The 213,988-nt window shown below is 40.0% G+C and overlaps 4 protein-coding genes across 13 annotated transcripts; 3 read left to right on the top strand and 1 right to left on the bottom strand.

Moving 5' to 3' along the window:
• The first annotated feature begins 865 nt into the window (after positions 1-865).
• LOC132407475 (early estrogen-induced gene 1 protein-like) lies at positions 866-93,486 on the top strand. 2 transcript variants are annotated; one of them, XM_059994062.1, is made up of 11 exons: positions 866-1,409; positions 52,897-53,017; positions 54,386-54,415; positions 59,158-59,274; positions 60,784-60,830; positions 71,579-71,730; positions 73,037-73,141; positions 77,564-77,831; positions 79,187-79,308; positions 85,111-85,180; positions 85,606-93,486. In XM_059994062.1, the coding sequence occupies exons 1-11, from the start codon at positions 1,264-1,266 to the stop codon at positions 85,649-85,651; spliced, it is 1,224 nt and encodes a 407-aa protein (XP_059850045.1). In that variant the 5' UTR covers positions 866-1,263; the 3' UTR covers positions 85,652-93,486. The 2 variants fall into 2 exon arrangements, with proteins under 2 accessions (XP_059850045.1, XP_059850046.1); XM_059994063.1 differs by having other exon boundaries at positions 77,564-77,753.
• Positions 93,487-93,626: 140 nt separating this feature from the next.
• LOC132407476 (uncharacterized) lies at positions 93,627-102,278 on the bottom strand. 2 transcript variants are annotated; one of them, XR_009516488.1, is made up of 3 exons: positions 101,366-102,278; positions 95,590-95,805; positions 93,627-94,630 (listed from the first exon to the last, which is right to left on the bottom strand). XR_009516488.1 is itself a non-coding variant. In XM_059994064.1 (2 exons), the coding sequence occupies exons 1-2, from the start codon at positions 101,808-101,810 to the stop codon at positions 95,540-95,542; spliced, it is 711 nt and encodes a 236-aa protein (XP_059850047.1). In that variant the 5' UTR covers positions 101,811-102,278; the 3' UTR covers positions 95,518-95,539. The 2 variants fall into 2 exon arrangements, 1 of the variants encoding a protein (XP_059850047.1); XM_059994064.1 differs by lacking the exon at positions 93,627-94,630 and having other exon boundaries at positions 95,518-95,805.
• A 5,213-nt stretch (positions 102,279-107,491) lies between these two features.
• Positions 107,492-126,056, top strand: dpm2 (dolichyl-phosphate mannosyltransferase subunit 2, regulatory). 6 transcript variants are annotated; one of them, XM_059994066.1, is made up of 4 exons: positions 107,492-107,587; positions 117,342-117,431; positions 118,120-118,222; positions 120,615-126,056. In XM_059994066.1, the coding sequence occupies exons 1-4, from the start codon at positions 107,585-107,587 to the stop codon at positions 120,671-120,673; spliced, it is 255 nt and encodes an 84-aa protein (XP_059850049.1). In that variant the 5' UTR covers positions 107,492-107,584; the 3' UTR covers positions 120,674-126,056. The 6 variants fall into 6 exon arrangements, with proteins under 6 accessions (XP_059850049.1, XP_059850054.1, XP_059850053.1 ...); XM_059994071.1 differs by lacking the exon at positions 107,492-107,587 and adding an exon at positions 107,607-107,627; XM_059994070.1 differs by lacking the exon at positions 107,492-107,587 and adding an exon at positions 107,621-107,674.
• A 15,143-nt stretch (positions 126,057-141,199) lies between these two features.
• pip5kl1 (phosphatidylinositol-4-phosphate 5-kinase-like 1) lies at positions 141,200-199,326 on the top strand. 3 transcript variants are annotated; one of them, XM_059994073.1, is made up of 11 exons: positions 141,200-141,463; positions 145,300-145,520; positions 164,992-165,183; positions 178,284-178,334; positions 178,832-178,986; positions 179,368-179,492; positions 189,165-189,199; positions 192,468-192,523; positions 192,947-193,059; positions 195,472-195,634; positions 196,219-199,326. In XM_059994073.1, the coding sequence occupies exons 2-11, from the start codon at positions 145,518-145,520 to the stop codon at positions 196,640-196,642; spliced, it is 1,317 nt and encodes a 438-aa protein (XP_059850056.1). In that variant the 5' UTR covers positions 141,200-141,463; positions 145,300-145,517; the 3' UTR covers positions 196,643-199,326. The 3 variants fall into 3 exon arrangements, with proteins under 3 accessions (XP_059850056.1, XP_059850055.1, XP_059850057.1); XM_059994072.1 differs by lacking the exon at positions 145,300-145,520; XM_059994074.1 differs by lacking the exons at positions 141,200-141,463; positions 145,300-145,520 and adding an exon at positions 158,226-158,287.
• Positions 199,327-213,988: the final 14,662 nt, after the last annotated feature.

Consider the following 213,988-nt stretch of genomic DNA (forward strand, 5'->3'; position numbering starts at 1 on the left):
TTTCTATCCTTTCCCTGATCTTAATATCCTGAAACTTCCATCACATCCAGCCTGGAACAGGTACCGCTAATCCCTTATACTGATCCGTGCTTACAGTATCGACTAGACTAAGACGTTTATCAGCGCCAAGGGACCACACCATTTGCCCCGACTTGCTCAATTCAAGTCCCCACAGCCAGGCTCTCTACATCAAGCCGATAGATCCGCTCCAGAATCCCGACACGGTAGCTCACTCAGCAAAGAAACTCTCTCTGTCTTATTGCCGATTCCACTAATGCTCAGGTTTCCGGGAAAGTACCCTAATCTCCAAGCGAGAAAGTACTGTAATGTAATTCCATCCATAGTCCTTCGGCTAGATAACAAAATATTTGCCATAAAGCATGTGTGAACTTCATGCTAATGAACTTTCAAAGGGTGGGTAGGACAGTGGCTCCACCTAGATATTATAAGCACGGAGTAAACAATAAAAAAGGAACCAATTACCTTACTCAATGTCTTGGTCTCACAATAAGTAGCGAATGAACGTTGCTCCCACTCTGGAAGAACCGGAAAGAATGAGCCAATCAGATATGAAACTGAGTTAACCAATCAGTGAGAGACGTGACGTAACCAATTAAGTATTACAGCTATTCGGTGCATTCTCAACCACCTTTAAATCCATTTTCATTGGGGAAAATTCATATGTCAGCCAATCGAAATGCGCATTGCATCGTCGATCGGCATGTAGTCCAATGAAATGTTCCGTTTCATGCTGCGACTCGCTCGCTGGCCAATCAATAGTCCGAGCTGGGACCAATCACAAGCTTGTCCGCAATCCCGCCCATGCGGCCAATGGGCGGCGCGCTTTGATTGGAGTGACGGGCGTGTGGGTGTGGGTGTGGGTGTGGGGGCTGAGAGGGCACCGGCAGATGGTGCGGAGAGAGCCGCAGAGTTCGACCGTGCCTTCCTCCCGCAGGCGGGGTAGTTGCCGACCGGCTCGCTGCCTGGGGATGCGATGAGGACGATGTCAGCCCTGCTCCGTGCTGATGCCCTGCTTCGAGGGAGACCGCTGTGGGCCCAGCGCCGACCCCTGGGTAACCGCACCTGATTGCCGTTGCCATCTCGCAGACCCGGCCCCTGCCGCTCGCCTTTTGACCAACGCGCCTCTCGCCCATCTCATTCCTTCGGGTTGCCAAATTCTCGGACCGTGACTGGGTAACGGGACGCCTTCTGGGCTGAGAGGACGGGGGCAAAAGCGGACCGTGGGAGAGACTCTGTCCGCCCATGGCTTTCATAATGAAGAAGAAGAAATTCAAGTTCCAGACGAGCTTCAACCTGGAGGAGCTGGCCGCCGTTCCCTTCGTCAACGGTGTGCTTTTCTGCAAGATCCGCCTTTTGGATGGAGGCGATTTCACCCAACTTTCATCCAGGTAAGTTTCTGCAAACCGAGAGCAATGGGTAAGGGGAGACTCTTGGAGCATTAGTAGGGAAAGAAGTGGCTGACGGCGCAGTTAGGGGAAATCATGAAAATAGGTTATTGCAGAAGATAAGTATTTACTTTGTTGAAAGATACACACTTCCATGAGGCCCAAACTTGACCTCTAGAACTGTTTGGAATCAGTAGCAACAACATTTTCTGTGAAGGGTTTGAGTGATATTAAAAATGTGACTAGATGTAAAATTAAACAGGATGCAGAGACGAGGGACTGTCATATGGGATGAACAATCCACATTGGCAAATATGCTTCACTCAAGAATCCTTTTATCTTTCTCAATTTGCAACTTATTTGTTTGTATCTGGCCTTGATATTGGCACAATTAATCACTACATCAGCAGTTAGCGAAGAACTTCACCAGGACATTGCTTGGAATGGAGTGCTTTAGTTATGAGGAAAAACTGAAAAGGCCAGGTTTGAAATGGGGGAGGCTGGTGCGATGGGAGGAAACTTTTAGCGACGGGGAGGTGTCTTAACACCGTTTTAACACGGGGAGAAGATGTTTTGAAGGGACTGTGCTTCCTGAGGAGGTGGCAGAGAGAGGGGCAACTTTTAGGAAGCATTCATATAAATTGAATCGGCAAAGCATAGAAGGCTACCAAGCAACTGCTGGTAAAGGAGAATTATGGGGATGGGTTCTTGATCAGTGGGCTGAAGGTCCTCTTTGTGTGCGCTTTGTATGACTGTGATAAAGCAAATGGAGTGCTGAGTCAAGGATGGAGTGTGAAGTTTAGGGAAGTTGTATTTAAGAGCAGGCTATCCTCTGGTCAAACCACTCAGTTACATTGAGTTCTATTCACTAAGATGAAAGAAATTCAAACAGGCTAGCAGTGAAAATGTTAAATTGATTAAAATGTTGAAGGGTGTTGAACAAAATAGTGGAAGATGTGATATTTTCATTCTTGGCACCTATACCTGGAAAATTATATTAAGGAACATTAGATTATTAAGCTCTGAAAGGTTAAGCAAGCTCAAGCATTTCCCTTTGGAGCAAAGGAGGCTGAGAGAAAATTTGATCGAGCTGTATAGAGTGATAAGTGGCATAGGTGGAGCTTTTTCCCCAGGGTGGAAATGGCTGATAGGCAAGGGTATAGTTGAAAGGTGATGGGAGGAAAGTATTGAGTGAGATATCAGTGATATGCTTTTAACATGGATGCATTGATGGTAGAGGCAGGTACATTAGTGACATGTAAGTGACTTTTGGGCACACGGATGAAAGACAAAGTTAAGGGTTTTGTGGGAAGGAAGGGCTATATTGATCTTGGAGTAGGTTAACAGCCCAACACAATGTGGCCAGAAGAAGGGCCAGTACATTATTCTGTTTCCTATGTTCATTTAGAAAATAACTCCAAAGATTAATGGGCATGAAGTCGGATATAAAAAAAATTCAGGACTGGTAGCAAGTTTTTATGTTGTACAATTATAATGCCTGATGCCTGACTGGTGCTTGATAAGGTTTTCTAGATTGAAAGGATTTGACTAAGAGACAGAAGATGTGTTTGTGAGGTGACAATGTATTCAGTGGGATCAAGTCCATTACAAAATTCAGTAGAGATCTCCTTGGCTAGAGTGTAATGAAAATTTGGAACTAGTTACCACACAAAGTTGTTAAAACAGATAAAGGAAAGTGAAATAAGTGCATGAAAGGAGCAAGTTGTGTACGTGTGGGGTGAGATGATAGATGGAAGGAGAGTCATGCATATCTTGAAGACCGGAAACCAGATGAATTTAATGGGTTCTTTCTGTGCAGATTGGGCCGTGAGCTGGATTTGGGGTCAGCTAGCAGAGAATGGGTGTAAAGTTGATTAGGAGACTCTTTCACATTTATTTTGACTTGCTTAGGTGTAAACACTTCCCCCACCACCCCCTTTGTTTCGCAAGGAACTGTTTGTTGCATTTCAGTCCAGATTCAGTCACCTTGCTCCTGACTGATTTATTTCATTGACCATTTTCTGTATGATAGAGCCAGTCCATAATTGCCACCTAGTTTAATGGCACATTTAAAAGCAAACCTTAGATCCTTCTGCTCTTTAAAAGTCTATTTCACAGTCATAGAAGCATATACTCCCTTAACTTAGCTTCAGAATATGATTCCAGGCTGAATTACCAATGTGGCCAGCAGCAAACATTACTTCCTTTTTATACTTAGAAAAAAGCAAGAGTTGGGCTCACTGAAGCACATCCATGTTTATCTTTGCATCTGCTGCGTATGTGCATTGACCTTGAATTTGTTAATGCTTGATCAAGTCTGCACTTTTGAACAAACTTTAATCTTTTTGTAAAACAGTATTTTATTTTGTTTAAGGCTCACTTGTGCAATTAATATTGAATATTAATCTTACAGTTGTCTGCAGCAGCTTTTTATACAGTGGTCCAAAATACAGATCTTGATGAGACTGGTTTATTACTGAGCTGTCCTCTATGTCCTAATAAATGTGGGAGCATAAGTTCCTTAAACAACATTCTTTTGGTTGTTCAGTTTGTGTTTTTATATATTTTGAATTTTTTGACTAACAAAACAACTCACAATAAATGCAGCTCTTTTTGCTCAGTCTTGTTAGCAAATGGAAAAATACTTGGTTGTCAGCAATCATGTTGTTGCTTTCACCAGACAACTGATAATGAATTGTTGATGGGGACGTGGTCCATATGTACATTTTTATTTGAAACAAAGTTGTGTTATGGAAGCAGAAAGTAATACTGTTAGCATGAAGTGAAAGCATATTTTCCAAAACGTTCAACATGAAACAGGTGTTAAAGTACTGAAGCATCAAAATGGAAAGCCTTGAGTTTGAACCCCAACACAGTAGCAGAAGCGAACGATCATGAAAGCAGCTGCGTTATCAGTAAAACATCAACTGGTTCACATATTCTTTGCAAGGAACAAAACCTCATTTCTACCATATCATCAGTTAATATTTGTTTAAATCCACATACCCTCTCAAGTAGCTACAATCCTTCAATTAATTATTCTGGCTTCCCTCAATATGAGTCTGTTAGTGTCAGCTGCAGCCTAAACAATAACTGAAATGTGAATGACTTTTTCATAAATAACTTAGTTTTGTGTATGCTTTAAAATCCTGGTTATATCAACAATCTACAAAAGGTTGGTATAACTTGTTTAGAACTGTTTGAATGGCCTCAATCTATTTTTGTATACTGATTTATTTTAGCAGTACATTATCTTTCCATTGGTAGGTTTTGGGTTGATCACAGACCTTGTGAATGTCACATCCACTTTCCTTTGCTAATGGACGATTGGCTTGCAGGGTTATGTTTGTTTCCATTTAACTTTCTACATTTTGCAGATTTAATAAACATGAATTTTCAGTTCAGATGAGCTTGTAATGCTTGTGGTCTTAACTGAGCACTTGAGATAAAAGGTGAGGTATTGTTTCACTGTGTGCATCTCAAGTTCTTTAATGTTAGCATTAATCTTAAAGTAGTTTGTAATCAAGACATGCGTTGTTTGCATCAACAACCAGCACAGTCCAGGATTGTGTGGGGAAGCGCACACAAAGTATCGCCACACTTTAGGTACCAATATAGTATTCACTCAATTCACTAACCCTCACTGTACATCTTTGGAATGTGGGAGGAAACCCACGCTATCATGGGGCAAACATACAAATACTTACAGACAACCGTGGAACTGAGCCCTGATCAGTGATCATTGTAAAGTGTTGAGCTAATCAGTGTGCTGCTCCCTAATTATCAGTTGTTATGCTTCGAAAAAACCCTGCACTTCATGAGATTCTATATATACATTGTACATCTGGCCTGCTGTCTATAAAGTAACTATTTTGTAGATTGTTATCCTTGTAGAACCACATCATGCATAACAAATTTTTTGTACCTTCTATATTTTCTGTTCTGCTGACTCATCTGTGTAGCCTTGCGCTCAAATTGTTATTTTATTTTTGAACATGAAGTTACTAAATGAGAACTGGGAGATGTCTCATTGAGGTTGGTGGAGGAAGGCACTAAACTGAGTTCAGTCTTAAAACCAAATGGGAAATGTAGCAATACCTGTTCAATTTCCTGTTAGCCCATGGTTTGGGGAGAACAATTATTCCTTCATATCCCAATTTGCTCATATCGGCTCTCAATTCCATAGTGAAATATCAATCAAATGATCATACTGGTCTGTGATTTTTTTTTGTAGGATAGAAGGAAAAACAATTGCTAAGAGCATCTTGTGCTTTAGAAGCTATGCTATATATCTTGTGTTTCCATATCCCCCCCCCCCCCCGACAGTGTCTTATTAATTACATCCAGTGACAAGTATAAACTGAAAGTTTTCTTTCAGTTGAACTGCTAAGAAGTACTTGATTGTCACCTGTCCATGGTCAATCATTACATACACTGGTTCAGTAATTGTTAGCAGCTATCACTGCTTTTAGAGCTATATAGATTGTTAGTCTATAAACATCTCAAACTACTGGAAACATCATATAATTGTAGGCAGCATAGGTTCTAGCAATGTGCATCAAGTACAGTATGTTCAATTATAGAACTTGAGATGTTTGTCTTGTTATTAATCATTGTTAAAGGATTTAAGTAATTGCAAAATCAATGCTATTAATTTCTGTCAAATTTTTGATCTGTAGTTAATTGCATTCTCAATACAGGCTTTTCAGTTTTATAAAACTTGCAGTCATCTGTTTCATTGCAAACAATTTAAGTTTAAATCTATTGATTATTAAAAGTTTAGACAGGAAGTTTCCACCATGTGGAAAAAGGAACTGCTGAAAGTCTAATTATATTAATTGTTTATTTAAACAAGATGTTATCTTTATTTACTGTAACTTTAGTATTTTTGCTGACCTTTCTTCAGGGTAATGCTCATTTAGTGTTTCAGTTAATTGAAATATGCAGGAATTAGAATGGTCGTTTATGTTGCCAAATCTGAAAAAGAAAGCTTCTCCAAGTAAGTGTCCAGAGGAATTGGACCCATCCTGATAGAGCTGTTCTGCTAACAAAACTGAGATGGTTTGAGCAGTAGGTACCTGATACCTCTTCTGAGAAGTGGTGCACTTGGCTGGCTTTGGTAATATCTCAATGTTGATTAGCTTGGATTTAATTGGGGGATAATAGTTGGTGGGAATGGAACATGGAACAGTATGGTGCAGTGCAGGCCTTTCAGCTGAGAACTAAATGAAGACAATTATCTACTCGAGTAACTGTGCTAATGTTGAATGAGGCCAAATGTTAATCATGGGTCCCATTAATATCATGCTCTGCATTTTGTTATGGAAGTGTTATTCGGGTTTAAATTTCCTTCACAAAAGGAAACTTGTAAGTTTCCTGCTGCTTCAGGTTTTGTTCCCTTCTGCAGTGTAAATGTTGATATAATTGTGTGGATTGATTGAGAATGGAGGGCAAAAGGGAGGTGCTGTGTGATTATGGAATGCAGTCTGTTTTTAACAGAATATATACAGACAAAATCAGCCTATTCTATTTGAGAAGATGAAGAGCCAGCTTAAATAACTGCTGTCCTTATGGTTAGAGAGCTTTCACAAAATGTTGGGTTGCCGATCCTGATATGGAATTCTGTGATTTTATTTTGAAACTAGAAATACTTGTGACGTGTAGAGGAGGTTTGCATGAGCTTGTTGCTTTTGGCCTTCCTGAATATAAAGATTGTGTTTGAATGAAGTGGCAAAGTGTCGATGAGCAGCTACTTTCTACTTTGTTTTGTTTATTAATGAATAAAGGGCAACATTGGCATTTCTACTGAAATTATGATAAGCTGCTGTTTCGATTTGTTGTAGACCGTGTTGGTCAGGGAATTCCAGGATTCAATCCTTCAATGATGAAGAAATGGCAAAGTATTTCCCATCTGACCCTCTGATATCCCCCAATGAGGTCTGGCATATTGACCTCCAGTTTTCTCCTCTTGAACTCAATCAGCTCATTGGTCTTCTCGACATTGAGTAAGAGATCCAGATTCCCAATCTCCCTCCTGCATGCTGATTCATCACCAGCTTTGATTCAGCAAACAGTGGTGTCATCAGCTAACTTGAATATGGCATTAGAGCTGTGCTTGGCCTCGGTCATTACAGTAGAGCAGAGGGCTAAGCACACAGCCTTGTGGTGCACTTGTGCAGATGAAGATTGTGGAGGAGATGCTGCTGATTCAATTGCACAAGGAGGTATTGAGACCAAGCTCTTGAAGCTTATTGATTAGTTTTGAGGGGGTGATAGTATTGAATACTAAGCTGTAATCAATGAAGAGCATTTTGATGTATGCATCTTTACAGTCCAGATGTTCCAGGGTTGATTGTAGTGCCAATGAGATGGCATCTGCTGTGGATCTGTTGTGCCAGTATGCAAATTGGAGCAAATCCAAATTGCTTCTCAGGCAGAAGTTGATGTGTTTCATCAACCTCTCTAAGCACTTAATCACACTGCTGGGTCATAGTCATCGAGACAAGTTACCACATTCTTCTTTGGCACCGGTATAATTGAAGTCTACCTGAAGTGGGTTGGTGCCTCACTACTGAAACAAGAGGTTAAAGATACGAATGAACTCTCCAGCCAATTGATCAGCACAGGTTTGTAATACTCCAGTCTAAGCCAGGTGCTTTCCATGGCTTCACCCTCCCTGAAGGTTTGTTTCTCTCATGCAGCCTCAGAGACTGAAACCTCAGGGTCATCGGGGGCTGTGGAGTTCATGGAGGTTCCTCCATGTTTTGATGGTCAAAGCAAGCATAGAAGGCTTTGAGCTCATCTGGGAGTGAAGCCTTGTCACCTACTTGTATGTCCATTTGATCAAAATTTGCAATGTTTGCTTTTTCCTCCATTGATAACTGAACCAACTAAACTCGGAGCTGAAGGAATCTTAACTTTGAATGACTGATTAGTCAGTGATCAACAGCTCACTATTTGATTATCTTGATTTAACAACTCATTATAGAAAAATCTTTATTTCTGATTGGCTTATTTTGTTCATGTATACACTGTCAAAAGTTTAGTCAGTAACATTGGGAGTAACTGGACCCAACTAATGGATGATTTTGTGACTAGAGTGTAACCGTTTACATTGTTAACAGGAAAATTATTCTGGACAGAATCCAAAGCTGCAGTTATAAATGTTAGTCCCATGTGTTAACAAGGTTTCAAACATGTCAAAAGCACATTTTTCTCACCATGTACAGGTATTTTTTTTAAAAACCCTCCCCATCAAGAATAAATTGCAGCATAATACTCTACATGAGAACTGAACTGATATTTCTTAATGGATAATTGGACTAAAGTTCAGAAACAAAAGTACACTAAAGTTTCCTGAAAGTTTGTCAAATTAAAACTCCAGCTGGATAAAACAAGGTTCTAAACATTTGTTTAGTATCCTTGTTTTTTAAAAGCTACTGCTTTTCATAAAGATGGCATTTGTACTTAACTTCCATAGCTGTGTAATTTGATTTTTAAAAAAATTAAGCCTAAAACAGAGCAATTCAAATAAAATCAGTTTCTTTTTCGTAGTCCCTCTGAGTGGAGGATACTCTGCCTCCAAAGCAGCTCTCATTGAAAGATGCTGGTTAGCGTGGGTTGGCGTTTGCACATTAGCAATGACACATTTTCGAGGGATTAGCATCTTGATCGAATGAAAAATGAAGTCCAAGATGATTACAGACTGAACTCTTCTGAATAGTCTTGACATGCGTTTTTAAGCGGACACAAAAACAATCAGCACTTCTGCATGAACACATTCAATCTTGCTCACGGCTTCTTTCTCACACCCAGCCATGATTCTGACCCCATTCATTTCTCTGCTGCTTTGGTCCACTCCCTCTCTGCTCTCCAATTGCCTCTTGCATCTTGGCTTCTTTCCTTGCTGTCCAGTTACTGCCCATCTCACAAGATTACCTTGTAATTGCCAATCGCAGTTTTTTCCCCCCTCTCATTCCCACCGCCTCAGTACCCCATCCAAAACTGGGGCCTGAACCTGCCAGCTATTATATAGAGAAACATAGTTGGAGTTCCCTACTCATACATAGGTTATATACTTTAAATATGCCAGTTGTTTATAGAAAGAAGGGCAGGTGCACAGGGCACTCTGGTTATGGTCTTAAGACTCCATATAATTGTGAAAAAACTGCCTCTTGTTTTTCTAGTTGCTGTTACCGGAATGTTCTCTGTGGTCTAGGCAAGGAAATCCAGATTCGTCCCAGTACCTCTTTAAAAGTAAATTCTGCTTATTCCTGCTAAAGTGGATGATTTGTCCTGCTAAAGTGGATGATTTGACAGTTCCTGTTGTATAAATTCTATGCCCTTGTGGATCCCAGTGTGTCCGCTCTGCCTTTTATATTATCATTTACTTTTGATTTTTCTGTCCTTTCATTCCAGTAGATGATATTTAAAAAGCTGAGGCTCAGCCACCAGATCCATGAAGTACTTTTTCTTTGCAGCCTGTTAACCTATTCATTTGCTCTCTGCCCTGTAAACCAGTTCTCAACTTTGGTTCATATTTAACTTCACATGATGTCATAATGTGCATGTTAAATTTTTGAATGGGATCTTCATACGTGCTTTAAAATCCAAATGCATCATCTTTACAGATTCCTCTATTTAATGCTGAATAGAATCTTAACACAATTCAGATTGTCTGATACCAATATTTTTTTTACAAGTTTTATCTGATTCAAAGTTTAGAACTTTAATTGTTCTAGTTCAACATTGTAAACTAGATGCACTCAGTTTGTAATGTTAACCTGGACAATTAAAATTGTAAAATATAGATATTCTAAAACAGAATTTTAAAATGCCATTTGCTTGACTTTGAGAATTACAAAATTAGTGTATTTTTTAAGATACTGATGCATAATCTCAACCCAAAATGTTAACCATCCCTTTGCCTCCACTGCTGAATTCTTCCTGCAGTTTATTTTTGCCAAAGGTTCCAGCTTCTGCAAGTCTGCTGTCTCCAGTAATGAAAAATAGCATAGTTTCAATTGAGAAAATATTACCTCAGTTAATTGTACGCAGAGCATTTTTGATCGCTTTTCAGTAGCTGCAAATGGCGTGGAAGTCGGGGTGAAGGGAAACTGGATGATTCAGTGACTTGGGTGTTTGCTGTGAATTTTAGTTTGAATGCAGTTAAAAATAATTGCATTAGTCTCTTTGTGTTCCTGTGTATATTAAGTCAAAGATACATGGACTATGGTAATCTGCCTTGTGGGGGTGTGAAACAGCTCATAGTCTCAATGCTTGCAGGTTAACTCTGGAAAAATGAAAAAATATTAATTTGATACTTCTGAGATTGGGTGGAGTATTAATTGAGTTCTTGCTTTGTGTTTAAACATGCCATGCATAACCTTTATAGGCAGGGCATATCCAATGCCTGAAATAAGTACTACCAGCATGACCACCGCTCTTTTTAATAAACAAGCTTAATTCACATGTTTGAGAGGATTTGATTAAGAGAAGCCCTCTTTAAGAAATACAACATTAATATATATGCATCTTGTCTTCTGATCCCATGTTTTTAGCTAAACCGTGTTCCTAGATTGGCAAACTTCCAATCTGTATAATTAAGTCTCTTAGCTAAAGATATTAGGCTGACGATATCACTTATTTTTGGAAACTGATCTTTTTCTTGATTCAAGTGGGCAGTGATTCCTGGCTCCACTTTGCTCCTCCTTCAAGCAGCTGGGCGAAATTGAAAGTCAGTAGTGTGATTTTTGGTTTCTCCTTAAAAAAAAAGCTTTGCTGTTTTAGGATTGTTGCTGAATTAATCGGATTAAGACTTTGGGTGTGTGTTAAGGAACATTGATACTGTTGAATTTGCAGGCTCATGTCAAGTTGTTTTCAAAATCCATGTAAACGTTGGTACTCTTAGGAGGTTATTTTGTAACTCCTTTTACACAGATTTGCTCTTAGCTTAAGAAAAATGCTTCAGTTGCTATTTCAAATTCAGCTAATAAAGATTATTATATTTTAGATTTAGCTATTTTTAATTTTAAAGTGTTTTTAAACAGCCATTTTTCAAGCCTCACTTTAAATACAAAACATTTTCCTGGGAATTGGCTTTTGTGTTTTTTTTTTAATTTGTTGGTTTGATATAAATTGTCCAACCTGCTTGTTTTTTAGAATGTGTTTGAATTGGAGCAGGTTTGGAATTTATACAGCTCAGCGTGGAGTTGATAATCTCTAATCTAGCAGGACAGCAGGTGCAAAGTATAGATAACATGTCAGTAGGAAACAGTGACAGAACTATTTGACCTCCTTCAAATGATTCTGCAAATTTATTTTCCCCAACTGAATTTAAGGTTGTTTTGTTTTTGTACAAATATTTATTATTCATTCTATTTTCCTGATGTTCCTTTTATACCCTCTACTTAAATTCCTTGGATGAGGAATTTTTTTCCATGGGTGCTCTTTTGTGAAGTATCTGAGTAGCGTTGACATTTTTCAGCTTTTCTACAGTGAGCTTGTGCTCTGACTGACTTTCTTCAGTTTCTCAGCTAGGGTTGTTGCAATATTTTGTTGCGCTGGTAACTTCAGTTGATTTGACATCTTCATATTTTAAGATGGTGTTGCTTCCTCACAGAAACCAGCTGTGATGTATGTATAGTATAATACCTGGAAATATGCATGCAGTGTCAACGTATAAGTTCATTATCAAATCTGTCTTTAGTACAAAATGTTCCCAACAAATTCTTTACAATGTACTTGAGCCTCCTTCATCTAATCCTTGCTGCAGTCCTGAAAAAGGATCTTTGTTGGAAATGTCGAAGGTCTGTTTATTTCCATAAATGCTGCCTGACCTATGAGTTTCTCCAGCATTTTGTGTTGCACATTCTTCTTGCATTTGTATAGCTTTCCTAAATGTGTTTATGCTCCAACTACCATGGTAGCAAATATTATTCTCTCAGTAAATCAGGTCATGCATTCTTTGTTAATGAGTCAAGTTTTGATGGGACCGATTTTTTTCTTTTTTAAACAGAAGCTAGTTAAGTCTTTTAAAAACGCTGTCATTCAACAACTTGTTCAAATTCTGAATCTTTAGTATAATTTTCTTTTTTAAAAAAAAGGTCGTTAATAATTGGACTTCTTGGCTTGTATGCAGTTTTTCCTGATCATTTTAAAGGCCTGTTAGTACTTACTGATTAAACATGATTAAATTGATATTAAAGGTAAATGTAGTCTGCTTAGACATAAAAACCTTTCTTTGAGTACTTAACGTGCACCATTCAGTCTAGTTGGTCCTTGTTTTGGAAGCTGCCTTTAACCTTAACAATATATTCCCAGTAAACCCTATTCACTTCTCCCTTGCACAGAGATGTACTTTACTGTAAGGTATATTATTTCCAAGATTTGTATAGAACAAATTTCAATCAATTTTTTTTCTACAACTGCTGACTTCAGTTCATCAGTGAATATACTGTATTTATGAACTGTATACATGTGGTAAAATGCAGTGATGATTGAAGGAGTTCTAACAGGGACTTGAGGGGTATGGTTTTTTTCTAGAGTGCTTGTTATCTGAAATTCACTGCTGGACTTGGTGGAGTTGGATATAGTCACTGCATTTAAGAAATCTTGGGCATGAATAGACAAGGCATAGGATATAAACCTACTTCCGACAAAGGGGATTATTGTATATGGACAGAGAAGTTGGTGCCTATGTGTTGGAGTGAAGGGTTTGTTTCTGTTATCAGACTGTCAATTCAAGTTTAATTGTCATTCAGCCATACATATGAGTACAGCCAAACGAAATGACATTCCTCCAGGGCCAGGGTGCAAGATGAACCAACAGTCACACGCAGCACATATAAATTTGATAGCAGAAAAACATCCAATCTTAAAAATGCAATATAGCCCAAGTCCCTAAGTGTCATGGCCTGTAGATTGATGGTGCATGGGGTGTTGTCCTGGAGTGACGCTCTGCAAGAACGAGCACGCCACAGTCCTAATCATGTGCTGTAGATGAATGCAATCCAGATGGTCTTCATCTAAATGATCAGTATAGGGCAGTACCGATGGGATGGGTCTCCTCCCCTGGCGGTGTCAAGGGACCCCACGGCATGAGGGTTTGGTTCATGCAACAAATTATGTCACACAGTTCCCCTGCCCTTGATCTCAAATTTGCAGGATTCTACGTTGCTAACGTCGAATAGGGTCTTGCGCTGTTTATTGGACCACGCACCACCTCTTTCTTCCTCCTTGAGTGGCTGTAGCAGGGTGCAACATGGTATACAGCAAGTCCAGCTCAAGTCCAACATTCTGTCTGATAAACCCTTACCAGGTACCTGGACAATCTCTTGTCTGATCTGTCTCCCAAAATCAAATCACATCAAGCACTAAGTCTATACCTTCCCCCTTAAGATTTTCTCTACTTTCCTATAAATTTTACAACCCCATATATTTGATCCTTATTCCTAAATATCTCTCAGCCACATTTCAATATGGCCATTGGAAGATAGAATCTAGTCCAAGTATGTTGTTCCCTTCTGCGCCATCATTCTTTGGCACATGACCAGTGAGGTGATCGTGTTATCCTTATACCAGTATTTGCACAATTTTTTAAAAAATGTCCTAGTTCTTTAATTTAGCTCCTAATATTTAATAATATCTATAGAAGGACTTACTGACCTTCCTTGAGCACAACTTTGAATCCTCCTCATCCTTCTCTGATATTAAGAAGCTCTGTGATTTCCTTTACTATGGCACCATAGAGGTGAAGCACCAAATGGTGACCCATCTCACTAAGAGAACAAAATAAACTTGGAGTTTGACTGAAAGCCTTGTTGGTTGAACAGTATTTTACTAGTAACCTCCTTTCTGGCTCTAAATCCAACATGCTATCTGCTATTTGTCAAAACAATCTGGGAAAACTGGTAGTAATTAACTAACCTCGCATTCCCTTTTCAGCATGAACTCCCAAGATGGTTTGGGGTTGGGAGCAGTTTCCTTGAAAGTAGCACGGAATATGGCACTCCTTTAAATAAAGGTGCTGACCTTGAGGCTCTGATGTTTTTATTTGATATTATTGAACCCATGCACCCACAAATTTGGAAAGGCAAAAAGATGTGCCACATTTTCTGCTGTTTCATTCAGATGCTTTACGGATGTAATTTAAGCAGAGATTTTTAAGTTGTTTGGTGTGATTTAAGAGTACAATGCAAAGTTTTCCATTTTATTATGAATTGTCTTCTGACAAACGCTACATAATTAATTTTGAAAATTCCCTTTAGCTTTGACCTGATGTTTAGAAAAATAACACTTGCTGCTTTAAAATGAAAATATAAAAATAGAGCAAAACATGGCAAGTTTTTCTGTCTAAAACAAACAATATTGAAATTGCTCAGCAGAATTGGTAAATGTAGAAAGATGTACAGTTTGATACTTCTAAAGAAAACCTTCAGAATTATGAAGGTTAATGAAAGGCTACATCCAAAATATTAATGCCTTTATTTGCTAAATACCCTGACAGACCAATTTGGCTAGAAATTCTCAAAGAAACCTTTTGAATTTCTGATGACTGTACATAATTTAGTTTAAAAGCTGAACAATTCTCTTATTAGAAGCTGTTTTTGTCTAAATCACTTTTTATTGCTTTATTAAAAACCATACTTGAAAGGAGTTGAACATGTTTGACAGTCCATTTTGAGATTTGCAGAACACTTGGGGGAGGGGAAGCTGAGTGGCAAGGTATTAATGTTAAATTTAAATTTTTTGACAGCCTTATTAGGATTCTAATGTTTTTGCAAGGAAAACTTGGTGAACTGACAAATTCTGTGGAATGGCAGGGATGTGACCCTGCTCCTTGGTCCTATGTGTGTAAAGCAACAGTGGCAGATGTTTTCTTAGTCTGCCATTTTGTTCAACACAGTCCGCATAATGACTGTAGCCAGATGGGATGACTCAAAAACAGCAAGACACTGTGGCGTCCCACACTCAGCATTGTTTCCAGATTGTCCTGCCAGGCTGTGCCTGGGGAGGAGATACTGGATGAAAGATGTGTTTGTGTGGCTGATGTGGCAAATACAAACATTCAACTGAACATTTAAACACTTCAGTTCAATGTTTGTCTTTTCTGCAAGATATAAGCAATTTCTTAACAGGACAGATTTGAGATTTGATCATTTTATCTTTTTTCATCGTGTTGTTTTTAATATATTTGAAACTGTTTTCACAGTACATCCTCCCAATATTACCTTATTTGCAAATAGAGAATTGATTTGATGTGGCCATAAAATTTCAGCTAACCATTTAACAGTCATGTTTATGCATGTCAGGACTAGATTTCCGAGAAATTTATACTACAGCTGGTGCCTGGAGTTAGATTCAATGTAAATGAGCTTTGCATGTTTTGTTTGAGCTGTTAACGATGAGCAGGTGTTTCTTCAGTTCATAGTTCAAAGGTGGTGAATGTCAGCACATGTAAAAGTTCTTATGGTGTGTTGGTAGATGTTTGCACCCAGTGAGTGCAAACGTATGTCATCCAGGGGTTTCCAGTCTTGTTCATGGTAATTCTGGTGTAAAGAAACTTGTTAACGGCAGCTTTGTGTTGATTGGAATGCAGCTGTACCAGGCAGCTGAAGATGGTGTCTTCCCTTGGAAAATCTTTTGAAAATTGAGACAAAGCACAGATGGTTATTATACCACTGGAGGGTTGGAAGAGTGATGCACAATAACATTGCATACAGCTCCTGTTTGTTTTTAAAGAGAACCCATGTGTTATTCTCATGAAAATGTTTTCTGCTGCCACTGATGCAGTAAATTTTGAATGTTGCTGTGAGTTGCAGGACTCAGACAATGAATAATCTGTACTGGACTGCAGAGCCTCAGCACTTTGGCAGTTTAGCTTTGATCAAGTTTGAAGTCTTCTGATAGAAGTTAGAATGGGTACAAGAGTTAAAATGAGAAGAAATTATTACTGAGAAGAATTTGTTTAGTATGCTATGATCAATTCAAAGCAGTGACCAATTGTTTTTTAATTGTTAACTTACTCAGATACAATCCACACAAAATGCCAGAGGAGCTCAGCAGGCCGGGCAGCATCTATGGGAAAGAGTAAATGATTAATGTTTTGAACTGAGACCCTTCATCAGGACTGCTTGCTCTTTTCCATAATGCTGCCTGACCTTCTGAGCTCCTCCAGCATTTTGTGTATGTTGCTTTGGATTTCCAGCATCTGCAGATGTTCTCTTGTTTGTGATGTTACTCAGATGTATTTTGTTTGCAGTGAGAAGTTTCACTAGCCATAGACAACACCAGGCCAATTAATTTTTCCAATCATTTTTAAAAGGTATTCTAAAACCATTTATCAGATCACATTCTAAAAGTGGCATCCTTTAAAATAGAAACAGCAGAACAGACTCTCACTTTGTACATAAAAGTACAACAATCATATTGAAAGGGTTTTTTCTATTTTTTTACTTTAGTAATGAACTTTCTGGTTTAGGATGCTTGGCTTACATAATGATGAGTAAAGATCCTTGTGTTTAAATGCAGTTGCATAACAAGTCAGCTGTGTTTGAAAATTTCCTTTTGCTTTAGAAATTTCTAATTCCAGTCATCAGTTGTCTCATTAATTATTTACTGACTGTCAAATTCAATTGTCATCATATTCTGGACCACAGTGCATGGTTCATATCAATGTGGACTGCACTTGTGACTATTCAAATGTAGCCATCTGCAGTCTGGTCTGAGTTGAGTGCTAATGATTTTAAACAGTCCCTGTTGTAATTCCTTTCCCTTTTCAGTATACAATTTCCCGAAGTTTAAGTTTGGATCATAAATCAGTACTTGAAGAATTTTTTTTAATATATTGCAAGCAAAAATAATGAATTCTCCAAGTACCTTGGCAAATCTAATGAAGTCTCAGGTTAAAGTTGTATCTGAAGCACATAACCTTAAATACTAAATGTGAATATGCTATTTTCTAATGTTTTGAGCCAAAGGCAAAATGACATGTATGTTTTTTATTTTCTGTTAAAGTAATGAAAGTTGCATGGAAGTGGTTAATGTTCTGCATACTGGAATGGATGAGAAAAGGAGAAAATGGACAAGTTGAGGGTCAGATGAAAGTGCAGTGTACCATGGGGGTTGGAAATGGTTGGATTGGATTACACTGAAGGGGACTGTTATGGGGAGACGCAGTGTATAACACTGATTTATCTGGATCATTGACAAATTTTCTTTACTGGATTGGCTTGGTGGTTGTTGTGGTACTGAAAGAATGGTTTGCAGCTGACTATGTGACTGAATTGGGAAGTCCAGATATAAATTAAAGAATGCTTCAAACTCTCGACAGTCCAAATGTGGAATCTGTTCTGTGTTTTAAATTTAGAATACCAAATTCCTGCTTTTAATGCAAGGCCCTTTTTTTAAACCTCCCCCCCCCCCCCCCCCACCCTTTCTCCACCCTTTCATTCCTGAAGCCAATTACACATTCTGGTATAGCTTAGCAGATGCAGCAGCTCTTGTATAGTTTCTAGACTCAGCTTTCAGTTTTACATGGGAGAAATCTGGGGGAAATCTTTACAAGGTTCTCCTTTAGTGACCCTAAAAAAGCATTTTTTTTGCAGTACAAAAGGTAAAAGATATTTGTGCTGCCTTTCTTAAAGCTGCAAAATCCTGAAGAGTGACACAATTAACAGTGAACATTGTTATTCATGTAGGCCAAACAGCACTAATTTGCACAGCAATGCCCTGCCAACTGCATGGAGGAAAAGGCAAATTAATTTGTTTAAGTAGTATCAGGAGAACTTGAATGCTCTTTGGGATTTGTATTTTCTCTTGTATAACTTGAAATTTTAAATGGCATTTTCTTTTTTTTTAAATGCAGAGCTGCTTCTACACCACTCCACTGCACACTGTTTCCTGAATTGAGTGGTATCAGTAAGGGGGGGGGGGGAGAGAGAATTTTGTAATCGCTGAACTTGGTTGCCTGTGTTCAACGCTTCCTGCCACAACCTGAACTATTTTTTGCCTACGCACTTTATAACTGGAATCATGGGTCGCTTGCAGTGATCACATCGCAGCCCTCAACTCAGCGCATGTTGGTATTCTTAGTATTTTGAATTCCTGTTATCATAGATTCTACCACTTCATTCGTTACTATCATCAGATCTGAGGTCATATTCAAGTATTTTCATTTTAATCAGATAAAATGTGCTTTTGCTGGGGTGTGATTAAAGGCAGTCTTGCATTCTGTTGAATAGCCATCACACCTGTATTGCAAGCTCTCATTCTGATAAATTTTGGAAGCAGATAAAATTATTTCAATGCACAGATCACAAACCAGTTCTCAACCAATCTGAATCATTGCTTTCTCAGGCTACAGTTAAGTATGATTTTACACATTAGGACTGATTCTGTTGCTTCTGAGCTTATCTTGAGTTATGTAACATTAATTTAACCCAAGAGGAAAAAAATAACATTAATCTTCATGCACTGCTGGATATTTGTTTAACTTGTTTTTCTTCGATAGTGGCAAGTCTCATTATGGTACAGAAAGTTTTGTTTTGGGAGACTCCTAAATGTACACATGTAACTAATATCGCTCTGAAAGTTGTTACGCACTGTCAAAGGTTAACATCAGAAGGTATTCACCATCCTTAGCATGTATTTTTTTTGTTTATTCAAGTCCAGACCTTTTCATGCATGCTGTTCACGTTTTTTTGTTTTACTGATCACAAAACTTTAGCAATCTGAAGAAATGAACATAGAGTATTAGAAAATCTGTGGTTGTAATTTCAAGTTCACAATAGCAATTAAGGATCAATGCAGAGAACATACTCTTTCAAACACATGATACTCTGCCGTTGCTGGAAACGCAGAGCAACACAAACAGAATGCTGGAAGAACTCAGCAGGTCGGGCAACATCCATGGAGGGGAATAACCAGTCAATCTTTCAAGCAGAGACTGGATACTGTTACATATACAGTAGTTATTGCATATTTACATTTGCAAGCAGCTCCATCAGCCTCATTTGGTTGGTCATTTTTCCATATATATTACTTACTACAGGGATCTTGATTAGTAATGGGAGTCCTGCTACACTTAATGTTTAGAACTATTTAGATATGTTGAAAGTTGTGCCCAACAAAGTGTCACACATAGTTAGGACTTCAGATTTTAATGTGAATGGTGTCATTTTTGGCCAGTGGAATTAGTCATACTGTATAGTTCTGTATACTAGTATAGTTCTTTTCAAACAGTCAAACTAATAATTTTGCCATTGTATTACAGTAGTAAACTTTTTCTGACACAATCTTTTACAGTAAGTCATTGTTTTCTGAATATTCTTAAATGAAGGATGTTGTATGATGAAACTGCCCACCGATCAATTTGCTGTTCACCAATTCAGAGGTGCTTGATTTGGATTGCCAATATGTGCAGAATGTTTTCCTGAGATGTAAACCCTTTGCACCATGGGAATGGTTAAGAAGTCAACTATTGAAGACTTACATTTGTTACCGTGGACAAGATCTGAACCCATGTCCTAGAAACAAAAAAACAGCTTCTAACCAACCAGACCATTCAATTACCTACTTTTACAGTATTTTTTAACTTTACAAAATAATGGCTGGATTTTTACTTTTTACCGAAGTGAAATGGAAGTATATAAAGGCTTTGAGTGTGCACAGATAACGACTGAATACAAGGCAATCTTTGGATCACCTGCTAAAATAATCTTAATGTAGAAGAAATGGTATGCAGAATCTGTAATTAGTTCATTAGATTATGTGAATGGAACAATGCATTTTCTGCAAATCCTGCTAATCGACTGAATTGTATGTTAAAAATTTTGATAGTGCCGTGATAAAATTGCATTGTCTTCAGTTTGTTTCCTTAATATAATTTTTGAACGCAATGTAAGATAGTACCTTCAACCACATCAGAGCCAATGGTTATGATAACTATGGATAAAGGTTATTGCTGAAGAGACATTTGTATTTATTTTAACTTTTGAAGTGGTTAATGAGGAAAGTGTATTTTAAAATCTGGTTGGCACCTTATTTAAGGGACGTTTGAGGGGGAGATGATGCCGTAGTAGTATCATGCTTGTTGCATTGAGAAGAATCCTTTCGATCTGTTACTCTTTGAGGTAATGGAACTACCAAGTAAAGAACAAATCCAGCCTCGGAGCTCATCTTACTCTGAATCTGAGAGCGAGGTATCAGTTTGCATTTAAACACTGCTAATATCCACATCACTAAATGGAAATGGCATTGGAAGCCTCACCCATGCAGTTGTAGCCTCTGACTATTCCCATGCATTCCTGGATTATGTGGCATCATTCTTTTGATAGGAAGCTTAAGTTTGCACCAAATCCTGTTCACTCATTATGTCTGTGCTCGCTGACACACATTAGCTCCCAGAAAGGCAGTGGCATGTTTCTTTTTGCAAATCTTATCCTTGTTCACAAAACTTTCTGGTCTAGAGTTCTATGTCCATAATTTCCAGTCACTTAATGCTTGGGTATTAGTGCTTCTCTGGTTCTGTTATCTTGTTTATTCTCCAAATTTAATGGCTTGGTCATTACCAGTTGTAACTCAACGTTGCTAAGTCCTTGAGTCTGGAATTTCCTCCCTAGATCTTTTGGCTTCACTTTCTATCTCTTTATTACTTTAAAATGCCCTGAGAAACATCAGAATCAGGTTTAATTTCACTGACGTGTTGGAAATTTGTTGTTTTGCAGTACAACAAGTAGAAATTACTGTAAACTACAATAAGATTACAAAAAGAGCAAGCTAGTTCAGACAACTAGTAGTAGAGGGAAAAAAGCTGTTCTTAAAACATTGTGTGTGTTCAGGCTCCCATACCACCTCAATGAAAAGGGGGCATGTCTTGGATGGGGAGAGTTGCTGATGTCTTGAGGGATTACCCTTTGAAGGTGTCCTCAAAGGTGAGCAGTCTAGTGCCCACAATGGAGCTGGCTGAGTTCACAATCGTCTGCTGCTTTATTGATGACATAGCAAACCTCAGCTCCTAATGAACTATAGCCACGGGCATGCCCTCATTGCATCAACATGCAGGAACTTGAAGCTTACATAAAACCCATAATGAATTATTTAAATGAGCAAGAATGCTTAATCAACTTGTATATGTACAAGATTACTGAAATATTAAATACACAACAACCCTTTTTCTCCTGCTAACCCCCACCCAGTGTGTTCTGGTTCATCTTTGCTAAAGTCCACTATTATTTCCTTGGTCTTACTGACATTCTGTGTGAAGCTTTTGTTGTGACACCATTGAACTGACCACACTATCTTGCTCCTGTACGCTGCCGCCTCCTCATCTGAGATTCTGCCATAACATAAGTGTCACCTGACTGTACATAAGTGCAACCAAACCACCTTCCTCCAGACCACAATGCACTCACAAAACATGCATCATATACAGCACATAAAACAAAAAAATTACCGGATTTAAGTTAGAAATATAATTCAAAATGCATGTAGTGCGCAGCACAGGTAAAGAGTACAATAAATAACTCACTGTCATACTGACAAGACCTCAGTGGTGGCAGGGTATTCATTAGTCTCACAGCCCGAGGGAAGAGGTTGCTACCCAGTCTGGATACCTTGTGCTAGTACTTCTGTATCTCCTTCCTGATGGTAGTGGATTAAAAAGATTGTGGGATGCGTGGTAGAGATCCTCAACAATACTTTGGGTCATTTGTATACAACGCTCCTAGTAAACGTCACAAATTTGGGGAGTGGAGGAAGACCTCTGTGATCCTCCGGCCAGTTTTTACTGTCCTCTGTAGTGCAGGCTGAAGCCTTGCAGCTTTCTACAGGAGTACACTTTAGAGTGGTGGTGGGGAGCATCAATCTCTTTAAAGTGTAGACGTTGCCATGCCTTGAATAATGAGGTGTTATGGGTGTAGGTTAGATCATCTATTATGTGCACACCAAGGAGCTTTGTGCTAGTCACTCTCTCTACAGCAGAGCCATTGATGTGCAACTTAGTGATCTAGAGTGCCATCCTAGGGGCACCAGTGCTCAGCGTGATAGAGTATCAGGTGTTGCTACACACCTGGACAGACTGGAGTCTTTTCTGTCAAGAAGTCCAAGATCCAGTTGGAAGTTTTATACAATCTGTTACCATCCACTCAAAGCACTTCATGATTGAGGTGTTGTCATTAGTGAGTTTGTAGCTGGCATTTAAACTGTGCTTAGCCACAAGGCATGAGTGTAGAGCAGCGTAGTGGGCTAAGCACGCATCCTTGAGGTAGGTATCGGATTGTCACTGAGAATATTATATCTGATCCACACTGACTGTGGTTTCTTAATGAAGAAGTCAAGGACCCAGTTGCAGAGAGAGGTACAGCAGCCCAGATTTTGAAGCCTATTGATTAGTACTGAGAGAATGGTGGTTTTAATGCTGAGCTATAATCAATAAGCAAGCAGCCTGATGTGTATTTTGCTATTGTCTAGGTGGTCCAAGGATCAGTGGAGAACCAGTAAGATTGCATTTAGTGTAGACCTATTGTGGCAGTAGGCCCAGGACCTTGCACAAACAGGAGTTAATTCTAGCCTTGTCCCTCAAAGCACTTCATCAGATGTAAGTACTAGGCGGTGGTCTTTGAGGTAGCTGCTGCTCTTAGTTCATGCTGTTTTAAAGCAGGTGGGAATCTCTGACTACAGCATTGAGGTGGAAGATGTTCTTAAAATGTCCAGGAAGTTGGTCAGCCCGGGTTTTCAGTGCCTTGCCAGATACACCACTATGGCCTGATGTTTTGTGTAGGTTCACCCTCTTGAAAGATGTTCTGATGTCAGCTTCTGAGAAAGATGTCACAGGGTTGACAGATGCTTCAGGGATTTGCCATTTGATCTACTATTTTGGTCAAGCTTTTGGTCATCAGTCTTGATACCAGCTTGATGTGGAGGCTTGGTATCTGTTATTGTGTGGCACTCCTTTGAGGGGTATGGAGTAAGCTGTTGAATGTAAAAGATCATGTTGAATTTACACTGAAAGTGCAGATATTATCTCCTTTATTTTTGAAATATGATGCTTGTATATGGATATGACACTATTTTTGAAGGTTAATAAAAGGAGAAAAATTTCCAATTTCTTTGTCTTCAGTGCTTTTGCAATCCTGGGGGAGGGGGAGCGTTCTGCTTTATCAATTAAGTTACACACAAACTGCTAGAGGAACTCAGCAAGTCAGGCAGCATCTATGGAGGGAAATGGAGTCAATGTTTTGGACTGAGACTCTTCATTAGGACTGGAAAGGAATGGGGGTGGAGCCAGAATAAGGTGGGGGGGAGGGAAAGGACTACAAACTGACAAATGATAGGTGAGTCCAACTGAGATGAAAGGTTGGGGGGTGGGAGATGAAGGGAAATTGTGTCAGTAGGTAGGATGTGATCGGTGGAAGAGATAAAGGGCTGAAGAAGGAAACTGATAGGAAATTACAGTGGACCAGAGAATAAAGTGAAGCAGGCAGGGAACTAGGTGGAGAAGGGGCCACCAGTATGAGGGGAAAACTAAAAGCTGGGGAGGGATGGTGTGGAAATGGAAGGAAGTAGTTACCAGAAGTTAGAGAAATCAATTTTTGTGTAGTATGTGGAGAAAACCCAAACTGAATGAGAGATTGTTCCTCCAACTTGCATTTAGCCTTATGACAGTAGAGGAGGCCATGGACAGACATTGTTGTGAGAAGAAGTGGAAATGAAATGAATGACCACCAGGAGATTCTTGCTGTTCAGCAGATAGAGCAAAAACGCTCAAAGTGGTTCGCCAAACGGTGTTGGATCTCCTCGATTTAGAGGAGGCTGCACCTGCAGCATGGGATATAATAGGTGACCCTAACAGACTTGCAAGTGAAGTGCTGCCTGGCCTGGAAGGACTGTTTAGGGCTCTGAATGGTGGGCGAGAGAAGAGTACGGTTGGGCACTGAGTGTGAATAGAGGGATTTTGGACTGTTGGTGTCACACTTCACTGGAAGTGAGTATGTAGAATGGTGATATAATATTGGCCTTCATGAGTGAGGGCATCAAGTTTAGGAGCAGGGACAATAGAGATTATTGATTGTAAAGGAAATTTTGCAGTTACACAAATCATTGAAGTTACATTTGGAGTACTGTGTACAGTTTTGGTCGTAGTCAAGCTACAGACAGTGCAGGAAAGGTGAGTTTGCCATCTGGTCTAGAGATCCTGAGTTATGGTGAGGCTGGCCATGCTGGATTTTTATTCCTTGATGTGTAGGAGAATGGGAGATAACAGCATGGAAATTGATAAAATCATGAGAGCTGAGGGTAAAGTGGATGGCCATTGTCCAAAACTAGAGAACACAGATACAAGATAAGGTGGAGTAATTTGAGGTCTGAGAGGCAACTACTATAACTCTACATGGAGGGTAGTGAGCACCTGGAATGAGCTGCAGAAGAAGTGGCTGGGATGGGGGCAATTGCAACATTTAAGAGGCACTTGGATAGGAATATGGCATGAAAAGACCTGAAGGGTTATGACCAAATATGGGGAAACTGCGACTATCAAGGAAGATCACTGTCGACATTTCGGGCCAAGACCCTTAGTTAGGACCCTTTGAGTCTCATAGAAACATAGAAAATAGGTGCAGCAATAGGCCATTCGGCCCTTTGAGCCTACACCGCCATTCAGTATGATCATGGCTGATCATCCAACTCAGAACCCTGTACCTGCTTTCTCTCCATACCCCCGATCCCTTTAGCCACAAGGGCCATATCTAACTACTTAAATATAGCCAATGAACCGGCCTCAACTGTTTCCTGTGGCAGAGAATTCCTCAGATTCACCATGCTTTGTGTGAAGAAGTTTTTCCTCATCTCGGTCCTAAAAGGCTTCCCCTTTATCCTTAAACTGTGACCCCTCGTTCTGGACTTCCCCAACATTGGAAACAATCTTCCTGCATCTAGCCTGTCCAATCCCTTTAGAATTTTATACGTTTCAATAAGATCCCCCCCCCCCAATCTTCTAAATTCCAGTGAGTATAAGCCTAGTCAATCCAGTCTTTCTTCATATGAAGATCCTGCCATCCCAGGAATTAATCTGGTGAACCTTCTTTGTACTCCCTCTATGGCAACAATGTCTTTCCTCAGATTAGGCGACCAAAACTGCTCACGGTACTCTAGGTGCGGTCTCACCAAGGCCTTGTACAACTGCAGTAGAACCTCCCTGCTCCTGTACTCAAATCCTTTCGCTATGAATGCCAACATACCATTTGCCTTTTTCACTGCCTGCTGTACCTGGATGCCCACCTTCAATGACTGGTGTACAATGACACCCAGGTCTCATTGCACCTTTCCTTTTCCTAATTGGTCACCGTTCAGATAATCTGTTTTCCTGTTCTTGCAGCCAAAGTGGATAACCTCACATTTATCCACATTAAATTGCATCTACCATGAATTTGCCCTCTCACCTAACCTATCCAAGTCACCCTGCATCCTCTTAGCATCCTCTTCACAACTAACACTGCCACCCAGCTTCGTGTCATCCGGAAACTTGGAGATGCTGCATTTAATTCCCTCGTCTAAATCATTAATATATATTGTAAACAACTGGGGTCCCAGCACTGAGCCTTGCGGTACCCCACTAGTCACTGCCTGCCATTCTGAAAAGGTCCCGTTTATTCCCACTCTTTGCTTCCTGTCTGCCAACCAATTCTCTATCCACATCAATGCCATACCCCCAATACCGTGTGCTTTAAGTTTGCATACTAATCTCCTGTTTGGGACCTTGTCAAAAGCCTTTTGAAAATCTAAATATACCACATTCTCTGGCTCTCCCCTATCCACTCTACTAGTTACATCTTCAAAAAATTATATAAGATTCGTCAGACATGATTTTCCTTTCACAAATCCATGCTGACTTTGTCCGATGATTTCACCTCTTTCCAAATGTGCTGTTATCACATCTTTGATAACCGACTCTAGCATTTTCCCCACCACCGACGTCAGACTAACCGGTCTATAATTCCCCGGTTTTTCTCTCCCTCCTTTTTTAAAAAGTGGGGTTACATTAGCCACCCTCCAATCCTCAGGAACTAATCCAGAATCTAAGGAGTTTTGAAAAATTATCACTAATGCATCCACTATTTCTTGGGCTATTTCCTTAAGCACTCTGGGATGCAGACCATCTGGCCCTAACACCACTTCCCTACAAACATGTATTTCCCTCAGTTCCTCCATCTCACTAGACCCTCTCGGCCCGAAACATTGACAGTGCTTCTCCCTATAGATGCTGCCTGGCCTGCTGTGTTCCACAAGCATTTTGTGTGTTGCTTGAATTTCCAGTATCTGCCAATTTCCTCGTGTTTGCTATCAGGGAAGATGCTGTGGTCACTTGGATGAGCTGGTCCAAAGGGCATACTTCCAAGCTGTATTACTGACTCCATCCTTGCATGCAATGATTTTCAAATTACTCATTGAAACAAAAATCCTTACACCCTCCAATGTCTACTTATTTCCCCAGGCCCTTTGAATTGGAACAAGCATCTTTTTTTATTTACCCTGCTTGAATCAGTTGCAATCTTGCATACCTCCCGTTAAATCCATATTGAGCTTCCTTGCTCCAAGGAAAACAACCCCAGTTTCTCATTTGTAATGTTGATGAAATCGGTCATCTCTGGAACCATTCCAATGAATTTTTCCTGTATCCTCTCCAGGAACTCTTGCATCCTTCCTGAAGTGTGTTGACCAGAACTGGAGACTTGTTTTTTCCAAAAGTTCAAATGACTTCCCTGTGATCTGTGCCTCTCATTTATAACTGTTAGGGTCCTATATGTCTCACAACTCTCAACATAATTTTTTTGGAAGTGGGAAAGTTTTGCATGCATACAGCATGCCTCTATTCCAGAACATTTTATTTTTAATGCCATTTAGTGTAATTGTTTCACAAACAAGAGAAAATCTGCAGATGCTGGAAATCCAGTAACACAATGTTGGAGGGACTCAGCAGGTCAGGCAGTGTCTGTGGGAAGAGTACAGTTGACATTTAGGACCAAGACTCTTCAGCAGAATGGGAGGAGAAAAGAAGAGGGTAGAGTTAAAAGGTGGGGAAGGGGTGAGGTGAGGGAGAAACACATGGTGATACATGAAACCGGGAGGGGAAGGGGTAAAGTTTAAAAAGCTGGGAAGTTGATTGGCAAAAGAGATACAAGGATGGAGAAAAGGCAATCTGATGGGTTAGGACAGAAGGCCATGGAAGAAAGAAAAGGGGCAGGCAAGGAGATGTGGTGAGAGGGGTAAGAGAGTATGGGGGCATTACCAGAAGTTCAAGAAATCAAGAATTGTTCATACCATCAGGTTGGAGGCTACCCAGACAGAATTAAAGGTGGTGTTCCTCCAACCTGAGCTTGGCCTCCTCTTGCCAGTGGTGGAGTCCATGGACTAACTTGTCGGGATAGGAAGTGGAATTAAAATGGGTGGCCCCTGGGAGATCCCACTTTTTTCCGGTAGATAGAGCATAGGTACTCAGCGAAGCAGACTCCCAATCTACATCAGGTCTCCTCAATATACAGGAGACTGCACTGGGAGCATTGGACACAGTATATGACTCCAACAGACTTGCAGGTGAAGTGTCGCCTCACCTGGAGGGACTGTTTGTGGCTGTGAATGATAGTGAGGAAGGAGGTGTAGGGGCAGGTGTAGCACTTGTTCCACTTAGAAGGATAAGTGCCGGGAGGGATGAATGGACAAGGAAGTCACGTAGGGAGTGATCCCTGCGGAAAGCTGGGGGAGGGAGAGGATATGCTTGATGGGATCCTGTTGGAGATGGCGACAGTTGTGGAGAATTATGTGCTGGACCCAGAGGCTGGTGGGGTGGTAGGTGATTGTTTCCTTTTTTTGTGCTAATGTCTCAAAAACAAAGGAGCTGATCATGGATTACAGGAGGAATGGAGACAGGCATCAATGGATCTCGGGTTGGGAGGGTGAACAGCTTCAAGTTCACATCACTGAGGACCTCATGTGGTCTGTACACACTGGCTGTGTGGTGACAAAGGCACAACAGTGCCTCTTTCGCCTCAGATGGTTGAGAAAGTTTGGTATGGGCTCCCAAGTCCTAAGAATTTTCTACATGGGCACAATTGAGAGCATCCTGACTGGCTGTATCACTGTCTGGAGTGGGAAGTGTACCTCCCTTCATCACATGACTCTGCAGAGAGTGGTGTGGACAGCCCAGCGCATCTGTAGTTGTGAACTTCCCATGATTCAGGATATTTACAAGGGCAAGTGTGCTCAAAATTAATTAATTAATTAAATTGAAACTTTTAAAAAGTAAGATCATTAGGGACCCAAGTTATCCCAACCACAATCTATTCCAGCTGCTACCATCTGGGAAGCGATACCGCAGCATAAAAGCCAGGACCGGTAGGCTCTGGGACAGCTTCTTCCACCAGGCCATCAGACTGATCAGCTCCCACTGATCTGAGTGTACTCTATCTTATATTAACTGTACTATTCTCCCAATGAGTCTGCTCCACCTCTGGCATGATACGGCATGATTTATAAATTTAATATGATTGTGCAAAGCAAAAGGTGTTATATGCACATTTTAAAAATAATTTCTATTTTTCCACAGATTCTGTATAGTGAATTTTATTCTGCATTTCAAATATTTAGGTAGCGATTTGAATTTTGCAAAGGTGACTTTCTGTTGTCCGAATGTCTATAACGTAGTGGTTGCCTGTATGCAAGCACTGCCAAGAAGGCTTTGTACCACTTTGATCGCCTGTAAATGAACACCTTCTTAACTTTGTTAGTATATGGTAGAAGATAAAGTATCTTTTAACCAGCTATGCTGTAATTGCTTAACTCAAAGTTGATGACTTGTAAATTTCTTGTGCACTCTGCTGAATAGACAGGGCAAAAGGAGATTAAGTAAGCTGTGCTGTGATTAACTGCCATATGTTAATAATGAATTTTTAAAACCAATATCAGTATCAACTCAATACTTTTGTGCCTTTACCTTATTTTGCTTTGCACAATCATATTAAATTTGTAAATCATGCTGTATCAAGGGGCTTGTTATGATAAGCTTTTTAAATCTATTTTTAGATCTGTTTCTAGGCATTGGAAACTTCAAATTGACGACATTACATTAAAGTTATTTTTTGTATTGCTTTGTTTAATTTTCCATGCAAGGTTCCAGTTGACCTTCATTGCAGAACTTTTGTGAAGAATAGCAGATCAAGTTTATCCCAAACTGACCACTTATTGTTTCTCGCTATGGGAATTGCACAGCAGTTCCTTTAGTGCTTAAGGTTGTTTGGAATTCCTGTTATGTAATGCAACAATTTGGGAGGAAAGTGAAATTTATTTAAAAAAAGTCTATAATTGCCCTCAGGGAATTAACATGTTCCAGAAGGTAGGAATAGACAAACTTGCTCCTTCTCCAACCCCCCCCCCCTTCTATTTTTTTTGGAGCTGTGTTCTGTGGCATGAAAATTAATCATTTCAATTGTTTCTCCATGCTGTACTAAATTAAAAGGCCACATGTAGTCAGTCCTGCTATTTGGAGTAACAGGCTGGTCTGGGCAGTTTTCATCCTTTATGATCAGTTTGCATCTGTGTTGTTTAGATAAGGGTCAAAAAGAGTGAAATATGATGAGCATGGATGATTCAAGCTTGTATAGTTCCTGAAATGAAGGTGCTGTATCTGAGAATAGCAAGCAATGCACAGACAAATCACAAAAAAAAGAAAATCTGCAGATGCTAGAAATTCAAAGCAATGCATACAAAATGTTGGATTAACTTGGCTGCTCAATGCAGCATCAATGGGAAAAGGGTAAACGGTCAACTTTTCAGGCCGAGACCCTTCATCAGGACTGGAGGTCTCTGCCTGAAATGTCGACTGTTTACTCTTTTCCTTAGATGCTGCCTGGCCTGCTGAGTTCCTGCAGCATTTTGTGTTGCAGAATCTATGTGGTGCAGCCTGAGAGTGAGGAAAGACCCGAGGTTGGATCAATTTTAAGTGCTGAGTTGAATGGGAAAAGTTGGGTATGGACCAAATTGTAGTGGTGGGGCACTGGCCCAAGAGTGTATCAAAGCGGTGGGCTCTGGGTCTGGATGATTCAAGTGCTGGGCCAGATTGAAAAGGACAGCCGGTTAAAATTGCTGCTGAGTTTTACTCTACTGCGCACTGAAGTTCAGCTGGTTGCTCCGCAGGATTTGCTCATCTCTGCACCAAACTGAGGATATGGCCTGCAGCCATCACAGTGTGGACTTCAGTTCTGAATGTTACTGGCTTACTTTTATTGTTTGCATGTTTTTTCTTTATTTCTCTCTGTACATTGAGTGTTTCACGGACGTCTGGGTTCTTTTGGGTTTCTTTGTTTGTAGCTGCCTGTATGAAGATGAATCTCAAGGTTGTATAAAATATACATACTTTGATAATTTAGTTTGACTTGTTTGAAAAGGAATTTGAATGTTAGAAATTCAAATATGGGCAAATATTCAAATATTAGAAATATAATATGGGCAAAATGTGCAACTGGATCCTAATTTTGATAGTGATCAATCTTCTGGAAAGCAAGATTTTCCACAGACTGAAGCCAAGTCTTTTAATTTCATGCAAAATAAATTGGAACACTATAAAAATTGTAGGCTTTCATCAAGCAGTGCCTGAGAAGGATCCTAAACATCAGATGGACTGACAGAGTAACCAACCAGACACTGAGGGGAAAACGCTAACTAGGAATCCATAGATGTGCAAATACACAAATGGAAATACCACACCTTGATGTCGACCAAATACATCACCAGGCAGGCGTTAATGTGGGAAAAGGGAGAAAGGGATGTCCAAAGAATGCATGGAGAGATGTTGAGGTTGAAATTAGACGGTAGGGAGAATCCTGGTTCACCTCTGAAAACTTCCTCAGAACAGAGGACAAGAGGTCATCGATGGCCTATGTTCCACTGTGGTGTTAGGGGTCTAAAGATGAGAATAAATTAAATTATCTGTAGTCTTATGTGTTCTTTTCTAAACAAAACATGAATTTATTCTTGCAGTGTGGCATTAGTCACACCTGAGTGGAAAATATAAAAAAAACTCCTCCAGGGATATGTGATCATAAATCTTTAATTGTGAGTGCAAAAATACATGAAATTCATACCTTGACACTCTGTGGTTATCTTTAAACTTGGATTGTTTTCAAGATGGAAGTACCTGACATTTTACTTACCTGTGTAAAATCAATATTATTGAAGTTCGCTTATGTTGAATTTTGGATTGAATGGTACTTATTTATAATTCAAGCTCTAAATTCCCCTAGTGAAATTTTCAGTTTCTCATGTTGCAAAGAAATATTGGTCCTCTAAAGTAAAGGAAAATTCATAAGTTTGCATTGAGCTGCTTGATAATTATTTCTTAATGACACTGCAGTCCATCACACTTATGTGTTATGCGTGATTATGGTTGTTTTTATTTTCAATTTGTGCAGTACCCTGCAAACTATTAAACATGTTAATTGGCTGACTGTACAAATGCTGATCGAAGCAGAAAGTTTATTGGCAAGCTGGTCCAATCGCTTTCCAAATTCAGTTTCAATAGGGAGGATTGTTTCAGCTAAATTACTGAATCTTTTAGCTGAAACAATGATTGGTTAATGAGCAGCAGTTTTTGCACAGTTCAGAAGTGAATATAAAAAGGTGTCTATCTTAATGTGGCACCAGACTTCCACAGAACTGCACAGACAACATTAATCTTATTCTTATTCAACTCACAGCCTCCAATACAGTACCCTCTTTGTACTTTGGAGTTCAAGTTCACCCTAATTAACCTTTAATTTTGATGTCTGCAGTTACCAAATAAATACTTATTTTTCATGGTGAAACTAACTATGAAGTTCTGTAATTATAATCAAAAATGCTATTTTGATTATTATGACCTGTGGAATTTGATCACTTTATAGTACATGTGGGAAAATATTTTGGAAAACATTACCACAATTGAGTGTAATATCCACCATCTCAGTATAATTTTACTACTTCACATGTTCATTGAAAGTCTGTGCTGACAGATAACATTTGTTACTCAAAAGAGTTACAGAATTTTTGTCATCAGAGACTGCAAATAATGTACATAATGTGTCATGATTATTTTGCATTTTATTTAAGTTTTGCAATTAACATGTTCCTTGTTTTAAAGTACAATACCATTCTCAGCAGTAGCTTGATCCTGGCTTGCTTATGAAAATAAAAACTCATTTCCTTCAAGGCATGTATTTCATAGTTTCAACAATTGACGTTTAATCTTTCAGTAAGGTAGCACACTAATTTATGTTGCAGAAAAATATTCAAAGGAAGGTGAATTGTATATGATACAGAGGATGGTTGATTAAGCGAAAGTACAGCTTGCAAATATGTATTGGATCTTACCAGCTCAAAATTTCATTTGAAGTTAAATTCAAATTGTCAAATTCAATTCAAACTGCCTGTGATGAAGGCTAATTAATGAGAGTTTGGTTGCATATGTAATTCCTTAGTTAATGATGCTTGCCCACTTCAGTAATATGCATATCCAGATTTTGTTCTGTAAATGGTGAATGTCACTTGCTCCACTATAACCAATTTTTTAAAAATCCAAATCTTGTACGTGAATGGAGAAAACTAACCGAAAACTTTTGGGGGAGGGAGGCAAATTGCAATAAAAAGCAATTATATTGAATTATCTTCAAGTTTAGAATTGAAAGCTTCATTTTGGATTCTTTTTCCTGTAGTGAACTTTTGGGACCTTGGGAAGTTTCACTACTCAATACTTAAAGTATCTGATGTAAATACTTTGCTTTTTCAAGTTGTTAAAATATTATATTGTAAAGTGATCACTTTTTTGGTTGGTGTATTGAACTATCTTTTGCACTATTGGTTTGAAAGTTTCAGTTCACATTGTACTATAGATATGTAGGCTCTCCCTTAATATCTATTTGATACCTCCCTCTCTAAGAAACTCCTTTAAAATATATTTCTTTGATCGAGTTTTTGGTCAACCACATTAATAAATCTTAAGGCTTGCCATCATATTTTAATGATTCTGAAAAGTATAGGGACGGTTTACTGTACGGAAGGTGGTTGTGCATAACTTTCATGCTTCGTACTTCAGTTTTTTAAGATTTAAAAACTGGTATTTTTGAGAAATTGTATGCACTGAAAGAACAAATGTGAAGAATCTACTTAACACAGCTGCCAACTTGAATCCTTTTAATAGGCTTTTGAACTCCTCTGCATGTTTTTTCTGTATTGGATGGTGGGTTGCCAATTTGTTTTCTTAGGTTGCTCAGTTATACTGGAAAAGAGTCCAGTTTTATCAATGTCAGCTGTTCCCGTATATTTTGATAACAACAGATCAAGTACCTTTTACATATCATCTGAAGGTGCACACAACTGTTGGTGGATTTTGTCTGCATCCATATTCAGGGATACGAGTTCAAATCATGGGAATTTATCTTCAGGTAATTAAACAAGATTTTTTTTAGAAATAAATAGCTGGTCTTCATAAGCATAACCAAGAACTCACTGGATTGCTGTAAAAAAGAAAAAAAAATGCTTATGGTTTCTTTAAGGAAGGCAATTTTGCCGTCTTTACCTAGTCTGGCTTGTATTCAATCCCAGACAGGTCAGTGTCTTTTAAGGGTAGCTACCTCCTCAGTTTGAGTTAATTAAGGGTGGATTGGATCTACTATCTTAAACTAATTTGGTAGGAGGATGGGAACCAGAGTGGTAGGGCTGTTGAGTACAAGCAGAGGTAGTGAGACTGTCAGGAAGGACTGGTAGATGATGCTGCAAAATTGCAGTCAGAGATGAGTTGCAGTGTAACAGAGGGACAAAATTGAAAAGGACTGAAACGGATACAGGACTGAAGGTGCACGCGGAATATGTAATAAAGTAAATCTGGTGTCACAGTTGGAGATTGGCAAGTATGAAGTGGTGGCTGTAGGTTGATTATAGTTGGGAGCTTAGAATTCAAGACTACAATTTGTATTGAAACGACAGGCAGGTAGGCAGAATAGATGGCATGGCTCTGTCAGTGGGGGGGGGAGAAATCAAATTCTTAGAAAGGGGTGACATATAGGATCAGAAGATGTAACATCCTTGTGGGTAGAATTAAAAAGCTGTAAGAGTAAAGAGACCGATGAGAATTGGATGCAGACTTCCAAATAGTGGCCAGCATGTGGGCTGCAAATTGCGAAGGGAGACAGAAAAGGCATGTCAAAAGGGCAATATTTCAATATGCAGGTAGATTTCGGGGAAAATAAGGTTGGTGGATCCCAAGAGAATTTGTTGAAACCCTACAAGACGGCTTTTTAGAGCAGTTTGTGATTGAGTCCACTTGGAGATCAGCTATTGTGGATTGGGTGTTGTGTAATGAACTGGATTTGGAAGGGAGCTTGAGATAAAGGAACCCTTATGAGACGGTGATCATGATGTGATAGAGTTCACCCTGCAATTTGAGAGGGTGAAGATTAAGTCAGATGTATCAGTATTACAGTGGAGTAAAGAGAATGATGGAGGCATGAGAGATGAGTTGACCAGAGTTGATTGGAAGGGAACATAGCAGGAATGACAGCAGAGCAGCAATAGCTGGAGTTTCTGGTAGCAGGTCGGAAGGTGCAAGATAGATACATTCCACAGTAGTATTCTAAAGGCAGGATGACACTACCATAGGTGACAAGGGAAGTCAAAGCCCACATAAAAGCCAAAGAGAGGATATAATAGAGCAAAAATTAGTGGGAAGTTAGAGGATTGGGAATTTTTAAAAAACACAGAAGAAAACTGAAGTCTTGGAGGGAGATGAAATATGAAGGTAAGCTCACCAACAGTATCAAAGAGGATAGCAAAAGTTTTTTCAGATATACAAGAGTAAAAGAAAGGCAAGTAGATACTGAACCACTGGAAAATGCTGGAGAGGTAGTAACAGGGGACAAAGAAATTGTGGATGAACTGAATAAGTATTTTTCATCAGTCTTCACTAGCAGCTTGTCAGAAGTGCGAGTGTCCGAGGCGGAAGTAAGCGCAGATGCTATTACTAAGGAGAAGGTGCTTGGGAAAACTGAAAGGTCTAAAGGTAGAAAGGTCACCTGAACCAGTTGTGTGTACCCCAAGGGTTCTGAAAGAGGTAGTTGAAGAGATTGTAGAGGCATTAGTAAGATCTTTCAAGGATCACTAGACTCTGGAATGGTTCTGGAGAACTGGAAAATCACAGTGGTGAATGTCGTACTGTCTTCAAGGAGGAGATGAGAAGGAATAGAAGAGAGGTGAGCCTTGAAACAGGGTTTACTTTTGTTAAATTCTGGCACAGCAAATACGTGTGTGATCATTAAATTACTGAGACCAACATGCAGAAGGAGAGGTTGTGAATCTGGGTTTTGGCAAACAAAATGAAGTTATGTCTGACTGTTTCTGATTATTTTCTCTCTTGAGAGGTCATATACTGTGCAAAGTGTGAAGGATTGTGCATTAGCCTTACAATTCATAGTTTTAATAAAGCCTAGTACACCTTTCACCAGGTGTTACTGATATGAGTCCAATATACATGCAAATTCAACGCAGTAATGAAGTGTAACTTCCTAACACCCAGCCAGGTTTGCCAATTATTTGAAATCTGATGCTTCTGCATGTTTAATGCAATGGAATTGAACTGATAGCAGTATGTACTTTTTATTTGGCCCACAGCTACTGGATCAGAGTTTGCAGGCATCCATGTGCTATAAGTAGAGTTAAGATGTTTCTGTCTAATTATTTATGAGCTGGACAGTTACAGGAAACTGACTGTCCAGTCCCTGCTTGAGTGGATGTATGTGTTATATTGTCATGTTTATAAAATGTCACAGTTTACAAATTACATTTCTAAATAACTTCATGTTTGTGGTTTTGCATAAATGTTTATCATATTTTAAATGTGCCCTTTGTAAAGCTTTCGTGACTGTATAGTGTTGAAAGGCGAGTGGGAAAGGAAGTGTATAAGGAGAGGAATTTGCAATTGCGCCATCAGTACAATGTTGACTAACCCTGCTTCCTGAGTCTATTTCCATTTGGTACAGAATCAGAGGAGATAAAAACTTAATGCTATCTGAGCATGAGAAATGACTTGTAAATCTATGCTGCATTTAAAATTTTGCAAGGACTTAAACTAAACTAACTTTTATTTAACATGGAATATTTAAAGCTGTAATTTTCTTTAAACTTTTTTTAAAATATAAAGAAACTGTCATTAAATGAAATCTACTTTTTTTTCTTCAGGACATAAGCTCATTTACATTAGAGGTCTGTCTTCATACTGGTTTAAAAGACGATTTGAGTGCCACTTGATGTAGTAATCGGATATTACAATGTCGCTAGTGCTTCAGAATTCTTTCAATAGATGCTTTGAGCTGCCAATGAATCAGACGTTTTTCATTCAAACTTCTAATCAGAAATCCTAGATTTTTCCAAACTCTTAACTTCCTTTTGAGTTCTCCTTGTGCAAGTCCTCTTTTGGAAGGATGGAAAACGTTCCACCAAATTCAGCATCCATTATACATGGAGTTCTAAGCCCAAGACTAGTCAAGTATTTCAAGTGTGTGGGCTACTGAAATCATCTCTTGGGACGGGTAGTAAATGCAGTCTTTTCAAATTGTTTAATATTATCACCTACTTGCTATCAATTCTAAGGTTTTATTGATAGAAAACAATTAACTCAAAGATGCCATGAGAATATATTTTTAATTTTTTTTTAGTGTACTGAGATTTGTTATTGACCAGTAGCCATTTCATGCATGGCAAAGGGGATATATATTGGGTGAAATGTAATGGTTTGGAGTATAGAAATTTTTTTTTACTCTTCAGAATAAAAAAAGGTTTTCAATGAAGCTTTTATTAGAAAATAACTCTCCACATTCTCATTTCAAATTAAATGTTTAGTTAAGTATTTAATAACCTTTAATATAGCAGTGGAAAATGCTGTTGTTTAATGTGATTCTTTCAAGTTACCATGTGTCACTGGGGTCACCTTTTCATTTTGCTGCTGGAGAACAGACCTCTTGAGCTTGAGTGATTTCAAAAGTTGTCTAGTCCGAACTAGTTCAATATCAGGGAAGTTCTACAGCCAACTTTGTAAAACAGTTGCATGGCTCCTGTGTAACTGACATAAGAGTAGTTGTCCTACTATTGCCAAATGTGCCCCAGTGTTTAGTTCAGCTATCAAAGCTAGATTGAATGCAAATTTACTCACTTTCAGAGGTTAACCTTGTAAGCCTTCAGTACATAGTGAATGATCTGTAGAGCAGGGTCTATTCGATGTAGTGTAGGTCCATCTGATCTACCTGCAGTTGTCATTCATGCCATTCTGAGATCCATGGCTCCATAATGTCCTAATGTTTATTAGATTAATGATCCAGTGTCTATTGATTATCTGTGGATTTTTACTTGAAAAATTCAATAACTTGGGGGGGGGTGTGGTGCTAAATAAATCTGGCTTGTCCCCATAAAGCCTTACCAAATTTTATCAATACACTGTACAAAGAATCTTATCTAGACCCATAAAGTCTTGATTATGGCAACCACTCCTCACGTGGCTGCAGGAAACTACAGAGCGCTGTTAATGTAGCTCAGCACATCATGGAAACCAGCCTTCCCTCCACTGGCTCTGTCTATACTTTTCACTCTTGCAATAAGATCACCAGCATAATCAAAGACCCACCCTTCGGTCTTTGCCCTCTTCTATGAGGTAGAATACACAAAAACCTAAGAGCACATACAACCAGTTTTCTCTCTTCCTACTTGCTTCTATTAATGGTCTAGTTGCAGGAGTTCCTAACCATTTTTTGTGCCATTGACTATTATCAATGAATCCATGGACCCCAAGTTGGGAAACCCCTGGTCTGGTGCAATAGGTAAGGGATGTACATTAGAATCAAAGAACCCTTCTGGTGTCAAAATCTTCTGTATATCAAGTGCAGTGCACATCTCCTCATTTTAAACTGACAAAACTGAAACTAGTTGGTCATCATCAAGTCCTAAACAAATACATAAGATTAAATTTAGTCATCTGTAACACAAATGCTGGAGGAACTCGACAGATCAGGCAGCATCTATGAAAGGGAATAAACAGTCGATGTTCAAGGCTGAGACCATTCATCAGGACTGGAAAGGAAGGGGGAAGAAGTCAGGTGAATGGAGGGAAGGAATACAAGCCGGCAGCTCACAGGTGAAACCAGGTTGGGAGTGGGGGCAGAATGAAGAGGTGAGCTGCCTGAACTGCTGAGTTCCTCTGGCATTTGGTGTGTTTGTTGCTGTGGGTTTCCAAAGGACAAAGGAGATGATGGTGGACTTCAGGAAGACCGAGCCTGCACTGCTTCTTGTTACTGTTGATGATGAGGACGTGGATGTGGTGAGGACCTACAAGTACCTGGGGAGTACACCTGGATGACAGACTTGAGTGGAGCACCAACACAGAGGCTGTGTACAAGAAGGCCCAGAGATGCCTCTGCTTCCTGAGGAGACTGAGGTCCTTTGGAGTATGCAGGCCTTTTGTTCACATGTTCTGCCAGTCTGTTATCACCAGTACAATCCAATGTGTGGTGGTATGCTTGGGCAATGGTATCAACGTGGGTGATGCCAACAGGCTCAATAAACTAATTAGAAAAGCTGGCTGTGTTATAGGAGTCAAGCTGGACGCATTGAAGGCTGTGATAAAACTAAGGACTCTACAGAAAAACATGGCAATTCTGGACAATGTTTCTCACCCTCTGCATGCCACTGAACAGAGGAGCACTTTTAGTGCTCAAGACCAAGACAACTGTGTTGCTCCAAGGAGCGCTATGAGGTCATTCTTACCGTTGGTAATTAGGCTCTGTAATGAGTCAACCTAGAGCTGTGGAAGTGTTGGCCCCCTCCTGTTAGACTGTTTGAAGCAACTTATTTTTTATTCTTTCTTACTTCTTTCCTAATATTTGTATATCTCTACTCTTGTAATGCTACAGTGACACTAATTTCCTTTGGGATCAATAAAGTACCTATCTGCAGAATCTCTTGTTTATGGTTTTTGTCAGCTGTAAGTGTGCGTGTACGTTGAAATCCTAGGGCTATACGCGTGTATGAATGTAAATTCTTGCCAGTCCTGTAATCAGCATGAAAATAGTCTTTTTTTAGATTGGAGTACTCTAGTTCAATGGTTTGACCTTACTGCTTAGTTTGGAGGGGTGGGGAGAGCTTATTTGGCATTCTATTGAATGTTGAGTTGGTTTGTGACAAATACCTCTTCCTGTTTTCTTGCTAAGTATCAGTGAATGACATGTGTTTGTGTTAATAACAAAGGAGGTGTTGATGAGCTTCCTTTCACAGGTTTCACTTGTTTCTTGAAGGTAATATTTACCATGATCCAAGCAGCCATATCATTGTTTTTGTTGTAACCCAGTGCCATAAGCACTGGAGTAGATCGGACACAGGTAAAGTGGAAATGCAGTTTGTATAAACCGTAAAGCTATTGTGTGCATCCTATCAACTTTTAAGTTCGTGTACATTTTGGTATTGCAGCTTAAACCACTGTGTGGTTTGACAAGCCCTCCTATTGGTTCCATCAGGAAAGGGAAGCTATCTCCTTTTATGTTCATCTTTACTTGAAGAAACACTAATCTGGCAGCAGAGGTTTATCCTTTAACATTATTTATACAGACTACTTTTCCAACAATACGATGAGATACAGCTGGCACTTTGTAAATTCTTGTGACTGAGTACACAACAATGCCTTTCGACTATCAAAGTATATTCAGCATAATCAGAAGCATCATTATCCAGTTTCCAGTTTTACAGTTACTTAATATATAATATTTGATTGGTTTGCCTTCTCATACCACAGCTGTTTCTGGTACTTGCAGCCATTTCTTAATGTTATGGAGGTTGAACTTTTTGGAGAAATTCCTATTTTGAATCATAGGAAAGAAGGAAATCATTCAACCCATCTTTCCTGTGCCAGTTCTTTGAAGTGACTGAGTCACTTTGCTCCACTCTACTCTTGTCGAACATTTATCCAGTTCCCCTTTTTGAATAGTTGTTCATTTTGCTTACATCAGCCTTTCAGATCGTGGGTTATTGTGACTGTGCAGAACAATTTGTGATCTCCTCTCTCCTTTTATTTTTGTCACAGTCTGTCTTCTGCTTTTTATAATTTATGCTGTTGTGACGGCATTGAGAATTTTTTATTAAAGAGCTTACTTTGCACTTCTGAATTGGTCACTCAGTATTAGCCTAGGGAAAATTGAAATTACTCCATGGGGAAGGGAGCAATGAAGACTGATTTTTTTTTAGTACATTGATTTTTGCTGTCTGGGTTGTATATTAGTCTGGATTAGTTCAGGAATGTTTAAACATAACTCTTGTTGGAGTTGGAAGGTGTGACTAGAAGGAAATATGTTCACTTATATACTGGTATGTTAAATTGCAAAACTCTGCAGGTACTGGGAATGTAAAGTAAGGACAGGAAATAATATAAATAGTCTATCAGTGTCTGTGGAAAGTTAAATTTTCAGATTGACCTTTTATCAGAAATGACTTAGAATCCACCCAGAATATTAATTCTGTCTCTACATAAGGTGCTTGATTTGCTGACCGTTTTGAGTTTTTTCTTTCATTTATTTATATTAAGTATTCTTTCTTTTAGACAAGGCAGTGATAACTGGCTTTGTATTGGAAGTAGTGTGCAGTTGTTGATCTCCATTTCTGGGTGTATCCTGATTTAAATTTTGGCTGCCTCTGTAATTTGAAAACTTGCCTAGATCGTTTTTCCAAAAACGTTTGCTTGATCTCATAATGCTAAAAGCTCTGTGGAAAAAAAGGCTTACAATTAGAACTGTTTGGATAATTATTTTCTGTAATTGCTTTTGGGAGGAATCCGATTTACAGAAGGTTGCTTGCTGAGAATAATACATGACCTAATATTCCTTTACTGGGATGAGATTTGCCTGTAACTACTTCCAAGAGACTGATTATAACTGCCTATGTCAACGGTATCCAGCCAGTGCTTCCAATTTGAAAGGAAATTATGATTGTTCTAGTGCATTGCTATATACTTGTAGATTATTCTGTCTTCGATTTTATGTAAGAGATTTTAGTTCATATTTCGGCTTGTGCTTTAAAAGCTAATTTACATTTATATTTTCAGCTAAATGTGACATTGAAGAAGTCTACTAAAGCTACAATATTAGTAGTTATCGTGCCAAGATGAAAATAAAATCCTGTGTCACAATGTGTTACCATATCGATAATCTGATCATTAGTGTGATAATGGAGAACTGGTATCAATTTATTTCTTAATTTAGAAACAATGGAAAATGTGCTGTATTTGTGTAGGTGTAGCTCAAAATTATGAAGGGCAAAGTTATTTTGTTAATATAGTTGAGAAAAGTACACTTGAAACTTGCCTGCTGGTTTTATGATCTGCAGGAAAACAAGGTTGAAATCATCCTGTCCTCTCCCTTATGATCTCCTATTTCTTTTTTTTTAAAAAAAAGGGCAATAGAAGAGTTTATTCTTCAAATAACATAACTAGTTCAAAGGCCTAGTGATGAATTCCACCACCTGGCAACACTGACTAGTACATGTGGAAAAGATTTTGGGTTCCAGGCCTTCCCTGAGCTACAATTCTATTTTAGCCAAAGTAATAGTGTCCTTTTAATTTGTTTCCACAATTTACTTTTTATCATTGGCCATCTGTCAACGGCAAATTCTGGCTGATGAAACCTTGCAATGGCTGATGTAATCTTCAGGCGCCTAACAGCTCAAGAATGAAGAACAACCACTTGGGCAAGATACTGGAGGGCTTCTAATACCAATGAACTATTGTGTGAGGCAGTGCAGTTCAGAGAAGGAAGGTGGTGTTGATAAAAGCAGACATCTATTGCGATTGGCTATAGTTTCTTATCACTTGAAAACTTAATCAGTGATCAGTCTGGATTTGCAGATGATAGGCCATATGTAAAGAATGTGATGCAGGAATGTTTTGAAGCAGTAGCTAAAGTGGATAAGCGCTCTGGCAGTGTTTACACATTATTTTTTTTGGGGGGGGGCATTTCTTAAAATTCTTAAGAGACAGATATGCAGTTCAGTGGATTGAAGGGAAACTTGCTGAGCTGCTGGAGCCAGATCATGAGCAAGAATTCAAATGATCAGAATGCAGTTAAGAACACTGCCCCAAGATGAACATTCGGACTGCGGCTACCAATAATTAAAACACGAGAAAGTCTGCAGAGGCTTGAAATCTGAAGTAACACAGGAAATGCTGGAGGAACTCAGCAGGTCACGCAGCATCAATGGGAAAGAGTAAACAGTCGATGTTTCAGGCTGAGACCCCTAATCAGACCTCCTGTATCAAGTGTGTGTATCAGTGTTTTTAAAAACTATTTGGGTGATGGATACCCAAGCTTCTGCATTCAAAGAAATATGCAGTGCAGATGGAATTTCCGGAGATCTGACTTATTCAAATTGCAAACTACTTTGCATTTAGACAAACTTGAGACCTTCCACTTTGATCTTCAAAATGATAGAATGCAAAACTTCCTGAATGTTGCAAACAAAAAGCTATTAAGGCCCAATGAAACTTGGGTTCATCAATGAAGGAAATCATTTTGCAAGATCTGTGTACCTGGAGGACTGGAATTAGAAAGGCTTTTGTTCAAAAGTAGAAATTGTACAGTGCCTGAAATAAAACCGAAAATGGTGGGGATTGGGATGAGGTGCAGGAGCTCAACAGGGTCTGGAACCTTTCATCAGATCTTAGTTTAGACTTGGCAGGAGAATATCCTCACAACACCCATCCTACTGAGTCCTGTAGTGAATTTGGAAGTTCAATATTATTATACGAGCACTTCACCAGTGCATTTTTCATGATGGATTCCAACATATTTTCTAACAGGTCATTAATTCCCCATCTCACTGACTGCTTTCTTGCAATCTGCAGGAACCATTCCAGAGTCTATTGAATCTTAGAAGGTGAAAACCAATTATTCCACAATAACTAATCTTTTTTTTAAAAGAAGCTGATGTAGGCCATTTGGTTCATCATTTAAAAGCAGTTGCATATCATGGGTTTAATTTGGACGAGTTAAGTTGGTAAACACTTGTAGAAAGTGGAAAATTTAGAACTCTCATCCAAAAATTGACTGCAATGGTTTAATTGTTAAATTTAGAAACATAGAAAACCTACTGCACAATACAGGCCCTTCAGCCCACGATGCTGTGCTGAACATGTATTTACTTTAAAAATTACCTAGGGTTACCCAAAGCCCTCTATTTTCCTAAGCTCCGTGACCCTATCCGGGAGTCTCTTAAAAGACTCTATCATATCTTCTTCCACCACCATTGCCAGCAGCCCATTCCACGCACTCTAAATCTGAGTGAATTACTCTCTTGTGTACTTAAATCAGCAATGACACTAAAGGGGTAATACTTCTTTTTAACCTCTGGTTTAAACTGCAACCATGCTGATGTAACAGTTTGCTTCATATCTTAACTATATGGCAAGCAAATATTGCACCCATGACCAACTTCTGAATTTTCTTTTTCCTTTAATGTGACATGACCTTTAATTTTAGTGCCAAATGAATGAGCTGATAAATGTGTTATTAACTTGAATCAACGTGTGTTGTTGGAAGCAAACAGAGCTCCAAATGCTGCATTTCCTTAAATGTTTAACTTGGATTACCACATTTTATTTAAACCTATTTTCCACATTTTATTTAAACCTTCTATTTTCCACATTTTATTTAAACCTTCTATTTTCCACATTTTATTTAAACCTTCTATTTTGAGTTTCTATTTCTCCCCCATGCAAATATTCCCTGAGTGACTTTTGTGACATTTTAATACTTGTGTAAACTAATATATACTTTGTATTCCCAGACTAAATTATTTTAAGTTTTAAATTTTTTTTAATTCTCTATTGTATTGCTGGTTGATTATGTAACGAAGCAAGTAGGTCTTCGAAGGGCAGGTAATAGGTTTATATTTACAAATAGATTCTGTATTAACTGATTTGCATTTTGTATCTTGAAATGCATAAGTGGACTTTCATGCCTGTGGATCTCGATGTCATTTAAGTGTGTTCTTTAGTGCGTAACTATTTGAGAATAACACAAATGAGAACACCCAATTGTGTACAGTTTTTGCTGCTTTCTTCTGCTGAAAGCTTGGCTTATGAAAGAAAAATTAAACATCCTCTGCACATTCTTTGCTCTTAAACTTTAAACTATTTCTGCCACTTTTATCAATCTTCTGTATGGATTTTACAAAACTACCTACACCACTTTAATGGTCCTATTCTCCATATATCTCTTCTCCACCCACACAACCTCTCATTGATACTTTTTCTAATAAAAATATGGGTTTGGGCAGGGACTGGTTAGTGGAGTGGATACGGAGAGGAATTTATTTAAAAACAAAATCCTTTTAGTATCTATAAGATTAGTCCCTTCAAATTGGGGCTTGAGAGTTGTGAGTGTTGCCTTAATAGCACTGGATCCTCTATGTCAGTGCTTTGGAACCTGGCTATTCTGGAATCATGAAATAGTAATAAGATGGTCATCTCGGTGAAAGACAAGAAGGTTGAACAGAATGGGGCTAGATATCACCAATGGAGGACAAATTTGCTACATATTTGCCAGATGTTAATTTTGTTATTGGTGCCAAGTATGTTTGAATATTAAAATAATCCAGAGATTCCACTTAATTTGTGATCTAGATCACAAACAAGAGAAAATCTGCAGATGCTGGAAATCCAGAGCAACACAGTGCTGGAGGAACTCAGCAGACCAGGCATCTTCTATGGTAAAGAATCCTAAAGAAGTGTCTTGGCTCGAAATGTCGACTGTACTCTTTTCCATAGATGCTGACTACCCTGCTGAGTTCCTCCAGCATTTTTTGTATGTGTGTGTTGCTTGTGATTTGGGTACCAATTTTGCCATGCTTTGACAATAAACTTTCTCCTTTGATTTTTGAAATTTCCTTTGAATGGTTTACTTGGGACAACAGGGGACCTAACAGTCCTCCTTAAAGGGTTAATAAGGAAGATCTGTCATCTCCACTGAGAACAGATCTAATCTCAACTGATGTACTTTTCCCATTTTATAACAATTCTTAATGGTGATTTGGACAGCTTAATGCTTGCAGCCTTTGAATTGTGATTTCTGAACCCAGTACCAATTGGCTGATTTTTGCTATATAATAACACCAAAAAAAATGCAGAAAGCTGGTCTTTTTCAATCTAATCAAACCTCTGACCTTCATTTGGCACTGCAGAAAGCCCTAAATTCAGCAGAGGTTTGTCACTGTTTTTGCAGTGGTATACAAGCTATGAAATTATCCAGTGTTTTGCAACCAAACTATTCTTGGCCCCTCTCAGAAGAGACAATAACAAGACAGATGAAGATATTTCTAGTTTGTATAAACCATCTACCCTAGCTGATTTTACTCAAATGACATTGACAACAACAGGGCTTCGTTTCCAGATGAGCTTATTGCCTTCAATGCTCGCTCACTTTGACTGTCACAACATGGCCATCACAAACTCCCACTGCCCCCAATGATCCTGTGATTTCAGTCTCTGAGGCTGATGTGCAAGAATCCTTCAAAAGGCTTTACCCTGTAAAATTATCCAGCCTAGAGAGAGTTAATGGCCAAATACTAAGACCTGTGCTGACAAATTGGTTGCAGTGTTTACCAATATCTTTAACATTTTGCTTTGGCAATCTGAGGTACCTACCTGCTTCAAGCAGGCTTCAATTATACTGGTAACCTGCCTTAATGACTAATGTTCAACAGCACTTCCATCATCAAGGACCCCCACTGCCCAAATCATGTTCTCTTGCTGCTACCACCAGGTTCGGGAACAGTTATTACCCCTCAAACATCAGGCTTTTGAACCACAGGTTGTGGGAACAGTTCAGTGATGAGCAAATGAAGTTATTCCCTGTGGACTCACTTTCAAGGACTCTTCATCTCATGTTATCAATATTTATTACTATTTCTTTCTATTTGTATTTGCACGGTTTGTCTTTTGCACTCTGGTTCAACGACCAGTTGGTGTGGTCTTTCATTGATTCTATTATGGTTATTATTCTATTATAGATTTATTGAGTATGCCCACAAGAAAATAAATCTCAGGGCAGTATATGGTGACATAAATGTGCTTTGATAATAAATTTACTTTGAACTTTGATTCTGTTAACACAATACAACTCCATGGCATTGTTAACTTCCAAGGTGATCTAGCCTCTTTAAAAATAGCACAACCTATTTATCTTCTATAGATTTCAGAATCTGACCTTGATAATATACAAAGTCATTCAAATATCTGTCTACCAATTTCCTTCTGGCTGCTTTCCATTCCACTTTTTTCCTCTGCAAGGACATAACCTTGATCAAAGAAATTTGGTTTTGGAGTTCAAATTCAGTCCCTTTAAAAATAATTTGTCTCTTAAATAAGTTAGAATGTAAAATAATTTTTATATCAGAATTTCCCTGTCAATTCTTTGAAAGAATACTCATTTCAAATTCAATGTACATAGTTCTATGAAGAATGAAGCTTGTAGTAATTCCAGATACTATAGCTGTTCCATTGTACAAGAAGTATTTCTATGAAATGTCTTAAATGAAAGACAAGGATTTTCTTGCCCCATCTTGTTGCTTTTAAAAATATTAGGTTGGATCAGTGTTGTGTTGGTAGTTTGGATTCTCAATGTAGAAACATTAGTTTATGATTGAATATTGGTATTACTTATCTATGAAGTTGATATGTGTTTAATAAGTAACTTTTTACAATAAATTATAAAGTATTACTGGAAAATGTTAAGTTTAACAAGTAACATTTTAAAAAAGAACTTTCCTGCAACCAAGATCTAACTGTATGAGGCTGAAGATCAGAATTCCAGAGCTAATGGCCTACGACTACTTCCATTTATAAAATTTCAAAAAACTGTTGATGGCAGAAATTGGGCCTAGTATCAATGAGTACTTGACGACTGGCATTGATATGATGGGCTGAAGGACCTGTTTTTTTCACTATGACTGAGAAGCAAGGCCACAGATTTGAAAGCATGATTACTTAAGATAATTGGATTTTTTTTGTTTTCCTGTAGGAGGGAAGATGAGTTAGACAAATACTCAACATTTTTAATACGACACATAGGGAATCTAAAGCATGTGCTTGCATATGCTGAAGGGGATATGAGGACCTTTGATAAATTGACAAAGTTGTAGCAACCTGATTCAGATTCCATTTTGTTAAGCATTTGTTTGTGTTTTTTATAGTTTAATTTTAAACACGAGTCCTTTTGTATAATAAAATGATCTATCTCAACCTGGCAGGTTGAACGTGCAAGGGTGTTATTACAGAGAGACACTGGTGGGATGTGTAATTACAATGTGACTAGGTTATATGTACTGTTTCCATTATAAATGTGGGTGAAGGAATATATAATGGAGGAAGTTGCTAGAAAATGGTTATTACTGCAAGATTTCTTGCATCTTTTTACTTTATTTCATGTGCTTCTCTTTCCAAAGTTAGATATAGTAATTTTTGGCACCTTAAAGTATTTTATAAATCCCACAAATCCTCTCTGGATTTTTGGCAAGTCTTTTGGCATTTGAGCTGAAGCAGAAAAATCTTTTATTGTAACCTTTCTGTAGCTCTTCATTGTCCTTGTTCATACACACCCCTCACAGATGTATCCTTAACACATCACATGCATTCATTACATAAGGGAAAATGTCAGTTCCTGTCTTTTGACAGGCTGAGAATCTGATTTATTTTTTCCATCCCAGGACACTGATAGAATTTTTCAATATTCATACTACCAATTCAGCTGACTAGAGAAGAAAGTAGTTCCTCCTTTTTCAATAATACAATACACAGATGTGTGAAGGATGTACCTCTGGCCAATTGATCCTAGAACTGTGGGGGCAGTGTCAAGGTAAGGAACAGGCAATTTAGCACTGAAATAATGAGAATTTCATTTATTCAGAGGTGATGAATGCAAATGTACAGGCAAAGATTTGTCCATTCAATCCCCTCGAACAGCTTTGCCATTTAATAAGATTGTAGGCAATCTGATTCCTGGCTGCCAGCAGTAAGTTTACATTCCCTTGCTATCAAGTATGTATCTACCTCCTGCCATTTTAAAAACTGCAAGGTTTCTGCTTTCACTAGACTTTGAAGCAGGGAGTTCCAGAGACACAGGTGATTTCCTCGTTACTGCTGTTAGTAGAAATTAGCCCTTTCAGAATTCACAAATCATACCCGAACATAAGAGATGCATATAAAATTCACTCACAGAATATATGTGGAAGAAAGCAGTAATGGCAAATTTATTATCACAGGTGATGCAAGGGGCTTGAAATTCTCCAAGAAATTTCAATTTATTCTGTTGTAAATGGATGATGCCTACTCTATCCAGCCATGACCCACTGCTATTCAAAGTAATCTCCAGTCACTCTTCCAAACCTAGCAGTTGTAAGCATAGCTTATTTGTCCCTTCCTCATTAAAAACAACCCACTTATTCCAGGTTCCAGGTATCATTTTGATATTTCCAAAATATTGCTTTCCTTATTTAAAGAAGGATTTAATTAAGTCTAATATTGGTAGTAGAGAATTTATCAAGAAAGAAATCTGAGGAACATGATTAATCTGCATTTGGAAAAGCAAAAATTAAATCAAAAATGGCCAGCATATTTTGTTTGCCATGGGCCTCTATCATTAGCAGAGGGGTCCATTGACCATTTGTTAGGAACCCCCGCTCTGGAGCAGTGGTCCCCAACCACCGGGCTGCAAAGCATGTGCTACCAGGCCACAAGGAAACGATATGAGTCAGCTGCACCTTTCCTCATTCCCTGTCACACCCACTGTTGAACTTGAACGCACGCGAGGTCATCGTTCGCCCAAACGCAGTGATACCCTAGCGCCAGGGATCACTGGTTGGCCTCAGGTAACTGGCCACCTCTAAACCTGTTTAGCACACCAAATGTTTGTGGGGAACCCAGTGCTAAAATATTTGCAGATGACCTAATTCGGGCTCAGGGTTTGGGAAGTAGCAGAGCAGCTACCTCGCTGCGATCTACTGAAAGGCATCCCTCGAGCCAAACTTTTGTCGGCCGATAGATTCTACCTACCTGGGGAGGGGCGGGGTGCACATCCTGTCGCTCTCCTCACTCGGTCAGTCGTTCTCTCCAGACTGCAACCGCCCCAGCCCCAGCAGGCGGACTTCTGGCCCTTACCTTGTCCTCTCACCCCACCCATGATCAGCTGCACCTGTCCAAGGCGTCTGGCGGCGGGTGGGAGGCTGGAGTTCAGGCCTGGAGGCTGTCTAATGAGGCAATGAAGCCCTCAAAACTGCTCAAAAAAGCAAGCGGGACAGAAGCAAGTGCTGAGAGCCATGAAAACTAAACTGTGGAATAGACTGGACATAAGGAACCCCCTTGGAGTATTGCTGTCTCTCATCACCCCTTGATGGGACCGTCTTGTTGCAGGGAAACACGACCAGGGCTCTCACTGATTCAGCAATATTGGTGTGTTGCAATGATTATATATGTTCAGAAGAGGAAAATATGCGCTCTGTGTTTAATATTAAATTCGTTAGGCAAACCCTTTTAGAAACGAAGTTGAGTGTATTAGCCACTTATAAGTGATTTATAGTTGACTTAACACCTATATTCTGGTCGTGATTAACATTCCCCCCCCCCCCCCCACCCCGTCGGTCGGTCCGCAAGAATATTGTCAACATTAAACCGGTCCGCAGTGCAAAAAAGATTGGTGAACCCTGCTGTAGAGGGTATTGTGGAACAAAGAAGCCTCTATGTACAAATCCAAAATTCTGAAGATGTTGCACAGACTAGGCATTAAGATGTTGAAAATATAAGGGGCGCTTGAAGATCCGGGCTGAGAAATCCCAGATGGAGTTTCATCCAGGAAAGTGTGAGATGTTGAACTTTTGCTGTGAAATGTAAAAGGAAAATGTACAGTTAATAGGAATTTTTAACTGCATTGATAAACAGGTGGACCTTGGGGTCCAAGACTTAGCTCACTGGAAGTGTTCAGCTAAGTAAATAGTGTGGTAAAGAAAGCACATGACGTGCTCACCTTCATTGGTTGAGTTATTGAGTTTAAGAATAAGAAAGTCATGTGCAACTATGCAAAACATTTGTTGAGCTGCATTTGGAGTATCGTGTGCAATTCTTATGGTTTCTCCCCCCCCCCCCCCATAGGAATGGTGTAGAAAGGGTACAAAAGGTATTTACCAGGATGCTGAAGATGAAGGGACTTGACTTGAAATGTTGACTGTACATTTCCCACGTGGATTCTGCCTGACCCACTGAGTTCCTCCAATGCCTTTGTGTGTTGCTGCAAATTATCAACAACTGCAGTCTCTTGTGTCTCTGTGTATACCGGGATACTGGCTGCATTAGAGGGTATGAGTTTATTGGGAAAGTTGGGCAAATTTGGGTTGTTTTGGTGCATCAGAGGCTGAGAGGACACATGATAGAAATTTTAAGAAGATTGAGAGGCATAGATAGTGAGATGGTGATAAACATTCTCCCAGGGTAGAAATGTCAAACACAAAGCATATGTATTTTAGGTGGTGGGGTGGGAGTTCAAAGATGTGCAAGGTCAGTGGTAGATGCCTGGAACAGGCTGTCAGGTGTAGTGGTAGAACCAGGTATGAAGGTGGCATTTAAGAGGCTTTTTGATAAACACATAAACATGCAAAGAATGGAGTGATAATGGATCATGTGCAGGCAGAAGAGATTTAGTTTAGTTTGGCGCAGACATGAGATGTGGGCCTCTCCCTGTGCTATTTATGTTCTACTTGCTTTCATTGGCCAAAGCTTGGAATACAAGAACAGGGAGGCTATGAGCCTTGGTTTATAATGTTCTGGTGTATCATTAAGGGATATAATGGCAAGATGGAAAGTAGTATTACAAAAGATTATTAGTCACGAACTTGAAGGCGGAATGGACCTCGGGTTAAAAGGTCTACTGCTATTTCTTGTGCCTTTACAGGTTGGTTGAGGCATTTAAGTGCACGCGAATTAAATGTTAGCAGCTCTTGCACAAATAGCAAGCCTAAGCTGTTTAATCTTTAATATCTAAGCTTTGTCAAGGGATTTAGTTGTTAAAAGTTGACAGCTAATTTCCTTTCATTCTTTACAGTAGCTCATGTTATTTCTGAATTGAAGTTGGTGCAGGGACACTAAGAGTTAACTCTAAGTTAATTTGCATTGACTTTTATGTCTGAGTTGAATTATTTTGTGGAGATTAAAGCACCAGGCCAGTTGTGTCGGTGGCAAAGCCCCTCAAACAGTGGCAGGGTATATCACCCCAGGGAGCCATATGAGTGGCAAAGATGCACAAATACCATGCATAAACCAGCCACACCGAATATATCGACCAACAAAATGGAGAATTAAAGACTTTGCTGTCTTTTTTTTCTTTTGTATATATATTTTATAATGAGTTAACTTTAAGAAATTAGTGCCAGTCTGTCTTTTCAGTGCTTGCAATTCACCACATAATTTATCCTATTGAGGTTCAAGATTGAATTTAGTCTTGCCCTTCAGCCTGTTTCCATGTGTGACCCAAGCATATCAGTGTTACTAAACCTGATGTATCTAGTCTCAAACTAAACAAATGCCATAGTAAAGTTAAGTGAATACATGTCCTGTCAAATGTATATGGTAAGAAAGTTGCATTAAAGTCACTGCAGCACAGTACTTTAAATCTGTTTTTGTTCTGGTCGTGGAAAACTGATGCTCTGAAATAGGATTTTAATTTTGAAAGTGATCACCAAAAGCACAAAGTATAACTCACAAACCCACTGTCTCTTTACATCCTTTGACTATCAGTCTACAACGCTCATCTTTTTTGACCAGGTAAAACATAAACTTGGGTCATCTACTGAATGTTTTAGTGTCCTCTCACTGCTGTGTTGATGGCTTTTGAGAATCTGCTTCATCCAAATCTCAATTGTAGTTTAGTTGAAGGATCTCTAAAATTGCAATCTCTAGCACTGCACCTTTACAATTATGACCATGGCTGCCTTGGATTGTATGGTGGGGGGGGGGGGGACGGTTGATGGAAAGAACTTGAAATTTTACAGCTCTTTACACTTCCTTGATAAAACCGTTTATTCCATTTGGAAGTTCTCACAGTCTGATTGGCTGACTTCCTGCAAAAGAAAAAGCATAATTTAAAGTTTTTTTTTTAAAACTTTGGCAATTTCCTGTACACATTTACTCCTTGTAAATCTTGGAGGTAACAAACAAAACTTAGAGGTGTACATTACATCCACCGTTGGAAGAGATGTGCAGTGGTGGTTGTGGCAAACTGTCTGTCAGAAGAAACTGAGACAGAGACTGCACCCATAGAAAAATCTCATCTGAAGTTGTGCTTGATCTAATATCATTGGCGAGAATGAGATGAAAGCAGAAATTAGCAAATTTGTTATCTCTTCACAGAGAGGAAGTTCAGGAGAATTGTGTTCGTTGGAAGAAAAAATTTTCCTTCATCTGCAAGATGAGTGCAAATCCTGCAACTGGTGTACTAGATCCTTGTATTTGCAGAGTATCTGTACGTAAGGTAAGTATCTTGAAAATTCATGACTTATGAAATACATTTTTCTTTTTATTTAACTTTTCTGTGAAAAGGCAATATTTCTCCATGTTGAACATGTTCAATGATTGTGAACTTCAGGTGATCAAAATGCAACTCTATAGTAAAGCTTTTTTTGATTGCGGAACCATTTTCTTTTCCCATTTGGTTATTTATCCCTTTCCCATCTCTGGTTGGATGTTTGCATGAGGAACTGTTTTTCATAATTGTCTAATCATTGTTACAGAACACATACCCTTCATTATGGAGTAAATCTCGTAGAACCTTCTGATAACTCTTGCTGTGAAAGTGTCCAGAAAAGTTGGGACTGCAACAATTTGCATTAAATACTTATATAATAATTACTGCTGACGCTTAAATTTTATTTTGTGTGAGTTTCAATTCCTCAAAAAACCCTCAAGTTTTCTATTTTTTAAAATACATTAATGCTGGTATTTTTGTTGTGTACTCTCTCACCTGATCCTATGTCTTCCTTTTGTTATTTCACCTCCCCTGCATTGAACAAATTAAATGCAATTTGTATCCACTTTTTAAACTTGTAATCAGAATCAGTGAACATTCTTCAGTCTGTTTAATTAACTTGCTGATTGGTCTGGACTACTTTATGAGAAGCATAGAACAACATGAGATGTTCAACTTGTTATCTTCTCACCTTTCGGTGTCTGGGCAATTGTGTGCTAGATGAATGTTGAAAAATATTTGCTCATCACAGTGAAGCAACAGCAAAAGTTAGTATTGTAAGTACTGGAAGGATCTAAACTTTTAAAGCTGCAAGTTTGGATTCCAGTCTGAAGTTTCATTTAATTTTGTAAGCACACAGTTTAATACTCATTGCTAACTGTAAAACATTTTTATTAACAAATCATGTTCACATAGTGTATTGTCTGTAGTGATATATTTTTTAATATTCCACTCAAAGAAAAATTGAACATTGAAGCATTCTTAATACGTAAGTTGAGTGGGGTATCCTATTGAACGTTTTAGGCTACACACTTCAGATACAGGTGTTTTGCATGGATTTGAGATTTTCATTATCGTTCCACAATTTGGTTCTTTCCTTTTTAACTTAATTATTAATTTTGCTTCTAATGCACAAGTTGACTTGTAGACCTTAAAAATTACATTTCATTCATGATTTGTCCTTTTCCAATCAAAGCCTTTGTTGGACATCTTGGAATACCAACATTTTCTTACTTCCTGTTAAAATAATCAAGACATTTTCTAAGATTGTTAAAACACTACATTGGTAAACTTTCATATGCCCATTCTATCCTTGAATTAAGCTAAGAATAGAGTAAAAAAAATTAAGTATTAATCTTTTCCATTTTGTTGCAGGAACTGAAAGGTGGAAAGGCGTACTCTAAGGTAATATTATACACCTCCAGCAAATGGTGGCATGTTAGTCATAAACTGATGGTATGATGTAAAGTCCAGGAGTTGATTTGATCGGAATGTTGTCATCGTACAAAATTTAGATTGGTGTGAAATAAAATATCCTTTATTAGGAAAGCACTTTGCCTCAGGCATCATTCTATCAAGCCTGCTCCCACTTGTAACTTTTATTTAAGCTTAATATTTTGTTTCCCAAATCGATTGCAATTCTACTTTAAAGCCAGAGACCTCTGTTTCAGTTAGTATAATTCTCGCTAAGGTCAGATGTTTGAGTTCAATCCTGACCTTGAGCACCCAATTGCAACTAATACAGCCAAGAGTGAATACTGTGTTTGTGAAGCCACATTCCTTTGAATAAGATGTTTAAAAAAGGCCATCATCTACATGTTCCTCTAATGTAGGCGGACATTAATGTAGACATAGAGTAGCTGGTTATTCAGGTTTTCCCAGTATTATGCTGAAATTCCCCACTTTTTTTTAGTGTTAAATATGCTCACTTAGTTCCCTGTTTATTTTGTGGGATCCAACTATGTGCAAAATGTCATCTTGTTTGCATTCCCAGTAATTTTATGACATCAGCTCTGACTCCTAGATGTTTTTGAGAAAATATGGTCAACTTCAATAATAATGCAACACCATTCGTTTCCTCGCCATATTTATGCAGTAGGTCAGGAAAAATAGGCCTACATAGGCCTACACCTCTGTGCTAAGATTTCCAAATGCTCCTTGTACTTCACTCTTTTTCACTGCTTTATGGGAAAGCCTCAAGTCTAATAATGTTCCCCAGTAATGTTAAATCACTTCCTTTTGTCCCTGAAAGAAAAAAAAATTGAGTTGTCCTTCAATATATTCACCAACAGGGAAATAACATTTCTAACATTGTTCCCTGTTACAGTTGCTATGGTGAGTCTGCAAGATAACAGTTGATGCAGTTGTACGTACATTTTATTTTAAGCATAATCTCAGCTGGCTATTGGACATGCACCAAGTTTGTCACAATGTTAAGGGCTTTGTTGCTATAAATAGAGAATGGCCATTTTAAAATGCGCATTACCTAGGAGGTAAGACAAGTAATAAATGTTTTTGGAAAATAATATAAGGGTGTAGTGTTCTTTCATGTTAATTATGCTAACTGGCAGGGCTAGTTAAGTAAGAAGGTGGTTTCTGTAATGCATAATATTTTTAAAGATCAACTTTGTTAAATGCACATCAAAACAAATGAACAGTGAAATGTGGTTTCTGCGTCAAATCAAATCAGCAAGGATTGTGCTGGGCACCAACATAGCATGCACAACTCACTAACCCTAACCGTATGTCTTTGGAATATGGGAGAAAACTGGAGCACCCAGAGAAGACATGTGGTTGTGGGAAGATCACACAAACGCCTTGCAGCAGTGTCAGGAATTGAACTCCGATCGGTGAAAGCTGATGCTGTGAAGTGATGTTTTAACAGCTATGCTACCATACCACCCCATTTCCAATTTGGTATCACATTTCAGGCGATTCAGTGGTTGAATATTCTGCTTCAATTAACCTGAGATTTTAATACTCCTGCTGGAGTTTCTTCCTCTTCCAGAGTGTATCTTTTCACCACTTAAACAAAAGTATGAACATACTCAATTTTTTTTTCAGCTATTCTTCCTGCTCTTGCTCTTGGGGTTAACTGGTTCAGAACGCTAACTGCTTCATGCTATTAAATGCTTCAATGCATTCTCCTTCTCACAGATGTAAATTTTTTAAAACCCTCAACATCTGGTATCATGGTTCTAAAATTGGCAGAATTAGAGTGAATAACTTGTATGTGCATCAAACCAAGAAACTAATGGAGGAATAGATTGCTTGTGATCTGACGTTTTGTGCTGGAGCCACAGAGTTTCACTGACAAGAATTTTAGATGAAATACTGGAATGTGAATTTAAATGTTTAAAAGATCTGAGCAGTAAAATGTTTAATTTAGCATGTAGGTAAAAAATGTAAATCAAAATAAATATATTTTTATAGAGGTAAATGTTCTGCTTTATATTTCCTTATATCTAGGAACAAGAACTCAATTTTGCTTCACCATCGATTGTTAGAATGAATATTTTTTTGAGAAAATAAGGTTTTCTTTTCCTCAATCATTTTCCCTATCCTTGCCCTGCCACCCAGACAATTTTAAAAACCATTTTTTTTCCTCCTCCAATTCATTCCCAGTTATCTTTAGTTCACTTGCTACTTTCTGTTAATCAGGTACATGTTTCCAGGACTTTGCAGTACTTTCAGGATTAAACAATGAGAAACATTGCTGGAAGTCCTTTCACTTTTATTTCCCTCGATCTCTGGAAATCAGCTCACCTGTCATTTCAACTGTAAATGAATTAAGCTCCATGAACATCTGTATTTAATCTCTTCAGTGCAGTTTTGTTTTCAATCTCGTCAAATTTGCCAAAGTTACAAGTTCGGCATGTGCTTGCCATGATGGCAAAAGTCTGTACATTTCCCTTGAACACTGCGAGGTTTCCAAAGTTTCCCAGTCTAAGGAGGGAGTACTGGTGCTATATGCAGAGATGGCAACTCTCCGTTAAGAATCCACTTTTTGAAAATTTTGCACACATCCAAATATTGATGAAAGTATTATAGCAAAACCGAAATCTGTAGTCCTTGTCCTGGCCATTCCAATTGTCTCTGTCCAACCATAGTTACTGGACAAGCATCTGTTAGAAGGAATGTGAGAGCTTCTTTCCTGCATTCAATTAAATTGCTTTCAGAATGCTTTCCAAGAAAATGTTAAAATCTTATGCTCACTTTAAAAAAAACTTTTAAGCTTAAGTTGTTCCTTGCATCATGGATCCAGAAGCTTAATTTGTATTTACTACTTGCTCTATGATAGATTCAAGAAAGATTGAAACAATTCGTCTGAGATCACGACTCCTACAGTATTGCATAGTCTAAATTAAATATTTAATCTATAGTGTTAACAATGACATTCATGAACTCCCTCGATGGCAAACACATATATCCAATAAGCCAATAAAATAAATGGTGCTGCCTTCCAATGCTGATGGTGAATATTAAAAGTTGAGAACTGAATCTCCTGGGTTTATTTAAAGTACATTACGTAAAGTTGCAGGCTTGTCAGAGGAAAACAGTTCAGCTTGTTTCTTGACTTAAGTTGACAACCCTTAATTTTTAAATAGTGACCCCAAATTCTAGATTCTTCTACAGGAGGCAGTCTCCACATCCACTTTGTCAAGATCCCCCCTGTGTTTTAGTCACTAATTCTCATTCTTCTTAAGTTCCAGCTAATTCATGTCTAGCCTGTCCGACCTTTCTGAGAACAAAGTGTCCATTCCAGACAGCAGTTTGGTGAATTATTTCTGAACTGTTTCCAAGGCATTTATTTATATCCATCCCTAAATAAAGACACTAACATTATGTGCAGTAGTCCACATGTGGTCTTTATAGTGCCCAACATAACTGAAGCATATCCTCCCTGCTTTTGTACTGTGTTCCCGTAAACAGTAAATTATAACATTGCCTGTTTGCTGTGATTGATTAGCAGCAGGATAACAACTGATCAATTATAGTGATTTGTTTGAACCACAGAAGTAGTTTATCATTAGGCACTGCAGTATAGATGGATGCAACTATAAATGATGTCTACAGATACATGTTTGAACTCTGTGCTTATCTCTCTATCCTAAAGACACTAACACTTCCTGATTTCATGTGTACTTAACAGCCTTATGGGGATTTTGTTTTAAATCCAATTTACTTATTCTGTTGTGATACCAAGCTAACTTAGACCATAAGACCGCAAAACACAGGAGCAGCATTAGGCTATTTAGTCCATCAGATCTGTCTTCGAGCTTACTTGACTTCATTGTACTGGACAGACACTACTTGTCACTCTAATCATCGCAGTGCCACTCCCTCAAAGTATTTTGGTTTTATTAAGATACTTCTAAATATGTTGTAAAATCTAAATCAGATTTTCTCAAATACGTCATATCTTTTCATCAATATACTTTCATTAGTTTGGTTCAAGTTCATTGGATATGTTTGGTGTGTCATTTTTCCTGGTGTTGTGGTAATGATTCTTGAAACACTACCATATCCACAAAACAGGATTTGCACAATTGATTTGCAGATAATCATAATGTTTTTAAAAATCCCTTTATAATCCTTGATAACTATTTTAAACTGCTGTTATTTTGTTCTCATTTATCGACAAGTGAGTTTTGGATTTGGCCTGACCTTGTAGTATATGAACTGACATCAAAGCTGCATCATTTTAATTGAAAAGTACATCTGTGTTTTCAGTTTATATTTGATTGTTAAAAGTAATTACAGATTAGTTTTCACTTTTGCATGCCCAAATCGGCATGTGCAATGTATTTTGTTGTTTAATCATTACTTCTATATAAGCGTTGATTCGCTGTACAACTTGGGAAGGTCATGCCAGTTTGTAGAGACATGCAGTCAAGTAGTTTTTCCTGCTGATGGAAACTACTTCTGTTGTAGAATGAAAAACTAAAGCTTAGAATTAATAAGTTGAATAATAAACCTATTATGCATGAGACAGCCTCCAGTAGTGGTATTAATAAACATTATTTTTTGTAAAGTGTAAGAAAATATTAAGAATATGGTGTAGTAATGAGAATAAAATTCTTTTGATTTCATTGATTTTGTTGTTCAGTGTTACTATGATCCTTGTTTTTTTCTATCTCTGCCAGCTTGGGTTTGCTGATCTCAATCTAGCGGAGTTTGCAGGGTCAGGCTCCACTGCACGCTGCTGTTTACTAGAGGGTTATGACACAAAGAATACTCGGCAGGACAATTCCATCCTCAAGGTACAATTGGTGATAGAGGACATAGGTGTTTAGAATAGTTTTTAAAATAAGAACATTGTTTTTAAGACCAAAGCCTCAGCTGCTGTAAATGAAAATTCAAAACAGTTCGGTTTTCTATCAGATCAGTGAGTCTTATGCCTTGTCTAATTTTTAACCTCAACGTTTCCTCTTATCCCACTTCCCTGCTCCCACCACCCCAGCCTATCCTCCTTGATTCCCTCAGAAATCTTAGTATTGATTGATTCTGGATTAACTGTATTAAATGACCACTGTACTTTAATGGAGAATGGATGCTTCAAGGTCAGCATCCTTCTCAAATGGGGGGGGGGGGGGGGGAATTAATGACAAACCACTCTTCCCAAGGCTAGAATACAGCTAAAGGGAACAGCAGCTGAGCACTTGTCTGCCTGATGAGATGTTACAATCAGATCACCTCTTGTTCTCCAACTCCAGTAACATAAAAAGAAAAAGGAAGACTAAGTTGACTGAGATGAATGTGAAAATTTGATTTATTTTTAAGCACGGGCATTTCTTTTATGCAGAAAGACATAGAGCTATCTTCTACACTCTATCCTGGAAGGGCAACCTCCTCTTCCCAGGAATAAATTGGGTCAATGCAAGTTGCTCCAACGTTGCTATATTCTTCCTTGGATAAAAAGGAATATACCAACGTCGGAGCAATTTACAAAAGTGACACTCTTATTGCAGCACAAATTCCTTACTTTTGTGCTCCAATCTTAAAATAAAGGTTTGCCTAAGTTTTGTAACTGCATATTAACTTACATGCAGTCTGCTGTGTGGACTCCACAGTGCAGGACCTCTTTGGGGGGGGGGGGGGGAGAGAAATATTGCACTGTGGTCAACAGTAGATAACTAAACTACTGTCATCCTTAGTTAACATGCAGTTCCTAGAGAAATGCTAACTGGCTGTGGTTTATTATTTTTCCGATATCTGTAGCTGTGTACTGGTGTGGGTTGGCACTTGGAAATTCCATTAACATTGAATGCAATTCTGAGTATATAAAATATATAAATATAAAATGTGTATGTGTGTAAATATACACAATATAGAATTTATTTATATTTTTAATTGAAGGTTTTTCTACGTAACTACATATGTTTGATTGTACATATTTGGAAATGGTGGAAAGTCTGGTAGCACAAGTTATCCAGTAAGCCATAAAGGTAGTCTAATGCTTTAGTTTATGCTGACTGTAGTCTGAACATCGCTTGGAAACCCCTCTGCGTTGGTTATCAGTCACAACAGTGCAGTCAGCAAGACATTGGAAATCGTGGTCACAAATTACAAATGCGTATCCCACTTTCAAAATGTTGAGCAGGAAGTAATTGTGTTTTTTATGTGGGGTTTTAATGCCTTCTAATATTTCTGTTTGAGATTTCTTGATCTCTGGATTAAATTACTGCTTCCTAATCAACTAGCAAGTAAAGATTTCTTTTGAAAGAAACATTTTTTTCCTTGTTTCTTACACAAGCTTTTTCTCTTTGCAGGTTACTATAGGTATGCAACTGTTGTCAGGAGATCCATGCTTCAAAACGTAAGTGCTTCAGTATCCACCTTGCCTTGTAAATTTACTACAGATGTGACTTGGTTCACACTACTACATCAAAAAGCTAACCTGCATTTTCATGTTTATAGTTTAAGGACAATTATTCTTCTAAAAATGTAATTCACTACCACAACTTAGCTTCTATTGCAGTACTTTATTTAGCTTGGTATAATGATCTGTAAAGCTGGTATAGAAGTGTACCTGAGAACCTGATCTGGTCTTCTGCTTCTGTAGCCCATCCACTTCAAAGATTCAACGTGATGTGTACTCAAAGAGGTTCTTCTGCACACCATTGTTGTGCATAGTTATTGGAGTTCTTGTCACATTAGTGTCAGCTTGAAACAGTCTGACCATTCTCTTCTGACCTCTCTCATTAACAAGGTGTTTTAATCAAAAGATCTGCCAGTCACTGGAGATATATATTTTGCACCATTCTCTGTACAGTCTAGTGACTGTGTCTGAAAATCCCAGGAGATCAGCAGTTTTTGAGATACTCAAACCACCCAGTCTGGCACTAACAATCATTCCACAGTCACTTAGTTTACATTTCTTGATGTTTGTCTTGAACAATAATTGAACCTCTTGACCATGTCTGCATGCTTTTATGCATTGAGTTGTTGCACATGATTGAGTGATTAGATATTTCAGACGTACCTAATAAAGCGGGCACAGAGTGTATGTTGTCACTGGGTTGCCAGCAGAGTAATGGTCCATTAAGACCTAGGGCAAACTTCAGTCAGTTGTTGATTCATTAAAGACAAAGTTGAAGAGCAATGGAAATCTCTTTGCCCTTTGACATTGTTGTGGTGCAATGTCCAGATCCCACATGTGTAACTTTGATACAGTTGAAATCTGGGAGCAATTTTTCTAATCAGTTTGGCCACACACACAAATAGAAATCATGTTAGTAAAATAGCTATAATTGGATTCCTAGTTGGCAGCATCAAAAATTTGTGATGTTGGACAAGTCTGAAGAGTTGTTAGCAAGTGTTAGTAAAAATGTATACAAGTGAACTGGAACATCTGTGATCTGCCAGTCTCTGATTTGGATTATCTCAAATAGACTACTTTATTTTCCAAAAGGTTACTGTTTGTCACCATTAGATTAACAATAGAAGCAATGTTCTTTTGGGGATTACATTATGTGGATAGAAAGATTCAAACAGTGCATTTTTCCAAATAGACATGCTTTGCAATCTAAGCAACACACAAAATATTGGAGGAACTCAGCAGGCCAGGCAGCATCAATGGAAATGAGTAAACAGTTGACGTTTTGGGCTGAGACCCTTGTACTTTATAACTGCTGGATACTGTTAAATGTTTTTTAAAATCCATCAGGGAGCTGGGATTCAAGTTTTTGGATCATTGAAACTTCTGGGAAAGGGATGACTTGTACCAGAAAGACTGGTTGCACCTGCACTAGAGAGGGACCAATATCAGGCTTAGAAATTTTTCTAGTGTTACTCAGTTGGGTTTAACTAGTGGCAGGGAAGTGGACTCTGACCAGCAGAGTGGCTGATGAGAAATCAAGGGATGACGCAACTCAGTGAGACAGTTTAATCATCAGAATAAACAGGAGCACAGCAAAGGGAGAAAGACCTTCAGTTTAAACTGCACTTAATGAAAGAGGCTCAACAAGTAAGGAAAGTCAGCTCAAGGTGTGGATTGGCTCCGGACGAGGATATCATAGATATAACAACCATGGCTGAGGGAAGGGCAGGAATGGCAACTCAATGTTCCAGGATACAGATGCGACAGACATTTGAGGTATAGGTAAGAGAGGAGAGGGAGTTGCCTTGATGAAAGGACACAGCAATGGCCCTTGGAGAGGATACCCTTGGTGGATCAACCATTGAGGTGACATCATTCAATCTCAGTTTGTAGTCATTCAAATATACATATCACACCAAACCAAACAACGCTCCTCCGGACCAAGGCACACAACACAGTACATATAACTCATACACATAACGCAAAGAAATACTACAAATCATATGGTGCATATACCATACAAGTTTTAAAAAGTAAACAATATATTGCTACTGATGCTTCATACATGAAACCTGGGTGGTAGCAGTTTTAAATTCAGTAGTGTGGGGGAAGAAGCTATTTTTCCTTCCTAACAGTTCTTGTCCTAGTTCTCTGTTACCTCCTGCTTAATGGTAGGGGGTTAAAGAGGTTGGGCAGATGGGAAGTATTGTTGACAATGCTAAGGGTCCTGCATACACAGCTATCCTGATAAAGGTAGTCAGTTGTGGTCTGAATGCCCTACCACATGTGCCTCAGATCTCTGATGTCACAAAAATAGCTGTATATTTTCTGTATATGATCCCATTTTTGTCTTCCTGATGGTGCAGGAAAGCTTGTCTGAGAACTGTCTTATTCCCTGATCTGAAGTCAAGTCAAATTTATTTATAAAGCACATTTAAAAACAACCCATGTTGACCAATGTGCTGTACAAACCATAACAGGTAGCTAAAATCACAAATACAAGAAACACATATAAACAACAAGACACTCAGCTTATAGGCACAAAATAAACAACACATGAGCCTAGGCACAAGCCAAAAATCACCCACGTCAAGAAGAATCAAATGCTAGTGAATAAGGATAAGTTTTGAGCCTGGACTTAAAAGAGTCAATGGAGGGGGAAGATCTGATAGGGAGGGGAATGCTGTTCCACAGTCTAGGGGCTGCAACAGCAAAGGCACGGTCACCCCGAGCTTAAATTTCAATCACGGGACAGCCAGGAGCCCCAAGTCAGCCGATCTGAGGGACCTGGAAATAGAATAAAGGGTTAAAAGGTCTGTGATATAGCAGGGCACCAGCCCATTTAGGGCTTTTTAACAAACAGGAGAACCTTAAAATCAATTCTAAACTGTACTGGTAGCCAGTGGAGGGAGGCCAGGATACAAGTAATATGGTCCCTCTTCCGGGCACCTGCAGGAGCCTGGCTGCGGCATTCTGGACCAGCTACAGATGGGAGAGATACGACTGACTAATCCCAGTATACAGGGAGTTGGAATAGTCCAAGCGGGAGGATATAAGGGCGTGGATGACTTTCTCAAGATCTTTGAAAGAGAGAAATGGCTTGATTTTTGGCAATAGTACAAAGTTGGAAAAAACGGGTCTTTACTACTGCAATAACTTGTCAAAACTTAAAGGCGGAATCAAATATCACACCAAGGTTTTTGACAAGGGTTACCAAGACTGTTGGTAATCACTTTGATGCTGAAGACAGCATCCCAGTCTCTCAGCCATGCCCATACTTCTGCTGTCAGCCATGGCTTCAGAGTTGCCCTATTATAAATGAGTTTAATAGGTGACACATCTTCAAATAACTTCTCTATGTCACCAGACACAGATCTTGTATATTCATCAATGTTAAGGTCATTGGTAGCTCCTCCCTGAACATTTTCGATTCCATGGTTTCTAAACGGTCCTGTAACGTTGAGGTGGGTGGTTCCTTCTGGTTAGATCTTTATTTCTCTTTGAACTGATTTGTCGTGTTTAATTAGTCAGTATGCAGGAATTAGCATAACAGATTAGTAAACACAAAGTACACTGCAGACGCTGTGGTCAAATCAAGACGTACAAAAAGGCTGGATGAACCCAGCAGGTCGGGCAGCATCCGTTGAAAGGAGCAGTCAATGTTTCGGGCCGAGACCCTTCGTCAGGAACATTGACTGCTTCTTTCAACGGATGCTGCCCGACCTGCTGAGTTCATGCAGCCTTTTGTATAGCATAACAGATTAGTGGTCAGAGAATCCAAGGTTGGACAGTGAGAAGCTTTGTATACACCAGAGATGTTGGTATAAACCAGTCTAATGGTTCTCACCTCTGGTGGCCAAGTCCAACAGGATTATTTTTAAATCAGTATGGTTGAAATCTCCAGCAACAATAAACCATTGAGGTTTGTGATTTGCAAGTCAGATCCGTAGAGCTCATGCAACAGTGCTCCAGCATTAGCACAGGGTGGGAATGTATACAGCCACAGTCACAATATCAGTGAACTTCCTCAGTAAATACTTGACTATTACAAACTCTACCATAAATAAACAGTGGGTCATTACGACCAAAGCAGCTACACACCAGTTCTTATTAACACCACCACCACCACCATGGGAATTCTGTCAGCCTGAATAGAAATGAAACCCTCCAGTTGGATTCCTGCTTCAGGGGTGGTATCCTGGAGCTATATTTCCATCAGAATGAGTGCACAGCTGTCCATCTCACGCTGAGTCAGTCTTGGATGCGGTTAATCTAGTATATTTTCCAGCAGTGTCTTGTGATCATAAGAAAGATTACTCCCATTCGTTGAAGCTGAAGTGGCTGCTCTGACTGGACTAGCTGCCACCTTGAAAGTTTGTAACTTAAAGAAGGGGACGGTTACTCTGATTGTATTATAGGCCCCCAATAGTCAGTTGGAATTGTTGGAGCAGATATGTAATGAGAGCAGCCAGTTGTAAATATAATTGGGTGGTATCAGTAGGAGATTTTAATTTCACTAATATTAACAAGACCAGCTATGTTTTAAAAACATGGTCAGAGTGGAATTTGTGAAATATTTCCTCATTCAATGTAGAGGGAACTACTAGAGAGGGTGTAACAAATCAATTGGGTTTCAGTGACCATAATTGTATTAGTTTTAAAATAGTTAAGGAGAAAGATACAGCTGGTTTGTAGTTTAGAGTCCTGAAATGGATCAGAGCAAATTTTGGAGCCATTAAGTAGAGGTTGATTAGGTGAGATTGTTTTCAGGGAAAGGAGTGTCTAGTGAATTTCCTATTGTTATATTTGCTTTCCAAAAATAATAGTGAGTGTAGGGGCACTATAGGAATGTCAATCTCTATGCCAAATGTAGATAATATGATATTAAAAGAAACTTCTCAAAAGTATTATTTATCTAAGAGCTACCAAATATTCTTCTCTTAAATATTAATGAAACGCTTGAGCATTTATCATGCATATAAGCAGACTGTCTGGTAAAAGTTGGCTTGTATGTATTGTGAGCTATAAATTTCACTACATGAATGATATATTGAATCATTATTTCTTGCTATATTAACTTGTCTAAGGTAGTTGCATGTAATCCATTTTTTTTTAAAAAACTGAGTCCATTCTGGTGAAACAACGTAAAGGTAGATTCTATATACAGATTGCGCAGTGACAAAGCAATCAAATGACACAAGGGCAATATTTCATGGTATGATTTTGCCAAAAGATTGCATAGAAAAATCAATTGGTTTGTTAATGCAGTTACTGTGATGGTTTCACCCCTGACATTACTCTCTTGATAAATGTGCACTTTATATTGAACAATAACTAGATAGCATCCAAACAATAAGTTGCCTGACATTTTTTTCCAGCCATACAATTTTCAGACATCAATTTTCAGATAATGAATTAAGCACTAAACACACTTCAGCATGTGCCTAGTTGATGTAGTGACAACAGGTAAAAGCAAATAAAGGTGAGATGGATAAAAGATGTATATTACATATATGAACTGTTTGAACACAGCAACTGATTAACATTATAGTCATTATCAATCTTTTCATTTATTGGCAAAGTCTTAATAAGCAGAGAAAACGGTAAAATAAAATACATTACTCTTTAACTAGTGTTGCTTTAAATATATTCTAAATTGCCATTTAATGTCAATTAAATTTTGCCATTGAAGATGTGTGAATTATTTATGACACACAAACATTTACATCCTCATTCATTTTGGGAATAAATTTACAAGTAACCTGAATCCCACAAGGAATAGATTCCTTAATGTATCTTGTTAGTTTCAGTAATTGTGATGATAATGATGTCTGTTTGTCTGTCTTTCTCTGTATGTCCTTTCCCCACAACATTCATCCTGTTCTTCATGAACCATTTTGAGGAGAATGGGGGATGGGGGGGAAGAAACAACTTTTGTTGCAACACCATCTTTCGCTTGCTACCACTTCAACTTTCCATTTCTCCTCTTGGGCAAACCTTTTGTATCTTCAGCAGTTTTCTGCTAATTTGTGCACATTCCAGAAAGAATTAATGTGTAGAATTTAATTGGATTGTGATTGAGAATCTTACCTACATCTTGCAGTGCGCCAAAAGCTATTAAACTTTGTCACCAAATACACACGTTGAAGGTCATTTCTCCAGCCAGTCTTCCTTTTCATTTTGGTGTACTCCTCTCATCACAACATTTTGGAAATTGGATTCAGATTCAGTTTGTCATTTATAAACCACAAATACAATGCAGCTAAAAAATGAAACAACGTTCTCCAGAATGATATCACGAAAAAGCACAAAACAGACCACACAAGAAAAACCACATAATGTTTGGTAATCCCCAATCCGGAGACGGGAGAAGCTGCTGCGTATCGATATCGTGCTACTGTCTTAGCGCGTTCCCCGGAAAGGAACTACAAACTCATCAGACAAACCTAATGCTACATGACCTACACGAAACAACATAGTTATAGTTAACATATAGTTTCAACAATGCAGACAAAACCATAATTCATAAGACTACCTGACAAAGACCACATAATTATAACACATAGTTTCAACAGTGCAAAGCAATACCATAATCTGATAAAGAGCAGTCCATGGCACGGTTTAAAAGGAAGTCTCAGTCCCGACAGCCCATCAACTCACACAGACGGTAGAAGGAAGAAAAACTCTCCCTGCCATGAACCTCCAGCACTGCTTCTTGCTGATACAGCACTTTGGGAGCCCTGACCACAGCCAACTCCGTCTGAAAACTTCGAGCCTCCAACCAGCTCTCCGACACTGAGCACCATCTCTGCTGAGCGCTTCGAGCCCGAAACCAGCCGCCAAGCAACAAGCAAAGACGAGGATTCGGGGCCTTCCTCCCGGAGATTTTTCCGATCGCACAGTAGCAGCGGCAGCGAAACAGGAATTTCAAAAGTTTTAAGTGCCTTGGATCCAAGAGTTAAATTTGGATTGAGGATTCACATGAAAATGAGTGGTGGTTCCTCATTAATAAAAATTCATAAAATTTTGGTCTTTCAGTATCAACAGTCACAACTAAAACAATTATCCTTTATTTAAGTAACAACCATGGCAAGAGGCATGTACTGCGTAGGACTGCATATAATGCAAACATTCGCCAAGTGTGCAAATCTGAAGTATTATTGTGAAAATTACTCTGACTTTTAATTTTCATTTTAGTACATTTGTGTTTGGCTACGAAATCAAAATGTGCAAAATATTAATTACTTTTACATTCATGCAAAGACCATTTTCGTAAAGGCACAGCTGTTGGAGAGCTCCAACCTATCCTGAAGGAAGTTTCACAATGGATTCCAATGCTTGTTTTTAAAAAAAAACACTTCTGAAAAGTGAAAAATATAAATGACAATAGAAGAAAGTGATTTTCACATCATGTTGATGTGATCACTTCCTTCCAACTGTTTTGTGTGTGATTGCTTGAGGTTGATGATGAAATGTACAACTTGGTGTTAATGTGACAAACGGTACAAAAGCCTTGGCTCTGACGGAATTGTGTGTGTAGCATTTGGATGAGATCAAAGCTATGTTTGTGTTGTGACAATATGGCACAAAACATAGGTTCTTGAACAAGTAATAGGGAGGCTACCACCCCTCAGTGAATACTATCCCCCAATTAATAATCGGCAGAGCCAAGAAAACTGGGTGAAAGAAAAGGTGTGGGTTCCATTTTTTTGTAACAGGTGTTTTTACATTGATACCCTAGGACTCTGGCTCTATAGAGTTGCACCAGTTTGTACTTCTTGCTGCATTTCTCTCACTCACTCAAGGCTTTTCTGTCAATGGTAATGTCATCCTTGCAGATCTATTTAATCCGATGCATGTTGTGGAGGCTGTTCTTGACAAATGCGCACAGCTGATTAAAATCAAAGATTATGCTCAATTCCTTGAAGCGAAGCAAATCAGTTGTTACCACGGTAGTCCCCAGACCTCCATTTGACTAAGCTGACTTTTCTAGCAGCCCTTTGCCTGTTTTTAATCTGCACATCACTTTACAAAACGTTGCTTGCCATCGCATTGAAACAATTCAACATGGTATTCAGATCTTGTATTGGGGTTGGTTAGCAATAATTGTTTCCTAGGCAATCATTGGGCAGAATATACCTATCTCCATTTTGCTTCACTGTTTTAGGTAGGGTTTGAGGCAGGCCGGGGTGTTGAATGCTGCCCTCTAGTGCTTGGGTAGTAGGCAAAAACAGCTATTGAATAAATTGTAGATCACTGCAAATGAAGAAATTTGTTTGGATCATTGATCTTGGGGGCAAGGGAAACTAAAAGCTGCCTCCCACAGGCTCATGTTATTTAATTTAGGTACTATGTTTAGATACTTTTTCCATGTAATCTCATTCTATTGACTGAAGGAGCATTAAATAGGAATGCACCTTCTGCCCACATCTGCCCTTCTAATACCCAATTAATCCAGATTTATTGGGCTCAGATCTGTGAGGCCGAACCACAATCCAAAATGTGGCTCCCATATGTATTGCCGGTTTGTGGTTAAATTTCAGCAGCTTGCCACAGAAATACTGCTGTGCTTAGGGAGGGTTCAGATCATGGTGTTTAGTGGGGGGGGGGGGGGTGCGGGAGAGAAGAACCTGAAATCACAAGGTACCTTTTCGATCTAAAAAATAGAAAATGCTGGAATTACTCAGCAGGTCAGAAAACATCTGTGGAAAGAGAAACTGTTAATATTTCAGGGGTAAGACCTCTCAGAACTAGAAAGAGAAAACAAGTTGGTTTTCAGTTACATTGCTGATAGAATATAGAACATTACAGCACAGTGCAGGTTAATGTTATACCAGTCTTGGTCTGGGGACAGAGGGGAGTTGAAGGTCAGGTTCGAGTTTAGAGTCGGGGATATGGGGAGTTAGCGATCAGGCTGGAATTTAGAACTCTATTTTGCACTCGAGCTCCAGGTCCAACGATATGGGCAAGTGCTGAAGGACATCTGGAGTTCGGGCTTCTGCTCCACACTGATAGGCCAGTGACCTGGACGAGTGACAAAGGATATTTGGAGTCCAGGCTCCTGCTTCGTGCTCGGAGTCCAGTGACGTGACTGGATGGTGGACTCCTGTGGATGTCACAGTTAGTGGGTCCCAGGATTGGATGTCCGTGCAGTCATGAGGCTCGAGGGCTGGTCACTTGGCGTGCCCAGGGTCTCATCATTGACTAGTACAGGGATTGTTAACAAAGATTGAATCCCGAAGGTCACTTGCTGCCTGAAGACTGGAGGCCTGTCCTGTAGTTGGACTGTTTGTGTGTGGGATGGTGGGAGGGAAAAAAGTGTCTTGTTTTTACTGTTTTGTTGCTGCTCTGTTTATGTACCGTGTTCTGCCAACTGTTGTAAGCATGCTACTTTGGTGCCAGGATGTGTGGTGATATTTGTGAGGTGTCCTACCACATCGTTTGGTGTGTTGGTTGTTAAAGCAAACAACGAATTTCATGCCGTTTTCAACTGCATACGATGTACAAATCTGAAAATACGTGACACCCTTATCCACTCATCCCTCCCTACTGATCTCCCTACTGTCACTTATCCTTGCAAGTATGACATTTGGTACACCATTCAGGGCCCCAAACGGTCCTTCCAGGTGAAGAAACACCTCACCTTTTGGAGTCTGTCAGTGTCAACTACTGTATGTGGTAGGGCCTTTGCTAGTTCAGTGAAACCTGAAGTAGATTGGGAGACTGCTTCGTTGAGCACTTTCTCTCAATCTGCCACAAGGTGAGATTTTTCCAATCTCCCCCCCTCCCTCCCTAATTGTAATTGGGTTTCCCCTCTCATTCCAATATGTCAGTCAATGGCCTGCTCTGTTGCCAGGATGAGATCAAGCTCTGGTAGGAGGGGCAACACCATGTTCCATCTGGGTAGCCTTCAACCTGATGGCGTAAACATTGATTTATTGAGCTTCTGGTAATGTTCTGCCTTCTTCCTTTCCATTCTGGCCCTCTTCTCTTGCCTCCTTCTCACCTGCCCAACATCTCTCTCTGGTCCCCCACCCACTCTTTTCCCATCGGATTTCTTCCTCTTCAACCCTTTACCAGCTACACCTATTACCTCCCAATTGTTCTTTTCACCCACACCCCTCCATCCCTCCACTCCCTCAGCCAGCAACTCACCTACCTTCCCCTTCACTTGGTTTCACCTATTACCTGCCAGTTTGTACCCCTACTCTTCTTCCTTTTCTTCTCCCTCCCTGACCCCCCCCCCCCCCCCATCACTTTATTCTGGCTCCTTTCCAGTCCTGATGGGGAGGTGAAGTGAAGGGTAGAACTAAGGCAATATCTCTAGGGAGACACCAAACAAATTGATGCAGGAAGTATCAGATTACTCTTTCTATTGCTAATTGCAAAAGCCTATGGAAAGTACAGGCTGTACAATCTGAAAACCTGAGCTAAAATAATGGTCAGTAATGCTTAGTTCTGATACAGCCTGAAAGAAAAGTGAGTTGACTAAAAGTTGATAAATTAGTATTGATTCAGAAGGGTGCAGTGTTCCCCTGATGGAGATTTTCGAACTGAAAGATTCCCCTGTGATTGCCTTGGAAATGATTACACTGAATCTGGAATAGCTGAATGGTTAAGGATGGTTAAATCAAGTGTTAACAAAGCTACTTTACAGTGGGTTTTAAAATGAATTGATACATGTTATTTTAAAGAAAATGTGAAGCTTAAACAGTGCACAAAATGTCCTCTATTGTTTTCTGCAGGCCTGTATGTACTGCCAAGTCCATCTCAATTCCGGGCCAAGATAGCTCCTTGCAGCTGGACTGTAAAGGAGATGGGACCACAGGCAATATTGTTGCCTCAGGGGGCTTGAATTCAGTGAGACAGCCAAAACCTCGGCCTCCACTCAGCTCAGGTAAAAGATACTTCAACCAAATAAAAGGCAAATTTCAAAGTATGAGGAACCCAAGCCGTACAGATTTCTTGTCACTAAAGAATCTAAGACAGCCATAAGAAAGCAATTATGTAATTGAAGAGAGCGCCAATGACTGTGTGCAGTAGACACATTTGTATAACTGCAAGGATTTGAACTATCATTGGTATTTGCGCTATGGAGCCCTGATTTAGTCTGCCATTTCAGATTGTTGGAACACTTAATTTCTCAGAACTTTTGTCATAGAGCATTGGGCATAAATCTGAAGTAGAGTGAGAAATTCTGTGCAAGTAAATTTTAATTTCCTTTGATTTCGACAGTTTTTGTAGTCTGAGAGTTGTTCCCATTTTACTGCTGTTGACTGAGCTATTTTCTTTCATTACATTGTTTCTATAAACTGAAGCTGATGTAAGAGTCACGCTCTAACTAGTGTGCTAATATCCTTGAGACTTCATTGTTCTTGAGTGTCTTTCAATAGACAGTTATAATAATGCAAAATTCACTGCCTGAATGGATTGGTAGGATTTGATTACAAGAATTAATAACAATTGGTGGATTTATATTTCAAATCTTTGCCAACAAATTATTCCTAGCTCTTTAAGTATTGCTATGAGATTTCAATTTCATGGTAAAAATAAACTAGGGCAAATGCTGGAAATCTAAGCAGCACACACAGTGCTGGAGGAACTCAGCCAGCCAGGCAGCATCTACGGGAAAGAGTACAGTGGGTTTTGTGCCGAGACCCTTGTGATTTGTTAATTAGATTGGATGGAAATTAAAACACCAGTAAACAGATTTTCACACTGTTCTTCACACACATGTTTTTAGATGCTCAGCATTCATCCAGTTTTTAAGGCAGATGCTGAAAATCTGAAATGAAAGAAAAGTTGCTGGAAATGCTCAGCAGCCTGGACAGCACAGTATTGAAACTCCAGGATGTCTTGACAGAAGGGCTCAGATCTTTGAGATAACTTCAAGCATTTGTGTGCTTCAAATTAGAAATTTATTGTTCGCACTGAATTTTTAAGTAGGGGCTGGGATTCTTAACCCCAGTTAAGCAGCCCTTTTGCCATTCCTCTCAGTAACTAACACTGAAGGTTCCAGCTCAATATATCCTCAACAGTCAGCCAAACAGAGTAATACTGTTTGTAATAGCTTATTTAAATTCCTCACTTTGTTCCATATGTTAGTTACCCTTTACCTTTTTTTCTGAATGTTACTTAAATTCAACATTAAGAGTATAGAGGTTTTTGGTAAAAAAATCAGTCACTTTTACCATTTCTGCTAGCCTTGACTGAAGATGCTGATCAGACTCCGCCCAGCCCAGATGAAGTGTTTCAAATTGGTCATTCCAGGAATTCAAGTTATGCCAGTCAACATTCTAAAGTATCAGGTAAATGAATTCCTTTTTCTTTTGTATCCTGTACATTTGAGCTTGAAGAAATTATTCAAACAACTAGAATTGTAAGGTTGCAAATTTACTCAAAGTTAAAGAAAAAAGTTGTACTGCTCTCCTGAGCAATGTAATCAACACTGAAAGATGGTTCATAAATATAAAGTCATGGTTTAGACTGGAGAGAAAATAACACAAGGGTGAGGTGTTTTTCCAAAGGCTGAACTCAACACGTGTGATTAGGAACTGAATAAAAACAATGATCTTTGAGATACAGATAAGTTCCTCATCTTTGCCTGTTTAAGTAAATTATTCTTGCATTGAATAAGAGATTAAATTCCTATCAATATAGCATAAGGAATGGGGCAAAGGGGAAACTGAATTTCTCTAAGTTCTGCAGTACAAAGGGATTTGTTATTCTTGCTGTGTTTTACACAATTTCATGTTCTAAAAGTAAATGTTATCCTTTAATTACAATTAGGACACTAATGTCCTTGCTGGTGGAGCTAACTGATTCAGGGAACCCATATTAATAAGAATACATTTTACACATTGTCTTAGTTATAAAGTTATGGCAGTTAGTTAAATGTAAGGAATTACTAGATAAAAATACCTGTAGTAAAGCAAATGGTGGCGGGGAGGAAAAACTGCTGCAGTGGATTATAGATTTTGCAGTATTGACCTTAATTCTTAAAATAAGACTAGTTTGAGATGAGGTTACTGATTATGTTTTGTCTTTTAGTTTCTTTTCATGTTGTTAATTTTCTAAATCCTATATGGGATCCTGACTAGTTACCTTTAGTGTTGTTGCATCAGAATATTTAAAGAAAAGAGACAATTTCCATTCCCTAGAGCAATTTCTCAGTGTCAATTTGAGATTACCAGCTAATACCAGATTAGAACTTTAAGATATACTCGTGCTTGGAAATTGAGTTCAACCTGCCCACCTCTATATCTTGTTAGAGGATTAAAGTCAGCAAGGAAATTAGATTTTCTGCTCTGGGCTTGATTCAGTCTTTGGCTCAGTAGTGAAAGGACATTCCATTAGTATGTTGTGCTATCCAATTCACATTGGGTTGCTTCCCATTTGCCAAAGAATGTTTGCTATCAAATTGAATGTTTTTTATCCTCTTGAGCTACACATTACTTTTACTACTTGCCTGCCACCATGCCGAACTCCTCTTCTGGTTACCTATGTCTCTGAGTCCGCATCTTGGCAACGATTTTCCACCCCACACTGATGACCCCTTCTCCCGTATCTGACTTTCCAACCCTTCCTGGACATCCTGCTTTGCTTGTCGGCCTGCTCGCGATCTTTTCATCACTAATTGCTGATGAGTCATTAACTGGTTCAACTTCAGCACTCCTTACTCCTCCTCGAAGCTTACCCCCTGTGAGCACACTGCCCTCCACTCATTCCACCCCAATCCCAACCTGCAGGCAAAGGGGGTGCTGTTGCAATGTGGCAGACTGACTCCATCTTGTTGAGGCCAGGTGGCAACTCTCAGGCACCATCTCTTACCTACCTCCTTGGAAAGGACCCCACTCTGGACCATCAGAAAATGGTCGCTGACACCATCATTAACCTTCATTGTAGAGAATTCCCACCCACTACCACCATATTCATAGTTCCCTTAATCCACACTGCTGAAGATCTAGAAACATTGACTGTCTGGGTAGACCCATTGTCTCTGCCTGCTCCTGCCCCGCTGAACTTGTGTCTCCATATCTCTACTGTATTCCAACTCACTTAGTTCAGTCCTTTTACATCGACATCCATGACATTTCACGCGCTGTCGGTCTCCTCACCAACTTTAGATTCCCGGGCCCTGATCACCTCATTTTCACCATGGATGTTCAGTCCATGTGCACCATCCCTCATCAAGAAGACCTTAAAAACTCTCTGCTTTTCTCTCTCTGCACAAGACCCAACTGCCCCCCCCTCACAGTTTATTTCAGCTCCACCCACTTGACAGATTTAAGGGGTAGTTGTAGGCAGCTGGGTGTGCCCCAATTATGCTTGCCTTCTCATTGGTTATGCAGATCAGTCCATGTTCGAAGTCTTCTGGTAATGCTCCCCAACTTCTCCTACACTACGTTGAAGTTGGTTCTGCTTCAATTTCATTAACTTTGCCTCCAACTTCCACACTGCCTTTAAATTCACTTTCACATTTCTGACACCTCTCTGCCCTTTCTAAATCTATTTCTGTCTCTGGAGACAAGCTGTCTCTGGAGACAACATCTTTTGCAAACCTTTTCCGTTCACATGGCTATCTGACTATCCCTTTCCCAACCTGTCTGTTCTTTTATATATATAAAAAAAGCCATTCCCTTTCCTCAGTTCCTTCATCTCTGCTGCATCTGTTCCCAGGATGAGGCTTTCCTTTCCAGGACATCAGAGATGTCTTCCTTCAAAAAAAAAGTGTTTCCCTCCCTCCACCATTGATGCTACCCTCACCCACATATCTTCCATTTCCAGGACATCTGTGCTCACCCATCTTCCTGTCTGCTTAACAGGGATAGAATTCCTCCCTGATGGCAAAATCTGACATCTTGCTCTGAATTCCTTACACAAGGAATATGTTTCTTTTTAATCTAGCTTTTCCTTAGAACTTGTAGTGATTTATGTAAAGGTTGAAGCATCTGTAATCTCTTTCAGCTATTATAACTCAATCTGTTGTCCTTACCACCACAGAAAATGGTCTTCAGTCAATTCTATTCTCACTCTGCATGATATCAAAAATCGTACTGAGACACTCAGATATAGCAAAGGTTATTGAAGTTGGCAACATTCTTCAATCAATAGTTTAGAATTCCAAAAATTCACCACTGAGTGTGGTAACATCATCTTGGTCTGCAGTAGCTGACTTTAAATGCTGGTCCCTGGGGCAAGAGACCTGCATGCACCTATCAAACTCCATTAAAAACTTGTTGGTCTCAATATAATCACCTCTTGCTGAGCTTGTCTCGGCCTATTCTGCAATGCTCCAACACTAACCTAGCTATTCTGATTGCTACGATGCTAACAACATGGAAAGTGGTCAGGGTGTGTCCTTTTCACTAAAGGCAGGCCAAACAATCCAGCTAATTACTTCTGATCAGTTCATATTCAATCATTGGCGTAGTGATGGAAGGTGTCTTTGTCATGTGGCACTTCCTCACCCAGTTTAGATTTTGCCAGGACCACTTCATCCCAGTCTTCACAGCCTCAATCCAAATATTGTAGAGGTGAGGTGACACCACAGTGGCCTTTGACTGAGTGCAGTAAACTGAAGTCAATTGGAAGATACATTTAGCAGTCCAAGAAGTCTGTTAGTCTGACACTACCAAAATGTATAGTGACTGAAGATAGGAAACTAGAGTCTTGAGGAACTCTTGCAATGGTGTTCTAGGCTGGAAAGATTTGTGTAAGATGTGATGTCAACCACCTGAAATATTTTCCACTTGTCTATTGATGCAATAAAATAAGATAATCCGCTTTTTTAAAGATTGGTTTTCTTTGATGTGATTTAGATATTGAAAGGCGTGGGGTATTCAAGGGACCAGGCTATCCTAGTACACAAACCACAAAGCTAATGGACAACTTGAGCCAGTGATTAGAAAAGCAAATATTGCAAGGGAATTTAAATACAAGAGTAAAGATGTTTTGCTCCAATTATGGTACATGGGGTTCGGGTATAATTACCATCTGGATATTGTTAGTGGATAGGATGAAATGCGGCAAGAGTTCACCAGACTGATTGCTAGAATGACTAGTTTTCATTACTACTTGGCGAGAAGTCAAATACCAAAACAGGATTGTAAGAAATCTCATTTGTTTCGGTCGACCAATAAAATAACAAACCTTTCCCCAATCATTTATTGGTTTCATTTCACATCTTTAATTTCTTATCTGAGATTAACACTGAGTACACAGGTGGTGTTAAGATGGGACCTTAGGGAGAAGCAAAGTAACTCAATTAAAGATATTGATAGAATTTTGAAAATTTGGATCTTTCATGATCAGAAATATCTGCTTTGATTGCTTTACTGTCCTATAGTTAATTGGGTATTGTAAATCTGGAATTGAATCTGCAGTTTGTGCATGTCACAAATAGTTTAAATGCATAATTTATTTCAGTCCATTCCAAAAAAGAATACCATTTTGAAAGTGCTGAATGTATGCTTGATGTAATTTAATGTTGGTAACCCAGTCACCTCTGAGCCGATTTATTCCTTAAAGGGTCTGGGGCCAAACTGAATAAGATCGAATGCACCATAAGTAATTTACTGCTTAATAACAAAAAGTAAAAAAAGCAATTAATAGTAAATGTTATATAACAAAAAAACGTACTACATGGATCAATGATCTCCAAAGACAGTGTGATTTGTATCTGTACATGAAATTATTTATTGGAAGTTCAATATTGTTTGAAAATCCAGGTTACAGCACTGAGCACTCCCGGTCCTCCAGTCTCTCAGACCTAACTCACAGGCGGAATACGTCCAGTAGTAGCAGTGCGTCTGGAGGGCTCAGCATTACCGTTGAGAGCACAGAAGGAGAGAAGGAGCACAAAATGGAGAAACCACCACGGCCTCCAAGGCCAGCACTCCCCCCTGACAGGCCTTCCAGGTACACAGCTGTTCTCTTTAAAAGAGGTAGTTCCCTATCTCTGGATAGTGCACATCCTGATAGCAGGACCCATAGAAGGTGAGACCACGAAACGTTATATGTACAGTTTAATTTGAAGAATGTTTGTTTTAATCTGTGATCCATTCTGTCTTCTACATTTTTCAAACTCCACTGTACAGTCTGAGATGTGTATTTGTTGAGGATCAGAAAATGTTTGTCTGTAGTCTGATCATTTAAGCATGAATCTGTAGATGTATTTTGTGTACCATTCAATACTTTCTTCTCTGCTAATTGGGCTGAAGGGTAGTTTCTCCAGACTAGATTTTCTGACTGGATTTTAAGGATTCTCTTGATTCTCAGGTCATTCATTTGTTTTGCCTCTTCCTTCAAATTGAAGTCATGCTATTTTATTAAAGTTTCTTTCCCTTGACAAATCATTTTCTGAGCATAAGATTTGAATTGACAGCACTAAGATATTTGTACTTGCTCTATTTTGCCTCTGACTGAATACTCAATCTATTGATCGAGATGCTTCTACTTCCTGGATCTATGTACTTTGCCTTTTTTCCAAAGCTGTCCTTGCAGGGAAGGGAGGCAAGTTGACCTTTCATTTCTACAAGCTTGGCTCAAGTTCAACGGAGACTGAGCTGTCTGAATTTGCTTCTTTCAACTGCATAAGTCTTCAATGGAATGAATTTTTGAAATTTCCCAGTGCCTTGTGTTAATGTTCTGTTCCTTCACAAGTTTGCGAAGATACAGTAATTGCAACACAAGGAATATGATGAGCAAAGGAGAAAGTACTTGAATTTTTCCCTGCCCTATTATTATATCTGATGATGCAGAAACTTTTGCAAAAATTTAGAAATGGCCAAAATGTATCTGTAGTGTCTTGCTAATTGCAGCATTAAAAGATAAAGCTTCATAAGTGCACTTATCTCTGACTTGTTCTATTTGTGTGTGAACCACAAATTGTTTCACAGCCAACCTGAATGAAATAGTGTTACAAATTCCAATCTAATTTGAGATGGGGTAATGGCCAAAGTAACCAATTTCAGCTCTCCTGATGGCTTAGTAGAAGGTGCTCAGTATGCCATTTGACTGAACAGGTTATAAAGGTATTAGGTTTGTTCCTACTCTGACCTTTGAGACAGTTGTGTGAATGCTGCAGTGGCCAACTGCTGAATGGAAATATCAGAATTTTTGCTCTAGATTATATAGTCTGCTATACAAACACTTGTGCAACTACTGGGCATCCATTGGATTAGCTTTTGCTGACATGCTTAAACAACATGTGTAAGGACTGAAGGACTTTCTAGAGAGATTTGGAAATGAAATCTGCCAACTTTTATTCTGCAGGCTCCTCGTATTCTGATTGTTCTGATAACTTTTAAGCATGTAGATATATTGCTTCTAATGTATCTTCCCTCCCAAAGGCGGAAAAAGGAAACGGTGGAAAATCAGCCCACTTGGGTTGATGACACCAGAATTGATGCAGATGATATTGTGGAAAAAATCGTACAGAGCCAGGACTTCACGGATGTCAGTAATGCTGAAGGTAAACTCGTATTTTGTTGCCCATTTTATCCCCACATAATTCAGGGGTAAAATTGTATGATCAGGCTTTTCAGAGTGCCTGTCATTCACTAGAAGAGTTCTACAGGGGTCAGTGTTGAGACCACAGCTTTACAGCTTTTCACTTATACATAAGTTATCCGGAAGAAGGAACTGAAAGCACTGTGGCCGTCTTTGCAGAGAATGCAAAGAGAGGTGGAGGGACAGGTAGTGTATGGAGGTAGGGAGTCTGCAGAACCAAGAGTACATCGCTTTGTGGATCCAGAACTGGCTTGCCCACAGAAGGCAAAGAGTGGTTGTACACAGGTCATATTCTGCATGGAGGTCAGTGACCAGTGGTGTGCCTTAGGGATCTGTTCTGAGACCCCTACTCTTCATGATTTTTATAAATTACCTGGATGAGGAAGTGGAGGGATGGGTTAGTAAATTTGCTGATGACAGAGGTTGGAGGTATTGTAGATAGTGTGGAGGGCTGTCGGAGGTTACATTGAGACATTGATAGGTTGCAAAACTAGGCTGAGGAGTGGCAGATGGAGTTCAACCCAGAGAAGTGTGAAGTGGTTCATTTCGGTTGGTCAACTATGATGGCAGAATATAGTATTAATGGTAAGACTTTTGGCAGTGTTGGAGGATCAGAGGGATCTTGTGGTCAGAGTCCATAAGACACTCAAAGCTGCTGTGCAGGTTGACTCTGTGGTTAAGAAAGCATACAGTGCATTGGCCTTCATCTATCGTGGGATTGAGTTCAGGAGCCGAGGGGTAATGTTGCAACTCTATAGGACCCTGGTCAGACCCCACTTGGAGTACTGTGCTCAGTTCTGGTCATCTCACTACAGGAAGGATGTGGAAACCATAGAAAGGGTGCAGGGGAGATTTACAAGGATGTTGCCTGGATTGGGGAGCATTCCTTACGAGAATAGGCTGAGTGAACTCGGCCTTTTTTCCATGGAGCGATGGAGGATGAGGGGTGTATAATATGATGAGAGACATTGATCATGTGGATAGTCAGAGGCTTTTTCCCCAGGGCAGAAATGGCTAGCATGAGGGGACACAGTTTTAAAGTGTTTGAAAGTAGGTACAGAGGAGATGTCAGGGGTAAGTTTTTTATGCAGAGAGTGGTGAGTGTGTGGAATGGGCTGCCTGCGATGGTGGTGGAGGCGGATACGATAGGGTTTTTTAAGAGACTCCTGGACAGGTAATGGAGCTCAGAAAAATAGAAGGCTATGGGTAACCATGGGTAACTACTAAGGTAACGACATGTTCGGCACAGCTTTGTGGACCAAAGGGCCTGTATTGTACTGTAGGTTTTCTATGTTTATAATTTTGGGCCCTGTATTTAAGGAAAGATATGCTAACCCTTGATGGGGGTCCAGAGGATGGTCACAAGAATGATAGGCTTAACGTATGAGGTGAGTTTGACGGTTCTGAGTTTCTACTCAGTGGAGTTCAGAAGGATATGGGTAGAGGGATGACTTCACTGAAAACAACCAGACATTGAAAGGCCGGGATATTTCTGTTCGTACTAGAGTCTAGGATCCAAAGGCATGGTCTCAGAATAAAGGTACGTCCCTTTAAGAGTGAGGGGAGGATTTTCTTCTGCCAGAGGCTGGTGAATCCTTGGAATTTGTTGCCACAAAGAGCAGTGAAGGCTGTGTCTCTGGGTTTATTTAAGACAGAAATTGATGGATTCTTAATTTGTAAGGGGCGAAGGGTTGTAGAGAGAAGGCAGGAGAGTGAGGCTTAAAAAAAATCAGTCAGAATTGAATGGCAGAGCATACTTGATAGATCAAATGGCCTGACTCTGCTCCTGAATCTTGTCATCTAAATTGCTGTATTTTAGCAGATGCAACAACAGTTAAATCTTAAGTAGCAAAATTGGGAATTGCCTCTCTTCTAGAAGGGTACTTATTGTTAATAAATACAAGGAGTAATTAATATGACTAATAAGATCATACGAAAAGCAACGTCATTTAAATTCGTCTGATGAACTGCTCCATTTATGTTCAGTAGCATGACTAATGCTGCCGTGGAGAATCTGACTCTGGTCTAATGGTCATGCGCCTCATCTGCTGAACAATAAACACAATGATGTGTGGTCTTTTAATGAGACAAGTATGTAAATATGCAGATTGAACTGCTGCCAATTTTTGTTCTTTTAAATTCTTTGTGGGCCACACATGTAAATCATCTTGAAATTACAGCACAAGCAGAATTGTTCATCTAAGAGTTCATTGTCTTTACAGTTAGAGCCAATCCTATTTAAATATCATTCTTGTAATACCCTTTTCAAATACTAATCCAGTCACTTCAGTGACTTCATAGTTTCAGTCTCAACTTGTAAAGCAGAAAACATTTTTCCTGTCATTTTAAAATCGGGTACACACATAAGTGAATTATAAAAGGAATGAGGTGAAATGAGTAGATTTTATTTTGGGCACTAAGATGTATCTGTAGTGTTCTACTCAAAATAGAAGCAGATTCAGTAATAATTTTCATAAGGATTTGAAAAATTACTCGCAAGGAAAAGCATTTGCAAAGTTGCAAAGCAAGGGCTAATTGAGAGTTCAGGCACAACAGTTTAAATGGCCGCCTTCTGCTCTCCTGTGCTTCTAGCTTCATCTTGGTATAGCATATGACAATCTAGCTTCATTTTGGTACAACATATGACAATCCTGAATCCATGGCACATATATCAGTTGGCCAATCAGTCCTTTGCTATCTTTCCTCTCTAAATATCTCATAGGTGAAACTCCAAAGCTTCATTTGTCATGAGCTTCATCAACAGCAAATCAGTTGCATTACTAAAACACAACCTTATGAGTACAAACCACAGTTTTATTCTTAATCTCTTTTCTTTGACCTCTTATTGGGGCTTGTCATGTTAAAGATTTCTATCTGTATTTCTGTTATGCTGTTTAAAAACCCTAATTATTTAGGACATTCTATCCCGGTCACTCTTTCTGAAATGTATTGCTGCACATTTGTGTTCATCAGCATTATACCCACTTCGCGAGTTTCAATGACCTACAATCTTTTGTATTCTTCCTCGGAATTTGCTGGCAACCAGCCACTCATGTTCCCTGCTCTTAGAGCATCCTTTGACTTCTCCTCTTACCACCTTCTCTCTGTCCATGGGTTTGCATTTTCATTACCGATGACCTCTTTATTCTCAACAGAGCCAGGCAAGTAAATCTTGGAAGAGATTACAGCACAGCAGGATTGTTCACTACACTTAAGTGTTCACTGCATTTTAACTCTTCAGTTATAAATAATTACATTTAAATGTCAATCTCGTAGCCTTCTATATTTTGAATTCAAATACTAATCCAGTCATTTAAGACCTCTTTTGAGAAGGTGCTCAATCTACTCAATTGCTTTTATTTTCATGCTGAAAAGAACAAGGAGTTGTTTACAAATCTATTCTAATGGCCATTGACTAGTCCCCTTTAAATGTATGTTAACCCATAAGTGGGTTAATTGCTCAGATATAAGAGCCAGTTGCATGGCATATCCTGACTTCTTGAGCAGTGATATATTTGCCTTTCTATGGACTGTTGTCATGATTCTTGCAGTTTCTGGAAAATTATGGTTTTTATCTGTGTTACCTTTATTTCTCCTTCAGCATTTGGGATGCAGGGTGCTTAAATATTGTCATTTATTAGTACCAAATGCTCCTGCAAAATGCATTAAAGTAATCTGATTTGACACATAATGTTCTTAGTTGGCAAGCACAAATTTTCCCTGACGCTAACATAGCAGTGTCTAATCTATAAACATTTAAGCCTTTTAACCTCCTGCACCCAATTCAGAAGATTGTCTTTAGAAGGTGGAAACTGTAATTTTACTGCTGAGTATTTCATTTTCAACCCTGTTTATCTATTTCAGGTAACAGATTTGATTTCACTGAAATCCTTGGAATTTAATCACTATAATTAATTTTATTCACTTGTATTACTTTGCTGTTGCATACAGCACTTAAGCCTTTAATATAAATATGAACAAGGTGACACAACAAATAATTAATTTACAATCTGAGGGAGATAAATATTTCCACTTGTCTAAAGTTAGCAGTCTATAACCTGGACAAGTAAACTGTACCAGCTGGAACTCTGCTCAGGTCTAATGGAAATTCAGTGCAGCCGTAATGCAAGTCCTGGAGCAATTGCTGATACCATTGAAGAAGTAAAGACCAAAATATTAGTTTTAATCTTTTACTGTGTATGTTCAGTTTTTTTAAAACTATTAACAGAGACATGGTAAATGTCCCTGCTAATTTATAGAACATTGAATTGGTTTGGCACATTGTGGGCCAAAGGGTCTGTACTAATCTATTCTCTAAAGGAAATAATATGTTTGGAGCTGTATCTATGGTTAAGTTAAAAGAAAGAATGAACGCACTTATTCTCCCAAATTTGATTTTTTAAAAAAGATAGTGTGTTTTCTGGACAAGATGACCTTTGGGTTTTGCTTACCCGGAGAAATTGGTGGTAGCAGAATATTGCATCCACGATGGCCATAGGACTGACTTCGGCACAAAGCAATGTACCGCACCAATGGCTTTGGGGACTGCCTGGTGAAAGAAGCCATTGAAATAAAAATAGAGCAAAAGAATTTTAACAAAGATGAAGGTCTCGCTCCAGGAAAGAACTGGAATTTGATTGTAAACAAGGTTGGAGATTGGAAACCTGATGGGTTGAGGAACAACCAATCAGGAGGGATGGACAACTGGTATTACCACTGGACTAGACATGCCTAGGTATCATCCCTGATGAAGGTGGCAGTTTGTCATCAAAACATTGGTTAAAGTCAATACCTGTGCCCGGCTGGAAGCCTGAGAAGAGTTATTTGTCTTAAATGCAAGGGAAGCACTGGATCCTTTTTCAAGATGACCTTTCATCCATACTACTTGCTACAATATTTTTAAAACTTGAATTCACTACTCCTTGGCACTAGAGATCTAAATAATGGGTTAGAATCATGTAGCAGAGATGGAGATCCTGCACTTTGTTTTCTTTCTTTGATCTACAGTATTTTCTTTTCCAAATGACCATTCAATTCCATTTTGAAAACTGCTATTGAATCATGTTTCCCCATGCATTTAGAAATACCATCACTGCTTGAAAACCTTTTCACTCATTTGCAAACATAACCCCATCAAAACTTGCAACCAAATTCAAACCATTCACTTCAATGTAAACATCCATTAGGAAATAACGCTCCTTGTAAAGATTAAATTTTGGAATGTTCATACTTTGCTAACCTGATTAAAATATTAATCTTGATGAATTTGCATTTTTAAAAAATCCAGATGTAATTTTCTTTATCTCCGTTGTTCTCTCGCCCTACCCTCTCAGCAGCAAAAAATAAATGCTCATTGTTGTAGAAGATCCTGTAAATAAACAATTGATGTAGTAAAATTACATGATAATTCAGAATGAGCTTGTAATTCAAGGTTAATTTTCCTGGTTGGGAGGTTCAAGTGTTTGTCAAAAAGACCCATCTCATTATTTGAGAACAGTATTTTTATTTTTTTCCCTCAAGTTCAATCATGCAACAATTGATCATTTCTCTTCTTGTTATTTTTGAGCACTTCTTCATCAGGCGGTACTGTGGTTACATGCAAATCAGAAAACTGCACAGTGTAAACCGTTGTAGTTTCTGACAGCTGGTCATTACTTGATAATATGAAATTCAGTTAAAATCAATGGGAGCAACTGTTTTCTTTTTGGTGCTTGTAAGCATTTTTTTACACAGCGTGTTAATGGCCTTTACACTTCATTTTCAGACAGTAATCTAAGGCTGTTTGTGAGCAGAGATGGAACAACAGCACTCAGTGGCATTCAGCTGGGTAACAGGTGGGTTTCATACATTGTACAATCAGTGAATGCAATTAATGGGCCTGATACTGCAACCCAATTATCTGAAAGGCCAATTATTTAGTGGGTTTCTTTTTTCAAAATGAACTTGGTACTTTCCTCAAAATGACTATTTTTGACGTTTGTCTTGGATTATATGGCTGGCCTTCAGTTTTGTCTTTCCATGCTTGGGAACACAATGTAACGGGGAAGCATTTTAACTTTCTAAAATTTTTTGCCCTTTTAAATCTACAACAGCTTTAATGTTGTATAAGAATGTTTACTCCTGCTCCCAGTGAGATCACCTGTGATCCTGTTAGAAGTTCCATAAGTTGACCTTTGCCCATACTCTATCTTCTCCTTGGTTAACTGAAATCCATGTTGTTGGTCTGTGTGAGTAATAAATGTTGTTACCTTCTTTACAGGGTATCAGCGGGTGTCTTTGAGCCTGTTGTTATTGAGAGCCGTTGAGAAGCTTGTGGGTCGCTCTGAATCTACTAACCACTTCCCATTCAAGTTCCACATCTACTGCACATCTAATCTCATCACCAAATCACGCCGCCCGCCCATACAGCTGGACTGAAGGAGGGTGGCTGCTTCTATCCAATATCCCTCAGTATTGGCAGATGTTGATTCACACAGCATTGGAGTGATGAGCATTTGGTTTTGTTGTAAAACCTACTGAACCAATGCTGGAATTGAATTTTAGGTAAAACCTTTTTTTTTTGAAAGCCTACTTGAGAAATCATTTTAAAACAAAACATTTAAATACCAAAGCCATTTGGCTGTGATCATTTGAAAAGGGGATAGCTTTTTTATAAGACGCCGTGACATTAATTCATGACATACCAGAGCATGTATAAAAGATCTCTCTCCTGAGAAGTTTGCAGACCAAGGCTGTGAGCAGCATGTTAGTCCACAAATCTTTCTTTGACTGTGATATTATTTTTGAATGCCCTTGAAGATTTTAATTGTGCTTGCCCCAGGCATTGGTGTGTGGCAGGATTGCTAGTTAGGTTTACATGGACAAACTTGATTGTGATTCTGATCACAAGAAAAGCACACAAATTTTCCTTTAATTTAAAAAATAAATACCATGACAATAGTTTTTCACATCAGCTGTCAGGGAAAGATGGAGCTATCTATGTTTAATGATAACCATGATAATCCAATTCCAAATAAAACTCCAATCATTCCAATTCCAATTGATGAGTCAACCATGACGCCACTAGAGTGTACTTAAAATACTGTGAAGTCGTTGCACTGAGTATTCAAGTAACCATTTGGGTGTTGGACTTCTGAAATAAAGTTATAGGATGTTATTTTGTTTCATTTTGTAGTGACTATTCTTGTCTTCTGATATTTCTTATGCTAGTCAGGGACTCAGCACCTTTGTGCAGTTTTTTTTTTCCTTTTAATAATGTATGTTAAAGGGCCATATTTCTTTTAGACAGGTTTATTTTGGTTTTAAATCGTTGCTGAAAGAGGAGAAAAAGTCAAATTGTTTTAACCTGTATTTTATGAACACTTAAAGGACAATGGCTGATTTTAAATATTCAAGGGAAGAATTATACTTAAGTGGCATCTAATGCAATTACAATAACCAAATTTTTAAAATATTCAGATAAAAGTATATTCAGTAGCGATAAACAATGGGTTACTGAACCAGACATTTGTGACCTCTATCACCTTTAAATTGAGCTCAAATGTCCATAAAACCTTTGGGCAGTCCTCTTTACTGAAGATATTTTCTTAAACTATTATATTTTGAGCATAGATTCCTATTCTAAAATTGAGATGATCCTCAAAGTTTGTTGGTAAGTGTCCTTTATTACTAGCTTTTATTTTTGCTTAAAACAGTTCCTTTCCAAATCAAAGTTAATTTTTCAGGATTGATTCTGGACCAGTGAAATGAATTTAACTACCCTATTAATGAGTCCAAGTTAAAGAAATTTTACAGAATTCTGCTGCATAGCATTAATAACTATGTTACCTATAACACTGCTGCTGGGGAACTTCATTCTTGCCAGTACAAATATCTAGTGATGAAAATTTTGATGTCCCAGTACTGCAGTACATCCCCATTATCTACTGTTTAACTCTGGTAGATTGAGTGAATATTCTTGTTCTTGGACTTTGCAGTTCTGAGCCAGTTTGCTGTCATCAGCATTGTTGCCTCTGGAACAAATGACTCCATTTATGTCTAGAAGCTTTGGCTCTTTTGTGATGTCATATTCTGCTCCTGAATATCTTGGCATTTGTTAGCTATGCACTTTGAGGATTTGAACACTCTGCACCATTCACGTCGTCTTGCTATTGCATGTCATCTGTGAATATTGTGGCTTGATTGACGTACTGTGAATGGTTAACGTACATGATTTGTATCTGTGGTATATTGAGGCCTAGAACACAAGGCTGCAATGAATATGTCCTAATTCTTTAGTACTGTTTTAATAACTGTTCTGTAATAACTAGTATAAGAAAACACATTAGCTTGTTATCTATAAATGCACAGTAAAAATTAACATTTTACCTGCTGAGACAATTAAGTAACATATGCAGCAGATTCACAGATAATTAAATATACTTTCTTTCTAAGTCTGCATATTTGTTTAAATAATCTTTTTGGAATAGCTCTTTAGCCACAGCAAATGTTCTTTAAGCAGTAAAAGAATGTCCATTTGGCCAGCATGCACATATAATAAAGGTTAAAAAAATGGTGCCATTTGATAATGGTGTTGCTGCTGGTAAGCCAGTCACCATGTCAAGTTCCACCCCAAACAAAAATGGCTTCTAGATATCCACATTCCATGATGAAGTTAAGCATGCTTATCTGCAGAGTGGAACTTTGAAGAGTTTGTTTCCACTGCTGAGATGGAGAATTGCTGAAACATTAGATAATGCTTATATTGTGCAAATTTAAACCAGGATTTTTTGATTATTACCCAAATATGTTGATCATTGGACCTTCACAGGCAAAAAAAAACATGAGTTGAATTCAACCTTGAAAGTAGGGTAACCCAAGTTAATAAGAGTTTTAGGAACCCATTTTCTCTAAGCAAAATGATTCAAGAAAATCTGAGTGGCTTCTGATGCATATTTACATCCAGTTGTGCAGCTTAGAGGCTTTAGCTGCATTTAGTTCAAGGTTATGGGTTATGTAATAGAAAAAGGAATGTTTGGCATAAGTAAATCTTTAATACCCTTATTATTTGGATTGAATTGTACATTCACACCTATTTTGCAACTTGTTGCCATTGGTTCTTTAGCTGACGCCATCTCCTCCATACCCTCTCCCATTGTTCTCACCCTTCTCCAATACATCCAATTTGCATTTTACTGAGAGGACACTCTCAATGTGCACAATTAATGGATGGTACTAATCCTCTGCAGCAGTTGTATATTAAAGTTCAGAGAAAATGGGAGGAATTAAACACCTCTTTTCAAATCAACATTGTTCCATGCCCCACACAATATAGGTCAATAGATATGCTTAATCTTAGCATTGTGTGTTTTACAAGTACGCTCCATACAAAATAATTTTTATTTAATTTTTGATGGGGATCTGGATGATGCAGGCAAGTCCAGCGTTTATTTTCAATTCCCCATTCTTTATTGCTCTTCAGAAAATGTGGGGGAGCTGTTACCGTTCATAACCACTGCTTGTGATGGTATTCACAGATAGCTGTTAGGGAGGGAATTCCAGGAGTTGAACTACATGGCAATAATGGAACACTGCTTTTCCTGATCAAGAAAATGTGTGTCATGGAGGGGGAACATGCAACTCATGGTGCTCTTCTGCACTTGTTGCCCTTGTTCTTCTTGATGGTAGAGCTTGCGGGTTTGGAAAGTGCTTTTGGCGTGGCCAAGGCAAATGACTGCGATGCATTTTGTACATTGGTACACATTGCAACTTCTGTTCGCAGGTTGTAAAGGGGATGGAAGATGAGGCACCAATCAAGTGAACTACTTTGTCCTGGGTGGTGTTGGGCTCTTTGCAAATTGTTGGAGCAGTCCTTATCTAGAGAATATTTCATTTATGTGCCTTGTAGATAGTGAAAAGGATTGAGTGTTTCAGGAAATCACTCACTGTAGGATATCTGGTGTCTGACCAATTCTTGTGGCTCCTTTATTTGGGTAACTGGGCCAATTGCTTTTCTGGTCACTGGTGATTTCCAGGATCTTGATGGTAGGGATCTCAGTAAGGATAATGGACATTAAGGATAAATTATTAGTATTTCCTTTTGCAGGTCACTGCTGGGCCCCTGTGTTGGGTGAATATCACTTGCCACTTATCAATCCTTGCCTGATACATCTGCAAGCATTGATCATTTGATTTGCTGAGTTGTGAATGGAATTGAATATCAGCAAAATATCTCAATTTTTACCCGTATGATGGAAGCTAGATCGTTGAAGCTGAAGATGGTTAGGTTTAGGATGTGGCTCTGAGGAGCTCCTGTATTAGTGGTTTAGACTTCAATGCCCACAACCATCTTCCTTTTTGCGAAATACGACTGCAGTCATTGGAGATTTCCCCCTTGATGCCATTCACTTCAGCTTTACTAGGGTTCCTTGGTGAAATACTGCCTTAATGTAAGAGTCACTTTCTTTTTTGGAATTCAATTCTTTGGTTCCTGTTGAGGCCATGTGTTGAGATGTGAGGCCAAGTAGTCCTGGTGGAATCTTATCTGGGCAATGGTGTGGATGTTCCTGAGTAAATTCCACTTGATGGCAACATTACCAACATGGCCATTGATTGAGACTGAATGGGTATAATTAGCCAGAGGGCGTTGTCCTTTATTTTGTGAACAGGACATACCCAGACAGTTTTTGTCAGGTACATTCCTGTGACTTTTCTGAAATAGCTAGGCTTGAAGCACAGCTGGTTCTGAAATGCTTGTTCAATAAAAGCTATAGATTTGATACCCAATGTTTTCTAGTTAATTCTCCATAGGTTTATTGCTGATAATTTGACAAAAATGATAGTGAATAAACAAGATAGTTAAAGAAAAAAAATATTAAATACTTTGTGTACTGGTAGTTTTTTGTCCTCTTGAGTTTTACTAATTAAAAAAAAATGGCCACCAGCAACAATATCCTTACAGTCAAGGAAAATAGCCAACAATTTCTAGACATTCAGTATTTCAGGAATTGATCTCCGTATCATTTAGCTTTTGTGTCACATGTCGAGATGGAGATCTAAAATAGATTGCTAACTTCCTAATCTTCCAATTTTGAATCGGGGTTCTTCAAGTATATGTTAATAGACAAGTAGCAATATGTCATTAGAAAATCTTGTGTAATTCATTGTGCATGAAATACTCATCTAATATACAGCCCTTTCTCCGATTCCTGGATCAAGAGAAATTAAACTTTTTGGGTGCTGTTGAAATGCAATTTTCTGCATCAACAAAACCAACAGAGCAGTTTCAAATTAGAACCTCCTGCTTTTGTGTTTTAATAACTTCTGATTATTGGAGATTAGGATATTCTTTTAATCAGAGTTTAAAGTAAATTTTCTAACGAAACACATTTTTCCCCAAGCACTTTTTTTTGTTCTACTTATTTATGAGGTAGGATCACAAATGACTGTCAGGCTCACAGTGAAGTAACTTTAACTCTTGCAGTGCTTTGAATGAAGTAATTCCACACCGCATTGTCACTGACTCTGAGCTCTGTGCTGTGGCTTGATGTTGCCAATAAAATACCCAATTATATTCAACCAAAGCTAGCTATTGATAACTAATGTAGAGCACCAGCCTTTTAATTATTTTATCTTAGAACCCCTCAAACCATTTTCATTACAATTCCTGCTTTTTTTTTGTATTGTTCTTTGGTTGAAAAGTTGATGGGTGATCTTGCCAGTTCTCTTATTAACTTCCCCTGTGCATATTCTGTGATGCCATCACAGCATTATAAAGTACAAAGCCATCTCTGAAATCCTTGTGTGATCAGGCAAGCCTAGGGATCAAGGAAGTCAGACCTACAAAGCAAATCCACAATGGAAGTTGCACTTGTTTAAAAACCACATAACAACATTAACTTAAAAGGGAAGGCAAGACATTTTAGTTAAAAACAAAATCTAACACATGGGGTTTCCTGTTAATGAAGATGATGGATTGCACCAACAAATACAAGTCCCCAAAAGGCTATATTCACTCAAAAAACTTAGCTTTTGAGTATGGTATGTGATTTTTGCTTTATCCGGTCCATGATTAAGATACTGTAATAGCTATTAATCCATTTTAGAGCTCAGGTGTACTGCTTTTTACAACTTACTTTGCCAATCAGACTTTTTTGTTACTGTTTAGTGATTGCTTTTTATATGTGAAACTGTGTCCAGTTTTGACCACTGTTGTAGGAACTTTTTTTGTATTACAGTACTTATAACCAGCAGGCTGGTTGTGTCCTTTTTTGCCATAATGAGTTGCTTACCTAAAATCAAGGGCATCTCCCTGTGACATTTTTTTAAAAAATGTTTAGAACATTGCATTTAAGTGATTGTTTCTGATTTTTGTTGTAAAAGGCAGCATTTTTTTTGGTATTATAGTGAATGAGAATTTATACTGGACTGTTGTAACCTCCTCTGACTAAAGATGATTGGATAATGGAGTGCCATCTAGCCACACCGAAGGCAGTCTCTGTCCATTTAGGATAATAATGAATCATCAAGGCCCTATTTAATTTCTATGGTACATCAAAGCAATTAACACAATATTGATAAACATAGCAAAGATTTTCTATGCCACTTCAAGATGCTGCAGCAACAATTAAAGCAATTGATTAAAACACATGTTGGCTCCAATTAAATGCACTCATAATAAATACAGTGCTTTCTATGGACAAAATACACTATTTGGATTGGGAAGTGTTGGGTAGGTAACACTTTGAGATGCAAGTAATAAATCCAAATCAAACTTGGGACATTAAACTTTTTTGATCCTGTAACTTTCTAGAATCTTCACCTCTTTGAAGCTGGATTACTATGATCAACAGTATGGTTATGATGCATTTCCTTTCCATGTAACAAGTAGTCTATAGATCTGTTACTGTGCACAGCAAAATTTCATAATTGAATATCTTACAAATAATGAGTAAAATGTGAGTACAACATGTGAACATTTGCTTCATACTAAAGAAATATTTTGTCACTTTTAGACTAATTTGTGCAACTAGAAGTGGTAGGTTGTGTGCTGCTGTGAGGGAGATGTTTTGAGATATTGTTTCATTAATAAAGAATAAAAGTAATTGGAAGCAGGTTTTTAAAAAAACAGTTAAAAGGGGATTCCATTGTAAACCAATAGGCTAATTGTTGTAAAATGCCTCAGTACCAGGCATTTTGTTTTCAAAGGAAGAAGTGAGGGAAGAATTGAAATTCACTGTATGCTTCATAAACCACTGTTGATCTGTGTTCTGGAAGCGTGTTAGTTATTTAAAAGCATAGAACAGGTTTACTAATTACAAAATCAACGGCAGATGTTTTATTTCAAAAGCTGGTTATTGAGTGCACTGCGTTACATTGGCCATTTAATTCATTTGAGTTCTGCTTGTAACAGTTGTCTCAAGGTTCAGTAGTACATATGAGAGAAATGACGTGCTTTATGGATTTTAAAACTAATGAGCAACATTAAAATTGGTCTGTTTTCAAACTTAGTTTGTACTTAACTTTTTTAATTGAATGATTAAATGCCATAACACAAACCCAACAAGTTTTCCAAAAGTGTCATTGATGTACCTGTACCTGTTGGGGTAGAACATTAAAATGATAAGATAAATTTATCAACTCTGTTCAACCAGCTGTCTTTGGGGCAAATGATGTGTGGCTATCTGGCACTCCTTGTCATAAGTGATGGTGTATATTTCAGAATGGGATTTGAAGCTATGCATTGGGAGTCCAGGCCCTTCAATAGATGAATTTAACATTTTCTGAAATGACCTAACTCTCAACTAAAGTTGAATGATGACAAAAGAGTTCTATGATTTTGCTTAAAAAGGTGTAACAGAATGTATTCCAAATGATATATTTAGACACTTATTTTTGTGATTCAATGGAGGTGGGTGTACAGGTTTCTTAAATGCCCAGAGGATGTGGAATTTATAGAAATGTTTATCAGCTGGAATATTGTATAACATTTAGATATGTTTAGAATGCACAATGAACTGTAATTGGTTAAAAGATATTTGTATTAAGGTTATTTGTTTCATATTTTAAAGTGTAACTATAGGACAGTATCATGTAATACTGTGTTTCTGGGAAATGATATTGGGTACCCGTATTAACAATAAAAGCTGTTATTTTGTGTTTAGCATTAAGAATTTTTACTTTAGACAATCAGTTGCCAGGGTTTTATCTCGTCTCCCAGGAGAATACTCTGAGTAATGTTCAAAATGTGTTTTATCAAGGAATCATTGAGTAGAACAGGCTGAATCTCCCAAAGGGACTTGTCTATTTGCTTTTGTTTCTAGTTTTACAACTTCCTTGTCTCTTGTTATGATTGTGTGGATGTGATCAGCAGGCCACCTGTTGTAATTTTAGCCAGCAGTTTGCTCTACACTGGGAAATTGAGCAGATTTCCTGATTTCTTGAGACTGAAGGATAGTTTTCAGCTCAAGATTGCCTGTCATTAATAAATTTAGCACGAGTAGATTTCTTACAGTATATTGCAGCTAAAGCATTCTTGGTTGTACAGTTCAACAAACAATCAGGCATTTTCACAAATTTCAGAAACTATAAGCATTTTAGAATATTTCAACATACAAACCCATTCATTATGTCATACCTGCACTGGCTCTTTGGTAAAGCTATCTGACTTCCCTTCCAATGCTCTTCATTGTCTAGTAAAATTTCAAAGGATTGCAAAATTATTTCTCGGATTAAAATTCTCTAACTTCTATGACATGAATTTATCTCTGGACTTGTAATTTAGGTTTTGGATTACTGGTTGAGTAACAGTCATTCTAATCTCGTATTCTTACAAAACCTTGGATGAATTTATTTTATTGAGTTATGAATTTATAGATGTCAGTTCTAAAGGGATTTCTGGAAGCCAACAAAGATGTATCCTCCAAGCAGAAATTCTGGGAATAATTGATCTACCATCTTCAGTTATTTGTCTTTCAATCTCTGGCAAAATGTTCCCAGAGCATCCTTTAGTTTGTCTTTCAAAGCTGGAAAGCAAATATTTTTTTTAAATCTGTAAATTATTTTGCATATGTGTATTCAATATGAACAGCGAAATTAAACCTGAATGTTCTGCGGCAAATACTTGTGTAGATGTCCATAGGAGGTCATAGCTCAGGCTAATCTGCTTTATTATTTCATTTGTGATGTCTGTCTTGTCCACTTCCTTTTTTTCTCCACACATGCAAAGCACAAACTTAACCAGATATTTTCCTTGGGAATGATTTCAATGCCATTTGGAGTTCTGACTGGATGGAATGCACACAACCCTGAAAATAATCAGAGACTTTAGTTTCCTCACTTCCACTTGTCATTAACAAATACTTATTAGATGGAAGAACTGATTTAGCAAATTAAGGATTCACGTGCACCAAGAAAACTGTTTTTAGGGTGTCCTGGTAGTAATAAGTACATCAGCTTTTAAAATTAACCAGAATGAGTGAATGTATACTCTAAAGCAAAGGGGTGATGTGCTTGTAGTGCTTTACAACCTTAGATTTTTGAAATATAGCCAATAGGAAAATGGCAGCCAAAATTTTGCTGCTTACAGGACCTTGGTCTTTAGTGTGATAAGTGATCTGTTTTAGTGAAGAGGGATAAATGTTCTCGTGCTTATTTAAACCAGGTGAAATGTTGAATATTCATCACTTCCTCAGTACAACATTGAGCTGCACCTTTGACATCACCTCCCCAAATCTGAGTGTGTAACCCTCTGACTCTGAAGCATAAATGTGGCCACATAACAACAAAGGTAATATCCTGCTTGCTTCTCCACATTGGTGTGCAGTCTCCTCATTTAAAATGTTTAGATCTGTCATTTTTCACCTTGTATCTCCCTCAATTCTAGGAACATCACTGTATGGTTAGTTTCTAAGTGTGTATCAACCCCTTCATCCCTTCCCTCTGTTGCCCTATTCTTAACACACTGTCTCTTCTACCATCTGATCTCCATCATCCCCTTCAGTCTTCAAGCATAGAAGCAAACTAGGGGATAACACGAATCACACCTAATCATGTTGATAATCAGGATCTCATACTTTGCAGTTCCTTAAAGTTTCTGCATCCCTATAGTCCTTCAGCCCTTTCTTGAAAACCACTATTTTAAACTAAGCTTTGGTCAGGCCCACTGCAATGCTTCCCTTCAGTTGTTCCCTTATAATTGTGATGATTGCCATGAATCACATTTTTTGTGTTAAAGATGCTGCTTGAGTGTATGCTGTTAACCCACCAAACAAGAAGTAGGCTGTGATAGTTATGCTGAACACCACTAAGATGATGGTTCGTGGACCCACATCCTGAGGTTCGCAACTGTTGGGGCAAGCACAAGGACTATCGACAGAAATCCATAGCACATAAGGACTCTTTGGATCTTGAGAAGCAATCACTGAGTGATGGGAACTACAGTTGTATCGAACTACTGTCTGCAGTAAACTGCTGAGTGAAGCTGCAACAGAAAAGAGGATTAAGATTGTATCTCTGGAAGTGAGGGGTATAAAAAAACAACTTCTTAGTACATTTTCATATAGTAAAACAATCCAAAGCACTTTAAATATCAACTAATTTGACATGAAGCTCAAAAACAAATACTAAATGCTGATTCCCATAACTGTGGAATGAACAGATCAGAAGCAGCATTCATTAGCACTGTTTGTGGATGAGGAAGAGGGTCAAAGTAATTGATTGTTTTTCCAACCTGGATGTGATGAATTTATGGTGCTAAGTAATATGAATACCATGATTACTATATATTAATAACTTGAATATATTCACATGAAGATCTCAAAGTTTGCCCACATCACCAAATTAGCAGTTGTGGTAAACTGTGAAGAATATTAAGAGGCTGCAAAAGGACCTAGTTAGGCTGTCAGAAAGGGAATACAAGTGGAAAATGAAATTTTTAAAGCATTAAAATGTGAAGTGATTCATCTTGACCGAAGAACAAAGCACCAATCTGGACAAAATTGTCTGGTTCAAGGGTGTGAAGAACCTGAGTGGTGACATCACAAAAGGTCTTGCGGGGGGGGGGGGGGATGCATTTTGATTTGGAGCTTAATGCTTGTAAAGATGTTTCAACAGTCCATCAGGGAAAATTAACAGGTTTACAAGATCCCAGCAGGAAAATTGAATTAATGGACTTAAGAGACACCTAGCATAGACCTAACGAGCAAAGAAGCTCTTGCTGTGTTATGACATTGTGCGACATTCAGACTGGTGACCAAAGGATTGACAAAGAGGTAAAGTATGAAGAACATATTACATGGAGCAGCGTGGCACAAGACAGGTTCTTCAGCCCATGATCTTGAGCTGAACTAATGAAATTAATCCCTGCACATTGGCCATATCCCTCCCTTTTCTGCATATTCAGGTGTCCGAGGGTTTCATAAAAGTTCCTGTTACATTAGCTTCTACCACCACCCCTAGCAGTGCATTTCAGGCTCCGGCTACTATATAAATACTTGCTTTGTACATCTCGTTTGAACTTAACCCTCTTGCCTTAAATGCATGTCCTCAAACACTTGTCTTGGGGAAAAAGATACTGGTTGCCTCATGCCTCACGTAAAAATATAAAGGTTTTAAAAAGAGCGTTAGTGCTTTTTGGCTCTTCGCTGGCGAGTTGCAATCAGCATGGGGCCAATAAAAAGGAGGTATAAGTGGAGTGGCTGTTGTTGGAGTGGGACAGTGTAAGAGTTAAGCCAAAGCTCGACCGTAGGCTTGGGCAAGCACAGGCAGATGTTCTAAGTAAGTTTCTAATAAGTTTTTGCTTTCTGTTGGTACATAGCTTGTGCACAAAGAAAGGGTTTGGAGGTAGCGGTATGTTTTATGTAGGAACTCTGGGAGGTATAGTATGATTAGGAATAGTCAGTATGGCTTTGCCAAGGGCAGGTCATGCCTTATGAGCCTGAGTGAATTGTTTGAGGATGTGTCCAAACACATTGATGAAGGAAGCCGAGAGGTAATGATGCAGCTATATAGGACCCTGGTCAGACCCCACTTGGAGTATTGTGCTCAGTTCTGGTCATTTCACTACAGGAAGGATGTGGAAGCCATTGAAAAGCTGCAGAGGAGGTTGCCTGGATTGGGGAGCATGCCTTATTAGAATAGGTTGAGTGAACTCGGCCTTTTCTCCTTGGAGCGACGGAGGATGAGAGGTGACCTGATAGAGCTGTATAAGATAATGAGAGGTATTGATCGTGTGGATAGTCAGAGGCTTTTTCCCAGGGCTGAAATAGTTGCCACAGGAGGACACAGGTTTAAGGTGCTGGGGAGTAGGTACAGAGGAGATGTCAGGGGTAAGTTTTTTTTACTCAAAGTGGTGAGTGCGTGGAATGGGCTGCTGGCAACGGTGGTGGAGGTGGATATGCTAGGGTCTTTTAAGAGACTTTTGGATAGGTGCATGGAGCTTAGAAAAGTAGAGGGCTTTGTGGAAGCCTAGTAATTTCTAAGGTAGGGACAAGTTCGGCACAGCTTTGTGGGCCGAAGGGCCTGTATTGTGCTGTAGGTTTTCTATGTTTCTATCTAGTCTCCCTGATAACTAGATCTGCACAAAGTGCATCAAGCTGCAGCATCTTAGGGATCATTATAGAATTGGAGTTGCACCTCAATTCTTTGGCTCAAACAGAAAAATGAACAGGCGATGGGAGCTACAGTGAAGTAGTCAGCCTAAGTTGCAGAAGGCAGGTACCTGGTTGATTGTCAGGAGAGGGAAAGGAGAAAAACTGCCAGTACAGAGCATCTCTGTGGATGTTCCCCTCTAAGTACAACACTTTGGCTACTGTTGGGGGGGGGGGGGACAACCTACTGTGGGAAGCCAAAATGACTGGGCCTCTAGCTCTGTGGCTCAGAAGGGAAGGGGGAGAAGAGTGCAGTAGTGATGATTATTATAGGAGCAGAAAGCAGATTTGTGAGAGAGGCGCCTGGATGGTATGTTGCCTTGCAGGTGCGAGGGTCAAGGATGACTTCGATAAAGCTGGAAGTCTTGGTACATATTGGTACCAATTACATAGGTAGGAAAAGGGAGGAGGTCCTAAAGAGAGACCATATGGAGTTGGCAGAAAGCTGAAAAAAAAGCAGAATCTCCAGGGTAGTAATTGCTGCCTGTGATCATAATATGACTGAATTCGCACTGCAGCTTGAGAGGGAGAAGCATAAGTCACAGGTATCAGTATCACAATGGAATAAAGGGATTACAGAGGCACAAGAAAGGAGCTTGCCCAGGTGGTTTAGAGGAGAATACTGACTAAGTAAAAATGGCTAAACTTCCTGGGAATAGTTCATAAGGTGCAGGATAGATACAGTATGTCCCACAGAAGTTCTCAAATGGCAGGGGTAGGCAGTCATGGCTGATGAGGGAGGTTAAGGATTGCTTAAAAGCCAAGGAAAGGGCATATAAGGTAGCAAAAGTGAATGGGAAGTTGGATGATTGGGAAGCTTTTAAAATCCAACAAAAGGCAATTTAAAAAGCTATAAGAAGGGAAAAGATGAAATATGAGGGCAAACCTGCGAATAATATAAAGTGGGATACTAAAAGTTTTTTTCCAGTTATATAAAGAGTAAAAGGGAGGTGTGAGTTGATAATGGACCACTGGAAAATGATGCTGGTGAGGTAGTAATGGGGGACAAAAAAATGGCAGATGAATCTAATGAGTACTTTGCATCAGTCTTCACTGTGGAAGACACTAGCAATGTGCCAGAGATCCGTGACTATCGGAGCAGGAGTGAGTGTCATTGCTATTACAAAGGGAAAAAGTGCTAAACAAACTGGTCTTAAGGTGGCTGAGTTAGATGGACTACATCCCAGAGGCCTGAGATGGGTTGCTAAAGAGCTGATGGATGCATTGGTCATGAACTTTCAAGAATCACTTGATTCTAGCATGGTCCCAGAAGATTAAAATATTGCAGATATTTTACCACTCTTCAAGAAAGGAGGAAGGCAAAAGAAAATTATAGGTCAGTTAGCCATACATCAGTGGTTGGGGAAAGTGTTGGAGTCTATTATTAAGGATGAAGTTTTGGGGTACTTGGAGACTGATAAAATAAGTCAAAGTCGGTATGGTTTCTGAAAAGGGAAATCTTGCCTGACAAATCTGTTAGTTCTTGAGGAAGTAACCAGCAGGGTGAACAAAGGAGAGGCCGTGGATGTCATTTACTTGATTTTCACATGGCATTTGATAAGGTGCCACATGAGGCTACTTAAAAGAAAATCCTATGGCGTTACAGGAAAGATATTGGCATGAATAGAGAAATGGCTGATGGGCAGGAGGCAGTGAGTGGGAATAAAGGGGGCCTTTCCTGATTGTCTGCCAGTGACTAGCGGAGTTCCTTGGAGGTCAGTATTGGAACCGCTACTTTTCACATTTTGATTCTGACCGGTGCTTTTCACATTGTTTGTCAGTGATTTGGATAATGGAATAGATAGCTTTGTGGCAAAGTTTGAGGGGTAGATAGTGCTGAGGAAGCAATGTGATTGCAGCAGGACTTAGACAAATTGGAAGAATAGGCAAAAGATGTGACAGATGGAACAGTGTTGGGAAATGTATAATAGTACATTTTGGTAAAAGGAACAATACACCTGCCTTGTTGTCATTTCCCTCGATCCCCTGACCGATCAGGAACCAACCTGCAGTCTGCGGCAGAGCATTCCACAGATTCACTACTCTGACTAAAAACATTCCATCTTGCCTCTGTTTTTAAAAAGTCGCCCTTCAGTTTTGAGGCTGTGCCCTCTAGTTCTGGATACCCCCGCCATAGAGTGGATGTGGAGAGGATGCTTCTTATCTATCTAGTAGTCCTTTCAACATTTGATAAGTTTCAATGAGATCTTCCCCCCACCGCCCCCGCCCCACACACACACATTCTTCTAAATTCCAGTGAGTACAGGCCCAACGCAGCAAACACTCTTCACATGTTAACCCCTTCATTCCTGGAATCATCCTTGTGAACCTCCTCCAGACTCTCTCCAATGACAACATATCCTTTCTGAGATATGGGGCCCAAACTGTCAACAATACTCCATGCAGCCTGACTAGTGTCTTAAAAAGGCTCAGTATTATGTCCTTGCTTTTATATCCTATTCTGCTTGAAATAATGCCAACATTGCAATTGCTGCATTTATCACAATCTCAACTTGTAAATTAACCTTCTGGGAGTCTTGCACAAGGACTCCTGAGACCCTCTGCACCTCTGATGTTTGAACCTTCTTCCCACTTAGATAATTGTCCACACTATTGTTCCTTTTACCAAAATGCGTTATCATATATTTCCCAACACTCTATTCCATCTGCCACTTCTCTGGCAGCTGGTAAAGTTCCATCTGCCCCAGAACACACTGATACAATTCTACACTTCCACCCTCACATCAGCCATTACTGTTTTGTTTGACGCAGCATTCTCTCACGATATTCAAAAACTACAGCTAACTAACAGGACACCATTGGCTGCAGTCTGCCATCATTGCCAGACTTGTATATGTCTGGGATAAAGATGTAATCAGGAAAAATCATTGTGGGTACTACCCACCTAGCAAATTGTCTTTTCCAAATGCCCCCTTCTGGAAAGCATTATAGAGTTACTAAAACAAAAACTTCATGCCATTTTAAAAATTTCTTCACCCAGGCAGCTGATCAGATTAACCATTCTCATTACCCCCCACCCCCAACCTCAGTAACGGCACTGCACTATAAACACTTTAAACCATTTTTAATTGTTCTTTATATTGTAAATTCATGCTGTTTATGTAATTATGCACATTTTATCCCATAGCTGTACTTAGAACATTATTTTAATAAAATTATTTATTCTTTAATTGTTGAATGTCATGCCAACACATCACAGCAAATTCCTAACACAGCTAAATGTTTATGGCAAATAAAGTTGATTTTTGCTCCTTGATTTCATCCAGCAGAACAAGAGGAGGCCCATCAGCTAAAGCCTTTCAGCTTTAAGTTTTGTTTTTAGCTCAAGTTTGAGCTCTTCACATAAATTTTTTTTTAATGCAGAAATCTTACCTGAGTAGGTGACGGTGAGTATTTTTGACATGTTATCATAATTGAATTCATTCAGCTTATGGCTTCCATAGTTAAGAAAACCAACATTCCCTTTTCCTTGAGCTTGGTTCCTGATAATCAGGCATGCAGCCACATCCGAACAGTCAGAAGCAAACAAGAAAGGTTTACTGAATGGCTGGCAAGGACTAAATGAGTAGAGAATATTAAACTCAGAATTTTTGGTAGTGAGTGGTTTATCTCTCGCCAGAAATCCATTGTCATCTCCCACGGCTGCTAGATTGATCACTCCTGATCCATCCTTCATTATACATTTGCAGGGATTCAGTTTAATGCATTCTGATCTTTGGGAGAAAGAGCAAGAAGGCCATAATATCAGCAAGCACAACCAGCTGTAAGCCCCACTCCCAGCACTCTGCATCTTGGAGAGGAATTTCTCACACTGCATCTATGCTTAAAATGTAACAAGAGTGTGATGCATAGTTAAAGTCAGCAACTAAAAGGAAATACTTTGCAGTCGCTCATTGGTACAATTATCTTGACTGCTAAGTGAAATCATCAGGTTAGTACAACCCTCCACAGCTGATTAGTGTGACACATGGCCCCTATATTGATCAAGGTCAAATACCTCAAATTTTAAATGTTATCTTCAAATTTATCATTTTCTCTAACTTCCAACCCTGTAATCATCTATGTACACTGAACCTCACCTTTGCATCTTCAGTTTTAATCAATCCACCTATTGACGTTTGTGCCCTTAGTTTACAAGTTTTGGAGTTCCTACCTTCTCTAACTTGAAGAATTTTTAAAAATCTATCTCTTTAGAGTGGTCAACTAGAACTGGTAACTGGTAATTCTTATAGGCTGAAAATAACTTAAATTAGAGCTTTCTTGCTTATTCATAGAATATATTGGAATTAGGAAATCAAATTTGATAAGGGGAGAGATGAAGGATTGAAATAACAAGAGGCATGTGAAGAAAGACATAAGACCATATGATATAGGAGCAGAATTTGGCCCATTGAGTCTGCTCTGCCATTTCATCATGGCTGATCCATTTCCCCCTCAGCCCCAATCTCCTGCCTTCTCCCTGTATCCCTTCATGCTCTGACTGATCAAGAATAACCTCTGCCTTGATATACACAATGACTTGGACTCCACAGCCACCTGTAGCAAAAAATTCCACAGATTCTCCACACTCTGGCTAAAGAAATCCCTCCACATCTCCATTCTAAATGGACATCCCTCTATTCTGAGGCTGTGTCCTCTGGTTTTAAGACTCCCCCACTACAGGAAACCGCCTCTCTACATCCACTCTATCAAGGCCCTTCAACATTTGATAAGTTTCAATGAGATTCCTCCCTCATTCCAGTGAGTACAGGTTCAGAGCCATCAAACGCTCCTCATATTGGTAAGCCTTTCAATCCTGGAATCATTTTCATGAACCTCCATTGAACCCTCTCCAATGCCGACACATCCTTTCTTAGATAAGGGGACCAAAACTGCTTACAATACTCCAGGTGAGGCCTCACCAGTGCTTTATAAAGCATCAATGTTTCTTACTTGCTTCGAAATACTAGTCTTCTCGAAATGAGTACTAACATTACATTTGCCTTCCTCACACCAACTCAACCTGCAAATTAACCTTAAGAGAATCCTGCATGAGGTCTCCCAAGTCCCTTTGCACCATTTAGAAAATAGTCTGTGCTTTTGTTCCTTCTACCAAAGTGCATGCACTTCCTGACACTATACCATCTGCCACTTCTTTGCCCTTTCTCCTAAGTCCTTCTGTGGCCCCTCTGCTTCCTCAAAACTACCTGCCCCTCAAATGAAGGTATTGAAAAACTGGGAGGGGGAGCCAAAAGTTGTGTATAACATCAGTCTTTATCTCAAAGGGGCTCACTCTAAAATGAAGAGAAAAAATAACCATTATAATTGGTAGCTTAGAACCAAATTATTAAATTGAGTTAGGATATAAAAAATTATAAATAACCAGTGGCAAAATTTAGCAAGTCAGTTGAAATAAGTGGTCCCAGACCTGATGAAAGGTCTTGGCCTGAAACGTTAACTGCTTACTCTTCCCAATAGATGCTGCCTGACCTGCTGAGTTCCTCCAGCATTTTGTTTGTGTTACTTTTGATTTCCAGCATCTGCAGACTTTCTTGTGTTTGAAATAAGTGGTAGTAGCCTGAAGAAGTTAAATTCAAAATTGATGTACTAGAATCTGAGGTTTTGATACTCTGTGTATCAGAGGTGGAGAAGGTTATTTGAATGTTTTTTTTGTTCAAAGAGACTGCTGTGAAACAACACATTTCATGGCATGTCAGTCATAATTTCTCTTTCACAAGATCTGAATCAAACTCCTTAGGTTATGTTTCCTCCTTATATTTGATTAATGGACACCAACAGAAGGGTTTGACTACGGGCTAAAAAGTTATAATGATCTAAATGGGAGCAGTAGCAGAACCATGTCAGCCCAGTGTGGCTGGTTGTCACTTGCAAATGAATGTAAAATTCTATTATGCAATGATCCCGATTCCACAGGTAACTCTGCACTTCTCCAATCGATATGAGGTTCTGGTAGCTTGTGTGAACAAGGATAAGTATAATGCCCATAGAATCAGTTATTATTGTAGTGTCAGCATCATTGCGTGCAGTGTTGTATGACGTGGGTGTTCACAGTCTCATGACCATGATTGTTCTTGGCCAGTTTTTCAATAGGAGTGGTTTGCCATTGCCTTCTTCTGGGCAGTGTCTTTACAAGTCAGGTGACCCCAGCTATTATCAATATTCTTCAGAGATTGTCTGCCTGGAGTCAATGGTTGCATAACCAGGGCTTATGAAATGCACCAGCTGCTCATATGACCATCCACCACTTGCTCCCATGGCTTCGCGTGACCTGGGTAAAGGGGGGGGGGTGCTAAGCAAGTGCTACACCTTGCCCAAGAGTAAGCTGCAAGATAGCGAAGGGAAGCAGTGACTTAAGCCTTTGTTGGTAGAGACTTATCTCCATTCTGCCACCCATATTAGGAGGGTACTAAGGAAAGAAACAATCAAGCTTATCCAGCAGAAACAACACTGGATCGTAAGAGGCTGCAGTGAGTTGGAGACGCGATCAGTTCCAGCATGGGCACAACCCTCCCTGCCACTGAAGACATCTTCAAGAGGCAGTGCCTCAAGAGGGTGGTAATCACCATTAAAAACTTTCACCACCTAGTGCATGGCCTCTTCACATCGTTACCATTGGAGAGGAGGCACAGGAGCCTGAGGGCCCACCTTCAATGTTTTAGGAACAGCTTCTTCTCTGCCTTCCAATTTCTGAATGGTCCATGAACACTACCTTGTTACTTGTCTTTTGCAACATATTTATTTTTGTAACTGATAGTTTTTTTTTATGTCTTGACTCTCACATATATCAGTGATAATTTCTCTACTGAGACAGTGAACCCGGCTGAATACTGACAACCTGTGCTGATCAGCTGGCTGGCGCGTTGACTGATACCGTTAACCTCTCACTTTGGCAGTCTGAGATACCCACCTGCTTCAAGCAGGCTTCAATCATACCGGTGCCCAAGAAGAATGTGGCAGACATTCCACCTCTCCCGGAAGTTCTGGGATTCTGCTCTGATGCTTGCAAATTATATACAATAGCCTGGAAATCGATTTCTTTTTTGAGAGTGAGCGAGCAAGAGGAGGGAGGGAGTGAGGAAGGAGAAAATCCTGATTGGTCTCTCTTTGTGCAAAGTAGACCAATCAGTTTTCTCTGTGGGCGGGCTTTACAGTCGATCTCTCTCTTTCTCCCTCTCCCTCTCCCCCTCCCCCTCTCTCTCCAGTTTATTGTCCATGGCAGTGTTCCAAAAAAAGAAAACATAAAATTTTCTTCACCCCAGACTGCACTAAAGTGTACCCCTGACTAATAGGGCTCAAAAATAGTGACAGTGTTGCTCGCTGCACTGTTTGCAACAGTTGCCCATGGTGGGTTAAATGACTGTAAAAGACATGTTGAGGTGAGTTTAACAGGTGTTATTTGTTCATTAGCATAGCTAACGTTATTTAAACTAGCTGGCCGGCTGCTAAGGAGCTACTCTATTGATGTCCTATGTGATAAATTGTTTTTTTCTTTCGTAGTCAAATGTTCTGTATACACCCTTATTAGAGGTCGACCGACCGGGGGGGGGGGGGGATGCTACCTCCCTGAAATGAGTTTTGCGGGGTGGGATGTCTGATGTGGTAACCTGCCTCAATGACTATTGCCCAGTCACACTTAAATCAACTGTGATAAATGTGCTTTGAGAGGTTGGTCATGGAACATTGTACCGCTGCCTGAGTAGGGACTTGCCTACCATCACAATAGGTCAACAGCAGATGCTATTTCATTCATTGGCTCTTCACTCAGCTCTGGAACATCAGGACATTGAAGATGCATACATCAAGATGCTCTTCATTGACTACAGCTCTGCATTCAACACTATCATCTCCTGTAAATGAATCAATAAGCTTCAAGTCCTGGGCCTCAATACCTCCTTGTGTAACTGGATTCTCAATTCCCTCACTTGCAGACCTCAGTCAATTCAGATTGGCAACACTATCTCCTCTACAATCTCCATCAGCACAGGTACGTCACAAGGCTGTGTGCTTAACTCCCAGCTCTACTTGTTTTATATTTATGACCGTGAGGCAAAGTACAGCCCTAATGTCATATTCGTTTGCTGATGACACCATTGTTGTTAGCCAAATGAATCAGCATATAAGAGGGAGATTGAAAATCGAGCTGAATGGTGCAGTAATAACAACCTCTTGCTCAACATCAGCAAAACCAAAGAACTGATTATTGACCTACAGGATGAGGAAACCATTTGTTCATGAGCCAGCCCTCGTCATGGGATCAGAGATGGAGAGGGTTGTAATTTTAAATTCTTTGGTATTAACATTTCAAAGGATGTGTCCTGGGTCCAGCATGTGAGTGCCATTACAAAGAAGGCACATGGCATCTCTACTTTCTTAGAAGTTTGCAAAGATTTGATAGGTAACCTAAGACTTTCAGATATTTATGTAGATGCATGGTGGAGAGAACACTGATTGGTTGCATCTCGGCCTGGTATGGAAATACTAATGCCCTTCAACAGAAAAGCCTGCAAAAAGTAGTGGATAACCCCAGCTCGTCACAGGTAAAGCCTTTCTCAGCATTGAACACATCTACAAGGAGTGTTGTTGCAGGGCAGCTGCATCCATCTTAACGATACCTACGATCAAGGCCACACTCTTCTCACTGCTGTTATCAGGAAGATCCTACATCTCCAGGTTCAGGAACAGTTATCACCCCTCAACCATCAAGTGCCTGGGCCAGAGTGGATAACTTCACTCACTTCAATTTCAAGAATCCTCCATACTCGAGCTCTCAGTGTTGTTTATTACTCATTTATCTATTACTAGTTTTAATAGCACCAGCATGCGTTGTGAAATTTGTTAACTTAGCGGCAGCAGTAGACAGCAATGCATGATAATATTGAAAATAAGTAAATCAATTACAGTAAGTATATTAAATAGATAAATTAAAATAATGCAGAAACAAATAATATAAAAAAGTGAGGTAGTGTTGATGGATTGGCAGAGGGGAAGAAGCTCTTCTTGAGTCGCTGAGTGTGTGTCCTTCCTGACAGTAACGAGAGTCCTGGGTGATGGGGATCCATAACAATCGACGCCGCCTTTCTGAAGCACCGCTCCTTGAAGATGTCTTGGAGACTAGTACCCAAGATGAAGCTGACTAATTTCACATCTCTCTGTAGCTTCTACCGATCCACTGCAATAGCCACCCACCCCATATAACACGTACTTTGATAATAAATTCACTTTAAACTTTGAAATATGTAAATCATTTCAAAAACAGCTGTCAGCACGAGGGAAACTAGTTGAGTACTGTAATATCCTGACAGAGGAGAGGAGGCGTTTGTGGAACTACAAAGTGATTTAAAGCTCCGGCTGGGGAACAATGCAGGAGACGTTTAGGCCCTGACATTGGACTTTACGGGCTGTAGCAGCTTCTGTCGCTGGACATTGTCCTTCACCCGACGGGCTGCGCCATCTTCCATCACTCGGCTGTTCCTCGCCGGACTGCGCATGCGCCCGGTTATACCTCCGTCACGCCGGCGTTCTGCGTGATGCACGTGACCGCGGCTGGCCGTGACCCCGGAAGTTGACGTTCCGGCGCCCGGAGTGGTGACGATGGTGAGTGAGGTGGCGACGGGCTGAGGGCGCTTTCACCGGGGTAGTTCCTTAGGCCAGGAGGTGGCTTGCGGCCTGCCCTATTGACATGTCGGTTCTGAGGCAATTGTACTTTGAAATTTGATTGATCTTCCATAAGTGGGACAGGAAAATAGCCTGAGGGATGAGTGGGAAGATTATGAATAGTATCCATTGGTACTGGTCTGTGTGCTCACATGTATGGTGTAAAAACTAGGCTGAATGTCACCTCCTTTTTCTTCTTTTAATACACTCTTAAATCTTTTTTCTAAGTTAGCTAGTAGTAATCTTCTTTAAAGAGCTTTGAATAGACTTGAGACCCACCCAACACAGCTAGCTGATATTAAGTGCTTCTGTGTTGTTATTGGTTAGTGGCTTATCTTCTGAATGGATAAAAAGGATTTTGCAGACACACTGTTTATAATTTTTTTTTAGTGCCTTGAATCACCTGCTGTAGATTGTTCATGCCTCTGAAGCAGGAATCAGTGGGTCTTGAGCTTTGTGCGGGTTTGAGGTCAGGTCACAAACAAGAGAAAATCTGCAGATGCTGGAAATCCAAGCAACACATGGAACTCAGCAGGCCAGGCAGAATTTATGGAAAAGAGTTGATGTTTCAGCCCGAGACCCTTCATTGGGACAGGAGAAGAAAGATCAGACAGGATAAGGGGGGAGGAGGGGAATAAGTACAAGGTAGGTGAAACTGGGGGAGGGGTGAAGTAAAGAGCTAGGAAGTCAATTGGTGAAAGAGATTGGCTGGAGGAGAGGGAATCTGATAGGAGAGTATAAAAGACCATGGAAGGAGAAGGTGAGTAAGGAGATAGAGGGAAATGGTGAAGGGTGGGGAGAGCCAATTATTGCAAGTTCAAGAAATCACTGTTTGTGCCATCAGGTTGGAGGCTAGCCAGGCAGAATGAGTGCCTAGCCAACTTGAATGTGGCCTCATCGCAGCAGTAGAGGAGGCCATGGACTGACATGTTGGAATGGGATGTAGCATTAAAATAGGTGGCCACTGGGAGATCCTGCTTTTTCTGGTGGATGGGGCATAGGCACTCGGCAAAGCGGTCTCCCAATCTACGTCAGGTCTCACCGATATACAGGAAGCCACACCAGGAGCATACAGTAGATGACACCAACAGACTCACAGATGAAGAGTCACCTCACCTGGAAGAACCATTTGGGGTCCTGAATGGTAGCAAGGGAGAAGGTGTAGGGGTAGGTGTGGTACTTGTTCCACTTGCAAGGAAATGTGCCAGGAGGGACATCCATGGAGAAGGATGAATTGACAATCTTCCCACCTTCTGACTTTTCATCTTTTTTCTGATGAAAGCATCCCAGCCCAGGATGTTGACTGTTTACTTCTTTCCTTCAGTGCTGCCTGGCCTGCTGAGTTCCTCCAGCATTCTGTGTTTGAGGTCAGGTACTCATTTCCTCCAGCTTCCACAGGTTGCACTCTAGCGCAGGTAAGACTGCTGCCCCCCCCCCCCCCCCCCAAACTCCAGCAACCTGGATTTGACTTCAACCTCTGGTGCTTCAACACAGTGTTCATATGTTCTTCCTGTAATCATCTGTGTTGCCCTAGATGCTTCAATTTCCACCCAAATCCCAAAGATGGTTGGTAGGTTAAAGGGCTGTTGTCAATTATACCTAACACAGGTTGAGTACCCCTTATCTGAAGTGCTTAGGGCTGGAACTGTTTCAGATCAGGTCTTTTCAGATTTTGGAATATATGTTGTGATAGCTCAGGATTGCCATTGTTTCCAACTCTGAAATAATGTGCTACCAGTAAGCAGTCTTTGCCTTAACTTGTTCCTCGCACATGTGAACTGATGCAGCCATTCGGTATGTTAGATTTTCATCAGCAGAGCCTGTTCTGTTTTGTTGTGCCTGTTCAATTTTTGTTATTTTTTGTGCAGAGAGGTGGGATTTGGGGGTTGATGATTGTGCTGCCTTTCTTTCCTTTCTTGGTTTCATGGCTACCCGATTGAAGAATTACGGAGTTGTATACTTTGATAATAAATTAACCTTTGTACTTCTTGAACCTATTACCATCACAAATCTTTAAAAATTTCATTCTGTGCGTTTTCTTAAACTTTCGCAACTAGCCTGCTGGATATTCACAATTACCTTCATTTTTCAGTTCATCACGATAGATCTTCACTTGTTTCATGTTCAGCATACCTTTGAGCAGCATATGTTCTTTCTGCTGACAAATCACACGACCGAGATCTTCATTTTTCGCTTTATGCAGTTTTTATCTTTCATTGGCTTCAGTTCATTACCTATGTGATGTCACTTCTTAGAATTGTCTGTAGTGCGCAGAGACCTGTGCATTGCCTGGGAACCTTCCAGTGTCTTGTGGAATTTTCCATATGTGACATCATGTGAGCACTCAGAACAATTATGGATTTTGGAGGTTTTTGGATTTTGAAATTTTGCATAAGGGCTACTCAATCTGTTCGTGGCTGACAGGAGAACCCAGATGTTTAGTGAGAGAATTTGTTGAATGTTGCAAAGGGATTGATTTGAGAACCATAAATTACTTCTTTTTATGAGAATATTGGGACTTAGGGATGGAACAGATCTCTGAGCATGTTCATCTTCAACTGCTGAGTAGTTTGAGAGAACATAGCATGAAGATGGCACATCTCCAGCAACCAGAGTTCAGTCCTATCCCTTTTTCTTTCTTCAGTCAGTTACTCACTAAATTGCCCCAAATGTGTAGATGAAGAGTAGAATGTAGAAGGGTGGAAGAGGGATGGAATTGAAGGGGGGAATAGATAACAAAGGGGAAAAACAGTGGAGAAATGAGATTGCACTATAAAATAGCATACTTTAAGGTTTGAAGTTGCTTTTATGTGTCTGATGATTGGATGTAAAAAGAATGACAGGAGGTACTGTAGATGCTGAATGATTCCTTTTGGTGAGACAGACTTCAAATATTCTGAAAACTGAGAAAGATAACTGTAAAACAAGGGAATAAAGGTTACATTGGGTAGGTAGGAATATGGTTAGAAGCAGATCAGCCATGATATTAACTGGTGGGGGCAGGCTTACATTGCTACTCCCATTACTAATTCCTTTGTTTATAGGGTGCAACCTCAAGTCTTGCATCGTATGAAGGTGGACCCTTCCCACTTGCAACCATAATGCCTCTGATGCCCTCTCTCATTTTGACAGCAATTTCTTGTCGCCAACTGTCTTATCTCCATGGATGTCAAAGCCCTCCGCACCTCCAAACAAAGCTAGTATTGGGTGTGACCTTTCACTTTTTCCTTTAGCACTGGCACAACCAGCTCCCTTTCATACTACCTTCATTTGCCTGAGTCAACTCATTTGCTAATTCAACATCTTCTTCAATCCATGCATCTTTTGCAAATCAAAGATGTAGCTATGGAAATTTGTATGGTTTCTTGCATAGAACAGTTCTTAGAGTCATGAGGTTCAGAACAGAAAAAGACTTTCAGCCCCAAATACATGCCAACCGTCAAGCACCCATTCTTACACTCATCCTAATCTCATTTTATTCTGCCCACATTCCCATCAATTCCCCACAGACCTTATGACTCATATACACGAATCTTAAAGTAAAAGAACCCTTAGAAGGATTCATCGATATTCACCATGTCATAAGACATGGGTAATCGTGGTCTTCCATCTATCTTTAATCTGAGAAGTTGTTATAAGCTCTTCAAAACTTTTGACTGTTCATTCTTGATATAACCCATGAATATAATGTGCTGTGGACCACGACTTTTTCTTCCATCAATTTTTCCTGTCACTACAAGATGTTTGAGCTTCTCTTTCTCAGTACATGTCCCAGACATTCCAGCTGCGTTTTCCTGATTGATGATATCAGTTCTCTGGTTTTTGCAAAGCTTCCTTATTTGTCACTCTGTCCTTGCATTATTTTTTTAAATCTTTCTTCTCAAAAACCACATTTCTGCAGCTTGGAGTCATCACTCATTTTGCTTGGATATTGTCTAATATTCACTTCCAATGTTAGTGTGTAATGAACTGTGACACTCTTCAGTTTAGTACCTTAGAAATTATGTTATTCTTGTTCAAATGTGCATTTAGCAATTCCAATCTTCTAATTTGAACATTAGGGCTACTGTCAGATGTTATCGTGCTCCCTAAGTAATTGAGCTTCCATGTCTGTTCAGTTGTTTTGTTGCCCACTTTCAGTTTGTATTTCTGCATTTCTTTCTTACTTCGTGTCAACTGTACATTCGATCTTAGAGTTCTCTTTGTACTTTCTTTGACTTTATCTAGAATTTTTTGGATCTTCTCTTTAGAAGTAGCTATCAGCTCTATGTCATCTGCGTATCGTAAGTTGCTCTGATTGTATCCACCAATTATCATGCCTAGAATTCTGCTAATTTCTCTTAGAATCTTCTCATCATAAAGGTTGAATAGGTCGGGTGAGAGAACACAACCCTATCGGATTCCCCTCTTAATCTGGAGAAAAGCACTTGCCTCATTTTCACCTCTCATTCCCTCCCTTTGTTCCCAATACAAATTTCTGATGATTCTGATATCTTTCCCATCAATGTCCAAGTGCTGAATGATTTTTATAAGCTCTTGATGTCTGACCTTATCAAGCTTTGGGATACTCGATGAAACATAGATATAGGTCTTTCTAGATGTCTATGGCGCATTCACAAATCAGTCGGAGGATGACAATTGCATTCCATGTTCCATTATTTTCAATGAAGCTGCACTTTCTTGTGTGATCCCTGAATTTATGATTTTTCTTGCTCTCATCGTGATGGTTCATAACAGGACTTTCACAACATGACTCATCAATCTAGTTGTGTGGTTTCTTCGGCAGTGCAATAAATACTGACTTACTCATTTCTTCAGCTATTTCCCTGCTATTATATATTTCATTCAGCAACCTTTCAATCCTGAAATCTTCCAGTGCTTGAATAATTTCTATGGCAATGCCATCTGGCCCTAATGCCTTACTTTTTTTCATTTTCCCCGCTGCTGCTTTAACTTCTGATTTCATAATCGGTGGGCTGTTGATGTTCTTAGTAATTGCTTCTCCCATTTTGTATCTTCAAACAAGTCAGGAATGTATTCAGGCCATCTAGCCAGTACATCTTTTTCCATGAGTATCGATCCTTCCAAGTATTTCACCTTCAAATACCCACTTAGCAGGCAATGATCATATAATTATAGAATTCACCCTGCAGTTTGAGAGGGTGAAGATAAAGTCAGAAGTATCAGTTTACAGTGGAGTAAAAGGAATTGCAGAGGCATGAGAGAGGAGCTCATCGAAGTTCATTGTAAGGGGACACTCAGGGATGATGGCAGAACAGCAATGGCTGGAGTTTCTGAGGGCAATTTGGAAGCCACAGGATTGCCACTGCTAATGATGAAGTATTCTAAAGGGCGGATGAGGCAACTGTGGCTGACAAGGGAAGTAAAAGACAGCATAAAAGCAAAAAAAGAGCATATCATGTAGCAAAAATTAATCGGAGGTTAGAGGTTAAGGAAACTTTTTTTAAAAAACAGAAGATAACTATGAAAGCTGTGTGGAGAGAAAAGATGAAATATCAAGATTCGCTAGCTAATAATATAAAAGAGGATACAAAAGTTTTTTCAGATATATAAAAAGAGAGGTGAAGGTGGATATCGGTCCACTGGAAAGGTAGTAATGGGAATACAAGGAAATGGCAGACAGTAAGTATTATCCAACAGTCTTCACTGTGAATGACACTAGCACTATGCTAGAAACTCGAGTGTCAAGGGGCACATGTTTGTGTAGTTGCTATTACCAAGGAGAAGGTGCCTGGAAAGCTGGAAGGTCTGAACGTAGATAAGTCACCTGGACCAGATGGACTACATCCCAGGGTTTTGAAAGAAGTAGCTGAAGAGATTGTGGAAGCATTAGTAATGATTTTTCAGGAACAAGGTTCACTTTTATTTTAACAGCTGCACGGAGCAACCATTGTTCTGAGCAAGAATTTTTTAAATTCTGAAAATCCTGAAAACGACCTGAAAACTATGCACACTTTAAATTAACATTATATAAAAGAAAATTCTATCTGCATATCAACAAAGGCTATCTGCATGGAAGCATTTTATTTACTGCGTGGCCATGCACCCGTGTAGCTTTGAGGGAACACTGTTCAGGAATCATCAGATTCTGGAATGGTTCCAGAGGACTAGAAAATTGAAAATGTCACTCCACTCTTTAAGAAAGAGGGATTAGCAGAAAAAAGGAAATTATAGGGATGTTAGCATGGGAAGATGTTGCAGTCTATTATTACAGATGAGGTTTTAGGGTACTTGGAAACACATGATGAATTATACCAAAGTCTGCAAGGTGTCCTTCAGGGGTAATCTTGCCGAACAAATCCATTGGAAGTCTTTGAGAAAATAACAGGCAGGATAGACAAATCAGAGCCAGTGGATGTTATTTATTTGGGTTTTCAGAAAGCCTTTGACAAGGTGCCGGACATAAATCTGCTTAAGATAAGAGCCCATGGTATTACAGGAAAGATACAAGCATGGATAGAAGGTTGGCTGACTGGCAGGAGGGATACGGGAGGAATCTGGTGGAAATGCTTAGGGTCACAGGGAGAATATGTAAACTCTGTACCTGGAGCAACAGAGATCAGAATTAAACTCAGAATCAGATTCATTATCACTGTACTGCTTTGCGGCAGCAGTATAATTAAAAATCTTAATATCTATGGTAGCATAGCGGTTTTTGGGGCGTCAGAGTTGAATTCCAGCGTCCTCTGTAAAGTCTTTGTACATCTTCGCCGTGAGTGTATATGTTTCCTCCAGATGCTCTGGTTTGTCCTACAGTCCAAATACGTAATGGTTCATTTCATTTCATAGCTTGTCACACCAGTCAGCTATTCTTGTCTGGCGCGTAGTGTCAGGATTGGTCTCCTTTCAGAGTAACCGGGTCATGATATGAACATTCCTGTCTTGACCCTTGTTTTGTTTTTACGAGGCCGAATAGCTAGCTTGATGCTCAACCCGGCACAGATGGAAAGTGTGCTGGGGGGTGGGGGGCCTGACTGGGTTTGAACTTGGGAGCCTTCACTTCCGAAGTCCGGCGCTGATGCCACTGCGCCATCAGCCAGCTGAACGTAATGATTAGTAGGTTAATTGATCATTGTAAATTGTTCTGTAAATCAGGCTAGGATTAAACAGGAGAGTTGTTAGCAGTGTGGCTCATTGGGCCAAGGAAGTTTGTTCTGTGCTTTATCACTAAAATAAATGGCTCAAAATTTTAAGGAATAAGGAGCAAGTGTTCATGGATTTGTGAACAGTTTCAAAACCTGATAGCAGAGGAGAAGAAGCTGTTCCTAAATCATTGAGTGTGGGCCTTCAGGTTCCTGTACTATCTCCTGATGGTAGAAACAAGAAGAGTGCAAGTCCAAGATGGTGAAGAGTCTTGATAGTGGATGCTGTCTTCTTGGGGCACTGCGTCTTTAAGCTGTGATGCAAGCAGTCAGAACTTATAAGGCTCTTTGGTGGCATACCAAATCTGCTTAAACTTCTAATAAAGTAGACCCACTGGTGTGCTTTTGTGATTACATTGATGTGTTGGGTCCAGGATAGGTCTTTAGTGATGTTGATTTGAAGCTGCTCACCCTTTCCACCACTAACCCCTCAGTGAGGACTGGTGTGTGTTCTCCTGACAACTTCTTCCTAAAGCCAACAGTTGATTCCTTGGTTCTTTTGATGTTGAGTACAAGATTGTTATTGAGACACTATTCAACCTGATGATCCAGCTCAGATCCCTGACACTGGGAGGCAGCAGTTCTACTCGCAGCACCATCGTGCCACCCTTAAAATCTGAATATTAACCTATGATATCCTTATTTAACAGTGACAAAGTATGTTTGATGTTTATGTGAAGTGCCTTGGAATGGTGTATTTTTCATACCATACACAAATGAAATTGCAGTATAAAAATTAGCAAGTGAAGAAAAATTCTAGAAAAGATTATTATCAAGTCAATCAGAATTATTTAAAATTACTTGCTGTGTAACTCTGCTGTGGGAAATCTGAATACCACAGAGTGAAAATAGGCTGCAGCATGAAGTATGTTTATGTTATGGACTGGTGCATTAGTCATTTTGTCTGTAGGTTTCAGATTAGCTTTATTTGTCACGAGTACATTGAAACATACAGTGAAATGCGACATTTGTGTCAGCAACCAGCTCAGTCTGAGGATATGTGGGGGGGAATGGTCCGCATGTGTTGCCATGCTTCCTGTACCATCACAGCATGCTCACAACTTACTAACCTGTGTGCCTTTGGAATGTGGGAGGAAACCCATGTGGTCACAAGGAGAGCATACAATTTCTTTACAGACAGCGGCGGGAACTGATTCCCAATTGCTGGTGCTGTAAAGCATTATGCTAACCGCTACAATGCTGGACCACGTGACTGTTACACATTCTCATTCTGTGTTATATTGTGTCCAGGAATGTTTAATGATCATTTTTAGAATCACTCATCTTGCATTGCATTGAAGAAAAATCAAAACTGTACTTAAAATATGAAACAGTGTAGTACAGTACTGGTCCTTCAGCCCATAATGTTGTGCTGACCTTTTAACCAACTGCAAGATCAATCTAACCCTCCCTCCCACATAGCCTTCCATTTTTCTTTTATCCATGTGCTTTTCTAAGGGTTTCTTAAATGTTCCTAATGTATCTGCCTCTACCACCAACTGTGGCACAGTGTTCCTTGCATTTACCACTCTGTTTAAAAAAAAACTTGCCACTGATATCCCCCCCTATACTTTTCTGCAATCCCCTTAAAATTATGCCTTCTCATGTTAGCCATTGCCACCCAGGGAAAAAGGATCTGACTGTCCACTCTATTAAGCTTCTTATCATCTTATACACCTTTATCAAGTCACTTCTCATCCTCCTTCACTCCAAAGAGAAAAGCCCAAGCTCGCACAGCCTTTACTCCTAAGACATGCTCTCTAATCCAGGCAGCATCTTGGTAAATCTCCTCTGCATCTTCTCTAAACCTTCCACATCCTTCCTACTTTGAAACAACCAGAACTGAACACAATATTCCAAGCGTGATCTAACCGGAGTTTTATAGAGCTACAACATTATCTTGTGGCTCTTGAACTCAATCTCCCCCACAGCCCATCCAGTACGCCATACACTTTCTTAAACAACTTGCACAGCAACTTTGAGGGACCTATGGATGTGGACTCCCTAGATCCCTCTGTTCCTCTACACTGCTATGAATCCTGCTATTAGCCTTGTATTCTGCCTTCGAGTTAGACTTTCCAAAGTGTATCACTTCACCCTTCACTGCATTGAACTCCATCTGTCACTTCTGAGCCCAGCCCTGTATCCTAACAATGTCCCCATTGTAACCTAGAGCAACCTTCCACACTTTTCACACCACCACCAACCTTCCTGTAAACTCAATGTGAAGACATTGATTCTGCTTCATACTTGTGAGAAATCCCTCTTAAAAGTTTTTTTTTACATGCACCCTGTATTTGAATATAGCCAGCATGCGTCTGTAAAATACTGTGGGATATTTAAATGTCTTAAAGCTGTTAGTATTGGAGCAGTCAGTGAGCTTTCTAGAGAATAACATGCAACTTTAAAGAAGCTGAACCTTTTTTGAATATATAGCAATATATGATTTACCTCAATGTGGTACAGCAGAGATGATAGAATTATGTTTTTAATGTTGTTTGCTGAATTTCTCTGTTTTTTTTCTCCTTTAGGCTACAGGAGTAGACCAATTAGTTGGAATGGGACTAGTGGGATTCAGCTTGGTAGTTTTCACATATTACACCATTTGGGTCATTGTGTTGGTGAGTACCGATTACAAATGCTCTGTTGTATTCACTTAAGTAACTTTGCTTAGTGCTTAAGTTACTGATTCAATAATCAAAAGACATGTATTCATCTTCAGTTTTCTCAGGATATGGATGTTACTTACCCACATCTATTTATTGCACTTCTGAACCTGTTTAGGAACTAGATCACAAGCAGAGTCTGGTGTGTTAGTGCAACAGGAGTCACATGAATAGATACGATGGCAAGTTTTTTTTCCCTGGTGGCATCTTTTTTGGGGTTTCTGCAGTAATCCAACATGCTCATGGATAATTTACTGAAATAACATTACATAATGACCTAATTGTTTGTTGTAAAATAAACATTGAGGTAAAAAGAATATTTTGTCTACTTTTCACATCCTTAGGACCTCCAGAATGTTCTACAATTATTTCTCAAGTGGAAAAACAATTGGAATTTAAGGAAGCAAAACAAAATAGAAATTGCAATATAGTGATTTTGATGGTTGTCTAAAAATAATATTTAGGAAGTAGGAGAGTTTTTCTGGTCTTATTTATGTAGTAATATTAGTCATTTGGGGCTTCAGCCTAATAATTTTAAGTTTGTTGAGCTTGTTTCTCTCACTAATCATGGATCTTCTCAAGACGTATTTCATATTTTATCTTACTTTAAACCAGCTGATCAACGTAATTCTTATGTTTGCAGCCATTTGTGGATAGTAGACATATTCTTCACAGCTACTTCTTACCACGGGAATATGCGGTGATCTTGCCGGCGGTCGCTGGTCTGCTCCTGGTTTTATTAGTGGGTAAGTGCTCTGATGTTTCTCGGTTATTGCTTGGTAATTGCTTCAATGTCATTTCTATCAATAATGTATTACTTAGCTCCTTTAGTTAGCTAATGCTAACTACACTTCAAAGTATTGCATTGAGATTTAAAGAAAAGATTTGATAGGTAATATGTAAATCTGGTGGATTCTTTCAGTATCTACTGGATATTTGGGATAACTTGCCATTTGAAAAAATGATACAGAAAAGCAGAAGGAATTAAAGGTCAAAAGCAATGAGAGATTGTGGAGTTAGACTTAAAAAAGCTGAATCAACTAATGCTCTTTTTAAAAAAATAACGTTGATGTTTGCATAATGGAAGCGTTTAAAAATGATGGTGAGGTTCGATAGGATTTACCAGAGGTTCACCAGGATGATAGTAGGCTTTACCAAAGAAGTTTACTAGGGTGATAGGATTTACCCAAGATTTTACTAGAGTATAGGGTTTACCAGCCTGTTGGCTGAGTTAGAGTGCACTTGCTATAAGAGGAAGTTGGGACAAATTTGGGTTGTTTTCTCTGGAGCAGCAGAGGCCGAGGGTATATCTGATAAAGGCTTATAAAATTATGAGAGGCATTGACAAGAGTAGACAGACAATCATTTTCGCAGGTTGAACTGTCTAATACTAGAGGGTATCCATTCAAGGTGAGGGGTTAATTTCAAAAGGAGATGTATAGGGCCAGTTTTTTCACACAGAGTGGTGGATTCCTGGGGTGGTGGTGGAGGTACATATGACAGGTGTTCGAGGGGGACTTAGGCATATGAATGTGCAGGGAGTGGAAGGTTATAGACAATGTATAGGCAGAAGCATTTGATGACTAATTAGTTCAGCACAATTGTGGGCCACAGGGCCTGTTCTGTGTTACACTGTATGCTCCAGGGTCAGTTGAGAAAAGATCGATGTATCCTATCAAACCCATCTTCAATCCATCCTCAAACTTTAGTTTTAGTAGAAGACTGATTCAAAATAATTATTTTCAATCTCTGCAGCATTTCTCTATTTTCCCATTGTTAGTCATCATCTAAAGAATAATATTTTAACTATTTTTATATACTTTTTTCTTTTTCTGTGAGTTACACTCATATTCTATCTTACTTTATTTTTTAGTCATTCTTTGCTGTTTTCAAAACATTTTTCCGTCCTCTAGCCTACCACTAATTTTGAAACATTGTAAACCTTTTCTTTTAATTTGATACATTTGTCCTTGCAGGAAATTACATTTTGCAGTTCATGAAAAATCTCTTTAAATATCTATCATTGCAGATCAATGCTCTTCATTTGATTTTCCCAATCGGCTTTAATCCTTATGTCAATGTACACTCAGTGGCCACCTTATTAGGTACATCTGCTTGTTAATGCAAACAACTAATCAGCCAATCATGTGGTAGCTACTCAATGAATAAAACCATGCAGACATGGTCAAGAGGCTCGGTTGTTGGTCAGACTGAACATCAGTATGCGCAAGCAATGTGGTCTAAGTGACATTGACCAAGATATGATTGTTAGAGCCAGAAGGGGTGGTTTGAGTATCTCAGAAACTGCTGATCTCCTGGGATTTTCATGCATGACCATCTCTAGACTTCACAAAGAATGGTGCAAAAATCAAAACGAAAACATCTGGTGAATGGCAGTTCTGTGGGCGAAAACACCTTGTTAATTGGAGAGTACAGACAAGAATAGCCAGACTGGTTCAAGCTGACAGGAACGTGACAGTAACTCAAATAACCACACATTACAACAGTGGTGTACAGAAGAATATTTCTGAATGCACAACACATCAATCCGTGAAGTAGATGGGCTACGGCAGCAGCAGACCATGAACAAACACTCAGTATAATTTTCTCTTATTTAAGTTTCAGATACTGCTTTCAAACTTGGGGGTTTTTCACCCTCCAACTGAAGTTGATGTTCTATGGTCCTCTGATCACTCCTTTCAGGGTCAGTCTTTATTATGAGATCATCAGTCATCATCACAAGGGATTCTGCCGATGCTATAAGTCTTAAGCAACACACACACAATGCTGGAAGAACTCAACAAGTGAACCAGCATCTGTGGAGGGAAATAAACAGTCGATGTTTTGGCCTGAAACGCCAACTTTTTATTCCCCTCCAAAGACGCTGCCTGATTTGCTGAATTCCTCCAGTATTTTGTGTGTGGTGATCATCAGTCAGATATCTGCCTTCTATAATTTTTTTTTAAATTCTGATATCGATCTTGGAGAGCAATTCCAGACCCCTGGTGTATTTAAACTCTCGGAATTGCAGTTTCCACTTTTTTTTAAAGTGCATGGATCCATTGCTCTGAATAGCATGTTTCTATGTATTAATTGTGAACTTTAAGTGATAGTGTCCTTTTTTTCTTTTCATTCCAGGAACATTTATTGCTGTAGTAATGTGGAAAAACAGAAAGCCTACAAAGAAAACAGATTAAACAGAACTCAAATAAGAACTGCAAGATTACTTCATTGTGAGTTTGTGCAGATGAAAACAGCAGAATAACAACAGAGGATTACAGATAGACGGCAGATTTATAGAATAAACTTCTGCTTCACCGATAGTTGTGAGAAGCTGTCACATACTGTTTTTCTTCTCTATTTGCTGTATTATCTTAATACCTGACTCTAGTCTGCAGTGATATTCTTCCACTTTCGGTTATGGACATCTGTATTTGCTGGTATTAGAGCGTACATGCTCCTATAAAACAGAAACATTTTTTTCAGTCAATAAGGCATATCTGTAATCAAAAAAGCTTGTTTTCTGAATTTGAGTACAACTTGGACTTGTGCATGTGCTTGTTGAAGGCAAATCTAAAATACTGCTAGACAGGAAAAGTATTTTCTGGAGAGGATTGTTCCTATTAAGAAAACTTGACTAGCTCCAACTACTGCAAAGCTCAGGAAGTACCAGTTTAAGAGTTTTAATTCATGAGTTTAAGCCTGCACCAATTCATAACGTCATATGTCCATGTTTCCTCTCGTAACATGACTATAACTAAGGTCTTGGCAGTGTACTGCAAGCAAGTGTGCAATGAAGAAGCATGGCAAACAAGCTTGAAGTATTTTAGAGAGTAATGTTGTAGTTACAATTAACTCACAAGGAAATTAATGCTACATGTGTTGAACAGCAAACTGCAAATTGTGTAATCCCTAAACCTGAGCTGTGGGGTAAAGGGAGAAAGACTACTATGCATTCCTGGATATTTTGGAAATTTACTTGAAGCATCCATTTCTTGCAGTATATATATTTTTTAAAAGTCCCGTTTGTAATTAATTTAAGAAATCCAGTGGACATTACAGTCAGCCCTCCTTATCTGTGAATTCAACCAACCATGAATCGTGAAAACCCAGAAGTGCTCTTCTAGCACTTGTTGTTCGAGCATGTACAGACTTTTTTTTCTTGTCATTATTCCCTAAACAATGCAGTATAACAACTATTTAAATAGCATTTACATTGTATTAGGTATTAAGTAATCTAGAGATGATTTAAAGTATACGGGAGGATGTGCGTGGGTTATAGACAATAGTCAGTAGGTGCAGGAGTAGGCCATTCGGTCCTTCTAGCCAGCACCGCCATTCACTGTGATCATGGCTGATCATACATAATCAGTATCCTGTTCCTGCCCTCTCCCTATATCCCTTGACCCCGCTATCTATAAGAGCGGTATCATGGATCGGGATTGAAAAAAATCTGGAGTTCTCTTACTAAGTAAGTCAGAACAGGTATATCCAGTATTTTTTAGCGTTAGTTAGTCAAACGTTTGCATTCGTATAAAATATATATTTTACCTTTCTGTGCATATAAAACACTTAAGAACGTATGTTCCAGCGCTGGGCTCAGGAAGATCCCGAGTTCGATCTAGTGACAGATGGCTATCGAGTGTACTCTCCACCATACTGGATTGGTGTGGAGGATCAAAAACCCAAAACCCAATAATTAAACCACTGAGTTGCTTAGTAAAAATTGTAGCTTTCATCGGGGCACAACTTTTCTCACTTTATCCTTTAAAATTGTTCCGATGGTTGACCGACGTAGCCTAACGTTTTTCCAATGACCGATGGCGTTTCACCTCTTTCCAGTCGCTTTATTATTTCCACTTTATTTTCAATCGTTGTCATGATTATTTTTGTAAACAGAAACACTACGGATTCAGAGCTCTACCGTCGGGTCCTAATGTCCACCGCACAGAGACAGGTTACATAGGGTCTGGGGTTCCGCTGGGTCCTAAGGTCCACCGCATTGAGACAGGTTGAATTAAGGGGTTTGAGCATCCGTAAATTTTGGTATCCGTGAGGGGTCCCGGAACCAATCCCTCGCGGATAAGGAGGGCCGACTGTGTTCTTAAATCTGACGTTTCGGTTTCTTGGAGTTTCATGTAAGACAGTGGTGAGATTTTCAGAAAATTATTTCTCAAGATGTAGGTGTTGCTGACAAGGTCAGTATTTATTACCTATCCCAGGTTGCCCTTGAAAAGGTATCAGATTGCTGCCTTCAACACAATAATTTATGTGGTTGTGGTTCTCTACTGTTACAGCCAGGTGGAGAGTTCCGGGATCTTGTTTGGGGTGGTAGTGAATATCCAAGCTGCAGTGGTGTGACCTGTGATGTTTTCTGGTACTGCTGTTGTTCCTGGATGTTTAAGTGATGAAGGCTCCAGGTTTCAATATGCTGCTGAAGAAGCCTTGACAAATGATTGCATTGGATCCTGAGGATGGTCCATACCTTATTCAGAATGGGCCAGTATTGCGGAGAATGACCGAGCTGCTGGTCAAGCATGGTGTCTATCCCTGCTGTGTTAGGAAGTAAAATCAGAACCTGACTTTGCACTTGCAGGTCTTCCACAATGACCGGGTGAAATGGTAATTAGATTGTAAAGTAATCAGGAGTATAACCAGTCACTTGCAGTTTTAAGGACAACTTGAATTGTGGGAGAGTAATGCTGAAAATTATTATTTTTTTCTTAATAATAAGTACATTTTGTATCATAAATTATGCACAGGAAAAGATACACAGGAATCCTATTGCTACATTTAAATCTATTTGCATATGGCCTTTTACAGTACATAGTAAAGGGCATAATTCTACTTGCAGCTCGTTTTATATTTTATGATACATATAAAGAGCAATAAAATAATTTCAAAGTGAAGGATAAGGATGTTTGTTGTAAAATTAGAATTTTTTGATGCTGGATCATGAGTAAAGATTCACTGAGATATCTAAATTTTTAACAGAAAGCAAAGTGTTTGCAATCTGTTCTGGTTTTTCCTCTGCCTAAAATATTAGGTTATATTTTAATTTGCACCATAGTAAATTTTTTTGTTGAAGTAGAATAACAACATCACTTCATCCAGATAAAATAGAAACTCGCATGATCCAGCCTTCATGTGAAAAGTATAGAAAAGGCCTTGTTTCAGTTTACTCACACTTACTGTCTTGCCTCTTCTGTTTCTTCAATGACTGTATTGTTGCTATTTCCATACGTCATTGCTTTTACTAAGGTTTTCCACCCGCCTTTCATTTTTGCACAGTCCATCTCTGATTCTTCCCATTCTGGATCTTTCTGTCTAAATCTCAGCGGATAAGTTTGCAACAAGCATCCATTACATCTCTCGCATCAGTGTGGTTTATTTTTCTGTATGCTCTGCGTTGTACAGCTTTCATGCTCTTTGCTTTGTGATTACTCTCACTAACTACCCTCATTTCACAACTATCAAGTTTTTCTTTGTTCATGTTATTTTCTTCATTAACTCATTAGGTAAATTATTTCTTCAACCAGTTATCCCCTTAGCAAACCAGACTTCACACAGTGATATTTCCTTTGCATTATCTATCTTGACCCCACTACCCATGGAGCTTAAATATAATTTGTTTTCTTTGTTTCCTAGTTTCAACAAAAGTTCTTTAATGCAAAAGTTGACTCTTTTTTCGCAGATGCTGCCTGACCAGATGAGCATTTCCAGCAGATGAGGGATAGCAAAGCCACCTCAAGGCACTTCAAAAAATAAAGATAACACTCAGACATACATTTTAGGCAGATATAACAAGAAGCTTAAACAAGTAGCTGAGTTTTAAGGAATTCAATAAAGAATGTAATAAAGATGCACAGATTTAGGAAGAGAAGTCTAAAGCTAAAAACCCTTGCAGCTGATAGCATTAGGTGAATTATGTCAATTGAATTAAGAAATTAAATGAATTAAGAAATGCATTATTTCAATAAATGAGCTCTATAAAGTGAAGTGATTAAATTCAGGGCTGCCACAACTGGAGAAGTGAATATATCTTAAATGTCTAAATGGCTGAGGATATTACACAGTTGAAAGAGGGAGCCCAACACATGGGATAGTTGAAAGTTAGGATGATTTTGCTTTCATGTTTCCCTGCATTGTCAATAAAGACATGCAGCAGAGATTTGAATAAGTTATAGAGAGCGTGACTAAAGCATGCAAGGATTTTGTTGGAATAGGCAACTCTGGAGGTTTTAACAGGATATATGAGGGTTTTGACAGCAGATGAACTGAGGTAATATAAAGGAAATGAAAATAGATGTCTTAGTGATGAACTTTTTAAAAATCAGAAGATGTTGTTAAGCAGCTGAGGCTCAGAATGTTTTTTTTTAATTCAGCACATTTTCTTCTCTTTATCCCTCTACCTATCCCTCCTGCCTGGCAGGGGTTGACCTGATTGGCCTGGCACATCTTCAAAAAAAACTTTAATTCCCTTAATCTTATTATTCTTTCATGAGGTGCTTTTCAGCGATACCTTAGCCTATAGATCTTTGCCCCTCCTCAAAAGGATTATACCTTGGAAAGGCTTTTGGTGGCAATCTGGAATAACAACAGGAACTAGAAGAGGCCAATTCAAACCCTCAGCATGTTTGAAAAGGGGTTTTCAAATCTCAAATTCATATTTTGTGCAGAATTGGTTCTTCACTTAACTCAAAGATTGGATTCTGATTTTTAGTACATTCTTTTTATTTCAGTTCTCCAAACAACAAACCTTTTTTCCTATCCTCATGAGTATCTTCTTTAACATGAAAACTTGATCTGGTAACCCTTTATTTCCAAAATCAATTTTGCTAACACAGCTATGGGAGTCCTGGTATCAATTTCCCAAAACCAATTGATCTAATTAACTTAGATTTCCAGATCTGAACTTAACACCCTGGTGTGGCTTTGAAAGGACTTTAGAAAGTCTGAGCATAATTTCCATTTTAGTCTCATATACTAGATACAAGAACTAGTATTCCATCAGCTTTCTTGATTTTGTTACACTAGATGACATTTTAGTAATGATCTCTGGGTCCAGGCTCTTTGTTTTTTATCTCCATTGTTTTGAGCTTTTCATCATTTAGAATATACCTCATTTATCAAAACCAATGGTTCACTTATCTAACAGCCTCCTTTCCCTCCCTTTACCTGTAATCACCACACTCCAACTTCTTCATTGATGTCGACATTGAATAGAGTGATCCAAGCCCCAAGTTGGTGAGTGCTTAGTGAGGCTGTGTCGTACCCCATCCGCTGCGGGCTTACTGACTGTGAGCTTTGTGGCAACTTACCTCTGTGATAGACTGAGACTTTGGGCCCACTCTGGCTGCTCTCAACTTTGGGCTTATGGAGTCAATTTTTTCTGAATGCTGACACTTGCTTTATTGTTCACATGATTTGATTTGATTTTTTTCTTTTTCTCACTCTGCACATTGGGTGTTAGTCTTTTCTTAAAATGGATTCTTTCAGGTTCCTTGTTTTGTGGTTGCCTGTTAAACAGAAGAATCTTGTATAATTTATACATTGATAATAAAATGTACTTTGAACGTTTTTTTTGTTTTATGTGTTTCTGAATCATTACGTAATGTAGCCCCACTTACAGTTATTCACATGTCAGTATGGTGTTTCTCATGTCTTTTTGATGCAGTCATATCTTAGAGCAGCAACTCAGCTACTCCTTGCGTCAGCTTTTAAAATATTTGTTTTAATTTATTTTCTCCCTGGAAATTGGCTGAGTATCATTGAAAACCGCTACATGTTTACTGTAATTGTGGAAACTGTTAATACCTGTTGTGGTTGAAGCTGTTTTATTTACTTCAGTTATAGCAAGCTGCAGCTGGCCTGGTTAAAATCTGTATGTTGTGGAAATTTATAATTAGAAACATTAGAGTCAATTATAGCTTTAGTTTTGTTGTTCCATCAGAGAGTGGGTTTGCAACAAAGTTTTCTGATTAATGAGCTAAGTGACAAGAGCTCATGTGGGACAATGGAAATATCTTATTAGAGTCAATAACGTGGATAACTTATATTAATGGCTAAACTACATGTGAGAGGTTACTGTGCACAAGCTTTGTCTGAATGCAATTGTACCAGAACTGAAGGGTTTTAATTAATAGGAATGGTTAAACAGGCTCTTTCTTCTGGTAAACAGAGGTAGTTTAAGGATAATGTGATAAGGGTTTTGATTATGTAAGTGTGATAAACACTACCTTACTATATTTTAATTCTATTTTTCTACTACTTATTTAATTTTACTATTTAATATATATTTACAGTAATTTATGGTTTTTTCCATATTATGTATTGCATTGTACTGTTGTTGCAAAGACAGCAAATTTCATGACATATGCTGATGATATTAAACCTGATTCTGACTCTGAGGTCGTTATATAGGGGAGACCAAAATGAGTGCACATAGGGTTAAGATATTCAGGGATTTATTTAATTATCCATAGAATGGTGGAAATTCTGGACTTGCTAAAAAGCCCTAACAATATCTTGGTGTAACTAGCAAAAAAGCCAGTAGTGAAAGACTAGACAGGTGTGACAGGGAGAAAGCAATAGAGGAACATGTCAGTAATGATTTAAGAGATGGCAGGAAAATGGTGTGGATGTTATACATCAGCTTAGAACATTTGAATTGAATTGGTTGCTGTAATTTTCTCCGTCAAATTGACTGAAGCCATCTTACTCTGGCAGCTCAGTGGCATGGCTCTAATTTTGCACTTAGATATCATGAAATGTCTTTACATCTTCCAGTACAGTTAATAAGATGTTTCTTAAGCCTTTTTCTTCCAGTGACTTTTCTAGCCATGGCTGCAAAAAGTTTCTACATCAGCATTTAATTCCTTATTAATATGAATTTCAGCAAATATTACTATTCCTCTGTCATAGATACTGGGCTTGATAGAAGTTTGGACTGCGCAGAGTTTTTAAATTATAAATTAAATCTCAAGATTTGTCATGTTTGGCATTGATCCTTGTTTAACACCAGCTTGTTTACTCCAAACACCCATCACCAAAAGATGATTCCATCTATGATGAAGTCACTTGGGAGTGAAAGGTAATCCCCAGGTCTGTATAATAATTCTCAGGCTGGCAACAGTTAGTAAGGGCAGCATCTATTTTAGTGCTACCTATGAAAATGTTGACTGCCTTATTTTTGAATGATTGCAGTTTTGTAATGATGCTCCAATAATGACTTTGGGTAGGGAATGCCAAGGTGAAAAACTTGGTGAAAAACTCCAGGATGATGTGAGATTTAGAAGGATTTTGAAGGATGGTAGTGTTCCTATGCAGTGCCACATTGGTCTTCCAGGTAATTGATGTTTGAGGTTTGGGTATTACAATATCCTGAAGAAACCATTGATTTCCATAGATGCTGCCTCACCTATGTATTTACAATGTTTATGTTGTAGTTTGATTCAAATAGTTTTTTTTGAATTTGTTCAGGAAAGGACATAATAAGCAAATGGTGCAGGGAGTAAGTAATTTTCCACCTACCTAAACCTTCAGAAACAATTTACCAAAAGGCATGCATATTTCTGCCGTTATTTATTGCATTGATGTTCTGGTTGCGGCCTCCTTTGTGTTGGTAAAACTGGACATGTTACTTTTGCTTTGTCCATTGTGGCCATCTGGATCTCCCAGTTGCCAACTATTTAAGTTCTCCACACTCACATACAAAGATTCACACACTGATTAAATTCGATCTCCACTCTCTCCACATCCCATTGTTGACCACCCTGCATGTTTTCATTTCGAAGGATCCTGTGGGAAATTGTCTGAAGGATGAAGAGAAATTCAAAGAAGGAATTACTAATTTTACCAAAAGTTTAACTTCCTCATTTTTAGTGTTATGCTGTGATGAAAATGTAAGGAGTTTTGAGTAGGAAATATGTTTTAAATTATTGTCAGTTCTAAAATACATAGGACTATATATGGTATACTTAAATGGAATACTATCTTTCAAAGTACTTACGTCATCACCTAGCAACCTTATGAAGTATTAATATTTAATACTATTGCTGATATTACTGTGCCTTAGCTTTGCCAAAACATGCACATGCAAACAATCAGAATAAAAACACATTTCACATGCTTGTTGACAACGAGGAAGAAGAAGGGCTCTTTCTGAAGAATGGTGAACCGATGAAGCAGGTTCCCTTGCTGTCGTTAAAGAGACTATTATGCTCTGTGACTGAAAGGAGTCACAGTTTTTTGCATTGGATAACAGACTTCCACTCTGACAATGCATCTGAGAGCATCGTGATGAAAAGCAATTAAGTAAGGGGTCAGAATTTCTGCTGTGGTCAACAGGATGAGGACCAATGTTACCACAGCAACCAGAAATTAACTGAGCAAATGAAGACTTTCGGGTGTAACCGGTGACAGCAAAAGCAAGTGGAGAGATGGTCTTGCATTTATTGAGAGGTTTGGATATACATTCTCTTTCACATGGCATTGTGATACAATTAAAAAACTTGTCTTCAACATTACACCAAAAATTAGATGTTCAAAATATAAAATTCTGAATAGCCCATTAGGTCATAATGGACTTGTTATTGCTGTTTGTATTATCTAGATTGTATTGTCAGATTTCACCAATAGATTACATTCCACCACAATTTTTAACTTCATGGTTTGGTATATCCCTTAATGCCACTAATTCCATTGGGATAGGGGCTAACCTTGTTTTAATACACGTAGAACAGCACACTAGGAACAGGCATAAACAAAAATCAAGTGCTAGCCTGGTTTAACGATAATACTGGATCATGTGCCAAACAGCAGATGTAGTATGTAATAGAGTAGAAATCAAGCATCACATTAAAACTATAGTCTTGCCTTCTTCGTTTATGAATAATAGTGGACAATTAAAACAACTAACAGAAGGAGAGGGCTTTAAAAATTGTTATCCTCATCATCAATAATGGCAGAGCTTGGCATGAGCAAAAAAAAACCTACAGTCTTTCTACCATCTTCAAAATGTTTTGTTAATGTGATGGAAAATTATATACTTGCCTAGGTAAGTGCAATCAGAGAGTAACTGTAGTTAGCTGTATTTTATTTTTCATTAAAATTTGCAGAGTGATTTAGGCCCTGCTTCTCTAAACAGGACCTTTAGAAGGATGAGGGGATATCTCATTGAAACCTTTCAAATGTTGAAAGGCCTAGACAGAGTAGATGTGGAAAGGATGTTTCCCTTGGTTGGTTAGTCTAGGACAAGAGGGCACAGCCTCAGGATAGAAGGGCATCCATTTAAAACAGATGTGGAGAAATTTCTTTAGCCAGAGGGTGGTGAGTTTGTGGAATTTATTACCACAGGCAGCTGTGGAGGCCAGGTCATTGGGTGTATTTAAGGCAGAGATTGATAGGTTCTTCATTGGACATGGCATCAAAGGTTATGGGAAGAAGGCCGGGGAATGGGGTTGAGGAGGGGAAAAAAGGATCAGCCATGATTGAATGGTTGAGCAGATTTGCTCTAATTCTGCTCCTATGTCTTATGGTCTTCAGTAACTGAGGCCCCATGATACTACTCACTGGTCTTGAACCGACATGACAATTTTTCCAGTACTTGAGCAAACTAAAATAGGCAGCACTGTGTAAAATGGTCATTGTGTTTTATTTACTGAATACCATTGAAGGTAATAGCAGTGAAATAATCCATTTGACCCAGCAGGGGTTTATGCTCAGCCTGAGTTAATGCTTCATGATCTAACACTTTCTGTTCCTTTGTCTCACTGTCATTGTCTAGCTTCCTTTTAAAGATACTTTCTAACTAGCCATAACTAAATTACGTAGCTTTTTAGTACAGTCAAAAGTGCGCCCAAAAGGGAAATTAATCTAAGATCCTTTTGGACCAATCTCATTTCCTAGCATTCTTCTGCTATTTTCTAATAGGGTTGTTGGTTGCTGTTAAGTATATGATAGGTTGGGTTGTTTCATAGGGCTTTAGTCTAATCCCATCCAAGATTATAATTTCTCTTTCTATAGGAAGAGCATTGTCAGTGCCTGGGAACTTTGCATGATCTTGATAACTAGCTACTGCTTCTGGGATGAGTCCCAGAAAAGTCTCTAGACCCCAAACATCAACTATCTGTTCATTTCCATAGATGCTGCCTGACCTGCTAACTTTCTCCAGCATTTTGTTTGTGCTGCTTTGGATTTCCACCCCCGCAGATTTTCTCATGTTTAATCCAGATGAGGCCATCATAAAATTAAGGCAATGCAAAATAGTCATAGTTTCTGGACTCAATAATTGGGAAGATTAACTTCTTTCAGGAAAGCCCTAAAGCTTTCATTTTTTTGTCTTTAAGTTGTAATTAACTACATAGATAAATATAGTTTGCACTTTCAGAATTTTGGATTTTCAGAAGACTTGTGATAAGGTGATATGCTAAGGATTATTTAAAAAAATTAGAGCACATGCTATTGTAGGTAATGTACTGGTATGGATTAAAAATTGAGAAACTAAAGAGTAAGAAAAAATAGATAATCTTTACTTTGGGAACCCCAAAGGAGTACCAACTGTTCACAATGTAATGGGATGGGGACATCAAGAGTAATATATCCAAGCTGCTGATGATACAAAACTGTGTGGCAGGCAGCTTGGGCTGTGAGAAGGATGCGGAAAGGTTTTAGGGGGATAGCAACAGTTTAAGTGAAAAGAAAAGAATATAGCACGTGTGGAAAAAATGTGATGTTCATTTTGTTACAAAAGAGAAAAGTGGAATATTTTTAAATGGTGTGAGTTTGAAAGATGCTGTTTAGATTGTCCTCGTCCACTTGCAGATACTGCAAGCAGTAACGCAAATGATACCCTTTACTGCAAGACTCCAAGTACAAGAATAGACAAGTCCTTCAAATGTTTGCGGCTCTAATCAGACTGTATAAGAGTATCCGAATAAGAAGCAAACTAATCAGAACTGAGATAAAAGAAAGTATATTCAGGAAAGAGATTGGGAGGTATTTAGAAATTAAAGGAAACAAGTGATTAATGTAGGGAACTGGCACTGTGTAGAAGATCATTCTGCATGGCAGGTCTAACTCATATTTTAATTTATATTAAGGTTTAGCATCCACCTAATGAAGAGTTGATAATACCACTTGGAAAAAGAATAAAATTCCTAATTTCACCTCAGTGACAAGTCAGTGGGAGGGCCACTGAGTTCAAGTTCCTCTACTCCAGTGCTAAGGGAATGTTTGAACTGTTTGAGATACTGTTTCTTGGATGAGAGGTGAAACCAAGGAGTGGTCAGAGGTTGCAAAGGTACAGAATGGAAGCCGGCCATTCAGTCCAATTAGTCAAGACTCTCAAGTGTATCTCTCTATTCCCTTGCATATTCATCGTTTCCTTTCAAAACTATCTAAAATACTCCAAATTGCTGTGGTGGTTCACTCATGCTCTGTGATTTCACAACACTCTGCTACTGGGGCAAAGAAAGCAAGTGGGAATGTCAAAACACGGTTGGAAACCCGTGCTTATTAGATTATTTTAGTTGAATATCACAAAAGAAAATAGAAGTTTTTGTTATTTTAATAACAAATTTATTTGCAGGTTTTAGATATAAAGATCATAAATGGTTCACTTAGACCATAAGACTAAAATATAGGAGCAGAATTAGGCATTTGGCCATCAAATCTTCTCTGCCATTTCATCATGGCTGATCAATTTTCCCTCTTAATCCCATTCTTCTGCCTTCTCCCCGTAACCTTTCACCCCCTTACTAATAAAGAACCTATCAACATCTGCCTTAAATATATCCAATGACGTTGTCACCTGTGGCATCAAATTCCACAGAATCAACACCATCTGGCTAAAGAAATGCATCTTCGTCTCCATTATAAATGGACATCCCTCTATTCTGAGGCTGTGCCTAGTTTCCCCCACTATAGGAAACATCCTTGCCGCATCCACTCTATCTGCCCCTCCTTATTCTTCTAAATTCCAGCGAGTACAAGCCCAGAGCCATCAAACACTTCTCATATGTTAACCCTTTAATTTGCAGAATCATTCTCATGCCCTCTCCAACATCTACATATCCTTTCTTAGATAAAGGACCCAAAACTGCTGACAATACTCTAACTGAGGCCTCACAGTGCCTTATAAGGCCTCAGCATTATATCCTTGCCTTTATATTCTAGTTCTCTCAAAATGAATGCTAACGTTACATTTGCCTTAGCAGGTTGACTCAACCTGCAAGTTAACCTGTAGGGAATCCTGCATGAGAACTCCCCAAGTCCTTTTGCACCCTGAATTTTTGGATTTTCTGCCTGTTTAAAAAATAGTCTCTTTTGTTCATTCTAGAAAAGTGCATGACCATATATTTCCCGACACTGTATCCCACCTGCCACTTCTTTGCCCATTCTCCTAATCTGCCCAAGTCCTTCTGTAGCTTCTCTACGTCCTTAGAACTACCTTCCCCTCCACCTATCTTTGTATTGTCCAGAAACTTTGCAACAAAGCCGTCACCCAAATCATTGACATTTAACATTACAAAAAAGTAGTCCCAACACCAAACTCTGCAGAACACCGCTAGTTACCAGCAGCCAACTAGAAAAGGGTTCCCTTTATTTTCACTCTGCCACCTCACAATCAGCCAATCCATTATCCATGCTTGTATCTTTCCTGTAATATCAGAATCAGGGTTATTATCACTAACGTGTCTTGAAATTTGTTAACTTATTAGCAACAGTTCAATGCAATACATAATATAGAAGAAGAAAAATAAAATAATAATAAATAAATAATGGACACTGCCTTTCTGAAACCACCTTGTTAAGCAGCCTCATGTGCAGCATCTTGTCAAAACCCTTCTGAAAATCCAAGTTCACAACATCCACTGATTCTCCTTTTGTCTATGCTTTTTGTTATTTCCTCAAAGAATTCCAATGGATTTGTCAAGCAAGATTTTCTTTTAACGAAACCATGCTGATCTTGGCCTATTTTATCACGTGCCTCCATGTACCCAAAACCTTATACTTAACAATTGACTCCAACATCTTCCCAACCATTGAGGTCAGGATAACTGGCCTATAATTTCCTTTCTTCTGCCTCTCCTCTTTCTTGAAGAGTGGAGTGACACTTGCAATTTTCCAGTCCTCTGGAACCATGCTAGAATCTAGTGCTTCGTGAAAGATCATTACCAATGCCCCCACAATTTCCTCAGCCACATTTTTCTGAACCCTAGGGTGTAGTCCACCTGGTCAGATGACTTACCAACCTTCAGACCTTTCAGCTTTCCAAGTGCCTTCTCCCTAGTACTGTAATAGAAATTGCACTCACTTCTGCCCTCTGACATTCTCAAACCTCCTGCACACTGCTAGAGTCCCCCACAGTGAAGACAGATGCAAAATACTTCTTAAGTTTGTCCACCATTTCCTTGTTCCCCCATTACTACCTCTCCAAGGTCATTTTCTAGCAGTCCAATCTACTCTCACCTCTCTTTTACTCTTTATGTGTCTGAAAAAACTTTCAGAATCTTCTTTAATATTATTGGCTAGCTTGCCTTCATATTTCATCTTTTCCCTCCTTATGGTTTTTTAATTGCCTTCTGTTGGTTTTTAACAGCTTTGCAATCCTCTAACCTCATTAATTTTTGCACTACTTATAAGCCTTCCCCTTTTCTTTTATGTTGATTTTGACTTCCCTTGTCCACCACAGTAACATCATCCTGCCTTTAGAATACTTCTTTGGGATGTATCCATTCTGCACCTTCCAAATTGTTCCCAGAAACCCCAGCCATTGCTGTTATGCTGTTATCCCTAGTAGTGTCCTTTTCTAATTAACTTTGACCAGCTCCTCTCTCATGCCTCCATAATTCCCTTTATTCTGCTGTAATACTGATTCAGATGACTTTATTCTCTCCCTCTCAAATTGCAGGGTAAAGTCTATCATTATGATCACTTCCTAGGGGTTCCTTTACCTTAAGCTTCCTAATCAAATCCAGTTCATTTCACAACATCCAATCAGAATAGCCTTTCCCCTAGTGGGCTCAACCACAATCTGTTCGAAAAAGCCATCTTGTAGCTTTCTATAAATTTTCTCTCTTGGGATCCAGCATCAGTCTGATTTTCCCAACCTACCTGCATATTGAAATCCCCCATGTCTCTAACATTGCCCTTTTGACTGTGTTTTCTATCTCTTGTAATTTGTAGCCCACATCCTGGCTACTTTTCAGACCTGTATACAACTCTTATCAAGGTCTTTTATCCTTTACAGTTCCTTAACTCTAACCACAAAGATTCTACATCTTCTGCTCCTATGTCACCTCTTTCTAATGATTTGATTTCAGTTTTTTAACAACAGAGTCATCCCTACGTACCTACTTGTCTACGTACCTGCCTGGCCTTTCGATACAATGTGCATCCTTGGATGTTAAGCTCCCAATCTTTCAGGCATGACTTGGTGATGTCCACAGTGTCATACCTACCAATTTCTAATGGTACTGCAAGATCATCAACCTTATTCCATATACTGCTTGCATTCAAATATAATAGCTTCAGTCCTGTATTTGTCCCTCTTTTCAATTTTGTCCTCAGGTTACATTGCAACTTGTTGCAAAGCAACTTTGTATTTAAGGTTATTGATAGTTAGGTTAATGTACCCAGACTGGTTATACCACTTGTGACCATGCCAAGAGAACCTCCTGCAGATCTTGCGCGGAGTATTTGACTATTCAGATTTTGTTGCAGGTGGATTTGAATGACTTAATGTGCCACAGGTAAGAAAGCAACAATAGATCCTGAAACAAGAGGAAGAAGGACTTGTATTAATGCTGCCATGATCGAGGGTTTTTCTCTGCAATCTGAAAGCAGGAATGGAGAAAGGATTGGTAATGGTCTGCAAGGACATCACTTACATTATGAATAATGGAATTGCTTTTAGCAACGAGCCTAGTTTAGGTCTGTGTAGAAAAGGAAGCAAAAGGTTTTTGGAAAAGACTGCTAAGTTGTGCTATCTTTTGAATTTTCTTGTATAACTCTGGCAACTGCACAAACGCGGTCCTCAACAATCAGAGAACACAGATTTTGAAATTTTGAAACACTTGGCAAAATATAAGAGGAAAGATAGATTTATTTTAACATGGAAAGGAGACCCTGAAAATGTAATGGGACCGTAGTCAGCAGTAACTTCTGAAATAAAATTAGTTAAATTGGAATAGGAATGTTTTGATAGACTTTAGGGGAATGAGATACAAGTAAGTTCTAGAAACTGGACAATTATGCTTTGGTTCCACATTTGTCTTTGTATCAGAAAAAGAGAATAGAGTAAGTTGAATTATAATGACAGCATTCTATACTCTGAGATGACTCATGGTATTAGCTCCAGTAACTTGGGAACCAATGAGCTTTAGATACACTGTGTAGTTTATTTCTTGACATCTGTTTTGGTGCCTCGAGAATTTTGATGCCAGATCTTGCTCGCAGTGAAATTTCTAAAGATCACTTTTTAATTCCCATAAACTCTAGGAGAGTCATGGAGGTTGGTAATTTTTTCATCCTTAAATGTTAAATAATAGGATCAATTTAATTCTGTTCTTACATATTGAGATACTGAGCTGTTTGGTTTTCTATTTTCTTTGGTCATGCTGTTATTTATTATGAAATGTATAAGAGATTGAATTAAAAGCATGATTGAATGTGGAGTAACTGGAATAGAGGGGGTAAATGATAATTTTCCTTCAATCCCCCACAAATGTCAAAACAGTTGAAAAGCCTTCATAGTAATTTCCCAATTCAATCTGATGATTGTAACAGAATATCATTGGTGTACACAACAGAAAATCCAAGTACTTGTGGATGGATTTGCATGTTTTAGATATTGCAGCCATGAGGGGACAAAGTGCTTCCTCATCCTTGTATTTCACTGTTGAATAACTGTTTTACTCTAATATTCTGAATCTGCTGATGTAAAATCCTATTTGGATTAAGTGAGTAAGCAAATGGAGTCTAATGTGGAAAAGCTGAAATTGTCCATTTTGGTAGGAAAAGTAAAAGAAGAAGCATATTGACTCAGATATGACAGAAGGAGGGGCTTTAAATTACTAAGGGATCCAGAGCAAGAGTCTAGTATGCCAGTAATTAGGGACATTAATGGAATGTTTTTGTTTATTACCAGGAGGAATGCATAAAAGTAAGGGGCTTTTGCTTTATTTATGGAGGGCATTGGTGAGATCACATGTGGAGTACAGTGTACTGATCTTCTTGTCCAAGGAAAGATGTCCTTGTGTTAGAAACAGTTCAGAGAAAGTTTACTATACTAATAACTGGAATGGACAGGTTGCTATGTGAGGAAAGGGTGTGCAGCTTTGGTTTATATCTGCTGCTGTTTAGAAGAATGAGAGGGGACGTTATGTAAGATCCTGAGAGATCTTGACAGGTGGATCTGGAACAGTTGTTTTCTCTTGTAGGATAATCTACAAATATAGAAGACGGTTTAAATCTAGGGACTTGCCTGTTTAAAACAGATGAGGCATCTTTTTTTCTCTCTGTGAGTGCTGAGAATCTTTGGAACTCTCTTCATGAGAAACAAAAGCAGAGTCTTTGAATGTTTTAAGCAGAAGTGTCTAGACATTTCAAACTTGGAAGTAAATTTATTATCAAAGTACATGTATATCACCATATACAACCCTGTGATTTGTTTGATAAGCAAGGGGCTGAAATCTTAGCATATTCAGATGTGAATGAAGAAGTTCGGTTATAGTTATGATCTTATTGAATAGCAGACCAATCTTGAGATGTCTACACCTGCTTCTGATCTATAGATTCTACTTCCCAGGCAACTAAGTAGCTTCTCCCTCCTGTTATTCACAGTCATTTTGGAGTTTAGGTTCATAATAATTGACCAATTATTACCAATAATTAGATCCAGATTTGGTGTATTGACAAGACCAAACATTACAGTGGAACTTTTAAAAGATTTGGAACAAATTACTTTGGACATTTCAAATGGTTTATAACCAATATATTACTCTTGGGTTCACAATTGTTAGGCAAGCAGCCAATAAACTCACAGCACAAAGCTAATCTAGTTTCTGATGAAGGGTTTCGGCCCGAAACGTCGTCACTACCTCCTCCCAGAGATGCTGTCTGGCCTGCTGAGTTCTGTCAGCATTTTGTGTTTTTATTTATTTCCAGCATCTGCAGATTCACTCGTGTTGCCTTAGTTTCTAGTTCTTGCTTTTTGTTGAATTTTGTATGCAAACTTGCTGCCATATATTTCACCTTGAAACATTGACCATATTTCAAAAGTTATTATAAAAATAACATAATACAGTGTTTTCCGGAAACCTTAAATATATTATAGAAATGGGTCTGGGGCACTTGCGAAAAAGTGTTGAACATTTTTTTGTTTCCATTACCATAGGAATGGGGAGGTGAGGTCAGAAGGGGTCTGGGATAGTTGAGTGTTGGAGTGATAAGTAGATTTGCGATTGTGGGGGAGCATTTGAAGGATCCTAGATAGGAAATTGGAATTTGGAATCAGAAGAGACCCCAGAAAAACAACTTCAGTTATATGGAGAGACCACAGAGCTGGGTTTCTTTAAACAAAGCTGAGTGGTAAATGTTGTTCTAATATTCAAAGTCCAGCTCCCTGGCAACTAGAATAAAACAGTGAAAATCAAGGGGCCATCTCTTAAAAGAATACAAAAATCATGAGGGGATTTTGTCTGTGTGTGGAAAGCAAGCTGTTTTGGAGGGGAAGATGATTTACAAACGTTTGTATATTCAGGGGACACGAATTTAAAATAATTGACAAAAGATAAAAAAATAAGATGTGAAAATGTTAGTATACTAAACTTCCATAATCTGGAATAAATTACCTTAATGATAGCTCAATCAGATACAATAGTAACGTTCAAAGGAATTGTATATGCAGTATAACTAGAGCAGGAAAAGTCTGTAAGGCAATAAAGAAAGTGTGAAGGCTTGGTCCTTAAGTATACTTAGTGCTGTCATATTGTGTGATTATATAAGAGAACTGTTGAGTTTCTGAGTCTACATGAAACACTATACACATTATCAGAAAAAGAATCAGGTTTAATAGATAGGGTTGTAAAGAGAGCTTTTGGTACATAGGCCTTTATAAATCAAAGTATTGAGTATAAGAGTTGGAATGTTATGGTGAGGTTGTATAAGGCATTGGTGAAGCTGAATTTGGAGTATTGTGTGCAGTTTTAGTCACCAAATTACAGGAAGGATATTAATAAGTTTGAAAGAGTGCAGAGAAGGTCTACAAGGATGTTGCCGAGACTTGAGAAACTGAGTTACAGAGAAAGGTTGAATAGGTTAGGACCTTAGTCCCTGGACTGTAGAAGAATGAGGAGAGATTTGATAGCGGTATATAAAATTATGATGGGTATAGATAGTGAATGCAAGCAGGCTTTTCCCAGTGAGGCTAGGGGAGAAAAAAACCAGAGGACATGAGTGAAGGGGGAAAAGTATAAAGGGAACATTGGGGGAGGGGGCTTCTTCACACAGAGAGTGGTGGCAGTGTGGAATGAGCTGCCAGATGAAGTGGTAAATGCATGCTCACTTTTAACATTTAACAATAACTTGGACAGGTACATGGATGAGAGGTGTATGGAGGGATATGGGCCAGGTGCAGGTCAGTGGGACTAGGCAGAAAAATGGTTCAGCACAGCCAAGAAGGGCCAAAAGGCCTGTTTCTGTGCTGTAATGTTCGATGTTTCAAATATGACCAGCGTATGTCATGAGATTTGTTAACTTAGCAGCAGCAGTACAATGCAACACTTGATAAGTATAGTAAAAAATAAATGAATTATAGTAAGTAGATACATTAAATAGATAAGTTTAAGAAGTAGTGCAGAAACAGAAATAAGTACAAATAAAGTAGTGAGGTCATGTTCATGGGTTCAATGTCCATTTAGAAATCAGATGACAGAGGGGAAGAAGCTCTTCCTGAATCATTGAGTATGTGCCTTCAGGCTTCTTTACCTCCTTCTTGACAGTAACAATGAGAAGAGAGCATTTCCCGGGTGGTGAGGATCCTTAATGATGGATGCCACCTTTCTAAGTCACTGCTCCTTGAAAATGTCTTGGATGCTACGGAGGCTAGTACTCAAGATGGAGCAGACTAATTTTACAACTTTCTGCAACTTATCTGCAACTTACTTTGATCCTGTGCAGTAGCATCCCCACCCCCAATACCAGACGTGATGCAGTTAGTCACAGTATATCCGTAAAAGATTTGGAGTGTTTTAGTTGACAAACCAAATCTGCTCAAACTCCTAATGAAATATAGCCACTGTCTTGCCTTCTTTATAGCTACGTCAATATGTTGTATCCAGGTCAGGACCTCAGAGATATTGATACGAAGAACTTGAAAATGGTCACTCTCTCCACTTCTGATGCCTCCATGAGGATTGGTACGTGTTCCCTCATTCTACCTTTTCTGAAGTCCACAATAAACTCATTGGCCTTCCTGACCTCGGTTGTTGCTGTGACACCACTCAGCTAGCACGTATATCTTCTTCCCCCCCCCCCCCCCCGTATACCTTCTGATCGCTCTCTGAGATTCTGCCAATAATGTTTGTATCATCGGCAAATTTATAGATGGCATTTGAGCTCTGTACCTGCTGGTTAATGCAAACATGTGATCAGTCACTCATGTGGCAGCAACTCAGTATGCAAAAGCATGAGGCTCAGTTGTTGTTCGGACCATACGTCAGATTGGGAAAAAAATGTGATCTAAGTGACTGACTTTGGAATGATTGTTAGTTCCAGAAAGTGTGGCTTGAATATCTCAGAAACTGCTGCTCTCCTGGGATTTTTATGCACAACAGTCTCTAGAGTTTACAGAGACTGGTGCAAGAAACAAAAAATATCAAGTGATAAGCAGTTCTGTGAGCAAAAACGTCTTGTTAATGGGGGCTGTCAGAGGAGAATGAACCAAATTGGTTCAAGCTGACAGAAAAGTGACAGTAACTCAAATTACCATGCATTACAACAGTGGTGAGCAGAAAAGCATCTGAATGCAAAACACATCGAACCTTGAACTGGATGGGCTACAGCAGCAGAATACCGTGAGCAAACATTCAGTGGCCACTTTATTAGATACCTAATAAAGTGGCCAGTGAGTGTATGTTCACCCCACTGGGCCCTGGCCTCTGCCTCACCATCACAGCTGAAGATAGAAATAGGAAACCGCGATAAGGCTTGACTGTGAGAAACACACCTGTCACTTTGACATTAGTTGTTGTGATGTAAGGGTATTTTTCTGCTACATGTTTTGTCAGAAGGCACCTGCAGCACTGAAATAAGTATTGTATATGCTTGAAGTTACCTGGCAACATGGTTGTTTATTGCTGAGTGTATGATTATAGGATGGACTGAGCGCAGGAATCAGCTGCAATGCCGTCAATATTAGTCCTGCTGACTGGAGCTTTTTATTTTGGCACAGTCTGAAAACCCTGCCCTGCACCATTCCATTAATGGATGTGGCAAAAATAATTTTCTATATTTAAAAAAAAAATCAAATGCTCCTGGTCAGAAAAACAGTTTTATTATTGAGGGAAAGGACATATTTCTGAAAAAAAAATCTACGGTTATGTGGCTACAAGTGAGCGTGCAATCAGCAATGTGAAATCTGACCACCCCTACTACAATTTAAATAAAGGTTCAGCCCACTAGCTCTTGATCCAGCAGACTAATAGTGATGGATTTTTCTGTTGGCAAGTTTCTGTGCTACAGGGGTAGCCTAGAATGAGCAGTTATCTTTTACTTGGCAAAAATGTGTTAAAAGACCTGACGGCCTGATTACTACCAGGCTTGAGAGTGAGGTTAACTAGCAAGGAAGATGCCAGAAAGGAGAGTAGTTATTAACTCAGTCTGGCCCTTGGGAGCCTAGCGAAATAACTGTCTCTAACAAATCAGATCAAGTCAGAAGGCAACCAGGCTGCTGTCAGCATCTGTGCATCATGGCTGAGGAAGTAAGTGAAATTAGTTGAAAGCTATTAAATCTTTTAGTATGTTTGAAATGATTATTGTTTTTATAATTATTTACTATACTGTAAATATAAGAGCAAATTGGGTTGGTAACCTAACTTAGAAGTTTCATTAATTACATTTAAGATTGGAAGAAATCTATTTCATTGGAAACACCTCGAAATTGCTTCCTAGATGTTTGTACATTTGCCTGATCTTGCTTTGCGGAGCAACGCACTTTCTTTACTGCAGGTTTTGTTTGGTTGCATATAAAGTAAGGAGGTTAGATTGCTGCACTAGCTTCAGAGTTCTGGACTCCTAATCTGGGGTAAAGGAGTCAGACTTTATGTGACAACTGGAGAAATTAAATCCATGTAATTAAGTAAATCTAGAATTCAAGTTAGTCTCAGTAACAAAATCATGAAAATACCAGATTGTCTCTTTTTTAAAAAACTCATAAATTTCCTTCAGGAAAGGTAATCTGATATTTTCATTCTGATTTGCCATTCTGTGAATAAGGACCCACCAGAATGGTAGACGTGTACACCTCTCTTATGTTCAGGGCAATTAGGAATGTATATAATAAATACTGCCATTTCCAGTTATCTCCAGTCTGTGGATGATACATTTTAAAAAGGCAGTAGAAAGAAAATGAAATTTTCTTTCTTTTATAAATTAGAAGATAATCTTAATTTCAGATTATTATTTTTATTCTATATAAAGTTTAAAGTAACATAGTTAGATAATTACACAAAATCTACAGAAACTTGCTACTTGGTCTAATTGACTATGCCAGTGTTTTGGATCTGAAACAGCTTCCTCCCACCCCACTTCATTTCTACTGAAAAGCAAATCCATTTATTTGTCTTCCTTTAAGTAGTTATCAATTTTTATTGTTAAATTCACTAAGGTTTCTTTGAACAGCTCTTCATGGATGGGTTTCAAATCATCAACCTCCAACTGAAAAAGTTACTCCTGAATTCTCTTGGTTCCTGTAGAGAGCTAGGAGGAGGCGGAAAAGGCAGAAAGGCCTATCTCCGTTCCCACTATGTACTTGTCTTGTTGAATCTTCTTAAATGCATAATTAATCACAGAGCAGCATTTCTATGATCAGTTTCATTTACTGTTAGTTCCTAAGTAAGAGTATTTGCTGTATGTATCTAATTCCATTACAGTAATACTGCCTTTTGAAAGGCTCCAAAGCTTTTATGTCTCCGTTATCATAGATAGTGGGCCAACCTAGTTGTTACTCAGATATTGAAGTGCTTTCTGGTCACCAGTAATGACTTCAGCAGCGACAAGTCAGTATCTGTGCTGTATGCTTGTCACTTGTTCTGAAGTTTTACAATTAACCTCTTCCTCTCCAAATAATATTTTATCTTCCTGTCATTTCAAGACTAAAATAAATAAAATTTTGTTAGGCAAGGGTATTAATAGAAACAAGATGGATATTAATTCTTAAATAAAGCCAGTAATGATTTATCTGAATCATCCTTGGGAAATTGAATGGTCCACTCCTATTTCTGAATTCCCATTAAGAAGTTCCTTCTCGTTTGCTTCCTTTCGATGAAACAGAAAATCTGAGTTCTCAACCCATTTCTCATTCAGATTGAGATTTATTTATCGCAGGTACATTGCAACATAGAGTGAAATACGTTGTTTCTGTTAATAACCACACACCCAAGGACGTAGCAACAGCCTGCAAGAGTCGCCTCACATTCCGGCGCCAACCGTAACATGCCCACCCTGTTCATCACAACACAGAACAGCACAAGCAGCATTAACAACAACAGAAGACAAGGCAACAACAGCAAAGCAAGCCCTTTCCCACCCTCTCACTCCATTCACACACACTGGCCTCCAACCCCAATGCAGACTGCTTCCAGGCCTCCAGTCCTTGGCCCTAGACTTTCAAACCTCTGATACCAGAGGTGAATCACTGGTCCTTCTCCAGATTGGTTCCCATTACTTGGGTTCCCTCCACTATGCATCAGTGTCCAGAACTAAATGGAAGACTCATTCTGATATTGGCTCTATGTAATCACAAACACATCAGGTTTATTCAGTGCTAACTTCGCAGCGTTCTGAAGTTATATCCTCTTCAGCTGTGCAATATTTTTATTTAGACGAATTTCAAATTTAATTGTGTTTTTGTTGCCCCTTCAGTTTCAATATCTAAATTCTGTTTCTCACTCAACTATTATTGTATATGGGAGGAAGGTATGTAATACACTCATCTCTTAAAGAGAATACAGGCAGCTTGCAATAGAGATCTCAGAAATATCACTTTATGGATGATTGCTTGCAAGCACCTGAATGTGTTGCTCTAACATTGACAAACAACAAAACGGCAGGTTGATTACCCTGGAGGTAGCACCCAGTTTCCATGTGCACATTTCCATAAGGATATGAAGTGTTTAAAAAAAATCCACAAGGGATGACACCAGCACCAAGAGGTTACATTTGTCAGGAAAGACTGAACAGGCTGGAGTTTATAAAAGATGGAAGTAAATAAGGTCACTGGAGATTTTGGTATGAGAAGATGTGGAAAAGGCATGAGAGGGAAGACGAAAGCTAGTCACCAATAAGAGGGAAGTCAGAAGAATTCTGTTTCCCCAGAGAGTTATTAGAATGTGGGCATTAGTGCCATATGGAATAGTTAAGGTGAATAACATGGATGTGTTTAGAGAGAAGCTAAGTAAACATATGTGGAAGAAAGGAATATAGGTTGTGATGATTATAGTAGATGAAGTCAGGTGAGCGTTGGATCATGCAGAATTTAAACACTGGCATAGACTAGTTAAATTCAATGGCTCTTGCTGTGGTTTGGGACCTACGCAATAGGCTTGGTTGATAGGAGGCAGGGGGTGGCAGTGAAAGGTTGGTTTTCTGATTGGAAGTCTGTACTGCTGGAATTGGTAGTGAGATCATTGTTGTTTGTTTATACATTGATGACTTGAACGTAGGAGGAATGATTTGGAAGTTTGTGGATGACATGAAGAAGAAGGCTGAGAGAAGAAACCCTTAAATTAGCTTGGCCAAGTCAAGGCATTGTTATTATCATTTAACTATATACAGTACATTTATACCATCAAACGAGACACTTCTCCAAACCAGGGTGTAAAACACATAACACACATATAACATAATAATTTATGAAAGTAAGGATAAAATCTACAGATGAATTATGCATTAATTAAATGTTGTAAGGTACAGAACAAATTAACTAGTTCAAATGCAATGCGGCAGAGAATTCAGAAGCCTAATGGCCTGGGAGGAAAAATGGTTTCTCATCCTGATTGTTCTTATTTTTGTAAAGGAATATAAAATTATAAGATGCATTGATAGGGTAGTCAGAATCTTTACCCATGGTAGGAATATCAAAAATAAGAGTGCAGAGGTTTAAGGTAAGGAGGGGGAGTTTTGCTTTATGGAGTGGTTGATATCAGGAACTCACAGCCACAGGAATTGATGGAATCATATGCACTCATTATGTATAAGAGACATTTAGACAAGCAGTTGACAGGAAAAACAGAGAAGGGTGCAGGCGAGGGAATAGTGTAGATGGCCAAAGAGGTTAGCATTTTGTGATGAGCTGAAGGGCTTTTTTCTGTGTTGTAATTCCCATACAAAATAGCTCACCCTGTAAGGAATTTCAATCACAAACCTACAAGCTATAACTTTGCTCTTCACTGGAATTACATCTTCTCATTTTAAGCAAACTCTGACTTCCCTTGGGCTTCATCCTTGGCCATCAGTTTCTACCACTCGAGCTTCAGAAAATGCCTGGTCATTGAAAACCTCCACACTTTACCACTAATATTCATGACTGTTTTTCCAGGACTACACTCGGACAACTAATGGCATCTACAGTACATCATCCATATTCCAGGATATCTGCCCATTGTTTGTTCTAGTTCTGAAGAATATACAGAAAGAAGGATCTGTTTAAAATAATCTTCATCCAGTTCTGATGAAAACTTTTGAAGGTCCTAAAGCATTTTATAAGAGTAGTCACATTCCCAAGACCATCTCTCAGACTTCTGCTGTTATGTCAGAATGGTGAGTTGTGCTGGTGGTTTCTTCTGCATTAACAATGGAAGAGGATTTACAACCTTTGCAATGTCATACGGATCTGCACCCATTCTTCAATCTCATCCACTACCTTGTATAGAGGAGGTGGGGTTGAGGGAGTGAGGTTTATATTCATGCTTGTATCACTAATGGTCATTCCATTTTCAAAGATGCTGGCCACAACAGCCTGATATTAGTGATTCATGCCTGAAGCTCTTGGATTTTGGCTAGGTACATACAGCATGCATGACCTGTTTGGGGAGTTGATGGTCGAGGGCCAATTTTTCATTTCCCCCCCCACCCCCAACTTGCCACCCAACCTTGTATCATCTGACTCACTACATAATCTGATATTTTCTGTTTGTAGCTGGATGCTTTGTTCCAGTTTCTGTTATTGCTTTTTCTTTTTGCAAAATGCTTTCACAAAAATTCCTGTGTATGTCCTGGTCTAGGAAGCAGACTACAAGGATGACAATACAATCCTGCCAATCATTATCAAATCTTCATAACGTATCTAGCTATTCCCTCAATTATGTATTCATTTGCTTTAATTGTTAAGTTTGACCCTTAGGCCAAACTATGCTGGCTGTTTTTAGTACAATTTAAACTTTCCATATATACCATGCCTATGTATCATCCCTGATGAAAATGGCAGAGTTTGTCATCGAAACGTAGGTTAAAATCAATTCCTGTTCCTGGCTGGAAGACCGAGAAGAATTTATTCATTCTCATTCAGCTTTCAATCATAATCCCCATTATTTCTAATGTTCTCAGGACATCTATTTCCCATGCTTTGCTTTCTAACAAACTATCCTCTTTTCCTTGTGAGGTATAACTATGTTCTTGTTCCAATTTTACTTACTCCAGGTTTACCCTTCCTTAGTTTTAGTACTGATCATATATAATGGTCCAAGTTCTGTCAGTTCTCACCAGATCAAATCCTGTTTGATTCCTATCTCTTTGATACCAGATTATTGGTTTAATGAGAAAAGCAATCACGCTATTACAGTAAATTAGATTTGACCCATCACTATAATAAGTCACACAGTTTGCTGGCCTTGAATCAGAAAGACAATGCCAGAGCAGAGCTTTGCAGTTGGATTCTTTTCAGATGTCTTCATGAGCCGACTGCAGTGTTATACTAACTAAATATACTAATTAATGTCCATCACCAAAGGTCCACTTCCTCTTATTCCAAATCAATACCACTGTCCTTAAATATCCAATTTTAGGTGCTGATGAAACTTCACATCAATCATTAACTTGATTATATTCCATATTTGAACAGTGCAGTTGCATGGAGACAGATACACAATATGAATCTCCTGGGCTCTTCTTATCCCTGTTGCCTAATGCATGAGATCATTCCTTTATACCTTCGGTTTGGGCATAATTTTAATTTCTCTCCCTCTTTTTTTGCTCACCAGATACAAATTCCAGACCTCATATTAGCCCATCTATAGCTACTAGGTACTTGACCACTTTGTAATCTTGTGAACGATCCTTACTTTGTCCTTCGTTCTAGTGTTGAGCAGTTACTGTTCTGTTAGCATGAACTGACAAGATAGTCTAATACATGCAAACTTCCTCTCTTTATCTTAAAAGAGTCCTAATAAACCCAAATTTGTCACAAATGTTATTGAAAAAGAAATTCTGATTACAATAAATTAAAACAGGCCAGCATGAATGACCTTACGTCAAGAACTTTAAAAAGAACTGATATCCATTCTGAGACTGCCTGGATCACAATTGATAATGAGCCCATGGATTCAGAACTGTAACCAGTCTTGTTCTCTTTCCAAACATATTTATGTTCCGCAGCAAGGCAACTTGATATACCAGGCTGTAGTGATATTTTAGGAGAGACCTCCTTTAACACAATCCAGAAGTAATTCTGTTGATCTCCAAGTATAAGGATCCAACAACTCACTAAAATCTTAAATGTAAAATAAAAAGTACATTTTCACATATCATATTTCTCCATATCATTTGTCACTTGTGGCATCTTCCTGTTGAGTCCACGTTCTTCACTTTTAATGGTGTTAATGTCACATTCAGAATGGAGTGCCTAAAACTACGCAAATCAAATAATCAATATATTTGCAAATTAACTGATTTACACGCAGGATAATATGTACCTTGAATAGGGGATCTCATGGGAATCGGGTACCTTTGTTCAGCCAGACCTTTCTGTCACCTTTCATTCTGTATGTGGTTTATTGTGTGATTCTTTATAACATGAGGCTATGTCACAAAACCTACATGAAGCACTAATGCTGCTAAGACCAGGGAGTTCTGGCTGTTTCCAGTGAATGAATGCTCCCACTGAAATTTTTCAATGGTTGGTTGCAACTGATACAGTTCAGTTTGCAAAGAATGTTTATCAGATTTCTCCACTAAAATGTTCTGTAGATGATTTGTTAATTAATCAAGCCTTTGTAATTCCCATCCCTCACAGGAGACACAGTCATTTTAGCTTTGTGCTGACAACTATCAGTGTTATATAGCATTTTAATGCAGTAAAATCACCTACGTAAGCACTTCATAGAAGTAAACTTTGACAGTATGCACGTAAACAACTGAGGGTTTTTAAAGTTAAAGTAAGTTTATCAAAGTGCATACTGTATATGTACCATATATTACTCTGAGATTCATTGTCTGTGGGCATACTCAATAAATCCATAGAATAATAACCATAAAAGAATCAATGAAAGACTACACCAATTTGGGTGTTTAGCCAATGTGTAGAAGACAGTAAGCTGCAAGAGCAAAAAGAATAAATAATAATAAATAAATAAATAAGCAATGTGTATCAAGAACATGAGATAGAGTCCTTGAAAGTGAGTCAATAAGTTGTGGGAACATTTCAATGATGGAGCAAGTGAAGCTGAGTGAAGTTACCCCTGTTGAAGATCCTGATGATTGAGGGGTAGTAACCGTTCCTGAACCTGCTCTTGTATCTCCTTCCTGATGGCACTCACAGGAAGAGGGCAAGGCCTGGGTGGTGGGGGGTCTCTGATGATGGGTGTTGCTTTAAACTGCTGTCAAGTGTTTTTTAAAGGTCATGTAAAGAAGGACAAACACTGAGAGCTGCTGATTTTTTGGAAAAGAACTCCAAAGCTCAGGGTCTAAGTACGTAAAGGCAGAGTTGCCCATTTTGGAGCTTAGAAAATGAAGGACATTCAAGAAACCAGTAAAGTGTCCACGCTGCCATTACAGAGCACGACTCTTTTTCTGATCAGTCTCGTATCCAGCTTTGGATGATCAAGTCCCCGCATCCCACATGCCCTTGGGGAGCTTAGAGATCAGTATTGTGTGTGAAACAATTGAGAATCTTGTGCCGAGCCCACATAAAACCATTCTCCAAGCCCGAATAGACAATAAAGGGTAGATTGATTGTGTTGAGAATGTGCAAAAGGATTGCTTTCAAGAGGGGCGCAGTGGTTTCTGTGCATCAAATGAGTATTTTTGGTGATGCTGTGGTTATTAGAGGCAACTCTGTTTAGTAACAATATATTGACCAAATATTTTAATGTAAGTTGTTGTTCCAAAGGGCTAGAAACCTAACAGATCCTTTCATCCCCGATTTTCTCTTGAATTTATTTACCTTTATGAATATGGTTGGTCCACGTAAGATTTTTTAAACACTCACAAGACTTTGTACTAGCAACACTCAAAATGCTGGAGGAACTCAGCAGGCCAGGCAGCATCGGTCTGAAACGTCCACTGTATTTTTTTCCATGGATGCTGTCTGGCCTGCTGAGTTCCTCCGGCATTTTGTGTGTGTGGCTCGGATTTCCAGCATCGGCATATTTTCTCATTTGTTTTAGACTTTGTACTAGCCATCATCTTTAATGAACAAAGCACTGAGATATCATCTTAAAACAATTGTATTAATTGTTTAATACAATTAGAAAACAGTTGATGTTTCGGGCTGAAACCCTTTATCGAAACATCAACTGTTCACTCATTTCCATAGATGCTGCCTGGCCTGCTGAGTTCCTCCAGCATTTTGTGTGTGTTGCTTGGATTTTCAGCATCGGCAGATTTTCTCATGTATGAAAAATCTGTTAAGCTTTGGCTTTTTTTTTTGATAACCAATACACCCCTTAAATAAAGAGAGGCTCAGGTCAAATTATGTTTGTAGATGTTAAGTACTGTAAACGGGGGAAAAGAAGGACATGCTTCTTTAAGTGCGAGGAGTGTGGAGCATTTGTTCTGGCACGGCCAACTGACCTTTTCTGTGAACTTTGCATAATTCTCTGTTAATATTAATGCATAAACTTGTAAGTTTTAACATTCCTTCCCTTGGTTCTGATACACTGTAGAATTTGTTATCTTCTGGTATATTTACTCATCCCCACACTACAGATTATTGCATACTTTGTTTCATTTACTTCCTTCTAAACTGTAGTTTCTATTTTTTTAAATGTCTTCACAGATTTTGTTATGGAAGCATTATGACAAAGTTAAGAAGGTGGTCAGCTGTGATCTTATTGAATGGTTGTGGAAGTTGAATGGTCTACTATTGTGTATTACTCTCCATAGTTTTTCTACTCTTCCTCTTCTCTCTATGATTCAGTTGCTCCATGTTCCAGAATTCCATCAATACTACTTTAGCTTACCTCTCATTTCTCACCCAACACAAACTGGAAGGCATCCAAAATTCTGCCCACCCCTGCACAAGCCATTTCCTGTTCGATGATCGCATTGACTTTTGACCCACCTCAATTTTGATTTTAAATCTGAGTATGGCTTTGGTCCCTCTCCAGATGACCTCTGGATTCTCTCCAAACCAGCAATACTTTGTGATTCCTCCCTCATGCTTTCAAACATTTTATCATTTACCATCATATGCCTAGTCCTAAGTCTCTGGAATTCACTTCATAAACATCATAGTCCTCTACCACCTTCCCCCTTTTTAGTACATTCCTTGAAACGTCTATTTGGTGAACTGCAAATTTCTCCATATGTGATTTAATTAAAATATTTGTATGATAACTCTCTGATAATGGACTCTGGGAACACAAGTAGAGGCCATTTGGCCCCTCCACTGAGCCCTTAACAACTGAGCTCTCTCAGTCCACTTGGGCAGAAAATTCCAATTTCTTAACCTTTAGTCCACAATTGTTGACCTCTTATTTTGAATATGAGGTAAGAATAGAATGATTTGGCTGAGGAACTGGTGCAAAGGGCAGGGTTTCAGATTTCTGGATCATTGGGATCTTTTCTGGGGAAGGTATAACCTGTACAAAAGGGTCGGCTTACACCTGAACCTGAGTTTGCTAGAACTGTTGGGGAGGGTTTAAACTAATTAGGCAAGGAGATGGGAAACTGGGTGATAGGGCTGAGAATGGGTCATTTGGTATACAGGCAGAGGCAGTGTGTATTGAGACTGTCAGGAAGGACAGGATAGTCAAAATTGCAGTCAGTGGGATCTGTTACAGTGTAACAGGGGTAAAAATTGAAAGCGTGATGATTACAGGAATGAAGGTGTTATATTTGAATACACATAGTATACAGAATAAGGTAGATGATCCTGTGGCACAGTTAGAACAACTGTTAGGGCAACGCTAGGTTGTTGCTGAAAGAGGACTAAAGCTGGGAGCTTTACATCTGAGTATTGAAAGGACAGACAGGTAGGCAGAGAGGGTGGCACAGCCCTGTTGATAAAAGATGAAATCAAGACCTTAGAAATAGGCAACATAACATCAGAAGATCTAGAATCCTTGTGGGTAGCGTTAACAGTAGCCTGGATGTGGCTACAAATCACGATGGGAGATAGAAAATGCATATCAAAAGGGCAATGTTATGATAGTCATGGGGGATTTCAGTATGCAGACTGGGGAAAATGAAGTTGGTGCTGAACCCCAAGAGAGAATTTGTAGAATGCCAACACGATGGCTTTTCAGAGCAGCTTGTGTTGAGCCCACTTGGAGATCAGCTATTCTGGATTGGGTATTATGACTTGATAAGGGAGCTTAAGGTAAAGGAACCCTTGGAAGACAATGATCATAATATGATAGAATTCACCCTGCAATTTGAGCGGGAGAAGATAAAGTCAAATGTATCAGTATTACAGTGGAGTAAAGGGAATTACAGAGGTATGAGAAAGGAGCTGGCCAAAGTTGATTGGAAGGAGACACTAGCAGGGATGACAGCACAGCAGCAATGGCGGGAGTTTCTGGGAGCAATTCAGAAGGTGCAGGACAGATACATCCCAAAGAAATAGTAGTATTCTAAAGGCAGGATGACAAAACTGTGCTAACAAGGGAAGTCGAAGCCAACATAAAAGCAAAAGAGAGGACATACAATAGAACAAAAAATAGTAGGAAGTTAGAGGATTTGGAATCTTTTAAAAACCCACAGAAGGCAACTAAAAAGGTCTTATACCACACTGTAACTAACTAAATAAATAAATATACGAGGTATAGGTTCACATCTACTACATCATATATCCTCGCCCATTAGTTTATCCTATCTAAGCTCTTGAGGCCTTCACGCATCTTTCTCACAGCACTTCTCTAGTTTTGATATCAGTAAACTTATGTATACAGTATTAGCACATGGTCCCTTCAATCAGCTGTACCAACAGTCCCACGAGGCCGAGCATCTCAATTTGAAAATGACTGGTTTATTCCCACTCTTTATTTCTGTCAATTAACCAGTTCTCAGTCCACGGCAATATGTTACCCTTGATCTCGTGTTTTAACTTCTTTTTGTAATTTCTGATGACATCTTATCATAGGTCTTTTGAAAAGTCCAAGTACCTGTACACCACATTCCCTTATCTACTAAGCTGGTTACAATCTGAAAAATAGGTTTGTTAACTAAAAATTCCCTTTCATAGATGCATGATAACTCCTCGTCTTCTTAAGACCTTCACCCTTACTGGGGCATAGGCTGCCAACAGCAGCTTGTCAGGGTCTTCTGTTCTATGCCGAAGGTTGATCGGCCAGTCACTTTCACCACACTACTTCATGTGCCTTCTCTCTCAAAGAGTGAGAAGGAACTTCTGGCATTCTTGTAGCTCTGGGTCTTTATGGCATGGAGTTGCTAGCCCCATACCCAACCGTTCTGCTTTCACAGCCAGGCTTAGGATCTTCCATGGTGGAGTTGTGATAAGTCTGCCAAATTCTATTATTATTTTCCAAGTGCAATTTTACCACTTCTTCAGTAATAGATGATACCAATTTCCCTTCAAATGGTGTCCGAATAATTAGTTGATGGTTCCCTGATTTCTGTTTCACAATTTACTGTAATAGTGGAGTTATATTTCATACCTTGCTTGTGGGAACAATTCTAGAATCTGTGGAATTTTAAAAGATGACATGTAACATCAGAAACATCCATTGTTTCTGTAGCCACTTTCTTTATTACCTTTAAATCAGGTCACAAATTTTGGAAATTAATCAGTTGTTAGTTCTGTTTGTTCCTCCAGTTTCAATTTACTACTACAAATTTCTTTCTGCTCTTCAATGTTTTGTGTTCTTCAGTGAAGGCAGTCACAGAATGCTTGTGTTGATTTTTTTCTTAACATCAATATAATTTCTCCTGCATCTTATATGTAAATATACTCCTGTGTTTGTATGCCCTGTCCCTTCCTGATTGACTCTGATTATCTTTATTAATTTTGCTAGCCTGCACTATAACCTAATCCTTTCCCTTTAACTTGCTTGATTTCCTCTCACAACCATCGCACTCCAAGTATTTGCTTCAAAGCTTTAACTACAGCCTTAAGTTATTTGATCGACCAGGACACAGGTCCAGCATGGTTCAAGAGAAGCATCTCCCTCTTTCAGCCAATATGTATTACAGCACCCTACAAACTGAAATCCATTTCTCTCACACCAATCTGTGAGCCAATTGCTGATTTCACTTAACCTATGCCTATGTGCTGATTTCTCAGTATAATCCAGAATTTATTTAAGTGACTCTACTTACTCATAATTTTTCAGTAGAACCCCTTCCTCAGTCTTATTTATGTTATTGATTCCCCTTCCACTCCCTTTTCCTGCCGTGCTGCATTGCAGGCATGCAAACAAGGCTGGCAGGGTAGCATAGCAACGCTTTACAGCACCAGCAATGGATGGGAAGATCAGGGTTCATTTGCTACCACTGTCTGTAAGGAATTTGTATGTTCTCCCTGCGTTTCCGCTGGCTGTTCCAGTTCCTTTCCACATTTCAAAGGCGTATGAGTTAGGGTGAGGAAGTTGTGGGCATGCTATGTTGGCACAGGAAGCATGACGACTTTGCAGGCTGCCTCCAGCTCTCTATGTTGGTTGTTGATGTAAGTAATGCATTTCACTATATGCTTTAATGTTTATGAGACAAACAAAGCTAATCTGATTTATAATCTAACATTTTTCGATATAGCCAAAGGACTCATGTTAGGGACTTTGGACCATAGTTTCTACTCCTGTAATTATATTATTCTCTCTCACTACTCCATTCCTTTACAGTCCCCCAGCTTGAATGGTTCCCATGCCGTGGCCATGTTTACTTCTCCTCCCTGAAGCATCTAGTCTTGTCATTTTAGTTGTACTTGTGCAACGGTTGAATCTCCAATTTGCCTGGATGCCTTTACTCATCCCTACATGTCATTGCACCTTTTTAACTGACCAGTTCTTCAGTCCTCGACTCAGGCCTTTTGGAACGGAGTATCCTGATAACATATCCAAATCACAGATTCAAGCTGAGAAATCTTCCTCGAATTGCCAACACTTATGTGGATCTCAGCTGCTCTCATGAACCTCTCGTGTACTGTGGCCCAGCTGCAACACATCCCCTGTTTTGCCACGTTTTGTTAAATTTATTTAATTCTTTAAACGTAAAACTTCACTTTTGCCCTTGTTTCACCTCAGTCCTTTCTTCACCAGACAGCACACTGTGTTTGGACAATTTGAAGATGCCATATAAATGCAACTTGCATTATTGGTCTTGAGCTAATCATAAGGGGAAAGTCCATTATTGGTTGGGAAAGGTTAATGGTTCCATTTTATTTACTCCTCCCACAAGAAATCATTATATTAAAAGGGCTGAAGTTGCAAATGTAATCATAAACATATAACTTTTCACCTTTTGTGTCTTTATCCTAGTTTGCATCATTGATTTTAATTAATCTTTGGTCATTGTAAATGAGTTTGTAAGTCTGCAGTCTGTATTATTGAAAATTTGTTAACACTAACAGTTAATAATATTGAATATACAGTTTTATTAGAATGGGATATGATGACATACTTTGATGTTAAGAATGAAAGTGTTCCCTTAGGGATTAAAATGTAATGATTTTCATTTGAAAATTCTTATCTTTGTCTTCAGTTCCTTAACATGACCTTGCAGCTGTCATTCCCCATGATCCCCCTTCAGCTGACTAACTTGTACAGTTCCTGCCTCCTGCTTCCCCCCACCCCCGCCCCCACCATATACACAGGTTTGGAAGCTGTTCCTTCTCACCTTAGCCCTAATATCTCCTTCCAAATGTCTCCCTGCCTTCTTCTCCTTTAAGATATAACTTACCTCTTCGACCAAGCTGTTATATCATCTGCCCTAGTTCTGCTCTATATCTCCTCTTGAAAATTGTAGCAGATAATTGTTATTGTAAAGTCCCTATTTATTACATTAAGACACTATATATATATATATGAGGCTGCTTAACTGGTTAACAGCTCATAGTACTACAGGAAAGATAATAGCATGGATGGAGCATTGGTTGATTGGCAGGAGGCAAAGCGTGGGAATAAAAGCGTTGTTAGCTGCTGGTGAAGAGTGGTATTCCACAGGGTCTGCATTAGGACCACTTCAAATTATGATATATGTCAGTGATTTGGATGATGGAATTGATAACTTTGTGGGCAAGTTTGCACATGATATGAAGGTAGGTGGAGGGGCAGGTAGTGTTGATGATGCAGGGAGGCTGCAGAAGGACTTAAGACACATTAGAAAAATGGGCAAAGCAGTGACAGATGGAATAAAGTGTCAGGAAGTGTATGATAATATACTCTGGTAGAAGAAATAAAAATGTAGACTATTTTCTAAATGAAGAGAAAATTCAAAAATCTGAGGGGTAAAGAAACTTGGGATTCCCTGAAGTTTAATTTACAGGGTGGGTCAGTGGTGAGGTAGGCAATGCAAAGGGATACCTCGTGGACTGATTGATGGCTCTGGGCCTGTACTCCCTGAAATTCAGAAGAACGAGCAGGGATCTCATTGAAATCTAAAGAGTAGGCCTTGAAAGAGTGGATGTTGAGAGAATGTTTCCTGTGGTTGTGAAGTCTAAGACCAGAGAACACAGCCTCGAGAGGAATGTCCATTTAGAACAGAGGTGAGGAGGAATTTCTTTAGTCTGAGAGTAGTGAATCTGTGGAATTCATTGCAGCTATAGAGGCCAAGACACTGGGTTTATTTAAGGCAGAGGTTTATAAATTCTTGATAAGTCAGGGTTACAGGGAGAAGACAGGAGGTTGAAGCTGAGAGGGAAATGGACTGGCCATGATGAAATGGTGAAGTAAACTTGGTGGGCCAAATGGCCTTATTCTGCTGCTATATCTCATTGTCTTAAAACTTCTAAAAATTGAGTTTTAAAGCTACATTGATTTGTGATGCTATTACTGGTGCAAAATGTTGAGGCAGTCTTGCTTTCATCCCTACCACATATGATGAACCAAAGCACATTTAGTCCATTCGCACCATTGAAGTTTAGTGTGATAGACAGAGAGATAGGTACTTTACTAACCCCAAATGAAATTCAGTGTCACAGTAGCATTACAAGTGTACCAATATAAAAATATTAGAAGTAAGAAAGAATAACAACTAAGTTGCCTCAAACAGCCTAACGGGAGGCGGTCTTCACTTTCCTGGCTATAGTTTGACTCATTATCGAGCCTAATGGCTGAGGATAAGTATAGCCTCATAAGGAGTTTTTTTAAACCAGCTTAGTTATCTTAGTCTATTACTAAAAGTGCTCCTCTGTTCAGCCAAGGTGGCACGTAGAGGGTGAGAAACATTGTCCAGAATTGCCAGGATTTTCTGTAGGTCTTTTGTTCTACTACAGCCTCCAGTGTGTCCAGTTCGACTCCTATAACTGAGCCAGCCTTTCTAATCAATTTATTGAGCCTATTGGCGTCACCCATGTTGATGCCATTGCCCCAGCACACCATCGCATAGAAGATTGTACTGACGACAACAGACTGGTAGAACGTGTGAAGGAGAGGCCTGCATACTCCAAAGGACCTCAGTCTCCTCAGGAAGCAGAAGCAACTCTGACCCTGCTTGTACACAGCCTCTGTGTTGGTGCTCCATTCAAGTCTGTCAGACAGGTGCCCCCCAGGTACTTGTAGGTCCTCAGCACATCCACGTCTTCACCATCAATAGTAACAGGGAGTACTGCAGGCTTAGTCTTCCTGAAGTCCATCACCATCTCCTTTGTGTTATTGATGTTGAGCTGCAGATGATTCAGCTGGCACCATCCTCCCATCCTCCCTTTATACACCCAACTATTGCTGAGTCATCAGAGAATTTCTGCAGGTGATGTGACTCAGTGTTGTATCTGAAGTATACAGTGTAAACAGGAAGGGAGCCAATGTGGGGCCCAGGGCTGCTTAATTGACAAGACCTGGGTATGACAATAATAGATTGTAATTATATAAAGGCCATCTAATGTTGCAAAGTGTTGTAAAGCACTTCACAAATTTATTATCAAAGCTACTCTGACTGGTGGGTCAAATAAATTGATATTTAGACAGACTGCCAAAAGCTTGCTGACAGAATTAAGGTTATTTTCATAGCTCGTCACACCAGACAGTCAGCCATTCTCATCTGGGGCGTAGTGTCAGGATTGGTCTCCTTTCGGATTAACCAGGTCACAGTATGAAATAAGGTTTAAGGACCATCTTGAAAGAAAGGAGAACGATGAAGAGGTTTAGGGAGGAAATTCCAGAGCTTTGGACCCAGAGGGTAACTGTGGTGCAAAGGCAGAAGGAGAGGCAGAAAAAGCTGGAAATCAATTGAAATTAAAATTTTGGAAATCACAAGTGCTGCGGATGCTGAAAATCTGAAATCAGGACAGAAAGTGCTGGAACTAATCAGTAGGATTTGTAGAAAGAGAAACAGAGTTGCCCTTTGTCAGAATGAGGGTCTTCCACCAAAAATATTAACTGGATATCTTCTAATAATATCTTCTACAGATACTGCATAATCTGTGTTTCCAGCATTTTCTAAAAACTGTGAACAACAGGCAATGTAATTTTAAAATGTCCTCATGTTTAAATTCAAACGTTAGATCACCTCACTCCGCCTTGCTCAGGCGACCTTACAACCGCCATACTTCTATTACTAATTCTCACTCATTGTACCTTGCGTATGAAAGGAAAGATTTAAAAGGAATTTGAAGGAAAGCTCTTTCACATGAAGGGTGGTGGATATATAGAACAAGCTTTCATAGGAAGCAATAGAGGTGGGTAACATTACAATGTTTATAAGAAGTTTGGACAGGTACAAGGATAGAGTAGGTTTAGTAGAATGTGAGGCAAATGGGACCAGTTCAGGAAGGCAACTTGTTGGCATGAACAAGTTGGGCCGAAGGTGCCTGTTCCTATGTTGTACAACTCTGTCTTAGTGATTCTAAAAGTAATCTGCACTTTTGTCTAGAGATTAATGTTTTATTCTTTCTTCTGTAGGGTCTAGTTGAATTCAAAAGATCCATTGAAATGTAGACATCAGAAGGCCAGGAGTTCTAAAGTGCATTTATTATCAAAGTATGTATGCATTATACAACCTTGAGATTTTTCTCCAAAGAGGCAACCACAATACAAAGAAACCCAAAGGAACTCACTTTAAAAAAAGACCGTCAAACACCCAATGTACAGAGAAGGAAAACAAATCATGCATACAATGAACGCAAGCAAGTAGCGTCCTGAACTGAAGTCACTGAGATTCACCAACACCATCTTAAATCACATCCAGTGGATCCACTGATTAGCTTTTTTGACTTCTAGGAGCTCAGAAAGATTCATTTTTCATCCCTTCCGCTCAGAGAAAGTCCATACAAAGTAATGGTCAGAAACAATACGATTATTTTAAGTGGCTTTTGGATAGGTACATGGAGCTCAGTAAAATAGAGGGCTATAGGTAAGCCTAGTAATTTCTAAGGTAGGGACATGTTTGGCACAGCATTGTGGGCCGAAAGGCCTGTATTGTGCTGTAGGTTTTCTGTGTTTTTGTTTGCACAGCAAAGTGTTTTGTTGGCTTCAATTTAATATGACTCATTGCAGTTTTAGTTTTATAGCTTCAGTGAGCTCCAAAATGCTGTACTACCCTACTGCTCAGTAAGCATTGCAGTGCTGACCTAGTCAACTTGTACAGCTTGCATTTCATCGTGGCTTAATAAATAGCAGTCATGTTTATTACTTCCTTGATAGATCACTTAGTCTGATAAATCCATAGGAGAATCATCCAATTCCCGTTGAACTTGCCTGAATGGAAACTGTGTCAGTAACATCCATGGAAATAGATCGTACACTCGGTGGCCACTTTATTAGGTACACCTGCTTGTTAATGCAAATATCTCATCAGCCAATCATATGGCAGCAACTCAATACATAAGAGCATGCAGACGTGGTCAAGAGGTTCAGCTGTTGTTCAGACCAAACATCAGAATGGGGTAGAAATGGGACCTAAATGACTTTGACCGTGGACCGATTGCTGATTGTCAGACAGGCTGGTGTGAGCACCTCAGAAAATGCTGATCTCCTGGGAATTTCACGCACAACTGTCTCAAGAGTTTCACAAACACGAGGAAATCTGCAGGTGGTGGAAATCCAAGCAACACACACAAAATGCTGGAGGAACTCAGCAGGCCAGGCAGCATCTATGGAAAAGAATAAATTATCAGCATTTTGACCCTGATGAAGGGTCTTGGCTTGAAATGTCAACTGTTTACTCTTTTCCATAGAATCTGGCTGGCCTGCTGAGTTCCTCCAGCATTTTGTGTGTGTGGCTTGAGTCTCTAGACTTTACAGAGAATGGTGCAAAAAAAATGTAAACGTCCAGAGAGCGGCAGTTCTGTGGGTGAAAACACCTAGTTAATTAGAGAGGTCAGAGGAGAAGGGCCAGGCTGGTTTAAGCTGACAGGAAGACAACAGTAACTCAAGTAACTGCAAGTCACAACAACGATATACAGAAGAATACCTCCAAATGCACAATGCGTCAAACCTTCAAGTGGATGTGCTACAGCAGCAAAAATCCAAACCAAGTTCCACTGAGTGTATTTCCCTATTTCCACACAGCGCAGAAATGGCCACTTCGGCTCATTGTGCCCATGCAGTGTACAAAGCTATCCCATTCCTCAGTAGTTTTCTCTGTATCCCATTTTCCTGACACTCTCATTAACTCGCCTTAGATTCCACCACTTACCTACTCACTAGGAGCAATTTATAATGGCCAATTAGCCTCCCAACTTGCACTGAGGAAACTGGTGCACTAATGAGAAACCCACACAGATGCAGCGAGAGTGGGCAAATTCAAAGGCAGAATTGGATCCGCATCTCTGGTATTGAGAGGCAGCAGCTGAACTGGCTGAGCCACCCAGGTATAAAGTGGAATTATGTTTGTGAACGTAACAACAGAGGAAGTTAGTGAGGATGCTAAGAGCTTTCAAAAGGATACAACAGCTGGTCCATACGAGCTTACCCTTAGTTGCTTTAAAGTGATGGAGTGTGTGATATTGGCAAAGATCTTTCAACAGGAAATATATCATTAAGATTGAAAGAGTGCATGGAAAATTGACAAGGATTTTCTGGGACTTCAGAGCCTGGGTTATAGGAAAAGTTTGAATAGGTGTTCATTCCTTGGGAATGAGGAAATTTGATCGTGGTATACAAAATACAGATGGGGTAAGTGCATGCAGGCTTTTTCCACTGAGGTTGGGTGAGACTAGAAGTAGAGGCCATGGATTAAGAGCAAAAGGTGAAATATTGAAGGGGAACATGAGGGGAAACTTCTTCACTCAGAGGGCGGTGAGAGTGTGGAACGAGCTGTCAGCGCAAGTGGTGCATGCAGGTTCGATTTGAACATCTGAGAGAGTTTGAATAAGAACATGGATAGGAGGAGATGGAGGGCAATATCAGACTAGGCAGAATAGTTTGGCATGAACTAGATGGGCTGCATGGCTTGTAACTGTGCTGTAGTGCTCTCTATAACTAAATCAAATGAAAGAAGATTCCATGGAGCCTCAAGGGCAATTGTGCTGTTCTTTATTCCCATATCTGATTGTCTGAAAAAGTTCAAGAATTTTGAACATTGGCCTCCTGGAACAGGAGAGAATGAAGCTAGAATAAAATAAAACTGGTGCAGAATAAAATCAGCAAGAGGCTGAACTGTGCGAATAGATTGGAATATAGTTGAGGGGAAGTCGGTGCTTGGGGTAGGTTGAAAGCAGTGTAGGTGGAATGGTGAGTGGAAATGGAATTGAGGTGAAGTGATGTGTGTGGAAACAGAGTGGAGTCACTGCAGGTGGAATTGGAGCAAAGAAACTTGGTGTGAGCAGTGTCTGAGCAAAGGTACAGCTGCATTCAGAGGGTGTGAGTCTGGTGTATGTGGAATCGAAGTAAAGGGAATCGATCCCATCAGGAACTGATGGAAAATGTAGTCAGTGCAAGTGAAATGTGATTAGAAGGAAATTGAAGAGGCACAAAAATGCTGAGCAGGTCAGGGGGAAGGCACTATTCCATTGATTTCTCTGTGCTTTAGGCTGGGAACTCTGCCAACTGCTTATCAGGTTTACAGAACACGTGATCTTCTGGCTCATTCATTTTAATGGCAGAAGAATATATTCAGGACCATTTCCTTTTGCTATTGTTTGTTTCAATCAATGTAATAGTTTATATGCTTCATCATTTGAAGTGTCCTCAATTTTACTATTTTTTTAAAAGAATTGGTAACTTTGAATATGTTTGAATGATTATTCCAGAATTATTATTGGCCCTGCAATAGGAGGGTGCAACATCATTCAAGGCAGTTACAACAGTCCAGAAGTATTACAGAGGCACTTATGCAACAGATAGAAGGTTCTTGTACCTTGTGTAGACAAGAGTAGAAACTGCAAAGTGATGAACAAATTGATCATAGCACTAAGTAATAATGTTTTATTCAAGTGTGAGGTGTGGAGGAATGGATATTGCTAATGGGGATAGTATAGATAGGGAAATAACTACTGCTCTCTGAATCTCAATTGTGTGTTCCAAAGTTGTGTTGCCAATGTCCTCTTATGTCAGGGTTAGGGATATTCTAACAGACATGGAGAGGAATTCACTGCCGAAGTGGGGAAATACAATTATTGTGGTCCGTAAATCGGAGGAATATGGAGATGTAAGGTTTGTTAGAGGAAGGGGTAGGTAGAGAGGGGGAGACCATAGGGGAGCTGAGACCAAGTATATGTAGCCAATTGAAGGATGAATGTGGAACGGATGTCAGTAATGCATTTGTATAATTGAGTTTGGCGGTAAGGAAGACATAATGCATTTGAAAGCATGTTGAGCCAAGTGCAGAGATGATTACAATTTTTGCTTTGTCTTTAATATTGTTGTTAATTTCATCTGGCCAGACTGAACCAGTTCCTTTAAGTTACAATGTTTTATAGTTGTAACAGGTGGAATATATAAGGATGAAACAGTTGCTGTGATGTAGTGAGACTGTTGAAAGACCTTTAATAAGGTGTCACTCAAGGGAAGTATTAAACAAAATTACACCATATGGTACTGTAGGTAATATAATGGGGTGATTAAAGGTTGGTTACAAACTGAAAGCAATGAGTAAGAATAAAAAGTTTGTTTCCAAGCCGGAGGCTGTGACAAGTGGGACATTGCAAGAATTGGTGCAGAAGCCCCAGCTCTGCACAATTTAAATCAATGAATTGGCATTACCTGTCCCTCACTCCCTGGTTGGCAACCCTGCTTTCAGCCAGCTGGCCAGAAGCTGGTAGTTAACTTCCTTTCGCTTTTCTAAAACATTCCTTAAACCTTCCCTTTGACCATTCTTTACATCATTTTCTTAGTTTTGCATAATGATGCCCTTGTCAAGTGCTTAGTGATATTTTATTACATTTAAGCACAAAATAGATGCAAATAATTGTTTGGCAGCTGCAGGTTAGCAGTTGACCCTTGCACTGTAGTTGTGTCAGCTGTACCCCTAACAACTTTTGAATTGATTTATAAGCTACCTTTTTTCCCAGACTTCCAATTAACTAGCAAGTTGTATAATGCTGACTGAGTGTTCCAAAATAATATGTTCATTCTTTCTTATAGATTAAAACCATAAGGCATAGGAGCAGAATGAGGCAATTAGACTCATTGCGTTTTCTCTGCCATTCTATCATGGCTGATTTATTTCCACTCTCAACCCCATTAAAGATTAGTTTTATTTGTCAAAAGCATGTAGAAACAAACAATGAAATGCACCATTGCATCAAATCAAATCAGAGAGGAATGTACTGAGCAGCCTGCAAGTGTCTCCACACTTCCAGCACCAACATGGCACGCCCACAACTCACTAACCCTAACTTAGGTCTTTGAAATATTGGAGGAAACCAGACTACCCACGGGAAACCCATGTGACGAGGACACATGCAAAGTCCTTACAGGCAGTGGTGGGAATCTAACCCCCATCTTACAGCTGGTGCTGTAAAGCACTGCACTTACCACTATGCTACCATGTCTCCCCTCCCTTCTGCCCTCCTCCCCATATCTCCCCTCCCCTCTGCCCTCCTCCCTATATCTCCTCTCCCCTCTGCCCTCCTCCCTATATCTCCCCTCCCCTCTGCCCTCCTCCCTATATCTCCTCTCCCCTCTGCCCTCCTCCCTATATCTCCCCTCCCTTCTGCCCTCCTCCCCATATCTCCCCTCCCCTCTGCCCTCCTCCCTATATCTCCCCTCCCTTCTGCCCTCCTCCCCATATCTCCCCTCCCCTCTGCCCTCCTCCCTATATCTCCTCTCCCCTCTGCCCTCCTCCCTATATCTCCCCTCCCTTCTGTCCTTCTTCCCATAACCTTAGATGCTCCTACTAATCAGAACCTATCAATCTCTACTTCAAATATACCCAATGACTTGGCCTCCACAGACACCCACGGCAATGAATTCCACAGATTCACCACTCACTGGCTCAAGAAGTTCTAAAAGGATGTGGTTCTATTCTGAGACTGTGCCCTCTAGTCCTAAACTCTCCCACTAATGGAAACATACTCTCAGTGTGCACTCTACCTCAAAGCCAAGATAGTTTCGGTCTTAAGACTAATGTGAGATTTACTAAGGCTTATTTCACACTAACAACCTTGGGGTTAGCAGACCTCCAGGACAGTTCCTCTGGACATTCAAAATCAATACCCATTCATGATTGTCCATAACCGCCCAAAGAAATGCATGGGTACCTTTAAAAAATTTAATTATCGTTTATTTTCATTGAAAGCATAAATAATGGAATGGATCATGGGAGGGGGGAGGCTGTTGGATTGATGGAGACATGATGTGAAATAATGGTCACCTGATGTACCCAACTGGTGTGCTCATCCTTATGGCATCCAGATTTATAAAGTCAACTAAAAAGTGAAAAGACTTTATTGTCTGACTGGATGTCTCCATCAATGTGATATGACACGAGGTGAAATCTGCATGAAAGAACTAAGCATTTCCATAGTTGTACAAGTGATAAGATTTGGTAAGATAAGATTCGCCCTTATTTTCTGAGAGGGTCTCCCCCCCACCACCACCTGCAGTGACTGCTCAAGCTCCTTACTGATCTAGACGTATGTAGTACTAATCTCTAAGACCAAACTTGTTGCCAAGACCATCCTAAACCCAAATCCCAAGCCTCCTAGAGCAGCAGAGTACTCACTATGTGATGTCATTTAGTTATGAGTCTGGGCCAGGGAAAGCTCCACCCGCAAAACTGCTTGAGCCAGTCTTTAACAGCAAAATCACAGCTTTTGGTCTGCCCTCAAGCAAGGCTGCCCATGTTGCCGCTAACTCTCAGAGGCATTCAAAAGATAGTAAATCAAAAGAAACAAATGAAAAGTTTTAAGAAACAAAATCACATAAAGGATACTTTTAAATAATTAGAAACATTATTGCAAAACATTACAAACAACTAAAATAAATGTAAGTTACCTTTCAGTTTCATTTTATCCCCACTCTGTATTAACTCCAATCTAATGCAGGGATTGTCACTTCAGGATTATTATGCCGAACTTTACAGCAGCCGTTATATTTAATAGCAGGACTCCTGGGAACTAGCAGCACCACTGTGTCCTGAGTTTTTAGGCCCTGTACCTTGTACCTGACTTGTATATAATGCTTCTTTCTATTCCCACTCCAACAACTCTGCAGTAATTTACCAGGGCCTCTATGGGATCCAATTAGATGAATAATCAAGAGGGTTTTAAAGTACTAATACTGTTCATTTGTTTTTGTAGACAGACACCCAGGACGCCAACATGAGTAAGAGGACATACACAAAGAGAAAGTTTCTGTGGCGAATCAGACAGAAGTGGAAACTGTTGGGTCTGTTCGAGATTGACCAAGATCATGAATTTTACGACTTCACCTGTATGCTGAAGGAGGGCTTGACAGCTGCAGTCCAAGTCTCCATTGACACTCCAACATTGGTAAGGCCAACCTGTGTATTGACGTCACTCTGTCAGTTACTGAGTTAAAGGTCAGATGTGGCACTGAACATGCAAAGAGGGGGCAGGAGTGGGCCATTTGGTCATTCAAACCTGCTCTGCCAAACATCGAGACTATACTGACCACCTAGCTCAGCACCATTTTGTGCCCAGTCACCATTTTGGAGCAAAACTTGTCAGTGCATGTCCTTCTTCAGTTCCCTCAATGCAATCAGGATCACAAGAGAAACACCCCCACCCACATCCTACAGACTAGTCTAGTCAAGTGAGGTTTATTGTCATTCAACGATGTACATGTATATAACATATATAAAGTACATAGAAATGAGACATTTCTTCGAACCTGGTTGTAAAGCACATAAAACATGATAACTTATGAAGGCAAGGTTAAAATCTACAGATGAATCTCACATAAATAACAAACTGAAGTGTATAATATTAAATATTGTAAGGTACGGAACAGATTAACCAGTGACGCTTTGAACACGTTGCGACCAGCAGTTCAGAAGCCTAATGGCCTGGGGGAAGAAACTGCTTCTCATTCTGACCGTTCTTGTTTTTATCCATTGTAGTCTCCTGTCTGACAGTAAAAAGTCAAAGAGGATGCTGGATGGACGGGTGGGAGCTTTAATAATGCCAAAGGCCATGCAGTGTTCCTGATAAATGTCCCCGATGAATGGCAGAGAGACTCCTATGATCCTGTCAGCTCCTCTCACAGTCCTTTGTAGGGACTTCTTGTCTGATGCTTGACTGCTTCCATACCAAATGGAGATGCAGCTTGTCGGGATCCTCTCAGTAGTGGTTCTGTAAAGCACAGTTAAGCTGGGGAGTGGGAGCCTTGCTGGCGGTGCCACTCTGCCTTCATGTTCAGTGAGGTGATATTGAGGGACCAGGTGAGGTCAGCAGTGATGTGAACCCCCAGGAACTTGGTGCATTTAACTCTCTCTATGGAGGAGCCATGTATTCGCAGAGGGGGATGGTTTGTTCCACCTTCCTGGTCCACAATGATTTACTTTATCTTCTCCACATTCGGGCTTAGGTTGTTCTTCTCACGCCAATCCACCAGCTGCTCCACTTCCTCTCTATACCTCATCTCATCATCATTCCTGATAAGGCCAATCACTGTTGTGACATCTGCAAACTTGATGATACAGTTAGAGCCGGATCCTACGGCACAGTCATGCTTCAGCAGAGTGACAGCAGCAGGGTGAGCATACAGTCTTGGGGAGCACCAGTGCTCAGAGTAATGAGGCAAGAGATGTGCTAACCACACGGACTGACTGTGGCCTTCTTGTTAAGAAGGCCAGTATCCATTTGCAGAGACCCAGCAAGGATAGTTTCCCCACCAGTTTCCATGGTATGATGGTGTTGAACACTGAACTGAAGTCTGTAAAACAGCAGTCTGGCATGAGACCACATTCTCCAGACGGGACAGGACAGAGTGGAGGGCAGAGGCTATTGTATCATCAGTGGATCGATTTGAGCGATAACCATTCATTTCTGTTCAATCTTACTAGCTATTTCTGATATTCTATAAGTTATTTTTCAAGAGTTCTGTAAAGTTGTTAGAGATTTTATAGCGTAATAGTATCACATGTTGAAGTTTTCTTTTACTTTAAATCTTCTAAACAAACTACAGGTGGGTGAGTTTTTAGGTATTTTCCTTGGATAGCAGCCTTCCAGGGAGATTTAGCAGAGGCATAAATCAAGTCATGATGAAAGGAGCTGAATCCTAAACTCAGTACACCCCTAGGTACACAACTGTACACATCTCTTCCTGTCTCCTGCTCCATCTTCCCTTCCTTATCTCCAGCTCACTTCTCTTTCTTTCTCTCTTTCCCTCTCTTCTCTCACACATGCACACACACACACGCACACACACACATAAATAGCTTAGTAGATTTTTTTCTCTTAGTGCATACAGTTTGTGTACTTAAAAATATTAACATGCTAACTTGCAATCTCTTTATTCATGCAATAATAGCAATTATTTGACCCACAGCCCTAGCGTTTAGGCAAGAATTCCTTGCAGTCTGCAGCAGGAGGTACTTGTAGCTCTCTTGCAGGAGTTGATCGATGACCATTTGTATCCTGACAAAATGTTATTGTTTTCTTCCAAACTCCACACTTCTTTGCAAGGATTGTAGGCTTTAGCTGTTGGTTACACGTATATCAGATTATAGCATATTGCCAAAACCGTCACTGCCCAGATAGTTTATGACCATACATCATGCATCATCTATCATGCCAGATATCCTGGTAGCATGACGCCTTCAGTATACATCAAATCGTCTGTATTAGGGTCACTAAGACTCATCTTCAGCAAAAGGCTGGCCACTGGTAACAGACACTATCCAATGGTATCACAATTCCTGACTCCAGTGGATAATCGATGTACCCACAGGTAGTATAGTGAAGTATACTAATGGACAAGGAATGAGAAGGGGATAAGGTCAAAGGATGGAGTCATCAGGTGTCAGTCCTGTTGCTATTTCTGATTGCAACAGTGGTTTCTAAAGATTAGTTCTATTTGTCACATGTACATTGCAGCATATAGTGAAATGCATTGTTCTGCATCAGGTCAGTGACGATTGTGCTGAACAACCCACAAGTGTCACCGTGCTTCCAGCGCCAACATAGCATGCCCACAGCTCACTAACCTTAACCATATGTCTTTGGACTGTGGGAGGAAACTAGAGCACAGCGAGAATGCATATACTCCTGCAGTGGAATTGACAGCACTGGTCTCGCCAGTGATTGAGCACCATCTATCATGAGTGATAGGGGATTCGATAGTTAAGGGGACAGATAGGAGGTTCTGTGGAAGAGATCGAGAATTCCGTATGGTCTGTTGCCTCCCTGGTGCCAGGGTCCGCGCTATCTCAGATCGAGTTCTCAGTATTCTCAAGAGGGAGGGTGAGCAGCCGGATGTCAGGGTCCATGTAGGGACCAATCATGTGGGTAGGAAGAGTGAGGAGTTCCTGAAAGGTGAGTTTAGGGAATCAGGCGCCAAGTTAAAGGACAGGGCCTCCAGGATAGCAATCTCAGGATTGCTACCAGTGCCACATGCAGGTGGGTTTAGAAATAGTAAGATAATGCAGATCCACACGGGGCTGAAGACATGGTGCAGGAGGGAGGGCTTCAGATTTATAGATAATTGGGCAGTTTTCCAGGGAAGGTGGAACCTGTTATGGCGGGACACTTTACATCTGAACTGGAGGGGGACAAATATCCTTGCAGGCAGGTTTGCTAGAGAGGATTTAAACTAGATACAAGGGGGGAGGGGAATCAGAGTGTAGGAACAGATATATGGGAGAAGGATGAAAAAGAAGACAGTAAAGTTGTTTGCACCGTTAGAGATAAACAGAAGAAGAGGTGGAGAATTTCTTAAATGCATTTATTTTAATTCTAGGAGCATCGTAAGAAAAGTGGATGAGCTTAGAGCATGGATTGATACCTGGAAATATGACATTGTAGCTATTAGTGAAACGTGGTTGAAGGAGGGGTGTGACTGGCAACTAAATATTCCTGGATTTCGTTGTTTCAGGTGTGACAGAATCAGAGGGACAAGAGGGGGAGATGTTGCATTGCTTGTCAGAGAAAATATTACAGTGGTGCTCTGGCAGGATAGATTAGAGGGCTTGTCTAGGGAGGCTATTTGGGTGGAATTGAGGAATGGGAAAGGTGTAGTAACACTTATAGGGGTGTATTATAGACCACCTAATGGGGAGCGAGAATTAGAGGAGCAAATTTGTAAGGAGATAGCAGATATTTGTAGTAAGCACAGGGTTGTGATTGTGGGAGATTTTAATTTTCCACACATAGACTGGGAAGCCCATACTGTAAAGGGGCTGGATGGTTTGGAGTTTGTAAAATGTTTGCAGGATAGTTTTTTGCAGCAACTAGAGAAGGGGCAGTGTTGGATCTCCTGTTAGGGAATGAGATAGGTCAGGTGACGGAAGTATGTGTTGGGGAGCACTTCAGGTCCAGTGATCACAATGCCATTAGTTTCGATATAATTGTGGAGAAGGATAGGACTGGACCCAGGGTTGAGATTTTTGATTGGAGAAAGGCTAACTTTGAGGAGATGAGAAAGGATTTAGAAGGAGTGGATTGGGACAACTTGTTTTAAGGGAAGAATGTAATAGAGAAATGGAGGTCATTTAAAGGTGAAATTTTGAGGGTGCAGAATATTTATGTTCCTGTTAAGTTGAAAGGAAAGGTTAAAAGTTTGAGAAAGCCATGGTTTTCATGGTTTTGTATTGGAAACTTGGTTCGGAAAAAGAGAGATATCTACAATAAATATAGGCAGCATGGAGTAAATGAGGTGCTCAAGGAATATAAAGAATGTAAAAAGAATCTTAAGAATTAGAAAAGCGAAAATGAAGATATGAGGTTGCTTTGGCAAGTAAGGTGAAAATAAATCCAAAGGGTTTCTACAGTTATATTAATAGTAAAAGGATAGTGAGGGATAAAATTGGTCCCTTAGAGAATCAGAGTGGACAGCTATGTGTGGAGCCAAAAGAGATGGGGGAGATTTTGAACAATTTCTTTTCTTTGGTATTCACTAAGGAGAAGGATATTGAATTGTGTAAGGTCAGGGAAACAAGTAGGGAAGTTATGGAAACTATGACGATTAAAGAGGAGGAAGTACTTGGGCTTTTAAGAATATAAAAGTGGATAAATTTCCAGGTCCTGACAGGATATTCCCTAGGACCTTGAGGGTAGTTAGTGTAGAAATAGCAGGGGTTCTGACAGAAATATTCCAAATGTCATTAGAAACAGGGATGGTACTGAAGGATTGTCGTATTGCTCATGTTGTCCCATTGTTTAAAAAGGGTTCTAAGAGTAAACCTAGCAATTATAGGCTTGTATGTTTGACGTCAGTGGTGGGTAAATTAATGGAAAGTATTCTTAGGGTATAAATAATTATCTGGATAGACAGGGTCTGATTAGGAACAGTCAACATGGATTTGTGCATGGAAGGTCATGTTTAACAAGTCTTACTGAATTTTTGAAGATGTTTCTAGGAAAGTTGACAAGGGTAAAGCAGTGGATGTTGTCTATATGGACTTCAGTAAGGTCTTTGACAAGGTTCCGCATGGAAGGTTAGTTAGGAAGGTTCAATCGTTAGGTATTAATATTGAAGTAGTAAAATGGATTGAACAGTGGCTGGATGGGAATTGCCAGAGAGTAGTGGTGGATAACTGGTTGTCAGGTTATAGGCCAGTGTGCCTCAGGGATCTGTACTGGGTCCAATGTTGTTTGTCATATACATTAATGATCTGGATGATGGGGTGGTAAATTGGATTAGTAAATATGCAGATGATACTAAGGTAGGTGGCGTTGTGGATAATGAAGTAGGTTTTCAAAGCTTGCAGAGAGATTTAGGCCAGTTAGAAGAGTGGGCTGAAAGATGTAAGATGGAGTTTAATGCTGATGAGAGTGAGGTGCTACATTTTGGTAGGAATAATCCAAATAGGACATACATAGTAGATGGTAGGGCATTGAAGAATGATTTAGAAATGATTTAGAAATAACGGTGCATAGTTCCCTAAAGGTGGAATCTCATGTGGATAGGGTGGTAAAGAAAGCTTTTGCTTTGCTGGCCTTTATAAATCAGAGCATTGAGTATAGGAGTTAGGATTGTTAAAATTGATTTTAAAATGTTAAAATTGTACAAGGCATTGGTAAGGCCAAATTTGGAGTATTGTGTACAGTTCTGGTCACGACTTATAGGAAAGATGTCAAAAAATAGAGAGAGTACAGAGAAGATTTACTAAAATGTTACCTGGGTTTCAGCACCTAAGTTACATAGAAAGGTTGAACAAGTTAGGTCTTTATTCTTTGGAGCATAGAAGGTTGAGATGGGACTTGATAGAGGTATTTAAAATTATGAGGGGGATAGATAGAGTTGACGTGGATAGGCTTTTTCCATTGAGAGTAGGGGAGATTCAAACAAGAGGAGAGTTAGAGTTGAGAGTTAGGGGGCAAAAGTTTAGGGGTAACACAAGGGGGAATTTCTTCACTCAGTGGTAGCTGTGTGGAACGAGCTTCCAGTAGAAGTGGTAGAGGCAGGTTTGGTATTGTCATTTAAAGTAAAATTGGATGGGTATATGGACAGGAAAGGAATGGAGGGTTATGGGTTGAGTGCAGGTCGGTGGGACTAGGTGAGAGTAAGCATTCGGCACAGACTAGAAGGGCTGAGCTGGCCTGTTTCTGTGCTGTAATTGTTATATGGTTATATAGTTATCTCATTCTTGGGACCAAGATGATGCAGCCATTTCTCTACTCGCAGTGTAACAATCATGCTGGAGTGTTTTCCGGTTGTCGGATGCAAACACATTTGCAACAGTGGCAAGTGTGTTGGTGAGGTGAATGTGTGAGTGTTAGTTGGGAGTTGTGATTGATAGAGATTCATAGTAAGTGTAACGTTCTCCTTCGCGTGTCACTGATAACGCCGAATTTAACGTCGAGATAAACCAGTTAATAAGAACCAGATCGCAGTAAGATTAACCATTTACTGTTCACTCTTCACATTAACATATGGTGAAAACTGTTGATAAAACAATACAAGATTGATACAGTATTTGTTCACATTTCAAGTGTAAATACTTGCAAAGGTGACTATAACTACATTACACTAAGGTGCAGTATACAGGGAGAGTTTACCTGCTCCATTGACTACTTTAAATACACTTCCATGCAAACTATCCGCGACTCTTTAACTAACGAAAGCATAAACATTATCTACCGTCGTTACTTCTAACAGGATCGGCATTAACATCTTAGTTCAATATATCGATTATCTATTAACTTACAGCGTTGCTCTCATGCCTGCAAAACTACTTCTGCTCAGGTGAGCCTCGTGGTAAGCCCCCACCCTCGCGCTAATTTCAAACCGGTGTTTTCCCACAAGACGCGGCGAAACCGGATGTGACGTCATCGCATGCCGATATATTTTACATGCAATGAATATACTTTAAACACTTCTAATTCTAACTAGAAAATACTATTGAATGAATTACTAAGCGAAAATATTATAAACTAAATAACTGTCGTAAAGACAGCACACTCCCCGCTTGACCTTCGTAAGGTCACAATGAGCAGAGTAAATTTTCACATCGCCTTGGCCGGTAGTCTTCAATTCGATCTTCCTGACATGTCCATCCCCGCTAGGGAATGTAGCAGTGATTCTGGCCATTGGCCAGCTGTTGCGGGTGATCTGCTTGTCCCTGAGCAGGACTAAGTCTCCAACTTGAAGATTCCTGCGGGGTTCTGTCCACTTTTGTCTCTGTTGCAACGAGGGTAGATATTTTTGTCTCCAGCGAGGCCAGAACTGATTTGCCAGAGCCTGGACTTGTCTCCATTGCTTTGTGTACAAATCCTTGTCTGAGAAGTCTCCTGGTGGAGGAGGTGCTCCTGCCTTCTGCGTAAGGAGCGTTGATGGCGAAAGTATAAAGGGGTTTTCTGGGTCAGAAGACACAGGTAGGAATGATTGTGCGTTTATAATGGCTGTGACCTCTGCCATTAGGGTGCACAGTACCTCGTGGGCCAATCGGGTGCGTTGCTGCATCTCAGGTTTCCTTTTCTGGGTTTTCCGTAAGGACGTGAACCGTTTGACTGCCTGCTCTTTGTTATCTGGTGAGCGCTGGCGTGGTTCTCTGAAAGGCAATGGGGCAACCCCATTATTTGCTTCATCTCTGAAGACCTTGGTGTCTTTAGGTTTTAAAGAAATGGTATCTTGAGCTGATTGTGCAAGTTTGTTTCCGTGCTCGGTTTGAACGAAAACTGACTGACCTAGCGTCTCGTCGGTTACTTTACGCTTGGTAATGTCTTGTTGTGCTTCTTTAGGGTACACCTCAGTGAGGCAGATCTTGGAACAAGAACGGCTTGACTGAGTTTGACCGCAAACTTCTGTACAGTTCGAGCTGACAATTGTTGTCCTGGAGTGAACCTCTCCCTCCCCGCCGTCCTGTTGTGGGGGTGAAGGAGCGTTGACGGTTCTTTCATTCTTGACTTCATCACGGAGCCGTGAGGGTAAATTTCCTTCCTCGTATGGATGTGATGCAATCGTGACTCTCTGAGGTTCCTCGTAGCTGGGGAAGTTATCGAATACGTATGGAGAGGGGAGACGAGCCTGCCTGTCTATTTGAGATTGTACATAGTCACTTGTGCGTTCCAGTCTGGTCCTTTCTAAAGTAGATCTTGCTGCGGTCAGATCACGCGACCCTTCAGCTTCTTCTATGTACTTTGCTTCCGCCATGACAGCTTCTTCTTCTCTTTCTAGCTGCAGCACTTGCAACTCTGTCGATATTTTTGCCATTTCCAACTGGGTTTCGGCTTCTCTGGCAGCCTTTTCGGCTTCTCTGGCGGCCCTTTCTTTCTGGATTTCGGCTTCTCTGGCAGCCTCTTCTCTTTGTCTGGCAGCCCTTTCTTTCTGGATTTCAGCTTCTCTGGCAGCCTCTTCTCTTTGTCTGGCGGCCTCTTCTTTTTGTCTGGCGGCCCTTTCTTTCTGGATTTCGGCTTCTCTGGCGGCCTCTTCTCTTTGTCTGGCGGCCCTTTCTTTCTGGATTTCGGCTTCTCTGGCAGCCTCTTCTCTTTGTCTGGCGGCCCTTTCTTTCTGGATTTCGGCTTCTCTGGTGGACTGTTTCATTTTCAAAACTGCTTCTTGTTTGGCGTAACGCAGTTGCATCTTGGCGGCTTCTGCCTTGGCTCTTGCCTGTGTGGACTTACTTGATGTCGTTCTACTGCCCTTGTCGCTGGGCGCCATCGACTTGATCCCGGATCGAGCTGACATTGCAGCACTTGGAACACCTGATAACGCCTGGGTGGGCTTACTTGATGTCGGTTTACTGCCCTTGTCGCTGGGCGGCGTCGACTTGATGCTGGATTGAGCTGACATTGCAGCACTTGAAACACCTGATAATGCCGCTTTTTCACTGTAACGTTCTCCTTCGCGTGTCACTGATAACGCCGAATTTAACGTCGAGATAAACCAGTTAATAAGAACCAGATCGCAGTAAGATTAACCATTTACTGTTCACTCTTCACATTAACATATGGTGAAAACTGTTGATAAAACAATACAAGATTGATACAGTATTTGTTCCTTCCTTAATATCACATTTCAAGTGTAAATACTTGCAAAGGTGACTATAACTACATTACACTAAGGTGCAGTATACAGGGAGAGTTTACCTGCTCCATTGACTACTTTAAATACACTTCCATGCAAACTATCCGCGACTCTTTAACTAACGAAAGCATAAACATTATCTACCGTCGTTACTTCTAACAGGATCGGCATTAACATCTTAGTTCAATATATCGATTATCTATTAACTTACAGCGTTGCTCTCATGCCTGCAAAACTACTTCTGCTCAGGTGAGCCTCGTGGTAAGCCCCCACCCTCGCGCTAATTTCAAACCGGTGTTTTCCCACAAGACGCGGCGAAACCGGATGTGACGTCATCGCATGCCGATATATTTTACATGCAATGAATATACTTTAAACACTTCTAATTCTAACTAGAAAATACTATTGAATGAATTACTAAGCGAAAATATTATAAACTAAATAACTGTCGTAAAGACAGCACAGTAAGTAGGTGATGAGTTTGGTGTATTGAGCTGAGTCTGAGGACAGGGTTGCATTGAATGGGGTGTTGCATTTATAGGTGCATTCATGATGTTAAAAGTTTATTATTTGGAATCACCAGATCAGGTAAAATGGCCATGTGTAATTTCACGAAGATTCTATCTTTCGTCCAGTCAGTTTGTCTGACTAGCTTCCTTCAATCTTGCTGGACATAATGTCCCTTCTAAGTTTTCTTTATGTCATGACTGAGACTTTCATGTGTAGTTTTTGCACTAGTGGGTTCACCACAGTCTCATAGATCTCCAGTCACTCCTCCAGTGATAATGTCACCCCCCACTTCCCAGGTATAAGTGCTTCTGCTCTGTACCTGTCCCTGGCATTTTGATTCTGTCATTTGCCCTCAGGAACATTTCTTTCTCTCTGTTTGGAATGTTGAAAAGATTGGGGTTGATAAGGAGAAACCTTCTGTCTCTGAGAATCAAAGACAGAATGTTTCTCCTTATCAACCCCAATCTTTTCAACATTCCAAACAGAGAGAAAGAAATGTTCCTGAAGGGACAGTCTTAGTATTATAGATATTTCAAAATAAAACCCAGAAGCACCTTCCATAGAAAGGATATTAAAATATGGAATTCAAAGTTCAAAGTCAAATTTATTATCAGAGTACATACATGGCATCACAAACAACCCTGAGATTCTGTTTCTGCGGGCATACTTAACAAATCTATTGAATCGTAACTGTAAACAGGATATGTGAACTGTAAACAAACTCTACAGATATAAATAATAAATAGCAATAAATAACTAGCATGAAATAACAAGATAAAAGAGTCCTTAAATGGGTGAAATTCTCCCCTTTTGTTCAAGATCCTGATGATTGAGGGGTAGTAACTGTTCTTGAACCTGGTGGTGTGAGTCCTGAGGCATTTGTACCTTCTACCTGATTCCAGCAGCGAGAAAAGAGCACGGCCTGGGGGGTGAGGATCTTTTATGTTGGATGCTGCTTTTCTATGGCAACGTTTCATGTAGATGTGCTCAATGGTTGGGAGGGTTTTAGTCGTGATGTGCTGGGTCAAATCCACCAATTTTTGTAGGGTTTCCCCAAAAAAACTTTGAATCTTTGAACTGTGGCCTCTGGAATTTCCAAGCAGATGATTTGAAAGGGAATTGTTTTTTTTTGTAAATTGTTGTCACCAAGTTAGTGTGAAAAGCCTGTCTTGCATACTGTTTATACAGAACAAGTCATTACACAATGCATGGAGGTAGAACAAGGTAAAACAATAACCAAATAAAATGTAACAGCTACAGAAAAAGTGCAGTCCAGGTAAAAAATAAAATCATAACGAGGTCAAGAGTCTGTCTTATCATACTAGGGAACCATTTGATAGTCTTATAACACCAGGGTAAGTGTTGTCTTTGAGCCTAATGCTATATGCTTTCAGGTCTTTGTATCTTCTGCCTGATAGGAGAGGGGAGAAGAGAAAATATTTGGGTGGCTGTGGTCTTTGATTATGCTGGCTGCTCTCCTGAGATAGCAAGAAAAGTAGGGGAAGCTGGTTTCCTTGGTGTCCACAACCCTGCAGTTTCTTACAGTCATTGCAGAGTGGTTGCTTTACCAAACTACCCGTGATACACCCAGAGAGGATGCTTTCTGTGGTGCAATGATAAAAATTGGTGAGGGTCAATGGGGATGTGCCATGTTTTTTAGCCTCTTGAAGAGGTAGAGGTGTTAGGGAGCTTTCTTGGCCACGGTGTCCACACCCTTGCAAAGGGCAGGCTGGCGGTGATGTTCGATCCTAGGAACTTGAAGCTCATAACCCTTTCAACCTCAGCACTGTTGAGGTAGACTGGTTCATGTGCACCCCACCTTTTTCCAAATTCAATGGCCAGCTCTTTTATTTATCTGAGCTGATCATGGAATAAGACAGGCTGAAATGCTTGCTGTTATTCCAAGTACATTTCTGGTAAATGAAAAGGTACCTGCCTTCTCTATCCCACAAGTATAAGTCACAAGGTCTGATTGTTCCCAAATTTAACTGGAGACATTTCTCAACTTAAAGTGCTGCACACTGTGAAGATTTACTCAACTCCTTGTTGACTAATGCATGGCAGTGAGTCTGTAATATCCCAAGGGTTACAGCTACCCTGTTATTATAGCTGTAAATTCTCATGTGGTTAGAATATTGATATCAACAAAATAAAGCCACATGCTTTTAATCCCTAGAGAAATACAAAGGTGTCCTAAACCAGATTAACATCTAAGTGCTAACTGATAGCAGCAGGCAAATATTAACAAATAAATATTTACTAGACAACAGGGTTCAAAGGTTAGGAATGGGAGCAAGTTTTCTCTGTCTTCCAATATCCTTCAGTTAGATCATAGGATATCTGTGCCACAATTCCAATTACTTGCTTTGTTCTTATACTCCCTTGATATCCTAATCTGAAAACAAAATTCAGCAAAAATAGAGTTACAGAAGAGATTTGATGCATAGTCAGCTACCTTATATGTATATGTTATATACCAACATACTGAAACAGTTATACAGAAGGCAAAACAGTGACTATATTTCATCAGAAGTTTGAGGAGATTTGGATTGTCACCTAAAACACTGGAAAGTTTCTACCGATGTACTGTGGGGAGAATTCTGACTGGCTGCATCATCGTCTGGTAAGGGGAGGGCTAATGTACGGATTGTAGCAAGCTGCAGAGAGTTGTAAAATTAGTCAGCTCCATCATGGGTACTAGCCTCTATAGTATCCAAGATGTCTTCAAGAAGTGGTGCCTTGGAAAAGTGGCTTCAATCATCAAAGATCCCCACCACCCAGGACATGCTCTCTTCTCATTGTAACCATCAGGAAGAAGCCTGAAGGCATACATCCAGTGATTCCCCTCTGCCATCTGATTTCTAAATGGATGTTTAACCCAAGAACAATACCTCACTACTTCTTTGTAAATATCTGTTTTTTGTACTTAATTGTATCTTAATTTAACTAAACTTCTACCAGCATTGTACTGCTACCACAGATTTTATGACAGATGCTCATGATATTAAACCTGATCCTAGTTCAGATTCTGTTGTGGGAAGTGTCAATAGCTGTGTTAGTCTCAACTCTAGAGACTCATGTTCAAAATCCAATCTGAAGCTTCCAATACTGATACTGAGCCATGACTTTACTGTCAGATGGGACATCTCACATCTCAAGCAAAGTGAAAAATCCTTTGGTGTCCTGATTCATCTGAAGAAATGCAGAAAAGTTACCTTGATCAACCTTGATCCCTCAACAAACATTAGTGGGGTTTTGCTGAGTGGAAATCAGCTATTATGTATCATACATCACAATAATGACAACACCAAAATAGCCTTCACTGGCTGCTAAAAGCTTTGAGACATCCTGAGGTTCTGAAAGTCATCCAAGTCATGTCTTTGATCTTAATTTTTAGATTGATTGTCTGAAATTTCACTTTCTCCTTCCCTAGGGCTTACTAAATGAACCAGACTTCAGTGCAGTGCTAACTCAGGTGCACAAGGTAGGTCAATCTGTTTTATTTTATCTCCTTTAACAAAAAGCAAATGTTCATCAAGAAATACCAGAAGAATAGACATTTCTTTCTTAGCAACACATCAACCCAATCTGATGCTTGCCACCTCACCTGAAACACAATTGCTTTCCATTTCTCTGCCTTTGACTAGAGCAGGGGTTGCCAACCTTGTTTATGCCATGGACTCCTGCCATTAGCTGAGGGGTCTGTACACCCCAGGTTGGGAATCCATAGTCTGGGGGGTTCACTACAGTTTATGAAAATTATACGGCTACACATCTCTAGTTTGCTGGTTTTAACTCCTTATTAACCAAGGCGTTTTGCAATGTAATCCTGTTTTACAACAGATGTTCATAAAGATTTGTTGCAAGAAATCCATCAGTTTGCAGCTATATTCTGTAAGGTGTATGGAATATTTGAGACAGGTGCTGTCAGATAGCATTCCTCTCAAAGTTTCCTTCTTTTTATTGTTTGTTTACTGGCAGGGCTTTGAGATGAAGACATTTGCAGGACCTGTATTTGCACAGTTCCGGAGAATGCTGGGGATGAGTGAGAGTGACTACCAGCAGTCTCTCAGCTCGGAGGGCTTCTACCTACAGTTCATCAGCAACTCCAAGAGCAAAGCCAACTTCTTCCTAACGTGAGTAAGATCGTCATGGGCAGAGTAGCAGCATTGACACCTTCAGTAACAAAAGACCCTGACTCCGCCTGGAGCGATGGTGTGCTGCCTTCTGAGGGTGACAGACACCTACACCATCCTTTCCCCTTATGCACAGCCCCCAGATCACCTACCCTTCATGATTATCATCCCCATGCATGCTATCCCCTTTCCATCTCATCTCCAACCCATTCCATCTTCTATATTACCCCTCTCCATCGCCATCTTCGCTCTTCACTCCCTTTTCCCTAAAGGCCCCCTTTTGGACACAGAGCCTGTCCTTTCTCCCCATCTCTCTTCCACAGGTTGGGATGGGACTGGGTTGGGGGGGAAACACTTAATTTGTTTTTATTTGACTCCCAGGAATGACAAGAAGATTTTCTTGAAAACACAGGAAAAGAGAGAGATAAAGTTCCTGCTGTCAAACCTTCGGTCCTACCTACAACACATGGAGAGGTACCCACACTCATTGCTGGTAAAGTTTCTAGGTAAGCAGAAGAAGTAAGATTTCAGGGCAAACAAATCTTATTTAATTAAAAGACCTCCCAGCAATTGCTCATTTGATTGAGGCAATGTGCAACTGAAAGATACAGACTTAATCTGCAGTCCAGCTCGTGCTATGTTCAAATCCTTTTTTATATCATGTACCAATGCCATTAGGCAAGGGGTCCGTGGACCCCAGGTTGGGAATCCCTGTGTTAGATCATCTCAGGCAAAGTAGAGCCTGTGGGAAATTAAATGAATCTGCTGTCCAGTTCTAACTGTAGCCTGCTGACCTTCACTGTTCTTTGCAACATAGATGATATAACAAAGTATGAAGCTTCTTAGACCAACTGGAATTTATGCTCCAAGAAAGCTTCCTCTCAATGATTTTCATTTTTCCTGAACCATACCTTTTTTTTTCACTTCTCTCCCTTTCAAGTATTGACATCTCAGTAAACCCAGTGAGTCCCTTTATTCAAGCCATGAATGGCATTGGCAAGTCCCACACTTACTGTCCATCCCTGTTACCTGTAAGAAGCTAATGAGGAAACTTCTCTTTGAACTGACATAAGCCACTTGTGGGAAACGGTAAGGACTTTCTGGATTTGAATAAAAGGGAATTTGCCACATTTCCAACATGAAATGGTGTGGTGGTGGAAGAGATGTGGGAAGTAGGGCTCAGTTTGTTGGAGGGGTGAGAGAAGGGGAGGAACATTGGTGTGGATTTGGGATGTGCTGCCAAAGAAACCATGGTCAGTTGTTGCAGTGCATCTTGTAGGTGATTTGAAATAAATATGATCTCAGTTTAAAAAAACTGCCAGATAATCATAAAAACCCAACTTGATTACTAACAACCCCTTGCAAAACAAAACACTGTCATCCTTATTTCAATTTTGCCTGTTTGTGATTCTGTTTTCCTTGATTCCCATAATTTGGAATTTGGAGCCAAGAAAATTACCTAGTCTGGCATCATCTGAGCTTCTTCCATCCAGATGGTGTAATCACTAGTTTGATGAAACTTATGTGGGTAAGACCATAATAAAAAGGAGCAGAATTAGGCCATTCAGCCCATTGAATATTCAATCATGGCTGGTTTTTCAACCCCTTTGTAGCACCTTTTACCCATAACCCCCAACCTATCAGTCTTAATACACCCATTGATTTGGCCTCCACCACCCTTTGTGGTAACAAATTCCACAGATTCACCAGCCGCTGGCTGAAGAAATACCTGTTCATTTCAGTTTTAAAGGAAGGTACCCTTATTCAGTCTGTGCCCTTAGATCCCAGACTCTTCATCTAATGGAAATATTCTCTCCATGTCCACTCTATCCCAGCCTTTCAGCATTCAGTAGGTTTCACTGAGATCCCTGCTCATCCTTATCATATGCTCCTCAGGTTCCAACCTGCAGTTCACGGACCCCCTGCTTAATGGTATTGCTCCATGACATAAAAAAGGTTGGGAACCCCTATATTATCATTGACTGGTATACCTTATTAGGCTTGGTTGCAGCTTATTTAGACAAAGTTAAAAATTATGAGGAAGGCTGCAAATATCCTAAAATTTGAGTTGAGCCACATATGTGAGACTTGTATTAGGACCTGTCCCAGGCCACAGTGACAGATTTAAAAATCTTTATACAAATATATGAATTCCTGATTTCTACAGACCATCTACCATTTATATATTTATTTATTTATTCTCCATGCCTCCATTCACTTCAGCTAATTTAAGACTGCTCCCTGGATCACAACTTTCACTAAGTCCGATTCACTCTGGATCTGCTGGCTCACAGCAAACCTTCATTATTAAAAATTCTCATCCCTTATTTTTAATCCATCCATGATTTTGATCAGCCTTTTCTCTTATGTGGTATGGCCCACAACAAACTGCAGTTGTACCTTGCAAGTTGGCTTTTGGATGCAAATCACTTCAACCCTTAGACATCTCTGTAGGAGTCCTTTGGGGCAGCGGCCAGATTTTAACCACCTTCATTTCTTCATCATTGGCCTTCTTTCCATCTCTGGTTCTGTTGTGAGGGTGCTTGCTGATAATTAGACCTTGTCTCCATTCCCATTCCTCAGAAAATGAAGCAGTCCTAGTCTACATGACATTTAATTAGATTACCATTTTTAAATCCCTCACAGTCAACATAAATTTAACTGACTCAGCTACCTAGATAGTATGGTTACACAATTAGATGCACTAAGTGGCTGGGCATGCTGTATGATTCCCTAAACTCTTTTACTAGCTAAGAAACAAAAGTGTTTTATTATATATGAGGGATTAGAATCTGGAATGCAGTGCAGGGTAGATGAGGGAGCCAAATTTAATCATGGTTTTTAAAAGGGAATTTGGTAAGTAAGGAGAAAAAAAGATATACAGGACTCTGGGGAGAGAGTTTTTGTTCATTTTTTTGTGCAGGGCGGGGCACTTGGGGGTTGATGATCGTGCTGCTTTTCTTTCTTGGCGCTGGAGAAAAAGAATTTCAAGTTGTATACTTTCATAATAAATGAACCTTTCAAACTTTGAGTTGGATTGTAGAACTGGTTTATTTAGAGCTGGTGTTCATGGACAGAATGGCCTCATTCTATGCTCTAAGTATTGTGTGATTATACCAACGATGTGATGGAATCCTTTCCATTCACTCGGAGGAACTCAACAATTACTTTTGAGGCTCAACATCATCCAAGATCAACTAGCTGCCACCTTCATCAGCCGCAACATTCAATCCTCCACATCAGCGTTTTCATTTTGTACCTTCTAAAAATTGCACTGCGTTGAGCACAAAGCATCTACAAACTTAATGCTTCTATCACCAAGAGAAAGAGCAGTAGATACATGGAAAATATCACTATCTGCCTTACAAAGATAACCCCGTTCACTGGATCAATACCCTGGAGCTCCCTACTCAACAACACTGTAAGGACTTTCAGCAGAAGGACTTAAGGGGAGTCGTCATCTCCTTCTCAAGGTCACTAAGGAACAGGCAGTAGATACTGGCCTGGCCAGCTACAGATTCATTCTGTTAATGAATAAGTAAAAAAATACTCAGAAAACATGCTGATAAGAGTAGTGGAAATACAAGTTGGACTGATGAACCTGTTTCCATGCTGCATTTTCTTTAATTTGCCAAAAATGGAGTGCTACTCCCAATTCTGCCAACAGTATCTATCCTCAAAGCTATTTTAGGCCTTGCCTCTGAAGTTGTCTCTACTTTACTTTGACATCTTGAATCACTTAGAGAGCCAGCATTCTCTTGCCAATTCCTTTTTTCACTTGGGAAAGTGGTGTCGAGTTGCTCTTCTGAACTGCTGCAGTTCTCTTGGTGAAGGTGTTCCCCTTGTTCTTTTGTGAGGGAGTTTCTTGATCATGAAGGACCAGCAATATATTATGAAGTCAAGAAAGAGTGCGCCTTGGAGGGGAATCTCCAGGGGCTTGTGTGCACTCAATGTTCTTGTTCCTTTTCTGGTAGATGTTTTGGATTTTGGGTTTACTATCAGAATTGCCAAGGAGAGTAACTTTGGTGCACTTTGTAAATGATACACACAGAGTTATTACGCATCAGTGATGATTGAATAAATGTTTAGGGGATGGTCAGGGAAATAATGAAGGGAGTTATTTGTCCTTAATTATGTTGAGCTTCTTGTTGGAGCTGCATTTGTGCAGGCAAATGGAGATTCATCCATCGCACTCCTGTCTTGTGTCGTAAGGAACCGGGATGTCAGGAGGTGAGCCACCAGCTACAGGGTAACCTGCCTCTACTTTGCTTTTGTAGCCATAATCAGAATCAGGTTTAATATCACTGGCATATGCCTGAAATTTATTGTCTATATATGGTATACATTTAGCTGGTTTGATTTTAAGTGCATGTTGAGCTCTCGGACGTTGATGATGGGGTCTCAGCAATGTCATTAGTTAGTACCAAGACTCAATTGTTGGAGGAGACATTTGCCGTGCTGTTTCATGAGTATTATCTGCTCCTTCTCAGCCTGTGCTTGAGTGTTACTGAGTTCTTGCTGTATGCTGGCATGGACAGCTTCATTGTGAAATCCTCAGTGGGTATCTCTCCAGCTGACCTTATAATGAAAGGAAAGTTTTTGATGAAGTGACTAAAGCTATCTGGGGTTGCAATGATTGATTTCCTTCAACAGATGGATGAGGAAGTGGAGGGATGGGTTAGTAAATTTACTGATGATAGAAAGGTTGGGCTGTTGTGGATTGTGTGGAGGGCTGTCAGAGGTTACAACGGGACATCGATTGGATGTAAAACTGGGCTGAGAAGTGGCAGATGGAGTTCAACCCAGATAAGTGTGAGGTGGTTCATTTTGGTAGGTCAAATATGATGGCAGAATATAGTATTAATGATAAGACTCTTGGCAGTGTGGAGGATCAAAGGGATCTTGGGGTCTGAGTCCATAGGACACTCAAAGCTGCTCCGCAGATTGACTGTGTGGTTAAGAAGGCATACTGTGCATTGGCCTTCATCAATTGTGGGATTCAGTTCAAGAGCTGACGGGTAATGTTACAGTTAAATAGGACCCTAGTCAGACCCCACTGTGCTCAGTTCTGGTTACCTCACTACAGGAAGGATGTGGAAACTATAGAAAGGGTGCAGAGGCGATTTACAAGGATGTTGCCTGGATTGGGCAGCATTCCTTACAAGAATAGGTTGAATTAACTTGGCCTTCTCTCATTGGAGCGACAGAGGATGAGAGGTGACCTGATAGAAATGTATCAGATGATGAGAGGCATTGATCGTGTGGATAATCAGAGGCTTTTTTCCCAGGGCTGAAATGGCTAACAAAAGAGGGCATAGTTTTAAGGTGTTAGGAAGTAGGTACAGAGGAGATGTCAGGGGTAAGTTTTTTTCGCAGAGAGTGGTGAGTATGTGGAATGGGCTGCTAGCAACGGTGATGGAGGCAGATACAATGAAGTCTTTTAAGAGACTCCTGGACAGGTACTTGGAGCTTAGAAAAATAGAGGGCTATGGGTAACCCTGGGTAATTTCTAAAGTAAGTACATGTTCGACACAGCATTGTGGCCAAAGGGCCTGTATTGTGCTGTAGGTTTTCTATGTTTCTAGAATCACCTTCCTGCATACAAAGAATGACTCCAACCAATGTTTTCCTCTTTGATATGCATCAACTTCAATTTTATCAATGTTTCTTAAAGGCCACACTGAGTTTAAATGTTTCACTTTAAAGGGCAGTGATCTCATCTCTTCTCGGGAATTCAGCTCTTTCTCCACATTTGGAAGCATGGTCAATGTCATCTTCTGTCACTTTGCTGATCCTTGAGGATACATTGATATCTGATAGTAGTTGGTTTGATTTATTTTTGTGAAGAGGGCAATTTTCCACATTATTGGTGGTGACTATATTGGAATGGCTTAGCAGAACTTCTCTTCCTCACTACTTCTTTCTCTCCTCTAAATGACTATTTGTTTACGACCACCATTTTGACCAAGTGTTTGATTATCTGCTACAGCATAATGTTTGGTGTCAATTTTTACTAAAAATATTCTTGTGAAGCATGCTAGGATATTTTTACTGTGTTAAGGGTGCTATATAAATGCAAGCTCTTGTTTTTTTACTCCTGAGATTCACTTCATTTCATTGTTACATACCTTGACACATAGCAACAGCTGAGGGAGAGTTATTTTTGGAGTTGCCCCATGAAGAGACAATTCCTGTTGCTTTGTACACATTTATTTACTTGTTCTCCAGTTAGTGTCATGGGATGCCTATTGTATTCCTAACAACTAACCAATACCCTTGGGAGATTGGTGTGTTGTTGCATCTTCTTTCTCAAGGGAGAATTCCAAATGGAAACTCTGATAATTTCTCTGTTACCATTTACAATGCCATTTGAGGCTGTGTATCGGGTTACTGTCTGGTAATTGCTCTCTGGTAGCCATTGTCCTGTATATATTAAACAACAACACACTGCACAATGAACCATTGTTGACAAACAGGTCCATAATATGCTGCTATGAACTGCAAACATTGCTAGGTTACTGTCACAGCCAATGACGTTCAGCAGCCAGTCCTCTCCCTCATCGTTTAATTCCTCAGCAATAAATCTGAATCAGCTTTATCATCACCGGCATGTGTTGTGAAATTTATTAACAGCAACAACTCAGGGTCACACTAACATGATCCTACCCCCACTTCCGTTTCCTTCTGCTTCACATTTGGGCCCACTGGGTAGAGCTTGGGGAGAGGAGCTGGGGAGGGCAGTGATGATGATTTTGGCTCCTCTTTGCAGCCTGATGTCATTCTGGGGGTGGGGGCTGATGGTAATGGTTTTACTTCCAATTGCCCACCTTTATCAGCTGTAAGGAAGGTGATGGTGTCCTTGTTCTAAGTCTTTTTTATGTTATGGACCTATACCATTAACCAAGGAGTCCATGGACTCCAGTTAGGGAACCTTGATCTAAGGCCAGTATTCTCGCTCAGAATAATGCTCAAATTACATTAAGCGATCTACCCATCCAATCTCTGCCTCTGTTCTTCTCTCGTAATAGTCTACTCCTAATTGCATGTGCCAACTGTCTGCCCTGTCCTCAAGACTTTTAAATGTTGTTATAGTTTCTGTTTAAGATACCCACTTTTGTTGTACAAGGTAGAGCCTCGCAACCCTTTATGTCAAACGTATTTCCTTTACTCTCCAACCATAATCGTCATTATATCTCAATCACTCTTTTGCAACATGAGCATTGAGGTAAATGGTTTCCTCCTGGTGTTCTGGTTTCCTCCCACATTCCAAAAAGTATGGCTTATTAAGTTAATTGGTCACATGAATATAACTGGGTGGCATGGGCCCATTTGGCTGGAAAGGCCTGTTGCTATGCTGCATCCCTAAATAAATAAAATTAAACTATTTTTTAAAAATCTGCAAATTCTACCAAGCCTGTCACCAAACCTCATTCCATTATTAACCATGGATGGATTTTTAGAGAACATAGTATGCTCAAACATAAATGATGACACTATTTAAACACAGACGCACTTCAAGGCTTTTGTCAATGATGACCCTCTTCAAGAACATTACTGGAGGAAGTGGCTGAAGCAGATACAATAACAACATTTAAAAGAGACTTGGAATAAAACATGGATAGGAACGCTTTAGAGGGAACAGGCTCTGGCTAATATTTAAAGAAATAATGCACATTTTCAGGGAAAAAGTTGCCTGAATGTACAAAGGAACAAAAGGAAAAGTGGTCAATCCATGGCTGACAGGAGACAAAGGCAGTATTAGTTCCAAGGAAGAGATTTATAAAAGCAACATGCACAAAATGCTGGAGGAACTCAGCAGACCAGGCAGCATCTATGGAAAAGAGTAAACAGTCGATGTTTTGGGCCAAGACTCTTCGGCAGGACTTCGAAAGGTCTCAGCCCAAAACGTCAACTGTACTCTTTTCCATAGATGATGCCTGGCTGGCCTGCTGAATTCCTCCAGCATTTTGTGTGTGTTGCCTGGATGTCCAGCAACTGCAGATTTTCTCTTGTTTGTGAAGAGACTTTTGAAGTTGAGGTGAAAGAGAATACAGATTGTGAAATCGGGAGCAACAAACAGTCTAATGGAGGAACTCAGCAGGTTGATCAGCATCTGTATGGGGGTTGTACAATTGTTGACATTTTAGATCAAAACTTTATATCAGCACTAAAAGTTGAGAGGGGAGATGGCCCATAGAAAGAGGAGCAGGGGAGTGGTGAGACAGAGGCTAGATCTGATTGATGGACTGGTGGGGGTGAGAAATGAATGAAGGCAGATCAAGCCAGTTAAGGGAGAGGCAGGGATGGAGTTGGAAAATGGAGGCAAGGGGAATGATAGATGGAGGTAGACACACAAAAAAAGAGTCAGATGAGAGTCAGGTCTTTGGAGGGAAAAGTGAAGATGGAGACAGCCGTTAGGGAGTTAAGAAGAAACACAAAGGCTACCAATGCTGGAATATAGTAAGTAAGGAAGATGATAATGGGAACATGAGGGGAAAACTGAAAATGGGACAAATCAGAAAATGATGGCATGGGTGAGTGCTGTTGAGTGAAATATGTGTTAATAAGTTGATGGAACTGAAAAAAGGGGGAGGGCAACAAGATTAGGGGGACAATGGAGAAGGAGAGAAGGTTGGGGGTGGTGTGTGGAGAAAAAGGCAGAGGTGAGGGTTACTTGAAATTGGAAATTTTTGGATTCTATAGTGCAGGATATAACACCATGAAAAGAATAATGGAATGAGGCATAATCCTTATGGACTTAGGTAAGGGGAAATCATTTCTGACTGAACTATTGAGTAATATGAAGATGTGACCAGTAGAATAGGTAACGAGGCACCAGTAGATGTATATTTGGACTTTCAGAAGGCTTCATGCAAGCTTTCACGCTGGGGTAAGTTAACATTGTTGGAGTTCAGGGGGTTGGGAGTAATTTACTAAGCTGGATGGTGAATTGTTTCTGGACAGGCAACAGAGTAGTAATGAAAGACTCTTCTCAAACTGTCAAGTTGATCATAGAGTTGTATAGCATAGAAACACACCCTTCTGCTCACTGACTTTGCAGGGTGTCATGCCTATCAATACTGATCCCACTTGCCTACATTAATTCCATATCCCTCTACGCCTGCTTATCCATGTACCTGTCAAGATACCTCTTCAATGCTTTTACTGTTCCTGCGCCACCGCCACCATCTCTGTCAGCTTGTTCCAGATACCAACCAATCTTTGTGTGAGAAATTTACCCCTCAGATTCCTTCAATCAATCTCTCTCCCTCTCCCCTCTCTCTCTCTTTCACTCTCTCTCTGTCCCTCTCATTCCTCCTCTATCTCTCTCCCCCACTCTCTCTCCCTTTCTCCCTCTCCACCCACACCCCTGCCTTAGACTTATGCCCTCTAATTTGAGACAGCCTTACCATGGGAAACAGAAACTGACTAGCTAACCCATCTATGCCTCTCATAGTTTAATAGACATCTATCATATCACTTCTTAGCCTTCTTCACTCCAGGGGAAACAATTCCATCCTATCCCTATAACTCAAGCCCTCCAATCCAGGCAATATTTTGAATGTTTTCCACACCCTGTCTAGCTCAATCATAATCTCTGTGTGGTGTCACATTAAATACTACAGGAGAGATGAGATTATTGCTTCAGCTGCACCTATTCACAACCCTAGTCAACAAGTTAACTGAAGGGCCTAAGTGAGACATTGCCAAGAACCCATTTGTAAATATTAACAGATTCCTGGGGACCACTGCAGACACTGGCACAATCCTTGGGGACCCTTGTAACACTCCCAGTGATTCTCTGTAAATTTTAACTTTCCCCAAGGAACCCTGTACATTCCTGGGGGCTGCCTATGTTTCCAACACATTCCCAGGGGATCACAGTAATATTGACACTCTCTTGGGAATCATCTGTGAACTTCAAAAGGTCTCAGGGATCTCCTAGTAAATGTAGACGCCATCCTATTAGGACACTACCAAATGAACAGTAGTTCTTCAGCTGGAGAAGGTAAAACAAAAGTTATGACAATTAGTAATACAGTTTGTATTACTTCCTTCACTTAATACAGTTTGTTGTATCTGTTATTAACTTTTGAGTCTTTGGTACCTGTGAACCTTGTTCGGATTAGTTATCTGAGGTTGGCTGATCTGAGTTACACATTCTGTTTTACTTGCAGGTGTGCACAGTATCAAGATACCAGAAGAGGGGAAGGTGAGCCATTGTCTCCGTCCACTAAGTGTCCACTTGGAAAGGGCTCAACCCAGACTGTCATTGTCAGGATAACGTGATGTCTGGAGTTTGCTGATAGCACTAAGCCTCCCTGTCCAGGTGTCTCAGAGCACGGTACAGAACCCTGCTTGCCCACTCTCAATCCAAATCGTTCTTCAGAACCACCTCCCCCTTTGTAACTAAATGCCTGTGCTGTCCTGGGGAGCACCTGTAAATGCCAACAAACTCAGGAACACTGTAAATACTGGCTTACAACCTTGAACCTCCACTCTCCAGGACCCACTGTCCATACTGACACATGTCCTAGGACAAACCCCCCCCCATACATACACATACATACATACATACATACATGTACACACTCACACTCTCACAGACACACACACACACACACACACACTCACTCACTCATTCGCAGGGACTTCAGATCAGAATCTACACAGATGCAGAAATGCTGTTGTGTGGTCCTGTCTCTCAAGCGAGATGTTAAAGCAATGAGAGAACGTTGGCGGCTGGAAGGTCGATTGTTTATTCCCCTCAGTAGATGCTCCCTGACTTGTTGAGTTCCTCCGGCATTTTGTGTGTGTTGTGGCAGTGAAGCTTGTTTGTCCTTGCAGGTGGGACCTAAGGATCCCAGGGTACTTCCCCCTCGAGTTCCCCTGATGAATTTACAACTCAAAAAACATTAGTAAACCCGGTCTTTATTCCATTGCTGTTTATGGAAATGTACTGTGCGTAAATTGATGCAGACTTCCCTACGTGACAACAATAGTGTGGTCTTGCAATCATTGCTGTGAATTGGCATGGAGATGTACAGTGACTGACAGGTACAGGACAAATCCAGCTTCTTCCTTCAGCCAACAGAAAGCTACCTCACCAGGTCAGTTGAACATAAGCATTGAGGTAGGTTAAGGACATAGGGTGATAAAAAAAAAGTTTGCCTGCAGCATACTGGGAAAGGGGAGATATATTGTAGATATAAGAGGGCACTGGTTAACCGGTTATATAAATAGGGACTAAAGAACACAGTTAAAATAGTTAAGACTAAAATTTTTTAGCTTGAAGATTTTAGCTCTTTGTGAAGGGGCTTTGAAGGGAAGATCAGGTAACCTCAAAATAATAAGTCTCAAGTTGAAGTGTGATCATTGGAAGAACGAGGAGATACAGGGGGAAGAATCTGAGGAAAGGTCTAATGTATATCAGAATCTAAAAATTAGAGATAATGATTAGTTTTATTCATCATATTATATTGAAACATGCAGTGAAGTGTGTCATCTGTGTCAACAGCCGACACTGTCCGAGGATGTGCTGCTGACAGCCCACAAGTGTTGCCACCCTTCCAGTGCCAATGGACGAGGAAGATGGAGCACCTGCAGGAAACCAGAACGTAGAAATTCCTTACAGACAGCGGTGGGAATTGAATCCTGATTACTGATAGCGCTAACCACTACACTGCTGTGACACCTCAATCTGTGACTGAGCGGTGTACCTCCTCAGATAACGGTGTAATTCCCACATCTAGTAGTGTGCCCTCAAAGAATGAAATGAGGCAAAATTAACAGGAACTCAGAACTGCAGGAAGACTAATGGTATCAAGGAAGTGCAGGGGTGAAAGTACAAAACACTGGGGAATATGAAAATAAAGAACAAATGAAAACAACAGTCCTTTATAAATACATAAAGAACAAGAGGTTCTCTCTTCACAAAAAAAGGGCCACAATGCAGACATTGTGATTAGGGACGTGGGGTGTGAAATACTGGTTGAGATAAACATGCTGAGAGAAAATTCGTAAGAAATGTTGCATCATTGCAAGTAGCTACATTCCAGGCTTGGATGAAATGTATTCCAGGCTGTCAAGAGATGCAGTGGAGGACACAGCAGTAAGCCTGGCCAGCATTTTCCAACTATTCCTCCCTGGGCATTATAGCTAATTTTAAAATATCGACCAATGTCATCAGTGAACTCATAAACACGAGATTCTGCAGATGCTGGAAATCGTGATCAACTCTAAGTAAAGTTAATTTATTATCAAAGTACATATTTATCATCACATACAACTCTGAGTTTCATTTTTGCAGTCATACTCATGACTATAAACCATAATAGAATCATTGAAAAACTGCACACAATGACGGATAAACAACCAATGTGCAAAGGACAACAAACTCTGCAAATACATAAAGAAAAAAATAACAAATTAATATGCAATACATTTCAGAATATGAGATGAAGAGTTCTTGAAAGTGAGTCCATAGGTTGTGGGAAAGGTTTGGTGATAGTACGAGTGAAGTTAACCCCTCTCAAGAGTCTGATGTTTGAGGGGTAATGACTGTTCCTGAACTTAGTGGTGTTTGAGTACCTTCTTCCTGATAACAGCAGCAAGGAGGGAGCATAGCTTCGATGGTGGGAGTCCTTGATATGGACGCTGCTTTCCTGTGACAGCATTTGGTATAGATGTGCTCGATGGTGGGCAGGGCTTTACCCGAGATGGACTGGGCCATATCCATAATGGACACAACTCTCACAAAACACTGAGGAACTCAGGATTGATGAAGTGTCTCAGCCCAAAACATTGGCTGATTTGCTGAGGTCCTCCAGCATTTCAAACGAGAAAATCTGCAGATGCTGGAAGTCCAAAGCAACACACACAAAATTCTGGAGAAACTCAGCAGGTCAGGCAGCATCTATAGAAGAGAGTAAACAGTCGACATTTTGGAGGAACTCAGGACTGATAGAGTACCTTGGCCTGAAATGTCAACTGCTTACTCTTTTCCACAGATGCTGCCTGGCCTGCTGAGTTCCTCCAGAATTTTTGTGTGTATTCCTCTGGCATTTTCTCTCTCCACAGATGCTTCCTTACCTATTGAATATTTTCAACATCATCTGGTTTTATTGGAGGTTTCCAGCATCTGCTGCATTTTATTTTTGGAGTTGATGGGGTTGTGAATGGGTAAAGTGAATATAGCCCGGCCAACCTTAACCTGGTGTAGGGTAAACCATCTTCAAAAAAAATTCAAAGCTTCAGTATTAAGTGATATTTATAAAAAGGCATGGATTAACAAACATGAGAAAGGTAATATTTCATTAATGACTGCATTTTCCATGGAGATAATAAAGGTGGAACATTTGATAAATTTTATGAATTTCCCACATGGAAGTCTGTTCACTAAAAACCTGTGTACCTCTCTGGGAGCTGAGAATGAGCTCTTACCTTCAATTTATGTAAACAACATTTCTCTTTTTTAACAGAAATACTTCATCATAATGCAGAGTGTGTTTTACCCTGATGAGCGAATACAGGCTCGGTATGTAGTCATTTCTGGTGTTATTTTGTAAATTAAATAAGTGAAGTTCTTAATGAATCTCCACTGTCAGTCTTTATTAGAAGGTCAGCTGGAATTTGGAGCTCGATCTCATGCTGTGCACAACTAATAGTTGCTTTTACTGGTATAAGAAACCGCACAGCCTACCAGGGAGCAATCATCTTCCTGCCCGTTAGCCTGTTAATTGCCTGCAAATCTTTCCATGTTTCCTCAAAGAAAAGATTTGGGAAATGAAGCAACTTCCAGATTCTGCTTCTCCTGGGCAAAGTTTTGAATCTTATTTGCCTTCTTAATGTAGTCTACCCCCCTGCATTTCCACTCACTGACCTTTTAAACCATTGAGCCACTGAGTGTTACAGCAATTGCAGTGTTAAGGCTGTTAACCAGTGTTACTGTTCGTCTCAGGTATGACATCAAGGGTTGCCAGGTCAGTCGATGGACAGACCCTGCCCCAGAGGGGAGCAATATCATTGTCGTACTGAAAGACATGAACTTCGAAGGGAACACAATTGGCTTAGGTAAGGATCAGTCTATTGTCCTTGTATCTGTTGCTGACAATTCTCCCTTCTCTGCATAAATATGATGCAGGAGAGGTACTGGGATGTACTGTTGATTTTATAATATTAGTGAGCAAGTGGGAAATACTGATGAGTTTCAGGCCTTTCTACCATAATCTGAATTCCCAGGATTAATTCTCTCTATCTACAGTTTGTAAGTTCCTAAACCTACAATTTGAGTTCAAAGCTGGTGATATGTGAGAATCAGTAATGTTGGTACTTATATCAAGGATTAACTTTATTCTATTTACATGTATTAGAAATTTGCTGTAGTGAGTTGGTCAGGGTGTGACATGCAACAAAATAGTAACATTCAATGAAAGAATAAAGAATTATATTAAAAATTTAGAGGTTACAGATATGGAATAAAATATGCATAAGTATACATATTTATATGTATATGTGTGTGTATATATTCCTTCAATATCAGAGAATGTATACATTTACAACCTGAAATTCGTACATCCCCAAAACAAGAGACCCCCATAGAATAAAAACACAAAATGCTGGCAGAACTCAGCAAGCCAGACAGCATCTATGGGAGGAGGTAGTGACGACGTTTTGGGCCGAAACCCTTCATCAGGAGACCCCACAGAATTGATGATAAAATATTGAAACACCGAAGACCACCTCCCTCACCCTCCGCATAAGTAGCAACAGCCCTCCCTCCCCCCTCACTTGCGCCAGCAGAAGCCCTGACCCCACCCCACCCCGCCCCCACCACCATGCAAGCAAGAGCAACAGTTCCCAAAGAGACCTTCATCCAGTGACAACATCAACAAAATTACAGTCCGTAACATAACCCAGCACTTCACCATCTCAGGCAGGATTTGTGTGTGTGTGTTTATTGTACCATGAACTAAAATACAGTGAAAAGCTTTTGTTTTGCATGTAATCCAGACAAAGTGTGCCATATATGGTTACCTTGAAGTAGCAATTAGTGTTGCGATTGCAGAAAAAATGCAGTGCAGGTGGACAAGTAAAATGCAAGAGCTATGTTGAGGTAGACTGGGAGATCAAGAGTTCAATGATTCATCTTTTAGAATATGAGGGGTCCATTCAAGTGTCTGGTAATCGTGGGATAGAAACTGTCCTTGCACCTGGTGGTTCAAACTCTCAGGCTTTTGTACCTTCTGCTTGATGGGAGAGAGAAGAAGAGAGGATGACAAGGGTAAGAGGGGACAACAAGGGTAAGAGGGAACGACAAGGGTAAGAGGGAACTTTGAAGGGAAAGGAAAGGAGGGAGAATGCCCAGGGTGAGAGGGGTCTTTGGTTATTTGGCTACTTTCTTGAGGTAGGCAGAGGTTGGTTTAGTTACCCAAACCTATTTAATTGAGAATGATATAGTTTATTAACTCATCAACTAATGCACTTTGTTATTTACAGAAATATTTAATATTGGGATAGGGGTGTCTATTTAGTGAACTCTCACCCTCATTTGAAGAGGGAGGAGAGGTCATATGAGTAACCTTGCACACATTTCAACTACTGGACTTGACACCGGCTTAGGACAATTTATAATTCACAGTTCAATCTGAGGTATAGGATAGGGGTGGAAAACCAATCCTTTCCCTGCCATTCCGTGGGAAATAATTCTGTTAGCTGAGAAGAACAGAATTCCATTCACATTTTGGGGAAAAGAATTATTTCCTCGGTTACCTCTTGTGACAACAGTGTTCAGGAGTAGCAGTGATAATTTCCATCTCATAGAGCATTTTAATGTAGCAAAAGCAAGGTACTTCTTGTATCCAATTACAAGGAACCATGTAAGGATGGATGACAGCCAGCTTGGTTAAAGAAACAGGCTCTCAGGAGCATCTCAAAGGTGCAGAAAGGGAGGTGAATGATGGAGAGCTCTGGGATGGTGGGAACCCCAGGGGTTAAGGCTCAGGAAACTGAAGGCAAGGCTGCCACTGTTGGAGAAGCTAACTGATGCACCATCAATAACTCACACTGAGACGTAAGGCGAGATATCGGCTTTTATTGACTGGAAGAAGGAACCAGGAGTGAGTGTCTATCATACAAGGTCTTGGAGACTGAGGCCGAGCGTCAGGCCGCAGATCTCCTTTGTACAGGGGCCTGTGGGAGGAGCCACAGGAGCAGTCAGCAGGGGCGTGTCCCGACAGGCACATAGTTCACCACACTAACATCAGGATGGAGAAGACTGGAGATCTCAGAAGATTGTAGGGACAGAGATTAGAGATTGAGGAAGATTAGGCTATGGAGAAGTTCGAAAACCCAATGAAAGCTTTGTCTTGAGAGACGCAATAGGAAATTGTGAATCCTGCACAAATTCCGGGTTTATTAGACCCAACTGTCCTGCTTTCTTAATCATTCTGCATTGTTCTGAACTCCTGAAATGTTTTGTCACAGATCAGCAACGACCTTGGCTTGTTCGGCAAGTGAATATTGACACAGAGTATCTTAAAAGTCTGAACGTTCTGGACTACAGCCTGCTGGTAGCTCACCAGCCCTTGCACCTTGACGAGCGGCGACAGAGCTGGTCCTTTGCAAGTGTCATTCTCCGCACTAAGAAGTAAGTGGATTTAAACTGGAATGAACCTCTCCATCTTATCGTAAGCTGTTCTTAAAGTATGAAAGAACAAGAACCAGCTTCAGCAATAAGGGGCCAAAGTGCTGTACATTTCCATGAGAATGAGGATGCTGGGTTTCTGCTCTTTAGCTAACAGGTCATTAGCAGTCTTAAGGTTCAAGGCCCACTCTTGGCACTTAAACCATAATCTAGGTCAACACTCCATTAACTGAAGGAGTGCTGTGTTGTAAGATAGTTTCTTTCAGAGAAGTTAAGCCAATATCACATCAGCCTTATTGAGTAGAATTAAAGATCCCACAGTCATTGTATTGAAGAAAAATACGATTTATTTCAGGTATCCTGGGATCAATATTTATTTCTGAATTAACATCACTACAAGAGTAGCCACTACTTCATGACTGCCTATACAAGCTACTGATTACCAAATTGGCCACATTTTCTTTCCTGTTTTATAACAGTACCTCAAAGAAATACTTAAATTGAATCAACACACACAAAATGCTGGAGGAACTCAGCTGTGTAGCACTTTATAGTATTCTTACAGTTCTTTCTCCCCTCTCTCACAGATCGATGATCAGTGGAGGCAGCCCCAGTCAATCCACTGGGACCTCAGTCCCAGGGCTAGTGGAGGAGGAATCTACAGTGCTGGTATCCGAGGTAGTCAGTGGCACAGATGAGTGCCACGTCAAGGAAGTGCCCAGGGCAAAGTTGAGCTCAACAGGCAGCAGTGGTTCGGAGATGGAATTGGCCGACGTCTCGGTCCAGAATCGCCGGCTGCTGCCCAACTGCAAGAATTCTTTGCACATCATCGACGGGGCCCAGACCCGCTACTTTGTAGGAATCATTGACATCTTCACTGTTTATGGGTTCCGTAAAAAGCTGGAATACCTGTGGAAGTCCATCAGGTATCGGGGCCAGTCCTTCTCCACTGTCCACCCTGACAGATATGCCAAACGACTGTGCCAGTGGGTTGAAGACCACACAGTTTAGGAACTGGGGTAGGTTGGGAGAGTAGGGTGAAGGTAGGGGGAAGGAACAGAACAAAGAGCTCAGAATTTTGTAAGCGAGTGAGAGTGGTGGGGCTACTTTTTCCCACTGAATATAGTCAATGACCTGACAGTAGGTCGCAAGGTGGGAGGTCAACCTCTCAAGAGGAAACGCAACCTCATGATTGGGTGTAACAGGGCTTGAGTGAACCTTCAATGCCAATAATTGGAGAGAGCTACCCTGTTTCTGTGTGGTATAGTTCTTGGTGTAAAGTCTCCAGCATTACACCATTAAAGCAACTTTTAAATTAAAATATGAGAAAGAATTCTCTGGTCACTGCATGGAGAAGCTGTCCAGACTTGCATGATGCTCTAGATTGCCTTAAATGGAAGGTGAAGGGAAGCTACTACCATTGAGCCTTAAGTACAGAACGTTGCACCCAATCCCTCATGAGTAAGGATTGATTTTTTTAAAAATATGCATGCAGTAAATTAGTGGTTCAGAACCCAGAGCCACTCCAGTCACCTGTCTTCATATCAGCTAATCTTCAAATGTTAATGCCTTTAAAGAGGCGAAGCGCTGATCTTGCCAACAAAGGGTTGATGCCCATGTTCAATGCAGCATCACCTCCAGTGGTGGGGACTGAAGTCACTCCATTTTAGGGTAGAAATGTCAGCTAATGCCAAACCCTGTACCAGGTTAGGGGAGTTATGGAATAAGATCCAGATCAGGATCAAGATTTCTTGTCGTTTGTTAGTAATTGATTGTGCACCACAATAACAGCCTGGCCCTGGGTATCAGTTTGCAGAAGTACATATTTCCGGTTGTACTTTACACAAGGGGTTCTGAACCTTTTTTTAATGCCGTGGACCACTACCATTAACTGACTGGTCCATTTGGGAACCCCTGCTTTAGATGTATCAAGTCCTGCTGTCCTGTTCCCCTGCTGATTTTCTGTGTAACTTCTTCTGCCTACATTCCCATCAATTCCCCCCACCCCTCAGTCTCCCACTCACGTACACAGCAAGAACAATTTTCAGCACCCACTCTGCACTCTTTTTTGTGATGTAGGAGGAAACCCCCGCTGTCAGAGACAGAATGTGCAGACTCCACACTAACAACACCAAAGTTCAGTCTCAATTCTGGGTCATGAGAGCAGCAAGACTACAGCTCCACTGCTGCCCCACTGTGGTGGACAAATAGAAGTGGTCACAATAATGGAAGATGGACTTTTGCGAGCTCCTAATTATAGCAAGTTGGAACGTTCTGTTTGGAAAGAAGTTAGCATGGCAGATTTTAAAAATAGATTAGGAAGGTTATTGGGAAATTATTATATATAGGACTTTTGGGAAAGTCAAAAGGAATCGGATTGTTTGGAAAATCCTCAAAGAGATGATATAGGTATGATAGCCAAGAGGAGTCCTGCTATGCTCTGTCATTTTATAGTACGCTTAAGATAAGTTTGGATAGGTACGTGGACAAGAGAGGTATGGAGGGCTGTGGTCCTCCATAGATGGGCCTCGGCAGAAAACCCGGCCAGCACAGACTAGATGGGCCAAAGGGGCTGCTGCTGTGTGTAGTGATCTATGACTGTTTGTACTCAGTGAGTAGATCAGTAACCCAAGGGTAGAGATTTGGCAGAACCAAAGAGAAGATGAGAAGGTTTTAAGCACATGTTGGTTTGATTCTGGAAAGACATTAATAAAAAATCAAAATGGATTTAAATATATACTTGAAAAGGAAATATGTCACTGCTCGCTTTCACTCTAATTAATCTCAGTGCCTATATTTCAGTAACTACATAGTGGAAGTGCTTCCACTGACCCATGGGGAGGTTGGGTGGAATTGTGTTCAGTCTGGCACTTGGCAGCCGTAAATCGTTAGCTGGATTGATCCTCAAAGTGCAGATGTTGGAAATGTACAATATCCAATGGCAGATAACAATGCAGGGTAATGTTCTAGCTGAACTCCCTCTGATCACTATGCCACCTTAAAGATTTGTGCTGTGCCATGTGATTTATACTGTAAACCCAATGAGTCACATACTGTCTTCTGTAGAATCATCTCACAGCCATGACTTCCAGCAAAATAGCAGCTATTCTCCATCCAGGTAGAACCATCATACACAGTAATCTATCAGAGTTACCATACACACTGATTTCGTTGTCTACACCCTACTAAAACCACTCAGGCACTGCTTCTCCATAGAAGTTGAACCCAAATGATTACCAAATACACTGTATTCTAATAAGCTGCTTTTTATGCTGTAGCCCACCCAATAGAACCATATCAGGTACCATAGAAACAGATCCACTTCGTCCCAATAGAACCACTTAACATATGTCGCACCCAACAGGTACAATCACCCCCACAAAAACTCCTTTGATGCCTTGTAAAATACATTTATTCTCCATAACATTCCACAGAGCTGTGATTTGGAAATTATGCTTTTCTAATTTGATGCCACTATTGACTCTGAAGTGGGGGTTAAGAGTCCCAGCCTAGGGAGTGCAATAAATTTATAAAATGTGGAATCTCGGGCATCGTATATAATTGATATACACTGTGCAAATAACTGATCAAATTGTATCATATATGAAAACATAACTGCTAAATAAGATTAATAAAATGATTTTTTGATTCCTTTAAGTTTTTCTTAACATATCCCAGAGCTCTTTGCAGCTGATGAAATACTCAAGAAGTGTATTATTGAAGTTGCACAGAAAATGTACAAGGCAAGGTTCTACAGACAGCAATGTGATCATAAGCATAATGATCAGCCCACTGGGGAGACTCCCTGTTATTCTTTGACCGCTTTATTAGGTATACCTGTACTCCTGTTTGTTAACACAAGTATCTAATCAGCCAATCATGATGGCAGCAACTCAGTACATAAAAGAGTGCAGACATTTACTTGTTGGTCAGACCAAACATCAGAATGGGGAAGAAATGTGATCGAAGTGACTTTGACCAGGTTGGTGCCAGATGGGGTGGTTTGAGGATCTCAGAAAGCACAGATCTCCTGTGATTTTCACACACAACAGTCTTCAGAGTTTGCAGAGGATGGTGCAAAAAACAAAAAAAAGACGTCCAGTGAGCAGCACGCACACAATTTGGTGGAACACCGCAGGCCAGGCAGCATCTGTAGGGAGAAGCACTGTCGACGTTTCGGGCAGCAGTTCTGTGGGCAAAAATGCCCTGTTAATGTGAGAGCTCAGAGGAGAACGGCCAGACTGGTTCAAGCAGACAGGAAGGCGACAGTAACTCAAATAACCAGACGTTACAACAGTGGTGAGCAGGCGAGCATCTCAATGCACACGTCAAACCTTGAAGTGGACGGGCTACAGCAGCGGAAGACCGCGGACATAAACTCAGTGGCCATTTTATTATGTACGGGAGGTACCTAATAAAGTGGCCACTGAGCATATTGTCATGGGGTTCACTCGAGTCCTCGGAATCACTGCTATCCATTCAAATCACAGAACACGTGGACTTATTACAATGCAGGGCTATTTGATTCATCATTTGTCAACTTTGAATCCAGTTATTTAATTCAATGGTACACAGGAACATCTTTTACAGATGAACTTCTGGTGGGACTAAACTGCATCAACTTGAACTCCAGGACATGGAGCTGACCTTGACTCTGTTCACCTGATGCCAAAAATCTCATCCTTTGTTATCTGGGAACCTTTATTTATCAAAAGGCACACAATAAAGACTAAGAACTCTGAAATAAGAACCAGAAATGCCGGAAATAATAAATATTTCGAGCAGCACTCGCCCACCCCCACAATATTTACTTCGTATTTACAACTCAGAAATTTGTAAATACGAGTTTGGCATTCATTGCAAATTCTGAGTCAGATTTAATCATGAAAGATCATCGATCTGAAACGGTAAGTTTTTTTTTCTGCAGAAACTGCCTGACCAGTTGAGTATTTTCTGCTTTTCTCTCCCAATTTCCAACCTCTGCAGACCTCCCCGTAACATTACACTGCCTCTCATATGGAGACAGGCGCCGGAGTAAGAGAAGAGGTATCACAGAGCAATTCAAATGAAGCAAGATGAGAAAGCTCCATCAAATCATGTGGAAACGGCTTCAGGCAGTTTCACTTTGGTGGGCTCTGCCTCAGTCAGGCGAACACTGTCATTATGATGTGCTCAGGAGCCCGAGAAAGGGAAATGAGTAATCCTAAGAGATTCTGCAGATGCTGGAGATCTTGAGAAACACACACAAAATGCTGCAGGAACTCAGCAGTTCAGGCAGCATCTTTGGAGGGGCATAAACAGTCGATGTTTCTGGCAGAGACCCTTCATCCGTCCTGACACTGAATTCCTCCAGCATTTGTATGTCGCTCAAAGGAAAATGATTATTTTGGACACAAGTGATTCACTAATCCTGTGACTGAAAGCCGTCAGACAGTTGCTTTATATTTCTGTAAAACAACCACGATTGGGGTTGTGTATCTTTAAGCAGTATATTTTACTGGCTGTCAGTTGGATAGGGACTACCCCCACAGTTCGTTTGACAGATCTGACCGAATCTAGTATGACAACAGCGCCACCTCCTGGTTTATCAATATATAAACGAGCTGGGAGTCCAAAATGCTAGAGGAACGCAGCAGGCCAGGCAGCATCTATAGGAAGAAGTACAGTCAACGTTTCAGGCCGAGACCCTTCATCAGGGACTCCTTTTACTACCTTTAATAATTCCGGGTGAATAGAGCTCGTCTCCAGTTAATGAACAGGTTCTGTTTTAACAAACGTCCATAAATTGATTTTGTTCGTAAGTCGTAAAATACGAAAAATCGCTCGACAAGATAAACCATACTTTCACAATTTTGTAATGAATAGCGTCAAGGGTACCTAAATAATTAAAAAGAGCAATTACTGAAGAGAGAGAGAATCAGAAATACGTTTACTCTATCGTAAACTATATCATACTATGCTATAATTATTGTCTTGCGTAGGAAGGAATGTCTGTCAGCAGCTGGAACTTAATATAATGGAAACTTATTTGTACATACAGGTGCTCATTAGTCGAGTTAGTAACCACATTCTGTGAATCATAACGGGGACAGGGAATGTAATCGGGAAAAAGTTGGCACCTAATGAAATGGTTGGCATCAGAGTTGAAGTAGGAATGGTGAAAGGCAGAGTTGGTGGCAGATGATGTTCAAAGTGGGAAAGTACGAAGAAGTGATATACCATGCCGAGGAATGGGTGACAGGCGAATGGAAGAATAGAGGAGTTATAGCTTATGAAGATTTGAAAATGGTAAGGGAATTGAAAATAAAAGAATCCATGCTTCACAGTTTTGTGTTGGGAATCACTTGGAGAATTTTGCACCATAATTGGCGAGAGGAATTAGAAATGTGTACCAGATTATAGCCAAGTTAAATGTTACCTTTGTAACTCAAAACATTAAACGAATTCAAAGAAACTCACGGGTGTCCAAAAATACGGGAGTAGTTCCAATTTACCATAAGCGAAGTGCGCACATTATCACGCGATAGCAGGATACTAACGCATTTTTACATATAACCTGTAATTATTTAAACGAACAAGTATTATTAATCCAACAATGTATATACAAGGTTACCCAAATATTATTGAAATATTAAATATGCAACATTAAGGTTATGCTGTGTATTTGGAGAAGCTATAGTTATTCTCCATAGAACAGTAAATTTAGGGGGTGAAATCAGTGTTATGAGGGGTTTTTTGATCGAGTAAGCAGGTAAAATGTATTTCTGCTATCGTGGTCGAACTAGTGCAAGAACTAACGGAAGTGAGCAGTAATTTCTTCACTCGTTGGGTTCAGCTACTGGAGATGTCCCTGGGCTGGAGACCTTGAGGAGGAGGATTCTGAAGACAAGGTAGAAAAGACACCTCTGGCATCATCTCCCGTCAGCACCTCTGGCATCATCTCCCGTCAGCACAGGGGAATTGCTTTTCTATAATTATCGGAAGAAGTCAGGCAGAGAACACAATGACATTCAGGACCCCCATCACCTAGAACATGCTCTCCTCTCATAAAAGAGGAGGTACAGGAGCCTGAAGACACACATTCAACGCTTTAGGAACAGCTTCTTCCCCTCTGACATCAGATTTCTGGAATGACAATTAGCCCGTGTACACTACCTCACTATTTTCCCCTCTCTTTCTGCACTACATATTTAATTTAATTATGAATATAAATAAGAAATATAGTGTTTTTATGTATTACACTGTACTGCTGCCGCAAAACAGCAAATCTCATGACATATGCTGATGATATTAAAGCCTGATTCTGACTCTCATTCTGCACTGCTCCAAAGAGATTATTCTTACCCTTGGCCATTAGGCTCTGTAGCCAGGAAGTGATGAGCCCTCCTGTTAGACTACTTGAGATAACTTTTTTTTATTCTTTCTTACTTCTCTTCTTATATTTGTATATTTGTATATCTGTGCGCTTGTAATGCTACTGTGACACTGTAATTTCCTTTGGAATCAATAAAGTATCTATCTGTCTATCACACTCTGATAGCGAGAGTTAAAATAAACACTGTTATTAGCATTGCAATCCTGTAAAATTCAGATTCAGATTCAGTTTATTGTCATTTAGAAACCACAAATGCAATGCAGTTAAAAAATGAGACAACGTTCCTCCAGAATGATATCACAAAAGCACACGACAAAACAGACTACACCAGAAAATCCACTTAACATTTGGCAATCCCCAGCCCAGAGTCTGGAGAGGCTGCTGCGTGTTAATATCGCGCTGCCATCTTAGTGTGTTCCCCGGAAAGGAGCTCCAATTCCACCAGACAAAACAAGACCAAAAACTAAAGCTACAAGACCTGCACAAAACCACATAGTTACAACATATAGTTACAGCAGTGTAAACAATAGCATAATTGATTAAAAAAAAACAGACCATGGGCACAGTAAAAATAGTCCAAAGATGTTAAAGGACTATAAGTTCAAAGGAAACCACCACACAGTTTCCACAAGTCCCCAGAGTCCCGACAGACTTGCCATCCCACGCCGGCGGCAGAAGAGAATACCCCTGTTATGGACTTACAGGGCACCCCCCGACTCAGCCTCGCAGACACAGTACACAATGAAAGCTCCGTCTAACCCAGCCTCGCAGACACAGTACACACTGAAAGCTCCATCTAACCCAGCCTCGCAGACACAGCACACACTGAAAGCTCCGTCTAACCCAGCCTCGCAGACACAGTACACAATGAAAACGACCTGACCGCAGTCCGTCAAACCTCCAACGACCATCCCCTCCAGCACAGCTTCTCCGAGCACCATCCTCTGCCGAGCGTATTAAGACGCCAACGGCCACCGGCAACGCGACCCCGAGGACTGGGGGCCTGTTCTTCCCAGCAGAGTCCCACACTTCACAGCAGCAGCAGCAATGAAGAAGGTCTTCCTGGAGATTTCCCGATGTTCCTCCATGCTCCCATGTCCGTTTTCAATCGATTATGATTGCGCACGGCACCCCACTTCATAAATACCAGATAATCAGCTCCGGAGTGGCCGCTGCAAGCTGCGTCGTGCCGCCATCTTGTAAATGTGTTGTGATTAAAAGTTAACAGCATTCCATGGTGTTCCTCAGGACGTTACCGCCTCTGTACGGGCAAAACGCGATCCCCTCAGACACGGACACATTTCCCGATCAGCCTGCAAGGTGAGAGTTCTGATTGGGAGATCATCTACACAAAGCAATCGCTGTCACCTGTTATTTCTGCAGGAATATATGGAGGGCAGGATGATATGTGTTTACCCTTCACATCCTGCTCCACAGGTGCACACGCTTTGCTCAATATATATCAATAAAGGGATCCTTCACCTAAAACTTGCTGCAGAAACTGCGTCAAATGTTGAAAAGAGCTTTAATTCCGGGCAAATTAAAACACTTGTCTTTGATCCTGTCCGTATTGGAGTATAAAAATATTATGGAGTATAAAACTTGTATCATTTGCTGTGTAACTAGTCAGTTTGCTATGCATGTACCCAATTTAGTAGAATGAAATCTTAGGAATGTAGAAGACACTGGTGTGTTAATGAGAGGTAGCTAAAGAGCTAAAGAAATGTAGATTAGAACATTGCTCAGTTCTGAGTTTATTATTTGCTATGCATGTACCCAATTTGGTAGGAGACTGAAGTCTTAAAAATGTAGAAGACAATGGTGTGTTAATGAGAGGTAGCTAAGAGATGTAGATTAGAACATGATTAAGCCAATTGATAGGAATAATAGGGACTTGATGTATGTGTAGTATGCAACTATAGATCGATTACATATGCTAATGCAACTAAGCCAGGAGATTGCTATAAAACATGCTATGTCCAAGGATCGGTGGGCAATCAGCGACTAGCTCAATGACCGTCTCAGCTTTGATTTGCAAATTAAAGTTTAACCCTTCTTGAAGAATCTTCTGCGTCTCCTAGTCATTTGTGAGGCACGAGAAACCATGACATCCGCAGGTGTTATCCTTGGTTCAAATACTAAGGCCTTTGGGCTGCCACTCATCATAAGTGCCACTGACAAGCGCAGTAATAGTACTAGTAGTGGTATGGTCACTCAAGCCGAGTATAATGTTCTCCTCAGGGTCTGCCTGTTGGTGACCGTAGAGGCCGATCCACATCTGGGATGTTAGTGTGGATTCCCTTAATGGAGAAAGCTGTTCTGGTGGTGCTTATTTATTCATTTATAGTATTTGTTGTCCGCCCCTAATTGCCCCACAGATATGAGGGGTCTGCGTGTCCGGGTTTTGGAAGGGGGATGTCTCTCACTGAAGGACAAAAGTGAACAAAATCAGCTTTGCAACGATCTTCTAATTTCATGCTGGTGCTGTAGTGGCATCAGCACTGGACTTCAAGGCAGATGGTCGAGAGTTCGAATCCAACCAGGTCCCAATCTGGTCAGCAGCAGTATCTGTCCAGGAGAAAATCCTGCCAATCTACTTCTGTCTCTTGCTGTGAAAACCCTATGAACAACTACACCATCCATAGGGTCGTGAGTTTTCACGTCCTGTCCCGCGGACAACTACACCATCCATAGGGTCATGAGAGGGTCGTGAGTTTTCACCTCCTGTCCCCTGGACAACTACACCATCCATAGGGTCGTGAGTTTTCACCTCCCGTCGCCCGGACAACTACACCATCCATAGGGTCATGAGAGGGTCGTGAGTTTTCACCTCCTGTCCCCCGGACAACTGGAGTAGCTGACCGATTAATAAAGACCTGTGCTGATTAATTGGCTGGAGTGTTTATGGGGATCGTTAACCTCTCGCTTCAGCTGTCTGAGGTACCCACCCATGTCATGCATACTTTAATTATGTCAGTACCTAGGAAGAATGTAATAACCTGCTTGAATGACTGTCATCCAGTAGTATTGACGTCCACAGTGATGAAGTGTTTAGAGAGGCTGGTGATGAAACATATCAATTCCTGAAGTGACTTGGATCCGCTCCAATTTGCCAACCGGCTCAACAGGTCCACAGCAGATGCCATTTCACTGGCTCTTCACTCAACCTCTGAACAGCAAAGGTGTAAATATCAGGGTGTGGTTTATCGACTACAGCTTGGCATTCAATACTATCATCCCCTCAAAATTAATCAGAAGCTTCAACACCTTGGCCTCAATACCTCCTTGTGCAACTGAATCCTTGATTTGCTCCTTTGCAGACTCCAGTCAGTTTGGATTGGCAACATCTCCTCCACAATTTCCAACACCACAGGTGCACCACGAGGCCGTGTGCTTAGCGCCCTGCTCTTTACACTTATGACTGTGTGGAGAAGCACAGCTCCAATGCCGTATTTACAAGTTTGCCGATGCCACTGCCATTGATTCATTAAAGGTGGTGGTGACGAAACAGCTATACACAGGAGGGAGACTGAAAATCCGGCTGAGTGGTGCCACAACAACAACCTCTCACTCAGTGTCAGCAAGACTAAGGAGCTCATTGTACACTTGGTCTATGATGCAGTCCTCATCGGGGGATCAGAGATGGAGAGGGTCAGCAACTTTAATATCCTCACTGTTAATCATTTCAGAGGATCAGTCCTGGTCCAACATGGCAGTGCACCTTCTTCCTTAGAAGTTTGCAAAAATTCGGCAAACTGTGACAAACTTCTTTAGATATGTATATTGACTGGCTACATCGCAGCCTGGTATGGAAACACCGATGCTCTTGAATGGAAAATACTACAGATAAGGGATATGGATAGATGATGTCTTTTTTGAGATGTCACTTTTTGAAGATGTCCTCAGGGCTGTGGAGGCTGGTACCCGTGATAAAGCTGGCTGAGTTTGCAACTTCCTGCAGCTTTTTACAATCCCGTGCGGTGGCCCCCCCACCCCCCAGACCAGACAGTGACGCAACCAGGTAGAGATCTCTCCATGGTGCACCCATAGAAATTTCCAAGAGTCTTTGGTGACATTCCAAGTCCCCTCAAGCTCCTAATGAAATATAACTGTCTTTGTAACTGCATCGATATGTTGGGCCCAAGCTAGACCTTCAGAGATGTTGGCAGCCAGGAATTGAAACTGCTCACTCTTTCCACTGCTGATCCCTCAATGAGGACTGGTATGTATTCCTTTGATTTCCCCTTCCAGAAGACCACAATCAATTCCCTGGACTTACTGAGGTTGAGTGTAAGGTTATTGTTGCCACTTCACTCAACCAGCTGATCTATCTCATTCCTGTGTGTCTGCTCATTTTCATCTCCGAGAAGAAATTCCTCACAAGACTCCAAATGAGGTTTAGGCTAAAAGGACCTGTGTAGAGGTTGGAAGCTTTTTGAGTCACAAGTTAATGTAATCAATGCAGAGTGCTGCTTCCATGCACAGTACATCACAACACTGGAAATCTCTCACCCAAGCCTGCTTAATTCTTGTGCAACACTGAAAAGGAACGTTGCAGAGGATTTTACTGCTTCTGTCACAAGTCTCTGTTTCAGAACAGCTGATGGTAACTGGGATGAGTGGAGAACAAACGGGGAGGAAATAGTGAAGATGGGAATACCCTTACACCAGGCTGTGGATGCATTCAAAGCAACTCACACAACATGCTGGAGGATCTCAGCAAGCCAGGCAGCATCTATGGAGGGGAATAAACAGCTGATGTGTCCAGATGAGACCCTTCAACAGGATTCGGCCCAAAAGGTCGACTGCTTATTGCCATCCACAGATGCCGCCGAACGTGCTGATCTGTGTGCATATGGTTCTCTAGAGATCCAACACCGCGGAATGGCTCGTTTTGCATTCAGACTTTGTATAGCCTCTTTCCCCTCCAAGGCTGAGACCTGCTCCTGTCGGTGAACTGTGAGGGGTTGACTGTGACTGTGAGACCTGCTCCCGTCGGTGAACTGTGAGGGGTTGACTGTGACTGTGAGACCTGCTCCCGTCGGTGAACTGTGAGGGGTTGACTGTGAGACCTGCTCCCGTCGGTGAACTGTGAGGGGTTGACTGTGACTGTGAGACCTGCTCCCATCGGTGAACTGTGAGGGGTTGACTGTGAGACCTGCTCCCGTCGGTGAACTGTGAGGGGTTGACTGTGACTGTGAGACCTGCTCCCGTCGGTGAACTGTGAGGGGTTGACTGTGACTGTGAGACCTGCTCCCGTCGGTGAACTGTGAGGGGTTGACTGTGACTGTGAGACCTGCTCCCGTCGGTGAACTGTGAGGGGTTGACTGTGACTGTGAGACCTGCTCCCGTCGGTGAACTGTGAGGGGTTGACTGTGACTGTGAGACCTGCTCCCGTCGGTGAACTGTGAGGGGTTGACTGTGACTGTGAGACCTGCTCCCGTCGGTGAACTGTGAGGGGTTGACTGTGACTGTGAGACCTGCTCCCGTCGGTGAACTGTGAGGGGTTGACTGTGACTGTGAGACCTGCTCCTGTCAGTGAACTGTGAGGGGTTGACTGTGACTGTGAGACCTGCTCCCGTCGGTGAACTGTGAGGGGTTGACTGTGACTGTGAGACCTGCTCCCGTCGGTGAACTGTGAGGGGTTGACTGTGACTGTGAGACCTGCTCCCGTCGGTGAACTGTGAGGGGTTGACTGTGACTGTGAGACCTGCTCCTGTCAGTGAACTGTGAGGGGTTGACTGTGACTGTGAGACCTGCTCCTGTCAGTGAACTGTGAGGGGTTGACTGTGAGACCTGCTCCCGTCGGTGAACTGTGAGGGGTTGACTGTGACTGTGAGACCTGCTCCCGTCGGTGAACTGTGAGGGGTTGACTGTGACTGTGAGACCTGCTCCTGTCGGTGAACTGTGAGGGGTTGACTGTGAGACCTGCTCCCGTCGGTGAACTGTGAGGGGTTGACTGTGACTGTGAGACCTGCTCCCGTCGGTGAACTGTGAGGGGTTGACTGTGAGATGTGCTCATGGCTTCCAGAGAGGAGGTGGTGACCTCCCGGGAGAGAACAGGCACCAATACCTGATGATAATAATTTTACGATCTCTTGTGAGAAAAGCCGATGAAATGTTCCTGGAATCCACATTTCTGCTTCACTCTCAGTCCCACAACCCTTCAGATCAATCCTTGGCTTCACCCTGTGGAGAGGAGCCTCACTGTCAGACACAAGTCTTTGCCCCTCTGACAGGGACCCAGATTTCTGGTGATTAGCGAAGGAGTCCATGTTGTGAGATGTGGTGAGAGCCTAGTGCTGAGGGAACAATGGTGAGAGGGAAGTGCTGAGAGAGAAAGAGCGTGACGGGTGAGGGTGGTCGTGAGAGGGCAGTGGGAGGGGGAGGGGTGAGAAGGTAGTGGGAGAAGGAGGGGTGAGGGGGCAGTGGGAGGGGGAGGGGTGAGAGGGCAGTGGGAGGGGGAGGGGTGGGAGGGCAATATCACTGTGGGCAGGGTTGTTAGAGTTGTTGGGGAGGGTTGAAACTAATTTGGCAGGGAGACAGTAACCAGGGTGATAGTGTTGAGGATGGGACAGTTGGTAGACAAGTTGATGCAGTGTGTAGTGAGTCTGTGAGGATGGACAGGCAGACAACAAGACAAAATTGCTGTCAGTGCGATGGGCTCAATAGGAAAATGGGGGCAAGACTGAAAAGAGTGATGGATATAGGACCAAAGGTGTTTTAGAAGAAAGCAAGCAGTATATGGAATAAGGTAGGTGATCTTGTAGCACAGTTAAAGATTGGCAGGTACAACGTTGTGGGCATCACTGAGTTGTGGCTGAAAGAAGATCATAGCTCAGAGCTTCACATCGAAGGGTACAGATTGTATTGAAAGAAGAGGCAGGCGGTGGTTGGTGTGGCTCTGTTCATAAACAATGAAATCAATTCTTTAGAAAGAGGTGATATAGGGTCAGAAGATGTCGAATCCTTGTTGGTAGAGTTACAGAACCGCAAGAGTAAAAAGACCTCGATGGGAATTATATACATCCCCCCGAGCTGTATCTATAAAGAAATAAATAAATATCAGATATAAACTACAACAGGAGGTAGAAAAGCCATGCAATAAGGCAATGTTACGATAGTCACAGGGGATTTCAGTGTGCAGGCAGATTGGAAGAATTAGGTTGCTGTTGGTTCGTGAGAGCGGGATTTGTAGAAAGCCTGTGGAGTGGCCCTTTAGAGCAGCTTGTGGTTGAGGCCGCTAGGGGAAAGGCAATTCTGGATTGATTGTTATGTAATGAATCGTATTTGATTAGGGGGCTTAAGGTAAAGGAACCCTTAGGAAACAGTGATCATAATATGGAATTCACCCTACAGAAGATAAAGTCGGATGTATCAGTATTACAGTGGAGTTAAAAGAATTACAGAGAGGAGCTGGCCAAACTTGATTGGAAGGGGACACTATCAGGAATGGCATAGAGCAGCAATGGCTGGAGTTTCTGGGGACAATTTGGGAGGCATAGGATAGATACATCCCAAAGATGAAGAAGTATTCTAAAGAGAGGATGAGGCAACTGTGGCTGACAAGGGAAGTCAAAGGCAGCATAAAATCAAATGAGAGAGTATATAATATAGCAAAAAACAGTAGGAAGTTAGAGGATTGGGAAGCTTTTAAAAAGCAACAAAAAGCAGCTAAAAAAACTACAAGGAGAGATAAGATGAAATCAAAAGGTAAATCTAGCCAATAATATAAAAGCAGATATCAAACATTTTTTTAGATATATAAAGAGTAAAAGAGGAGGGAGGATATTAGACCACTGGAAAATTGTGCTGGAGAGGTAGTAAAGGGGGACAAGGAAATGGCAGACGAACTTAATAGTATTTTGCATCAGTCTTCACTGTGGAAGACACTAGCAGTGTGCCTGAAATTCAAGAGTGTCAGGGGGAAGAAGTGAGTGCAGCTGCTATTTCTAAGGAGAAGATGTTTGGAAAGTTGAATTGTCTGAAGGTAGATAACTCACCAGGATCAGATGGACTACACACCAGGTTTCTGAACTAGATAGCTGAAGAGATTGTGGAGGCATTAGTAATAATCCTTCAAGAGTCACTAGATTCTGGAATGGTTCCAGAGGACTGAAAAATTGCAAATGTCACTCCACTCTTTAAGAAGGGAGAGAAAGCAGAAGAAAGGAAATTATAAAACAGTTCGCCTGACTTCTGTGGTTGGAGTTTCAGGGCATTTGGAGGTACATGATAAAAGAGGCCAAACTCAGCATGGTTTCCATAAGAGGAAATCTTGCCTGACAGATCTTTTGGAATTACTTGAGGAACTAGCAGGGGGGATAGACAAAGGAGAACCATTAGATGTTATTTACTTCGATTTTCAAAAGGTCTTTGACAAGGTGCTGATCATGAGACTGCTTAGCAAGATAAGAGCTCATGGTTTTATAGGAAAGGTACTAGCATGGACAGAAGATTGTCTGACTGGCAGAAGGTAAAGATTGGGATTGAAGAGTGCCTAGTGGTGACTAATGGTGTTCCACAGGTTTTGGTGTTAGGACTACTTCTTTTTATGTTATATGTTAATGATTTGGATGACAAAATTGATAGCTTTGTGGTCAGGTTTGCAGGTGATACAAATACAAAGGAGCATGCAGTGTTGAAGAAGCAGGGGGCCCACAGAAGGACTTGGACAGATTGGGAGAACGGGCAGGGTAGTGATAGATGGAATATAGAGCAGGGAAGTGTAGGGTCATGCACTTCCATAGAAGGAATAAAGCTGTAGTCCATCTTCTAAATGGGGACAAAATTCAAAAATCTGGGGTGTCAAGAGGCTTGGGAGTTCTTGTTCGGGATTCCCTAAAGGTTAACTTGCAGGTTAAGTCAGTAGTAAGGAAGGCAAATGTAATGTTAGCATTCATTTCAAGAGAACTTGCACACACGAGCAAGGATGTGATGCTGAGGCTTTATAAGGAATTAGAGTATTGAGGGCAGTCCTTATCTAAGAAAAGATGTGGTGGCATTGGAGAGGATCCAGAGGAGATTCATGAGAATGAGTCCAGGAATGAAAGGTTTAACATATGAGGAGTGTTTGACGGCTCTGGGCCTGTACACACTGGAGTTTAGAAGAATACTGGGGAACCTCAATGAAACCGATCAGTATTGAAAGGGCTAGATAAAGTGGATGTGGTGAGCATGTTTGCTACAGTGGATGAGTTTAGGACCACAGGGTTCAGAGTTTAGGCACAGCTTCACAACAGAGGAATGTCCATTTATAACAGAGATGAGGAGATACTTCCTCTGCCAGAGGATAGTGAATCTGTGGAATTCATTGTCAGAGGCATCTGTGGAGGCCAAGTCATCAAGTATATCTGAAGTGGAAGTTGATAGGTTCCTGATTAGAAAGGGCATCAAAGGTTACAGGGAGAAAACAGGAAATTGGGGTTAAAAGGAATAATAAATCAGCCATGATAGAATGGTGGAGAAGACTTGATGGGCCGAGTGGCCTAATTTGCTCCTACCTCTTATGGCAGTCGTGAGAGGGCAGTGATGATGAATAAATTGAAAAGCTCACGGAAAGAAATGCCAGACCCACAGACTCCCGTACTAACTCTGATTGTCTCAACTGCAACACTTAAATCCAGAACACACAATGTTCCTGCTAATAGTATTAAAGTTCCTTTTAAAATCACAACCTATAATCAAAATTAAATCTGCAACACATTTCTTCCAATTTGTTCAATGACATTCTCTATGAGATTCCTGCCACCGTCTTTACTGAATCACACTAATAAATCCCAAATGCCCGGCTTTCATCTGACGCTGCCTGACCCACTGAGTTCCTCCAGCAGGTCGTCTGTTGCTCCAGATTCCAGCATCTGCTGTGACTTCCGTCCCGACCAATAATTCCATTCCCTGCTTCTTTCTGCCTTTTGCACTAATTCAGCTTCTCGGGATTGCATCAAGGATACTTGTCGTTAGCCACTGCACATGGTAACAAGCTCCAAACTGGAACCATGCTCTGGAGGGAGGTATCTCCCTTACATCCAGTTTTTGATCTATTACAGCTGGTTGTAGACTCAGTCACTCCATCGAGGGCACAACCCTTCCCACCATGGGAGACATCTTCAGGAGGCAGACGCCTCTCGCTTACCTTCTCACGAGGTCTTGCCCTCTTCAGATTTCAGATTTATTTCAAGTTTACGTTAACATCCAACACAGCTTGTAAATGTCGCCACACGTTCTGGCACTCCCACAAAGCCCGGCAGAACAAAACAACCCAGAGCACAACAACAGCAGAACAAGCCCTTGTCCTCGCTCTCGCACACCCACACACGCGGTCGCTCCTTCAATCCTGGACAGAGAGTCTCCAGTCTTCTTTGTTACTACCATCAGCAAGGAGGTACAGGAACCAAAAGACCCACCCTCAACAACTTCTTCCCCTCTGCCATCAGATAGTCCCAGAACCACAAACTCTACATCATTCCTTTTAGCACTATCTATTTATTTAATTATTTGTAATTTGTAGTGATTTTATGTCTTTACTGCTTCAAAACAACAAATTCCATGTTCATCAATGATGATGAATCTGGTTCTGATTTTGAGACTCTCCGACATTAGATGCGCTTCTATGCCACCGTTACAAAGGGAACAAAAGACTTACATCCAATTAAAGCTAACTAACCTATTTAGTGATATTTTATCGAGGAATAATTATGTCCAAAACACCCAGGAGACCTTAATCCACTTCAAAATACTGGGACCTAAGCTGTAGCCAGGGCTCTGACTTACAATGATATGAGGATAGAGTCTCCGTCGCACAGCACTATACTGAAGTGTCGACATGAATTACAGTAGCTGTGGCCTGAGCCATGTTCAAGAGCACAAGAATATCAGGAACAGGAGCAGGAAGAGGCCATTCAGCCCTTCTAGCTGCTTCAACATGCATCAGGTTCCAGGCCGATCTACTTCAATAACCGATTCCCTTAATTCATAAAGGA

Source organism: Hypanus sabinus, chromosome 18 (assembly GCF_030144855.1).
Source record: "Hypanus sabinus isolate sHypSab1 chromosome 18, sHypSab1.hap1, whole genome shotgun sequence".
NCBI classification, from domain to species: Eukaryota; Metazoa; Chordata; class Chondrichthyes; order Myliobatiformes; family Dasyatidae; genus Hypanus; species Hypanus sabinus.

Coding starts and splice junctions, on each gene's coding strand:
- LOC132407475 (XM_059994062.1), top strand. CDS start 1,264: ATGGCTTTCATAATGAAGAAGAAGAAATTCAAGTTCCAGACGAGCTTC. Junction 54,416..59,157: donor GTGGAAAGGCGTACTCTAAG/GTAATATTATAC, acceptor TATCTCTGCCAG/CTTGGGTTTGCTGATCTCAA. Junction 85,181..85,605: donor GGCATTCAGCTGGGTAACAG/GTGGGTTTCATA, acceptor CCTTCTTTACAG/GGTATCAGCGGGTGTCTTTG.
- LOC132407476 (XM_059994064.1), bottom strand. CDS start 101,810: ATGCAGTGTGAGAAATTCCTCTCCAAGATGCAGAGTGCTGGGAGTGGG. Junction 95,806..101,365: donor ACTCACCGTCACCTACTCAG/GTAAGATTTCTG, acceptor TTTCTGTTGCAG/CTTCACTCAGCAGTTTACTG.
- dpm2 (XM_059994065.1), top strand. CDS start 108,638: ATGGGGCATAGGCACTCGGCAAAGCGGTCTCCCAATCTACGTCAGGTC. Junction 117,432..118,119: donor CCATTTGGGTCATTGTGTTG/GTGAGTACCGAT, acceptor TTATGTTTGCAG/CCATTTGTGGATAGTAGACA. Junction 118,223..120,614: donor GCTCCTGGTTTTATTAGTGG/GTAAGTGCTCTG, acceptor TTTTCATTCCAG/GAACATTTATTGCTGTAGTA.
- pip5kl1 (XM_059994072.1), top strand. Junction 192,524..192,946: donor GATGAGCGAATACAGGCTCG/GTATGTAGTCAT, acceptor TGTTCGTCTCAG/GTATGACATCAAGGGTTGCC. Junction 195,635..196,218: donor GTCATTCTCCGCACTAAGAA/GTAAGTGGATTT, acceptor CCTCTCTCACAG/ATCGATGATCAGTGGAGGCA.